We start from the raw sequence: 288,358 nt of genomic DNA, 5'->3' as shown, positions 1-288,358 counted from the left end.
TTTCACCGCTTTCGCTAAACTGCAAAACAAACAGACCGACCACGCGCCAAAACAACGAACTTTGTTGCGACTCTCTTTACTTTCCTACATTAAGTAGTACAACAACAACAAGCGAAATGTATTGCAGTCATTAGTTGTCCTCTTGCTGTTAGTAAGTAAATAAATGGCAGCTGGTTTGGTCAAATCCTTGCGGTTTACACACATCACTGCAGCAAGTATGTGTCCGTGTGTGCGTGCCTTTGAAGCTGTCAGTCTGTCATAAATTGTTATGTTTAAATTACACATATGCATCACATTGCCGATAATATGAGAAGCGATAAAGTCACACTCCGCTCAACAATATGACAACAACAGCAATGGATTGGCAAAAATTATTGTTACCACAATCGATCAACAAAATGGCTCACATCTGCAACTTGCCACAATTAATGCCTTCGCCTTAGCTGTGTGGTGTGGCAACAATGCACCACATGCCAGAGCCCCTCGGCCTATTAGACCTTCGTGCAGATCACTTCGCAGCATTCCGTAATTCATTTCGTTCTTTGCCATTTACCATACTGTACCGATGATGAGCACTACTTTTTGTTTTTTGCCAAATTAAATTTCACTCTTGACGGGTTAATGGCAAGAGTGTCTGTCGAGTCTGATGTTGCGGTTAGGCAAACGAAATTTGGTTATGTTCCATTTTGTCCTCCTGATTGCATATGGAATCTGCTGGTAGTACCGATTATACATGTATTAATACATAAATGGTTATTCATTTCAGGTTCCCCACCTTTTTAAAGAAAAAACACATAAAATTCAACTTTAGTGGCGAATGTTTATTACAATTATCTCTTTCAAATGTAAGCCGTTAAATCTTAAATACGTCCCAATGTCATGGAAGGTATCCGAAATCATTATGGTACAAAAACATGGGAAAAGTGCACATGAATGAAGCCTCGTCATATCGTCCAATCTCATTGTTGCCTATTTTGTCTAAGCTACTCGAAGCTGTCATTATCAAAAGACTTGAGAACATAATTGAAGAAAAAGTTATCATACAACATTCCACAATCGATCAAGTACATTTGCACAGCTGTGTTTCTAGACGTATCTCAGGCATTCGATAGAGTATGGCACCATGGTTTACTTTATAAATTAAGACGTTTCTTACCACAATATCTAACTGACTTACTTAAATCATACTTGCGCAACCGCTACTTCAGAATCAAGCAGGGACAATCGTGTACCGCATTGCAACCAATAAAAACAGGAGTACCCCAAGGTAGTATCCTGGGACCACTTTTATATATCTTGTTCACTTCCGACATGCCTACGCCGACAAACTGTACAATTGCCACATTTGCTGATGATACCTGCATCATAACGACAGGCAAAAGCGAAATGGAATCGACCAACAGAATGCAATCCGCAATTAACGAAATTGTGGAATGGACACAGAGATGGTGCATTACTTTAAACGAGACGAAATCAATACACGTAAACTACACGAACAAAAGTGCTAGATATATTCCTTTACATATTGGTAATGTGGCAATCCCATACTCCACCTCTGCGAAATATCTAGGCATAACGCTAGATGCAAAGCTGAAATGGAAAGAGCACATACAAAAAAAAGTTGCAGAACTAAATCTAAGATGTAGCAAAATAAGCTGGTTAATCGGTAACAAATCGCAGCTAACAACATCATCCGTAATATATACGTAATTCAGATCTGCACCGTGATCTTCATAAAAAAATGGTCCGGGAAGTTATTCACGAGACGGCATTGAAACATTCAGTGAGGTTGCAAAATCACGTAACCGCAGAAGCCCGATGACTAGGAGAGATTAGAAATAGCAGGCGTCGACTAAAGCGAACAACATTCTACGAACTTATACGAAAATAAAAAGTATTATACATAATATTTAGTTTCTGAAAAAAAAACGCTTATATTGCATTTATCTTTTAAAATTATTTTAATTGCTTGTTAGTACAATTTTGTTTTGTTTCACTAGTTGCAATCATATGAAATGTAAAAATATATCTAATTACGTTTCAATTAAAAATAAAAAAAAAACGATAACTCGTTGGAGCATTTCGATTGGTAACTAGCGAATAACACGCGTGATGTTTTGTGTTCTCTCAATTAATCCATTGATCAATGCGATGTATGGGAAATGGCGCCGTCTTGTTGGAACCAAATGTCGTCGAGATCACGAAGGATGATTCCACCGATCCAATCACTTCAGGTTGCTATTTGTCCCAAATTCGTAAATTTTGCTTGTCTCATACCCATTGAGCCAGAAGTGGGCCTCATCGCTGAACAGAATTTGACTCGAAAACGTCGTATCTTCTTGGAAAAAGCGATGTCGCTGAGGAATATCGAACGAATTATCCCACAATGAACGCTGGGTATCGATATGGGTGATGGTGTTGCAAATAGTACGCTCAGTAGGACGATTATGTTGAGCATAAGTTGAACAAAGCGCGCGAATTTCTTAATAAAGTTGAACAATTTGTAAACATTGTTAAGCGTAAGTCTTTCCATGAAGAAATACCAAACAATACTGAACAGAAATAACATGTCAGTTTGACACGACTTACGCTTGATCTGTCATATAAAGGCTATTAAAAAATGTACCTCTACTTGAATCACCCGATCAAAATTTACTCAAATTATCTCTTCTTCTTCTTGACTGGCGTAGACACCGCTTACACGGTTATAGCCGAGTCCACAACAGCGCGCCACGTATCTCTCCTTTTGGCAGTTTGGCGCCAATTGGTAATATCAAGTGAAGACAGGTCCTTCTCCACCTGGTCCTTCCATCGGAGTGGAGGCCTCCCTCTTCCTCGGCTTCCACCAGCGGATACTGCATGAAAAACTTTCAGAGCTGGGGCACTTTCGTCCATTCGAACAACATGACCTAGCCAGCGTAGCCGCTGACTTTTCATTCGCTGGACTATGTCTATGTCGTCGAATAACACATACAGCTCATCATTCCATCGTCTGCGGTATTCGCCGTTGCCAATGTTTAAGGGACCATAAATCTTCCGCAAAACCTTGCTCTCGAAAACTCCTAGTGCCGTCTCATCGGATGTTAACACCGTCCAAGCTTCTGCACAATAAAGTAGGACGGGAATGATGAGGAACTTGTAGAGTTTAGTTTTTGTTCGTCGAGAGAGGACTTTACTTTTCAATTGCCTACTCAGTCCATAGTAGCACCTGTTGGCAAGAGTGATTCTGCGTCGGATTTCAAGGCTGACATTATTATCGGTGTTGATGCTGGTGCCTAGGTATAAGAAATTATTTACAACTCCAAAGTTATGACTGTCAACAATGACGTGGGAGCCAATACGCGAGTGCGCTGACTGTTTGTTTGATGACAGGAGATATTTCGTCTTGTCTGTTTCAGTCTCATAAGTACTAAGCCAGAATAAAAATTTAATTTTACTCAAGAGTTTCGGGAAATACATATCCAAACACACACATAGAACATATTTTACCAATCCATCCACCACTGCTACTCTTTTGGCCATTCATATGAGGGCTTGAGTCAACATTTTGATATGTGGCAGCGAAGCCGACTATGAGTTTGCTAGTTTGTGCCACATACTCATGTATATAGTCGTAGAAACACATTTATGTATGGTATGTATGGGAACGACAAAGGCAATAATGATTTATGGGCGAGTTGTGCCTGAGCTGCCGCCGCCGTTGCTGCTGCCACCAACAGTCGCCGAAAACGGCAGGAAGCTGCTTGAAAGAAGTTCGAACCCACTTTGTGAAGTCAGTCGCCACAGACATTTGCTGCTGCTGATAAGAGAAGTGGAGGCGGACGACCTACAAATGAGCTTTGCTGTGTTTAAAGACTCGACGATGGAGTACGCTGGACAGACTTCTACAGTCTTAAGGAGTAGCGTACCAAGGGCAGGCAGAAAAATAGACAGCAAGACATTTCAAGTGGCAATGTGGCAAATGACAGTGCGAAAGCGAAAGTTAGTTGTTGGTGTTGTTGCGAATTTTCATGCCACATATATGAGTGGTGTTCGAAAAGTGAGCATAGAATTATTTGTAAATTATTATCAGTTAAAATTTAAGTAAAATTACTTTAGTAAACATGTATATAATTTCCCTTAAATCCATTCTAATAATACCTGAACTAGGGTCGGACCTTTGTATTCGAAACCAGTATATTTTTTCATTATCGTAAACCAGGGTCACAAATTGGAGAATTATGCTAATAATATTGATGAAATTTAACGAAGTTGGTAGACGCACTAATTGTATTGACTATATATAAGATCTTACTGGATGAATCGAGGCATCGAAACTGGTTTTATATGACTATTTGTCAAAAGTTTGATTACCGCAACGTTTATTCATTGTCTTGACGATTCGAGCAACATATATTCTATGGACGTATCAGTTATTAGAGAGATGAGGTCTCTACATAGGTTATATTTACTTTAGTAGTAGTTTTGTAATTTACGGATATACGTCCTCCAACAGCAACGCTTATTTAGCTCTTCAGACTCACGTATTTCCTTTCTCCTAATTTTATTCTTTTTTTTCAAGTAACTCGTCACTTTTACTCTCTACATACACTCTCATTGGCCTTTTAACTCCAGCATACATTTTGCAGTATTTTTCGAACATCCCTCATACCGAGTACTAGGTGCACGCGTTGCCAAGTATTTCGTTGACTGCGCGTTAGAGGGTTGCGTATAGGGCTACAAATGCGGCAGCGGAGGATACGCTTCTCATGCATTTAGCACAAACTGATTATTTTCGTATTTGATTTTATTAAAATTTGTCGCATGACTGCTACATACATAATAATACGTGGCCATAATTTATGACATTTAGGCAACGTAAGCAACAATACAGCTATACACTCGAGTACTGTATATGTATGTGTGTCCGTAAGAAACCATGTGTCTAAGTATGTTAATATTTATATGAGAAGGAAAATGAAATATCTGCGTGTTTAGCAAAAGTCCACAGGAATTCAGTTGCCGCTGCTTGCAACATATGAAATTTATATTAATTATTGCCAAGAAATTATGTTGTGCGATGCATGGAAAATACCAGAGCTAGATGTAAATGTGTGTGCGAGAGTACGCTACGTCAAATCTTATAATCCACTACATATTATTAAGCTTTAATTTGTATTTAAAAGCAATCATTCCGGCATAAAAAACTACTACAAAAACGAAAAACTTCCAGCAACTCATCGCACTTGTTAACAACTTTTCCCATAAATGGCCCAACAAATCCCTGCACAGATTTCTTTGTGTCCATTTTTTTTGCTTTCCCAAACTTTTTTCACGGCTTTGCTATGCCACTATTTGCCTTGACCGATAAGCATGCATATACACACACTCGTGTGTGTTTGTATGTGTTGTTGTAAGCACATTTATTGACTGACCACCATAGAGAGTTTTAGGTTTGCTCCCACCACACACCAGCTGTCTCGCAGCAGCAACACTTATTCCAGATCGCAGTGGCACCATCTTCCAATTTTTTTTCACTCCCTTTTAGTTTTTTTGTGCCTGTCCCTCACCCGGCTGCTTTGGGGGCGTGAAACAGCCAATGATGCCATAAAACGATTTCGATTTTCAAATGTGCTCAGCGTTGTGTTCAACGGTCAATTGAGTACGGGTCTTATAGTTGCTTTGGGTGCGTGCGATTGTGTGGCATGTTGCATATTTGATGAAGTTACTTTTCCCAATGTGTGGCTGCAATAAAATGTATGAAATCACAGAACTTCCTTAAAGTAATTTAAAAGTTTTCGACTGCCAAAAATGGAGATATATAAAATTAGTTTGTTAAAGACTTAAACTGAGTTTAGTGGAGTATTTTAAATGTATTTAATACCAAGGTCAATTTAAAATCACTTATTAAAATATCTATACAATATTTAAATATTTAGCTAATTGAAAAGTTAGCGTGCTCTTCTCAATTAATTTGTTAATTGAGCTCAATTAACCATAAAAAATCAGTTTCCCAATAAATATTGGGATGTATCAAAATCAACCTACTCTACTCTACGTCTTCTTGATCGAGGCTTTAACTATTTAAATTTTTCCGAGCCTTCAATACTCCTCAATCTTGGATTGGCATCCATTCTAAGACTACTTCACATTTTCTTGCCATAGTAGTACTTATTTTTTAAGACTGTCCATTATTTTATTGTATGTATGTATGTGATTGGCGTTCAACGGTTTAGCCGGTTATAGCCGAATCGATGAAAGCGCGCCACTCCTCTCTTTCCTTCGCAGTTCGGCGCCAGTTGGAGATTCCAAGAGTGACCAGGTCGCTCTCCACCTGGTCCCTCCAACGGAGTGGAGGCCTTTCCCTTCCTCGGCTTCCTCCGGCGGGTACTGCATCGAACACTTTCAGAGCTGGAGTGTTTTCGTCCATTCGGACAACATGACCTAGCCAGCGTAGCCGCTGTGGAGGATGGGATCATGTGTAGAAGTTCACGTAAGTGAGGAAAGTTTTTGATTGTCATTCACTTGGGAGTGGCCAGAAACGATTCTTCTCCACATGATTCAAGCAGCTCACGACTTCCGGTTTTAGACCAAGTATCCTCTGGGTAGCTAACAAACATCTGTTTGAAGGCGAACTAAAGTGAGAAGGCGAACCCGCTTCTGCGGTTGTGCGTAGGGCTTGGGACCCACCACATAAAAACGAAGTACCAATGGAAAATCGAAAAAGAAAGCCTCGGATGAGACACCCCCCCTTTTGATGACGACCCCTGCATTATTTAATTACACTAAGAAAATTATGACTATCAACAATGACCAATTTGAGCGAATACACTTAAATTAGAATCAGCAGACAAGTTATTATTACGCATTCACATATTAATTTCTATATCAAAATGTTAATACCGTGACTCGAGCTCTAGTTATCTTATTGGAGAAATCTTTATGAACCTCCTATGACCAGCATCGAATGTATAAATTAGAAGAAAATGTCTAAATCTACGCAGTCAAGCATATTGAGTATTTGTTACAAAACACAGAACACAAATTTAATGGGTAATGTTTATTATCATTCGAAAGAACACTCTTTGGTATTTATATTTTAAAGATTATTAAAGATAAAGATATGTTGGCCAGATGATCCATCCGTTGAGTTCAATTTTCGATAACTCGTTCGAGCATTTCGACTGGTAACTGGTGAATGACAAGCGTGATGTTTGGTTCTAAGGCCTGTATCGAAGCGCGATTGTCCACATAGACTTTAGATTTTAGATATGGATGATTGATGCGATGTATGGGAAATGGCGCCGTCGAGCTTCAATTTCAGACATCAAATAGACGGTTATCATGGCGCGATAACGGTCGCCAATTGACAGTTACGTTCTCAATGTCATCACTCATGAAGAAATATGGACCGATGGAAATATGAACCACCCCAAACCTTTTTTTTCTGGACGAAATGGCAGCTCTTGAATCTTTTCAGGTTGATCTTCCTCCCAAATGCGGCAATTTTGCTTGTTTACATACCCATTGAGTCAGAAATGGGCCTCACCCCTGCATAGAATTCTAAAAGGCTATTGGAAAACGTATCTCTACTTGGATCATCCTTTCATAAAATATTAGGTTGGCTATCTCATATCTCCCTTCCGTTTTTTGCTCTTTATTCTATGATTTATAAAAACTGTAACAGTGATCGGAGTCAGTTCAAATATGCGCCGTTTCGTTCGATAATCTGTTTCCATATAGACGGCAACTTCATAATACCCCCCTCATAAAAGCCCCCCTTCTTTTCTTGCGAAGAACTCGGACAGTCACTTTTCACAAGCCTCTTTTGAGTTCAACTTTACACCACCAAGGACGTTCGCCATGGACAGGAACAGGTGGTAATCACTTGGCGCTAAGTCCGGGCTATATGGTGGATACGATTAAACCTCCTATCCGAGCTCCCGTAGCTTCTGACGAGTGATCAAGTGTGTGGTCTGGCGTTGTTACTGTTGGCCAATTCTGGTCGATCGCCTGTTTCAAGCGGTCCAGTTGTTCGCAGTTGATGGTAAAATTAAGAGTCTGCCCATATGGGAGCAGCTCATAGTGGATGATTCCCTTCCAATCCCACCAAACACACGGCCTTCCTGGCCGTCAATCCCGACTTGTCCACTGTTTGGGACCATTCACCGGCCTTCGACCACGACCGTTTTCACTTGATATTGTTTTAAATGATCCATTTTTCGTCGCCAGTCACCATCCGCTTCAAAAATGGGTCGAGTTCGTTCCGTTTCAACAGCATATCGCAGGCGTTGAATCGGTCCAGAAGTGTTTTTTGCGTCAAATCATGCGCACCCAAACATCAAACTTTTTTGTGTATTCAGCCTTCTGCAGATGGTTTAAAATGGTTGAGTGATTAACTCCCATCTCCTAGGCGATGTCACGAGATGCCACATGCCGGTCTAACTCGATGTTTTCCATAATTTGATAGGTATTCGTCGTCACAGGTCTTCCGCCTGGCTTATCCATGGTGTCGTTTTCACCCGCTCTGAATCGTCGAAACCATTTCAGAAACCCCAAAAAATTATTAATCTCACAGAACGTTTCTCTAGCGGATTTGCCTCTAAAGAAGGAAAACTTCAAAATAGCGCTAATTTCGGCGTTAGTGAGCTCCATGTTTACGTGTCTATAACTGTTGAGCGCAATATCCAAACAAATCATGCGTAACGTCGTCATGAGTTTGTAGGTTATGTCAAGACCTTTCAAAGATGTATAGTATTGCCAGATACGAGCTCTGTATCGCTTTATACTAAACAATATCAGTTAAAAGCTAGCTGGTTTCAATGTGAATTGCCATATCTTGTCTTCTACTTATATATTTTTAAAAGTGTTCAATATTTTTCCCAGAATTGAAATGCTCAGATAAAATACTTAGTTTTTTAAAATCTGCCCAATGGGATCCCAAAGGCTAGTATCACAATGAAATATTGGGTCGCTGAACAAGATTATGCTTTTGTAAAAGTCAACAATATAACTTTGGCTTAGAAAAAACATTGTAAAAGTTACTTCTTTTCACTTTTTAAAAAATAATTTCCGTTAAATATATATTCTTTAAGTATGTAGACATTGTAAGTCGCATCAAACTATTACACCCACTATTAGCATTACAATTACTTGATCTTAAAGCTTACGCTAAGTTTTTCATCATCTTTAAATGAGTGATTTCCCAATAAAATCTCCGCTGTAAAAATATGCTATCGCTCATAGTGTTATTAGCCGCTGAAAAGTGCTAAGCATTCATTATCCTCAGGCAAATGAACACAAACCAGTAAATGTCGGACAGGCCGGACAGCACACACAAACACACGCAAACTGTGTATATTCCACCACAACACCCCCCACTTGCCGACCGACTAGCCGCTTAGTTGCCGCCATTTGAAAAATTCCAACTCATTTGTTTCGAGGGATTTACTTGTGATTTGACGAAAACACCGTCCATTCATGAAACGTCTGCTGCTGCTAGCAGTTCAAAGGCTGCGGGATGCGGAGTAAGCAAGCAATTTATAAATGAAATTCATCAAAATAACACAATCGCAACGCAACCATTGCGACTTGGAATATGCCGAAATATTGTAATTGTTGTGATTACACTAAATAGTTACGTTTGATCATAAAACAAAAACAAGGATGCGCTCATATACAATTGTGAAATTGGATAGTAAGTTAGTGCAGTTGTTTTTAGCATAGAAGTTTAAAAAAATTTACTAAGAATGCTCCAATTTGATGCTTAAAAAGTCAAGTGAATTGAATCATATGCTGTAAAACTATATTTTTAGCATTAAGGTTATTTATGTGCTTTATAACCAACCAACCAAGGATAGTATATAATAATTATCTCAGTGAAATTAAAAAAAATGGCATGCAACTATTTCTCACAACTTTTAGTTAAGTCTCAAACCTGTTAGAAAATGCAACATTTTGGTTGTAAACATCCGCTTCCTTTTGCTATACTCACATCAAGATGGCGCTACAAACAATTTATTAATTTTCTTGCCATATCGGTTACCAATAGATGTCGCCGACATCGGCAACAGATACGCTCATTCGCCAATAGCAAAGGAAGTTTTGATTTTATGATTTTATAGTTTAAAACAACTGACGTGATTTAAAACCAAACAAACTAACGAATTGGAAACAAATAAATTTGTAAGAGACTAGTATTTCTTATTGAAAAAAAATGGAAAAAATCCTTTTAGAGCTACTAATAAACTTCAAGGGGCCTCAGCTCCTGCAGCACTTGGCAGTGAATGCAGAGAACGTCTAATATATACAGTGGAACTTCTCTAACACGAATCACCATAATTCACAAAAAAACTTCGAGTTAGAGAGACTTCGAGTTATAGAAGTTTTCATTAAAACATAAATTTTTCAAAAAGCTGTAAAATATAGATTTATGCAAAGTTTTTATTATTTACTTCACATAACTTTTTTTTAAATACGTTAAAACATGTTTTCTTCAATTTTATTTGTTACACTTTGCTATTGTCTGGGGCGCTATATAGGCTCTCAACGTCTGTATCCCATGCTTTTGGTATATGATTTATGAAATCCATTAGAGTAATATGATATTTTTTGTTCTCCCCCATACGATATAGACGAACTCTATTCAAATTGTGGCTCGATATTAAAATTATAAATTTTATATTAAGCCCTGGTCGAAAAGCTCGATTTATGGAAAGAGATTTATATGAAATTTGACTATTGCCAGTTCAAAAGTTCGAGTTATGGAGATCTTCGAGTTATAGAAATTTTCATTAAAACATACATTTTTCAAAAAGCTGTAAAATATAGATTTCACATAACTTTTTTTTGAATACGTTAAAATATGTTTTCTTCAATTTTATTTGTTACACTTTGCTATTGTCTGGGGCTCTATATAGGCTCTCAACGTCTGTAATCCATGCTTTTGGTACATGATTTATGAAATCCATTAGAGTAATTTTTTGTTGCCTAATTTTTTTGTTCTCCTCCATACGATATAGACGAACTCTTTTCAAATTGTGGCTCAATAATAAAATTATAAATTTTGTATTATGCCCTGACCAAAAAGTTCGATTTATGGAAGGAAATTTGTATGAAAGTTGCCTTCTATAGAAAATCGAGTTATGGAAGTTGCACTGTATGTATACTCACTTATAGATTTCAGTACCCTTCAAAAAGAGGACCAGTTTGACAATAGGCACACTTGGTACCTTCTCTTTATTCGATGTTCCCTGTTAGATGCTTACCGGTACGTTGAATTTTAATAAGAAATCTATATTTTGGAAGGAGTAATATCTGACTTTGGACGAGACTTAATACATTTTTGTTGGCAAACAACCTCTAAGTTAAATTAGAAATAGAAAAATTAAATTGTTATCATACTTGTCAAATACAAATATATATCCGCGATTTAAATTAAAAAAAAATCATATTACCAATTGGTAGCAAAAAATACTACTTCTGCTAATAGCAGCACGGCAGCCCTGCAGTCTGTTCAGTAGAGTCGTCTTCACAATATGCAGCTCTCATATATTTTACTTTGCCCCTCTCTCTGTCGCGCTCTCTGAGTTTCCTATTGTACCCATTCGACAGAGCAAAACCAAAATGCAAATAACGCAAACAACAATATGGCGCTGCCACCACCGATGCCACTGAGTGTGTAGCAGCGACAGTGCCGCAGAACCACCAGCAGTGACGGCAATGACGGCAGCGACCAATTTGAAAAAATCGTGATGTGATTTTTTTTTTGCTCGTAGCGACAGTCAAGTTTTTGCTTTGACAGCGAACGGACACGGGCACGGTTTTTTGGGAGTAGGTGTGAATTGTAAAATCTCGCTGTGAGTGTGTATGCTTGTAAAAAAAAGTTACAGCAACAAGAAATTGTGTAAATGAAAACATTCTAAAAGAGTAACACAAATTCACTACAAACGTCCGTACATGCAGCTATTTAGCATGCAATATCGCACGTGTTTTCGCAAATAACAAAATAGTTGGAAAAAATTCAAAATTGATTCCTGATTTTTTCGGTTAACCAGTGCCAATAAGCGCGGCCATTTTTTCTTAGCGTAATTTTTTGTGAGCAGTACTTGTTTGTGTGTGCGCACTTTTTCGTATTTCCTACGACGGTGTGCCGAAAACAAAGAATGAATGTAGAAGAAAACTAGAGAAAAAAATTGAATTGAAGGAGGAGCGGTGAAAAAACTACAACAATAAATAAAAAATAGTGTCGGTTGTGTTTTCCTTTCGACCGTCGCATGTGTTTGTGCATTTGTGTGTGTCTGACCGTAGTTGTTGAATGCACCAAAAGTGAAGAGGAGTAGTTAGAGAAGTTAACACATAAAACAATTAAAGTGCTTATACGCAAGTGTTGCAAATGCTACGCGAAAACAACGCATACTAAATACAAAACAAAAGCAATAAAAACAACAGTACAACTAACGTCAGTTGCGCGCAAGTATTTTAAAACGCAGAAAAAAACGAAATCGCGTAAACTTAAGCTACTCTAAAAACGTATTAATATTGTTGTTGTTGTGTACAATCGTTCGTATAACAAAAATATTGTAAATACATTACAATTGTGCATCAAACATAGTAACTGGCGATATAATATTTAAAGTAAATAAAGCATTGCGCGCCAACACGTGCTAAGAGCGGTATCCAATTGTGCTTCTCAAATCAAACGCTATATGCTATTGGATCATTTAAAATCAAATTAATGCAGTAAATATTGTGGTTAGTATCCTATTTATGCATCTATTTTAGTACGTAGTATAGTCGACATACATTTTACGAATCTTCTTCATACTTCAGAAATTATTCACTTAGTTGACAAAAATAGTAAAAATTATGAAATGTAAAATATACATAAATACCGTGGAACTTCTCTAACTCGAATCACCATAATCCACAAAAAAACTTTGAATTAGACAGACTTCGAGTTATAGAATTTTCATTAAAGCCTAAAATTTTCAAAAAGCTGTAAAATATATCCATAAGTATAATATCATATTTTTTTTTTCGCTTCCATACTATATAGAGCGACTCTTTTACAATTCTGCCTCGATAGTCAAATTTTAAATTTTGTATTATTTCCTGGTCGAAAAGTTCGATTTATGGAAGGAAATATGTATGAAATTTTACTTCTATTGTCAATTCAAGAGTTCGAGTTATGGAAGTTCCACTGTACATATTTTGTATTAAAATTATTATTTTGAATAATTAAATGACATGTTAGTAGTTATCGTCACTTCTATTGTGCAATTAAATTTAATACTTTAAAATTTAATTTTTCACTTAATAATCTATCGTCATCGATTCGGAAGTATGTACATATGTACTTGATCAAATCATCTACTATGCCAGTTTAAGTTTAAAACCGTAATTCATATCACTTCATAGCACTTTTGGCATATTCCCACCAACGTGTCCCCATCCTATTATGCGCCCTTTAAACATTTTATATATTTATATAATTTTTGATAGATATACGAATTTTAAACTTACTTGATTCATAAAAAAAATATTTAAACAGTTAAAAATATAAAATTACATCAAAAAAAAAATTGTTCATCTAAAAATACAATTTTCATCGTTTGTAATCCTCTACTCTTCCATAATATCAACCAACAATGCTAATCAACTACGGATTTCCAAAATTAGCAATTCGCAATGCTACTATTAGACGCATAAACCAAAACGCTCGTTTAAAAACAAACACAAATAAATATACAATATATATTTTACATATATTAAATTCAAATGCATATATACATACATACATATGTATGCATATATTTATATACACATGCGCCAAGTAAAATACAAAAAAAAAAACCAAAGAGCTATCGCGCGAAGTTTGCCGCGCACTTTCATTCATTTTCGCAATACTTTTTTCAAGCAATTATGCTATTTTCAACGTTTACAGTTCTCACTGCGAATACACTCACATACACATGTGTAGGTCACCCTGCTGCTGTACGCCCGTCGTCCAGCCACAAGTCATCATTCAAACGCAAACATTCGTGCCTGTCCGCCCATTCCGCTGCCTGCTTGTATTCATCATACGTACGTTTTTTCTCCAACACATTTTGTTTTGCATAACTTAATTCGCTCATTCACTTTTATTAAATTTTTTTTTGTGCTTTGCAGAGCCCCTATTTTGTTCTTTTTACATCGGCTTTTGAGTTTTTTTATACATATACATTTTCCTTTTTTGCACCAACTTGCCATCCATTCTGCTGCTGTTTTTTTAATGCCTGTATTTGTTTTCGTTCACTCACAGTCCCTCTCTCGCAGTCGCTGCCCACTCGACGCGCCCTCGCGTGGCGACTGCGGCCAGTCTGCCGGCGCCATACGTGGTCATGCGACGCTGCTGCTTTCTGACGTCGCGTGCTTTGTTTACATGTGTTTGCTGTTTAAGCGCGCAATTTTGTTTATGTACTAATTCGGTTTTTTTCTCGTGTGTTTGTGTGTTGCTTGCACGTTTTGTTGGCATCGCTGCTCCGGCGCAACAATGCAGTTAATAAGACCCCCTTCACACAGGCAATTTTTGTTGCGGCAATTCTTAGTTTTATAGAAGAGGGGGCGACGAGGAGAGGAGAATCGCGCCGAGTCTGCTGTGTTCGAGCAACACGCTTTGTGTTCTTATTCGTAACAGTTCGCTGCTATATAACAGTGTTGCATTTGCGCACATTTTAAAATTAATGTATACAATATATTTGAAAATTTGAATTTAATAATTTAATTTTGTATGTAATTAATAATGTAAAATACATATAGAAATATGAATAATATAATTAAAATGTGTTAGAAAATTGATAATAACGATAAAAATTAGTTAATGAAATATATTTTTTTTGCTTGGAAACGATGCTTACAAGAAGTTGAGAAAATTATATGAAAGAGAATGAGAGAAAGACACGAACAGAGTTGTCGAACAAGAATTGCTCGTGTGAACGCAATGGGCGACAGCAAAAGAGAATCGCCCGAGAATTAGAAACAGAAGTTGCCTGTGTGAAAGTGGACTAAGTCCAGCGCTGCCGGAGTGTACGTGCGGCGACGCTGCGTATTTTTTGTGTGTATACCATTTTTTATGAGTTTCGTGTGTTTTATGTTTTATTTTTGGTTGTTGGTAGGTCGTAGCTGCGTTCGTATTTCTTTTGTACTTTTAAGAACACAACAACTTTACCTACTTTTCTCTTTTTTATGATATTTCGTTTTTCTACACTCTGCGGTATGTAGGAGGAAGAAATTGCATATAGGCACACTGTGGCGATGATTTAATTTTAGCAAACAGATTTAATTAAAGATCGGAATTTACTACAATTTTCTTTTAAATTTTCATTTCCATTTGGGAGTGTAAAGGCTTTTTTATATTAAATAATGATCTAAACTGTTTCCGGTTCAGTGAGTTTCTTTATTTTTTTAAATCATTCATTTTTTTATTATTTTATTGTAAAATTGTCATCATTGGGTAGTTCGTCACAGGGTATCCAAAACCACTCTTATAGTTTTATAAATTTTAATCAATTATGTATGTCTGTTTTTACAAAATATTTGTTATAATTTTAAAATATGAAATTTTTGTTTTATTTTCCATCAAACGTTCCAGTTGTGTTTTTATTCACCAACACTGTATTAAAATACGCATAAATATGTATAGCGCTTCTTATCTCCTGCTTTAATATTTTTGTTCACATTGCTTTCGTTAGCATTTTGGTGACTTCTTTTCCATTTCGCCAATCAAGCTCTATAAATAATTTAAATTTTTGGACTATGAACGCTAATTCTGATTATCACATAGAAAAGAACAATAATAAGAAAGTCTTTTTTCAGCTTTTTTGTCAAGACTGTGCAAATGTATGCCACATCTGTATGTATGTACATATGTATATAAGTACATTTGTTCTTAGAACTTCTGTATTGTTGACTTTCGCCAATTCAGTTTCGCTAAGTACACAATCTTTCATTCATCAGCTGCGCTGCCCACTTATTGCTCCGCTACACATTTATAAACAATGGAGCCAAAGAAGTAAATGTAAATAAAGTGCGAAATCAAATGCCGAGTTCAATAAGTATTGGTGGCAGCAACCCTATGCTGCGTTTCGAGTGCGCACCCATTCATGATGTTGTTATTGTATTCCTTTTGTACTCTTTTTTTATTGTTACCTTTTATTTGTGCGCTGTTTTTATTATTGCAATGAAGAAGGAATAGAAGAAATAGCATATTGCGGGCGCACGTCAAAAAATTTTGTATGAAGGCAAGTAGGAGCAAGCAGGCAGCACGCCGTTTTGGCATGCGACCAAACAGTAGCGGTTGACTGTAAAAATGCTACGATGGGGTTGAGTAAATAGTTTTTATTTTTTATTTCAGTCGGTCTTTATTAGAAATATTTAGGGAACTTCCAATAAATTTGAAAACCACTTAATACTCTAAAATTGTATTTTTGAAACTTCAGATTCCTTTTTGTTATCTTCTCACACGCAGCAAATTGTACAATTCGCGAAACGGCAATGTGTGCTGTTGCTGTTCAGAAAGTCGAACGTCGGCGTCAACGTAAGCAGTTAATTTCGCTGCGCAAGTAGGCGTTAATGTTGACTGCGCGATGAGAGCTATTTTTGCGTATTGGAAAAAACACACAACTAACGAACTCATACACAAGTACACGGTTGCATTTATATTTACTACTCATCAATGGTATTTAATGTAAGTTGTTGAAGGAGATGCATTTTTATTAATTTTGTAAATATAAAAAATAATTGGTTTATATATCAAAATAATATTATATGAATATAATAAAATATATGTATGTGTATGTGATTGGCGTTGCAACCGTTTAGCCGGTTATAGCCGAATCGACGATAGTGCGCCACCTGTCTCTCTCCTTTGCAGTTCGGCGCCAGTTGGAGATCCCAAGTGTAACCAGGTCGCTCTCCACCTGGTCCCTCCAACGGAGTGGAGGCCTTCCCCTTCCTCGGCTTCCTCCGGCGGGTACTGCATCGAACACTTTCAGGGCTGGAGTGTTTTCGTCCATTCGGACAACATGACCTAGCCAGCGTAGCCGCTGTCTTTTTATTCGCTGAACTATGTCAATGTCGTCGTATAACTCGTACAGCTCATCGTTCCATCGTCTGCGGTATTCGCCGTTGCCAATGTTCTGAGGACCATAAATCTTGCGCAAAATTTTCCTCTCGAAAACTCCTAGTGTCGTCTCATCTGATGTTGACATCGTCCAAGCTTCTGCACCGTAAAGCAGGACGGGAATGATAAGTGACTTGTAGAGCTTGATTTTGGTTCGTCGAGAGAGGACTTTACTGTTCAATTGCCTACTCAGTCCAAAGTAGCACCTGTTGGCAAGAGTTATTCTGCGCTGGATTTCGAGGCTGACATTGTTCGTGTTGTTGATGCTGGTTCCCAGGTATACGAAATTATCTACGACCTCGAAGTTATGACTGTCAACAGTGACGTGGGAGCCAAGACGCGAATGCGCCGACTGTTTGTTTGATGACAGGAGATATTTCGTCTTGTCCTCATTCACCTCCAGACCCATTCGCTTCGCCTCCTTATCCATGCGGGAAAAAGCAGAACAAACGGCGCGGTTGTTGCTTCCGATGATATCAATATCATCGGCGTACGCCAGAAGCTGTACACTCTTGTAGAAGATTGTACCTTCTCGGTTTAGCTCTGCAGCTCTTATAATTTTTTCCAGCATCAAGTTAAAGAAGTCGCACGATAGTGAGTCACCTTGTCTGAAACCTCGTTTGGTATCGAACGGCTCGGAGAGGTCCTTCCCAATCATGACGGAGCTTTTGGTGTTGCTCAACGTCAATTTACACAGCCGTATTAGTTTTGCGGGGATACCAAATTCAGACATCGCGGCGTAAAGGCAACTCCTTTTTGTGCTGTCGAAAGCAGCTTTAAAATCGACAAAAAGGTGGTGTGTGTCGATCCTCTTTTCTCGGGTCTTTTCCAAGATTTGGCGCATGGTGAATATCTGGTCAGTTGTCGATTTTCCAGGTCTAAAGCCACACTGATAAGGTCCAATCAGTTTGTTGACGGTGGGCTTTAGTCTTTCACACAATACGCTCGATAGAACCTTGTATGCGATATTTAGGAGGCTGATCCCACGGTAATTGGCGCAGATTGTGGGATCTCCCTTTTTATGGATTGGGCAGAGCACACTGAGATTCCAATCGTCAGGCATGCTTTCTTCCGACCATATTCTGCAAAGAAGCTGATGCATGCACCTTATCAGTTCTTCGCCGCCGTATTTGAATAGTTCTGCCGGTAATCTATCGGCCCCCGCTGCTTTGTTGTTCTTCAAGCGGGTAATTGCTATTCGAATTTCTTCATGGTCGGTTAATGGAACATCTGTTCCATCGTAATCGATTGGGGGATCGGGTTCGCCATCTCCTGGTGTTGTACTCTCACTGCCATTCAGCAGGTCGGAGAAGTGTTCCCTCCATAATCCCAGTATGCCCTGGACATCGGTTACCAGATTACCACCTTGGTCTCTACATGAGGATGCTCCGGTCTTGAAACCTTCGTTAAGTCGCTTCATTTTTTCATAAAATTTTCGAACATTCCCTCTGTCTGCCAGCTTCTCAAGCTCTTCGTACTCACGCATTTCGGCCTCTTTCTTTTTTTGTCTGCAAATGCGTCTCGCTTCCCTCTTCAGCTCTCGGTATCTATCCCATCCCGCACGTGTTGTGGTCGTTTGCAATGTTGCGAGGTAGGCAGTCTGTTTTCTCTCCGCTGCGAGACGGCACTCCTCATCGTACCAGCTTGTTTTTTGTCGTTGCCGAAAACCAATTGTTTCGGCTGCAGCGGTACGCAGTGAGTTTGAATGCCGTTCCACAGTTCCCTTATACCGAGATGCTGATGAGTGCTCTCAGAGAGCAGGAGTGCAAGTCGAGTAGAGTATTTCGTGGCTGTCTGTTGCGATTGCAGCTTTTCGACGTCGAACCTTCCTTGTGTTTGTTGACGGGCATTCTTTGCTGCACAGAGGCGGGTGCGTATCTTCGCTGCGACCAGATAATGGTCCGAGTCTATATTTGGTCCTCGGAGCGTACGCACGTCTAAAACACAGGAGACATGTCTTCCGTCTATCACAACGTGATCGATTTGGTTCCGCGTGTTTCGATCAGGAGACAGCCAAGTAGCTTGATGTATTTTCTTATGCTGGAATCTGGTACTACAGACGACCATATTTCGGGCCCCAGCGAAGTCGATCAGCCTCAGGCCGTTTGGCGATGTTTCGTCATGGAGGCTGAATTTTCCGACTGTTGTGCCAAAGACACCTTCTTTACCCACCCTGGCGTTAAAATCACCAAGCACGACTTTTACATCGTGGCGGGGGCAGCGCTCATAGGTGCGTTCTAGGCGCTCATAGAAAGCATCTTTGGTCACATCGTCCTTCTCTTCCGTTGGGGCGTGGGCGCAAATCAGCGATATGTTGAAGAACCTCGCTTTGATGCGGATAGTGGCTAGACGTTCATCCACCGGGGTGAATGCCAGGACTCTGCGACGGAGTCTCTCTCCCACCACAAATCCAACACCAAATTTGCGCTCCTTTATATGGCCGCTGTAGTAGATGTCACAAGGACCCACCTTCTTCCGTCCTTGTCCCGTCCATCGCACTTCTTGGATGGCGGTGATGTCAGCCTTAAGTCGTATGAGGACATCAACCAGCTGGGCAGAGGCACCTTCCCAATTAAGGGTCCGGACATTCCAGGTGCATGCCCTTATATCATTATCCTTAAAACGTTTGCAGGGGTCGTCATCAAAAGGGGGGTGTCTCATCCGAGGCTTTCGTAGATTTTTCATTGGGGGGTGTTTTTATGTGGTGGGTCCCAAACCCTACGCACAACCGCATAAGCGGGCTTCGCCTTCTCACTTTAGCTCGCCTTCAAACGGATGTCTGTTGGCTACCCAGAGGATACTTGGTCTAAAACCGGAAGTCGTGAGCTGCTTGAACCATGTGGAGAAGAATCGTTTCTGGCCACTCCCAAGTGAGTGACAATCAAAAACTTTCCTCACTTGCGTGAACTTCTACACATGATCCCATCCTCCTAAAATATATGTATTTAACCAAAAAAAATCTTCCTCTTTCCGACTGAAAAATTAACCAAAAAAAAAAAAAACTAAAAAAAGAGTAGGTCACGCGTGCCACACAAATGCAACAGTGTTTACTGCTGATTTTTTTCCATTTGGTGTGAACTGCAATCGGAAACGTGCTCTCGCTTTTCAAAGTGATGGAGGAAATAAATGCCTCAATTGTACCGAATTCGTACCAAAATTAACCACCAAATTCTCAAACCTAAACAAATAATTAGTTCTGGTCATAAAAAATGTTTGGTAAAAGGTAAAATGAGAAATAAATCTCACATCATTCTCTTAAAATATATAGTATTGAATTTTAATATCGAGGCCTTGCTTTTGGAATTTCTTCGTGTAAATGTTATTAATGTATTATGTCGGAAGTAAGCAAAATAAATATAAATATTATTATTATTTTAAAGCAATATAAAAAATGTATATTGGGATACCCTTATAATTACAGTGGAACTTACCTAACTCGAATCACCATAATCCTCAAAAAAACTTCGAGTCAGAGAGACTTCGAGTTTTAGAATTTAAATTAAAACATACAATTGTTAAAAAAGCTGTAAAATATAGATTTATACAGAGTTTTAATTATTTACTTCGCAAAAAGATTTATGTACATTAGGGTGGCCCTTAGTTGTATGGAGGATAAAAAAAGTTTCTGGATTCTCGATCGCACCCCCTAGAAATATGCGAATAGCCCAAAAACTAGTATATACAAAATTTTGGGTCAATCAAAAAAGGTTTGGAGGTTGCGCAAGGATCTTGAAATCCTGAAAATAATAAGAATTTTTGCCATTTTTATGTCTCAGACTTCCATATTTCAAAGTCACACTATCCCTTACTGGTTTTCCTTACCGTAATAAGATAATAAGAATAACATTAGAACCGTTATAACGGTATATCACGAGCATGCGACGCTTGAGAATGCACCACATTAAATTTACTTTCATATTTGTATTTCTGTAACTCTATCATCAATCGACCGATTTTTAAGATTGTGGTAATTTTGGAAAGGTAATAAAATGCAGATCTTATTACGGTATAGAAACCAGATATTGTGGCTTTGAAATATGGAGGCATAAAAATGGCAAAAATTCTTAATTTTTCAGGATTTCAAGCTCCTTGCGCAACCTCTAAACCTTTTTTGATTGACCCAAAACTTTGTATATACTAGTTTTTGGGCTATTCGCATATTTCTAGGGTGTGCGATCGAGAATCGGAATACTTTGGAAAATAAGGGCCACCCTAATGCACATACGTTAAAAAATGTATTCTGTAATTTTGTTTGTTGAAGTTTGTTATTTTTTTAATCTTGATGTCTGTATCCCATGCCTTTGTTACATGATTTATGTAATCCATAAGTGTAATATCATATTTTTTGTTCGCCTCCATACGATATGAGGGACTCTTTTAAAACTCTGCCTCGTTAGTAAAATTTTAAATTCTGTATTATGTCTTGCTCGAATTGTTTGATTTATGGAGGGAAATTTGTATGAAATTTGACTTCTATTGCCAATTCATGAATTCGAGTTATGGAGAACTTCGAGTTATAGAAGTTCAAGTTATGGAGTTATGGAAGTTCCACTGTATATTTATTGCTAAATTGTACCGAATTTTCTTGTCCTCAAACTGCAGCAAACACTACAACTACATTTTATTTTGCCAACACTGCTCGTAGTTCTCTAGTTCTGCTCTTGCATGCTTGCGCTCTCTCAGTTTGTATTTGCATTTTTTGCACATACAGATATGCAGCGCTGGTGGCGCCGTCGTTTGGCAGCTGCCATACTTTTGTTGCGTCTATCAATTTTTTGCTGTTGTTTGCATTTTTCGAATTCGCTCACACTTCCATGTGTACATAATTCGTTTTTTGCCATTTTCGTATTATCGCCAACACACACTACATATGTGTATGTGTGTATGTATGCGCGTGTTTCCACCATGTGCGCATGAATGCATAAGGTGGTGTGAATGTGCAAGTGCGCTTATGTTGTTGCACATTCTTTTTTATTGATTTTCTTCTTTCGTGTGGTTGCCTATTTGTTTTGTGGCCGGTTTTGAATTTCGCTATTTTTTCCTGCCACGCTCTTTGCTTGTTTTTTTTTTTATTAGCAGAATAAGAGAAATTAGCAATGATTTTTGCATTTGCTGTGTTATCGCTTGTTATTAATTACTTTTTTTTGTTTTTTTTTTCGATTTTATTTCAAGTATTTTGCGCGTTTTTGTCGACATCGCATACGCTCACGTCATACTTAAACAAAAAATATTTATTTAATTTCATATAATTTTTTTTAATTATTATTTTTTTTTATTTAATTTTTTTCATTCTTTTAATTTTTTTTTTTAATTCTATCAAATTATTTTTATTCTTTGCTATTATGTATATTTTATACTATTTTAATTCGTGTGTTTGCTTTAAATTGTCATTATCGCCACTATTGACAACAGGCGCCTCATTCTTTTTGAAGCTGTTTTTTAGCCCTGTGCAAATTTCACTTTTTATACACCTCCAACTGCATTCAATATACATTTTTTATAACGGTTTACGTATTTAATTGTTTTGGCGTTTCGTTGTTTGTCTGTTTAGTTGTTTTTGTCGTATAATATTTGCTTTTAAATTGTATGTGTGCGTATTTTATAATTTGTTGAACAACTGCAACAGTTGATTCATGAAAAATTGTGCAATTACATACAAACACATGTGTGAATGTTTAAAACCATTTAACTTGTTCAACAAGTGCAATGAAATGTGCATAAATTTGTAAAAAAAATTGTCTTTGCGCCAAAATTATAAGCAAATAACATTTAATTATTCGCTGTCGATTTTAGCACGTATTTAAAGCTTACTTAATATCAATAATTAATTGGGATTGTATTCAAGTTCCATAGAAATTATTTGAGCATTGCAAAAACTAAACTAGATTCAAAGCAATGATAATGCAAATATCTCAGAATATTTACAATTTTAAAACTAAAATAAAGATTTCAAAGTCTTTTTCATATAGTGTGCTCCAAAATAAATGGTTTGTTTATGTTTTTTAAAACAAATCTTAATAATCAAATTCAAATTATGATCTCTGAATTAATCAAAAGTCGTCGGAAATAATGATACGTGGAGCACCAATATTGAATAATCATTTAACTTTACGTTCAGCTAGTGAATTACACACCCTTTGGATTAGTAAGCTGACACTACAAAAAATAAAATTCATGCCGACAACAGCTTTGTAAAAAAGCGCTGAGTTTGTCTTAAGCGTCATATAATAATTAACAAAAAAAAACTCTTACACATTCAAATTGGCACGAAAAATTTGTTGATTAGGCATATATGACAATTTGCCATAAAATTTTACTTGAATTTGCTATTTACCTTGTGTGTAATTATTGCACACCTCAACGCATTTACAAAGCGCCAACTGACCACCTTTTTTCTTTCCACTTTCAGCTGACACCGGCGGTTAGCAAATTGACGAAATTAATTGGCTGGCGCCATCCAACGATCAATACATCAGCGAAAAGAAATTTATTGCAGTTTTTTACCAATCACACTTCACACAACACTCGCTCCAAATAATCGCTTCAAGTGACGGCTGCGTAACGCATACAAAATTCTACTACAACAATACTACAGCGGTGTGCAACATAACGCCGCGGTTAAAGAAATGGCTGAATTACCCGCACCCCCAAGTGATTACCTACATCGTTCGATCGATCAGCTGCGCTCGATGAATGAACGCAATGTCCTCTCGTCACTGAGTCATCACCTGACGCCGATGGAATTGCGCAATGCCGCACAGTTGGCAGCGCATGAATATAAGCCGTTCAATATTAATGAATTTCGTCAGAATGTTGAACGTTTAGATTATTCATTGAAGAATGGTCTTATACAACAACAACAGCAGTTGCTTGCTGATCATCAGCAGCAACAGCAACAACTTCAACAACAGCAACAAGCGCATGAACAGCAGCAGCAGCAGCAACAACAGCATCATCAGCAACAACAACAGCAGGCTCAACAGGCGGCTCATCAACAGCAGCAACACCAGCAGCAGCAGCAACAACAACAACAATTGCAGCTCAAACAATCATATAGTCCGCCAAATTCACCAGCCACGCCCACTATGACCGAACAACCAGAACAGAAGGTAAGTCATAGTAATCTAATGTAGTAAAGCTGGGAAATATAACGGTGAATATAGAAAACACGCTTCGTAAGTTATCACGCCCATATTTGGTTATAATATTCAAGTATTCAAGGTGATTTGGAAATTGATTTGAATAATGACAGTCACTAGTTCATGAGATTGAGCACCACGGGCTAAGAAAAATACACAATAGAGCATTCCCATAGACATTCGGGTCTACGTAACAAAAACGGAACCGAATCATTCTTATTGTGAACTTTTCCTTATTACTCATTACTTTGAAGAATAAGTCTAACTAAGTCTTTTCTATTTGAAAATATTAATCAATTTACTTGTTGTTTTCATATATGTATAATTGGAGATCGCACAATAGACCTTAGGTCGCAGTGCGATTCTAATATTGTAATCTAATCTTGTTATTTTTTCGTTATATAACCCTGAACTTGACATAGAAACCTCATCATATTCCGGAGCATTTATCATTTTTAAACGTATTTCTTTTTTTTTATCTACTCTACTCATTTTAGTATGATCCACATGCTGCTGCTGTCGAGCAACAACAGCAACAACACACAGTCAATCAGAAGCAACAACGCAACCAACAAGGTTCCCCTGAAGGCCGTGACGCCAAGCCCTACAAATGTACGCAATGCACAAAAACCTTCGCCAATTCCTCATACCTCTCGCAACACACCCGCATCCATCTGGGCATTAAGCCGTATCGTTGCGAGATTTGCCAACGCAAATTCACACAGCTGTCGCACCTGCAACAACACATTCGCACACATACCGGGGATAAACCGTACAAGTGCCGCCATGCCGGCTGCCCCAAAGCCTTCTCACAGCTCTCCAATCTGCAATCGCACTCACGCTGCCACCAAACGGACAAACCGTTTAAATGCAACTCCTGCTACAAATGCTTCACCGACGAATTAACACTGCTCGAGCACATACCCAAGCACAAGGACTCGAAGCACTTGAAGACGCACATCTGCAACCTGTGTGGCAAGTCGTACACACAGGAGACCTATCTGCAGAAGCATTTGCAAAAACACGCCGAAAAGGCGGAGAAGCAACAGCAGCGGCAAGCCAGCTCCACAACCAATACGCAACACCATGTGCCTGCCGGCGGTATCGGCCTCAATTTGCAGCGACAGGTGGTAATGAATGCTGCCGCGGCGGCTGCAACTAGCGATCCCAATTCGTATTGGGCGAAAGTGGGCGCTGATAGTGCAGTGAATGCTGCCACGCTCGCTGAAGCTATACAACAGCAACAACAGCAAGCTGCCGCCGCAGCAGCAGCAGCCGCAGCAGCTGCGCAACAACAGCAACAACATGCACAGAATGGCTATAACTTCGCGGCGCTCCAACAACACCAACAACAGCAGCAACAGGAGCTGTTGCAACACCATCAGCGGCTGGTGAACGGTGGAGCGGGCAGTGGTGGCGATAGCGCTGGCAGCGGCAACACACCCAATCACTCACACTCGCCCAACGATGAGGGTGAGGACTTGGTGATGCGTCAAACGCCACAACATCATCTCCAACAACAGCAGCAGCAACAGCAACAACATCAGCATCAACAATCACACTCACCCAATCCACTTTTGATAGGCAATGCTGCAGCAGCAGCAGCGGCGGCGGCGGCCGCAGCCAACTACGACGTGAAAACAACCAGCGCCTTTACACCGATCAACACGGCGCCACCACATTTGAATGCACTCGCTGCACAACAACGGCCACCCGCCGCCGCAGCTTACCTGTATCAGCAGAACGCCGCCGCAGCCGCCGGCTTCCCAACACAACTCATCTCACTGCATCAGATACGCAACTACGCGCATCAGCCCAGTGCAGCGGCGGCAGCGGGGCTATTGGCCAGCGATCACCTGCTCGGCTTGACTGGCGTGACCGCGGGCGGTGCCGGCAAGGATAAGGGTCAATAGTACGCCGCACTTCACAGCGGTGACGGAAACAGTAATGGCAGGCATGGTAATAAGTTCAAAAAGTCGAAGAAACGGGAACATGAGCGTGCACGTGATCGCAGTTGAGTTTACTGAGGAGCCCGGCAAAGAAGGCAGGGGGTTAGTTACCAATCGGCAGGAGGGCGCGCAGCGTCCATATGAATGTGTTGATAAAGCGAGATCGTACTGCGCACACTTGGGACGACAGTACTACAACTACAATAACAACATGAAATACACAATAACAAACAACACAACAAACTCAGGTTTTAAATATAATTTGCGGAAAAGTGCTGAAGCGCGAAGGAATGGCGAATGGAAAATGTAAAATTAGGTAGAACCCGTTGGAAAATAACATTTTGCGTAGATTTATAAACAGAAATTTACTTTACTGGTGTCTTTGCTTAGCGCATTTATCAAAGCTACTTGCTCTCCACTTTACTATGTATACATATATAAAACCGTCTACAAGTGCAAATATACATTAATGTATGCTTGTATATATTGCAGAAGGCATCTAAATCTTTAGCACATCTCAATGACAGGTGCTTCTCATAAACATCTGCATTCACTGCACACTCTTAACTTAACCTCACCTGTAAATGCATTTGTTTCATTTCAACGCGTTACTTGTGTTGCCTTTTCTATTTTCTTCTCTCTCTCTTTACACTACGCCTGCGCGCCTTGACAGTATACAAATTCTACAAATTGTAGTTTATAATTATAGTAATTAAATGTAGTTATCGATTAGTTTCACGTTTACATAGCAATTAGGTAATCGTATTATAGCAAAAGTAGTTTGATAAGCCGAATTTACTTTATTCCGTAAGCAACAACTAGGTTTAAGAATTGTGTAATCGCAGACAACAGTATATGATTGTATGTAGTGTATATATGTATATGTACATAAATACATATGTATATTTATTTTTAGTGTTTTTTTTATAACAAATATTTTTCTATGCGATATCCTTTTTAAACTTCTTTAAGTTTTGTCAAACAAAATAATAAATTTTAATTTTTATGTAAAAAAATTCTAAAAATTTTAAAACGATATTTTTATGCACTAAATATTGAATAAGCTTGTGTGGTCAATTAAGTGATTGCATCCTTTGTAGTAACGAATTTATGAATCTCAATAAAATTTCACAGTTTTCATAGAATATACACATATGTAAATGTTTTGTAATTTTTGATGTACTCTCTCTATGTATTGGTATTCACTCTCAACTTAGTACTATTTTTTGAAGGTAATCAACGAAGCATTGTACGAAAATTTTTTTTATTTTTATTATTTTTACAAATCACGATGAGTTCCGATCAAAAATGAATGAAAACTACTAAATTATTTAGTGCTGACCAAAGCCGTGCATATCTGTATATGAAATAATGATGACAGGCATGTTATGCCGAAACATCGAAAGTTTGTTTATTTCGTTTGAGCTTAGCATAGACTTTAGTTGTTTTTTCCACTACACTATACTATAGATCATTACTCAGTGCCCAATTTCATTAAAATTTTTGTTTTTTAACTTCAACATTTGGCATTAATTGTGAAGTATATTTACTTCAAAATCTAGTTTAGGTGTACTGTTCTAATTAATCATCTAATTATTTTCTTATACAGATCCAATATTTCGATAAAAAAAAGTTTAGCTTTTTGAGGTCCCCTGTGGTTTTTATATTAGGTCTGTTCTTTGTTGGGTGTCTAGCTAATAATGATCAGCAGTTGTCAAATTGTTTCACAGAAATGTTAATGTTTTCGTTCATAAAGAAAGAAATATCCACAAACAAGCTGGAACAGCTTATGGAAATGTGTAATATTAGATGGGAGAAAATTGAAATTCTACGAGGTAAGTAAATGCTCCATTTGTCTGCTGGCTTTAATTGATGATTAATTTAGACGTCACAGCTTTCGTTTTTTGTTTTTTCTTTTCTTGTTTTTGTAGAAATATTTTTAAACCTTTGGGTGATGATATTTCTCTTTTTGTGTGTGTAAGCAGTCGAATGAAACTATTTCTACCATAAATTTTATTAAAGGAAGCTTTACTCTACATTAGTTTGTATTTTTAAAAATAGTAGATTTTTACTGATATCCTGTACTGGATAACGCTAGATGTCCTGCAATGAACACACCTATTAACATCCAATGTAATCTTTTAATTCGGCATACTTGAGTTATTGGATCTCACAAGTTTTTGACACAATATGCCTGCTTCAAGTCGGTATGAAAACAGTTAGGAATGCCAAGGAAATAATTTTTGAGAAATAAGTACAAAGAACTAAAAAAATATTTAACGCACAACGAAACTAATTAAATAAATTGTGCTTTTACGAAATTAGTTTTATAAATTCCTTTCAATTGAACCTAATTGTTTCGTAAAAACAGGTAACAGTACTTTGAATATAAATTATTTTATCGAATGTTGAATAAGGTTCATTAAAACAAATCAAAGGCGACAATATATGAAACTCGCAGGTGTAGAAGTGAGTCTTATATCATATTGCCTTTGATCATTATATACTTGAAAAAATTATATTGAACATAACTTTAAATTTAAATACATACAATTAAAATTAAAAATTGTTTATTTTCTGTTTCACATAGGAGTACTGAAAATTATATTAGAAATCTTTTATGATCATCTCAATGCTCTCCATTCAAACGCTTAACGTTTTGACTTTTTGATGTAAAAGCAATATTTTAGAACATTAAAAATCTAATGAAGTGGAAATATTTCTTTAAAACTAATTTCGAAAAAGCACAATCGACGGTTTTGGCAGATATTTGAAAGTATATTTACTCACATACATATACATTTATTCTAACATTCTAAATATATGGTATATATTTAGTTTTATTAAATTTTAATCACTTTATTTAGCTATTTATCTTTTTGGTTATTAAAAATATTCTCTGTATACGATTTTCTATTATTTAATAAGTAGTATTTAATAAATTTAATTAGCCTTTTAACAAACAACAACACAAACTCAAGCACAAATACTTTTTAAGCCGAATATTTATATGTATGAAGCAAAATTAATATGGAAGAAATCATCGTTTCTACAATATAAAAACTTAATGAATTGCCTGTATCACTTTATTAGTACATAGGTAATCGAATGTCGCATTTTTGTCGGATTTTTTTCTTAAATTTATACTTCCGTTTGAGTTTCAGCAGGAGTCCGTGTAGGGCCAAGGGTTGGTTGAAATTTGTACCGCATAACCTCAATAATTATTACTAGTTTTAATGTGTTTAGTTTTAAGTGAAAAAAAAAACAATTTTTATAAACCAACATTATTTATATTTAATTGTAATTAATACTAAAACTTCTACTTCTATTCAAAAGGATTACTTTTTAAAAATAATTAAATAATTGTATATTTGAAAAAACTTCATGAAATAAATGATTTAATCAACTTGGTTCTCACATGTAATGAAGTAAATATGAAATATAAATAAATTTACGTTGTTGTAAAACAATTAGTTTTGGACGGCACAAATTACAAATTAGCCGATATTTCTCTGTACATTTCTAGTTTTAAGAACTGCTCTGCTACAACACATTTTTAATAGAACTAGTATTTCTTTTATCTCATATAACAGTTTAAAAATGTTTAATTTATTTATAATTTTAAAAATTTCTGAAATTTAAATAAAAAGCAACGAAACAAAAATGTAAAACTACCATTGAATAAAAATCTGTAAATTGTAAAAATGAAAAGTGCAAAATAAAATGCATTAAATAGTATTTAAGCTTAAATATAAAACAAAAAAACATTTGATTAAAAAAAAAAAAAAATTGATTTTAAACTTTTGGACTTAAAACTTTTTTACCTAACTCGCATTCTCTGATGCCATAGACAACGCTAATATGTACATAGTATGTATATTATATACATTTCTTGCGTTAATTCTTGTACCTTCCCCCACTTGCCTTTGTGGTTTCTAATAATCCTAAAAAGTGTTTTGTCTAATGTTTGTTTAGAGATCTTCATTGTTTTTCAAAGCTGTCCTGAGTAATTCCAAAATTGATGAACTGAGAGAACTTCCGATCTCGCTCTCAAGCATATACATATGTATATAAATATGTACATATGTAAAGTAAATACTTTCAATTACTTGATAATTAGTATTCCTATTCTCTCTTTCTATATCAGTATCCACTTTCCGCAATTTTTTTCAGCTGTTCGCATTGCAATGCCCCTCTGATACAAAGAACGTTATTACCCTGCTGAGCTATTCATACATGCTTGTCAAATTTGATTTTTGGTCAAGAACTCAAGGGTATTATAGCAAATAACGGCTCGAGTTCATTAGCGTCACTGCAGATACCTCCTTTATATTAGATTTATAAGTTTGCACAGCGGGATCTCAACAACCTATGTACTTAAGGACAAATCTGCAATTATTTTCAAGATCTTTACCGCTTTCATCGCTTGTCCGATTTTCAGTATACATTACAAATGGGTGTGATTTCCCTGATTAAAAAAGACAATGGAGTGCATATCACTCGTATTTATTTTATTATGTCTGGATTTTACTTTATTTATAAATGGACTCTGCTTGGATTTAAAATGTTAAATCTACATTCCAACATCATTTTACAGAGCGAACTGATCGCAAAATCTTGTATTCGTTTATGATATGTCGCATCGGATAAACCAGAAATGTACCAAAATATTGCATTGTTTTCCATCAATTTTTAGAGTTCCAATAGATTTGTCGATATCATAGGCGTACGCCAGTAGCTGTACACTCTTATAGAAAAGTGTACCTTCTCTGTTTAGCTCTGCGGCTCGTACTATTTTTCCCAGCATCAGGTTAAAGAAGTCACACTATAGCGAGTCACCTTGTCTGAAACCTCGTTTGGTATCGAACGGCTCGGAGACGTCCTTCCCGATACTGTCGGAGCTTTTGGTGTTGCTCAACGTCAGCTTACACAGCCGTATTAGTTTTGCGGGGATAGCTGCGTGTCGCGCTTTTGTGGATTCGGCTATAACCGCGTAAGCGGTGTCTACCCCAGTCAAGAAGAAGAAGAAAAGATTTATATAGAAGTACTGCACTCAATGCTGGGAATCCAGGTACAGGTGATAATTGAAGGAATATGTGATTGAAACTTAACACAACGATCAAGAGAGCGAGACTCTCTTTATTTGGATTTTCAGGTCCGCCTCTCTGGGACGGAATCTGAACATTGTTTCAACTGATTATTCTATTTAATGCTACATATATCAATTTGATTCAGTAGAAATATTTATTTCTAACCATACAGACTGGATAATGACGTTCGCCATGTGAAAGCTCTATAAGTTTAGCCGTTGTAAGATAAGCTTAAAAATGTATTTATTTTATTCTGAAAGTTGTTTTGTTTAAAAGTGAAGATGTTTCTTTAGAGAAATCCGCTTCAAGGCCAATGAAATTAATTACCTCATCTCACACAAAAAATGGGAAATTTTGTTTGATAAAATAAAACAAATTACAGGTATATGCTTTCAAATTTACATGTTTGCCTCCAAAAATACAAATACTTGTGTGCTTGTATATTAGGGCGGTGCATAAATATATGAAATATATTATATGATTTACGATTTTCTAAAACTCAAAGACATCGGCGAGGTGATTAAGGTTGAAAATATCCCTCACAAATTTTAATCGCGGTTGTGTAATGCCACACATGGGGTTGGGGAAAAGTCTATACTCTTTTGTGCGTATTCAGAATATTATTTATTTACTACGAAAAATATATATGAAAATGTACATAATAAGATTTTGGTGATATCACATTGAAAGTGATATTATTAGATAAGGTTGCACAAATCTTGAAATTCATTTTTAACAACCATCCTAATGTTACAATATATGCATGTATATATGTATGTCGAAATTAATGAAGAACAAGTTTTCTACTTACTTGACAATCTAACACAAATTAATCAATGTCGGATTTGTGTGGAGAATCAAATAGCCATAAAATGCTGACGACGAAGAACTAAGTGAAATTCAAGAATTGTCTTCGCAGCTATAGGAACATGGGAGTGTAGGCAAGTAGAGAGTAGATTGAAAGGTGAGTGGAGGTAGGTTAAGCACTCATTTGCTAAAAATAAAAATAATATAAAAGCACTGCTTAATCTTGCGGCTCTTTGAGTTGTATTATGTTTAATTTACAATTTATGAACATTAGTTTTATTAATTCTGTCGAAAATAAATATCAAATAACAAAATTAGCAAAAAGCATTAACATAAAATATATTTTGAATACAACCGAGTGTACTTTTCCGATTTTACTACCAACCACTTACAAATTATGAAATTAAAACTATTGAGCTGTTGGACGGTGAGCTGAGTTCTTCTAGAAATTTAAGTAGTGCTATCTTCATCAAAAAGAAAGTAGGTAGTCTTCTCAAAATGTTTCTCCCTTCCTTTCTTTCTAAGTTTGTGCTTGATTATATAAATATCCATTGTGAAGTAATAAAGGTTTTTAATTCTGTAAAGAAAAAGGTCATAAGGTCATAAAATGAAACGAAAATATGTTTACGGAACATTCAGCCTTTAGTCGGTGTACTCGGAAAATTATCCTCACAATAACAGTTACTGGAACACCTCGAAGTCAAACTGATTCTGGATGACGGTGAAATGAACTTGATCGAGATTTCTGATAATAAATACATATGTATATATATCAAAGGAAAATGAAGAAGTAATCGCCATGACAAAAGTCTATTTTAAAGCTCGAAACAAATCGTGCTACGGGAAGTGTATCGAGAAATTGAAAGATCACAAGAATTTCCAGATTTACATACATATCTGACTGGAATGTTCCTTAAATTTAGTGCGATTGCATAATAAATTAAATTTAAATTAAATTCTCCTAGTACCGTGAATTGGATCCTTGTATCTCACTGAGTATCTTGGCATTTATCAGAATCCATAGACAAACATTTAGTGAAAGTTAAGATTCTCAATAACTGACATAGAAACTTTAAATGTAAATATAAATCACCAATCCTACAGTAGCTGTTTTAGAAAGCTTGTCGTCCGTTAATAAATTTAAAGCATGTGAAATTGTGTACTTATCTATAAACAACATACATACATATATCTGTACCTTCATATCAAGAAAGAAAAAAAAAACGAAATTTCGATAGCGGACGAAGTAAAAAAAACAGTCGATCAAGTGGACTAAAATGGGGAACACTTCAGCCCCACTTATAGTCGCCACGCACTGCGGTTAGCGGCTGCGGCTTCAAAGCTTGGCTTTTGTTGAGAACTTTGTGATGAACTTGAGCGCGGGGCGGAAATCGTAATCAACACATGAAATAATGTACGTATGTACATACATACGAAGATTCATAGGTATGTGGGGTTTGTTGCGGAGCTGTGTGGCGCAGCTGGCCCAACACTCATTTCAACAATTAATCCCAACCGCACCAGCAAACGGCAACAAAGCCAGTCTTCTAAGCAATTTTTGTAAGCGCAGAATAAATAGCTACAAGCGTAAGCTTTAGTTGCGCCGTCGCAACCGAATCAACATGCCAAAAAAATAATGAAAAATTAAACAAAAAAACCAAAGCAACAGCAATGAATAATAAAAAAGCGAATGACTTGAGGCTGGAGACGTCATCGTAAAGACCTTGAGAATTGAATTCGCGGGCTCGTGTGTGCGAGCAGCACGTTGACCAAAGGGGTGGCGCGGCAATAAGCGGCACAGCGACTTTTAGCTTTTTGAAGAGTGCGGTTTTGAAGTAGGCGCACACAGCTGCAAATGCGGGTACTTAGTGTTGGCATCAATCTGCTGAAGAATTCGACAAGCGCGCCACAGTTGACCATATACAAGAATACATTTTATTTATTTATGTATATGCATACTCGTACATATGTAAAGAACATTACTCAAAACACATTCAAAGTACACAAAGCACATTAAACATCAAGCCCACATCCAAACTCACATTATACGTAGCGTACGGACGGTAAATTTTAGGTGCCCTAATGAAGCTATTAAAATCAAGTGTAGCTTGATTTTTTTTAAAGCCACTTCTGGTATATTGCAAGAAATAAAGTAAGAGCCTAACTCAGATTCTATATTGTAAAAAAATATTCTTCAACAATTAGCTTTTTTTGCTTATAATTAAATTGGGGTATGAGAAGAAGAAATGAAAGTGTAGCAAGTAGTAAATGAAAGCGAAAGTGGCATTTAAAGATGACTGAAAGTGTTAGTGGTTTAATGAATAAATGATAATGGTGGAGTTTAACACACCGATTCCTCTAGAGGCGGTCGCCAATTATAGTAGTATACGACAAGATTGGTCAGTCTAAAATTGGGATATTTCCATCTCTCCTAGAATCGCCTAATGTACATATATGTTCGCTTTGGTGGAGAGCTTTCTCTTTTGGCACCATCCCTTTCAGATGGCTTATCTCAGTTGGTTGCAGAACCTTTTTCTTTTTTAATAAGTTCACGTACTCAGCTTTATTTATTTATCCCTCATCCACGGATGTGCTGATAGTCTACACGTATTTCACTCTCAACAAACATGTAGATTGCTCCGTGATACCGACTACTATAACGACGTTCCTGGCTTTTTATTTTTACGTCATCTTCTTTCTGTTCTTCTGATCCTATTAAGCGAGATCAGACACACGGACCGAAATCCATTTCTCGTACTACCCAGCTCAGTTTAGTGAAAGTGCCGCTGACAATTAAATATCGTCTCAGGTATCTCTACAAATTGCCATAACGGCAAGAAACTGAAGTCGGGTATGTTTACTTCATATTGTAGGATATATAATTCTCTCCTCTTAGTTATTATGAACTTAGGAATAAAAGTTTGTAATTTATGATTTCAACTATTTTTTAAGAATATAACTTATTAGAAAAGGAGTTGACAATATTTGCTATTTGAGCTATCTATATTGGTCGACAAAAATCCTCTGGCGCTGCTTGCACTGTCGTGGACTCAAGCTGCCGCTCGGCCGGCTTAAGCATGACAGTGGTGGCAGGCGGCATCCAGCGAAGGCTGGCATAATTCTCCATTCATTTCCCTAAGGTGGATTGCTTCATATGCTTCCCCAGAAGGAGATGGATGGGGGAAGATGTCGGCCTTTGCTATTGAGGTGCCTGGCGGTAAGTAAAAAACGCTAAGGATAGAGGACCCCGAACTCAAATAAGTGCACTAACAGGATACTCTAAAGTAAACATATACGTAGACAGTCAGGCGGCAATCAAGGCAATGTCCTCCTTCAGCATATCGGCCAAAAGTGTCTTAAGTGGTAGGACAACAATTATACTGGGTGCCAGGCTACAACGGTATAGAGGGTAACGAGATAGTGGACGATATTGCCAAACGAGGCGTAAAACTGTCATCCGAAAACATGATGAACGTAGATAAACCTATACTCTGTCTATATGATGATCTAGACAGAAACTTGATAAAAGCGCGCTGGAAGAATATACCGGGATGTAAAACCGCAAAAGTTATGTGCAAGGCGGTAGATAAGAAGTACACGAAATTTCTATTGGCGCTCGATAGAAGTAAATGTAGGAATATGGTCGGCATACTCACTGGTCACTGTCTTGTGGCGGCGCACGCCACAAGATGGGGCTGATAGATCGCGAAGACTGCAGGAAATGTCAAGAGCAAGGCACCAGAGAAACAAGGGAGCACCTCTTCTGTGAATGTCCTGCATTATCAAGACAACGGGTTCAGCATTTGGGGGCTACACATTACGTTAATCTGGAAGAGATTTTGTTGGTGAAGCCACAAAGACTTTTGAAATTCGCAACAAGCGCAGGCATCCTAAAGGATGATTACTCCTCATTAACTAAGAGACGGCACTCCATCTGGTATCGCAAAGGACCAAAACTGGTCTATGTGTGTCTTTTTAGCCTACCAGAGTTATACGCTAGACAGACGGCAGAGTTATCCCAGATTAACTGCGCTTTTAATCAGTTCCAATTTTGTGGGTGACAGATTAACCCCGATTAAAGAAGTTATTCCGAGTTAACGCCGTCTGTCAGGGGTATAACCTAACCTAACCTAACCTATCTATATTGTTCGTGGCATTGGGTGGGAAGGACTATGCAAATTGCAATTTAAGAATTCATTATCATTTTGTAGAGTATGCGTAAAACACAAAAAAGTAGATAGAATTGAATAGATTTCCTCAGTAAAAGGCATTTATAAAAACTAGAAAATTAAAAAATTTTCATATAATGACGAATTATAGGTTATGTGATCATTTGGCTCTCATTGCTATTGACATTAAAAAATTGGGTGAACTTAAATACAATCTTCAATATTACTATTCGCCTTTGCGCAGTTTCTTCATCCTTTCTATCTCTGAACCTTCTTGCGTTGTTATTAGCCAGTAATCGAAAAAAAATACTTACACTTACTTACAAATAAGTGAATACCATGATGAAGATCAATGTTTTTGCGGTGTTCACTGTCAACCCTTATTTTTCGCAAATAAATGTTGTAATTTGCTACAGTCAAGTGGTTCTAGAAGATGTTTGCAGATTAATGGTTGTAAACATGTCGTTAATGTTTTTTATGAAGTATATACAGTGGAACTTCTCCAACTCGAATCACCATAATCCACAAATAAAACTTCGAGTTAGAGAGACTTCGAGTTACAGAAGGTTTCATTAAAACATACATTGTTTTAAAAGACAGCGATATATAGACTTATACGCAGTTTTATTTATTTAATGACATAAAGTTTTATGTTCATACGTTAAAACACGTATTCTGTAATTTTGTTAGCATTTTGGTATTGTTTGGCTTTTGACGTCTGTATCCCATGCCTTTGTTACATGGTTTATGCAATACATAAGTGTAATATCATATTTTTTGTTCGCCTCCATACGGTACAGAGGGACGGACTCTTTTAAAATTCTGCCTCGATAGTAAAATTTTAAATTTTGTATTATGCACTGATCGAATAGTTCGATTTATGGAAGGAAATTTGTATGAAATTTGCCTTATATTGCCACTTCAAGAGTTCGAGTTATGGAGAACTTCGAATCATAGAAGTTCGAGTTAGAAGTTCAGGTTTTAAATGAGTAGAAAATCATATGTATAAATTTGGTTTTAATTTATATAGATTTCTCATTGCTCTAGATCTATATTTACTTTAAAATTTTGTAATCAGTAAATTGCACGTTCTAAGATTATAGTTAATGTGGAAACAAGTTGCTTAGTCAAATAAAATTACTTTTAAGTGGAAGTAATAAATATTTTAATGAGATTTGAGTGCTTCGTTTAGAAATTAACACGAAAGTTACTTGATTTAACTAAAAAGTGCTATTGGTGCACATAGTACGCGTATATCAAAGAAACTAATACCTTTATATAATTCAGACAGATACATAGATAGATATAATTTGAGGTTTGGACTCCGACCTTTGGTCTATTGTTCCCTCCCATGAAACCTACAGTAACTCCAATAGTCCCAGCACCTTGACAAAAGCCAGTGCAGTGCTGGGAGTAAGAGAATGTACGCGCTACTGAATTGGATATGAAAGGTCCAAAATACTACACCGGTTTCAGCGATGTGTCAGATGAAGGAGAGTATCTGATACCATGTCGCAAAAGCATTAGTTGTCTGACGAGACTAAGCCCAAGTTAAATAAATGTTTTTCAAGCTTGCTGTATAGAGCCCCACCAGTACCTCGCTTTTGATATTGTATCCTCCTAGTAGCATTTTCGCCTATCGCAATCCGGGTACCCGTTACCAGTGTCTTTCTTGTTCCGTTCTCTCCTCCACGTTATTACTTACCGAGAAGCACCGAATACAGATATAATACATGTTTGATGTTGATAAGAAATTGCAATCAAAGACTAGTCCAGCAATAATGAAAGATATGTCAAAAATTTGGGTGTTACTTTAAACTAAAGTCGACGAACAAAAATTATGTTCAACAAGTCTTTTATACTGCATAGGGACCTGACTTCACTTGGAATGTACAACTGGCATGACTTCGCAAAAAATAGAGGTAACTGGCGATGTTTTGTGTTCTCGTCCCAAACCAACCCATGCTTGTAGTGCCAAAGAAGAAGAATAAGAACAAAACCTGAGGATAGTAGTAATTTGATATAATCTTTTAAACAGTTAAAATATTCCAATATTCATATATGATTTCATTTCAATTTAAGTATTTAATGTTTTATTTTTTGAAATTTTAAAACAATATTTAAAATGTTATAAAATTATTTTTTACTTTTCCGTAGCCGTATTTAAGATGCATTTTAAAAATTTCGAGGCCTTCTAAACAAATAAATGTAAATAACTGATTGTGAAATAACGGCTATGCTTTGAAAAAAAATAGCATTTTTAATTCCCAGTTCCCCAAATAAATTTGAAATTAAAATTCAAGTATATAAAGATAACACGCTGAACCAGTTGAGCGGGGATAAATGAGTTACGAGCGAACGTTTGCTATAATTTTTTTTTAAGCTAAGCTTTATATACATTATTCTAAATGTAAGCATATATACACACATACATACACAACTAAGACCGGGTGAATGTACATGAAATGGGCAGGCACGTTATAATACTCATTTGTATATTTCACACGCGCGTGCTATTTTAATTTATGGCAAAAAAAGAAGCCGTAATAAGAAACCTTATGACGTGTTACCGTATAAAAAACTTAACAATAAAATTTTGAATTTTATTATTGCTACTATCTAAAAGTCTCAACGTCTAGGAATCACTATGGATGTTGTAATAAGCTACTGCTCCCGACAATTATCCAGGAATGTATTGAATGTAAAAACGAATGGTCTTAATTATAATGTATATCATCATTTGGTTCTACTACTCTCTGTGAGCTTTGGCCTGCTGTCATAATGTATATAAAATTAATATACATAAAGCCGTAATTTTTAACTTGTAGGTTCTGAAGGTTTTTAAAAATTGAATAAACCACAATTAGCCTCCACAAGTAGTGCTAGTAGAAGCCTTTCAAACGTACGCAAAAAAATTCTGAGATCAATAATTATTTCGAATCTTCGAAGATCGAAAGCTACCCATAATGGAGTACAGATTGCTAGTAACTAGAAAATTTTATTTTGGATACAGTATTTAAAAGCAAACAAAATAACGGTACGACAGATTTTAATTTAAAAGAGCACTCAATAATATCGTAGTTCGAATATACGTGTGATATTGAACTAGGGTATGGCTGTTAAACGGGCCATATTATAACTAAATTAGAAAATCGAAAACCGTTTCTTAATACTTTTATGGTATAATATATAGTTATGTTGAAAATAAATGAGAATGCCATATAGAAGCACAAAATAAAAGAATGTGAATATGAAGACAGAGTAGCAAAAAACGAGAAAATAAATACAAATATAATATGCTAAACTCGTGGAAATAAATCACAAAAAACGTGCGACTATATATTTTCATACCTATGTACATTTATTTTTATACATATTTATACATAAAACACCGGTGCGAAATAGATTTGATTGGCAATAAAAAGAGCCGTAAACATAAATTTATGACTTTAACATCTGATCACAACAAGCGCCGCTATCATCTTATCTTTGTTTGTTTTTTTTTTTTTTCAACGAGTATGTGGAAAAAAATCGCACCCACAGGGATATAGAAATGGAATTGTTAGTTAATAAGACAATGATCATGAAAAGGAAACTCAAGTGTGTAATTCAAATGGAAATAAAAGAGAAATTGCCACACGGGGTCACACTTCCTTTGATTTCCGCAGCCCTTTGCTTTGCCATTCTTACAATTTTTTGCAATATTTCTATTTTATATATTTATTGCACGACACAAAGTAAGTGAACCCCAGTTTAACCCGCTTAAAAGGCAATAAAAATTGACAAGTTAAAGATTTACAAGATCAGCGCGAATGCGAGAAAGGAAACAAAACAAACGCAGTGCAAAAAAAAAGAAGGCTGAAGACTGTTTGTTATTGTCATTGTGTCTATTGTTGGCAATTGTCGACAGACCTCAATAACAACGCCGCGATCGGGAACAGCATAACCATATTGTATATGTTAAGTAAGCTCACAAATCATCTCGCAAGTATGCGAATATAATGTGAAGAGTTGATTGTACCAAATCCGCAAGCAGATATAACCAATTTTACAATTTCGCATTGTGCACAACGGCCAAACAAAGGGCCAAACAATCGATCATTTGTGAAAATTGTGCGAAATTATAATAGTGAACAACGCGCACCGTAAAGGGTAAGGTGAGTTGGAAATCGCGCGCATTGCCAAACTTAACGCAATGTTTGCCAATTTTCTAATTGATAAATGATTTGATTTCGGCGACCGCACTCAGGGGTGAGCGCACAATGTAGACGCACGATAGCGCGGCTCATCGATCATCGATCAACGCACATGAAGCTTGTCTCTTCGGCTGCCTACCTATGTAGTGCTGCTGTTGTTGTTGTTGTGTTTTTCGTACCTTCCGAACTAAGTAATAATGCCTTGCTGTCACACACAATCGTCCCATATGCTAAGAAACTCGACGAACGCATTGATTAGCATATCCAACATTGGTGATCGTGTGCAGTAATGTGGAAATCGGTTTGCCCTCACATAGATTAGCAGCGCCACAACAGCTGCTGCTGTTACTCGCATGTAAAGATCGTTGTCATTTCAGCCCGCAAGCGCACTTTCTTCTAAGAAAGTAAGCAGAGCTCTTTCTTCCTGGCGCATACAAAATTACCTGAGACACATACAACAAAAAGAAAAATCCGATAGAAGAAATCACTGCCTAGTCAGCGTACCCTCATCAGCGTTTGGGTGCCGAAATCATCACGTTCATACACCCTGCCTGGTCCCTGTCTCTCTGTGTTGCATCTTCACTCATTACGGCTACTCTTCTGCTGCATTGTTGTGTCTCGATGCGTTATCTGACTACACCACCGAATGGCAATCCTTGGTTTGGCTTTGTCATGCAAACTATGAGAAAAAATTCAAATGCGACTGTCTTTCTGTCTTACAATGTGCCATTAGTGCTGGCGAATAAACAAACTTTTTCGTTATTGGTACGGCTGCCTTTTAAGCATATTCTTTTGCTGATCATCTTTGGATCTGCTTAGATTTTCAATAACTGCTACATAATTTTCATAATAACACGAAATACAAACACAAATCGCAAACAATCAATAATTGGTATAATGTTGACGATGCCTCTGACGGGAATTGTACACTTTTCAGAGTGGTGACGAAGTGAACACGGTTAGAGTTAGAGTGCCAAAGACGATTAAGGAAATTGTGAACGAAGTGTAGTAGTTGAGTACACTGTACGAAAATACGAAAATATGAAATTGGATATGATTGAAATGAATTGTGAAATTACTTTGTGGTTTTGAAGTTGCCAATTCATAAAATTTTATTTACTAATTGGACAGCGACAAGAAAACTGCTGAAAGATAATATCTTGAATTGGTCTACAATTTTATAGTCAATAACAAGTAACGAAGGGCTAAGATCGGCTGTAAGCGAACATTTCTCTCTCATTTCTCTCGCTATTTGACCCATATATTCGGCATAAAGTCTACTAGAAGATCGAAACATTATATAGAGTATGTGGGGACCGATTACGTAAATTTGCCCCACCAAGCTAAGTTGAATCCAATATTATACTCACTGAAATTTGGTAATATTAAGCGATATATACGGTATAAAGCGTACCGGATGTTTAAAAACCCTAATATTAAGTATATAGGAGCTAGGGCAAGTTATGACCCGAGTTGAACCTTTTTTGGCACAGAGTCACATTATTAGAAGAAAAAGATTTCCTCTGAATTTCTTAAAATATCTGAGATATTTACGGATATTTTTGGGTACAAATTTATCAGATCCTCACGTTCGATCAAGTTATAGTCTGATTTCAACAATTTTAAATTAGTGATACCACATTTCAAATGTAGTATTTATGTTATTCCGATGTGGCGACACCACACCCATTTTCCTTTTTGTACATCAATCTGAGTGTATTGGTAAAGAAATTATTGTTAGTTAATAGTAATATTAATTGTAGTGAATAATTTATCGAGGCGCTATGTTCTACATAGCGATGAGGCTCATTTCTGGCTGAATGGCTTCATCAATAAGCAAAATATGCGTTATTGGTTATATTCATATTTTGAATCCACATATTCACACGTACTCCATGAGTCATCATTGCATCCTGAAGAAATTAAGGTTTAGTGCGGTATATGGGCCTTTGGCGTCATTGGTCTTCTTCCGTGATGATCAAGACCGGCACTTTGTTGTGAATGGGGATCGCTAACGCTCAATGATAACAGAATATTTTTGACCCGAATTGGATTATATGGACTTGGACAATATGTGGTTCCAACAGGATGGTGCCACACCACACAGCGAATGTCACAATCGATTTATTTAAAATCAAGTTTGGTGAACGTGTTATCTCACGAAATGGCCCAGTCAATTGGTTGCCTCGGTGTTGCGATTTGACGCCGTTAAACTATTTCCTGTGGGTCTATGCCAACAAGGCAGCGACAATTGATGAACTTCGTGTGAATATCGAACGTGAAATTGCAACAGCATCGGCCGATTTATGCTTGAAAACCATCGATAATTGGGTGCACCGACTGGATTTCCGTGGTGGCCATGCAAAAGAAATCGAGTTCCATACATAATGACATCGAATGTACTTTCACAGGAGAAATTGAGAATTTCATTGATATCCCAAACCGCTTTTTTAGCGCTCTTATTGAAAACCCCTTTATTAAAATTATCATGGATAATAATTTTGGTTAATTTTCGGACGATTACGTTTTTTCTGAATTTTTATCTTCATAAAGAACTGTGTTTAAAATATTTAAGATATGCCTCAAAGTGCGATTGCTATTGGAAAGTATTTTTTTGATTAATAATTGCAAACTATTTATTATAATTTCTTCCAAACTCTTCAGTGTAGTCATTTTCAAGGTGAACGAATCTCTGCTCCCAACAGAGTCGAGACATTGAAGGCAAAATAGGCAATTGTCTCTGGGACACATAGAAAATGTTAATAACACATTGTGCCGCTATCACCTCCAAACAATTTAGTATTTTGATGAAAATCATTTCCATTGAAAGTTTTGAAAATTATGCAAATCACCTGGGAATATTCTCACAACGAAAACGGTGCAACTGATCTGCATACGAAAGGATAAAACGTGTGTATGTGAAAATGTGTAGACTTAGGACGATTTTTTAATAGATTTTGGGGTTTATAAACTGCACGAAATGACAAAGGACTCATGCAACTGAATGATGATCGCGAGGACGATGAAGGAATGTGTTAGTTGTCTCTCACCGCTATACTCTATACTCTGCGCTGCGAAGAAAGCGCATGCAAATGCGAAAGTAAGTAGTTGAGTGTGACGGGATGGCATGTGTGAGTCTGGGCGCGCTATAAGGACAATCAGCTACACTTAGGGGTTGCTCATGGAAGGGCATACGTTCGATTACGAAATTGTGTTCTACTCTGCTTATTGTTGTTGTATTTTTTATACACATTGGGTGTTGCAATGAAGGCGCCTTTGCTGCAAACTCTTTTCTTCACGACACTCTTCCCTTTTTGCCCATGCGCATCGATCCACTATTGATCCTCAACGATTTGCTTACTTGCGAAATCATTAAGCCGCGCTTTGTATGCGTCCTACAATGGCCATAATGCCAATTGTTTGGTATTGTATGGACGAAAAATATGATATTTAGCATGAATGGTGTTATGTGGCAAGCATGTGTGGCTTTGATTATAATGTTGCAATAACAATAAGCATAAATACAACGGCATATCGGTGCATAATCGTAATTAGCATTATGGTGAGAATTGCATTTTGGGCGCGGCTAAGCGCTTATGGAGAAATCCTTTCCATTGAACGCATATCGAATGGGAGGTGTGTGTACATATTACGCGCAAAGTTCTTGGAGGATGTTTGCGTGCGCCTTGCGTTGCATAATCGCGTATGCAAATTTATGATTTGCTTTGCAGCACGTTTTGAATTCTACTTCCCGCCTATTAGCCGATAAGATGATTTCGCTTTGCCTTTTGCCAAGTTGGTTGTAACTAACACTTTCGCGCGCTGCTCTTTATTAATATTTTGCATAACAACTTTCTTCCTTTGTTGAAAACAGCATTTCGCACTTCGAATCGCATTGTTGTTTGCTTTATTCATTTTTTTTTTTCAGGCTCAGTGTTTGCGTTTGTTCTGTCTAATAAGGCGATATATTGTGAAATTCGATGCGTTTTGTTAACTGTGGTGTTCTTCGTGTCTTTTGCTATTTGCCATTCTCAATGTGCCATTTCTTTGTGCGCTTTGTTTGGCTGTCAGTGGCTTTGTCTCTCTTGCAATGTCTTTCCATCCGTTGTGCATTTCGCATTTCCTCAATTCACCCATATACATTTATACATGTGTTAATGGGGTATTCATCGCTATTGTACCTTTTGTGGAGTTGCCTTTCTCAGTTATTATACTCGCTTTTGCACTAAATTTTTTTGCCACTTACTTTTTGGTCGCGCAATTTTTTATTTCTATTTTTTATTCATAATTGTTGTTTTTGCCCCTGTGTAATGGTAGTAGCAGTGGAGTCACTGATTCAACATGTGTTTGTTGTTTTGTCGTTTTTTTGCTTTTTGCTCTTTGCATATTTATTTATTTTCTTTATTTTATAGTTTTATTTTTTTGTTTTGTATTTTATTTTGTGTCTTTTGTTTGTGTTTCTCTGTGATTACCATTTAAATTGATTTGTAATTGATACTTAACAATTTATTGGCATTTTTTATGGGACTATAAATTGACAAACATGAAAATTTGCCATTAACATAAAAAAGTGTTAACGAGCGAATGGCTACGAATGGGTGTGCAAAAATTGGCAACATAAATGGTAGAAAGGTAATTTCAGCGTTGGAAAATATAAATAAAATTAAAATATGAATAATAAAAATAGAATAAATAAATAATGTTTAAGCAGTCATTTGTATGCGATTCTCTCGATTTTCGTCTAAATTGTTAGTTAACGGTCTACTGTGGAATAAATATTTTATATTACTGTAAATATGTACATATGTATTTGTGCATGTATTTGAACTGTGACTTGTAATGCTTTCACCGCTCGAAGCAATACTATAATTCTAGACTTCTGACAGGTTCACATGTTTATGCATACAGTTCTCGAACTTTGCCATAATCCCAGTTGACAGCTTTTTAATGCATTATTTTACATTCACATTTTTAAGGTGAGTGGATAGTTTATATAGCTATAATGGGCATTTTTTGTTTACTATTTGGGTCTAGCTGCAGGTATTGACTCATTTCATCGAAATTTGATTTTTATCTATCCTAAATCCCACCGTAAACAAAATGATTGGACTTTATCAGTATGGTTTTAGATTTGGCGGTAAATCTTGGAAAAGACACGTAAAAGAGACAGCTCGAAAAGAGCTGCTTCTATGTCGCTATGTCTGAATTTGGTATTCTAAAAACATAAAACTAATACAGCTGTGTAAACTGATGTTGAGCAACACCAAAAGCTCCGTCAGGATCGGAAAGAACATCTCCGTGCCGTTCGGTACCAAAAGAGGTTTCAGACAAGAAGAAAATAATACGAGCCGCAGAGCTAAATAGAGAAGGAATATCTCCTGTCATCAAACAAACAGTCATCGCGTTCGCAAAATGGCTCCGACGTCACTGTTGACAGTCATGACTCTGAAGTTGCAGATAATTTCGTCTATCTTGGAACCAGCATTAACACCAATAACAATGTCAGCCTCGAAATCCAAACCAGAATCGCTCTTGTCAACAAGTGCGCACTGTGTAGACAATTGAAAAGTAAAGTCCTCTCTCGACGAATCAAAATAAAACTGTACAAGTCGTTCGTTATTCCCATCTTAATGAATTGTGCAGAAGCGTGGATGATGATAACATCCGATGAGACGACTCTAGGAGTTTTCGAGAGAAAGGATTTGCGAAAGATGTATGGTCCTTCGAACATTGTCAACGACGAATACCGTAAACAATGGAACGATGAGCTGTACGAGTTATATGACGACATAGACATACATATGTAATTCAGCGAAGTGTTCGATGCAGTACCCGCTGAGGAAGACCTCCACTCCGTTGAAACAACCAGGTGGAAAGTGACCTGGCTGCACTTGAAATTTCCAAATAGCACCAAAGCGGTTCCAACGCCAAAGATATTCATATATGTATATATGAACCCGAGGAAATCCACGAGGGGTTTGAAGTATTTTGCTCAGCATTCTTCATCTCATATAATCATATAACTGGCCAGGCGAACGAAGTAGAAGACAAGACAAAATTAAGGCAGTAGAATGCTTTAGAAGCCGAATAAAAGCGTTTTTTTTAGCAATTTTTTTTGAAAGGGAAGGAAATGATTGCGGTAAACGGAATTTTAAGACGATAGTGTACTATATTTAAGGCTTAAAAACAATATTTATTATTTAAAAATATTGAAATTTTTTGAAAGTTGTAAGTATTTTTCTAGAGCGCCTGGAGTCTGTAAATCGGTGCCGGTGATGGATTTATGAACTAAAAAAATACCGATGAAGTTATAAAATTCCAAATTTTTCCCTCTTCACTTCACTTTTTTAAGAACAAAAATTGACTTTAAGTTGCAAAACAAGTAGTTTAAATAATACTTTTGTCCAACTTTTTTAGTTCAAATAGAAGATAATTTAATACTGAAGCTAGATCACTTTGGTTTTTTTCGATCGGACATATATTCTTTTTGCTATCGCCGGTACCGTTTTCTAACACTTGTGAAAATGAAAACTCGAGAAAACGCCTTTAAAGGTCTGCCTGAGTATTCGCACCTGCTCGACGCTCGGCCACTAAAACTGCTCTAGCTTCGAAAATATGTCGAATTGGCCTCTGGAATTTTAAAGACATATTCTTGGATAGTTTTGGAAGAGATTTAAAACAAAACAAAAAAATCGATTTTTTGAAGCCTGTAAAGCAGACTACTGCCTTAACTCATCTGATTTTTAGATCTTTAACTATGGGATGATAATTTTATGCTTAGTATAAAGGTAGCCTTATTGCCCAAAACCTACGAATACGTCTGGAGTATGTTTTTTGTGAAATTTAAGATCGAGTGAAAGTTAAAGTAAAAGTAAAAGAAATAAAACTAACAAAATCTGCCATTTCACTTTAAGTACTGAATATATGTATATAAGGTAATACTGAAATCAAAATTATCAAAAAAAAATCGAAAAGAGAAACCAATAATTATAATCCAAAACATAAAAGGTATATAAAACCAATTGGCATAGAAAGGAAGTGCAAGGCGTGTACGGTGGGCGTGAGGTTATCGAAAATGCAACACTTGTTTTCTACTACAACTTCTGAGTCGGTTGCGCCTCTAAGAACGCAATGCAATTGAAGAATTCCCCAAGTAAAAGTGAATATAAGAAGGTGCAGCAATTCTTTAGCGCAATGTGTTCTTTTATCTTCTCGTTCTCACAAGCAACAAATCAATGAAATTGCAAGTTGTACGAGTATGCAATGGCCCAGTTCATCTGCACCAACAACAATAGCAATCATTTACGTCACTTGCAGCAGGAATATTCCCACGTTTGAGCACAAAAAAAGATCGTTGAAGTGCAGCAAACCGCAGTCGCGTAGGCGCGCAGACACAATGTTCGAAGCAGCAGAGTCAGACACAGATGTTGCGACACAGTGATCGGAGGGATGGTTACAAGATTTTTACAAACCTACATACATATGTATGTATGTATACACAAATGTCAGTATGTACGAGTATGACTTGTTGTGCGATGGCAGAGAAGATTGCGCAGGCGCAACCATGCTGAGTATTTGTATAAGTATCTCTTCAGTTGTGTACCTGTCTGCCTTACCTACATATATACTTATGTCATTACTTTGTATGCTTGCATGCGAGTACGTTGGGATTTTATTGTTTATAAGTACATTTATACATATGTATATTGTTTGCATGTACGTATGTATATTAATTTCGAGAAGCAGCCTCACAAAACTGGTTCTAGCCACTTGTGACTCAAGACTCTTATCTCATCTCAATTCATTCAATTTGATTTCTCTGCAGCTTAGTATCTCGACTTGTTTTGTTGTACGAATTGTTGTTGTTTAATTATTTTTACTGACAGCAGCAGCTGAGCGGTGAAATTTTCTTATATGTGTATTTCTCATGTATATGTAAAATCCTGTTGTAATTTGTAGTTATTTTGGTGTTTTATTATATTCCAATTTGGTAGAAAATTTAGTAAGTTTTATAAATTTAAAAATTCGAATAAATAATAATTTTCTACAATATTATAGAGCTTAGATAATTTTTTTTTTAAGCATACGTTGGATAACTTATGATCAGACCATACTGGGGTTATGGAGGTAACACTTCTCCGATCTGCTGAATGGCAGTGAAAGTACAACACCTGGAGATGGCGAACCCGATTCCCCATTCGATGACGATTGAATAGATGTTCTATTACCCGATCATGAAGAAATTATAATAACAATTGCCCGCTTGAAGAACAACAAATGCGGCGGGGGCCGATGGATTACTGGCCGAGCTTTTCAAATACGGCGGCAAAGAACTGATAAGGTGCAAGCATCAGCCAATTACCGTGGTATAAGTATCCTCAATATCGCATATAAGGTCCTGTCGAGCGTATTGTGTGAAAGATTAAAGCCCACCGTCAACGAACTGATTGGACCTTATCAGTGTGGCTTTAGACCTGGAAAATCCACCATGGACCAGATATTCACCATGCGCCAAATCTTGAAAAAGACTCGAGAGAGAAGACCACCTTTTCATCGATTTTAAAGCTGCCTTCGATATCTCGAAAAGGAGCTCCCCATATGCCACGATATCTGAATTTGGTATCCCTACGAAACTAATACGGCTATGTAAACTGACGTTCAGCAACACCAAAAGCTCCGTCATGATCGGGAAGGTCCTCTTCGAGCCGTTCGTTACCAAACGAGGCTTCAGACTATCACTATGACTCACTAAGGTGCTACTTCTTTAATATATTGCTGGAAAAAACAATACGAGGTGCAGAGCTAAATAGATAAGGTATAATCTTCTATAAGAGTGTAGAGCTGCTGGCGTACGCCGATGATATTGATATCAGCGGAAGCAACAACCGCGCCGTTTGTTCTGATTTTTCCAGACTAGATATGGAAGCGAAGCGTATGGGTCTGGAAGTGAATGAGGACAAGACGAAATATCTCCTGTCATTAAGCAAACAGTCAGCGCACTAGCGTTTGGCTTCCACGTCACTGTTGACAGTCATAATTTTGAAGTTGTAGACAGTTTCATCTACTTGGGAACCAGCATTAACAACACCAGCATTAACAACACCAGCAATGACAGCCTCGAAATCCAACGCATAATCACTCTTGCCAACAGGTGCTAATTTGGACTGAGTAGCCAATTGCAAAGTAAAGTCCTCTCTCGACGAACAAAAATCAAACTCTACAGGTCGCTTATTATTCCCGTCCTGATGTATGGCGCTGAAGCGTGGACGATGACAACATCTGAAGAGACGATTCTTGGGTTTTTCGAGAGAAAAAGTTCTGCGCAACGGCGAGTACCGCAGACTATGGAATGATGAGCTGTTCGAGTTATACGACGCCATTGGCATAGTTCAACGAATAAAAAGACAGCGGCTACGCTGACAAGGTCATGTTGTACGAATGGATGAAAACACTCCAGCTCGGAAGAAGACGACGTCCACTCCGATGGAAAGACCAAGTGGAAAGTAACCTGGCGTGACTTGGTGTTTCCAGTTGGCGCCAAAAAGCAAAAAAGGAGGAATGAGTGGCGCGCTCTGGTGGATTCGGCTATAATCGCTTAAAGCGGTTCGTACGTTTAATATATATAAATACTTCGAATATGTCCGAGGGTGTCTTCTAACTTTTTATCTTTCTGCAGCCAATTAGAGCTGTTGCAGTGAGTTTGAGTTACCATGAAGAGCGCCTTTCGGAAAACTTCATTTTAGAAATTCATGACGATCTTTATAAAATAAGAATATATATGTAGTTAATATCATTAGCTATGGATCACGTCATTTAAAAGATCTCTTCGCAAACTTTCATAGAAATCCTTCCGTTAAAACGAATTATACTGATATATGACTCTTTCCACAAAAATTACCTAGACTTGCTCCAAACCCCAATCGCTTAATATGTTAGGAATCATCTGGTCAGGCTTAAGTTCTTGATTTACGAAGAATTCAGTCCATTCAATATATTCGGCGAATATGGGCACAGCTCTTTAAAAAAAAATCTAATAACCAGCTGTTCGTATGATTGTAGATTTTATATTTGTCGGATAAGATCACGGCTCCCATCCCCAGTAGGGAAGTGTAGGACCGGCAAACATGCCCCCATTCAAACTTTGTTATGCATACTACCAGCTCTGCTACCACCGGTATTATAAACATGTACTCAAAACTGGAAACTTTCCATTGATTCAACGTATTTTTGAAAGCGTCGTTGTTGGCTATATATACATAAGTACAATCCGATTCGTTGATTTTATTAATGAAATTTCGTATATAGCTTTTCATTTAATATTATTAATCTGCCTCGAGAGTCAAGCCCATCAACAATTTTGAGACTTTCTCATAAAAATATATATAGTTCGTGTAGGGTATACATTTTGTGTGTATGTCTACTCAAATTAATGATGAATGATTATATCTTCCCCAGTTCAGTTCATTTTTTCTTTCTCATTCACCACGCCTTGTTATACAATTGGTATGAAAGTTGTGTGTCTTTTCTACAGGTATCGCAATGAAACTGCCGTTTTGGTAATCTTCCTACGCAGTCCTACAGTTTCTCCGGCTTCTACTTTCCATTTCTCTTTCCCTTACCTCACACTCTTCGCATATTCACAAAAGTGCACATTTTTCATTGTGTCACTGGGCAGATCGTTATACGTTCCGTTTTATTGCCGTACGCAAGAGATTCTTGCTGCTTATGCTCCTTTTTCGTCTCAATGAAATCGTGAACCACAAATATTTGGTCATTGGCCGCGTGGTGGTGCACTTGTTATTGCATTTTTTCGTCTACTACAACATGCCGACGATTTATTCCACACTTGTGGTGTTGCAGCTGATGTTTGTTTGTTGTTCTTCGCGGTCACTGGCTTGTCTTCCTTGCGCGGAACAACATCTGCTCAACGATTCATTTCATTCAATGTTGTACAATCAGGCGGATGAAGGCGAGAGATTGATATGCGGATATAGGCGTTTAAGCAGCGACAACCACTGCAAAGAAGGCAGCAATAGCAATAACAACATGTGGCCGCCACGCATGAGCAATGCGCAGGTACTTAAGAGAGAACCGTACGAAAGAAAGTTGTTAATAACAAAAGACTTTGAATGAAATCCAAATTCACTTATTTGAATTATTGGCGCATATTATGTAATGCAATTTGTTGAAGAAGCAAATCATTCGGAATAAAAATGTTGAGTTGGTGTTTTGGGATAACAATAGTTTTTCAAGAGGATTCTCTAGCAAAAGTATTGTATAATAAATAATATACATATATGTAAATGGAACGGTTTAATAACTTTTTCCGAAATGATTTCCATGACCGACATTTAAAATTTAATAGTCTCCGTCCATTCATGCAATCTGGTCGCACTTTCTTCTAGCCCTCGTATATCGATTACCTCAATCTTTATACATTTTTCGATTTCATAATAATTTTCATTGAACTCAACACGACATAGGAATGCGCAATTCTTCGGATGTTGTTGAGATTACTAAATCAAAACAAAAATAAGATTATGTCGGGAATATTGAAATCTGTGAATATACCAGTAATTTCTAATATAGTTAATCCGGCTTATCCTCTATACGAACTGATTCAAACTGAATAAACGAATGGGAGGAGGTTTCTTTTCAGCAAAGTTAGATACCAAAATCTACCAGATCACTGTAGTGTCTTTCAAGTGGAGGTTACTACAATTAAAGAAGGCCTTTTTGTTCTAACAAAGAAAGTGTTTACAATTAGAAACATAATTATCTTCAATAACTACCAAGCGGCTTTAAATCGATAAAGTATCTATGGATTTCTTCGAAGTTGGCGAAGGAATGCCTTGAGCTGTTAGTAGATAAATCTGCGATGGGTTCCAGGCCACAGCGATATTCCAGATAACTGTGAAGCACATGAACTTGCCAGATTGGGCACCACGTTACAATTTGAACCCGATAAAGACGGAATCACGCTTTTGGACACTTGTAAACACCTAATCGACTAATATGTCATAGAGTTGACTGAGTCTTAGTGGAAACAATCCCTGACTTGCTCAACAAGTACATAAACGTGGCCTGAATGGAATATATGGAATAGTAGAACATCTTCTAGTCGGATGCAAAGCTTTATACAGGAAAAGAAAGGGAACTATCAGTCGCGGTTTCCTCCACAATGTCTTGAAAGTTGCACGATGGGAAAACTGGAGAGAGACCGCAAAAGACAGAGTAGCTTGGAGGCGTATTGCTCAGCAGGCCAAAGCTCACAGAGAGCTGTAGAGCCAAATGATGAATTTCATCAAGACCACTGACTGGTTCAATAAGGACTTGGTAGTGTGTGGGGATTCCAGATTCGGTGGTAGACCTAGGTACATTGTTCGACATCCACTCTATCTACGTAATCTTGCTTATTACTTCAAACTGTAATATGATTTCAACATCAAAGTATGCAACAATAGCATGGCTGAGAGGTAAGGGAAAAATAAAAGCAGACAGAACCTAATCGGACAACCTGTCTCCTATTGGAATTTAGCATCAAAAATACTTGTACATTTATTTGCATCTGGGCTCTGGGCTATAGCTTTAATGATTTGTGAATCAGTTCAAATTGTGCATGATCAACTTATAAGTATTACTTGAGTTTGATTAAAAATTCAAACACAGGAAAGCAGCTGCTAACTGGGAGCTCAAAGCATCTTCAATGTTTATTCACATTTTTTAATAAAACAATCATCTAATAGCTCTAATCTGTATGGCTCATTACCATTCTGCAGACAGCTGCCAAATTTCAAATATGCTCAACTTGGTTCTCTGCTATATTCTTTAAAAAATTTAAATTAAGTTTGCTGTCGCTGCCATTGTTCGTCTGGAATAAAACTAATGGATCAATATTTATTTTTATTAATTTTTCATTTACGAAACAATGCAAAGACGCCGCAGGAGAAAAGCGAAAACATACTTAGATTATCGTAAAGAAGTTGAGAGAACAACAACAATAAGAATAACAACGAAAGGGTGCTAAGAAAATACAATTAATCAAATGAGTATGTAAAATAATGAGGAAATGCAAATGACGATTTGCAAGAGGAAGAGCGCAAAGAATCGCTAATCAATAAGAAGACAAAATCAATAATATAGGGTGATTTTTTAAGAGCTTGATAACTTTTTTAAAAAAAAAAACGCATAAAACGCGATTTGCAAGAGGAAGAGCGCAAAGAATCGCTAATCAATAAGAAGACAAAATCAATAATATAGGGTGATTTTTTAAGAGCTTGATAACTTTTTTAAAAAAAAAAACGCATAAAATTTGCAAAATCTCATCGGTTCTTTATTTGAAACGTTAGATTGGTTCATGACATTTACTTTTTGAAGATAATTTCATTTAAATGTTGACCGCGGCTGCGTCTTAGGTGGTCCATTCGGAAAGTCCAATTTTGGGCAACTTTTTCGAGCATTTCGGCCGGAATAGCCCGAATTTCTTCGGAAATGTTGTCTTCCAAAGCTGGAATAGTTGCTGGCTTATTTCTGTAGACTTTAGACTTGACGTAGCCCCACAAAAAATAGTCTAAAGGCGTTAAATCGCATGATCTTGGTGGCCAACTTACGGGTCCATTTCTTGAGATGAATTGTTCTCCGAAGTTTTCCCTCAAAATGGCCATAGAAACGCGAGCTGTGTGGCATGTAGCGCCATCTTGTTGAAACCACATGTCAACCAAGTTCAGTTCTTCCATTTTTGGCAACAAAAAGTTTGTTAGCATCGAACGATAGCGATCGCCATTCACCGTAACGTTGCGTCCAACAGCATCTTTGAAAAAATACGGTCCAATGATTCCACCAGCGTACAAACCACACCAAACAGTGCATTTTTCGGGATGCATGGGCAGTTCTTGAACGGCTTCTGGTTGCTCTTCACCCCAAATGCGGCAATTTTGCTTATTTACGTAGCCATTCAACCAGAAATGAGCCTCATCGCTGAACAAAATTTGTCGATAAAAAAGCGGATTTCACATTTCGAACCGAACACTGATTTTGGTAATAAAATTCAATGATTTGCAAGCGTTGCTCGTTAGTAAGTCTATTCATGATGAAATGTCAAAGCATACTGAGCATCTTTCTCTTTGACACCATGTCTGAAATCCCACGTGATCTGTCAAATACTAATGCATGAAAATCCTAACCTCAAAAAAATCACCCTTTAGGAAAAAGGTCAAACTGTAAGTGAAGAATCAATAGGAAGGGCAAGCATAAGTGAGTTATGGCGGAAAGAAATATGAGGGTAGCTTTTTTAGTTTGATAAGAAAGGACAAAGGACATGTGTGGTATCCTTTTTTCCACTTATTAATGATTGTCTTATACAAGCTATTCTTAAAAAATGCATTTATTAGGCGTAGAGAATATTCAATTAAGCCAAGTTCATTTGAAGGATTTGCATAAGTATCAATAGCGGAAGGGAGCGTTTATTAGATTCTGGCTCAGAGACATACAAGAAAAAAAAGTAAATTATTTTTCTAAATTTCCAGTTTCAAACTGACTATATACTAGATCAAATATATTTTAAAAATCTGTACCTACTCCAGTCCTAATTTAAAAAGAAATCTCGCTTCCCATTGGCTGCGTAAATTCCGTTTGTTTCGAAAAAAATTCTTGTGATTGGTTGAATGGTGCCCGAAGCACTCTTCATTGGCACTATTTTGCCGAAATATTTTCGAAGCATTGAATAACTTCGCCTCATAAAATAACTATGCACACTTGCATATATAGTTCTACAGCCACGCAGACACATACACATATAAATATGTATGTAAATAACATCGTTTGTTACTGCTTTTATGACGCGATCAAATATGCAAATCACATTGTGTATGTCCCACAAAAGGATAGCAGTTGGCAAGCGTGCACCCTTTCGCTAGGCGCGATCAACCCTTTTTGTATGCTTCAGCGCGCTTCGTGATACACATAAATTACAGCTGAGGATTCACCGCTTATTGTCCTGTACGTCGACCAATGCCTCACCTCACCTAAACCCCGTCGCCTAGGCACTAATCACCGCACTAACGCATTCAACTCGTATTTCTAGCTCCTTGCGCCTCGCCTCAAGCACACACTTAGTTATTGTTGAATGCTTTCTTCGGGGTGCTGTATTTGGTTTGCTGTGCTTTGGTGCGCTGGCTCTCTATTGTTCACCACTGACAACACATCCTTTTGCCGCGCTGTCGTGAATTCTTAATTTCTTGCGTTGAATTCGTTCATGGAAATGAGGCAAAAAATCCGGATTTTTTTACTCCGCTCTGTCTCTTCGATATGTAAATTTGCTTGTGAAAGGATTTTTTTCTTCGGGCTCAACTCCCCGGTGTCTTATGTGTAATGTATGATCATCTTAGCAGCAGAAGCGCCAGCAGCAGTTGCAGCTTTGAGTGATCGTCGACACCCTGACTGTGCTGTGGGGTAGTCACCGTAGCCTCTTCGCATCGTGAGAAAAAAAATCGTCTTAGGATGCATCGCGGTCATATCGGGGCGAAAAAAGGATAAAACTGGCTTTGCGTAGCGAAATATGCAAATGTGGCTGCCGAGCGCGAGGTTTGTGTGCGCTCGAAACGTTGCATACTTTTGGGTATTTTTTATGGAAAAGTCATTAGGATGCGCATCGGATTTTTTTTTCTCACAAACGCATTTGAATAATGCGTTTTGGCTTCATTTGTGATTTTCGGTTTATTTTTTTCTATTCTCCTGTTTTGCTGAAGTCACATGCATCAGCCCTTTTTCACGTTTTCCGCGCTTTTTCCTACGACAGCCTGTCATTTTTTATATTTTGCCGGTTAATTTTAATTTCACATTTTTTTGGTTTAACTCTTTTTTTTTGTACCTTTTTCTGTATTTATATTTCGTTCTTGTTTGTCTGGTTTTTTTTAACTGTCACATTTTTTGTGAAATTTCACAGCATCCTATCGCGCTCAATTCAGGCGCTGATGTTCTAACCTTCTCATACAATTTTGTGTATTTTTTCTGGTATTTCCTGCCTATTTGTAAAAAATGCATTAACATATTGGCGCTGCAAAAAAGCTGAAAATATATGACAATTACTATTTTTTGCGTTATTTTTCATTAACAAAAAATCTTTTTTTCTACGCCGAAACTCGTTTTCCGTTTTTGTTCTTATTCACCTTATGAATTATGCGTGTCCTTTATGCTTTTCAATGAAGCATAAGCATTTTTTATATAGAATTATAGCCTTTGTGATCCATTTTTTTTTGCATATTTCTGGTTGCCTTTTTCAATTGCGTTGTGCGCAGTTGCCGGTTTTGTCAGTGTTTCCGTTTTGTGTTTTTTATATTTTTTTTCTACCAAGTGTTGCGCTTTTTAATCAAAAAAAGTGAAATATTGTCAAAAAAGTTTTGGGTACACGTGTTTTCACCCAAATTTTGTTGTTATTTTTTGTAAGCTGCCAATTACAGAAAGTGTGCAACTCAATTCAGTCATAGATCGTTTTATGAAGTCGGTGATGTGCTGTGCCATGAAATTAATTTTTTATTAGGCTTAGACAATTCGAGCGTTAAAAAATAAAATATTTAAAATAAAACCAATTTAATAGCTATTATACGTTTCATATAACGGAGATATAATGTCGTGACAACTTTATTAAAATAACACTGAGAATCTGTAACTAATAAGTATAAAAGGGTATTTTAATATTTTTTATAGTTGATATGTAAGGAAATATCAATTCGTTACAAATCTCTAATTTCTATAATTTTTAAAGATAAAGATAATTATAATTTTGGTAGAAAACACTTCGCATAATATTATATACATATGTATTATAAATCAGTGCTTATCCAGGAATATGTCGAATATAAATTAATAATTTATAACTTTCAAGGTCGATTTCCAATAATTTTCCAATGGAACCAGATTTGACCTCCACCTGCAAGATAATCAGCTTATTGCAGAGATTTGTTCTATGAAAAAATAGTTGGTCTCTATTTAACACACATTCCGAGGGTCAAAAGAGACCACTCTTCAGGAAGCGCGCTTTGTCATTCCTTCATAGCATCTTGCTTATAAGCTTATAACCATTAAATTAAAAGGAAACTGTAGATAATATGCATATTTTAGATTTTTTAGTAACTATCAGGCTGCCTGATTCAGGCATGTTCTGCGAATCGTTTTCGGGCAATTTTTTCACATTTTCCGTTTTCAAATCGTTTGACATGTTCTGTAAATCGTACCGTTTTTGTTTTTTCTAACATCAGCAAATCGTTTTGTCGATCTGTTCTGGAAATTGGAATCGTTACAATTTTTCCGTTTCATATTCGGCAAGTTAAACGATAGCGATTTTAAATTGGAATCAACGGTTTGTTCAAGTCATATTTTTTAATGTTCGTATTTAATTTGTTTTTATTACAATTGTACCTAGTATACAATGATTAAATACTAACAACAATTCAATTCTAATAACTTAAAAATAATAATTAAAAGCTAAATGTTAGAGAAATTCATTTGCTGCAACAGTTGCCTTGCTAAGTCTGAAGGCCTCTTACGCTTCAGTCGGTTTTCTCGTTCAGCGTACCGATGAGTCTGGATGCCTCTTCATTTACATGCTGTATAAGCCTCATTTCGTGAGTCTTTGCAAGTTTGGCTATTTCGTTTACTACTGAATTCACACCAAGATCATGGTGAAGGTCAGCAGATCTAACATACCAAGGAGCATTAACTATATTCCTTTGTACCTTATTTTGGAAGCGATGAATGCAGGCAATACAGTTTTGACTTGAGCAACCCCATAGTTGAGCTCCATAGGCCCAAATTGGCTTTAGTACTTGATTATATATATACAGCTTGTTTGCGATTGAAAGCGTGGATCTTCTACCGACTAGATGGTAAAACTTAGCAAATTTTAAATCAAGCTCGCACCTTTTTTTCTTGATATGCTCTTTCCAGCGAAGCTTAGCATCTAGGGTGATTCCTAGGTACTTAGCATTATTGTGATGAGGTATAGGAGTACTATTTATACAAATGATAAATGATGATTTTTTTAAAGTAAAGTCTACGTGCATTGATTTGGAATCGTGTAATTTAATGCGCCACTTGGAAGCCCATTTAGTAATTGCATTGACTGCTGTTTGCACTCGAAGGGTAGACATTGAGGTTGGCTCTCCTGCAGCTAACAGGGATGTGTCATCCGCAAATGTCGCTGTCACATAACTTGAGTCAGTGGGGATATCACATGTAAAAAGCAAATAAAGCATTGGCCAACACGCTTCTCTGGGGAACACCCGCTTCTATCGGTTGTAAGTTTGAGTATGCATCCTCTTGTTTAATGCGAAAGTATCTGTCTTTTAGGTAGGAAGCAATTATTTCGCAATATTGTTTGGGTAACATGTATTTCAGTTTCAGCAGTAGACGAATGCCAAACTCTATCAAAAGCCTGAGACGCGTCTAAGAAGGCGGGGGCGGGGTCACGCCCACCCAAAAAATTACATCCACATATGTCCCTTCATAGTGCGATACTTCATACCAAATTTTACTTAAATAGCTTAATTTATGGCTCAGTTATAGCTCTTTATGTGTTTTCGGTTTTCGCCATTTTGTGGGCTTTTTGCGGTCGATGAGTGCATTTCAGTTTCTAGAAGTTTTGTGGCAGAAAATTAGTGAATCGGAGAAAGAATGTCCACAGACAAGCTTGGATGCTTGGTTACCCCAGGAGCAGCGCACCCACTACGTGTTTAAAACTCGAGAAGAACTTTAGAAACACAATAAGAATTCACTCGTATAATCATTGCATTCTTGGTGAAAAACCCCCTTTTTGTTAAAACAAGGTGTTCATTCACAAAGGTACCAGAGCTGCATGAGTTCCATCAATGCATCCTATCACTTTTGGTATTCCAATAATTTTAATCAGCTGTTTCGAATATAAATTCTAAATCAAATAAAATCGAACGAATTGTCATTTCGGATCCGAGTTGAAATCGCGCGATTTCCAGAACAAGCCTGTATATCCTGTAATTAATAATATTTTATTTAAAAAATCCTTTTTTCGAACTTCGAAGTCAAGTATTTCGATTCTGGAGGCTAACTTCGAAAATCGGAGCATACACTTTTTTAATTACGACTCAATCTCCCGGAAAAAATAGAGTTTCGCTGGTAGATACATACATATGTATGTATATTTAAAGCTAATTTAAAAGCTTTGGCAATATAAACATCAAACGTAAGGTCGTAGAGCCAAGAGAAAGGTATGGGTTGGCTCCTAATTCAAATATTATATGGAAATATATATACAAACATACATTACTAAATTAACTATTAATACATATACATTAACTATACATACATATACATACGTACCTATATGTATACAACCAATGCATACGCCCCCTTCCTAAAGTCAATATTATGAAATTAATGAACACATCTTTTGTTATTTATAATCAATATGTTGAATTAATTCATTTAATTACTTGGTTATAATGTTGTTGCCATTGTTGTTGGTTTTGGTAATGTTCACGAGCCGAAGAGCGCAAGCAAAGCTTAGAGCATCAACTCCTCCTTTGCTTTAACAACCAAAGCCCGGTAATAATTGTGAGCGTGTGTTGATTTTTTATTAATTTTCAAAACATTTTTTATTTGCGTCTTGTACCGCTGATGTGCCTGCAACAACAACCGTCACACATAAATGTATTTTATTTCACATTTTTTCATATTTTTTAAATATTTTTTCTTAAATAATCTAACAAATACAGCAATATACTACGTACATAGTACGTACATATGCGTGTGTAAATCCATTTAAATATATATGTACATACATATAAACACATAGAACAGCATGTTTTATGTTCAAAGTAGTGATTAATTACCAAAATTTTAGTTGCAAAATTAAAATTCAATTTCAAATTTGCGTTGGTTTTTTGTTGCGGATATCTTGGTTGTGCTTTTGCGGTCTCTCATTATACTTTTATTTGTGTAACGTTGTTTGGCTACTACCCCATTATCGCCTCCGCATCTGATATACGTTTGCATGTTTATAATATTGATGGGAACAGTGGAGCAAATTATTTATACAAATTTATTTAATTTTCAGAGGAATTAAAGGCAACGAATCGGTATTTAATATATTTGAGTGAAAATCGAAGATTAGTCAATTGGTTGTAATATCAATCGGTCTTTATCAAATTAAGTCATCTTTATGAACCATGCATATAATCATTCGAATATCATACTAAATAACTTAAGGAATTCAACTTGTAGGGAAAGGAATCAGTAATACTAGAACAAGTACTACAGCTAGAGTTACAAAGTGGATTCCAAACAATTGAATTTCGACTATTTCCATATTGTTTAAATAATCTTCAAATTGGTACGAGGGCTGCTATATATATTTCTGGCCTAGGCAACACTAAGTGTTGCCAGGTGCAATCTGACATTTCCATTGGAAAGTTTGACCTTTTTTTGCATAACATCACTACGTTTTGTCATTTAATCGTGAATTGTTTTATTTACAGGGAATTAAAAAAATCATCTCGGCCAAAAAATGGAATTAACTCGTGAACATTTTCGTGCGATCATTTTTCACAACTTTCGACGTGGATTATCGCGACAAGAGTGCATCGATGAATTAAAATCTTTGTATGGCTATGAAGCACCATCCTATAGCACTGTGAAAAACTGGTACAACGAATTCAATCGTGGCCGACGCTCGCTCAAAGACGAATTCCGTGAAGGTCGTCCAAAAACAGCCGTTGTGCCAGAAAACATCGATGCCGTACGTGAACTGATAATGCAAGATCGTCATGTAACATACCTTCAGATAGAGACATGCCTATGCATTTCTCCCACCAGCATACATTCGATATTGCATGAACTCCTGGCCGTAAAAAAGGTTTGTTCTCGTTGGATCCCGCACAATTTGACAATCGCTCAAAAAAAAGGCTAAAAAAAGGCTCAAAAAAAGTGCTTCGAAAATTGGTTTGAGCGCATGCAAAAGTGCATAAATCTTGATGGAGAATATTTTGAAAAACAATAAAACCATTTTCGTTGATAAATATTCCTATTTTTATTATTAGGCCAGAAATATATACATATAGCAGCTCTCGTAAAAAGTGTTATTTTATCCATTAGGTACCAAGGCATCAGTCTAAAGCGTACACTTAATGATAATTACATATGTAAATTTTACTTCTACTGCCAATTCAAGAGTTCAGTTATGGAGATCTTCGAGTTATGGAAGTTCAAATCTAGTTAAATTTTGTATGTAAAATGTCAGAGTTCGGAGATCACTCTCTTTCTTAAAAACTTAGTCAAAGAAAACATATTAATTAAGATATTATTATTTAATTGTTGCTTCATAAAAGAGCGGTATTGACCTATTTTGAGACAATTTATTTATTTATTTTTTAAATGATATAGAGCTTTTTTGCTCTTTATTCAATGCTTAATAAAAAGTGTTGCAGTGATCGGAGTCAGTTCAAATATACGCCGTTTCGTTCGATAATCTGTTTCCATCTAAACAACAACTTCATAATACCCCCCTCGTAAAAGCCCCCATCCTTATTTGCGAAGAACTCGGACAGACACTTTTCACAAGCCTCTTTTGAGTTCAACTATCCACCACCAAGGACGTTCGTCATGGACAGGAACAGGTGATAATCATTTGGCCAGCGAAGTGTGCATAGTTCCGTTTTTCTGTAGCGCTTTATACATAACCGCGAAATTCAAAAGACAAAAAGGCGGAAGGTATATTTGCCAACCTAATATGTATATAATATAAACAAGTAGGGAGAGGCTAAGTTGGAGTGCAGCAGAATATTTTATACTCTCGCAATTTATGGTTTTAATTCTAAAATGACGAAAATCTTTATATGTATATAGAAGCTGGGGTCATACCTGTATCGATTTGAACTATTTTTGCAAGCTCCAAGCTACGATATGTACGGTATACACGCCGGATGTTAAAACTTAATATTAGAGATATATGGGAGCTTGCCACAGAGGTATGTACATCGTTAGAAGATAAATATTTTCATTGAATTTCTTTAAAAAAAATATGAAAAAAGTTAGTTTGCTAAAAAGTATGGCATATACACTGATTTCCTCAAGTTCGGTATCGGGGCCCTGAAAAGCTATTTTCTGATTTCGAAAATTTTTAAATAAGCGATGCCACACATCGAATGCAGTATTTATGCCAAGTTATACCCTGATATATTCATTTATTTTTGATTTATATGCTGTGAAATGAACGAATCAGATGAAATTCAAAATTATATTTGCATAGAGTTACAGCCCTATTCTGTGCACTTGACAAAATAACAAAAAAGTTTAAAATTTTTTCAGTTTTTATCAAGTAAGAACTTTTTTGGTATTCTGTGACAATTTTGATAAAATAAAAAGCTTCAGTACGCATAGCTGTTCCCCACACGTGTGGGAAACAAAATAATGTAAATAGAAACATCTGATTCTGTCCAATTATATTGAAATGAATTTAAAAATTTATTTGAATTATTTTTTAACGTAAGTTTTCAAATACATTTCAATATTTGTTGCAAATAGTTAATAATTTAACTTCAATTTCACAATAAATCCATTGCTTTTGGTCATATTTTTCCTCTTTGTATAAAACTAACGACAAAAGTAAAATATCTCTATTGCAACAAATTCACTTTCACAACTATCCACAGCAAGATATTTTATTTGTCAAGAGCATTTCACTTCTTAACAATTTATAAAGAAAAGAGCTTTTTACTTTAGACACAAAATACGAAATGCTTGATAAATTTAAATTTTTTACAAATTAGAAATTTGTTGAATTTGTAAAGTGCAATGTTCGGATCAATGATGAAACTACACAAAATTTTCACTCTTTAAAAATATAGATTTCCTGTTCATACGATTTAGGAATTTCAATCCCATAGGTTATGTATTCTAAGATAGTCCCACTCTGCAACGAGTTTTATTTGATATATGTATGTATCAATATGTGAATTCTTATAGAAAAATCGTTTGTATATAGGTATTTTTTAATCAATATCGCAATTATTTCGCAAAAGAACGAGCTGATCTTCAGCTGTTGCGATACACTGTTCACCGCCCGCCGCTCGACACCAGCCGGCATCGACGACGACAGTCCAAGCAACTAAGACCCCTTTCACACGGGCAATTTTTGTCGCGGCAATTCTTAGTTTTATAGGAGAGGGGGCGACGAGGAGAGGAGAATCGCGCCGAGTCTGCTGTGTTCAGGCAACACGCTTTGTGTTCTTATTCGTAACAGTTCGCTGTTACGTAACAGTGTTGCATTTGCACACATTTTAAAATTAATGTTTACAATATATTTGAAAATTTGAATTTAATCATTTAATTTTGTATGTAATTTGCAAATACATATAGAAATATGCATAATATAATTAAAATGTGCTAGAAAATTGAGAATAACGATAAAAATTACTTAATGAAATATATTTTTTTGCTTGGAAACGATGCGTACAAGAAGTTGAGAAAATTATATGAAAGAGAATGACAGAAAACACGAACAGAGTTGTCGAACAAGAATTGCTCGTGTGAACGCAAGGGGCGACAGCAAAAGAGAATCGCCCGAGAATTAGCAACAAAAGTTGCCCGTATGAAAGTGGACTAATCAGCACAATCACCAGCGCTTAGCAGTCAAGCGCTTGAAGAGAACATGTAGTTAAACCGGTTCCACACTTCAAATTTGGTGTTCTTTAATTTTATTGTTGTTTTTTGTTTTTATCTTTATTTCTATTTTTTGCACGAGGGCTCCGCTTTATTATAATTATTATTATGGCATATTATTATTTTTATTTGTTGTTGTTGTTGCTTTCAGCCGTTCTTATAAGCCCTGTCTCAGTGTTTGACGCGTTGGAACAGCCAAAGGCAATTAATGTGAGAATTTAATTGTGTGTTTTGTTGCCAAATGTTGTGTTTTTTCATAGACTTTTACGCCATAAGATGTTTGGTACACGCTAATGTGATTGTACAGCACATAGTGGGCCTCTGTTTGTATGTTTGTGTGTGTGCCACTGTATGAGCAAGCATTTTATCATAAATTTTGTGTATATTTAAAATTTTTAATTATACATAAGCAAAGCTATCAACAAACTCTGAAATTAGTCATATTGCTGTAGTTGCCGGTATATGTGTACATATCTCTGTATGTATGCTAGTATGATTGTGTGTGTGTGTACACTTACTTTGGCTTTCAAAAACTTTTATATTTCTATACAAATGTGTGCATATTTATATTTTCCTGTATTTATGACTGTCAATATACGCATATATATATGTACTTATGTACATACATATGTACACACTCATAAATAATGTTTATTTTATTCGCATGGGTCAAGGTCAGCCAAGCAAAATTTAGAACTTAGAACACTGACGGAGCGATGATTGGCGAAAATATATGTATGCATGTATGTGTAGTAAATGCGAAGTAAAACGATTGCACACGCTTTGTCTATTTTTGCATTTTAAAAAGTTATTTTACGAACTAATGTACATATGTATGTACATATATATGCCTAAACGCGCAATTATTCGCCTCTGATGTGACGGCAGATTGTGGAATGAATGATGGTCTTTGAGGAGTATTTATTCGCTTACCGGTTTTTAAATCTTTGTCGAATTGCTAATTAAAGATTTAAACAATAAGTGAAATTAAGAAATATTTTACCAAAGACTGTGAGCTGAACCTGTTTGAAGTTACTCTAAACTTACCCCTCCTAGAACGGTGGCTAAACCATCAATTTTGGTTAACTTGTCATTTAAAAGTATAATATATAATTTCTATAGGAGCGCTACAAAAGTTTTTAAATAAAACAGAAGCGGTTAGGGATATCAATGAAATTCTTTATTCCTATGAAAGTACATTCGATGCCATTATGTATGAAACTCGATTTCATTTGCATGGCCACCACCGGCACGCTCGCAGATGTCCAGACGCGGAATACAATTTTCGACGGTTTTCAAGCATAAATTGGACGATACTGCTGCAATTTCACGTTCGATATTCGTAGGAAGTTCATTAATCGTCACTGTCTTGTTGGCATAGACTATAAGCTTGTCGTAGCCCTACAGGAAATAGTTTAACGGCCTCAAATTGCAACAAAGATGCGGTCAATTGACTGGGCGATTTCATGAGATAACACGTTCAATTTTGACATTCGTTGTGAGGCTTGTGGCGCCATACTGTTGGAACCACATAAAATATTCGGAGCCGGTCTTTATCATCACAGAAAAAGTACGTCCCAACGTAGCCGCCGGCCCATAAATCGCACCAAATCGTAATTTTTTCGGGATGAAATGGTGACTCATGGAATACGTGTGGATTGCTGCCTGACCAATAACGCATATTTTGCTTATTGATGAAGCCATTCAGCCAGCCAAGCATAAATTGGACGTAGCGCTCTTAAAGTTGAGGCCACAAGCTCCGAATTTCGGTAGTTAATTTCAATAATTTTGACTCGTTGTTGGATCAGATATCTTTTCATGATGAAATGGCAAACCTTACTGAAGAGAAATGTCAAAAGAAAATGTGAAGTATGAAAGTAGAGAAATGATATTAGACTTTGTTAGGAAATACGCAGGAGCCTACCAAATACATAATAATTTCGAATTTAGTTGGGACCCTAACCACTGTTGCATCTAACATAGTATCAGCTTAGAAAAACTCTTGGATAATAGAAACAATTCGTATGACCTTAGACATATGAACTATCTGAGTATTTAACAAAAATTATCATTACATTAGCTGTGTTGTACCGCCGACCAGATTGCGGACTCGGACAGCTTCAGACACGCCTTAACGCCATTCACAGCGGAACCATCAACACCTTCATTACCTCCCTCCCAGTGAATGGCGTCCTTGGAGTCAAACCACCACCCATAGCAGACGATGAGCTCGAATTACCATGTGAAACCAGAGTGACCCTTGCGCAACTTCGATCTGGATATTGTAGCAGGTTAAACTCCTACTTATCCAGACTGAGTCCCGACATACAGAATATATGTATGTCCTGCTTGCAATTTGTCTCCGCATGATACTAGTCACCTCATTGCATGCCCAACGAACCCGACTCATCTAATACCCCTCTCCCTTTGGTCCGACCCTGTCGAAACAGCACGTTTCCTGGGCCTACCGTTAGATGATCCCGACGACAATTCGTTATAATAACAACAACTTCCGGATGTATACCGACAGTATTGTTCTAAGTACGGGAGAGGCAACGTTATACTCATCAAAATACTTGGGAGAAGTTTATAGAGCTAATTAAAATTAATGAGAGAATTCACTAATTAAACAATTCGCTTAGATTTCAGGCACAACTGAGTGATGATTTCGATTCTGTTTTGTGGATCGCTTAAAGTTATCAAGGATCACAATCACTCATGTTATTTGATATATGTTCGTTGGACGAATGTCGATAAATGAATTGTTTTTACATTGTGGTATATTCATCCCATTTCAATATTTATTTTCAGTTATAACACCTGACAAGAGTTAAGTGAAAAAAGTATAGACCCTTATGAAGCGATATGTAAACATTTATTTTTCAGTTTTGTATAGATGCATGTATGTAAAAAGCTATTTTATTTGATTAGCAACCACATTACTTAAGAGCTTACATTCTAATAATAGCATTAACTTTACGTCAGTATGCCTTGAAGTTGTAGTTGTAAGTGTAAAATTATTTTAGTATCCAAAAAAGCATAAGTATAGCCGTTGTAAGGTTGTTGCAATATATCAAAAGACTTAATGTTTCTTCTTTCGTCTGGCCGCTTTTCCTGAAGAAGTGCTTGCTTCAGCTTCAGGTACAACCACCGTGCCACCAACAATCTCATCTTTCAGCTCGGAATCGGCAATTTTGCTCTGCGCCTGCATGTAAAACATAATGTCGCGCAGTTGCTCCTTGACATCGTTCAACTCAGCTTCACGCGCCTCCTTGTATTCTTTATATTGTTTTTCCAGAGTTGCATATTTAGTCTGCCAAGAGCTATGATTGCTCTGCAACGTTTTGGAGAACTCACGCTCTTCGGCCAGTTGCTTTTGCATATCCTTTAATCTGTAAGAGAGATAATATATATATATGAGAGTTTCATTAATTCAAATCTGTACGTGTTTGCGATTGGGTTTATTACTTTGTGGCATTTTGTGTCAATTTGCGTTCCAGTGTCTGCTTTTCTTTAGTCAATGTTTGCACTTTTTGTTCCAAAGCGCTGACTTTGCTACTATCATTGTCAGCACCGGCTTTGAAGTCACGCCACTCCATTTCTAGGCGATCTAAACGATCTTCATAATACTTGCGCTGCGTATCCAGTTGCGAGGTGAGTAAATATGTGAATTCCAGTTGCATTGAATCAATCTTCTCTTCTCCTTCGTCGTTAGCAGTTGCGACCAGTTTCCCATCAGTCTTATTTTGAAAGAGACGATGCACGAAGTTGTCTCCTGCATAGTCCCAGACACTCGATGTGCCTAACTGCATGGCAAAAGTGTGATTTGTGGCACGATAATGTGCGGCAGCATGCCCACCTTGGTAACGACCACAACCGACATGACCGCAAATCAGACAAATCCACAGGGAATCCGTGCCCTCACACTCCATACAAACAGAGTTCTCAAGCAACTCGGGTGTCTGCACATGACGACAAACTGGACATGTTGAATCACCCCATTTGATAAGGCAGTTGGCATGAAAGGCATGATTACAAAGTATGGTCAATACGCCATCGACACTCTCGTCCATGCGCTCCAAGCAAACTGGTTAAAAATTAGAGCATTAAAACTATTTCTTTTTATATACAATTGAAGTTATTAACCATACCTGGACAGTTGGGTAGTTCGGTATGACCCACTGGTGGCACACCATCCCCGCCGCGTTCAATTTCTGAAACCCAAACGGCATGACAGAGAGAGTCTGGCTCCAGCAAATTATATGCAGCGCCATTGTATGACTGGTAAAACTCTAAGGCGGCAGCGTTCGAACGAAATCTATGAAATATATAGCAATTAAAGTCATATTCATGGCACAATTTCGATATTTTTTTCACTTACTCTAATATCACCATAAATTGGTTGGGACTGCCGTCGCGTACAATGCGTATGTGTCGAATCGCCGATTGACAGGGCGCTACAAAACCCATTAAATCGTGGCAGCTTACACTAGCGGGCACCGCAAGCAAGCACAACTTATCGGAAGGTCCCTCTTTTAATTCCTTACGCTCACTATATTTTATATTGAACAATTAATAAATGAAATACTTTAAAAAAATGCTCAATATAAAATTTTACTCACTTTTTCTTGTATAAATGCACAATGCCATTGGTGACTTCCGGATTGCCGGAGAAAAATCCAATTTCCTTGGGAAATTCTGGCGCACATTGTCCTTCTTCAAGTGGTGTGGCTTCACGTGAACCACTTGCAGTTGATCGCAAATCCCTTTTACGCTCGCCACTCATATCAATCGGTGTAGAAGTTTCACCTCCAACGGCTGTTAGTTGCTGCGCTACTGCTCCTGCCGCCTGCAACTCCTCCCCTTCTGCACACAAACGATTTGTGTATGTTTCAATTACAATCTGGTTGGCTTGCCGTAGACCGCGATCTCGTTCACGTTCTTTTAGCATGCGCGGATTAGTGGGGTGTTCCGCAGCTGTTGCGCCAGGTTCTATAAGTCAGCAATAGTATATAATAAACTAAAACTTACATAAAACCTATTTTATATACTACGCACCAAAATCCTCACTCAGCTGTGGGTCAATTTCGAACTTTATAATGCACAGTGAAACCTGATTTGGCATTTGTTGTTATTGTTAGAAAATTTGCCGTTTTATCCTTTAGCCACTATTACAAAGCTGAAAATTGCCGAAGTTACTTCGGTCTCAGCAGAAAATTTTTATTTTGCACTTTACTGCCTAATTTTTTTTTTTTTTGAGATTCTTCTTGCACACTAATTCTCTATTTCTTAATTCTCTATTTGTGGTTCAGTCTTTGGTTTAGTTTTAGCAAAGTTTTTTTCTAAATATCACCACGTAATTCACAATTTTTAGGCTTTTGTTTACAAATTTTGCGAACCAGCGTATGAAAACATAATAAAGAAATAGAGATACGTCAAATTTTTGGCCAAAATAAAGGCAGTGTTGCCATGGAACATTAAAAATAATATTATTAGCAAATTGGAAATGAATTTCATGGGCAGTAATTTTTGCTTTTGCTGATAGATGGCGCCCAACACAGTGTGCTTTATTTCCTGCGTGTAAAGAATGTAGCAGATTTTCATATAATTTAATGTTTTTAACGAAGTTATTGTATTTCATGTCTAGTGCTAATTTTCGGATTGAAAGGGAAGCTCTTTCTAAATAATTTTTTTGTAGCATTTCTAACGTAATTGTCTAATCTAAAATTGAATATTCCATGATTAGACCGTTACAATAATTAAATCATAAATACTTATTTAGAGAACATTCGTCACAAATAGAATCAACTGAGTCCACAAAAGGATTTTAAAGGATCCTGACCAATCATAAATTATTGTCTTTTGGATCATATAGATCTTTTACCTGATCAAATTCAAGAAATACGCGTCCAAGATGATGTTTCGTCATAGTCTCCTTTTGATGTTTGAGAATTTCAAATTGTGATCATTATATCGTATTTTTTTTTTAATATACAAAAAAACGGATGTAAGCCGACAATTCCCTTGAGTGGATATTTTTACATGCACTCAGTTCAATTTTAGAACAAATGACCCTCACTTAGGCGGACCCCTAGGGTGCACAAAAATTGCTCGACGGTGTCGATTGTCCGTCCAAGAGAGGTTTCACTGATTATATATTATATATGAACATGTTTATGGAACGGAATAATAAGCTTGTGAAGAGGTGGAGTCAAGGCTACAAAGCGTATTCTTCTTATATATTCTTTGAATTGTAGCTCATAACACGATTCGGTTAATGCTTGTAACTCTGTTACTATGTTAAGGTAATGCACTGTTAACATCGTGTGCTGTAATCGGCTTCCTATCGCTGTCGCCAACGCTACTGTTGACGGCCGTGTCCTTCCTCGGCTTCGTCCTTCCGACGCCGTTGTCGCATTCGTGTTTATCACATCGGCTCCGTTGTTGTTGCGCAAATTGCCTTTCGTATGTTGCCCTTGTGTAGATGTTGTTGCGCCTGTACGCTTATATTGGACAACATGCTACGCCACAGTCTTCTTCTGCCTTCTGTTTTCCATTGCTCCCGCTTTATAACAGTTCTTACATATGCACCTATGTGTGTGTAATGGTAATGTATGTTGTTGACTGCCGACACATGTCCAGTTCGGCTCTGTTCAACTTGGCAGCGTCAACGAAGCTGCAACAACAACAACAACAGCACCACACAGCAGTGAAGCGTTTCAGTGGCCTTACACGGCGCCAGCGCCGACTTCAACTGACAGTAACTGTTGGTGCGGCGTTGTTTTTGGACATACTGTGTTAGTTGCTCTTGCGAATGGCGCATGAAGCGCGACAATGACGATGTGTACTGTTAGTGAGCCGTTGGTAGCAGTGTGCGGTGGACGAGCTGTAACGATGTAACGTTACAATTTGTTGCATTCACCGTGAAAGTTGTTGTTGTAGTTGTGCGGTTTATCAGTTTGCCATTGTTGTTTAACGAGTGTATGGGCTGTTGGCGCGTCGCGTAGCAACCGTTTGTGAGTACTTACGCGCGCCACACGTGTTCTAATGTGTACAGTTATTTGCACTTGCGAGTGTGTTTGTGTTTGTGTAGAGAGGTGCGTCTGTGTTGCGCTTGTTGTGAATGAGTGATTTGTGTAGTAAATTTATACAGTGTCTGATTTGCAACAATTGTTGTTGTAGTGTGTAAAAACACAACGCAGATTGCGAAAATAGAATCAACAGTGAAAGAGAGCAGACAACAGCGCAAACTAACCGCATACTCCGAAGGTATTTTTTTTACATTCGTGCGTCTGTCTCCTTTGTTTTGATGCATTTAATTAGCCTGGCAGCTAAAACCATTAAACAACAACAACTGCTCAGCATGCGCCAATAAAAGCAACAAACAAATGGATGTTGCTTATGTATAGGCAAGCACTGCGCAGACAGACAACAAGTCGTTTATGCGAAAAAGTTGTAAATCGTGATGAACTCAAGGGAATGCGGAGGTAAATAAATGCCAGCACTCAATTTGCAAATCTGCTTTGAGTTATTTTTGTTTTTAATATTTTATTTAGTGTTGTTGTTTTTCGTTCTTTTTTATTTGTTTTTGTTGTTGTTGTTGTTGTGAAGCGCATACAATTTAAGCACAAACTTCATTAATTAGTTAATTAACTAATTACAAAAGAAAATTAGAAATTCACACAGCAGCTAAAGCAAACAAGCGACCGAGCGAACGAGCGGACTAGTGGGCCACAAGGAACAGCAGACCGGATGGTCGGAAGGTGGAAACAGGTGCTGGCAGCGCCAAAGTACAAGTAAGGACAGGTGAGCGAGAGAGAGCGGACGCGGTGTGTTTGTGGGAGGAAAGGTGAAAAGTGAAGGAATTAGATAAAGCAGTGGCAATGTTGACTGAAGGGCGGTGTACAGAAGGAAGGGTGTATAAGGTTAAGAGGTGAATAGCAGAAAGTAAAGCAAAGCAGAGAAGTAATAAAAACTTACAAGTAAGTATAGAGTATTAAAGCAGACTGAAAGCAGAGAAGACAAGTTAGCGGCAGACAAGCAGAGAAAGAAGTGAGGAACCAGCGTAACATCATTAAGCGAAAGGTGGAAAAAGTGCCGTAAAACTAAAAACAAAACTCAAACAAATGCACTCTCACACAAACACACAAATACACACATAAACTTCGACAGCGTGTGGCGGGTAATAAGGCGGCTATGGTGCGCCGTGGCGGATACGTAACATGAACAGCGTATACGATAATACGAAAGCGTGAAAAATGAAACGGCACACACGCCTGTATTACAGTTAGCTGCTTACATATACATATATGTATGTACATATATGTGTGTATGACTGTTAGCAAAATAGGCGTTGTTGTGGTAGTATAATAGAAGCCTTAACTAGGCAAACTAGCATTAGCTGAGTGCATTTACTTTCGTTGCTGGCAACAACTACACATATATATACATGTACATATGTATGCGTGAGAGTGTATTGCATGCCAGCAAGTTACTTGCTGCCGTTGTTGATGAACACCGCATGTCATGGCAAGCTGCACTCCGTCGCCACCGCATTGCTGATGTGCTTGAGAGCATGAGTAAGTGATTGCATAGTGGCCGATAAATATTTAAAGTGCTAGTCAATGGAATGTCGATGGCGGGCAATAAGCGCCGCGAAAATAAATTTTATAAAAGTGCATATACAAATGCATGATGCTGTAAATTAAGTGAATAAAGCATGAAGCGTGAAGTGAATGTGCTTTTGCAAAAAAAAAATTCGAAAGCATGTAAAATTGCGGAAAAAATTCGCAGAATGGCGGAAGTTTGTATGCTAAGCGAATAAAAAGGAAAAACGAATAAGCGGAAGCTAGCGCAAAAGTAATCAAAAATTTTGAATTGCCTTCTTGTTGGAGCATCATTGAACTAGAAATGGATTTTTTGTATACCAGCATAATCCATTATAATATAGAGGCCTGGTTAAGAGGTTCATCGACTAGTTTTTGCAAACACATAATGCATTTTATTGATTTATTAAAAATATATATATTTTACGTTTTTCTAGCAATTTTCGCACTAAAAGCTAGATTTTATTATTTTCTTGCATTATATTTTTTATTTTTTTTCATATCGATTAAATAAAACTACGCAGATTCACATTAAATAAATATTTTTTTATATGTTGCTACTTACCACTCATTTATTCATAATTTGATTGTAAATAATGATGTGGCCGACTTACATAAATTGGCCTTGAAGCACTTTCTTAATCAGTTTTTCTAACATTTCGTATGGTATATATAGCGATTATTTCCATACAAATGGTTGTTTTGTGCAGGAAAATCCTTCTATGTAAAAGTTTTGTTATAGAAGATATTAAATCAATAAATTTCAGAGTCAGTTTTAAACCACCAGGACTCTATTGCTGTTCCGTTAACAATAAGATTCCTTATTTCCCCAAGAATTTTTATACTCTCGCAACAAAGTTGCTAAAGAGAGTATAATAGTTTTGTTCAAATAACGGTTGTTTGTGTCACCCAGAAATTAAAGTGTTAGATATGGGGTTATATATACATATATAAATGATCAGGATGACGAGCGAAGTTGAAATCCGGATGTCTGTCCGTCTGTCCGTGCAAGCGATAACTTGAGTGAAAATTGAGATATCTTAATGAAACTTGGAACACATATTCCCTGATAAGGCTGCCTTCGAAGATGGTCAAAATAGGTCCACTGACACGCCCACAAAATGGCGAAAACCGAAAACACATAAAGTGTCATAACTAAGCCAAAAATAAAGTTATAAAAGTAAAATTTGGTACAAAGGATCACATTAGGGAGGGGCACAGTTGGCACATTTTTGAAAAGTGGGCCTGACCCGCCCCCAATTTTGTTTTTTGTATATATCTTGCAAACCAAAATAACTGAATAAACTGAACTTTCTGAAGTCGTTTCTGTTAGCCATTTCCTTATACAGTCCAAAAACGAAAGAAATCGTATTACAACCACGCCCACCTCCAATACAAAGGTTATGTTGAAAATTACTAAAAGTGAGTTAGCTCACTAACGAAAAACGTCTAAACAAAATTTTACATAAGAAATGGCAGATGGAAGCTGCACTCAAATTACAAAATGGGAAATGGGCGTGGCGTCGCCCACTTATGGGTCTAAAACCATATCTCAGGAACTGCTCGACCGATTTCAATGAAATTCGGTATAACACTTTCTTGACACCCTGATGGCACGGGTGCAATATGGGCGAAATCGGTTCACAACCACGCCTACTTCCCATATAACTCAATTTTGAATTCCATCTGATTCGTTCACTTTATAATATATAAATTAGGAACCAATGAAGATAGCGGAATAAAACTTTACACAAATACTGTATATCATCCGTGGCATCACTTGTGAAACAATTGTCGAAATCGGACTTTAACTTTTCAATGCCCGGATTTCGAATATGAAGAACTCAGTGCCTTAGGGTAATTTTTCAATGAAAATATCGGTAAATCTCTCAGATATCTTAATTTAATTCAGAGGAAATCTTTTTCTTCTAATAGTGTGTCTCTGTACCAGAAATGGTTAAAACCGGGTCATAACTTCCCATAGCTCTCATATACCTAATTATAGGGTTTTCAAAAATACGACAGGCTTAATACCTTATAAATCGATTAATATTTGAAATATCTTAGCCAAATTAAATGATATAATCTTAGATATAATGTGCGTTGGTGATGAAAATGAGTAAATTGGGACAGTATAAAATGTTCGGTTGCACCTGAACTTAGCATTTCCTTACTTGTTTAATTTGGTTATTCCCAACACATTTATTCATAATTTGCTTGTAAATAATGAAGTGGGTGACTCAAATTGGCCCTGACAAAGTGCGTCAACCAGTTTGGTATAGCGATGGTTTCCATACATATGGTTGTCTTGGGCTAGAGAATCCGTCACATGCGAATGTTTTGTTATAGAAAAATTACTAAAGTTTTTTAAGAATCAGCTAGACTCTGTTACTGTTCAGTTACCAAGAATGTTCTTTATTTCTCCAAGACTTTCAACAGAATGCGGACTATCTACCCTTACAGACTTTTTCAAAATTTTTAATATAAAAATCTTTCTTTTTTCGAATAATGTCGTAAGTAAATCTTTCTTTTATATGGACCTAAGGGTGGAATTTAGATTAAGATATATATAATAGGTTTTTTAACGTTTCAAGAGTTCTATTATATTGTGTTTTGCCGATTTAGTTGAAATGAAAGATCCGCCAGCTAAGTTTCGATTATACCTCTCACAATTACAAACGTTAAAACCATATTTTTTTGATTAATCATATTCATTTCATCTTGGTGGACTTTAGAGCTATTAACTTGTAGAAGGAGCCTATAAAATGAATTCCAATTTCTAGGTGCGAAAGCATTATACCTTTGTATAAGTAGAAGTAGTTTATGTACGTACACTTGCGAAATAAATTCTTAATTAAACATGACTCTTCTACCCGCCACTTCATTGAATAAGCGGTTTGAGTAGATGGAATATTAATTATAACTCGCAAGCACGAACGTGACTTCGAAATCGCAGAACTGTTTATTGATTAACGCTTTGACAGGTTATTCACAAAAGACATTATTACAAATTTCCACAAATAGATACTACGAATCGGAACCATTGCTAACACGCGCGACTGCGCCTATAATAACATAACCAATACATATACACATACATAGATACATACATACATAAATACATGGAAATTCATATATATAGATACACAAGTAAGACATGAATGACAAGCATGCTATAAATACGAATGCAAAGGAGCCAATAATAAAAAAAACACGATGGCAATGAGTACATTGACATTACAGAGGAAAATGGTAGAAAAGTCGGTGAGAACGATGAAGTAGTGCAGAGGCAGCCAACCACCTTAACCTATGTTGTAACGCTGAAAATTATACTCCTGACAGACAGGCAGCAAATGTCGGCAGCAATATAGAATTACGGTAGCCTGCACAAAAACAACAACAACAACATGAGTGAACAGAAACCGAATATGGCAACTGTAATAACAAAAAATAAATGATGATATGGTAGCAAAGGGACTGTATAAATGTACGAGTGTGTGATTCAGGCTATTTATGTGCTTGCATACGAAGATATTTGCTTTTTGTCTAAAGGTCGCTGGTTCGTTTACCAGCTATAACTCATTTAAAAGCAGCTCTTTCCAACAAATTTTGTTCAAATTTTTATATCGAAAAAAAAGAAAAATATTGTAATGAATAAATGCACCTTCAAATGAAAGCGGCAGCAGCAAACTGTGTGTCGCCCAAATGCACCGAAATCGCACGAAAAGTGTGGCCTAAATTTCGTTATGAATAAAATTTTGTAAAAATTTTGTATGTATGTAAATACGTTGAAAAAGCACGCTAAACCACGAGAGTGCAATAAAAATATGTGAAGCTCGTTGGCCAAGAGTCGTAAGAACGAATCGCTACAATGGTTCAAGTGGCTGCATATGGTGGCACCTGCAACCAATGTTCACCGCAGTTTAACGCTGCATTTTCTTACCTTTTTTACTGCTCCCCTTTTAAACAGTTGGCAGTGGCGGTGTGGCAGACGTGTTGAGGTTAACTAGGCGGCACAATTGATTTTTCAGGGACGCAAATAAATTGAGGTGGATATATTTGAGAGTGTGTGTGTAGATTTGGGTATTGGAAAGCATCGAGTGCTTCAAACTTAAAATATTTTTGCATTGAATCCAGTTTCTTAAATTTCTTAATTAAAACCTAGTCTTTCTTAGTTCCTTCGCGGTGTGGAATTTGCGTCATTCGGCGCTTCGAAAACTAATGAGTAAGTCTATATCACGCTATGATCTAATATTTCATACGGTGATTATTATTTCTGCAGCCATTCACGAGGCCTCTTTCAAATGTGGATTGCTGCATTCTTTTGATGAAAACTGTAATCTAGCTGTAACATCTAAAAGATAATTCGGGAAAAATCTTTTCATTTTCCATTAATCAATCAATGGTATACATTTACCATACCTCAAGAAGCAGCAATGCAGAAAAAAATCCTCTGAAAATTTTCCTAAGAAAAACAATTATATTTTTAATATTTAAAAATAGAAATCAAAGTCTAAAAGAACGCTTCGCTTCACTTTTTGGGCATTCGCTTGTACTACCGGGCTATGCTTAACTATTCATTTACTCGTAGACGTAACGGGATATTCACTGGATCGTAACTCCGCAGTGTATAAGATTGCTTCTTACACTACTATGTGCTCTATGTGAATATATGTGTAACAAATTTGCATACACCATTACACACACAGACACACACACACACACAATTATCACGTGGAGCTTCTCTACCCCCAATTGTGTCGACGAAGGCTAAGCTTTAGCTGAGACCGAAATGAACTGACAAATGACTCTTAACAGTATATCACAGCCGCTAATCAGCTGCCAAACAGGCGCTACCGACCCACCAGCCAATCGCACAGCAAGCCAACAATATATCAGTCAAGCAATCTAGCCTGTGCAGGAAGCCTCGCAGCTGGTCGATTCGTGCGCTGACGTGCAAAATTCCATGCCACGAACTGATTTACATACCGAGTACAGTTGGTAGGCAAAAATACAGAACCCATTAGCAAGTGAGAGGCAATTTAAGTTAATGCTCTCATGAAACAATATTATTTAATACTCTCGCAACATGTTGTACAGAACTACAACAGAGAATAACTCGCAAACCAATAAAGCTATATAAACCAAACTTTCTGCAGTCCAAAAATGAAAGAAATCGGATAATAATCACGCCAACCTCCAATACAACGGTTATGTTGAAAATGACTTAAAGTGCGTTAACTCACTAACGAAAAACGTCAGAAACACTAAACTTTACAGAAGAAATATCAGAAAGAAGCCACAATGAGATGTTTTTACAAAATGGAAAATGGGCGTGGCGGCGCCCACTTATGGGTCAAAAACCATATCTCAGGAAATACTCGACAGATTTGAATGAAATTTCTTGACATCCTGATGCCACGTGTGGAATATGGGAAATCGGTTCACATTCACGCCTACTTCCCATTTAACTCAATTTTGAATTCTTCTGATTCGTTCACTTTATAACATATACAATAGGAACCAATGAAGGTAGCGAAATAAAACTTTACACAAATATTGTATTTGAGCTGTGACATCACTTGTGGAAAAATTGTCCAAATCGGACCATGACAGGTTAAAATCGGGTCATAAATTCCCTCAGATCTCATATACCTAATTATAGGTAATATAAAATTAAGTGAGCGTATAGTCTTCGATATATTATATCTTGATGGTGAAAACGAGTTTTAGGAATTACCTCAGTCCCCATATACTATTTATGATGATTTTCGTTATTCTATTGAACTTTATGCCGAATATATGGGTCGAATTGTGTTATCTTTATAAAATTACATCAATAAATTGCGAGAGTATAAAATGTTCGGTTGCACCCGAACATAGCTTTCCTTACATGTTTATTTTAGAGAACGTTAAAAAAGTCATAATTCTTCAACTATAATGTCAAAACTACACTTTGGAAGGGGAACCTTTTCTAGGAATATTTGGAATGCCTCTTCAGACTACGATTGTGGTTTGTTTGCTGTTGAATGTGACCTATTAATCCAATTTGTTATAATTCAAGTTATCGTTATAACCAAAAAACTCTTAAAAAAACTTAGCCCTTCTTCTTATTTAACAATTAATACTCATTCGAAGGCAATATCAATCTAAGTAAGATTAGTTCAATAGGCTGTATGTACAAGCTACAATTTCTATTCAAAGCAAATTTTCTGAGTTTCGAGGAAGCAATAAAGGTTGTTATGTAAGTTTGCATACATGGTAAAAACTTTTTCAAAGATTAAATTCTCCTCATTTCTCATTTTTGTAACTCATGCCTATATATCTTCGAGCACTTACTCGTATATGACACAAAAGGGAAACAATAAATGCATTCTTTTGTTGTGGCATTGAATGCTGTATATGACTTCTTATCGAGTTGCTGCCAATAAATGAAAGGACAGTTTTCCCAACGCATTGTGCCACTGTGTGATTGAATAATCCAACCTATTACAACCACAAGTTGCCAATCTATTGACGAAGTACAATGGTCTATAGTATAAGAAAATATTTGTAAAGGATATAAGCTATTTACTGCACACATACATATAGGTTCGTTCATGTGTATAGAAACATATGTACATACATGTAATTATATGAAGCGAGAATGTGTGTTCAATGTCTGTATGAAGTCAATCCTTATTATTGGCTCTATCTGTTACTCATACGCCATGTCAAACAGCAAACTTACGCAGTGGCTGTGCTTTTGCCTTTTCGTCCTTGTCGTTGGCTGTTGCTGTTGCGTTGCTATGTGATAGGAATTTTATTATCTTTCAGTCTCTATTATTATATAAATTTCACATAACAGTTATGTGCTTATTTTCTCCATAGAGGACAATGTATATGAGTATATTTTGTGAATTTAAGCAATGCATTAAATATTCCGAACATTATATATTCTTTGTGACTAATAACATGAAGATGATTTAATAGCTTGCTTTTATACTTTCAACTTTGTCAACTTTGGCTACGGCTTTATGTCCTTTTAACTTTACATTTATCATTTAATGAAGTGAAATCGATTTTTCTTTCCAATTTTTTAAATTATATTAAATTTATTGGAAAAGAATGACGGTATATATGTATAGTAAATAAATGCTAGTTTGGATTTTATTTATTTGGAAAATTGTAAAATAGTTCTAGGCTCAGGAAAAGCTTCTACAAAAAGGTGGTGAAATATTTTCAGGTGTTGGTAAATTTATGACTTGCGAAATATTGCATATAAACTCAATATTAATAACGGATATAACGAATATAGTGAGTCGAACACAAACATACCGAAGGACGGACATCATTCATCACATTTGTTTCTTATTAATAACATAAATGCGCAGTTAATCAGTTAACTCTGCCGTCTGTCTAGGCTATAAGAAAGTGCCTGAAGAAAATGACTCCTGAAAGTTTCGATGTAGCTATGTCGCTTTAGTAATTTGCGAGATGTGCACAAAAAACTTAGAGGGGGCGGGGTCACGCCCACTTTTCCCAAAACAATTACATCCAAATATGTCCTAGAACGATGCTTTGTACCTAATTTCACTTCCTTAGGCTAATTTATCTAATTTATGGCTTAGTTATAGCTATTTTTATTTTTTCGATTATCGCCAGTTTGTGGGTGTGGCAGTGGTTCGATTTCGCCCATCTTCGAACTTAACCTTCTTATGGTACCAAGAAATACGTGGTCCAAGTTTCATCAAGATATCAAAATTTTTACTCAAGTTACAGCTTGCACGGACGGACGGACGGACGGACAGATAGACATCCGGATTTCAACTCTACTTATCACCCTGATCACTTTGGTAGATATAACTCTTTTAGTTTTAGGACTTACAACCAACCGTTTAGCAACATTGTTGCGAGAGTATACCAACGATGCCGCAAAATATTGGCACTTAAGCGGGAAAGGCACTTAAACGGGGAGGCGCTTAAGCGGGGATCACTGTAAACCTAAGATATGCCGGGAAAATATGTTTCCACGCAGTTTTTATTATGATATAAAGGGTCTGGAGAAGAATTACAAGATTTTCCACATATTAGCGACAATATTTGTATTTTATCATTATTTAGTTAAGCTAATTTGAAATAATTTGATGTATTTCTCAGAATAATTAGCTAAATTTTGGAAATTTTTGTGTAAAATATTTAGTATAATGTTCAATGGGAAATTAGCACGATGACAAACGATTCAATGTTGTTACAGAAACTATATACTTCACTAAATTACATATCTGTCTACATTTCAAGTTAAACAGTTTTGTTTTCTCTTAAAGCCAAATTTTATGATACTTATCTTTCAACTTTGCTTCAACAAAAACAACCAACATAAAATACAAAACTCTGCTGATAGTTACGTGCAAAAGCAGTCAAGTGGGCAGACAAATAGCTACGCCGGCAGTTAGTGTGACGGGCGGTCAGTCGGCTTAACGGTGCAGATCTCTGCGCTTCAAACGTAATAGAAGACGCCATAAGTACGAGTATGAACATCTCAGCCTCGCAACACTCACATTAGACATAATTTTAAAAAGCTGAACGTGTGTTAGTCTGCTATATTTTCATTGCGACTCCGGCAAGCTTACCTATCTGGATGGCTGCCTGTATGTCTGTCAACTCATGTGCAATTCCACAGCCATACCCGTGCACCGGCGTCGTCGCTCCACTTAACAGAAGCATCGCGCCGCCGCTCAGCCGCATTTGGCTCGGTTTGGCTTGGCTTGAATGGCTTAGCTGGCTTAGCATACTTTGCAGTCAAGTAGTCTATTATTGCTCCATTTATGCTCGTAGCCTTACGCACGAAATTAACATATGAATAAATGCATGGATTAGTGACGCAGAGGATGTGCGTGCATACATATTTACTAGGTTGTCAGATTGTTGCTGGAAAAATATAGTTTTATATGGTCTTAATGCGTATTAATGAAGTGAAGATTTACTGGATTTTAAAGTGCAAAAAGTGAGTACGACATTTTGAGGTTTCGGGGAACTAAATATAAAGTTGAATTTTATGGTTAGAATATACAATATTTTTTCATGGCTTACGCAAGGGTTTTCATAATCTAGCTAACTCATATAAGAATTTTTCATTAGCTTACCTTCAATATACGATATACTTTAGCATATACATATGTATGTATCTGTGTAATTATCATCATACATTTTCTTAAGTCCTTTCAGCTACTTCAATATTAATTCTGTGATGATTTCTTGAAGGCTTAAAGAAGATAAGTTTTAACACTGTAAACCAGTGTAAGTAGCCTATAAGAGTTCTTTTGGGTTGTTAAGTGGCCATAAGTGTATTGTCGATGGCGCAATAGGTACAAAAATTGGAAAAAACATGGAAATGGAGTACCGAAAATAGTTCTAGTTAAGCAATAACTTTCCCAATCATCTCATAACTTGTAGTGTTACATTATGGTAGGCGTTCACTTATTATATGTTATGTAAATCCAAATTTTGAGACGATATATATTATAATATTCGGTTACGATCGAAATTTATTGAATTTTCTGGACACATCTCGAAATATTTTACAGTTATAATATTTTTCTAAAGATATATTGTTTTAAAGAAACAATGTTATATTTCAAAAGTTGCAATGTTATTTGAAATATTTCGTAGCATGATTTAACTGAACACATTTTCATTCGACATTATCTTATTTAATATTATTTATCTTGTCAAACTATGCCTAATATATCCATCCATAATGACTCGACAAATATTTGTACGACATTGAAAAGCTCTCAATTGTATATTTCATACTAGAGGTGATATAAAATACCTCTTACATACTTACGTTTGCTATATATTATGTGCTTGTCAGAACTAGATCTTTGAACATGTACTCGTAATTGGGAAAATGGTTATGAGATTTATAGAAATAATACATAAATATAGTATAAATAATAAAAATTTATTCAAATACTAATTTTAAACATATACGAGACTTAAATCGGGAAATGCATCAATTAATTAAGGGATTTCCTTATAGCGTTTTCACACAGCCATATTAACTGATCAATCAAAATTTGTATTGAGAAACACTTTTTTGCCCTTCACACTGCCGGCTACTCGATAACCGAACAGCTGTTGTTTTTCATAAGAAGTTGGTAAGTTTTATCAACTAATTATATTTTATTTATTTTCAGCAGCGACATCTACTGTCGAATAGTATTAATGCTATTTTATAAAAAAATACCGCCAATCGCAGACAAAGAACGTATTTATCATTACAAATACGGTCTTTGTCGCAGAGTTGAATTTCGTTTCCAAGTCGATTAAAATTCAATCAAAAATTAATGTAGATTTTTATTTTGTATGGTAAATCGATCTTAATCAGCGTTTTAATTGACCAGAGGCCGGCTTATTGATCAATTAGCGCCTGTGTGAAAAGGCTATTATGTGTGTCTTCATTGACATCCACTATTATCAATTCATTCGAAGTTTCAATATGTTGTATTTTCTTTAATGATTTCCGCCATTTCGGCACTATGCTTTGGATTATTTAATTTTTCATTTAATTGTTAGATACAATTTTATGGATCTGTTAATCTGTCGACACTTCTGAAATTATTTTTGAGTATATCGTAATTATATCTGGTGTCGTGTTTTATATCACTTTTTGCGATTTATGTAAGGTCTGGTCCAATCGGTTAATTATAAGATCTGATTCTATTTGCTTTCTTTATCACTAATTCTTTGTGTAGGAAAAACTGGCTACGCGGAGATTATAAAAAAATATCGACATTTCCCACTGAATTGAAATCCTTGTTTACAACGGCTGAATTTATTATACTCTCGCAACAAAAGTTGCTAAAGAGAGTATTATAGTTTTGTTCACATAACGGTTGTTTGTAACACCTAAAACTGAAAGCGTTAGATATAGAGTCATATATACCAAAGTGATCAGGGTGACGAGTAGATTTGAAATCCGGAAATTAAAATATCTTGACGAAACTTGGCACAAATATTCCTTGGCACCATAAGAAGATCAAGTTCGAAAATGGGCAGAATCGGACCATTGCCACGCCCACAAAATGGCGAAAACCAAAAACACATAAAGTGTCATAACTAAGCCATAAATGAAGATATAAAAGTAAAATTTGGAATAAAGGATCGCACTAGAAGGGGGCATATTTGGATGTAATTTTTTTGGGGTAGTGGGCGTGGCCCCGCCCCCAAATCGGTTATTTGTATTTAACTCGCAAACTAATAAAGCTATATAAACCAAACCTCCCATACAAAGGTTAGGTTGAAAATTACTAAAAGTGGGTTAACTCACTAACGAAGAAATAGCAGAAGGGAGCTGTACTCAGATTTTTTTACAAAATGGAAAATGGGCGTGGCATCGCCCACTTATGGGCCAAAAACCATATCTCAGGAACTATTCGACCGATTCGAATGAAATTCGGTATATAATATTTTCTTGACACCCTGATAACACGGACAAAAAATGGGCGAAATCAGTTCACAACCACTACTACTTTCCTTATAACTCAATTTTGAAATCCATCTTATTGCTTCACTTTATAATGTAAACATAAGGAACCAATGAAGATAACGGAATAAAACTTTACACAATTAGTGCATATCATCTCTGGCTTCACTTGTGAAAAAATTGTCGAAAACGGACCATAACTTTTCAAGGCCCCAGATATCGAACATGTTGAACTCAGCGCCTAAGGATAAATTTTAACCGAAAATATGGGTAAATCTCTCAGATATCTCAATTTAATTCAGAGGAAATTGTCTTCTTCTAATAGTATGTCTCTGTTCCAAAAATTATTAAAATCAGGTCATAACATTTCCATATACCTCATTGTAGGTTTTTCAAAAGTAACTTCTCCTAGCTCCCATATACCTAATTATAGGTTTTTCAAAAATACGGTGAGCTTTATTCCGCATATATGTATTGGTTAAATTTTTCAATAAATTGCGAGAGTATAAAATGTTCCGTTGCACCCGAACTTAGCCTTTCCTTACTTGTTTTTATTTATTATGGTACCAGCTAATGGTGATTATAGATGGATGTGGTATCACTTACTGTTTTTAATGTCGTCTACGCACAAGAAAAATAAATGACTACTTTGGCATTGTGAACTTGGCCAAAATCGCTGGCATTCTAGAAACCACCGTAAAATGGAAGAGGAATGGCCAACAATTAATTACTTGGCAATCTCCGTAAAACCAGCTAGCACACACACATATATTTCTTCATTTTCATTAAGGAAACAGTAAGGAAAATTAAAAAAAAAATAAATTTATTGTTGTTGAAAAATGATGTCCCATCTTATTCTGTGCCAACAAGAAAATATCTGCAAAGGGCATAAATCTTGTCAGTCCCAAGCGAATTTTATTTCCTGATTTGTTTTTCTTATAGTTCAGCCGGGTATACACCAGAGCAGAGATGTGAACAAGTGTATATGCATGTGTATGTATGATTATGTGGCCATACCCAGTAGAGTTGGGGTAACATTGCTGTACATGTTGGGATGCCACGACGGTTGCTGTATGCAAATGAAGACCTCCTTGAACTAGGGTCACACATACGACAAGTGTAGAGGCGTGTTGTATGTATGTACATATATCCGCATAAATACCTACAAAGACACTCATGTGCCTATGAGTGTGTGAAGCGTAAACATTATGCGTGCATATATTACAAAGACGCATATATATGTATGTATGTGCGCCGGTGCGTATGCGTAAAACATAATTAAAGCAACAAATAAATAGCCATAAATAAAACAGGATAAGAGCACCACCGACCCTACACCAACCAACGGAAACAACAAGTACAAAAGGGACATAGACGTGGATGTACATATGTGTGAAAATGAAAAAATGCAAATGGAAATGAAGTTAACGGTAGAAAAAATAACTTCCAAACACATCTGCATAAATACCCGAGTTGTTGCTGTGTTAAGTGGAGAATACAAAAGCACGAAAGAGTATGTATATATCCATGTATTAATTCACACATGCACAAATGTATTTACGAGTGTGTGAAGAGGTTCATACAAATAGGCAAATGTTTGTGTTATTAATGGCATGCGTAAAAGTAATAAGGACTTGGTATGCGATAAAAGCTGATGTGAAAAGCTGTAAATTACCGCAAGCATGGCAAGTGTTTTTTTTTTTTTGTATCGTCATTTGTGACAGCATCATATATGTATATGAGCTCATAAATGTAACCAATAAGAGGTGTGTGTGTGTGTATAATAAATAAGAAGTTTGATGAGACCACAGAAGAAATACACATGCTGTCGATTGACATCAAGCTTCATTATTTAGCGCAACAGTACACTTCGTTGATACTAAACTGAGTGTGTGGAGTTGCGGTTAGAGGTGCTCAACAATCACTCTGTACAACTTGCTATTGATCTCTGTTTTTGTAGAGGTGTTTTACCAGATATGGATTCCCTTGGTAGACGAGCGTATTTCTATTACACAAAAGCTCTTCTAACATCCTCCAGCCGTTCGGAAGCGATTTAATGGAGTAGAGGAGTAGACGAATATTAACAAGTAAGGAAGTGCTAAGTTCGGGTGTAATCGAACATTTTATACTCTCGCACTTTGGCATACATGTGGTATAAAGTCCATTGAAAGTAGGAAACCCTAATAATAGGTATATGGGAGTTAGGTGAAGTTATGACCCGATTTCACGTGTTTTAGGCACGGATACATATTATTAAAAGAAAGATATACCCTCTAAATTTCTTCAAAATATCTGAGAGACTTACCTATATTTTCGGTAAAAAAATTAGAAGCACTGAGGACCTCATGTTCGATTTATGGGGCATTGAAAATTTATGGTTTGATTTTGACGATTTTTAGAAGAGCTATGCCACACTATAAGCGTAGTATTTATGTAAAGTTCTGTTCCGATACAGATTATGAACTGATTTGGCCTATTTTCACAACATATCATTGGGATGCAAGGAAAATATCACACACCAAATTTCATTGATATTGGTCGAGCGTTTCGGAGATATGGTTGTTGACCCATAAGTAGGCGGAGTCATGCCCATTTAAAATTTGTATACCAATTTGAGTGCATCTCTTCCGTACCTTTTTAATATTGAACTTGAATTTAAGGTATCTAGTTTTTCCCTTACTGAATTAAAGCAGTTTTAGTAGTTTTCAACATAACCTTTGTAAGGGAGGAGGGCGTGGTTATAATCCGATTACCATTTTTGGACTGTATAAGGTAGTACCTAAAAGAAACGACTGTAGAAAGTTTGGCTTAAGTATAATAGTTTATGAGATATGTACAAAAACCTCAACCAAAAGCGCCGCCATGATCGGGAAGGACCTCTCTGTGCAGTTCGAAGCCACGAGAGGTTTCAGGCAGGGTGGCTCACTATCATTCAATCTATAGCTGGAGAAAATAGTAGAAGTTGCAGAGCAGCTGTTGGCGTACGCCGATGATCTTGATATCATTGGACATAACAAACGCGTCGTTAGTTCCGCTTTTTCCAGACTGGATAAGGAAGTGAAGCAAATGAGCCTGGTGGTGAATGAGGACAAGACGAAATATCTCCTATCATCAAACAAGCAGTCGGTGTATTTGCGACTTGGTTCCCACGTCAGTGTTGGCAGTTGTAACTATGAAGTTGTTGATACTTTCGTCTCTCACGGAACCAGCATCAACCACACCAACAATGCCAGCCTTAAAATCCAACGCAGAATCACTCTTGCCAACAGGTGCTACTTTGGACTAAGTAGGAAATTGAAAAAAAAAAAACAAAACGTAACTCTACAAGTCGCTCATTATTGCAGTCCTGATTTATGGTGTAGAAGACACTAGCGGTTTTCCAGAGAACGGTTTTGCGGAAGATAATATTTTGGGTGTTTTGGAACAATATATTGGTCTAAGCAGCTTGTTGATCACAAGATAACATTTTGGAACCACGGTGACTTTTTAGCCTACCCCAACTTTAGAGAGAGAGGAATTAATGTATATATGTAAATACTCGTATATGACTTATAAAAAATGTCGGCTGAGCCATAACTAGACTGATTAAGTTAGTATTGTTTCCATTCATACTGCGGACACCTCTACCTCTTAAGTATTTAAGACATCGGGATCTAGTTCTCGTAGGAAGACTCTCAAATATTTTCTCAAGAAGAGAATTTGTATATTTAATTACTCGAAATATTTAGTATTCATATTCAGAGTAAGCAAAATAGTGGGAGGCAACCGCTTACACCACAAAAACTATAAGCGAAGCAAAATTATTTGCAAACAATGAGATATATAAACTGTTGTTAACTACTTAATTACTTTATTGCGCAACAATTGCGTGTTGTATCCGTTTCACTATAAGTTGCGTGCGGAACACTTTACGGGCATGTACAAGAGCAGGTAACGGGCATTATGGTATCTTTGGGTGTTCGCCCATATCTAACGTCTAACCAACTTGCGTTCATAAGTCCTTCCTTTGTTTGCTTATCGCTCATATTTTCCGACACCGTTTCATCTTATCATGAAATTGTTTTAACAATGTAGCTGGTCGAGATGAGCGTTTAGATAGCACACATACATACCTAAACACGCCGTGTTATGCTCGTACCTGCTTGTTCAGTATTCTTGGCGTATGCGCCCACATCTCGCAAATGAATGCTTTCGCACGCACGCTGCCACTTCACCTGATTGACACTTTTAGTTAACTTTCTACCGCCATAGACCTGCCCTGCTACCGCTTCTGCCTCGAGTTAAACTAATGATCATTTGCCGCCTTCCTTCGCCTATCCATGTCTGGTTTCGCCTTCGTTTCCTCCTTCTTCATCACACACATACAAAGATTTTGTAGTCGACAAGAAATGCGAACAATTCTTCTCGGCGTCTCACATCCTAAGCTTCCTGTTAACATGGAAATAGTACAACAACAACAAATGAAGTTAGTAGGTGAAGTATTTTTATGAGGCAAGAGTTTACATTGTTCACCTTCACCTGAGACTACAAATGTACATATCTAAATATATATCTTACATGGATGACGGGTATGTTCTCGTATGTACATACGGGTGCTATATTATGCCAACTTTGTTGGCGCAGAGAAGCAAAAGTTAATTTTAACTTCAAGTTTCTAATTGTTGGAATTTTTTTTTCGAAAAATTTCTTTTCAAAAGTTTATACCCATGATTCACCTAGGAGGGGTCATTCGTGTTTTGGAGGATTGTTGCTAAAATGGTGCCGTCGTAGTGTAGTAGTAAATGACCGGATCAGGTGATCTATGTACAGACTAACCTGTGAGCATGTTTTTGGCATGTAAAATGTAATCACAAGATTTACTAGCCGCTCTGAAGCGGCTTAAAACTGAAAGGGTTTATCTCTCGCATTGCATCAAGGGGAATGACTTAAAAGAAGTTCGGCCAAGTTCGATGCAATAATGTAAGCGACGATTATATAGTATATATATCCGAGTATTGGGCAGTTTGCAAGTTTTTTTATGTGATGGGTTTTAAACCCCTTGAACAACACCTTCTCACTTAAGCTTGCATGCGAACGGATATTTGTTGGCTACCCACAGGATACTTGGTCTAAAACCGCGTATTGGAAGCTGCTTGAATCATATGGAAAATAATCGTTTCTGGCCAAGAGGTGAATGACTGTCAAAAAGTTTCTGCATATGATTCCATTCCCGTAGAACTAATGCGGCTGTGGGTTCCACTTTTTCAGGCTTGATAAGGAAGCGAATCGAATGTGTCTGGTGGTAAAAGAGGACAATTCGAAATCAGTCATAACTTTGAAGTTGTAGATTATTACCACCAATGTCACTCAGAATCATTCTTGCCAAAAGGTGCTACTTTGGACTGAGTGGACAATTGGAAAGTAAAGTCCTCTCTCGACGAACCAAAGTCCAACTTTGCAAGTCGCTCATTATTCGCGTCCACTCTCCACTCCATTGGAAAGATCAAAAAATGGTCCGCTGAGCCATAACTAGAGTAATTAAGTAACCCATGAAAAATTAGACGATTTTCGTGATTTTTTTAAAGAAAGTACTCAATTGAATGTTTCAAAGTTTTTTGGACATTATAAGGTATATTTACAGCTGTATTTAAAGAGTAATGATGTCATCAATTTTAAGAAATGTCATTTCGAGAAAATACGTTTAAAGTTTCGACTATAGCTGCTTGTACCTGCGACGGTCGCTCTTTAGAACGCTGCCATTCAAAAACTATTCAAGATACGACCTTACCGCTTTCACAGGATATTTTTGAAAGTATAAAGAATAAGCAAACAAGTAAGGACGGGTGTAACCGAACATTTTATACTCTCGCAATTTATTGATGTAATTTTATAAAGATAACACAAGTCGACCCATATATTTGGTATAAAGTTCAATAGAATAACGAAAATCATCATAAATAGTATATGCGGACTGAGGTAATTCCTAAACCGATTTCACTCGTTTTCACCACCAAGATACAATATATCGAAGACTATACGCTCACTTAATTCAATATTACTTATAATTAGGTATATGTGATCTGGGGGAAGTTATGAACCGATTTTTACCATTTCAGGTACAGAGAGAAACTATTATAAGAAAAAAATTCAGAGGGAATGAATTACATTAAAATATCTGAGGGATTTACCTATATTTTCGGTGAAAAATTAACCTTAGGCACTGAGTTCTTCATGTTCGATATCAGGGGCCTTGAAAAGTCATGGTCCGATTTTGACAATTTTTCCACAAGTGATATCACAGCTCAAATACAGTATTTGTGTAAAGTTTCATTCCGCTAGCTTCATTGGTTCCTTATGAATACATTATAAAGTGAACGAATCAGATGGAATTCAAAATTGAGTTATAAGGAAAGTAGTCGTGGTTGTGAACCGATTTCGCTCATTTTTAACCGTGTTGTCAGGGTGTCAAAAAATATTATATACCGAATTTCATTGAAATCGGTCGAATAGTTCTTGAGATATGGTTTTTGACCCATAAGTGGGCGATGCCACGCCCATTTTCCATTTTGTAAAAAAATCTGAGTACAGCTCCCTTCTGCTATTTCTTCGTTAGTGAGTTAACCCACTTTTAGTAATTTTCAACCTAACCTTTGTATGGGAGGTGGGCGTGGTTATTATCCGATTTCTTTCATTTTTGGACTGTATAAAGAAATGGCTAAAAGAAACAACTGCAGAAAGGTTGGCTTATATAGCTTTATTGGTTTGCGAGTTATATACAAAAAACCTATTTGGGGGCGGGGTCACGCCCACTTTTCCAAAAAAATTACATCCAAATGCCGCTCCCTAATGGGATCCTATGTTCCAAATTTCATTTTGACGGACGGACAGACATCCGGATTTCAAATCTACTCGTCATCCTGATCATTTATGCATATCTAACTCTTATATTTCTTGGTGACACAAACAACCGTTATGTGAACAAAACTAGTATACTCTCTTTAGCAACTTTGTTGCGAGATTATAAAAAGAAAAATTCTTGGGGAAATAAGGAATCTCATTGTTAACGGAATAGCAATAGAGTCCTGGTGGTTTAAAACTGACTCTGATTTTGTACCATTTCACCTAATATCTTCTATAACAAAATCTTTACATGTGGAAGGATTTTCCAGCTCAAAACAACCATTTGTATGGAAATAATCGCTATATATACCATACGAAATGTTAGAAAAACTGATTAATAAAGTGCGTCAAGGCCAATTTATGTAAGTCGGCCACATCATTATTTACAATCAAATTATGAATAAATGAGTGGTAAGTAGCAACATATAAAAAAATATTTATTTAATGTGAATCTGCGTAGTTTTATTTAATCGACATGAAAAAAAATAAAAAATACAATGCAAGAAAATAATAAAATCTAGCTTTTAGTGCGAAAATTGCTAGAAAAACGTTAAATACATATATCTATATACTAATATTATAAAGAGGAAAGGTTTGTTATACTCTCGCAACAAATGTTGCTAAAGAGAGTATTATAGTTTTGTTCACATAACGGTTGTTTGTAACACCCAAAACTAAACGAGTTAGATATAGGGTTATATATACCAGGGTGATCAGGGTGAAGAGTGGAGTTCAAATCCGAATGTCTGTCTGTCCGTCCGTCCGTCCGTCCGTCCGTCCGTCCGTTTGTGCAAGCTGTAACTTGAGTAAAAATTAAGATATCTTGATGAAACTTGGCACACTTATTTCTTGGCACCATAGGAAGGTTGCTTTCGATGAGCAAAATCGGACCACTGCCACGCCCACAAAATGGCGAAAACCGAAAACACATAAAGTGCCATAACTAAGCCATAAATAAAGCTATGGAAATAAAATGGTATGTATGTATGGTATGAAGGATCGCACTATAAAGGGGCATATTTGGATGAAATTTTTTTGGGGAAGTGGGCGTGGCCCCGCCCCCTACTAAGTTTTTTGTACATATCTCGCAAACCAATAGAGCTATACAAACCAAACTTTCTGCAGTCGTTTTGTTCAGCCACTTCCTAATACAGTCCAAAAATGAAAGAAATCGGATCATAACCACGCCCACCTCCCATACAAAAGTTAGGTTGGAAATTACTAAAAGTGGGTTAACTCACTAACGAAAAACGTCAGAAACACTAAATTTCACATAAGCAATGGCAGATGAAAGCTGCACTCATATTTTTTTTACAAAATGGAAAATGGGCGTGGCGTCACTCACTTATGGGTCAAAAACCATATCTCAGGAACTACTCGACCGATTTCAATGAAACTTGGTTTGTAATAGTTTCCTTACATCCCAATGATATGTTGTGAAAATAGGCCAAATCGCTTCACAACCACGCCTACTTCCTATATACCAGAACTTTGAAGACAATCTGAATCGTTTACTTTACAATATATAAAGTAAGCACTAGTGAAGATATCGTTGCAGAACTATGCACAAATACTACGTTTATAGTGTGGCAGCCCCATTCTAAAAATCGCTAAAATCGGACCATATGTTTTCAAGGCCCCATATATCGAACATGAGGACCTCGGTGCTTCTAACCTAATATTAGGGTTTCAATGGACTTTATATAATATATATGTGGGTCAAATTGTGTATTATACTCGTATAATACTAATTAAGTTAAATAAATAAATTGCGAGAGTATAAAATGTTCGCTTACACCCGAACTTAGCCCGTCCTTACTTGTTTTTTTGTTTGTTTGTCTCGAATAGGCTCCGAAACTACTGAACCGATTTGAAAAATTCTTTCACCCTTGGAAAGCTATACTATCCCTGTGTGACATAGGTTATATTTAGTTAAAAAAAAAAATAGGGTTCCTTAGCAAAACTCCGATAATGTAAAAAAAATACCAAAAAATTTTCTTTAATCGCGAATGCTGCGAAAACGATTGAAGATATAACAAAGTGATGTACTATAATTTTGTAGAACTTATCATTATCTACAAAAAACATCTATCTCTAACTATTATAGTTCTGTCACAATAAGCGAGTTTCTATAAAAAAAAATTAAAAAAATTAATTAAAATAGCACTACTTGAAAAGGCTCTTTATTTGTACCTTAGTATTAATCCTTATCGAAATAAATGATTTATTATTTAAGATCGCTTAAAAACCTTTATATAACTTTTGGAATTATTAGATTCTGACATTCCATTCAAAAGATATCACGGGTTAAAAATTTTGAAAAGCCGGTCCCCGGCTAACTATGCGTTGTAGAATTGTAGGCGTCACTCGGGCATGGAGGTACGGGAGGGGGGTTAAGATCACTCGCGCGGTCGGCTCCCTACTGAATGGTTGTGTGCGGAATTAAAAAAATTGTCGCTTGATAATAATCTATAATATAAAAATGAATCGCAAAATGTGTTGCTAAGCGCATAACTCAAGAACTGCTAAACCGATTTCGCAAATTCTTTGTTTATAATGTTTTTAGAGGTACCGGTATGGTTCTTACGGAGAGAAAAAATAGAAAAATTGCCTGAAAAAGTCTTAAATCCACAATTTTCTAATCACCCATACAAACAACTTGTGTCGTTAGTCTCGAAAAAAGTCAAGAAGGGCCAAACCGATCTGGCTAATTTTAGTTTTGAAATATTTATGGAAGGCCAGGGAAGGATTAGAAAGTAAGTATATATCGAAAAATTGTGACGAAGATAACAAAAAGATGATTTTATTTGAATTGACAACAACATTAAAAAAAAAAACAAAACAAAAAATAATAATATTTTGCAAGTTGTCATTGTTGCTTTGTTAAAATATTTTTATCATTTTTCAATTGTATAAGGCTGTGTCGATAGCCCAAAACAATTTGTAACAAGTAGGGAAAGGCAACCGAAAATTTAAACTCTCGCTATTTACTGATGTAATTTTATTACACACAATTTGAAATAAAGTCGAATAGAATAACGAAAATCAGCATATATAGAACATGAGGGTTGAGGTAATTCCTGAACCGATTTCACTCAACGCCCAGTTATAATGGGAATATGGGCATCTTGGCACCTGTTAGTAGGCAGACAAACGGCAATTCGGCCTTGAAATTACTCCTAAATTGCAAATCAACGAAACACCAGTCTGCAAAATCGCCAAAAAAAAGAGCTATAAAGAAGCTTTTCCAGATATTCAAGTCGCTGGAGGTACTGCACAGGACTTTAAAAGATTTACGCGACAACGAAACTATTTTTGGTGAAGCAATGATTCTGTTGGCAGGTGATTTTCGCCAGACTATTCCTGGATCAACTGTTGCTGACGAACTAATCACATTCCTAAAATCATCTAATTTGTGGCGACACATAAAGAATCGCCAATTAACAAATAACATACGAGTGTTTTTCCAACAATACCAAATTGCGATTGTAGAAATAGTTGAAAATGGTAGCGACGCAGTTGACACCTCGATGGATTAATAACATTTTTAACGGGTTTCTGTCACTTCATGGCCTCGAAAGAGGACTTATTCATCGTGTTTTTCCTGATATGAAACCATAATATAGTAATAAACATAAATGGCTGATTGAATGACCTATATTGGTGGTAAAAAAACAAGGATCTCTTTGATCTTAAAGCGACAATTTAGAATTTCGTTAAAAGAGAGTTGAGACAGCTACAAACCAGGATGACGTATTCAATTATCCCACAGACTATTTTAAATTGCTGGACTATCCCCACTCACTTGCAATTAAGAGTAGTGTGAGTTGTCATCATGCTGCGTAACATAAATCAACATCAAACTTTGCAAAAGAACAAGACTTGCTGTGAAGAAGGTAATCAATATCGTCACCAAAGCCACGATTCTTTCTCCAATATACGATTAAAAAAATCAAAGTTTTACAAATTGTGATGATTTACGCTTAACACAGGTCTACAATAATGTCTATCAATCATTTTAAAATTTATCGGCTATAACGTTTTCGTCTTTATGCGTAAGAATTTTTTCTCTGCATTGAAAGATTTACTAATTTAATGTATACCTTAGCCACAAAAGCTTTGGCCGGGTCTGCTAGTATTGTATAAAGTCCATTGAAAGTTGGAAACCTTAATATTAGGTTAGAAGCACCGAGGTCCTCATGTTCGATATACGGGGCCTTGAAAACCTATGGTCCAACTTCGGCGATTTTTAGAATGGGGCTGCCACACTATTAACATAGTATTTGTGCAAAGTTCTGCACCGATATCTTCACTAGTGCTTACTTTATATATTGTAAAGTAAACGTTCAGATCGTCTTCAAAGTTCTGCTATATAGGAAGTAGGCGTGGTTGTGAACCGATTTGGCCTATTTTCACAACATATCATTGGGATGTAAGGAAACTATTACAAACCAAGTTTCATTGAAATCGATCGAGTAGTTCCTGAGATATGGTTTTTGACCCATAAGTGGGCGATGCCACGCCCATTTTCCATTTTGTAAAAAATCTGAGTGAAGCTTCTTTTTGCCATTGCTTATGTGAAATTTAGTGTTTCTGACGTTTTTCCTTAGCGAGTTAACGCACTTTTAGTCATTTTCAACCTAACCTTTGCATGGGAGGTGGACGTGGTTATTATCCGATTTTTTTTTCATTTTTGAACTGCATTAGAAGTGGCTAAGAGAAACGACTGCAGAAAGTTTGGTTTAAATTGCTTTATTGATTTGCGAGATATATCCAAAAAACCTATTTTAGGACGGGGCCACGCCCACTTCGTCTTACTCTCTAATGCGATCCTGTGTTACAAATTATTTATTTTAATAACTTTATTTATGGCTTAGTTACGATACTGTATAGGTTTTCAATTTCCGCCATTTTGTGGGCGTGGCAGTAGACCGATTTTGCCCATTTTCGAAAGCAACCTCCTCAGGGTGCCAAGGAATATGTGCTCCAAGTTTCATTAAGATATCTTAATTTTTACTCAAGTTATCGCTTGCACGGACAGACGGACGAACAGACATCCGGATTTCAAATCCACTCGTCAACCTGATCATTTATATATATATAACCCCATATCTAACTCTTTTATTTCTTGGTGACACAAACAACCGTTGTGTGAACAAAACTAAAAAAATCGATTTTTTGAAAATGCCAAACTGGTATAGCCCCTTAAGTTAGTATTGTTTTCTTTCCTACTGAGAACACTTGAGTAGGTTGAGTTACCCACCACCTCTTAATTTAACTTACGTATTTTTTATATACGCAATTAGACGTTAATCGATGACCGTTCATTAATTTTGTAATTGGCTAAGATAGTTTTTAACCAGCCAGCACTGGGAGTTACTAATTCTAGGCTTTCTCTCTCTCTTTCAATACATTGCGATAAGCAGTGGCATTGAAATCTGTTGGCAAGAAGAACCGGTTTCTTTGATTATGGCAATCATACTATTTTTAATTTTCAAAATAATGTTAAAATTCGATTGCATCAAACTGCAATACCCTGTATATCATACTGGAGTGCAAAAACTGAACAATGCGAGTGTAAAGCGCGATAAAAATATATAAATATGCATGCTTTCGAGCATAAATTTGCGAAACTCTTTCGTAACGCTCATTTCATCTTAAATCGTTCGAGACCAACTTTATTTAACTTGACTAAACTGAGGAAGCAACAATAGCAGGCAACAACTACAAAAACAACGTGCAGAATACATAATTTGATAAAAAAGAAGCAGTGGCAACAATAACAAAAACAACAAAAAGCGCTTCCGTTTCCGGCACCGCTGGCTGTTCCATTCATTCATTCACACATTTATGCAACAAAAGCTGTATATCTCTCTTGTCACCGCTTCCTCCACCTCCTCCTCCTCTACCGCTTTTGTAGTACTCTTTCCTGTTGCTTCAGTGTTCCTTTGCTGTTGTTGTTTTTGTTGTTGCTGTACAACCCTCTTTGTTTGCTGTGTCGTTGTTGACTTTTTGCTCTTTTAACTCGTTTGCCTGCATCACCTGCCGCCTTCATTGTCGCCAGCATAGACAATCAGCCAAGCGGCTAAACAACTGAGCAACTAAACAAGGAGCTGTCTGCCAGCCTGCGTGGCTGGCTGCCCAACGAACTAACTACTTATTCGTATGCAGAACAACGGCATCAACAAATTTACTCATACACCGTAATTCCATTAAGTGCTGCCCCATGTTGAGTGACCCAATGGGACCAGTACAAGAGTTTTTGAGAAAGTTCTTTAACTTCAGAAGTTTTCAGATTATCTTTGTAAACTTTAATTAACCAGCTTGTTGTCAACCGCGCATGGATTATTACTCCCATTTAACAATAGAGATGTCAACTGAATTGTGAATTAATAATGATTTCACTTTTAGTTCACAAAAACTAAAATTGGGGTATCTCTCCATCTTTTATCTTATCTAAAGAACTTTTAGGGCTTTCGGTCATGTGGGCTCATCTAAATGAAGACTCCCGAATATAGGATTATTGCCGTCGGAATCGATGTCAGCGTATCTTGTTGGCCCCTTATGTCTGTCAGTTCAGGAATCTGCCAATTGATTTTCTAATTGCAACGAGTGTTGGAAGTGTTGGAGTGTTTCTGCAAAGTAATTGTAAGACTTCCACATCGGAGATCCCTTCCGGGACGATTTCGAATATCCAAACTAGCTCTTTTACAAAATCAACGCAACTACAATTGAATGGCCATAAATGAATTTCTCACAGGGTAAACGAACAAAGGCAGGCCTTGTTGTAGGCCGCAAAGGTGAATGTATGCATGGCGCGCCCACTTTCGTAGTCCATCAACTGTCACGTTTCGAATGCACGCGTGAGGTGAACATCGCTGAATCGCATGTCGACGCTGAAAGCGAAATGTGTCGATGAGTGTGGGATTGCACTTTCACTTTCATGCATGCAAACGCACGCACACACACACACGCATGAAAGTAAACAAGCTGCCGTTAAAATTGAAACTTGTTTTGCAGCATTGTTGAAAAAATTCACAACAACAATAATAACCCAAACAATGACAACGACCGACCAGTCTCTTAGTTGCAACAACGCCAGCAGTGATTGTGGCAAAAACCAAAATGGTAATAATAGAAATGCGAGGCGTTGCAGTAAGTGTGAAGCAACTCAAAGCAGAGCCAAAGGTTAAAAAATGCGAGTGTGTGTCTGTGTATGTATGTAGGTAATGAAATGCGTAAGTATCATTGCATTTTTGTGTTTTGTGTCAAAAGTGGAAATAAAAAAATCACATGTCGCAACAACAGCAACAGCAACAATATAAAGCGAATTGACACTATGTCAAAACTAAAAAAAGAACAATATATGCGAGAAACGAGGCTTATAGCAACACATGTCTCTTACAATCCCCTGCACTTACACAGAATGTACTTAAGTTTTACATAAGTACAGTGGTGGCACTCATATGTGTACAGCGGTCCGGTGCACTATGAAATGAAGGGATACGCAACTTTCGCTGGAACGTTTGTAACTCTGCAACATCTTCGAATTAAATTGAGTTTGTTATGGCATACGAGTTATTTTTATTAATGTTAAGCAATCTCCAAAAAGATTTATCAGCAAGCACTAATGAATTTCACAGCTTAATAAATATTTGTTTGTTTGTTAGATAGTTGTTTGAGAAGTTACTGATATTGCAACATCTCTCTTTTTAAACCCAAATCGAAGAAGCCCCTAGACATCAGACATTTTCACTCATTAGTTTCTGCTTACGAAATATATTTGGTATTCGCTTTAAATTATGAGAATGAGGCACTAACTCATGAAGTGAAGTAGTCAGTCAGATTTCAGAAAAGTTTGAAAATACATTTAATATAATAAATTGTTAGAGAAGCTAATGGGTTTATGAGTACGAAACTTACAAATCATTACTGAGTGAAATCAGCAGAATTTCCGTATTTTTGTAATTCACCAGAAAAATAGGGTAATCGAATGAGTGTAGAAGTATCTACGAACTTTAAATATTTTGAGTATCCACTTCTTGGACGAACTTCATAAAACCACTTAAACAAAAGTAAAAAAATCAGATACGAAATTTTTTTCCGTTTTACTTTAATCATGAGTTCCACAAACGCTGCGAGTCTAGATTAGTCAATTAGACTTCCTCAGCATGCTGGAAGGGCATAAGTTGATTGCACTACCCCCCCTCCATTAAAAATGTTGCGTATCCGCCATGGCGTACATTGTGAGGTAAAATAAAAATATGTACACGTACTCGGCCACGTATGCAATCAAATATGTTTGCTTGTATGTGTATATATGTGCTCAGAGAGTTTTGAAATTCTGCACTCACGTATGCCACTTGGCATTTGAAGTGCGCCAAAGTGGCGAAGTTGCACTTTTACTTTGTTGTTGTTTCTCTAGCATGAACTTTGACTTGCCTTGTCTTATTTTTATACGCTCGCAACATTGTACACGTGGTATAACAGCTCGGTACATCAAATGTTTGCTTGTAACAGCTAAAACTGAACGAGTAAGATATAGATTTATATATTTCAAAGTGATCGGAATGATGAGAGGAATTAATTTTGAAGTCGATGATGACCCCTCCCACCTTCAACGCTTAATGTAATGTTTATTTTCAAAAATCTTTCAAGGATTACACCGATAGCGCACGAACTTGGTGCTGCCTTACTAGTTGCTTTTGGTGTTGTTTCTAGTTACAATTCTGTCGTTTACACCATTGCCATTCTGCTGCCTGCTGTTGGCTAAGACACTTTCAGCTCGCTCCCGTTAGACACGTGTGAAGGCATGCAGTCTGTGGGGTTGGTTTTGTTAGTGTGCTGCCACTTAATATGCAATTCCAGCTAGACCAGTCTTCACTGATTGGAATGTGAACGTTTGGTATTTACTAATCCTCAACAGTTAAATTCGTGCGCATTTGTATGTTTGCAGTTACCTCAGTAGTCATTCTACCCATGAAGCAATTTTATGGTTTATTATAAGTAAACATAAAATCGAGAATTGTACTAAATATTAATATTGTTCAAACTATGGATCGTTTGCATCGATCTATCACTTCTACAAGCCTTTGAGAAAAAGTTGCTTAAATTGACCTCATAAGTTTTATTATAGAGTAAGCCACGCAAAACAATAAATGGGGGTTCTTACCTAGGGAAAAATAGGGTAAACTCTTACTATGAGTTTATTATGTTTGTGGGGTCACTGATTCCATTTAACCCCATCAGATCAGAATTTTGACATAACCCCAAAACACCAATATGGTGTACAGCTTTTGTAAAAATACATCGGGTTTGCTTAATTCGCTATTCGGGGGTTTTTGGGGTGACGCATTACGAATCCGGTGTCGGTTTTCTGAATTTAAAATGGCGGATCCACGTTAAGATTAGATTCTTTAAATACTAAACAGCTTCCACAATATGTTGGCACCTGTCATTGGCGAATATAGCACGAACAGCAAGAATTACAAACGAGGAGGCACCTGTTAGCGACTGCTAATCCCCTTTAAATGAATTGAATAAAGAAAACCGGCGAATGAAATATTTGGGAAATGATAGAAATACAAAATATCTCCTTAGAATATCAAAACTTTATTCAATATTATTTTAAGCATTTGGTTCACTTGGTGAGCATGTACATATTGGTATATGCATGATATTTAAGCATTGCTGGCGCCTTTTGTTGCGCTTCTTATGCGCCATTTGTTGCCCCCTTTCAAGTGCAAAAGCGCCTCTCAACTCTTATCTTAACTTTTATTTCCAACTCTCGCTCGCTCGCCCCGCACAACCTCTCATCCAGTACTATAGTTGTTAACTAGCCGTACCGTTATGTACAATTTACACTTAACTGCACTTCATCTGCAATTACAGAAACAATTGCTGCCATTTGGTGTTGCAGCTGTAACTGTAACTGCAGTTGCTCGCAACCTTTTGAACTGCGCTACCCATCCTCGCACCACACCGTCCTTTCAACGCTTCAATTCATTTGGTACTTATTTGCATTTGCTGCTACTGGTTATTTGCTATTTTTTTTTTTTGTGGTTGTTATGTTGTTTCCACGCACCTCTCTCCCGCTTTCAAAAGCCAACTGTTGGTGTTGCTTGATGCTATTATGCTGTTTGTTCTTGTTGTTTGCTTTGTGCATTGTACTACAACTGCCGTTCACTTATGCATTAGTAATTACTACTAGCAGCCATTTTAGCGCATTTACTTTGTTGTTTTTGTTTTTTGCTTACTTTTTTCTTCATACACTTCCGCAATTGTTATTATTGTTGTTGCCGTTGTTTATTTGTTTAACTTTATTGTGGCTTCTGTAATTTTTGCTCTGCCCTACCTACCATGTCACGTTACTCCAGTGGTTGTTGTTGTTGGAAATTTGCTGTTGCGGTAAGCGAATTGTTGCAAATGCGGTCGAGCGGTCTGTCAGCCATGGTCGGTTCATGGTGTGTCTCTGTGTGCGAAAGTAATTTGCTTGCTGCCAACACCTGCTCGAGCTACAGTTGAGATTGCAACTCTGGAACACTGGTTATTGCGTTGCTACTGATCAACACTGTATTTTTGACATAGAAACGAAATATTCCATAAGAGTCAATATTGTATGAAATTACCAAGAGGTGATAGCAATGAATAAACAAGTAGGGAAGGCGAAGTTCGGGTGTAATCGAACATTCAGTACGCTTCTTTAAATAATTTAATAATGAAAATCATTATATGTAGTTTATGAGGGGTGGGGTAATTCTTGGACCGATTTCACTAGTTTTCGACCACCAAGCTATATTATATTTCAGACTATACATTCACTTAATTCTGTTAAGATATATGTGAGATAATACATCGATATATACGGTATAAAGTCCACCTGTTATTTCAAAATTCTAAGGTAAATGGTATCTTCTTAGGTATATGGGAGCTAGGCGAAGTAGCTACCCGATTTTACCCATTTTTGCAAACAGGGTTTGCATGGAAAAGATTCCTTTTGAATTTTTGAGAGATTTGCCAATATTTTCGATAAAGAATTTTCAATAGGCACTGAGGCATGAAAAGTGATTGTTCGTTTTCGACAATTTTGAAACGAGGTCACACCTCTAATACCCTGATCAGAGAGTATAACTAGACAATGGATGTGGTTGATTTGTTTTGGTAGTACGTTGCTCTCTAGTAGGCTGGTCGATCTTCTTTTTTCAACGGATTACATTGCAGGAATGTACCAAGGCATTAGCCAATGGGTTTGAATGTTCACGGAGTTAGATATACATATATTTCTTTCTGCTGTCCTTCTTTAGCATAGGAATACAAAGATCAATGTGGATATTTGATATACGGTATACCCGTGATTGCTTTAATGATTTCTGATTGGAACTTCTGTATTATATCAATGTTCTTTGCACGGGTCGTACTCCACAGTTTACATCCAATTCTGCTTTATGACCGCATAATGCAACAGGATTTTGTTGTCTAGGCTTAGTTTAGAATTTTTATTTAAAAGCCAATTTAAACTAAACTTGCATGAAAATAATTTTACTCGCCTTCTCTTCAAGGGAATCACAAGATAAGTTAGTTCATTTGTTTGGGGTACTTTTTACATTGTTTATTGCCCGACACATTTTTGGTCTTAGCGAATATGTAACGTTCTTGCAAATCTAGTCCAATTTGATATTTTTAACTTTAATTTATGGTGTTTAACATGATGACTAATTCAGAAACTCCACTGAAGTGCTTTATGATTTTATTTGAGACCCTTGTCAGAGACATGCCTTCGAGTAATATCTCTGTTAATGTTGGAATTTGGAGCACTCACTTTCGGTATTTATGAAAAATCATCGCAGGCTTTGGGGTAATCCTCTAAAAATATTGATATACTTGTAAGAGTATTCAATATTCGATTCCATTCCAAGCCTTCATTACTCATTAATACACTACTCTCCAAATGGTGTATTGTTAATGAGTCCAAGGAATAATATATGTAGCATGACTCATAAGTAGTTGATTAATGGGTGCACAACGAGTGGGATTTACTGCGTGTCATGAATCAAACACACACCGCAGCAATTATGCACGCTTGCAACCAAACAAACAAACAAACTAGTAGTGTGTAACCAACGGCAAACACACTTAATGACATACGGGAAAAAGCAAATACCACAGGAGATATGGCGCAGCGATTGGTTGCGGCGAAGGCTCGGTTTTAATGCGGAAAAGGATTACGACGAGAGCCGACAGATAGGGCTGATATTTGCTGCATTTTAAAGCCAGCGCGCACCAACCGTTATCCGTCTAATTTGCATACACGATTTGCGCGCAAATAAAGGGGGGCAAAGTCAGGGGAAGCAGGGACTATGATTATTGGTCGCCCTACAGGACACAGTCCAATTACAGGCATGGGCAATCTTGTCAACGTACTGGCTCTTCGCTGTTTGTTTTTTTAATGTGGCCTCGAGGTTGCACATGTGTAAATAAAAAAAAAGAAACAAAATTGCAAATTTTTATGTCGATGGAATGCTATATATTAGTTGGTATGGCACATATATTTGAATAGAAAATAGTGACATTTTGATTATATTATACCAGAGCTGGGCTGCGGCCGGTAAAGTCAGGTTAAAACTTCGGTAGCAACGAAAGAGATTAATTGCAGAGCTAATTGGATTTTAAGCCACTACACAAAGTACTTTCAGATATCGGTTTAGAAAAATATGAATTTGTATATCGAATCAACGGTAAAATCGAGAACTCTTTTCCTAGATATTTGTTTAATGTTATTCGTGAATTAGGTTGTTTTATTATTGATGCGTTTATATATAATAAAGCCTTGTATTTCATTTTCTATTTAATTTTTCACTTGTTCTCAGATGTCAACTAAATTTTAAAACAACAACAAAATTTATTCAACTATATTTTTTTCCTCTCATGTTTTCAGTTTGTAACACTGTCACAGATGAGGCTAAAATTGAAACCAGTTGTAAAACAAGACATTTATTGCAAAACGAAAAACACCAAAATAGCAACAACAAAACATACCCGAACTATAATAAACAAGCGAGGAATGCAACAACAACAATAATCACATAAAACTTGGCTAGTAGCACAAACAAAATGAAATAATGAAAAAAGAAAATTGCACAAAAAACGTAAGCTGACTAAAATAGCGCAAACAATAGCGAAAGACAAAAGCCTAAACCGCGCAAACAAAAATTGAAAGAGACCTGAAATACCAAAATAAATTTAGACTCAAACCTAGTTTTTAGCCAAGCCAAGCTCAGCCAAAGCACCGAAAAAACTCACATAAGAAGAGAGAAACAAAATTGCAAGTGCATAAATGGTAAACATGAGTATGCAGCGACGATGGCACGGCGATAGGTTTGCGGAGTGACGGCAGCAACTTGCAGAGCGCGTGTTAAAAGTGAACGTTAAGGTGGACTTGAGTGTCTGCTCTGCGAGTTATGTTGAATCGCTTTCTTATGGCGCAACCAGTGACAAAAAACTGGTTTACCAAGCGACTGGAGCACTAAGAGTGGAAAAAGACAAGAAAGCAGCAAAAACAAAGCATTAATAAACACTACAATAGTGGCGGTAGTCAAGCGCCAAGTTAATACAAGAAATACAAAAACAATAACAACGAGAGACACGCGTAAAAAACATGAATTACATGAAATATATGTATGTAGGAGTACATAGGCGAAGCGGCAGCACTGACTAACAGACGCTATTAAATGTTGATTGTTGTAAGCAGCACCAACAAACAAAACAGCAACAACGGCAAGAGGCAAACAAAACGCCAAAAGAAAATCAAAGAGTTATACAAGCGATAAGGCAGCGCCAACAACACCAGCAGCAATAGCGCAAAAGCATGAGTTAAACCAGCTGCAACAACCACAACAAACAACCACAAACGACTCAATAGCAGCAGCAGCAGCAACAAGCTCAAGCGCCATTGAGGCCACGAAAATCATACCAACGTACGTACACACCGCACACACACGCGGCAGTCAGTCAGTAAGTCATCGCGCGAGTTGGCGTGCGGGCGCGTGCAAATGTCGCGGCGCAACTTGATTTCATCGGCCGTCAGTCGAGCAGTGAGACAGTGAATGAGTGAATGAGTGAGTGAGTGTATGACGTGAATAAAACCATCAGCAGCAACAACAACAATAACGCCATCAAGCACAGCAAGCCACTAGACACAATTATAAAACATTTTTACCGCATTTAGTTTTGTGTGTTTTAAGGCATTGAAAGTGAATTACGACGTTAATTGTTGCTGGAGCAGATGCTAAGGGTTGCCGAACACCAAGTGTACATATATTTAAATGCTAGGAACAACATAAATAAATAATAAAGCGCGGCAATCTGTGCAGCAGGAGCAGGAGCAGTAGGAGCAGGATCAACATACACACACACAAATGCAAGAACAACAATTGCTTGTGGGATGCGAGAAAAGCTGTTAAAACGTTTCAATAGGGCACACTTAAGAGTGATACAAGCGACAACAATAACAAAAACCAAAGTGTTTTCAGTATATATGTATGTGTGTGTGTGTGTTTGTGCTACACAAGCGCAATTGTAGAATTAAGAGTGTTTTAAGTGCAGCTATTAGCGCAGTGTATAAAAAAGTTTCGCAATAATAAATACGAAACACTTTTCGAAACGGTTCATGAAGTGACACTCTGCGACGAGCATGGAGTTATTAACTTAATTTTATGTTTTCCGGCACAAGCCAGTGAAAATCGCCACTCAAACATAAAACATTTCTTGATTTATGTACTGCGATTTATATTTTTGGCTATTTTACTGAAATTGCTTATGGTGGATGATAAAATGAAAATAAGTGAATAATAAGTTTCTGAAGAGTTTCTTAGAGAGAAAATAACAATTTTTACCTAGAATAATTTAGTATGGTTTCTCTTTTTAAAAAAATTAGAACTATCTCTTAATAATTTAAAACAAAATAATATGCATAATTTTTATACTCTCGCAACATGTTGCCAAAAGAGTATAATAGCTTTGTTCACATAACGGTTGTTTGTAGGTCCTAAAACAAAATGAGTTGGATATAATGTTATATATCATATTGATCAGCAAGATGAGCGATGTGAAATCCGATCATCTGTCTGTCCATCCCTCCGTCTGCCCGTGCAACGGATAATTTGGCGCCGCTCATTTATGGATCAAAAACAATATCTCAGAAACTACTCGACTGATTTCAATGAAATTTGGTACAAAGTACTTTCGATCTCAACCTGATATTATCGAATTTTGAATTTCTTCTGATTCGTTCCCTTTATAATACATACATACGTTGAGAACCAATGAAGATATCGCTATTAAACTTTACACAAATACTGCTTTTGAGGTGTGGCATCACTTTTGGAAAAACAGTCGAAATCGGACTATAAATTTACAACGCCGAAGATATCGAACAAAAAGAACTCAGTCCCAAAGAATATTTTTTTACCCCAAATATATGTGTAACTCCTTTAGACAATTTAATCAAGGTCATAACTTCCCCTAGCTTCCATATAACTAATTATAAGTTTTTCAAATCTATAAATATCTGAATTAAAGGAACATATACCCTTGGAAGTAGCTTTGTCGTAAAAATAGTTGAAATTTATTCAGAAATTACTCCAGTTTCCTTATACTATATATAATTCGTTATTCTAGTGGACTTTATGTCGAATATATGAGTCAAATTGTGTGTTCTCTTAACAAAATTGCATAAATAAATTGCGGTGTATACGTAGAATGTTCGGTTACACTCGAACTTAGCTCTTCCTTACTTTTTCATATTATATCCTTGCTACATCAAAATTTTTTTGCTGTGCAAATGGAGTTTCTATAAAAAAATATTAAATAAGTAAAATATAAAAGAGACCCTTTTTTGGGAGCGTGTCAAGTCCATGGTCCAAGTCAAGTCCAACCAACTTACAGCGCTTTGTTTGAGAGATAAGGACAAATATGGCTAGGCTGGCACATTTTATCTCTTCATAAGACGATGTAAATTGTATCTCTTCGTAAGATAATGTGTTTAAATGAAAAGTGCCAAGCAATTTGCGAATTAAAAACCACAAAGTTGGACTATTTCATTAATTTAATTCTGAATTCTGGCTTTTATTTGAAACAGTTGTTCTCTACACCCTTGAAAATATACCTTACATGCATAAGAGAAGTGAAAATCCGAATATATTGAAATATAACACCCAAATAAAATGTAAAAGGAACATATATTGTATTACAACAATAAAAAAGCAGCAGAAGAATTTGTGAAATTGAAAAATGACAAAAAGTTTAACAAATGTTGTAACAAGTGGCGGTCAAATAACTAAAAAACCCCGAACCACATACAAAACTACATAGTTCTACGACACAAACAAGAATAACAACTCATGCGTCAGGTTCGAAAGAGAATTTTTTGTGATTTTCTAAACTTTTTTTGTTTGTGAAAGTGATTGCTGTGGCTTTTGAGATTTCTTTCCGCCATAAATCACATTTTTCACAAAGCAACATCTCTTTTTTTGGGGGAGCACGCACAAAAAAGCACAACAACAACCAGAACAACAACATACGAAATAAAAGAAGTGCGTTTTTATTACAAACGACTACAAAACATTCTGAGCGTCGGAGAGTTGGCGACGGCGACAGTGACAGTGACAGCTTTGTCACTAACTTTGCAAACGCGTTGACGAACAACAACAACAATGGTGAAGTGATTCTAAAAGAGCAATATATAAGAAAAAACACAACAAACAAAATATAATAACAAATATTAAGGCTCCAGCAGTATCCTGCTGTGGCTAGATACGTAAACGAGTGTATCGCAGAATGCGCAAAGAGAGCAAATACAACTAAAATAATTAAAATTTTTACAAATTTCTCAACCAAAACAAGTGGAATACTACAAACTGTTGCAACAGCTGCAGCAATAAAAAATAAAACAACAACAACAGCAACAACACCACCGCAGCAACGTTCCATATCAATAGCTGAGTAGTAGCGAGCAAACCGTGCGGTCTTCCATTTCCCACAACAACAACAGTAATAATAGCGAAACAATAGCACATTGACCATGTCACCACTTGTCAGCAAACTCAGCAAGACCTTCCGCTGGCTGCGCTGGTCCACCATTTGTGCCATACTCTTCTACATGTTCTTCATCGGGCTGATACTACACAGCACCACATACAAACTGCAGCACACGCTTAAATCGCGGACGGGCAGCGGCGGCGTTGACAATTCGGCACAACAGGCAGGCGCGCTAAAACAACAAATGCTGGGCTACTCAAACAAATATCTAGTAGAAGCGAAAGAAGCAATTCTAACGAAAGAAGCGCTACAGCGAAGCAGGCAAAAGAGTGTGGCCGAAAAGGTGGCGGTTTCGGCGGCGTTGCAGGAGCAGTCGAGCGCAGCGAACGGAAATAATGTGCTGAATACACCGCCGGAAGCTGTGTTAGCCACAACATTTCAACAACAAAATGTCCTGCAGCGCACGAATGGCGCTGGTGTTGAACTGTCGCAGCGCGCGGGCAGTGAGAAGAGTACGGCGGCGCGTGTTGCTGCCGCTGTGGCTGGCGGTGGTATGAGCGCGGGTAGCGCGCGACAAGGCGGTAAATCTAGCGAACCGGAAACTGTTATTTTAGCAGCGAGCTCCGTCAACGAGAAACAAATCCTGGAGAAAGCATTCAAACGGTAAGTACCTCTTTGTAGGGAGCTATATCCTCCCCCATATCTATGTAGATAGGTGTGTATAAAGAATTAATACAAAGGCGAGGCATTCGGGGCGCAATATTTCTTCTTTCAATTTCTCTTTTGTTTTTCTTCTTCGTTCCGATCCCCTAATGATACTGCCGCCAATGTGGTAAAGAAAAAATAATTAATGGTCACTAAATGCCTTCATTAGTATGAGGGAGGAATTACTAAATCCATATAAATTGTTGCGCTGAATTTCGGTGGTTTTAAGCTAGCGCTAATGAGTGGAATAGCATAATAGGTTCTGGCTTAGAATTTACATTCATTAGGTTAAGTTTGCATAGCGCTGACGATTCACAAGAGTGTATACAAAGTACTTACCCCACATTAAAATGGCTGGGTGAGCAATGTGAGGATTTAGGTGATAACGAAATGCAAATGATGGGGGAAGTTATTTTAGAATTCCTTATTATTTCACCCATTTAAATAATATAATGGTATAAATAGTATGTCATGTACCGAATTTTGTACAAATTGGTCGAGTAGTTGCTGAGATGGGATAGTATCGCTACTCAAGGTTAGAGAACAGTCAATGAACATCAATAGAACTTGATCTAATATTCAAATAGACTAACCCACTATGTACCACACTATTGGGTATTACCCAAGCCGAGAATTCTCAGCCTCTCTCCTATAGGTGGTGACACTGAATGTGCTGCTACATGAACTCAACCAGGGACTGTTAAAAGTAGATTAGGTTATGTGGATTTCAGAGACTAAAAACAATGGTATTGATACAATTTTTATACTCTCGCAACCTGTTGCACAGCGTATAATAGTTTTTAACTTGAGTAAAAATTAAGATATCTTAATGAAACTTGGAACACATGTTTCTTGGCACCCTGAGGAGGTTGCTTTCGATGGACAAAATCGGTCCACTGCCACGCCCACAAAATGGTGGAAACCGAAAACCTATACAGTGTCATAACTAAGCCATAAATAAAGTTATGAAAATGTAATTTGGAACATAGGATTCCATTAGGGAGGTGAACATTTAGATGTAATTGTTTTTGAAAAGTGGGCGTGATTCATCATATATATTGTATAAAGTCCATTGAAAGTTGGAAACCATAATATTAGGTTAGAAGCATCGAGGTCCTCGTGTTCGATATATGGGGCCTTAAAAACCTATGGTCCGATTTCGGCGATTTTTAGAATGGGGCTGCCACATTATTAACATAGTAATTGTGCAAAGTTCTGCACCGATATCTTCACTAGTACTTACTTTATATATTGTAAAGTAAACGATTTAGATCGTCTTCAAAGTTCTGGTATATAGGAAGTAGGCGTGGTTGTGAAGCGATTTGTCCTATTTTCACAACATATCATTGGGATGTAAGGAAACTATTACAAACCAAGTTTCATTGAAATCGGTCGAGTAGTTCCTGAGATATGGTTTTTGACCCATAAGTGGGCGACGCCACGCCCATTTTCCATTTTGTAAAAAAATCTGGGTGCAGCTTTCATCTGCCAATTCTTATGTGAAATTTAGTGTTTCTGACGTTTTTCGTTAGTGAGTTAACCCACTTTTAGTAATTTTCAACCTAACTTTTGTATGGGAGGTGGGCGTGGTTATGATCCGATTTCTTTAATTTTTAGACTGTATGAGGAAGTGTCTAAAAAAAACGACTGCAGAAAGTTTGGTTTATATAGCTCTATTGGTTTGCGAGATATGTACAAAAAACTTAGTAGGGGGCGGGGCCATGCCCACTTCCCCAAAAAAATTACATCCAAATATGCCCCTTCATAGTGCGATCCTTCATACCAAATTTTATTTCCATAGCTTTATTTATGGCTTAGTTATGGCCCTTTATGTGTTTTCGGTTTTCGCCTTTTTGTGGGCGTAGCAGTGGTCCGATTTTGCTCATTTTCGAAAGCAACCTTCCTATGGTGCCAAGAAATAAGTGTGCCAAGTTTCATCAAGATATCTTAATTTTTACTCAAGTTATAGCTTGCACAGACGGACGGACGGACGGACGGACAGACAGACATTCGGATTTGAACTCCACTCTTCACCCTGATCACTTTGGTATATATAACCCTATATCTAACTCGTTTAGTTTTGGGTGTTACAAACAACCGTTATGTGAACAAAACTATAATACTCTCTTTAGCAACATTTGTTGCGAGAGTATAAAAATCGAACAAAATCACTACATAACTTTTCGAAATATCGAGGCCACTGACTTAAAAAATTGAGTTTTGAAGTAAACGCGTGGCATCAGGGCGGAACTTTCAAAGGGTATATATGATATGATATTTTTGGATAATATTTTAAACTAATTCCACTATTTAATAAAACCTATTTTTTTTTTAAATTGAATTTTTGAAACCCACTTTACACCTTAAGTTTAGTTTGAGAGTTTAGGCTTACTTTCACGAAATCCGGGCTTAAATTAATATACCACCATTTAAAGTCACCACACTAAAAACTCCACTTTTTGGAAGAGGCAAAAATGTACTTCGTGGTGGTTTCTCCACTTTTAATCTCGTCCTCGCACTCTTTGTTCATTTCGTTCGATTTGCAGAATTCGTAGCTTCCGCCAATATCAACAATTATTGCCTTGAATGTCATGCTTCTTACTAAATATTATAGAGGCTTTTATAGGCACATCACATTTTTATCTTATCTTCTTCTCTGTCAACTGCCTTAGACGGATTGATTTCGCAGTGAACATTCTTAATCATTGCTCTGATAATAAAAAGGTTCAACTTCCACGAATATGTGGCTTTAGCAGTCAGTCAACGCATTTCACTTTTTAATCGTCTACTCAAATACCGCGCTGCATAACAAGAAAAACAAAATTGCGCTAGGGAATTAGCGGCAAAAACGAACCGAGAAGCGTTTTTGTTCAGGGTTAAAAATCGTCGATGATGAGTTGAAATCGATGAACGCAAATTCCCGCCCAGATCTGTGAAAGTGTATGTGTGTGTCAGCATTCCCGTTAGTCGGTATGCTGTTTTTCTCCTATAACATTCCGCGGTTGCACACATCAACACGCCACACGAGCTCCCAAAGTGATTTTGTTTTCTACACACATTCTACATATGTGTAGTCACAAACTGGCATGCAACTGGCAATATTTAGTCAGTTATGTAACCAGCGGGGGCGATGGAGTGCAGCGACTTTGCACTGCGGGTGTGAGCGCATAATTATTATGTCGTTTTTGCACTCAGCATCACACGCAAATACATTTGCATACTTACATACATGCATACGCATGACATACAAACATATGTACATGCACGCTAATATGTAAAGGCTGCACAAATATGTGCAAAAATGAACTGTGTGCGTGTGTGCATGTGTCTGATATTTTAATCTGCAATTTCGGCGTACATGGCGTATGAGTGCCCGCATTCCGACTTATCAAATCCATATACACACACATATGCATATATATAGATATTATTTGCGCGCCACAGCCATATTTTTAGCATTTCCATTATATTTTTGCAGTTTTTGCATTTCAAATTCTCCACCCTCACGCTATTCACACCACACGACACAGTATGCGTTGCAGATTGGTGCGAATTTCCATGCAGCTGCTGAGTAAATGCTAAATGCTAAAAGGAATTAAATTTTAATTTGTTCCACAAAAGCCGCAAGCATGTAAACTGTAGCACTATGACACAAAGGAAATATTAAAAATGTTAATAATAAAGACGAGGGAAATGAAAATAAAACAGCTGGAAATGTGCATGAATGGCATACATATATTTATGATTTTTCGTGTGCAACACGCAGGTCGCCGCGAGCAGCTGTGTCGCGCTGAATTTTTATGCAGAACGACCTTAAAAGCTCACGTGCATATTTTAATCAACGTCGATGCATTTGCATAAGTGCTTACAAGTAAATATTTAAAAGCCCGCAGTTAATTGCTGAATGAGGCTCTTGCAGATAATTTCTTTTGCGGCCATACTTACTAACCTCTGCTTTGAGGACCCTTGCAGCGGCTTAGGAAAAATATATTGGGCACATGACATTATGGTTTTAGTTATCTTTATATTATTTTATACATATGTATATACATCACCGCTATTTTTAACAAAACAATTTTTTTATTAATTCCGTTTTCCAATAAAAGTGTGCTCTCTGAGCAATTAAAATCAAAATTAAATTAAAACCTATATTTCAATTAAAATTGAACAAGTTCAAAAATGTATTACAATTTAATTACTTTCAAACAAAATGGCTACAATTACAGTTTCGGTCCAATTTTAAATGATATGCTGGCATCTAGGACACAAACGAAATATCAAGCGTCCATTTGTTGGCAACAATTATCTAAATTAAGTGGTCTATATAACTGCGAGCACATAAACGCAAATATATAAATATACATATATACATATATACACATGTTTGTACATATATTTGTTGTATTTGTATTATTTACTTATCTTTGTTTAGATCCGTTCTGCATTGCGACATTTAAAATGTAAATCCAAAACTTTTTAAGCTCCAGTCTGCAGCGGCAGACGCTAAAGGTTTCGGAATGCGAACGCAGAGCTACAACAATTTAAAGATCTTGATAACTTGAAAAAGCAAATAAAAAGTTTTAGAGTATATTTATTACTTTTTGAACACAAATACACGCAAACATTTCAATATAACCTCAGAAGGAAATGGAATAAACTCAACGCTAAACACCCTTAAAGAGTGCAAGAAAAGAGTGAAAGCACAATAATAACAACTTACGTTCTAAAAGTAAGATTTAACAAGTAAGGAAAGGCTAAGTTCGGGTGCAACCGAACATTTTATACTCTCGCAATTTATTGAAGAAATTTTATTAAGATAACGCACAAATTTACCCATAAATTCGGCATAAAGATTAATAGAATAACTTAAATCGTGATATATAGATATGAGGGCTGAGGTAATTCCTGAACCGATTTCATTCAATTTCACCAGCAAGGTACACTATATCCAATACTATACGTTCAGTTAATTTTGCTAAGATATATCACATATTAACCAATACATATATGCGTAATAAAGCCCAACGAATTTTTGAAAAACCTTTAATTAGGTATATGGGAGCTAGGGGATGTTGTGACCCAATTTTAATAATTTTTGGAACAGAGACAGACTATTGGAAGAAAACAATTTCCTCTGAATTACATTAAATTAGTTGAGAGATTTACCCATATTTTCGGTTAAAATTTATGCTTAGGCGCTGAGTTCAACATGTTCGATATCTGTGGCCTTGAAAAGTTGTAGTCCGTTTTCGACAATTTTTTCACAAGTATATACTCATATACTGTATTTGTGTAAAGTTTTATTTCGCTATCATCATTGGTTCCTAATGTATATATTATAAAGTGAAGGAATCAGATGGAATTCAAAATTGAGTTATAAAGAAAGTTGTCGTGGTTGTGAACCGATTTCATCCATTTTCCACACATGTCATCAGGGTATTAATAAAATATTATATACCGAATTTCATTGAAATCTGTCGAGTAGTTTCTGAGATATGGTTTTTGACCCATAAGTGGGCGATGCCACGCCCATTTCCCATTTTGTAAAAAGATGTGAGTGCAGCTTCCTTCTGCTATCATTTCTGTGAAATTTTGTGTTTCTGACGTTTCTCGTTAGTGAGTTAACGCACTTTTAGTCATTTTCAACCTAACCTTTGTATGGGAGGTGAGCGTGGTTATTATCCGATTTCTTTCATTTTTGGACTGTATAAAGAAACGGCTAAAAGAAACGACTGCAGAAAGTTTGGTTTATATAGCTTTATTGGTTTGCAAGATATATACAAAAAACCTATTTGGGGGCGTGGTCACGCCCACTTTTCCAAAAAAATTGCATTCAAATGTGCCCCTCTCTAATGCGATCCTATGTTCCAAATTTTATTTTTATATAGATTTTTTTTAATGGCTTAGTTATAGCTCTTTATGCGTTTTTGGATATCGCCATTTTGTGGGCGTGGCAGTGGTCCGATTCCGCCATCTTCCATCTTCGAACTTAACCTTCTTATGGTGCCAAGGAACACGTGTTCCAAGTTTCATTAATATATCTCAATTTTTACTCAAGTTACAGCTTGCACGGACGGACAGACAGACATCCGGATTTGAACTTTACTCGTCACCCTGATCAATTTGGTATATATAACCCTATATCTAACTCGTTTAGTTTTAGGACTTACTAACAACCGTTATGTGGACAAAACTATAATACTCTATTTAGCAACTTTTGTTGCGAGAGTATAAAAATTTGAAAACATTAGCAGACCGCTCCGGCTTCGCACGGGTTTAAAGAAACATTTCAAAAGTTATAAGGTTTTGCACACTTATACACACTTTCCCGTTTCTTGCGTGGGTTCATTAAAAAAATATTACAAAATTAGGATTATTCGAATACGAAATTATATTTTATTTGTAATGAGCTAAAACTTGATTACGACCTCTAGACTTTGGTGTCCGTTGTCTTTCTCTCTGATTACGAAGGCGTTGGGAACGCTAAGAGTTCGACGCCCTAGTGCGAGTTTGTATATTTCTAATATTTTGTTCTTCAAGCCCCTGCACACGCTCCGTACTCGACTCTCAAGGGAGCAGGTTTTGAAATTTACTCGACTCTCTGGCACGCGATTGCGATGCGTAGAGAATGACTTGTAAGACGATTTTCAGTTTCAGATTAAGATAGCCATCACGGAGTCTTTTTGGTACCCTTACCTGGGAACTATTTCCAGACAGTTGAAATTCTAGCAATAAATATAGTATATGCTACTCGGGGTGAATGTAACTTTCCAATGGTGAAAGAATTTTTGAAATCGGCACATTAGTTTTTAAAATTATTCATTACAAACATACATACAAATTGTTTGTCTTTATAATGGTAGTATAGAAAAGCGTGGTACTTCTGAGATACACATCAAACACTCTGACTCGCTTATTGCATTCTCTCGAAGTAAGTGGCATAACATTTAATATCTAAACTAAACTAAAGAGTTTATGCTCTTTCTATAAATGTCTCAACAAGTTTTATGACAATGACGTTTCACATTTAGTCAGAAATATAATCGTTCTTAAAATCCTTTCCCAGTAAAATAGTACTTTCGAATATACCACTTAACAGTAAAAAGCTCTTTCATTTACTTCCACTGGGTAGTTGCGAATTGTGTGTGAAGGAGCTAACGTGTTTACCGAAACGTTGTGATAATCTTAGAACATTTTCGCATTTTCGGTGGCAGAAATGTTTGTACATATACAAGTATATTTTCCTATGCATGTCTGTCTGTATGCGTGTAAGATTGTTAGTACGGTTGAAAATAGTTCCGAAATAGTTTCGGTTGGGCAAAGTTTCGCGAAGATAGCCGGCATATCAGAGCTTAACAATTTTCGGCGGCTAAATTAAAAAGTTTTAAACGGTATTTTACGTTAATTCAATAAAACACTTGGGAGAATCGAAAATAATGCAGTTTATTAATGTTTTTAATATGTAGTCGGGTAGATTCTTATTTAAATTATACTTGTCTATTCTTGACACTGGTATATTTAGTTTACTTCATTGTATTATTCTTGCAAACGCATCCTCCTTTTTAATTTTTTTTAAGAATATTTGAGCTGGAATTATAGTATTAGATTGGTAATTCAAACTTACTGCGCAATCGATCTTATCACTAGCCTTCATATTATTATGACTCTAAAAAAACTATGTCACGGAACTCTGTATTCTACTATCGGTGTAAAGCAGGAAAACTGGGAGAGCCAAAACACGACCCGTACACTAATGTATTTTCCTGTGAAACACTTAACAAACAAACAAGGAAGGGCTAAGTTAGAGTCTAACTGAACATTATATACTCTCGCAATTTATTTATTTAATGTTATTAAGATTACACACACATCGTTCAGTATATTCGTCATAAATTCACTAGAATAACGAAAATCGTTATAAATAGTATATGGGGTCCGTGGTAATTCCTAAACCGATTTCAATCATTTTCACCACCAAGTTACAGTATATCCAAGATTATACGGTTACTGAATTTTGGTAAGCCTCGGATGAGAGACCCCAATTTTGATGACGACCACTGCAAACGTTTAAAGGACTACGAATTAAGGGCATGCACCTGGAATGTCCGGACCCTTAATTGGGAAGGTGCCCAGCTGGTTGATGTCCTCGTAAGAGTAAAGGCTGACATCACCGCAATCCAAGAAATGCGATGGACGGGACAAGGACGGAAGAAGGTGGGTCCTTGTGACATCTACTACAGCGGCCAAATTCGGTGTGGGATTCGTGGTGGGAGAGAGACTCCGTCGTCGAGTCCTGGCATTCACTCCGGTGGATGAACGTCTAGCCACAATCCGCGTCAAAGCGAGGTTCTTCAACATATCACTGATTTGCGCCCACGCCCCGACGGAAGAGAAGGACGAAGTGATCAAAGATACCTTCTATGAGCACCTAGAGCGTACCTATGAGCGCTGCCCCCGTCACGATGTCAAAATCGTGCTTGGCGATTTCAACGCTAGGGTGGGTAAAGAAGGTGTCTTTGGCACAACAGATCGGCTGAGGAGAGAAAACAGACTGCCTACCTCGCAATGTTGCGATCGAGCGGGATGGGAAAGATACCGAGAGCTGAAGAGGGAAGCGAGACACATTTGCAGACAAAAAAAGAAAGAGGCCGAAATGCGTGAGTATGAAGAGCTTGACAAGCTGGCCGACAGGGGTAGTGCACGAAAATTTTACGAAAAGATCCGGGGACTAACTGATGGTTTCAAGACCGGAGCACACTCCTGTAGGACCCCCAGAGGTGATCTAATTATTGATGACCAGAGTATACTGAGTTTGTGGAGGGAACACTTCTCCAGCCTGCTGAATGGCAGTGAAAGTACAACACCAGGAGATGGCGCACTCGATCCCCAATCGACGACGATGGAGCAGATGTTCCATTGCCCGACCGTGAAGAAACTCGAATAGCAATTACCCGCTTGAAGAACAATAAGGCGGCGGGGGCCGATGGATTACCGGCCGAGCTATTCAAATACGGTGGCGAAGAGCTGATAAGGTGCTTGCATCAGCTTCTTTGCAGAATATGGTCGGAAGAAAGCGTGCCTGACGATTGGAATCTCAGTGTACTTTGCCCATTACACAAAAAGGGAGACCCCACAATTTAATAGCAATTACCCGCTTGAAGAACAATAAGGCGGCGGGGACCGATGGATTACCGGCCGAGCTATTCAAATACGGTGGCGAAGAGCTGATAAGGTGCTTGCATCAGCTTCTTTGCAGAATATGGTCGGAAGAAAGCGTGCCTGACGATTGGAATCTCAGTGTACTTTGCCCATTACACAAAAAGGGAGACCCCACAATTTGCGCCAATTACCGTGGGATAAGCCTCCTCAACATCGCGTATAAGGTTTTGTCGAGCGTATTGTGTGAAAGACTAAAGCCCACCGTCAACAAACTGATCAGTGTGGCATTACACCTGGAAAATCAACAACAGACCAGATATTCACCATCGCCAAATTTTGGAGCAGACCCGTGAAAATAGGATCGACACACACCATCTCTTTGTCGACTTTAAAGCTGCTTTCGACATCACGAAAAGGAGTTGCCTCTACGCCGCTATGTCTGAATTTGGTATCCCTGCAAAATTAATATAGCTGTGTAAGCTGACGTTGAGCAACACCAAAAGCTCCGTCAGGATCGGGAAGGACCTCTCCGAGCCGTTCGATACCAGACGAGGTTTCAGACAAGGTGACTCACTCTCGTGTGATTTCTTTAACCTGATGCTGGAGAAAATAATACGAGCTGCAGAGCTAAATAGAGAAGGTACAATCTTCTATAAGAGTGTACAGCTACTGGTGTACGCCGATGATATCGATATCATTGGAAACAACACCCGCGCCGTTAGTTCTGCTTTCTCCAGACTGGATAAGGAAGCGAAGCGTATGGGTCTGGTGGTGAACGAGGACAAGACGAAATATCTCCTGTCGTCAAACAAGAAGTCAGCGCATTCGCGTTTTGGCTCCAACGTCACTGTTGACAGTCATAACTTTGAAGTTGTAGATAATATTGTCTACCTTGGAACCAGCATTAACAGCAATAACAATGTCAGCCTGGAAATCCACATAGTCCAGTGAATAAAAAAACATCGGCTACGCTGGCTAGGTCATGTTGTTCGAATGGATGAAAGTGCTCCATCTCTGAAAGTATTCGATGCAGTACCCGCTGGTGGAAGCCGAGGAAGAGGGAGACCTCCACTCCGATGGAAGGACCAGGTGGAGAGGGACCTGGCTTCGCTTGGTTCAACCAATTGCCGCCAAACTGCCAGAAGGAGGGATACGTGGCGCGCTGTTTTGGACTCGGCCATAACCGCGTAAGTGGTGTCTACGCCAGTCAAGAAGAAGAAGAAGAATTTTGCTAAGATATCTCACATATTAACCGATATATGCGGTATAAAGCCCGGAAGTTTGAAAATCCGTGTATGAGGTGTATGGGGCTAGAAGAAATATTGGTCAAATTTTGCCCATTTTAGGCACAGCGGTAAACACTTAGAAGAAACATCTCCCTTGAATTTCTTAAGAATATCTTGGAGGTCCGATTTCGACGATCTTATACTGGCTATGCTACACTAGAACTACAGTATTTGTGCAAAGTTTTATTTTGATATCTGCACTGGTACTTAACTTATATTTAGTATAGTGAACGAATCAGTTGGATTTCAAAATTTTGGTATATGAGAATTAAGCGTGGTTTTGAATTGATTTCGCACGTTTTCAAACTATAAAATTGAGAAGCCAAAGGAATTGTTCGATCCAAATTTCGTTGAAACTGGTCGAGCGGTTTCTGAGATATGGTTTTTGACTTATAAGTGGGCGGAGCCATGCCCATTTAAAACTTGAGTTCAGCTCCTGTGTGCTATCTTTACCATGAAATTTAAGATTTCTGGTATTTTTCCTTACGAAATTAAAGCATTTTTATTTTTACATCACGATAACCTTTGTATAGAAGGCAGTCGTGGTTACAAACCTATTTCCTCCATTTTTAGTCTGTATAAGGAAGAAACGACTCTAGAGTGTTTGGTTGATATAGCTTTAGTAGTGTGCGAGATATGTACAAAAATGTCAGTAGGAGGCGGGTCCACGTCCACTTTCCCAAAAAAAAAAAAACAAAAACTATGCCCCTTCCCAGTGCGATCCTTTGTAATTTTTCTTTCATTCATTTACTTGAATTTTTTATCTTTTAGTTATGGTATTTTATTATACATTTTCGGTTTTCGCCATTTTGTGGGCATGGCAGAGGTCCGATTTCGCCCAACTACGAAAGCAACCTTCTTAGACAGACAAACATTCGGGATGCAACTCTAATCGTTATCCTGATCTTTTTGGTATATATAACCTAACAAAAAGAGAGTATTCTCTTCGCAACATGTTGCGAGATTATAAAAACAACAACTTTCTGTACTATTCACTCTAATTCATTATTGTCTCTCTAATTTCTCCCTTAGTGCTGATCGTGATGGTAACTCCGAGCTGACTATTCAAGAACTTGGTGTTTATATAAATCAAAAGATCTTGGATCATATTGAGGAGGCGATACAAAACAATCCACGCGAATTCCAACATGTTGACAAATCTCCCGCCGATGGTTTAATCACATGGGAAGAATATCATACCTTCTTTCTAAAAGAACACGGCATGACCGATGCGGATATTGATGAACACAATGAGATTAAACACACGGCTTTGAATAGAAAGGCGCGCGAAGATATGATGCGCGACAAGGCACGTTGGTCCGAAGCGGCGCGCACCGATCTATTTAGCCTCACAATAGATGAATATCTTTCATTTCGACATCCCGAATCGAGTATATCAAATTTACTCGAATTAGTTGATGATTTACTGCGACAATTCGATCAAGATGGTGATGATACGTTGACGATCGACGAGTTCTCCGAGGTAAATGTGGATGATGATGACGATTTACGTAGAAAGTCGCTCATCTCACAAACGGTAGTGGAGAGAAGGGCGGAATTCAAACGAATTATTGACAAGAATAACGATGGCAAGGCGGATAGAGAAGAGTTGTTGAATTATGTGAATCCGAAGACGCCGCGTTATGCGCTGCAAGAGGCGGCAACACTATTCAGTTTATGTGATGAGAACAAGGATGGACGACTTACGTTGAATGAGGTGAGTGAATACGACCAGGTGAAGGTGAAAGCCAAGCTGCTACTTAAAGTGTATTTTACAAGTATAACTATAATTTAATATGTTACTCTTTCAGTTAACTGAAAACGCGGAGATTTTTCTCACCTCAAAAATGATCGACACGGCTAATAGTTTCCACACGGAATTCTAAATGCACCGTTGAAGTCAAGTTGTATTTATAAGGAAATGGAGGCTGCCTCTAATCTGGGGAACTTAAGACTTCAAAAAGTCTATGTATGTAAACAGTTATATCGGTCTAACCAGATTGCAGTGTATATAAATCATGTGAAAAATTTAGAAAGAGAATCTGCACAATTATTTAACTATTTCAATTAGAATTATTTGAATTACTTGGTCAATTAATGTAAATGGAATTTATTACGTTTAACTTAACCAAAATATTTTGAATAGAATAATCTCAAAAATGTTAAAATAAGAAATTTTTTCTAATGAAAATCTGATTGAAATTTTATTTATTGATAAATTTTATATACCTAAAAATATATTATTTATATAGATCAAATAAATTAGCATGAAGTCAATTCGTAGAAATAAAAAAATAAACAATTTTTATTGCAGTTTAGTAGAAAAAACTGAATATTCAAATTTTATTATAATTCAATAATATAATATTGTATCATAAATATTTTTGTTAAACAAACAACAATAAATAATTAATATACTAGAATATATTTTTGGTTACTTTAAGCGCAGTTTTACAAGCTTAGCTTCAGTTCGTGGATACGGTCATGTGTAAAAAAATTGCACATAGAAAATTTTGAGTTGAACTAACAAAAAATCTTTCCAAATATAATATAATCTTATCATATTATATATTCTATATTATCAATATACACTGAAAGAAAATATCTATTCTATTTATTAAAATACGGAGTTTTAAAATATGTGGGTGCATTTGTTTTTAATTTAAGTGGCGGTAAAGCCCAAATACAAAATACAATTTCAAAGTTTAACTTTTCTTGCATTCCTAAAGAAATTTAAATCAATTGGAATTAAAAAAACTTTAGTTATTGCTTTTAATATTTTTGCAAATTATTTTAAGTTTATTTTAAATAATTATACATTTTACTATTACTGAATTATTTTTTAACTATAATTATAGTAATATCATAATATATTTCTCAATTGGATGTTAAACAAGCAATGTGAATCGTTAGTGATATTATGTTCTAAGAAATTATTTTTGTTAAAATGGGAAGTAATTTTAAAAAAATTTGTTATACTTTTATATTTTATAAGTTTTAAAAATACTCAAAAAAAGTTTACCTAAAATTGCATTAACAAAATTATATACATAATTTTATTTTTATTAAAAAGATCTTTTACACATTTTTTAAATGAAATCCCTAAAACGATATATATTAAACGTTTCATGGTTTCACCAACATCGGAGAATATGCAATATACATATATGGAAGGAAAATACTCCGAATATAAAATTAAGTATTACGTTTTGCTGAGATCACAGCAAATAAAAGATTCTTGTGAACAAGGCTTCTATCTTGAAATTTAATTCAATGAAATGAAATATTTTTTTATTTGATTGAATTTAAAACAATTTCATTTATTTTAAACAAACGGATTTAATTCCTTAAACTTAGAGATTTCGTCTTTCACCTCAAAAGTAATTATAAATTTGAGCATTATAACCAATTGTACGGGTAGATTTATGTACATATGCCTAACCCACATTGTATATACATATATGTAAAATAATTATGTTTAAAACCATCATAGAAACCGGAGCTAAATGTCCAGTGACGTTTCTTTCTTCCAAAAACTAAATTCTTTTAAACAATTCAATTTAATACTTAACATAATTGTCATCGAGGGCGTAACACCTATTGTAGCGGCATTCAAAATTTTCAATAGCAGCTTTAAATTTGATATTATTGTCTTTTATTTCAAGATACATACAATTAAGACCCGGCCAGATATCTCTTGATTGACGGAGAACAGGCTAAAGTCGCTAAATGAAACTCATTTTAAGCAACTCTTTGACATACACAAATATTCATAAAAGATATGTATTTCCGACATGATTTACCTTTTCAGTTTTCTCACGAAAATTCAATATTATTGGCGCACTCTCATATAAACCTAAACTATAGGTTGATAATATCTTTGAAGACGATTATAAAAATTTATTTGAAAATGAAATTCATGGAAATGTTCATTCTGTATCTGATCGGATAATATCTTAGTATTTGGTACCTAATCTCTCTTGACGTCTGAAATAAATGCTCTTGCCGTGAACAGCATAACTCATTATTGGTCCACCTATAATTATTAAACCGAAAATATTTCGATAGTACATGGATAAATCTCGTTATTGAACAAATGAAAATTTTAATTTTAAAATTTAAATTTTTACAGACTTTGAACAAAAAAATAATAATTTTTTGTGAAATTTTCATCTATGTATATTCGCTCGGAAAAAATAGTGGTAATAAAATAAAATAAAAAATCTTCGATCAATGACAGTGAATAGTGATATGTCGAAGATATGTGTTAACCCATTTTTTTCGTATTTTACTCGGATTACTGGAGAATATTTTAAATATATTGTGCCATTTACTAAGACAAAAAGTTTTCTTTTTACAAATTTCGTAAATTTTGAAACCCACCTAACCCTTTAAGATCATTCCAGGTTTGTAACCAATAATTTAACAAGTAAGGAAGGGCTAAGTTCGAGTGTAACTGAATATTTTATACTCTCGCAATTTATTGATGTAATTTTATAAAGACAACACAATTCGACCCATATATTCGGCATAAAGTTCATTAGAATAACGAAAATCACCATAAATAGTATATGGGGACTGAGGTAAATCCTAAACCGATTTCACTCGTTTTCACCACCAAGATACAATGTATCGAAGACTACGCGCTCACTTAATTTAATATTACTTATAATTAGGTATATGGGATCTGGGGGAAGTTATGACCCGATTTTTACCATTTCAGGTACAGAGAGAAACTGTTATAAGAAAAAACTTCAGAGAGAATGAATTACATAAAAATATCTGAGGGATTTACCTATATTTTCGGTGAAAAATTACCCTTAGGTACTATATATGTATTATAAAGTGAACGAATCAAATGAATTCAAAATTGAGTTATATGGGAAGTAGACGAAGTTGTGAACCGCCCATATTCCACCCGTGTCATCAGGGTGTCAAGATAGTGTTATATACTGAATTTCATTGAAATCGATCGAATAGTTCTTGAGATATGGTTTTTAACCTATAAGTTGGCGACGCCACGCCCATTTTCCATTTTGTAAAAAAAATCTCAGTGAAGCTTCCTTCTGCCATTTCTTATGTGAAATTTAGTGTTTCTGACGTTTTTCGTTAGTGAGTTAACCTACTTTTAGTAATTGTCAACCTAACCTTTGTATGGGAGGTGGGCGTGGTTATTATCCGATTTCTTTCATTTTTGGACTGTATAAAGAAACGCCTAAAAGAAACGACTGCAGAAAGTTTGGTTTATATAGCTTTATTGGTTTGCAAGATATATACAAAAAACATATTTAAGGGCGTGGTCACGCCCACTTTTCCAAAAAAAATACATTCAAATGTGCCCCTCCCTTATGCGATCCTATGTTCCAAATTTTACTCTTATAACTTTATTTATGGCTTAGTTATGACACTTTATGTGTTTTTGGTTTTCGCCATTTTGTGGGCGTGGCAGCGGACCGATTTTGCCAATTTTCGAAAACAACCCTCTTACGGTCCCAAGGAACATGTGTTTCAAGTTTCATTAAGATATCTCAATTTTTACTCAAGTTATCGCTTGCACGGACGGACAAACGGACGGACAGACATCCGGAATTCAACTCCACTCGTCATCCTGATCATTTATATATATATAACCCCATATCTAACTCTTTTATTTCTTGGTGACACAAACAACCGTTATGTGAACAAAACTATAATACTCTCTTTAGCAACATTTGTTGCGAGAGTATAAAAAAAGCCTAAAATTATTGATCAACACTAAATAGAAGTATAAGAATCAGAATTGGTCCATTTTGGAAGAATTTATTGAATTTGAATTGTTTTGTTATGGTTTTTAAATTTTTAACAAATAATTAATAAAACAATTTAATAAACTGCAATTTACGAATATTGAACTCATTTGTATTGAAAAACATACTTCTAAGTGAGTACTCGAATTAACGAAATTAATTAATGTGTTCGTTATTTCGTAAAACTACTGTATTGCTAATATGTGATAATATCACCAGCTAACAATCGCACAGTGCACTTCCATTTACCATATATCTATGTATGTCTGAACGAGTATACGTCCGTTTTAACGAAATTGAATACATGAAAAATTTATAGCGTACAAACAATTTTGAAGCTATCAAATACAATTCGCAGCTCAATGTCAATTTATCAGCCATGAATGACGTACATTCATGCGAGTCGAGAATGAGTAACGAAAAAAGTGAGAGCAGAAGAAATTGCCAACAGGAGTTAAAAGAACCACCAACCCACATCCCACAATATTTTATAACCCAAACCAAAGCGTTTGCACTCAAGTCCAACTCGAGTGGAACAACCACCCCGCACTCGCATATTACTTTTTCGGTCCAATGTCATTTTATTACGTTGACGAAAATGCAAACTGCATTTTATTTCCTCTGCACTTGCGTGCTGCCTGCTCAGGCGCAGTCTTGTTGTTGTTGCATTTGTTGCTGGCGCCAGCGCTGCGTATATGGCAGCCGGCGCGTTGTCATTGCCAATGCTGGCGTACTGTCATTTGTGTTGCCATAGCTTTTACTGTTGCTTTTGTAGCTGCTGGCAATTTACACGTGCCACTATAAAAATGAAAATACTCTCACACACACAAACACGCGCGCCACTGTTGATTTATATATATGTATATATGTATGTGTGTGTGTTTGTGTGCACAATGGTAATCATACATCAGCCATTGAGATTTCCATAGATATGCAATTGCATTTCACTGCAACAGGATGTATATCCTTTTCCTTTTCCGGCGATGTCACTGCAGTAAAACGTGACTGAGTGCACGAGGCGAAAAATCAATTCAGAGAATTTAATACACGACACAATAACAACAACAACAGTTGTGCAGTTATAAGGCTTGCTATTGGAATTTAACTGTTAATCTAACAAGCTTTCAGCATTTCATTTATGCATAAGCATGCCAAAGCATTTAAAATATTTTCCAAGGATCAAGCTGAGTTTGTAATTTGACATCCGAAAAAAATTGTGTAATAACAGCCGCTTATAAATAAGGATCCATTTTGAAACTACTAATATCTAAACTACTAATATCCATTTCGAAACTACTAATATCTAAAGCGTCGCTAATTTGTTGGAGCGGATGAAAGTTAACATCGGCTTTTAGGCAAAATTTCACATCTTACTAGAATAAGGAGCAGCTGAAGCAAACTTCTCTCGATAATTGAAATTGATCGCGTAGTAATTAACATTTGCTATTTTACCTAAAAGTACCGAACCGTACCACACCCACACCCCACATGAAAATCTAAGTTTTGTAGCACAATTGATGGCTTAGTATCGCAAAGCTTTAAGAACATGTCGATTAACTGCATCTTGTAGACGTGGTTATCTAACTTTGTTAATATGAAATACAATTTTTCTAGTGAAATAAATAAATAGAAAAAAAATCCCAAGCAGCTTTAATATTTAAAAGAAATATAAAGTTATATATTTATTGAATAGCGATTCTTTTGTTGGTACAAAATAAATATGAATCAAGGCTAACTAAAAAGTTGTCTGTAAATATTTTCGCTTCTTTCGATTTGGTGCAATTTAATGAATTTCCTTTTTGATTTGCAAATAAATCATATCTAAAGCCTCCTCCATTCGTTTCATTATTTTTAAACTATTTGAAAAATATTTATAAAATTGTTTGCCATAGCAAAATATGTGAAATTATTTACATACATTTATCTATATATATCTATATATATATACAGTTATGTGATATATTCAAAGCGCAATGCAAATATTTTCTGACTGCAGACGAAATAAAATAATTGCCAAAATAGCTGGAAATTGCGCAATACCAACCATTTTCCATTATTACAAATTCCAGGCATCATAAAAAAGTCCATGATTTACTGGCGCGTGAACACATTTTTGTAATGCAATTTTTATCCAAATGTATACAAACATGTGACCAAATGCATAAGCTTAACACTGCATACATATCTACATATATACATACATATGGAATAGAAGAGCGTGCATTGCATTTGTTTGCAAAAAGTAAGTTTTGCTTATTTTAACACGAACTTGTCGGCGTCTAGTTATATTTTCCCTAGTTGGAAAAAAAAGTCCATCATGTATGTACTCTTATTATAATAAGATTGGACATTTTATCAATGTTCTGGAAATCGGAACCGAAATGACAATACGTTTGATTTCATTTGATTTAGAATTTAAATTCGAAACAGCTGATTTCTCAACTGTGACATTTTGACAAAAGAAATAAAAAAGGATTCGTTGGTTCAAATATTTAAATTAAGTAGTTTTTATTAAAGAAACAATGTTTTTATAGCCGATTTTGTGTTGAACGAACGTATACGATATCATCAAGGTAGAATCGAAAGGCGGTATTTGAGAGACCATTATAATCCCCAGTATACATCGGTGTGTTTCCAACTATCTCGCAACATGTTGCACAGAGGATTACAGTTTTGTTCACCTTCAGTTGTTTGTATCACCCAGAAATAAGAGAGTTGGATAAGGGGTTATATAAACAGAGGTAGTCAAAATTATTTACACATCGGACGTTTTTTTACAAGTTTCACACAAAAAGCTTTCGCTTGTTGTTGTTGTTCTCGCAGGGTAACAAAATGCTATGTTGTTGTAAACCTTGATCTATTCCCGAGCGAATGAAGTCCGTTTGGCAAGAATAGTTAGAAATATGGCGGAGAAATAAGCAAATGAAATGAAGACTCGCAGTAGTCAAAAGTATTTACACAATTTTTTTTTGGCGTCAAAAATACATGAACTCCTGTTCTATTTACCTATAACTATAACATTTTAATGTTCAGTATAAGTTCCTATTCTAAGGCGATACATTCATAATTGTTTACATTACCATTGGCATCAAATCTCCAAATCTCTAAAACAGAAGTAAGGAAAATTTCACCAAAAAATCATAATGTCACTCCCGACTCTATTTAGCGTCTAAACTGCATTATTTTTCTTCTCACGTGGTAAATGCACAAAGAGTTTACTAAAGAAGCCCTGGAACTAAAATTCAGCCGTATCTGCCTACGACAGGTTTTAGGATGCATTTTAAGGCAATGAGAGGCATATCGCTTTTTTGCTTTCGGAAATAAAGCTTTTTTGGTTTCGGAAGTGGTCAACTTTATGCACAACGTAGGTATTTATGTTAATATTTTTAAATGTCCTTATTTTTAAATGTCCTTAACAGTGTAGGATCATTGACTGTTCATGTAATATGCTGATTTGATGCTGCTGCAATATTAACAGTACTAATTGTGGGATTTTGTATGACAGTTCCCGCAATTCCTTTGTTTTCGGCATTCTATTTACCAATTTTTATATTTTAAAGCTGAGTTAGGTTGTTATGAATGCAATAGAATCCAATTACTACTCTTGCTTAAACCAAATCTAAGGACCGCCGTGTGTAAATACTTTTGACTACTGCGAGTCTGTAGATAATTTGCTTATATCTCCGCCATAGTGCTCGCTATTCTAGCCAAACTGACTTCATTCGCTCAGGAATAGATCAAGGTTTACAACAACATTTTATTACCCTGCGACAACAACAACAACAAGAAAATGCTTTTTGTATGAAACTTGTAAAAAAACGTTCGATGTGTAAATAATTTTGATTACCTCAGTATATTAGAAACCAATGAAGATAGCAGAAAAAAACTTTGCACAAATACTGTATATGATTTGTGGCACTACTTGTGAGAAAATTACCGAAATCGGACTATAACTTTTCAAGGCCCCGGATATTGAACATGAAGAACTCAGTGGCTAAGGTAATTTTTACCGAAAATATCGGTAAATCTTTCAGACATTTTAATGTAATTCGGCGGGTATATTTTTCTGCTAATAGTGTGTCTCTGTGACAAATATGTCTAGAAACGGGTCATAACTTCTTCTATAAAAACTTCTATAACTTTTTTTTATGGATTATGGTGATTCGAGTTAGGGAAGTTCAGCTGTATTTTACAATTTCATTAGCTCATATGCTTATTACATATTCTTTACTTCCACTAGGTTATATATTTTTTTAATTTCATGAAGATTTTTCTTTCATATCTATTTTTTCACCAATTTGATTAAATATTTCATTTTGTACCAATGTCGTAACACATACGTACATACAGTTTCTGGTGTTTTCCGTTTGTATGTAGGTACATAAGGCATCGCCAGAAAAGCGCATCAGTTCGGATATGGTCCGATTCACTGCAGGGAATGACATTACATACAACTACTGTTAAAACAAACAAATATCCTTACACATAAAAGCCAATTTTGAGTTTACGTCAATGCAGATTTACTTGTGCTGTATTTGCAACGTGCCACCATTGGCATCCATCATTGCTGCAACACAACCACAGTTCGTTGGTTGTCTGAGGCATTTGTATGCGCATATGCTGGTGGTGTGAGAGCCGTCAGCATGACACGTTGTTTATTCATTGATATTGTCTAGCTGTTGTTGTTGCCATTGCTGTTACCATTGTCATCGTCATCCGGATCGTTATCGTCGCTGTTATGCATACACTTACCAACTTTTCAAGCAGCTGTAGTTGTATTAATACGATTGTTGTTGTCATTGTATTGTTGCATTGTTGGCGCATTTGTTGTGCTGATTGCAATTGCTGTAGTTGTTGCTGGTTCCACTGCAAGTTGCGTAGTAAATGCTTATGCAAAACAGACAGACAGACACACACACACATGCCACCAATGCCAAGTTGCCAAATATTTGCAGAAGCAACAAAATTCCCATTGCATTGAGATTCATTATTTCCAACAAGCTGTATGACCAATAGAAACAACAAAACAACAAAAATGTTGCATACAAATTTGTTTGTGCAAGCAACGAGCCAAAGAGAAGCTGGTTTGCCGACAAACGCCTTTAAGCTCACCGAATGTGGCTTATATGTAAGTGTCGATGTGGTTATTGCTATTATTGTTGTTATTATTGTTGTTGCAGACGTCAGCTCAAGTGAGTGTTAAATGCCGTGTGCCGTTCCACTTGTGCAAATTTGCACAAGCCACAACAACAGCAAAGCAAACAACCACCCAAACACATACAGATTGCAACAACAACAACCGGTACGTTGTGGAACAACAACAATACTGTACATACATATGTATAGAATTGATTGCCCGAAGCTTTGGTGATTACTGCGACGGATGAGAGGAGATAGTGTTTGACAAAATTTAGATTATTCAATAAATTGCCGCTCTTGCTTGTTGTTCCAATAGTGGCATACATATGCATGTTTTATTGCTATTTGCCTACACAAATACAAGGCAAGTATGTTTGTATGTACTCGCATATGTGCTCACTGTATATTCATATATTATAGCTTATGAATATCCGCAATTGACAAAACAATATCGTCCCAGCATCCGCTTAAGGCTCGCTCCCTTTGAACTACAGTGGGTACAACTCTTAAAAAACCAACTAAACGACAATTTTGGATGTACTTTCAAATCTTTTGGCAGTAACCCATAAAATATTATCACAATTCTTGAAAAGTTCAAGGGATATTCTACAGATTCCAGTACTCGGACGTATAAATATTTTACTTTTATAATACTTAATTCCTGTTTTCTAAGCATGTAGAGAGCATTTCTTCAAGTTTTTAATGATTAATGATAAACGCGGAGACGATGACAACCCGCACTACCAAACTAAGAATGACAACTCAGTTCCCATTATTCGAGTGTGAAAAAGTCTGGCTTAAAGAAATAATGCTCAAATGATTGAAAATGTATGCGCTTTTTGTGGTTTACTAATACGGCTTACTAAATCGGCTGAGCTGGACAAGCGCTAGTCAGTCATTATCACTTGCGCTGTCACCACATCTTTCTAGTCTAAAGTGAATCATTAGAGGCCTATCGAGCTCTCCGCCCTTAACAAAGTTCACCTCTCCTCAGTCATTGTCCCATCGGGATCCACGTCAGATCAGAAATGAGTTCTCTTTTGCGAACTACAACTAATTTGAACTGAATAAGCAGTTAATGCACTACATTTGCACCTCTCTTTATATTTAAATAAAGACCCTAGTGGCTTTGCTGGTAAAGACATAACATAACATTTTTCCAAAAGGCAGCACTTTCAGTTCCAGGTGATCCCTCACATTAAAATATAAACACGAAACTATAAAGGGAAAAATTTACAAAATTAAGTATGTTTGTAAATACTATTAGTCGGCTACAGATAATTTGTATAATTCTTTGAAAAAATCTCTTACAAAGACCCGCAGACATTTCCGACTGAATTCCAATCAAATTTAAGTCCACAAAGTGAAAAGGACTGTATGACTTAATATTGTAAGTAATGCTTTTCAGATTTTGGCACAACTACTATCATATTTGTCCTACTGTGCGCCCTCTAGCGTTGGGTTTTGTCTATTTTCAATTGATGAGCGAAAATCAAATATGCCATTGAAAAGGTAAATATTTACACAGGCACACTAAATGTACACACATATATTATATTGTGTTCTACATATTCTTACAATTATGTATGTATATAGTATATTACTGCGCACACATGCAGCTTTCGCACAAATAATATACATATTTATTCATAAGTGTTTGTATGCAAGTGAGTGCAATGCGACTGCTGTCATGCCTGCAACTGACACTTGTCAACTTTAACTAGCATTTCATTATTTATTATCTTTTATTGTATACGTTTTAGTTGTTGTTGCTATCATTTTCTATTATTGTATGCTCAAGAGATTAGCTTTCTGCATACATACACACATACTCATTTGTATTTGAAAATTGGTTTAAGGGATCTGTATTATCAGACAATTAGACAAACATTCGTCAAATTGTGTGCGCTCTAAATGTAAAGGGTGCTGTTTTTGGTTATGAAAAGTAAACATTCAAAGTTTATGCAACAAGTACTTAGTTCAATTAGGTTAATCATCGTCTAATAATATATGTATATTAATGTAGATATATATATACATACAGTGGGGAGCAAAAGTGAGCGCGCATAAAAAATAAACGAATGAAGTAAATGACAAAAACTTTTTTTTTTCTTGAATATCTAGTTTATTTGTAACAATTAGGCATAAAAAGCAAAATAGTAACGGAGGCAATGGCATAGTTATAATACAAAACAGCTCGAACAGTATCAATCAGCCCCCTCCAACCTAAACGATCTTTGGGAGCGTGTTGAACAATAGTGGAATAATATTCCGAAAGGAATTGTTGAAAATTTATTTATAATTGTTACAAATAAACTAGATATTCAAGAAAAAAAAAGTTTTTGTCATTTACTTCAATCGTTTATTTTTTATGCGCGCTCAAACATGAAAATGTTGATCGTGGAATCACTTTTGCTCCCCACTGTATATGCATATACTGAGTTTGTTGAGGGAACACTTCACCAACCTGCTGAATGGCAGAGAAAGTACAACACCAGGAGATGGCGAACCTGATTTCCCAATCGACGACGATGGAACAGATGTTCCATTGCCCGACCGTGAAGAAATTACTTGAAGAAGCCACTTGAAGAAAAACAATGCGGCGGGGCCCGATGGATTGCCGGCCGAGCTATTCAAATACGGCGGCGAAGAGCTGATAGGGTGCATGTATCAGCTTCTTTGCGGAATATGGTCGGAAGAAATTGCAATCTCAATGTACTCTACCCAATCCAAAAAAGGGAGACCCCACAATCTGAGCCTCCTTAACATCGTAAACACCGTTAACAAACTGATTGGACCTTTTCAGTGTGGCTTTAGACCTGGACCAGATATTCGCCATACGCCAAATCATGGAAAAGACCCGTGAAAAGAGGATCGACACACACCACCTTTTTGTCGATTGTAAAGCTGCCTTCGACATCACGAAAAGGAGTTGCCTCTACGCCGCTATGTCTGAATTTGGTATCCCTGCAAAATTAATATAGCTGTGTAAGCTGACGTTGAGCAACTCCAAAAGCTCAGTCAGCATCGGGAAGGACCTCTCCGAGCCGTTCGATACCAAACGAGGTTTTAGACAAGGTGACTCACTATCGTGTGACTTCTTTAACCTGATGCTGGAGAAAATAATACGAGCTGCAGAGCTAAATAGAGAAGGTACAATCTTCTATAAGAGTGTACAGCTACTGGTGTACGCCGATGATATCGATATCATTGGAAGCAACACCCACGCCGTTAGTTCTGCTTTTTCCAGACTGGGAAAGGAAGCGAAGCGTATGGGTCTGGTGGTGAACGAGAACAAAACGAAATATCTCCTGTCTTGGCTCCCACGTCACTGTTGACAGTCATAACTTTGAAGTTGTAGATAATTTCGTCTATCTGGGAATTAGCATTAACATCAATAACAATGTCAGCCTGGAAATTCAACGCAGAATCACTCTTCCCAACAGGACTGAGTAGGCAATTGCAAAGTAAAGTCCTCTCCCGACGAACAAATACCAAAGTCTAAAAGTCTCTCATCACTCCCGTCCTACTTTGCGGTGCAGAAGCGTGGGCGATGTCAACATCCGATGAGACGGCACTAGGAGTTTTCGAGAGAAAGGTTTTGCGGAAGATTTATGGTCCCTATGGTCCTTACTAGCTCTGAAAGTGTTCGATTCAGTACCCGCTGATGGAAGCAGAGGAAGAGGGAAACCTCCACTCCGATGAAGGACCAGGTAGAGAGGGACCTGGCTTCGCTTGGTATAACCAGTTGGCGCCAAACTGCCAGAAAGACGTGTGTCGCGCTGTTGTGGACTCGGCTATAACCGCTTAAGCGGAGTAAAATTAATGTAGATTTATTGATATATATAACAGACGCGGTTCCAGTAAGAAGTGACAGATTTTTGCGAAAGCTCTCAAGCTACTTGACATTTGGAAATCCTTTAAAGAAATACAAATAAAATTTTGAAACTTTCATTTCAACACGCAAATGAAGGTAATGTAGAGATTCCGTGAAAGAAATTTAGATTCTATATGAGAGTTATTGATTTAAAGTGCCCATATTGACATTTCTAGTAGAAAATTAAATTCTATAAATTGTAAAAAAGACTCCGTAAATATTTCAAATATTAATTAAATAAAGTTACATAAGGCTTCGAATAGACAGGGGCCATTTCTTCTGCTCTTCAAATGAACTAATCCACCGGTTATTTATCTCATACTTTTAAACATTATATTATATTGTATCAATAGAGTAAGTACGACATATAACAGCGACTTCAGGACTCCATATTTACATACACACATACATATATATTTCCTAATCACACATTTTATATTTGATTCAATTTAAATGAGACAGATCCACTACAAATATCCCCGTACATACTGGACCATGTTAAGTACTAAATTTTTTACCAAAGTATATATATCTCTTATACAAATTATTAATATTATGATGTGTCCTGAACAATGAATTTGTTTAAATATTTTGGTTTCTTCGAGATATTTAGTCAACTCCCTCATTGGTTCAACATACTTCTTTCACGTTATTATTTTGAATGCTCTCCATACCTTCTTTATATAAAACTAGCAGACCCGGCCACACGTTTTTGTGGCTAAGGTAAGATCATCGCATTAAGATCATCGATATCCGAATATTTGGGTAAATCTTAATAAAACTATATCAATAAATTGCGAGAGAAATGTTCGGTTACACCCGAACTTAGCCTCTCCTCACATCTTTTAAGTAAGTCTAGTGCATTTAATGTAAAAAATATATCGTGAGAGTGCAATTAAATCAGCATTTTCTCCAGTGTAGTACTTTAAAGACCAATGACTTTATTCACCCATCAAACGCATTCCCCACGACGCTTCTCTGCACTGAAAACACAGAAAATGAAAAACATATGCGTCCGTTTCTAGGACACGCTTGTCAGAACGTTCACGGTCAGTGTTACAAATAAGTTACAACTAAAGATTCACTATGACACGTGACATATTTACATACGCATGCACTTATGGATATGCTTGTACGTGGAATTACGAATGAGTTTTGTTCATTGCAGAACAATTGACGTAAATTATGAATGTTAAAGAATATAGTATAGAAAAGCAACGAGAAATTTTCAAATTATAAGCACACATAAGTATACATATATACAAAGATACATTGTGAGAACATGAAAGGAGTACTTTTAGAAGAGAAAGGGATTAAGGTTACACATAGGATAGATGAGACATACAGAAGTTACACATATTATTACAGTAAAATTATGGAATTCCATAATATATAACTGTAACAATGTTTTATATAAGTTTCTGTAATATTATACCTACATATTTATTAAACTGTCGCAAATTGTTGCACAGAGTGTAATATATTTGTTCACATAATGGATACATATTTTTGGGGAGAGTGGAACGTGGAAATAAGTTTTTTGTACATATCACTCAAACCACTCAAGCTATATAAAACAAACATTTTTGCCCACTTCCCTTACAAAGGTTACTACTTAAAGTGTATTAATCTACTAATGAAAAACGTCAGAAACTCTTAAATTTACCAGCAAATTTGGTACAGAAAAACTCCATTTAAATTGATATTAAAATTGCAAAATGAGCGTGGTGCCGCCCACTTTTGGATCAAAAACCGTCAGCAACCAACCAATTTCAATAAAATTTGGTGCTTGATATTTTCTTAACATCGCAATGTTTCATCGATCTGATTCTTTCACTTTACATTATACCCTTTATTATTATATATATGAAGCACCAATGATACCAGATACCGGAACAAAAAAATTGCACAAAGACCACAGTGGTGGTGTGATTTCGATCATTGTTGAAATCCGACTCTAACTTTTCGGTCCTCAGATACCGAACATTAGGATCACAGTGTTTGTGGCATATTTTTTACCAAAAATATCGGTTAATGTTTCAGATGTTTTATATTCTTTCTTTCGTCTAATAATGTGCCCCCGTGTCTAAAATGGGATCAAAAATTCGCCTAGCTCCCATATATAATATATAACTAATATTATGTTTTTCAAACATCCTGTCGGCTTTATTTTGTCGGTTAATATGTGAGAAATCTTAAAATAAATTACTATACTTATTACTATAATATATATATTGATTTCCGTTATTTTAGAACCCTTATGCCCTTATCTTAATCCATTTTGGTGGAAATAGGTTCATAAGTATAAACCTACCTAGCGAATATACCAAAGTGATGATGTAGTCACCATTAGTGATGGCAAAACATTTTTTTTAATCGATTAAATAATCAAATGATTAATTGTAAGATATAAAAAAATGATTGCAATTAATGTAAAAAAATCGATTAATCGATTAATTCCAATGTTTACAACTTTGCGTAAAAATAAATCCAATAAAATATAGGAGACTATATTCTTATATCAGACATTCAAATTGTGTTCGTATATACACAAAAAGAAAAACGGAAATAAAATTAAAATATCGTATTAAAAATTTATTTGAAGTCAAGTAAATTTAGAAGTCTGTTCAAACAAGTTTGAAGAAAAAGCAATTTCGATAAACGTATTGTTGTCAAACGATTGCGTTTTTCGGTCGCAGTTGCACCCGCTTTTGAGAAAAGCCGCTCAGCTAGTACTGAGGTACCAAGGAGATGACAATACTTTTTTGAAAGTCCGTACAGTTTGGGTAAACGGTTTTCATTTCTTCCCAAGCCTAAATAGTGTTTCGACTTAGTTCTAATACCTGACAATTCAAATAAAAGCTCAATTCATCTTGTGGAGATGTAAAATCGTTGTCCTTCGTTTGTGCACTAGAGTGCACAAAATGGTGTCAGTGTCATCATCACTTAGGGAAACATTGTCTTTACTTCTAGATTGCAGAGTCTAATTTGTACACATATATTTATATATAACTAGAAGAAATTTAAAATGTAATACCGATTGCTCCAACTTACCACCAATTTCCAGGCTACAGTTGCATGCTTTAATTTTAAATGCTGCAACATATTTGATATGTTATTAGAAAATTTTAAATTTTTGCAGCAAAGTTGACATTTAACGTAGTTATTGCTTATTTTATTAAAAAAATGTCCACACACAACTTAACGTAAAATGCGTTTGACTTAACTGTAAACGCAGTGTTACCAGACATTCATTTGTTGATATTAAACTACGTTGACATATTAGAATTTAACTATGTTTACACCGTTTGCAATTTCGACCCCTGTAGCTAACTTAGATGAACATAAAATGTATTAAATTTCAAAATGCTGTTTGCGATTATTTTGCAATTACTCGAGTAATAGTCGAGTAATTTGAAAAGGTGTTTCGATGCAATTAAATCGTAAATTGAGTGAAAATAATCGATTAATTTAATCAAATGATTAATAGTTGCCATCCCTAGTCACCATATATATCCAATATCAATAGTAAATCTATTATCCGGATTCATTATATTGTCATTTAAATATCTACAAATTCTGATCGGTTTTCAAAAAATATAATATTGTTTCTTTAGGATGTATTACAGTCTTCTTAAGGTAGGAGCAGATGTCAAGCATTTGTTAAATACTTCAATAAGTTCTACCTGTAATCAGTGGACAAAGACATTTTCTTTTTTTTCAAAAAATACACTGACAATCTCCAAGATATGTCGTGTTGATCTCGTTGGTGGCCGTTTTAGCCCAAACCTTCATGCCAAACGTTTCCCACCTTGAAGCACCTTCATGGGCATCGAGTATTTCTATGTCTATGAATGATATTGATATAAAACCCATAAGCTCTTTCAATCATATAGAGAGTTATTCCACCCTTATAAATGTATAAATTTGTGTATTTCGATTTTTGCTTCTTTTTTGTTGTAAAATTCTCCTAACTTATGAAATATTACATAAGTACACCTCCCCTATCGTCTTCTTTAAAGAAACATGTTCCGATAAAATGGTTATTTGTAAAATTTCGTGCTCACCATATCATAAATTCGAGTCAAAGCTCGGTAAATCTGCTGTCAAAAGTTACATGTGCAGTATTATTAATAACATTAGTGTGAATATACTGAAATATAGTGGCAAGAGAACAACGCAACTCGAACAGCTGTTGCTTTATGTAATTACAAACATATATATTTTTTTATATACTTACATACATATATACTTTTGCTAAAATGTTACTGAACGACTTCTTTATGTTGCACAATCTACTGCAACGATGTAGAGGGATGTGCTAACACATAAGTATGTGTTTGCTTGCTCATAGATACCCTGTAGGAAATAATTACGCTAAACAATTGTTTTCCATCAACTTTTGATGTTATATTCGCCTCTACTTGACTTTAGTTATTAATATCTGAGTTTGATAATGGCCTATGCTCCCCAGTAAGTGTATCTATCAGGTTTCTTCTATGATGGATGCACTTTACTCTAAAACAATTCCTCGACATCAACGCCAATCGTCGAAAGTGAATCAAAGTTCACATTATAATTTCTCATGGGTACGTACAAAAAGTTATTGCGCGCATACATATTGGTAAAGTGAATACAAATTGCATATCATAACGCCAACTTTTGCAAATTTCGAATTTATACTCTAAGCTTCTCAAACTTAGAAACCAAATACAGTTTGAGAGTGTTCTCTCTCACACTTTACGCTCGATTCATATTTTTTGTGTGAGCTGTCTTAAATTTATACTAGGTGCATACATACGAGTACATACATACATGGTGTATATATTTAAAATAGAGTGTTACTTTTCAAACCATATAACTCAAAATAATGAAATTATAAAGTTAGATTTACAAAAACTTTGTATTTATAGTTCCAAAGTCGCAAATCCACATTTGGAGGGCGAACAATACCAAGATACGCTCTCTGCTCTGATACCTTTTGGGACTTTGCGCCTACCTCAGCTTACCATTTCTTTCAAAGCTTTCAAAACCTGTTCGGATTAGTCCTTTTTGATCCCTAAGATCGAGAATTAGTCATTATTTCCAGGTTAGGATAAGTGGTTTCGTTTGAGTTTCGTCTGGGTTTGAGTTTACAGTGAATGAGCATTAGTTAATCTTTGACAATCCTTTGGGTTAATGTTTTCAAAAGTAAGATGCTCCGAAATTAGTGGATATTTAGTTTTAGTCATTTTAATTTGATGTCATTTATCCATTCCATCTTAAGTTAAAGACAGAAAACGTCTACGTATCTGCGTCGCTTATTAGAACTGGATAAACCCATTTGTATTTCATTTTGAACAATTGCAGGAATTATACCGGTATGTACCGTACAACGATAGACTTCCTAACATGAGTGCAATTTAATGGTACAAAGTAAATATCACTATTACATGCATTATACAATCATCACTCATACGCTCCAGTACATAGAGTGGTGATAAAAGTTTTCCAGTTAAATTTAAAAGACACAATGAGCAGCTGAGTAGGGTTGAGAAGAAATGTGCAACAATTCAAAACAACACAATACATAATTTCCAAGAATAGGGGGTAGAAAGAAGCTCTACAAATCAGAGGGTGATTGTGATGATATAGTTTGCGCAAAAAGTTGACAAACTGCGACGTCAGCAGAACTAAATGTGGAAACATAGAAAACTAGCAGTGTGTCCAACGCTAATTGCATTTGCCAACAAGTGGCTGACACGAGAAGGTCGCCCTTGAGTGAGCGCACGATTGGCATAAGCGAACTGCAATTCCAGCGGAGAGCTAGTACACCGAACTAAGAGTGCAACAGCTTGTAATTATCGATACTCTACAGTAGTTGAGTGCAATTTGTATATCTGATTAGTACCAAGTGCAGTGGGAGAGCGCTGAAACGACAAGTGGTAAAACGGAGAATATAATAAAAACGCGTTTAAAGCAAAATTAATAATAAAAAAATATTACAACGATTATTATTTCATCGGTGTGCTGTAATATTTGTGTTTATTAAATAACAGCAATTCGCGTGTGAGTATTGGCAAAGCGTTGCGAAAATGACGAAACGAGCGAACGTCTTGTGGTTCCGCCATGGGTTACGTTTGCACGATAATCCGGCGCTGCTGGAGGCCATTTCCGACAAATCGGAGGGTATTGCATTGATACCGCTATTCATTTTTGATGGAGAAAGTGCTGGTAAGTGGAATGGCGTATAAAATAGTAAAAATATATATATGTAGGGGATCAGCTGATCTTGTACGCTTATCACAAGATGTGGATATTTGTGTGCGTGTAAGTACTTGCATTTATTAAATATTATCCTCTTTGTTGTAGAATCTTGATCAAATATATTCTGTTCAAGAGAGCAAATCACCGAATAGAATACATAGATCCGAAACTCGACTAGCTCAATTTCCAAGTGTGTTTCTTATATATGTTTTTCAATTACATGATCAGAAAATCCATGAAATTTTCACAGTCCACAATTTGAGATTTCGGTGTTTCGGTTGGGGTCCCATCCTTAAAATACGCTGAATAGGCTCTTTCAGATTTGTGAACGGAAGTTAGCAAACCACAAATGGTTGCGTGTTTTAAAAGATCTAACTTCAAAAAAATAATTAAATAAAATTCTACCCCATTAAATAAACGAGAAAAAGTTCAGCCTACCATTTGAAAATATAACAAATTTATAGCATATGGACTAAACTCGACAAACGCATTTGACTTTCAAAGAGCAAATGGTAATCTTCACCGATTTGTCACAATCGTATAAATCATTAATAATAAAAATTCATCATACCCCAGTTGGTAAAGGTAAGGTAAAGATTAAGAAAGTCCGTACATTTTGAGTTTCCCATAAAATTGTTTTATCGATCGACTGGTCGTCGAGATCAAAGTTAGGTCAATTTTTTAATCAAAATTGTACGTTGGAATCATTGAAACGGTATCGAAAATAAAATTTACGATCACATTCAACTCACTTACCGACACGAAAAAATACATTCCTTGGCTAATAAATGTCGCTAATTACGAAATCATTGATTCCGCAAAATCGAAAATTTTGGTCGAAATCTATCCGTTTATAAGTGAAGCAAAGCACAGACAATTTCATTTATCACAATTGTCGTATTTCCCGATAAGTAACGATAGAACAGTTTTACGTTCTAACTTTGTGGAAAAGCAGTTTATAGACGAAATCAATGAATGCATGACAATTTTCGATCGACAATCTTTATCGTATCGAAATCGAATTCGCTGCGGATTCAATAATTAGGTCCAATATGTATGTTTAAAAATCAAATTTAATATTTCCTTTTTTAATCGTTCATTAACGAAATGTATGTACTATACCATGACTATCGAAATATTTTTGGTGTATTGATTTTTTTTAGACACGTCATGGGAGATGAGGTACCCGGCTGAGTTTTCCGAATTTGTAAATACAAATTTCACAAAATACAATATAAAATGTACATTTGATATGCCAAAATGTTTAAATGAAACACGTATATGATTGTATATCCAAGAAAATTTAAAAATACTCTTTTTTTGACCTCTGACACCCAACTAACCCCTTAAGCCCACTTAATAATGGCACTTTATTACAGACCGAGTAAAATATTGCACCAAAAAAACAAGTAAACCATATTTTTAATGATCCTAGTTTCAGTGGATTTCAATAAAATATGGTCGAATAATTCCAAAACAAAACATATCTAAATACAACGAGTTCATTTAACTTGAAGCTTAAGATTATAAGCTTCCCTTTACTAACTAATGACAACTATCGTTCTGTATGAAGATTAAATAATGCATTTAAATCACTTAATTCTCATTCGAACCCGCTCTAGGTACCAAGACAGTTGGGTATAATCGTATGAGCTTTCTTCTCAACTCCCTGGCTGATATTGATAAACAATTAAAAGCCATACGCGGAGCGAGTGATATTTCAGGCAAATTATACTTGTTCCAAGGCAATCCGGCAACGGTGTTTCGTCGTCTAAGTGAATACTATAGATTGAATAAGATTTGCTTCGAACAGGATTGCGAACCAATTTGGAATCGACGTGATGATTCAGTGCGTTCTCTATGTAACGACTTGGATATTGAGGCAGTGGAGAAGGTATCTCATACGTTGTGGGATCCACGGACTGTTATTAGTACAAATGGTGGAATTCCCCCATTGACCTATCAGATGTTTTTGGTAAGACAATTTATGATTTCGAATAAATTTACAATAATTGAAAACTGATATCCCCTCAGCACACCGTGGAAATAATTGGTGTTCCACCACGTCCAGTTGAAGATCCCGACTGGGATGGCGTTGAGTTTCTAAAACTAACTGATAACATGCTTATGGAATTAAACGCCTTCTGGCGGGTATGTATATTCGTGCTCGATGTTTGTTTTATTCAATCTATGTTATCTCCATAGTTCCCCACACCTGAGGACTTCAATGTATATCCAGACAATGTAAGCTATGTGGCCAAGGTGAAATGGCATGGCGGTGAACAGCAAGCATTGTTACATCTAGATGAGCGTCTAAAAGTAGAAGAGCGTGCTTTTAAAAACGGATACTATCTCCCAAATCAGGCAAATCCCAACATACTCGAATCTCCGAAATCGATGAGCGCTCATCTTCGCTTCGGCTGTCTGTCAGTCCGCCGTTTTTACTGGAGCGTACATGATCTCTTCAAGCACGTGCAAATTGAGGCTTTACGTCAACGTGTACACATGGCCGGCGGAGAGCACATCACTGGGCAGCTCATTTGGCGTGAGTACTTTTATACAATGTCCGTAAATAATCCTTATTACGATCGCATGGAGGGCAATGCGATCTGTTTGAACATTCCATGGGCTGCACCAAATAAGGAACAGTTGCAAAGTTGGCGTAGTGGTCAAACTGGGTTTCCCTTGATTGACGCTGCAATGCGCCAATTGCTGGCCGAGGGTTGGTTGCATCACACACTACGCAATACGGTGGCAACATTCCTGACTCGCGGTGCACTCTGGCAAAGTTGGGAACATGGCTTGAGGCACTTTCTCAAATATCTATTGGATGCTGATTGGTCAGTATGTGCTGGGAATTGGATGTGGGTGTCATCGTCTGCATTCGAACGTCTTTTGGATTCCTCTTTAGTCTCTTGTCCTATAGCATTTTCCAAACGTTTGGATCCCAAAGGTGAATACATTCGTCAGTATGTACCAGAGTTGGCTAATGTGCCTCAGGAGTATATGTAAGTATTTTCCTAAAATATAGTGTCTTTGAATAAGTCGCTTCGCTATTTTTCCAAATATAGTCACGAACCATGGCGTATGCCACAGGAACTTCAGGAAAACTGCGAATGTGTCATTGGCGTGCAGTATCCCGAGCGTATCGTCGACTTAGCAAAAGTATCAAAACGTAATGTACACGCTATGCAAACACTGAGGCAGTCGTTGATCGCCGGCGGCGCGCCCGATGAAGGCCCACCACATTGTCGGCCATCCAACGAAGAGGAAGTGCATCAATTCTTTTGGTTGGTTGAATGAGCTTCCGAATTCTTCTTAAAAAAAACTATAAGAAAGTATACGCATTGGATAAGCAAATGTGGGGACCGATAACATAAATATTTAAATATCTGTTTTATTAAAGCATATTCACACATTAATGTTGTAAAAGCTAATTAAAATTATATAAGAATAAATTTTAGTCATATATCCTTAACCCATAACCTAAATAAATATATATATATATGTTATATAAATATACAATTGATTAAAATGATATCGTAGATGTAGATTTATTAATTCGTTAAGTAAGTTTAAAATATAGAGACATAAATTTGTTCACTCCACCGTCAATTTAGACTCACACAAGACTGATTATTATTGAGATTATGTTACTAATTTAGGTAGACACATGTGTAGAAGTTCACGCAAGTGAGGAAAGTTTTTGATTGTCATTCACTTGGGAGTGGCCAGAAACGATTCTTCTCCACATGGTTCAAGCAGCTCACGACTTCCGGTTTTAGACCAAGTATCCTCTGGGTAGCCAACAGACATCCGTTTGAAGGCGAGCTAAAGTGAGAAGGCGAAGCCCGCTTATGCGGTTGTGCGTAGGGTTTGGGACCCACCACATAAAAACACCCCCCAATGAAAAATCTACAAAAGCCTCGGATGAGACACCCCCCTTTTGATGACGACCCCTGCAAACGTTTTAAGGATAATGATATAAGGGCATGCACCTGGTATGTCCGGACCCTTAATTGGGAAGGTGCCTCTGCCCAGCTGGTTGATGTCCTCATACGACTCAAGGCTGACATCACCGCCATCCAAGAAGTGCGATGGACGGGACAAGGACGGAAGAAGGTGGGTCCTTGTGACATCTACTACAGTGGCCATATAAAGGAGCGCAAATTTGGTGTTGGATTTGTGGTGGGAGAGAGACTCCGTCGCAGAGTCCTGGCATTCACCCCGGTGGATGAACGTCTTGCCACAATCCGCATCAAAGCGAGGTTCTTCAACATATCGCTGATTTGCGCCCACGCCCCAACGGAAGAGAAGGACGATGTGACCAAAGATGCTTTCTATGAGCGCCTAGAACGCACCTATGAGCGCTGCCCCCGCCACGATGTAAAAGTCGTGCTTGGCGATTTTAACGCCAGGGTGGGTAAAGAAGGTGTCTTTGGCACAACAGTCGGAAAATTCAGCCTCCATGACGAAACATCGCCTAACAGCCTGAGGCTGATCGACTTCGCTGGGGCCCGATTATGGTCGTCTGTAGTACCAGATTCCAGCATAAGAAAATACATCAAGCTACTTGGCTGTCTCCTGATCGAAACACGCGGAACCAAATCGATCACGTTGTGATAGACGGAAGACATGTCTCCTGTGTTTTAGACGTGCGTACGCTCCGAGGACCAAATATAGACTCGGACCATTATCTGGTCGCAGCGAAGATACGCACCCGCCTCTGTGCAGCAAAGAATGCCCGCCAACAAACACAAGGAAGGTTCGACGTCGAACAGCTGCAATCGCAACAGACAGCCACGAAATACTCTACTCGACTTGCACTCCTGCTCTCTGAGAGCACTCATCAGCATCTCGGTATAAGGGAACTGTGGAACGGCATCTCAAACTCACTGCGTACCGCTGCAGCCGAAACAATTGGTTTTCGGCAACGACAAAAAACAAGCTGGTACGATGAGGAGTGCCGTTTCGCAGCGGAGAGAAAACAGACTGCCTACCTCGCAACGTTGCAAACGACCACAACACGTGCGGGATGGGATAGATACCGAGAGCTGAAGAGGGAAGCGAGACGCATCTGCAGACAAAAAAAGAAAGAGGCCGAAATGCGTGAGTACGAAGAGCTTGAGAAGCTGGCAGACAGAGGGAATGCTCGAAAATTTTATGAAAAAATGAAGCGACTTAACGAAGGTTTCAAGACCGGAGCATCCTCATGTAGAGACCAAGGTGGTAATCTGGTAACCGATGTCCAGGGCATACTGGGATTATGGAGGGAACACTTCTCCGACCTGCTGAATGGCAGTGAGAGTACAACACCAGGAGATGGCGAACCCGATCCCCCAATCGATGACGATGGAACAGATGTTCCATTACCCGACCATGAAGAAATTCGAATAGCAATTACCCGCTTGAAGAACAACAAAGCAGCGGGGGCCGATAGATTACCGGCAGAACTATTCAAATACGGCGGCGAAGAACTGATAAGTTGTATGCATCAGCTTCTTTGCAGAATATGGTCGGAAGAAAGCATGCCTGACGATTGGAATCTCAGTGTGCTCTGCCCAATCCATAAAAAGGGAGATCCCACAATCTGCGCCAATTACCGTGGGATCAGCCTCCTAAATATCGCATACAAGGTTCTATCGAGCGTATTGTGTGAAAGACTAAAGCCCACCGCCAACAAACTGATTGGACCTTATCAGGGTGGCTTTAGACCTGGAAAATCGACAACTGACCAGATATTCACCATGCGCCAAATTTTGGAGAAGACCCGTGAAAAGAGGATTGACACACACCACCTTTTTGTCGATTTTAAAGCTGCTTTCGACAGCACGAAAAGGCCTTTACGCCGCGATGTCTGAATTTGGTATCCCCGCAAAACTAATACGGCTGTGTAAGTTGACGTCCTCTCTCGACGAACCAAAATCAAGCTCTACAAGTCGCTTATCATTCCCGTCCTGCTTTACGGTGCAGAAGCTTGGACGATGTCACCATCAGATGAGACGAAACTAGGAGTTTTCGAGAGGAAAATTTTGCGCAAGATTTATGGTCCTAAGAACATTGGCAACGGCGAATACCGCAGACGATGGAACGATGAGCTGTACGAGTTATACGACGACATTGACATAGTTCAGCGAATAAAAAGACAGCGGCTACGCTGGCTAGGTCATGTTGTCCGAATGGACGAAAACACTCCAAAGTGTTCGATGCAGTACCCGCCGGAGGAAGCCGAGGAAGGGGAAGGCCTCCACTCCGTTGCAGGGACCAGGTGGAGAGCGACCTGGTTACACTTGGGATCTCCAACTGGCGCCGAACTGCGAAGGAGAGAGAGAGGTGGCGCACTATCGTCGATTCGGCTATAACCGGCTAAACGGTTGCAACGCCAATCACATACATTGTTTAGCATTTCATCATGGAAAGACTTACGATTCTTCAACGTTTAAAAATTGTTCGACTTTATTACTAAAATGCACATCATATATGAGACCCAGCATTCATTATTGGATAAAAATCGACCGAATAGACCACGTCCAGCACGCAGTGAAGAAAATATATGTAGCTGCCGTAGCTGAGAGTGTACACGAAGACCGTGGAGAGTCGATTCGGTGCCGCTCGTAGCAACTCGGACTGACGTTTGGAACAACTTGCCGCATTTTACGTCGAGATCTTAAATGGAAAGCGTACAAAATACAGCTGATGCAAGAACTGAAGCCGCTCGAAATTCCCCAGCGACATCGCTTCACTCAAATGGGCTCTTGAAAAGTTCCAAGAAGATCTGAAATTTTCGAGGCCCATTTCTGACTCAATCAATGTAAACAAGAAAAATGCCGCATTTGAGATGGAAAGCAACCTGACTAGATTCAAAAGCTGCCATTTCATAAAAAAAACAGTTTGGTGTGGTTTTAGGGCCGGTGGAATCATCCATATTTCTTTAAAAATGATGTCGATGAGAAGGTAATCGTCAATGCCGTCCATTAACGCGTCATGATAACGTCATTGATGTCGGAAATTGAAGCTCGTGATCTCGGCGACATTTGGTTTCAACAAGACGACGCCACTTCCCACACATTGCAATCTCGCTTCGATGCAGGCCTTGGAGCAAAACATCACGCGTGTCAATCGCCAGTTACCAGTCGAAATGCTCGAACGAGCCATCGAAAATTGGACTCAACGGATGGACCATCTGAGACTAAATATTCTGTACAAAATAAAACATCATTTAATCATATAATGTGAATGTGATCTTCGGTAGATACTTCTGACGAAGAAAATTCACATCTAAAAAGAAAAACGCCACAAATTGTTGGTCGTAAATATATTTTTTACGAAATTCACCACAATTACCTTACCACAAAAACCACATTTCAGTCGAAAAAAGTATGACAAAATTTATTTATTTTTTTTTTTTGTTTATTTATTTGCATTTATTTATCTTTTATACTTTTTGCTACTATTTTTCTTTCATTATCACCTAATTAACACGCCAGATTAATCAACTGAGGACAATAGAATATATTTTTTGCAAAATTTACGAGTAGACACGTGACCAGCGCGTTTTAATAGCTACTTTGTTATAATTTATGCACAAGTTTATGTGAGTATGTTACAAATAGATTGAACACGTACTTAAAAAAATTAAAACGCATACAATTTTGCGTACATAGTATATCCTTGTGGTGTACACTGAACGCATACTCAACATACAGAAGTTCGAAATGTATGTACAAATACACTTTTTCTAAATTTTCTAACCAATTTCCAATTAATTGCTACGTAAAATTAATTTAAATTATGAGACATTTAAATTTTTGTTTTAACATTTAGATTAACAATGGGCAAAATTAGAACGTTAGTTAAAATGGAATTTCAGTTGAAAGGATTTCGCTTTAAATTTTTTTAATATGTTTTGCTGAGCAAACGCGTTTAATTAACTTTTAATGACACATATGGATTTTTTTTCGAGTTAACAATATTTGTTGCACCCTAATACACAATTGCTGTTTTTTGCTTTTATTTTCTGTCAGTTTATTTGGAGTTATATATTTTTATTATTATTAAAATAATAATTTATTTATTTTTAATTTTCGTTTAATTTCATCGTTATTTGTATCATAGATTTAATCATACAGAATTGTAGTTTTTAATTTCACTGCAGCGCTGAGGTTATGTTTGCATTAATCCCATGAGGAAGGAAGCGGTTTTGCAGTTTCTCAGCAGCGCTCATATATGCATGTAACCTACATTTTATATGAAAGTATGTGAAATACGGAGTTAAGAAGTAGCCACCGCATGTATTTCGGATATCGAGAAATTGCATATAAAATAATCAATGGAAATAGACTTATAACTCCCTTTTAAAAATCAGAAATGATCGAACCAATTAGTATTTAACCGTGAGATTCTACATTCTAGCAATTAACAATTGTGCTTATAGCATGTATAAACAATTAACGGGAATAAAAAAGTTAACTTCTGAACTTTAACCATTTTGAAAACCGAAGAGATCGATAAGCAACTGAAAATAAATCGTTTCCCGATAATCCAAATCTTTGCTTCAAAATCGAAGTCAAACAAAAAAATTAGGAAGATAATAAACCACTAAACATTACTTTCCTTCCATATTTTGATAAAGTACAAAATAAAGGTGATAGACAAAGTCAGTGTTAACCTCTCGTTTCGATTTTCAGCATCATGAAATGAGTTAAAGAGTCATAACTGAATAGAATGTAATTTAATGAGACTGAAAAGAGATCTCTATAAATCTCTACTTCCTAATAATTGTTATAGAAACTTATTCTAAAATAAGACATATTAAATCGTTACAATCCTTTCGACCTCCTATATATCAGATAAAAAATTTGACACGAGTCATAACTCTTGAAATCAATAGATTACTTCTAAACCATTACAAGTAGATAATTGAACTATTTAGAAGTAAACTATCTGAGGAATCACCAAGATCGTTGAAACTAAAGATAGCAGTGAAACGGACTAATTAGATTATGTGCAACTAAGCACAGTTTAAATCATGTAAAAGGTATTTCTAAAATTTTCGGTTTCAGGATTAAGCCTTACAATTTGAAATGTAATTAACCGAAAATCCAAAAAAAAAATACAATAATACAAAAATCTATATATAAGGGGGGTACTTAAATTTTGAAAAACAATTCTTACACAACATATCATACATTTCAATCGCTTCGTCCATGCTTTAGCTGTATGTGTGAATAAATTATTAATTTGATTTAATAATCCACCCTAATGTACATCATGGAACTAAATATAAATAGTGTATCAACATATAGTGAATGTGCATTAGCTCTATTTTAAAGTATTTGTCTTTATTGCATTTCTTCTTCCTTCGCAAAGTGCTATTTGTCTTACTAATTTTTTATTAATTCACACTAATATCCAACTTAAATCAAACTGTCACTTCTAATCTAAAGTTACTGCTTTGTTGTGGGTCTTTTATGTAGTAGTTTAGAACTAAATCGTGCTGCTTATTTTAAGCTAATTTGTGCTTCATATACTTTGTTATGGCCACTCAATCCATCTGCACCTACCTACCTGCGCTACTGTAAATACACATACACATTCCTTTGGTATTTATTTTTTATTTATTTATATTTTCTCTTTTAGCCTTTTATTTATTTATTTATATACTTTATCAACTGTTTCACTTTAGCTTTTCACTATTTCTATATGTATATAAGTTTCTTTTATCGCAAATATAAGCATATGTTCGTACAATTAAATAACATTTTTTTAGATTTATCATTTCTGTTTTGCTTTAAATTTATAATGGAGTTCGAAGTAATTTAATGATTAATTTAAATTTTAATTAAAATTTATATTTAAGACTTCCCTGCGGCCGTTGCTCTATATTTGCTGCTACTACCTCTACACCATATACTTATTAAAATATCCATTTCGGGAGCAACGCTTACACTTGTCTTTCTTGCGCCCCATCGAAAATTTTCTTCTTCTTTTTTGTTATTTTGTTTTGTTTTGCTTTTTGCTATGATTCGATTAATTTTCAATATATACTATTACTTTACATCTTTGTGTTTGCAACAATAGTTAGATTGACATTATGTGCTGTTGAACTTGAAATGGATGGATAGGAGAGGGGTGTCTCTTGAGAATGCTTAACTGCATGATTTTGTTTCTCATTGAAAATAGTGTCAAATTTAAGTAATTTCTAATCCTTTGTTTATTTCTTCTCATTATTTCTATAACTTTAATCAATTTAATTTAGGTAGTTATGTTTGTTTTTTGTTTTTTCTGGAAATACATACATGTATAGTATTTATATATAAACGCATTAAATTTGTGAATTATACTTAGATATTATTTATTTAAAAATTAACTATTGCATTTATTCTTTTTAATTCTTTATAATAAGTTTCTTTGCTTTTTTATATATGTTATTCAAACGGTATTTCTTCTTAACTTGGTTTAGTCTATTGTTTTTGTTGGTTCACATTTATTTATTTAAGTAGTATATTTCTATTGATTGTGGTTAGTTTTAATTATCAATACGTTTCTGTTGTACGCTTAACTAAGCTAAATGTAATTTCCAAAGCAAATTAGAATACAAGTTATTCTCACACAACTTAAGAATTGAGGTTAAATTGAAATAACTGTGTAAAGTTCATCTTTAAATATGCGTTGCCTTTCATATAACTTGCGCTGCTTAAGTGTCTGCTAAAAAATAACGGCGGCATGTGGTTGCGAGTTTACAAAATATGTACACATTTACATACACTCGTATGTATGTACTGCATGAAAAAATAACTGAACAACTATTGATGATGTCGAATTTGTTGCGTTGCGCTGCGCTTCTGGTTGGTTAAACAGCTATACGATGCACCATCTCGCAAATGCAATCTCCTCACATATGCTAACTCGTCAGCTTTAAGCAATCATATTAATTCAGGTTTTGAGTGGTGCAATTGAGAACGTTTCAGTAGTTATTGGATGCTTACGGAGGTGTTTGGTATCTACTATTTCTGGTTGCTTGCATCTATTGATGTTCTTGTTGTTGAAGGTTTGGTGTTGTTATGTTGTTGTTGCTTTTGTCATACATTTATTTTAAGTTTCGTTTATTTTCTTTAATCACTATCAGCGCGCATACCCCGCACCTCGCCCACCTGACGCTGCCGATCAAGCTCTTCTTTGACCTTCTCCTCAATGGCGCGTATATCCTCCATTGTCAGACCGTGCCAGCGATCCATCCAACAGAACACTTGACTGTAATGTAATGGAAAAGAGCGTGTGAAAATGTGTTTATAATTTTAACAGACTTATTAATATAAACTCGACTGAGTAGTTTATCTAATATAGTTCCTCTTAAAAACTAGCTAAACATATATGTGAAATAAAAATATAATTGCATATATCAAATTAAATACGACAAATTATGTTCTGCACAAATAACTAAATAATTTATTTTCAATAATATAGAAGTACATATGTATGTATATATATACTTAAAAACATACAAAAATATTCGAAACAAATGATTTCAAAACAAAATATTTCCCGAGTGGTTTTTTGTTTAAGTATTCGTCAGAGTTCTAAGACATAACTGCTTACGTCTTGAATATTTGGCTGAAAAAACTTTCAAAATAAATTACAATTTAGCAGAATCCAAACATTACAATATTATATACAATATATTAATATAAATGTAAATGTATATTTTTAGGTTAGATTATTTTTTTGGTTAAGTTAAAAATAAAAAAATACAGTTAAATTAATAAAAAAAAACAATGTTTTCTTCCACTAAAACAATATCAACAACTTCACTTTATAATATGTAAAATTACCTATTATGAATATTATACCTTATGGATTAAAATAATTTCGGACATCTGAATATCCGACTACGTGGATATTTGGTTTTGGTCTCATTATTGAAATTTCAATAGTTGAAATATGCTTACTGATTATGTACATTGTTACGCTTAAATATTATATTATACTATATTAAATATTATTTCAAACTTAATGCTTACCGATGGAAGTTTGTGAATAGTCGTCGTTCTGATTTTTGTATAAAGTTTTCTATTCTTGTCTGCAAGCCAAACCATTTAAATTCGCATGTCACCAATTTGTAGCAAGTCATCACTGGATCGACGTTTTTCTTCCAGTTTGGACCCACCAGCGGGCCGCGACCAGTTTTCTCTGACTTGAATCTGTGGAAGATTGAGAGAATCAAATTGATTTTAATACATTATAATATTAATATTACTTATATTTTTAAGTACTTCTATTATAAAAACAACAAAAATTTAAAATTTAATTCAATCATATATTCCCCTCAAATATACCCTAGAGCTACATTTAATACTCACTTTGTTGGATCCTCAGTGGGTTTGTAATCGGCAGGCAAGACGGTATCATTCGCAATGTCGATATGAACAACTTCGCGTGTTTTAAGTTTCTCAGGTGGCAGTTCATGCACCTAAATGTAGGCAACATAAAAGTTTAAATTAAATTAATATTGTTTATCTGTTTGTATATCTACTGAAAAGCAAGCTTTTTTAAGCAAAAAAAAGGTGAAATATGAAAAACTTTCAGCATGCAATATTTCAAAGCAACTATGTGGTTTTAAATAAAAAATGTATGATACTAAAATCGGTGCGTTAATTAGTTTATCTCTCTTTTCCAAGCAAAAACTGTATAGTTACATAGGCTGCTTAGTCGAGCTACTTGTGAATTATTATTAATGATATTGGATTACACATGCAGACATGTACTGTGTACATATGTTTGATTTATGAGTGCGCGGTTATATAGTAATAATAAATTTGTACAGCATACACACATACATTTGGTACAAACATTTGAAAGTGATTAAATAAATATAGGATCAATGAAAAGGTTGAATTTGCAAAGAACAACGATTATCACTGTACAACATTCCTCTGCAATTGGACCCAACTAATTTTCTCCGGGAGATTAGGACATAAGTAAAAAAAATCGTTCTGCGATTTTTGAATTTAGCTTCCAAAATCGAAATATTTTGATTCGAAGTTCGAAAAATGGATTTTTAAAAATAGTTATTATTACACGATATATTTACTAACAAATCCAAAATATGGATATAGTCTACATTTTCCTCTTATTTTAATGCTGTATATAGTTTTTGGCTCAAGCTTGACCAAAATAAATCTCTCATATATCTTTTTCTTCTAATAGTAATATAACTTTGTGCCAAAATCAGTAAATCGAGAGCATGAAATGTTCGGTTACACCCAAACATAATCCTTCCTTACTTCTTTAATATAATTTTATATTAATCCAATATTGTATATTATAACTTAATAACGACTTAAAAATCGAAAACACTTTGATTTACAAAAATAAACTAAAAGGCAAGGTATTATAATATATATGCATTTGCCAGATATATAGTACTTTTAAATATTTTTTATATACAAGATATGGCAATAGGTGTAGCATGCATGTAAGGAAAAATGTCAATATTTATAGAAAATAAACTCTACAAGGGAACGAATATGTTTTTATAAAAATGTCGTGCATTTTAAAATCAAAAGTGTGGGAATCATCTATGCAACTGAGGCTACAATCAAAAATTATATAGTATGTACCTACATACATATGTACATGTAGGCGGTTGGTAAAGCAAATCCCACTCACATTATTTTGATCTCCAATGTCACCGACATGAAGCGATTCAATGCAAATTACGAAATTCTCTTTCATATAACCGGGATTCTGCGTTGTTTCGCAGTATATGCGCATGCAATTGTTTACTTACAGCAGATATGCATAGACATGCATGTGCGGTTGAGTTGAATGGTTAGATTTGCATTTTGTTTCATTTATTTTTTATTTGAATTGCAAGTGTCGATTGCCATTTTATGTTTCAATAGCATTTAAATTTTGATTGTTAGAGATGCACACGAAATAAACGAACAATCACAATTGTTTGCATATACACACACACACACATATATACACAACAGCAGCACGCACCGTTAGCATTCAACAGGCAATCATTCATGCAGCATTTAGCATTTTTCAGTTGAAGTGTTTCAATTTATTTATTATTGAGTTTTATTTTAAATCCACATTTATTGTTGTCGTTATTTCGAATTGACATTTCATCGTTTGTTGATTGTTAATATGATACCATCGAAAACAACGGCGCAACGGTGCAACGGATGGTTAGATGTCGAGCATCGAATCAGCAACATCAGCATTTATGATGCGTTTATGTTAGCATTTTGTTGTTATTGTTAGTTGCGTTCACGATGGATTTAAAATACAAACACATATATACCACACCAGAACCGCGCAATTTCAAGAATAATTTTATGCGTTGCAAAAGAGAATAAGCGACATTTATTAATTCACCGTCACCAAATGACCAATCAATCAGATACATGACCCCAACATTTTCCCGTATTCGTTAGCGTTATTAAATATTTCACATAATACGTATATATTAAAAACACCACACGTCGCATAAATGTTGCAGGAAAAGAGAGAGAAAAGAGAAAAAACGCATTAGTTAGTTTAAGTCTGGAGGAAAACTTACATTTGGTATATCGCCCGCATCACCTCGTACGTGCATCGAATCTATGGTAATTCTAAAACCGTCTTTCATAAATTTGGGATTCTAAAGTAGATTGGCAAAGTTATGTTGTAAATAAAGAGGCAATAAAAGTAAAAAAATAACAAAAATAACAGATGTCTTCATTAGACAATTCGCTTTAATTTGCTTCATTAAAAAAAAAAAACAAAACTAAGTACAAATTTAGGTGCTTAAGATTATTGGCAAGAACAGCCGAGATCTTAAGTTTAAGCGTTTAATTTTTCACTTTAATCAACTTAAGCTATTCTCACAAATGAGCACAGAAAACTCTGGAAACTTGTATAAACTGAATTAAAGATAAAAGGATTTAGAAGATAAAATTCATACTCGACTGTTAAAAGTATTCTAAAGTTTGAAAGAAGCTTATTATAATCTCATTCAATAAATCGAAATCAGATGTTATAACTAGCCACTTTATAATGTCTCTAAAATAGCACGTATTAACTGTCATGACGGTTTCGCATCAGCCTAAATTTGCATAAATTTAAATTAACTAAACTTGTGCGAAATCTCCTCGCTTTTGCGGCACTAACTCACGCATAAATTTTGCAGTTATGTACATACCGTTATGACCGTTCGACAATACGGATAGGCATTCCATGCCTCTTCGTGTATTTCTAAGGAACCCTTCGGTGCCAACAGTCTTATAAATGCTGGAACTTTTGATGCCAAATGATAGATTTTATATGTATACTGGCCGGCATTGTATTTACCACCTGCAAGGCATTAATTAAAACGTTAACGAACAGTAAATACAGGCAATATGATACAGTTTATGTATGCATGTGCGGTAATTGGCGCATTCGGCGCACAAATATATCTACTTACCCAACAGGGGATAATTATCGAATGGTTCGTTTTTCAGCACCTCAATGCCTTCGCCGCCGCCGGTCTCATTCTTCGATGCTTCCGCAACTGAATAGAGTTGGGCAACTTGATACTGAAAGGATGAACATACACAAATCAAATAAGTATGTATGTAAATGAAATAATTGACGAATGAAGTAATGGAATATGATTAAAAGGAGAAACATGTTCTCGTCGCATTTTATTAGTTTTTGTATGCCATAAACAGAGTCCATGGAACCAAAAAGGTCTGTTTACCCATAATCTGTAATCGCATTTGGGGTGGAGCAACTCAAGTTCTTTGGTCATATTAGGTAATCTCATATACTCCCAAAATATATTTCCAAAGAAAAAGTAAGCGTTGATTAACTCTCAGTGAATGATGACAAGTGTCTGTTTGTAGGAAACTACGAGGGATGGCGGACTTTGTCAGCGTATTTTATGAAGATGTTTCTTATATTTATGAGTAGCGAAGTAAGATAACTATCACTCTCCGTAATGCTATATTTTCGCACGGCTGTAGCCCGATTATAATTCTAGCAGAGTTTACTAAATACAGTTAACTTAGCATATAATTTAATGTCATTCACAGAATATCTGTCATAGCCAAGACCTTTTCCAGAAAAGAACGAAAGGATTAGGTTCATATTTTACGCTGACGTTGGAACCTATGGTCCATAGAGACTCTATCCCCGACTGAAACCACTATTAATGTTCTAACCCGATCTAGACAGGTCCCAATCTCTTAAACAGGATTTTAAGTCTCTCGAACCACACGATGTAGACAAACTTAGATTACCAATTAAAGAATAAAAGCGGAAAAGAGACGCCAATAAAACAGTAAAAAGCCGCGCTCTATTCAGAAATTCAAATGAATTTCCTACGCATGTTGTCAAACACAGCATTGACGCCACACTGGCTCATTGGTTTACTTATGTCAATATTTGTTTTATTAAGAAACTACTTTTTTATCAGCGCGCTGCAAATGACAGCAAAAATCAACGAAAGGTAAATAAGGGGAGAAGATGTAAAAAACCACAAGGATATTAAATTGTAAAAATAACAACGCGAAAGAGTAGTTGGGAATGAGAGATTGGCGATTGGAAAATTTTTTCGAACGAAGTGCCTTCATTGGGACCAGCGCGTATCTGCGTCCTGTTTACTCACCTCTTCCACAGTCAATGGCAAGGTAACGCGGCTGCAATGAAAAAGAGACAAGCGAAGGAGATTAGTAAAAACATATAAGCGTATGAGTATACATATGTATTTGCAAATATTTAAATAGTTAAGTGTATAAATCGGCGTATAGGTATTATATTTATAAATAAATATTGTTGCGAAAAAGTTCTTTAAAAAATTTTAATTCGCATAAATTGTTCACAGATAATTGCGCACTTAATTTGCGCTTTCACAAATTTCTGTTTTATTTTTTGCTTTTAAAGTTATCGCATCATTTTTTAAGCGGATTATACATATGCAACATGCCTACTTACCTACTTATAGTTTTAATACTGCAGAGCGCCTAAATGTATGCAATAAAATAAATATATGTGTCTGTAGATTGTGAATTGTCTTCGTTGAACAAGAAATAAATCGCATGATGATTTCTAACATTTATATCCACTACAATTTGTCAAATTAACATACAAAGACTAACAACCTTAAAGGAACCCATTATGAAGGAACCAAAATCGGATATTGAACCAATAAAAATTGTCCCCTTAAAAATTTTGAAAGAGAGTCGCAAGTCTTATCGTTTATAATATTGTCAGAATTTTTCGTAGCTATTTAATGTCGCAGACAATCAGATACAATAATTGTGCACACTTGCGATATAAGCCATGATACTTCAAACAGAGTTTCTCAAAAATGTAAACCCAGCCTTACTATTGTGTTTTCTAGTATGTATATTGAGATAGATAGCCAATCGTAAAGTAAAATTTTGTTAAAGTTGCCATGACAATTACACTGGCAACCTTACACCATTGGGGGGAAGGTAAAACACAATCTATTAAGTTGAAGTAAAAAATCAAAATATTTTATGCAATAACCCAATAAAATAGCAAATTGCTTGAAAATTCGGAGAACTTCTAGTTTCCTTAAAATTTATGAAATATTCGTAAAAACTACTTTTGTCGCTTTTATTGCACTCAAACAACAATTAATTGAATTTGTTCCTTATCAACTTGTTGTCGCCTTTAATTACACCTGCACACGAACACATATGTATGTATGTATGTTTAAATGTTTGTCTGTGGCTTCAATGTTGCGTGTATGTAGGCAAGAGACAATCTGCATTGTTGTTACTTTTCAATCAACTTTACCAAGATGCAGCAAAGCACAAACAAAATGGAAATTCTAAAACAATTACAGCAGCACAAACAACAATAAGACGTGATGAAAGTTACATATATAAACTATAAAAACGTGTTAATGGCTATATATGAAGGAGTAATGGAAGTGGAAATAGTTGTTATAGTAAATTTTATGGCGAAAAAATAATAGTTAAATGACAAAATAAAGTGTAAAGTGTTCAAAATTAACTGACAAATGTCGGCCTTTATTGGTATATCAAATCTCGAATAATCAATCTAATTCGTTCACCTTATAATATTAGATTGTCAAATAGCTCCATACCGCCTTTTTGTCTTTTGAATTTCGCGGCTATGTATAAAGCGCCACAGAGCTCGTATCTGACAATACTTTACATCTTTGAAAGGTCTTAACATAACCTACAAAACGACGCTATGCATGATTAGTTTGGATATTGCGTTCAACAGTTATAGACGTGTAAACATGGAGCTCACTAACGCCGAAATTCGCGCTATTTTAAAGTTTTCCTTCATTAAAGGCAAGTCCCCTAGAGAAACGTTCCGTGAGATTAATGGTGTTCTGGGGGATGGTACTCTATCACTTCGAATCAAAAACAGTCGTGGTCGAAGGCCGGTGAATCATCTCAAACAGTGGCCAAGCCGGGATTGACGGCCAGGAAGGTTTTGCTGTGTGTTTGGTGGTATTGGAAAGGAACGCTTAATTCTATCATCAACTGCGAACAACTAGACCGCTTGAAGCAGGCGATCGGCCAGAAACGTTCCGAATTGGCCAACAGGAACAACGCCGGACCACACACTTCGTTGATGACTCGTTTAACTCAAAAGAGGCTTGTGAAAAGTGGCTGTCCGAGTTCTTCGCAAATAAGGAGAGGGGTTTCTACGTGGGGGGTATTATGAAGTTGCCGTCTAGATAGAAACAGATTATCGAACGAAACGGCTCATATTTGAAATAAATCCGATCACTGTAACACTTTTTATAAAGGATAAATGTATTGAATAAAGAGCAAAAAAGCGGATATTTGCCAACCTAATATATCCATTAGGAACCAATTAAGAACTTTAAGAACTTTACTCAAAAGCTGTATTTCAGGTGTGGCATCACTTATCGAAAAATTGTCAAAATCGGACTATACCTTTTCAAGACCCGAATATCGAACATGAAGAACTCAGTGCGAAAAATAATTTTTATCGATCATATCGGCAAATCTCTCAGATATTTTAAAGTCTTTCAGAGAAAAAATTTTCTTCTAATGGTGTGTCTCTGTTCGAAAAATGGTTAAAATCGGGTCATAACTTCCCCTGGTCCATATACATAATTATAGATTTTTCAAAAATACGGTGGGCCTTATTCAGTATATATAGGTTAATATGTGAGGTATCTTAGCAAAATTATGTAAGTGAGCGTATGTCTTGGGATATAGTGCACCTTGGTGGTGAAAATAAGTGAAATCGGTTCAGGAATTACCTCAGCCCTCATTTACTATATATGATAATTTTCGTTATCCTATTGGACTTTATGCAGAATATATTTTACAAAACTATATCAATAAATTGCGAGAGTATAAAACGTTCAGTTGCACTCGAACTTAGCCTTTCCTTACTTGTCATTACATGCATTATTACATGCTATAAATTCATATGCAACATGATTTATATACTAATATAATATTTGTTAAATATTAGTTTTATATTTATATATATTCCATTTTAAATCTACTATATTGCATTTCCGTCGCTAAGTCATCAAACGATAATCACTTACTATTTAAAACTTGCATTTATGGGATTATTGCGCTATATAAAAAGTGTGTGCTTTGATATACATTATTATTATGTTACCGATAATGAATAATTTTTAATCACAAGTTTAACGTGCGCCAAAGCAAAGACATAAAATTTAATTTTTCCATCACTTTAAACTGTTCATCATTTTACCATTTTTTAATATCAACAATTCCGCCTACGAAATACAGTTTTTTGTCTCTTGTTTAACTTTATTCTAAGTAATTAAAAATATGTAGCTCCTCTTCGATTTGATCGTTATCTACAACTATACTTTGCTTGTGTTAAAAAAGAAACCGTAAGTCAGTGCCATTGTACTGTTATTTTTTTAATTTACTTACAATTTGCTCCAAATTTTGAAATTTTTTAGGCTTTTTATTTTTATTTTGTTCAGTTTCAATTTGTAGATTACTTTCGAAATCTCTAACTGTGGCAAGGCTGGCTATAAGTGCAAATATATGTATAAATACATAAGTATGTATATGTGTGTGCATAACAACCAACACACATAAGTGTATATGAACAATGTACACTTATCTTGAACCACAAACAAGGCATTCCACTTTTACCACAACCCACAGCCGGCACGTTCGCTGTGAAGTGGCAACGTCACCGTCATCTGCTTGTTGGCTTGTCACCGTCATCTGCTTGTTGGCAGATGGAAATTTTGTTATTTGGTTTTCCCCTTTGTCAGATTGCTATATTTAACTTGTGGTTTGTTTAATTTCTTACTTGCGAAATTGATCTTCAAATAATTTCTTAGTAAATTCGCACGATTTAAGCAATTGAAATTTAATGGGAACTACTTCCCTGCACCATCGTTAACAAGGCATCGTTTGTCCTCCCTCTAAGTCAAGTCTGAGTGGCGGCAAGCAACATGCCTTGCTGTAATATAGGCTCCAACACTATCAGCGCCAACTTACACCCACTTCCATCCATCCACTAGGCTGCTATGCGCAATGCATTGCTCAATGTGAACTCAGTATGACTGTCAAAGCGTTCAATTATTTGAAAATGTTTGCTTAAGTTCGTTATGTATGTAAGTTCGATTGACGTTCAGCTATTGCCTTCTAGGTCAATAAGCTGCTTGCACTTTCTTCTGCTTTCTTTTTCATTGCAATCAGCAGACAGCATCGACATGCTCTGCAGCGTAAGAGCGTAAGCTACACTTACTTTTGCCAATACATGCATACACTTACTGCTATGCGCAGTCGTTTAAGTAGAGGAGGAGAGAGGAGCTTATGCTACTATTTTCCTCTTCTTCTTATTTTCTAAATTAGTTAAATAAGTACTTATGCACTCAATTATTTGCTTAATTTTATTGAGTAAGCTTTAATTGTCTCATTGACTAAGGTAATCGGCTTAGTTCGTTAAATGCTTGTGCAAACACTCCAACAGATCTGCTACGCATACACATACACATACCCAGTCGGAAAATGGTAACATACATATTCAGACAAAACAAACAGAATTAAATATGAGTGCGCTCGAGAGTGTAGTAAACAAAACATTAATTTTCGCCAGCTTCCAGTCATAAGTACTCAATAATGTAGTCTTTGGATGCAACATGCAACGGTGCAATATTGCTAGTGGGCAGTGTACATCATAAATGTCTTCATAAAACTTCATGCCGAGCTTGGACTCGCTAATAGCCTTCTGCATGCAATCAATAAACTGCTAACCTCTTGCCGACGTAACTGCCATGAATGAATGAATGAGAATCAAACCTACTTATATCACAGCATTCCTTACTTCGAATTGGCGCCAGTGATTTTTTCCTGTTTGTTTTTTTTTTCACACAAACAGTGTGGCCACACAACCACCCACCCGCATAGCCACGGTGACAACAAACCAACCGCATAGTAACATAGCAAATACAAATGTATGATAAAGGAGCCAACAACAAAATAAGTGGAAGAATTGAACTGCTGTCAGATGCAAAGACTTTTTAAAAACAATTTGCTCGTTCGTGTTGGCGTCGACTTTGCGGCTGACATGATTGCCAACGTCGTTAACTTTCAGTTAACTCGAACAAAAACAAAAGTTATAAAAAGATAAATTAAAAGACGAGCATACAACAACTAATAAGAATAAGAGCGGAGAGCACAAAGTGAAGATTGTGATACACACATGTAAAATGATGCAGCAAATACTGAGCAAGATGACGCAAAAGCCATGCTTTAATGAAAGCTAAAAAGATCGAAAGATCAGCTTTCTTTATTGAATGAATGAAATATTAATATTGCTTAGACATGTCTACGCTAGTTTAGCTCTAATAAAAGCTACAGAATCTTTATATTCAAATAAACGTCTTCAAATCATTCACAGCTCGATTTGCTGAGTTTTGTTCTCTTACCAGTTCTTGTTTTGTTCAATTTACCAGTGAAAGCAACAGCATTCAATACAATAATAAAATTCAATACATTAAAATCGTACAACCGCTTAATTTAATTTAATATAATTCATTTAATCTAATTTATAAATAAATAAATTGTTTGAATATTTGTCATATAACGATTGGAAGTTAACCCATTCCCTCCCATTGCACTCGCTTGTGTAAAGAAAAAAATCATGTGTTTTTTAACCAAGTGAGTACAATGGGATCAAATGGGTTTTCTGTACCAAATTTTCTGTACCCAAGCGAGTACAATGGGAAAGAATGGGTTAATAACTCTGTTGTTGTTGTTTTATACAACATAACATATGTCTGCCACAATTTTTCGTTATTGCCTACGTACTAAGGGACTACTTGAGTGTCTACAGAATGTACCTAACATTTTACCATTAGATATAGCTTAGCCTATACAAGGTACAGGTGTTATACTGATTAGATAGTTATTTATTGTACTGATAATACATAGTACAATTTAGTTGCTCTACACTTTAAATTAGAATTTATAAAATATATATTGCCATATCTTTTGTAAGTAATAACTGCGTATTATCAGTTAAAACCTTTGTAAATCTAGTCACCATATGTCCATCACTAATGGGAAAAGTTTCATAAACCAAACTATCCTTACATTTATAATTATTACTATTATAAATTAATTGAATTATTAGAAAGAAATCATAGAATATCAGTACCGACATTCGAGCAAGTTCAAATAAATGTATTCGTGTTTAGAAGCAAGAATTAATCGTGTGGGACTTACTTAAATATATATGATGTGTATGACACGACATGCAAATATTTTCATTTAACTAATTGAAGCATACAAAATTTCTTCCACACGCATATGGAAGTCGATAAAATGCTACAGTCATGATAAAAAAATGTGTAGAGTCGCCGAATCATATGCAATAACTTTAATTTTTCAAAATTTACGAATTATTTATTAAAGTATGGCAAACTATATTTTGATGAAAAATCTTCTGATAAAATTTTTAATAGTTTTAGTCTCCATATTTCATTAGAAATTCTTTTTTGTGAAAATTTTTGTTGTGATACTGTACATACTTGCATGTATACGTATTAGTACAGCACACATTTGCATATGTATCATCTAAATATGGATACTTTGTACGTTGCACTTTGAATAACTAATTGACATTTGTCTAAAATAATCAAAAACGAAATAAACTAATTTAAATAATTAGTAATGTACGCGATGGTGGAATAAAATGTCGGAAAACAAATTACTATTTTTGAACGGCTACAAGTAGCAGTGGCTATGAACGTAACTTTTTAATTATCTTTGATATACATACATACAAATGTAGGGAAATTAATATGATCTATATTTAAAAAAAATATAATAAAAATATTGAAAATTTTTATAACACTTTTGTATAATTGTATAAAAACTCGTGGTAACCCTTTGGATATTTACAAATAATTAAAATTTTAATACATTATTACGTGTACTAAAAGAATATCAACACGCTTCCAAAAATAACAAGTAAGGAAAGGCTAAGTCCGTGTGCAATCGAACATTTTATACTCTCGCAATTTATTGATATATTCTTATTAAGATAACACACAATTTGACCCATATATTCGGCATAAAGTCTAATAGAAAAACCAAAATCATCAATATAGTATATAGGCTGAGGTAATTCCTGAACCGATTACACTCATTTTCATCACCAACTTACATTATATCTGAAAGTATATGCTCACCTAATTTGGCTAAGATATTTCACATACTAACCAATTTATAATTAGCTATATGAGAGCTAGGAGAAGTTATGGCCCTATTTTAACCATTTCTGGTACAGAGACTCACTATTATAAGAAAAAGATTTCCTCTGTATTAAATTGAGATATCTGAGAAATTTACCGATATTTTCGGTGAAAATTACCATAAGGCACTGAGTTCTTCATATTCGATATCCGGAGCATTGAAAAGTTAAAGTCCGATTTCGACAATTGTTTCACAAGTGATGCCACGGATCATATACAGTATTTGTGTAAACTTTTATTTCGCTATCTTCATTGGTTCCTTATGTATATCTTGTAAAGTGAAGGAATCAGATGGACTTCAAAAATGAGTTATATGGAAAATCGTCGTGGTTGTGAAGCGATTTCATCCATTTTCCACACGTGTCATCAGTGTATCAAGAAAATATTATATACCGAATTTCATTGAAATCTGTCGAGTAGTTCCTGAGATATGGTTTTGACCCATATAAGTGGGCGATACTACGCCCATTTGCTATTTTGTAACAAGATCTGAGTGCAGCTTCTTTCTGCTATTTCTTCTGTAAAATTTAGTGTTTCTGACGATTTTCGTTAGTGAGTTAACACAATTTTAGAAAATTTTCAAACTAACCTTTGTATTGGAGGTGGGCGTGGTTATTATTCGATTTTTTCATTTTTGGACTGTATTAATAAGTGGCTAAAAGAAACGCCTGCAGAGAATTTGATTTATAGCTTTTTGCTTTAGTTTGCGAGATATAACAAATAACCGATGTGGGGGCGGGGCTACGCCCACTTACCAAAAAAAATTACATCCAAATATGCCCCTTACTAGTACGATCCTTTATTCCAAATTTTACTTTTATAACTTTATTTAAGGGGTTATATACAGTTAGAATTTTCAAAAAATCGATTTTTTTTTATTTCATTTTCTTAATGTACCTACATATATTTAAGAATACACACAGAAAATTTCATATCGTTCCGGTGAATATTTTCAAAGTTACAAGCAAATGAAAAATTTGAAAAGGCGTTTCAGAGTGCTTTTAAGTACAAGGTCCAAACTTTAAACGCGTTTTTCTCAAAATGGTGTTTTCAAAGTCGGTGACCAACATTACTCGAAAACGGCTAGACCGATTAGTCTCAAATTTTAACACGACCTTCTTAAATATATTATAATTAATCGTAGATTTTTTCTCTCCGATAAATATTTTTTTTTTATAAACAATTTAAGACCGAAATTTCGGTGAAAAATCGATTTTTTTTATTTTGCTTATTCCTTCGATTAATTACTAGATTTAACATTATTTTAACGAAATCTGTTTGGTTTTTTAATTTCGGATGATCCAGTTCCGAGATATAGTGGTCACCGCAAAACGTCTTTTTTGAGAGGAGCTCCTGGAGATCAGCTGTATCTCTTTTTCAAATAAATATTTTTACTAAAACTAAGTCTTAAAATACAGTTAAAAGATACCATAATATGTGTATAAATTTTTGGATCAATAAATTAAAAAGTTTTCTCAGAAAAAATTCTGGAAAATTCACTTTTTTCGGCCGTCTAACTGTATATAACCCCTTAAAGCTTAGTTATGACACTTTATGTGTTTTCGGTTTTCGCCATTTTGTGGGCGTGACTTTGCAATTTTCGAAAGCAACCCTCTCACGGTCCAAAGGAACATGCGTGCTAAGTTTCGTCAAGATATCTCAATTTTTACTCAAGTTATATGTTGCACGGAAGGACGGACGGACAGACTGAGATTCGGATTTTGACTCGTCTCGTCGCCATGTTCAGGTTAGTTTTATGAATTACAAACAACCGTTATGTGAACAAAACTATAATACTCTCTTAGCAACTTTTGTTGCGAGAGTATAAAAAAGTACAAAAAGTAATTAATTTCAATATAATGAATTCTGAGAAGCTCTAAATGGTGAACATTTGTGACCTTAGACTTATATTTCTCAATTTGAATATTTTGTATATCCTCTACAAGACTTTTACAATGCGATACCGTTACTTAAAAAAGAGTTACCAGAGGAATGTTTATTGAGGGTATAAACATTCTCTATAGACAAAGATTACCACATTGACGTCACATCCATGGAATATTATTTTATTAATTACTGTATATAAAGATTTTCATATTTGCATTGGAAGAAAGATTAATGCGTGAGTAATTGGGTGCGTAATTGTTCTTCGGAATTATTATATTTGTGGGCCCACGATGATAATGACTTCGTATATCGTGGTTTTGAGGCCACATTACATTTTTGTTAAAGTACATTTTACTGAACAATTTTTACTCATACATACGTGGTATTTTCCCAGAAAATATAAATGCATAAATAATGTAAAATTTCACGCACTTATCAATTGTTACTGAATTTTTCGCTCAATTTGTGCTGTGCTGATAAATCAATAAGCCGCCTTAAAAAACCGTACATATGTATGTATGTATATTCTTAATGGCCTGTAAGGCCTAGGTTAGGATTGAACAAAAATCTATTTAATTTGGCTTTATATATAATTTAGGGTCCCAAAAATTTGTATTAAATTGATAAAATAGTGAAAAAGACTTAACTCGTCTATCTTTTTAAAAATTGTTTTCTTCACAGTTGCATTATCTTGAAATGTCTTACCATTTTTTAGATAATCAAATATAAGTCTATTACTATTGCCTGAAAACTATCAACCATATTAGGGCTCTTAAAATTATTCGATTAGCCTGAAAATCGATTATTCGAATATCCGGTTTGTAACCGCTCGTACGAATATTAACCGGTTAGTACTATTCGATTAGTCGCAATGTTACGACTATTCGAATAGTCGTTCTACTGCGGTTATTCGAATAGTTATACTGTCACTATTCGAATAAATGAAAATTGTTTGAAATCCAAGCAGCCTCTGATTTTTGTTTGTTTTTACTTGTGAAAATGTCAATTATGCGCATTTTTCCAGAGTTTCACATTTTTCAATAAAAATAGAAATTTAATGAACTTACACTATTCGAATAGTCGACAACGAACGGTTAACCGGATAGTCGAAAATGAGCGGTTAATCGAATAGTCGATGACTGACGACTAACCGAATATTGCAAACCGAATATTATTATTTAAATAATGCCCTATTCGGTTAATTCGGTTAGTCGATTAGTCGAATACCAAGAGCTCTATTCCATATTCTCAATGTTAGGCAAACTCGAATATTATATTATTACGTTCAAATGAAATTTGGAAAAAAATTGAGCACTACAACTAAGAATTATGGGCACCATTTGAGCAAAAACATATGGACCTTCAGACTTTGAGACTTTACTTATTATAAATTTTTAATAAATTGACTAATAAAATCAATTATTAATTATACAATAAAAAGGTTATAAGACCATGTCACGTTTTTATTGAATAATAAAAATAAAAAAAACGATAAGAAGTTACTAAAATCAAATGTGCGAAGTCTAAAGCGTTTCTATAAATACCTTCTGATACACGAGTCTACCTTGAAAGGTTCAAATTTCGTTATTTTATTACAAAAGGAAGGCACAAAAAAAAAGTAAGGCAATAACCTGTCCTACGTCGAATAAAATTATCATTAATATTTAATATGAAATATACATAAATACATAAACAGTTTCAAACTTTGCAAAAACTTTGCGATACACTTCATTTAATATATAGCATGCATCCGTTCGCACTTCATACAAATTATGTCTGTATGTACATATGTATTATGTATTTTAGTGTTTTTTGTTATCTTTATTAAAACAATCTTCTGTTAAAAACTAGATTCGCACAATTGTTGCTATCGTTTTCGCATTTTGCCGACTTTAAGTGCATACAGTACGTGACAAAGCTATGTACACCGACTGCATTACTTTAACCTTATTACTTTTAAAACTATTGAGTATCAGAAGACGCTGCGATTTTTTCACTCCTGGACATTAAATTAAGACAATGAAATTTAGTTAATAAATTTTATCAAACAAAAATAGTTGTTTTTGTTTCGTCTTTGTTTTAAATACCAGTGCCTTCGAAAATCAGTATATCCAATCTACCAATTCTGACCTTGAGATACTATAGTTAACTAGCGTAAAATGACGCCTCAAACTGTACCGTTAATTTAATGCGTACGAATTTCTGCTAAACTGAAATTATAATCTATTTATACAATCTGGACCGAATCATTGAATCCGTTTCTATTGAAAAATGGTTCAATTCCATTGAAAAATTTTACATCGAAATAATTGAAACCGTATCGAAAATAAAATTTAAGATCACATTGAACTCACTTACCGACTCGAAAAAATACATTCCGCGCTTAATAGATGTCGCTAATTACGAAATCATTGAATTAGCAAAATCGAAAATTTTCATCGAGATCTATCCGTTGGTGAGTGAGTTACGGAAATTTAAAAGAAATGAATTATTTGGAAGTTTTTATGTCAACAATTAGTGATGTCGGACTAAATCATATTTTAAATGGGTATTTTAGAGACAAGAGACAAGAACAGTCTAACAAAAATACATTTAAGGTGTTTAAAAGCGATATAAAGGCAATCAGCTGGCACCATCAGGTCATTGCGCCAGCACGCTGGTGTAGTATATTGGGCGCTTTACTGCCTTCCCTAAATAAAAGCGGGCGCGGCAAATTACTGTCAAAATATTCTCAAGCCCATACAATTTATATGGCGCATACCTAAATAACGCGACGGCGACGCTGAGCTGTTGAAAATTTCGATTTTGACAGAGCGTTCCGAAGTAAAGTTGGCTGCGTAAAAACGAAGTTTCTCTGTACAATAAAATTTCACAACAACAATTCAAGTAAACATTTTGATATTCGACGTAAAGATGCCGCTTTTATTTAGAAATGAAGCATCGACGTTAACGCTGAGCGGTAAAAAACGTTCCGCCAACGCTGTTATTTAGGGAAGGCAGTTAGGCTAATAAATACTTTTTGGGAAGAAATTTCACAATAGTTAAGCGGTGTAGGCTCTCCAATCCAGGACAAAACTGGATGAATGAAAATGTGTAGAGGTATCGCGTGAATATATTATGAATTATTTATAGTGTGAAACTGATTTTATAGATAAAAGATAACAAAAACATACAAGGCATATCTAAAACAACGAGTGGACTCTTCATTCAAGTAAATTTAAGTTTTAGTTTTAAATTTTGTTTAAGGAAACAAAAAGCACAGACAACTTAGTTTATCAAATTTGTCGATAAAGGTCGATAGTTTTACGTTCTCACTTTTTGGTAAACCAGTTTATCGAGGAAATAAATGATTGCATGGAAATTTTCGATCGAAATCGAATTCGGTGCTGATTCAATGATTAGGCCCATTATTCATATCCAAGTTTTTGCTTAAGCAACAAATTTATATTGGATTTAAATTAAAACCTTATGCGTTTGAATATTTTTGCCGAATACTGTGTGTGATGGACACGCACGCAAAGATATGCAAAAAACCGGTATTTATCAGCGGTCTTACTCACTTGGATAATACTTATTAAAAGCAACCAAAACGAGAGAAATGACGGCAGCATACGGCAACATGCGATGGAGCAAAGGTGGCAATCGACAACAACAATGTGCCGGAATAGGAAATAAATAACGCGATATATGAAAAGATTTTTGCAATGGACATTTCCTTATGGATGCAATTATATTTAATAAATTTGAACTTTGAAAGAAATGGTTTATGAGAAAAGATTGAGATAAAGTATGTAAATGGTAACAGCTGATGTTAACATTATTTTGTAGCAAATGTCATCAACACACGAAAATTAACTGCTAAACCCAATGGAAATTTTGCAATATTTTATTGTTTAATTATTAATTATTTGTGATCAAACGGAGTTTGAGAAGTAGTAAGTCGAGTATGTGGTAACACAATTTCACAGCGTGCGCTTTGTATCTAAAAGTCGCATCTAAACAAATCGTATAAATTGTATCTAAAAACAAAAAAAAATATATAAAAAAATACTTAAGTACAAATGTACATACGTATGTATATGCATACATAAATCAAGTATGCCTCACATATGTATAAATATAATCATTTTTAAATGTATACGCATGTATAAGTAAGTATACATATATGTTTGCAAGTATTATTGCGAACTGTGCACCAATTAAAAAGCTCTTCGGCGCTTGGTAAATATTTACATTTTTTGTTTCGACAATTTATTTTTGAAAATACCATATTGAAAGCATAAAAATGTATGTACATATATATGTAGAATATGTGCATTATTGCTTGATCAAAATTGTATATGCATAGTGCTGAATTTGTATAAAGTACACACAAATCAACTTAAATAGACTAAATAATAATGAGGAGTAAAATGAAACCGCCGTTTGTGGTCGTCACGCTTGCAAATAATCGCGTAATATCAAAATGAGTTAAAATGATTTCAGCTGATGTTTACTCACTATGTGCGCACTTGTGTGTGTATTTGCATATTTACATCAGAGTATATATGTATGTATCTTCATACATACATATAAAATATTTCCAAGCATTCACCCCCCTTCCGTCTAAATTTGCCGTGAATCAGTGCACAATTTTGGAGATTTTCAAATCTAATGAAGCAGAAAATACAACAATCACAAACTAACGGCGACCAATTGACCCGCCAAGTTAACGATTGAGGTCACATCAAGGGTAACTACGCTAAGCGATTTCAACCAGCAAAATGTTATTCGATATGAGTATTTTGGAAAAAAATTTTTGCGGTTATTATGTGTACAATTATGGAATATACATATTATTGCAATTAGGGAGAGTGAAAGAATGGGACTTAAAATTGATGTTTCATAAATATAGGTGCATATATCAAAATAATAATTCACCGGCCTTGACCAATTGGCGTTCGTTGAAACGATTTAATAAATATATATATAAACTTGAAATTAATTACGTACGGGTATATACGCTAAATATAAAAAAACAATAATATGTATAACCTATTTTTGATTTGCATTTTGGATAAACAAATGGCTTAGTGCCTTTTTTGATTTGTTGACCTTATGACCATTGTTTTTCTTCGTATAAAACACTTAGACTGTTCACGGTAAGGTGGTTATCCGGTTATGTGAGTATTAGATTAAAAATAACCTCTATGCTCCGTGAACATCCTATGTATGGTTATTTGCTTATTTTTACACAAACAGCTGTTCATTGTTTACAATTTTAGTTCAATGAAATTCCCACTTATAAAATGCCTAAACTAAGTTTAAAAAGCAAAATAATCGAATTTAAAATAAGTTCTGCTATTCAGGAAATGGACTTTATTGAAGGTATGTGCTTATTAAATAATCCGAATTTTAAGGCATTTCTGTATTTCTGTAGACACTAAAATTGGAGTATAAATAAATGACAAAAAATGTTTATTTATTTTGTACTTTATGATTCTTACTTACTTTGATGATTTTTGATAATTTCAATGATTTTTGATGCTTTGTGATGCTTTTCGAAGCTTTTTATTTCGGTTTTAATTTGCCGATTGTAAACAAAAAACAGCTGCTAATAGCAGATTTTCCAATAAGAAAATCTAAATGGAAATGCCATTCGCTTTGTTTTATTTATTTTTTGTGCTGCCATTTAGTAAAATTCCAACGACTTTCTAACACTGGAAATAAGCAAACAACCACATAATCTGTAAACAAGGGCCTAGGTTGGTCAAAGTTGGTTATTTTGTCATACCGCATTTTGTTGTTGTTTACTTAATCACATAACCACATAACCCGATAACCACCTTATTGTGAACAGCCTAACTTATATATCCTGCTGTCTCGTTTGTTGCTGGTTATTTGACAACCGGAATAACTTTAATAAATTCGTTTTGGCCTTACTTGCTTTAAGCAAATTATATATCTATCGTTTGTTGCTGTCGCAAAGGCAGAAAATATAACACACTTTTTTTTGGAAATGAAATAAACCCTAAATTTGTGAGAATTTGATAAGCTTCCATTTATGATGGGCAGTATCACGTTTTCAGAACTTTTGTGGATAACACATTTCGTCGAATTCTGAAATTGAAAAACTCGAAATCTAAAAAAACACTCGATATCATTGATAATTTAGCAGCGAATTTCGAATCGAAACAAACTTATGAACTCATATTCCAACAATGTATGCTCTAATAAGAAGCATCTGCAAAGCAAATTTTCAATAATTCAGTTTTTAGTGTCTGAAGCATTGCATAAATTGATTCGATTAGTCAAACATTTGTGTGTATTGCCCCTCCTCGCACCACAGTCCATTGACGAGCTCAACAAATATCCGCAATCAATTGCAACTTTATAAAGAATAGTCAACTGATAATTGAATCTAAATTCCAAACAGAAAAACTGCAAACGATGAGAAATAAAAATAGGAGGAAGAGAAGGCGGAAGGCAAAGTGTCGCAATGATAGGCATAAATTTTGACATTAAAAAAGCATAAAAAGCTGAAATGACGATTGGCGTCGCTGATATGGCAGCAGTTAAAATTGTGCGGCGTGGCAAAAACAACCAACACCAACAATAAATAAATGAGTGTGAAATGGTTTTTCATTCATTATTGCAATGTTGTTTTTTTTTGTCTCTGCGCCAAATATACAACTGCCTGTTCTATGTATCTCTGCGATAGACATATACTTGTGTATGTATCAGGAAATACAAAAAGGTGCCAATAATGCAGTATACGAAATTATTGCCCAAATGTGGTTCATTGTAACCCATAATGCCTATAGGTCACTTAGTTGCAAACTTTCATATACATACATATATTGACATTAGGATGTAAGTTTTCTTTTCAAATTTTGTTTCACTTTTAGTTATAAATTTACATATTTGAAAACCAAATATAGATAAGTGAAGATCTAACTTTAACTATAAAAATTAAAATATTTTACTATTTAATCAATTGTATTCATTTTTTTACGTTATTTACTATTTCTTATTTTAAAGTAAATTCATTTCATTAGAGATTCAGCTACCCCTATTATTTAACATTTTAGGTCGACATATGTGTATTTTTTTACTGTTGATTGATAAACCGACTGTTTCGTCAAGTGATAGCATATATAGTGTGGATAGTGCTGGGAAACGTTTGCTTTGCTTACGCTTATATTTTTTAATTCACCTTAATTAAGGGGGTTAAATAGAAAAAATAATAGTAATTGGAGAATATTAAAATTGCAAATTTAAAAAATTTAATAAAATTGTCAGATTATCAAAACTAATGAAATTAATAGTGATATTTAAATATCAACAAAATTTGTGTTAAAAGACTATTATTGTTATAATGGTTATTTACTAAGATTTTGGAAGATACCTCAATATGACTTCTCTGTTTCAGAATAATTGCAGAAACCTTTACTTTATATTACTTCCCGAGGTGATGCATTCTTGGCCGATGAATATCGCGAACCTTAAGTACTATCAAATGTTGAGGCAGATAACAGATAAAACCATTACATAAATTTTTATGCTCAGAATCAGTATATTTGATCCATCGGTGAGGAAAAACTAACATACAATAAATATTAATTTTATCTTTAAATATCGAAATATAACCGCTAAATGACGGCATAGAAAAACAATTTTTTTTTTGTTAGTACCTTGATGAAAAAGTGCCTACAAATCAGCTGATTAATGGTTAATAAATGCTATCAATAAAATATGATTAATACAATCACTGAAGCGATTATGACCAATCACATACCGCCAGCAGGCAAACAAAAAGCATTGGAAACACCGTAGATAGCGGCTGAAGTGTGGATAATCCGACCATGAGGGTGAGGGAAATTGAAAGACAATTAAAAAAGCAAAAACTGTATTTGGAGAAGATATTTAAAATTAATTTCAAAAAATATTAAGCTCTAAAAATTTATTGTATGATTCAAGAAAGAAAGTTGAGCTGTGTAGCGAATACTAAAATAGCAAATGTTGAGCACAAAAGATTTTAAATAAATAGCATAATTATAAAAAAGGTAAACAGGTAATTACAACACCGGCTTTAGCACTGACTCACTCATATTGCTTCTGAACAATAATATTTCATTGTGTTAGTTGCACTGACAGAAAATGTTTAGGATATGTTTATGAATATGAATCATACTTCAGATTTTTAAACTAATCTAATATTTTTAAGGATAAGTGTTTTCAACAAATTATTATTACAATTTTTAAATAACAGTTATAAATTGGATATGTAGAGACTACATCTCTGTAAGATATTGGATATTGGAAACAATATCATACAACACCTTATGTGTATTTTTAATAATGTGCATACATACATACAAGGGTTTCACAGGAAAATCGATCTTTATTGCCTCTACAACATCTCTAGAATAATGCCATAAAATTTAAAGACGACTCGATTGATAGTTTTGGAGTCACTTTATTACCGAGATGTTCTCAAATATGACGCCACAATTGAAGAGTTGTTTATTATTTTCCTTCAAAAAATCTGTAATTTCTTTTTTAAAAGAAAAGTTTGAACGAAATATTTTATTTTAATATTTTAACAAAAATTTTGAAAATAGGCCCTTCTTCTGGGCGAATAACACGTAACCCCTCAATAGAGAAAATATATAAAAACTAGTGGTATGCAAACAAATAGAATAGGGATGTACTGATTTTTTTCATATCTTACACATATAAAGTGTTCCAACAAATAATCATGCTTTAAAATAAATATCATACTCTTGTGTAATATGTTACGAAAAAAAGTGTGCCTAAGAAATGCTCTACATGTTATTTTATCTTATTTGGAAAAATTAAAACCTTGAATGGTTCAAATTATTGAATTTTTACTGTGGTTCCATAAAAATCCATAGCAGCAACGAAAATAAAACTCTCAAACCGCTGTCATCAACGACAGCAGAGTCTCGCTGCGCAGCAACTACATATCCGCTTTGGTACAGGCAGCGCTGTCAACGCTCATTTTAAGTGCGGGTAAAAATCGATTTGTCACATTTGGAATGGCGATTGCAGTAAAAGTATTTTTATTACATTTTTTTAACTAGGACCTAATTACCAAAGAGTTATATCTCTAAAAGTATTATCATATTATTTATAATGTTGTCATGCAAAATCTCCCCGAAACTCTGGAGACGTTGACACATCGATGGCGCTCACAGAATTACATTTAACATTAAACAGAATGTCTTTTTCATGGTCAATATCGCATGTATTTAATGGTGGGGCGTGCGTGTAATACAATTGACACTTTTAACTTATGTCGCTGGAATAGCCAGTGATAAAAAGAAAAGCTTATTTGTATAATTTAATGTTATATATTATCACATAAAGAGGTTAAGTTTGGATACTTACTATTCTTTGATCAACATTTTCGTTTATTCTCGTATATCGTTGTTCTAGCTGCTGTTGTATTTATAAGTTTTACTTGTGCAGTCAAAGTAATTCACTGATTTTCTTATAATTGTTAACACTTAAGAATTAATATTCTTCAACACTTGTATTAATACTTTTTTTACTTTGTTAGGTTTTGTTTTGTTTCTTTCACAGCTATTTCCGAAAGTAAAGGGAGAACGGAGCGGCTTGCGCCAATTAGATAGTCGTCTGCGAGAATGAATTTATGGTGGAGAGCTATCGTTGTCAGCCGGCGTAGCAGTTAACTTTGGCATTGACGCAGGCAGAACATACAGAAAATTCTCACAATATCACAATTTTTCTGATTTATTTTGCGCTCCTCACTAAAAAATTACACTTTATCTTCCTTTAATAAAGTTTATTTTTTATATTGCACTATTGATCTGATTATGAATGTTAAAACATGAAATTCTATCAAAAAAAATTCCACAGACGGACTGAGATATATTTTATTTGATAAGTTTCGGACACGCGTGCAAATCTTTTGATGAATTATGCACTTTTCTAATTTTTTGTCTTCAAACAAGTGTACACGGCAGAAGCAAAAATGTCAGATAAAACCGAGAGAATCTGCAAGGATTGATGAATTTAAATTTTCACTTTCGCTCCACCTTCGCAACTTTTTGCTTCTGTTGGAGACAGTTGAAGACTTGACGGCGCTGTCAATAAATGATTTGGCGAATGACACGTGAACCAGTGTTGTATGCGAGGGTACCGACCACTTACAACAATTGCAATACGTTTATTTTCAAATAAATTGTATTACTTTGATATAAATCTCACTTTCTATCAATAACAATTCGATTCAAATGAACAGCAGAATTAGTTCTTTAAGTGGAGAGAACAATTTGACAATTGAATAATTCCAATAAGAACAGAGTAAATTTATTAGGGTTGTTTTTTCTTTTGTCGTGCTTGCTGCCGCAATACTGAATGCAGCAGAATTAACGATAGTTATCTCTTTTCAACTCACTAACAAGAACGAAAGCGTGAAGAGTACAATAAATGTTGGCAACGCGACATTTGACAAAGTGAATGCAGCATGAAGTTAGTTTCTATTCACTAACTTTAACTATCTGTGATGGATAACGGCAAAATATTATTTATTATTATAACAATTAATCGTTGAAAATAAATTATTTTTAAACTTCTTACAACAGTTTAATTGTTATTTTATGTTGTTTTTGACAATTAATTTCTAACAATATATTGTGTCGTGCTTCACATTCAACTTGCCAATACAACGTTACAAAAAATTATACATATATATATTACTTGCACGGAAACGGAAACGTTAGGACCTTCAATTTTCGTAAAAGATTGAAATTATATACAATTTACATTTTCTAATGAGATTTTCGCTACGGACTCACACAACAGTCGCAAAGATTGATTTAATATATTTGTTTTGATATTAACCAAAGCACAGCAGATCCTCATCCTTAGCGTCCTAGGGAATCATATTATTATTATACATAAAGCAAATAAGTAATAAGTGACAAAATTGTAAGTCTTGTCTCAAGCAGATACACATACATATATCACAATAATTGTCAGGTTAGAAGCACTCTTTTTAATAATCTAACCCGAAGTAAAACTCAGATTTTTATCGGTTTTAGTTTTAATTATACTCATTCAATAATAGATGCACATGCTCACACATAAAACAAAGCAAAATGTATAAGTATGTATGTGTACCGCAAGGCTAATTTTTGTAATATGTATATAATTAATACTAACTTCATTCTTCATTTCTTTTTTAAATATATTCCCTAATGGCTTAGTTTACATGGCATATGCATCGATGTGTACATATACATATATAGTAATTACGAATCTAATAAGATTATGTTATAAAAAAACGCAACAACAATATCAATTTTATGTATATATATATAGAGAGGTGCGTGTATGGGTGCTTCATAGTTTATTCTGATTTTATTTAAAAATTTTTGTTTACACTGATTAGCGTAAAATGAAATTATGCACTTTTATTTGTATATACATATGTATTTATATAAATAAGTATTTTTCCTACCTAATTGCATTATCTTCATCTGCGGCATTAAACATCGTAAACGTATCGGTGTACTCGATTACATCTTTGAATAGATTAAATTGTATCACTTAACAATGACATTACTTTCATTTTATATCCATATATTATTCAATTTATTTATATATATATATGTATACATATATACCTACATATGTATGTATCTCAGTACGAACTATGAAGTTATGGATATGAGTGGGTGTGATTTATTATTATAATTCATATACTTTAACGTCTCTAAGGTATAGAAGGACGCCAGTTCCCGCTGATAGTCAAGAGGAATCACGACAATTCATGCAAATATTTTATTTCTTTTTACATAAATTAAAATTTTGCAATACCTGCTTTAGACTTTGATTTTTATTAATATTGGAATGGCAATGCATAGAACAAGCGGCAATATTCTGACATTCAGCGTAAATCAATTCACTTCAAATGCGGATTTTTTTTCGCAGAAAATCAAAACTTTGAAATGAAAATATTACATTGAATTGCATAATATGTCCGCTTGTATTTACGCGTACATAGTAAGTATGCATGTGTGTACGTATGTATATATATGAGTGTGTAAACGAAAGCTTTTCTTTGTTTAATAAGTAAATAACATTATGCAATGTACATCCTAAAATTCCTTCAGCTATAGTGATAACAATTTTAAATAAAAATTAAGCAAATAATATGAAAATATACAAACAATTTCTTGAAAATAGTACTTCGCTTTACACATATCATCAAATTCAGTATGTATGTATGTACAATATTAGAACTAAGAAAACAAACAGTAAATACGTGGGTATGTAGCTGTGCTGGATATATGTATGTGTAAGTATATCAAAAGTATTACTGAATGGCGAAACGTCGTATTGAGTAAGAACACAGTCATTCCCCGATTATACAGACACACATAGTGAAATAATTCTACCATTTACAATGGGTACTTCGCTTTTAAGCTGGCATCTTGTGAACCACTTCGTAAGTTTAATCCATTTTCTCATTGTTTCCACTTCCACTTTTATAATAAGTATAGATTTTACTGATGTTATGCTCATGTTAGCACCATGAGAAGAACGGGCTCTTATTTTGAAAGCGTTGCGTAAATGAAAAGAATCGACTATTTTGACCGCGAGATCTGAAAACAAGGAATAAGGTGTTATTAAGGAATAGCAAATTAACGTATGTCCACTACATGCAAGTAGAGATTAACTCTACGCGCATACTTTTTAAATATTGAGTTGCATCGACGAACCCAAAGATAATCTCGCATACAGTAGTTTTGTTATTAAATGTTTCTTACCTCTCTACCACTACTGCCGGCATTTGAACCAACTGCACCGGCGATTTACCATCCTTAAGCGCTTGAGTTAAATTCAATATCTGACCACGCATCACAGACATTTGACGTTCGAAAAGCCGTTTATCGAAACCTTTATCTTGCTACAAGCATAATATAAGAAATATAAATTTATTTATGAAATTAGTCAAGTGCCATAATACACACATACCTGAAATAAGTAAAATAATTCCGTGCAAATTTCCTCCACATAATTCATATCGGACAACAATGGCAGCACATGGTTTTTCGTCTCTTCACTAAATGGCACTTTCGCTTGTGGCAACCACGCCCAGTGATACGGATAGGCACGCCACGAATCGGGGTGTTTGAATGGGAAAGCCAGCCCATTATCGATTGCCGCAATCACAATCGTGCCTTTTGATGACACATCACCTGGTTGACTAGTAGACGGTTTATGTGCACTGGCTGTGCCAAAATTAGCTTCTTCTTCTGATGTAACACGCTCCGAATCTTGTTTCTGTGATTTTGTCTCTGATTTATTTGTATCTAAATTGTCCTCACCTACTAGTGTCTGTTCATCAGCCAGTTTTTGTGGGGTTTGTGCTGGTACGTTGGTTGGTTTTACACCCAACCCCCCACCGTTAGCGGCAGTCTTTGCATCGCCCGTAGGACGTACATAGCGTATTAACCAATTGTCATTGCCACGATCTGTATTGCGTATAATGTAATCGAGTACAACGAGTCGTTCAAATTGAAGCTGAAAGGAGTTGGCGAGTGTTGTGGTGAGAGGCTCTTGTTCGAAGCGACGTAACCAAAAATCGGCATCTTTATAACCTTCAACAAAAAGCTGAAAGGAACCAGTCTGTGGGAAGGAAATTTTAGATAATCACTATACGTTTAGTACAAGCATTGTCTCGTACCTTAAGTGGCAAACTCATGCGATTGAAATGCGCTGACGGATAGTGTTCCTTAATGCGTCGCTTTAGTTTCGCCTTCTGTCGATCGATGCGCGCATAGTTGAAAGTCTCGGCGACTAACCTTACAACGCGGGTCTTTGGTACAATATTTAGATACAGTTTACGATCGACCAAGCTGGCGCCTGCCTCCGACAAATAGCTGAAAAGACAAATTAATTAATTAACTATTTTCTATTGCATATTTCTAATGCAAGGAAAAAATTAATAAAGATAAGATAGTAATTGATTATAAAATGAGATTACCCTTGATTTGGTATCAAACAGGCGCGTCCAAAGCAGCAAGGACAACATAATTTATGCATCCATTTAGTCCATTTTGGATTCAGTCGTCCATAGGGCTCCTCATCTTTCGGCTTAAATACACCTAAGATTTTCTGGAAACATCAAAAAAAAAAAAAAATAAGCGAAATTATAACTAAAATTATCTATATACATACATATAGATATACATATTTATATACATATAAGTGAATATATTAATTTTAAATATATCTTTATATAAACATAAAAAATATTAAAATATAAACAAAATTGTTTGATTTATTACCAAAAATTCGCACAAAAGTCAACTTAATTGTGGAATTTCCCCATAAAGAAATAATTTAATGTAGCGACTGCTGACGAAAGCAGTTGAAATGTCAGCAAAGCTGTCAAATCTAGCCGACAGCTATACAGACAATCAGACGCAATATATGTGAAGTAAACTCGAATTATTAAAAAATCAAAGATTCCAATATGTTTTAAAAAACTCAAGTTTACTAAAATTTGTTTAAACTCAAATTTTATGCGCGGTGCAGTATATTCGGGTCTTACCCGACTTAAAGTTTATACCACATATGTACCAACATTTTTGTTGAATAGTAATTCTGTAATTTCACTTACACCTTCTGCATTTTTTACAAAATACGATCCACTGCTGCCCTGATAGATGCGCTCCGGCATAACACCAGCTGTAATGGCCGTTTCCACTTGTAACACAACTTCATTGAATGCCGGATCATCTGCAAGTAAATAAAGAGATTTTTAATTGTTTAACAATAATATATTTATACAATATACTATACATAAGTATATATGTACATATATAAATATACGAAAAATGTAAACTGTCAGTATTTACTAATCAAATTGGTACGCAAAACCATAATGCGGCAAACGTGAAGACGCTGCTTGCGCCTGCAAGTTGGCAAATGTGCGGTGGACACAGGACATTGCCACAAATGTTGCCACCACAACCGACAACCGTTACATAGGAGCAAACGTACGCAGGCACTCATCAATTTGTACTAATCGAAATGAGAGCCGTAAAAAATCAAAATAGCAGGATGTCTGACAGACGATAGTTACACACGCTTACACAGATGTGTACGAGTATGCACCTGTACTACAGGCTAATAATTTCCTATTGCGTATTTATACACTGAAACGATTTAACTGAAATCTCTACCACCATTACTGTACTATATTGAACTGTTCATAAATTATGCAGAGATTTTTAAGGTTTTGCTATTTTTACTTACCGCTTTTCAAGTAGGCAGGTGGAAATTGCGCTAAGTGAATGTCAACGTGTAAACAATTACAGTGTTCTCACGAAAAATGTTACACATATAATTTCAAAACTGTTACAGAACAGCTAAGATGCTTTATGAAGCAAATTCATTATGAGCAAATTTTTGTTGCAGTACTAAAAAGTGCATTTATTAAAACTGGAAACATGCTTTGAACCGAACCACGATCCTAACCATTTTTATTTTAAAATGTAAAAACCCACTCAAATAAAATGGTTCGGTTCTGTTCAAAATGAAAATCCCCAAAAAACATTTTTAAGTTAAATAATGCACGACCCATCGATTTTTGCAGTTTTTTAGACCTATTATTTAGGGATTTGTTCAAATTTAGTTGCTTTTGAATTCTCAAATCGATTTCAAACCGATGATGTGTTTTATTTCCAATTACTTTTTCGTAAAGATCTTGTTCTATAAGATTGCACTGTAACTGAACCTAGGAATGGGTTGAAAAATAATGAGAGAACAAACTCTAATATTCTGAGATAGGACATGGACACATGTAAAAAGTATTTGAAAACTTTGGTTCAAGGTATGTATGTGCTGAAATAAATAAAATTTTAAGTTCCGTGGATTAAAATTCTAAATACTATTTTGAATAAAGAATGAGTAGGATTATAATCAGCATTAGTAAGAACATTTTCAAAAGTTTTGTAGGATAAGCCAAAATATACTATATATACGATTTTCGACTTCGCCTTAATTCATTTATTTCTTATTGTTTAAGTGATAATTAACGAAGTATCTACAGAGGGTAGACAACGCACTCATGAAATAAATTAATAGCAAACTCCAATCGCTTGTATTTATCAGTTACTGTTTTGTCATTACTTGTTTTTAATCGCTGTTAGCAGCTCTATACAATGGTTAGTAGCAATAATAACACATTTCACTTAACAGAAACATATTGGAAGAAGCCTTTATTTCATTCATTGCGACTTGCTTCGATTATTTACTAATTACCCCTTAAACGCAATATGTTCCAATGTGCCGTCCAAGCGTAGTCCTCGAACAACGCGTAGCTTTGCGAAGACGTGCACATATTGCAGAAATATTTAGAACTTTAAAATTCACTTGATTTTATGCTGATTTAATCAAAAACAACACGAGCAATGTTTAATTAGAACACATTTATTGACCGTGAAAAACCGCTGGCAAGAGGCCCACATATGCAGCTACTATACATGAAGCAACTCGGAAGCTCGTACGATAATACGAGCGCCTCCTGCTAGTGCACACCAAAAAGCACAGCAATTTATTTAATTTTCAAGTTTTTCGCTATCGCTTTTCACGTAGTCACGGTAAAGCAGAGAGTGCAAAAAGCTAAAAACAAAAGCAAAAAAGCGAAGTGAGAAAGAATACTGCTGACATAATTCTGCAACGCATTTCAGTATCTATAAAATGCAGCTACATATGAGCATACGAATGTATGTACATATGTGCATAAGTATTGAGAGCAGGAGTTTGCAGTGCGTAGGTGCAACCTAACCTATATAGCGTTCAGTGGCGACCAACAGTGTCACACGGTAGGATGCAGTTTATACTCGCACACACATTTGCACTTACACAAAAATTTCAAAGGACAATTCACACATCCACAGTTGGCAGCTACAATTTCATAGGAAGAATCACTACTTTCTTCACCATCAACAGTTCCTGCGGTTTTTACACGCTCAATGCGATTAATAATGTCCTCTTCGCTCTCTCTTTCCAAAAATTGAGAAAACTCAAGCTCACATCTTTTTTGCCTACAATGGCAACAGTAATTTACCGATTTCTTTTCATCTAGTGTCGGTTGAGAAGCTATCTTTTTAAAAGACATGAATGGAGTTACTGATTGTAGGCGTATTTTGGATATCCACAAGATTTCAACTAATCGCAATGATTATTTTTTATTTTTTGGTAAACGCCACCAACTGTTTGCTTTTTTCTCAATTCTTTTACTGTTGTCTTTTCATTTAAGTTATTCTGACACTGACAATTTTTGAAGAAAAAATAAACAAATCATTTTGTTTATACGACTTTACAACTTTTTTGTTGAAATTAAATAAATCGAAAATAGATCAAAATACATAAATACTTAAAAGAGCAAAGCAAAGCATAGTTCACAATGAATTTAGTTTTTATTTAAAAATAGTTTTATAACAGAAAATGGGATCAGAAATATTATAACGGTGCAATATGCATTTTATCATCATTTGATCATGTTTCACGGTTTACAAACAGTCGTTAGGTGAACAAAACTATTATAATCTGTACAACAAAAACAAAGGCGAAACAAACACATAGCAATTGAAGTCTGAAGATAATCCTCAACAAATACCAAAGAGATAGACATATATGATAATAAATTATAATATTATACATATGTACATACATATATGTCTTGATAACGAAATGTGTTTAAGCGAAGTATTAACGTGTTATCAAGCTAACTTCTCGGTAGATAGTCTGGAAAATTAGGCGAGAGCAACCATTAGATTTGTTGGATATTGCAGCAGGTTAAACACCTACTTATCCAGACTGAATCCCAGACATAATCATTATATGTTCTGCAAGTAAAGAGTCCCCGCATGACACAAACCACCTCTTTGCATGCCCCCAAAATCACACTCATCTAACATCCCTTCCACTTTGGTCCGATTATTATACTCTCGCAACAAATGTTGCTAAAGAGAGTATTATAGTTTTGTTCACATAACGGTTGTTTGTAACACCCAAAACTAAACGAGTTAGATATAGGGTTATATATACCAAAGTGATCAGAGTGGAGTTCAAATCCGAATGTCTGTCTGTCCGTCCGTCTGTGCAAGCTGTAACTTGAGTAAAAATTAAGATATCTTGATGAAACTTGGCACACTTATTTCTTGGCACCATAGGAAGGTGGTTTTCGAAAATGAGCAAAATCACTGGACCACTGCCACGCCCACAAAATGGCGAAAACCGAAAACACATAAAGTGCCATAACTAAGCCATAAATAAAGTTATGGAAATAAAATTTGGTATGAAGGATCGCACTATTAAGGGGCATATTTGGATGTAATTTTATTGGGGAAGTGGGCGTGGCCCCGCCCCCTACTAAGTTTTTTGTACATACCTCGCAAACCAATAGAGCTATATAAACCAAACTTTCTGCAGTCGTTTTTTTAGCCACTTCCTAATACAGTCCGAAATGAAAGAAATCGGATAATAACCACGCCCACCTCCCATACAAAAGTTAGGTTGAAAATTACTAAAAGTGGGTTAACTCACTAACGAAAAAGTCAGGAACACTAAATTTCACATAAGAAATGGCAGATGAAAGCTGCACTCAGGTTTTTTTACAAAATGGAAAATGGGCGTGGCGTCGCCCACTTATGGGTCAAAAACCATATCTCAGGAACTACTCGACCGATTTCAATGAAACTTGGTTTGTAATAGTTTCCTTACATCCCAATGATATGTTGTGAAAATAGGCCAAATCGCTTCACAACCACGCCTACTTCCTATATAGCAGAACTTTGAAGACGATCGGAATCATTTACTTTACAATATATAAAGTAAGCACTAGTGAAGATATCGGTGCAGAACTTTGCACAAATACTACGTTTATAGCGTGGCAGCCCCATTCTAAAAATCGCCGAAATCGGACCATTGGTTTTTAAGGCCCCATATATCGAACACTAGGTCCTCGGTGCTTCTAACCTAATATTATGGTTTCCAACCTTAAATGGATTTTATACAATATATATGACGAATATGGGGTTCAAATTGTGTCTTATATAATATAAATAAAGTTAAATAAATAAATTACGAGAGTATAAAATGTTCGGTTACACCCGAACTTAGCCCTTCCTTACATGTTTTAAATGTTAGATTTATTATGAGAGTCGGGTGTACCTAACCAGAATGGACCCAGATCTTGATGCGACTGACCTGAGTTTAAAAAAACATCGTAAAAGTTATGTACTCACTAAATTTGATTACGATAAACGCGATGGTGATATTCGCTACATGGGGTTGAAGAATAATACAGACCGATTTCGTGGACATATAGAGGGTTTTCTATTACAAAGAAAATATACATACATACAAAATGTTGTTATATAGGGGGTAGATATTTTTCTTTAGAGTTTTTTATTGCCTGATTTATATTGAATTTCATAAATAACAAAATAGGCATGGCTAAATCGATTATTTGATTCCTATTGCCCATTTTTCGATATTCATACAAACACAATGTGACAGCTGGTTAAATTTTAATCAATGAACAATAAAAACCCTGAATTGATATTGAGACTCTATTGCAGATATTTTGTAGATATTAATTAAACAATTTAAACAAAATTAGAGCAGATAAGTCTTTAAACTGTGGTCCATATGAGCAACGCCTACAATTGTTAGATGAGTAAATAGTTTTACCGAAGTCATCAGAAACGATAAAATTCCGCACGCATACACACATATATACTTTTATATACAAACAAAATTAAATAAAAGACAATGTTGGACAGAGAAACCGCAGAGGTAATAGTAAATCAGAGTTATATATAAAAGTAGAGCAGTCAACGGTACTAACTCGTTGACATAAAAAATTTGAAAATCATAAAAACAAAGATGACTTTACATGTATTTAAATTTTAAGTTAAATTAAACTTGCAGCAAGAGTTGCGAAAACTTAGCAAAAAATAAAAGTATTAAAAAAATTGTGCAAGTGCAATTTTTGTAGATTGTATATTTTGAATTTGGTGTCATCAAAGGTAACGCACGATATCAAATAAAGAATGTTTGTTGTATGGTAAATGACTGACACGTATTTTCACTGAAAATATAAAAGTAGGTGATTACTAATTTCGTCCACATACATATATAAATAGCTACATATTTACATATCACACAGCACATTTACATATAACATGCAAGTCATAAGAAGCGGTTAAGTCAAATTAATAAGAGTTGAGTGTGTATTTACTTAAACGCATAAAATACGGCAGTAGTAGATCATATTATATTTAAGGTATTATAACTTAACAAATGAGCTCATAAATATGAAAGAATGCACAAGTATCTACCTTTATATAGTTTTCTGCAGACTTCTCAAAACTGAATTTAGCCTTTATCTCAGTTAACATACAAAAAAACATATATATGCATATAAACTGTAATCGTTATATTTGTACAATCTCGCTCCACGACACGTCGAGCATGACGAGATTAAATGAATTATATGATTTGTTTTCGTATATTTTTATGCACCCCGCTCACTTTACACCTCTATCTATGGATATCCCAGTTCCAGCACTACAATGTTGGGCATTGTTATAGCTATTTGAAAAAGTGCATACTCGTATGACATTTTGCAGAGATCCCTTCATTTTCTAATGCGAATAATTCACAAATAAAAAGAAGCGAAAAAATGTGCTTACTTGCAATACTCATATATCAACTCGATCTCGAGAAGGGTAGGCTGAAAATTTAATTGCGTACACTTGAGGCACATGAAAAGCTTACGTTTGCACTGAATTTAAGTAATTTATTTATTTTTTTTTTTGTATTCAGGTTTTATTTAGCCAAGTACTACTATCTAAAAACTATTACTACAACTACAACAATCATTTTGGAACAAACTAAATTTTGAACTTATAATCTATATTTTTAAATTAATAAGTTGTGTTCAAAATAGTAATAGTTCATGTATTAGAGTATTATCATTGAAATTAGAAAAGAAACGAATTTTATTATGGACACATGAAAGTAAAGTCGCCCTTTTTGGAATATGTATGTGCATCGCCCACCGAAGACTGAATATCACCCTAGACACACTACGATAACGGTAAAACATGGAGGATCAAAAATATTTGGACTTCTCATTTATTTTTATGGTGCTGGGCCCATATATCGTATCTATACTGTCATGGACCAACATGTCTACGTTGATATTTTGAATAGAACTATGAATACGAAATGCCTCTGAAATAGCTCTTCCAGCAGGATAATGACCCGAAACATACAAGTCGGCTAGCCAAGGAGTGGTTTTGTATTATAGGCATTAGGTCATACCCTGGCCTGCGAAGAAATACCTTAAAACCGTTATGTCGCGTCCCTGTAAACTGTTGTTGTTGTAGTCAACTAAGCAAATTCTATTTTGCAACAAGGTTAGACCATAAAGAAAAAGAGAAGGCATGCGAAAATTGGTTAACCGGTGGACACAGATTCTCATTTGAACATGAAATGTCAACTCAACAATATCCGTCAAAATTAGTTGGGAAATGTTTCTCCCGCTATATTAAGGCATACATACATAGTGATTAAAACTTTTATGGATACCCGACTTAATGTCAAAAATATCTTTGAAGAATGTTGGGCTGAACTTCTTCGAAAAATCGAGCTTTCTATAAGTATATAGTATAAACATATAATTGATCTCAACGAAGATTTGTTGACGGTTAGCATATATGTATAGTATATTATGCGGTAACAATTTATCTGTAACAACAATACATATTAATAAACTAAACGTGCAATAATTTCTCTCTTTACCAATATATTCTATTAGTGAGTTAGATTTTTAAAGAGCCTTACTAATGCAAACATTCATTTCGCAAAAAATTTTCAATGTTTATAATTATTGAATTTTTGTTCGTGTAGAACTTCTGCAATTACGGCCTTTTCTGTCTCTTTCGTAAGCATTGTGCTTTTGTAAACACTGCCTATGTACAGTGAAGCAAAAGTGTACGGCAGTTGACAATCATTTTTATGACAAAGATAAAAATTTTGCTTTATCAATGAGTCGCATTAGCACTTTTCAGTGGACTGGCAATTTTTAAACAAAACTTTTCTTTAAGGGTTTGTCATTTCCAAATACTATAAATAATGAAATATTCCGTTGTCACTGTGTTTGAAATTCTGATTATACAATAATTAATATATGCATGTGTTTGTATGGACTAACCAAATGGTGACTCATAATAACTAATTGCACTTAATAAATAATACTTCAACTAGCAATAGAAACCTCTTTATATGTACATCTGTGTATAAATTTACACATTTACATGTGTATATCTATGTACATATAACACATAATTGTGACTTTTATATTTGCTTTAATAGAGCAGTAAAATTGCAATTGAGACGTTAGGAAGCCATAATAAGTCGTCGTCATTTGTGGATAGGTTTCTCTTCAAACCTGTGTGCAGAATCTATTGTGAGTCAAAACAAAACCGCAAATACAATAAATCGTGAGTATTTACAATATGATTATAATAGGTTATTTCTATGACGGCATTAACTTAAAATTCGCACTGTGCTGTCTTCTACCCCACAACAACGAAAATATTTAGAAATTATTGAGAATTTCACAATTCTGCTCATTAGCTACAATTAAACACATTTGTACACACATTTTTTTCATTACATTATAGCAATGCATATTCTTATTCATATAGCACTCACCCAAAAAGGTATTGACGGTCAAATCATTCCGATCGCGACTTCCACTGCTACTATTGTATCCATGTCCACCGAGCAATGGCTGTGATTCCCGATTGTCACTACCTGCATCCATTATGGAACCGCCCTCGTAATCTACCTCTGGAACCAGACAGATCTCGTCACCGTCGTCTGCACTGTCGTAATGACGTTGTAATGTGGACGATACCAGCTGATTATTTTTCGTTTGAAAATTACGCGATGTCGCTGTCACTGAAGGTAATGTTGGCGACAACAATGGCGATACACGATGATTTACATCAGCTTGATGTGTTGGAGATGTTTCTCCACTGCCATACTGTGGGGGAATGCGAGCAATACTATTACTCCCGCTCACACTGCTTGTACTGCTGCTACTACTGACTATACCATTTTGACTACCACTATTACTAGCACGTTGATGCTGAGCTGTAGTGGTAACAACTAGTCCATTATTCAAAACTGGCGATGTATGGGATGAGAGCGTAAATAAATTGTTAGTGTTGATATTATTGTGCGCTCTGTTTTCGTCCAAAAGCAAAAGTTGTTGTGTTGTGTGCTGTTGTTGTTGTTTTGGTTGAAGAATATGATGCGACTGTCCGTTGAGCGAGTTGAAAAATTCACTCTCATTGGCAGCAGTGCCATTGCCGACGGTAACTACCTTATCATTTTCATCCTCATCGCTATATATGTTGGCAAATTTACCACCAATATCAGTAGTATGTCCGTTGGTCTTTTCGCCGTTTATATCTACGTCATAAACTTCAGCTTCTTCATCATCATCCGAATAATCGTCGACTGATAACAATATATGTTCTCGTCGTGTCTTCTTCCTTGATTTTTTCTTTTTCTTCTTTGTTTTGTTCATCCCGATTGTATTTATCTGCAGGTTTAAAATTTAAAATAATATAAATACAAGCTATAATTGTATATATAGATGTGTGTGTAGAGGTTTTGCGCATTAAACAAAATTCGCTAATAAATATAAAACGTTACTTTTATTTCATGTCATTAGGTATTCGTCGGTGGTATGTACATATATTTAAATAGTTAAATCAGTAAGATCTTAAAAAATTTAATACTATTAACCCACCTCTACTTGTGTCACAAGCTTCGTTCCGTTCATTGAACCTAGAGAGGCTCCTGATCCCGGTGTGACTGATACGGCGGCAGCTGCTGCTGCTGCAGCAACAGCCTCATCTTCAGACAACGTGCTGATTAAGTCGACATGTTCTATATGTACCAACGGTTGATTAGTAGAAGACATTGAAGGTACCGACAGTGGGATTGACGAGAATGCAACGTAATAGTTTTTAAAATGAAATAGTTGACTCGAACACTATATACTGGGATCACTTTTAACTGACGCAACAAATTTATCACTGCACTGGCAAATTATTCGTCTGTTTTATTTGTGTACAGGTGATGATAACATATGTTTAATCGCTTAATCCTTTTTGGGATACCCAGTGTAGCTGGGTATATAAGTATTAACTTTTTTACGTTTCACCTTTATGTCAATATTTATTTTTTATAGATTATCGCCCTTTAAAATAGTCTAGTCAGTTTTATTGATTTATTATTTCCCTTAATCTGTGAACTCTTTTTTCTTTGTTTTCCCCATCAGCGATATCGGAGCAGCTGGATTTTTGTTACTGTTTCTTCTTATCCCCTTTTTCACTAAGAACTTTTATACTTATGATTATTTTTTTATTACAATATAACTATTATATTAGGTTTGGGCAAGCAACCCAAGTTCACAGTTCAAGTTAAATTCGCTTATAATAAAGTTAAAGACTTGTTAAGGAAAACAGACAAGAATTAAATATAAAATCACTTGGAAAAGTTCCTCCCTTCCTGACTGAATCAGTCAAAAACGTAGAAAAAATTTGCACAATTACAAAGAGTGACAGCAGCTGTCAATTGCAAATTTGTCAGTACAGAATTGGTAATGCCATATCGGAACGAACGCTTTATACATATTTGGGATAATTATCTTTAACAGTGTTCAGGCTAAGGGAAATTTAGCGTACTTATAGAGGTGAAATTAATATTAAAAGAAAATGTTCTAAAAATATTAGAACTCTTTTGGCCTTAATTAAATAATAACAACATTAATTTTCGATAGAATATTAAGTTTTGATACACCTTGCTTTTTTTTTTAAGAATACATTGCAGATTAATTTGCTTTCATTGGTTGATTTTAATTTACACTTGATGTACACTATAAAGTGGCAACACTGCTAGTAAAATTTGAGAACAGCTGCTTGCTGTCTGTGCTACTTGCCAAAGGAGCCGACCGACCACCAAAAATATAGGAAACAAATGTGGACTTTTAGGTGCGCGCCAGAAGCAAAACAAAACTTCAGTTTTTGTAACTATTAAACAAAAAAGTTGAGATTTTACTCTGATATGAACGAATTGGAACTATTGGATAGTTTCTAAGCTGACAACTCCAACGAAAAAGATAGTATATTGTAGAAGGAACTACAAATTATTAATACCATAATTGGAAACATTTATCTAGGCCTGCCCACCGGAAAACATATACAAGCTATAAATCTAAATGTACGTATGTATATAAATAATTGATCTAATTTGAAATAAACAACGAGAAAGCAGGAAGAAATAGGATACAGCTTTTTAACGATTGAACCATTTTACCACGAAAAATTTAACCACAGTGTGCGCTGCATTTGAAATGAAATGAAATTATCCTGGCTTAATCAAGTGTTTGAGTTGATTAGTGCGAGTACATTGCAATTGTACGAGGATAGTGGTCGATTCCTCCATCAGTTTGTTGGCAATCAGACGCAATCGTTGATTCTATTACAAGAAACGTGGCGTGCTAACGTGCTGCACTGGGCGACTATATCGTATCGACGCTTCAGTTCGACAGCAATCGAAGCCCTGGAGCATATTATTTACGCGTGTCTGGTGTACTTGCTAGTATGCCTGGGCATTTTTTATACAACACGCAGCAACAGCCCATTGTGGCGTTGGTGCAAGTTGATCAACAATGTGCGTTTTCCAAGACAACACAAATTGGAACGTGTTTTACTAGTGACCTCACATCCGGACGATGAATGTATGTTCTTTGGTCCACTTATATACACATTAACTCATCGTTCCAGCTGTCAAGTGTATGTCCTATGTCTGTCCAACGGTAAGTATTATTAACATGTTAAAATTGTAAATATGATTGAAATGAATAAACGGTGTGCATACTAACACATTTTCCCTGTTATAGTAAAGTATTTGATTATATGTGCATATATGTACAATTTTTGTAATTATTTATAGGTAATTATGAGAAACAAGCGCAATTACGCCGTGAAGAATTATGGCGTTCATGTGAAATGCTGGGTGTTCCAGCAGCAAATATCATTATGGTAAATGCAACAAATCTGCCAGATGACCCGAATGTTGAATGGAAAGCACCAGTTGTTGCGAATTTAATATTGCATACCGTCGAAAGTTTGGATATTCAAGCGATCTGTACATTCGATCGCGATGGAGTGAGCCAGCATCCAAATCACAGTGCAGTGTATTTTGCTGCAGCGTCACTCTGCTTAGCTAATTTATTACCAAAAGGTACGTCGTACATAGCAATTGATCATATTGTGATCAATTTGCCTTTAGATTTAGGTATGCTATTGAAGAAAGCGTGATAGCTGTTACGAGTGTCGAAACGAATGTAATTAGCATGTGTTGTGTTATGAACGCGCAATGAATATACAATTAACTTTTGATATGACAAAACATTTCAATACTATATTTTTGTTTTTGTTATTTTCACAGAATGCAAATTTTATACGCTGGACTCCATAAATATTTTAAGGAAATATATTTCGATTTTCGATTTGCTCTGTACATGCTGCATTTCATCATACTGGTGAGTTCTCAAATATTAATAGATCTTAATTAATAATTTGCTGGTCATCATTGTTAATAAGATAAGGAATAAAGATCACTGATAACAAACTTTGTATAAAACATTTTTAGCTTCCTAATATAGTTTCTTTAAAGTTTGTTTCCAACAGAGTTTTCTTTGTTTATCATTTAAATATTAGAAACTATTGCTTCATTTTGCGTTCAAATTTTTTTTCGTAGTATTTTTTTTTTCTTTTAAAGTAAACATTGCTCCATGTTGTACCATATATAAATTTGTGTGCATACACACGTACATAAATCCCTAATATACGGATACGTGGAGAATGTTTGTAAACAAATGATTTATGATTTTAAGTTATAATTTTGGTTTTACAAATTTTGTAACTTACTTAAAAGTAGGTCAGCACTTGTAAATTCTCTCAAATATTAATTTCTAATTATGTACATACATACGTACTTTTTTTATTTAAATTAATACAATAAAATATATATATAATTTTGTATTTAAAATTTCTTTTAATAAAAAATCAATATATCAAGATATGTTTAAATAATAACAGTTCAATTATTGAAACAATTTTAATTGAATAATTTCACATTGAACTCAAATTTATATATTTACTAATATTCTCAAAATGTTCTTTAAAGGTGCATACTGGGCTGGGATGAGGCTGCACAAATACGTCGCGCTATGCGTGAGCATAAATCCCAAATGAAATGGTTCCGCTGGTTGTATATTTACTTTTCACGTTACATGTTCATAAATTCGTTGCGTGAGGTGAATCTAGCGGACATCGAATTGGAGATGCAAATTGACGATAATACCTTTTGATTTGCCTAAACTTACATTAGCTTTAAACAATGCCGCAGCCAGTCAGCCAGCCAGCCAATAGTAAACATTTAATTGAATCTAAAAATAAAATCAGACAAACCAGACGTACCACGTTGTAATAAATTCTATATTTGAATCTGTGTGTGTGGCAGCAAACACCTAAAATGCACCAATAACACAAAACTTAAAATACATACAACAGACAACTAATATCGTCAACAACAACAATCAGAATCAGATGCAACATTATCAAAATCCAAATTACACGCAAAATGTTTAACGGTATCTTACCTATGCCGGCAGAAAGGAAAACCGAACAAACGTTAAATTATGTAAACAAAAATAATTAATAGTGCAATAGCTGACCGGTGCAATAACGCATGAAATGCCAAACGGTAATAATGATGTTGATGCTGCTACAACAACGGTAATGATAATGGCGATAATGAAATTTGGCGGTGATGGTGTTGTCGGCAGAGTGACACGAATGTTCCGTAACTGTCGCCGAAAACTTTTACAAACAGACAACCAAAACCTCGGGTAACAAAGGGAATGTGAAGCCATTTGACAGCGTGTAAAAACACTTTTGCCAACAATCAGAAGAAATTCAACAACAACATGTGAACCTCTACATACTATTCGTACATTTAAACAATGTACTGTACGCGCGTATATTTAAGCATTGGGTACAAGAAAAGCCTAAAACACATATCGAATCCATTTTCATTTGGTGTTCCCTACTTAAGTTGCTTTTCATACGTTTTATATTTTATGCAATCTTAGAAAATCTAATATTTATTGCAAGTGGAGAATTGTTATTCTCGATAATTGTGATTATGAGATGTTAATAATGACGTTAAGTTTAGTCTACTAAATGAACAGCGATCGGTGTAGCGTGGTAGTTATTATTTTATTCATTTAATTCGGTGATCAAAGCCAGGATTTCACACAATATTAAGTATACTAAATGTCATAGCAGTTTCATACATAAAGGTTTACATAAATTGTGTATGTATTTTTACCTAATTCTATAATATTCTATATTTTTTAGCATAAGACAGTTAATAGATTTTGACTTTCATAGATTTGAGTAAATTTGTTTAAAGCTAAATTAAGTTGGAGCAATAATTTTATTTACTTGTATGTGTACATAACGTAATACATAGAACACATAGTTGTAACAACAGCGAAGCATATACATACCATAAAAATATATAGATATTATATATATGTACATTATATAGTGTGTATATTCATTAAATATATTTCTTAAAGTTTGTAAATTTTTTGTTAATTTGGTTATTGTTATTTAATATCATCGAACTTCTCACATACAGCACGTATATACACAGCGAAGCAATATGTATATTTAATTTAATTTGCATTATAATAAGCACTGATAAAGCTTGTTGAAATGCCAAAACGTTTGCCTGTAATAATTTAAGATTTGTTTGTGCCGAACAAAATCAAAATCTAATGAATCACTTCAAAACTGAAAAATAAATAATACTTAAAAAAATTTAATTTACAAAAACCAAACTTCAAGTGTTTTAAATTCAATTTTACAACTTTTAATTGTGTATTTATTTCGAAAATTAAGTAATAGTCATGTATAATACTTAATAGATTGTTAGTCACTTTAAAATGTTGTGTTTAAATCAGACATAGGCCATGAACGACAACTAATTACTAACTAATATTTTTAACTTTTAAACTGTTTTAATAGCCGGGAGATCAAAATTTTTTCATAATAGGCTATAACAAACTTCTAAGCGCGGGTTTCTATCGGACCCAACTGAAGTTTGTTTGTAAATACAGTGGAACATCCATAACTCGAACTCTTGAATTGGAAATAGAAGTCAAATTTCATACAAATTTCCTTCCATAAATCGAACTTTTCGACCAGGGCTATTTCGACCAATTTTACTATCGAGGAAGAATTTTAAAAGCAAAAGCAAAACAATAGCAAACTGCAACAAACAAAATTACAGAATACATGTTTTAACGTATGAACATAAAACTTTATGCCAGTAAATAAATAAAACTGCTTATAAGTAAAATAATAATAAATTTTATGTTTCAATGAAACCTTCTATAACTCGAAGTTATTTGTGGATTATGGTGATTCGAGTTAGAGAAGTTCCACTGTACTTGCATTGGTTTTATTGTTAGCCGACATATTTGTGTATAACGCAAGGAAGTATGAATATAGGACCCCATTTTTTAGATATATTTTTTGTCTACGCACCTGTTTTTTTCTGAAAAAATCTGGCTACTCCCAACTACTAAACAGATGATAATGTTAAATGCGAATATTGAATAAAGCAAGAATGATAAAAAATCTCTGTCAGTCTTGGAATAAAGTGGTAAACAAAGTGATTTTTACAAAAAATTAAAAAATATATATATCTGATAACTAAACTGTTTCGTGCTATTCCATACACATATTTTCAAAACATACCCGTAGATTTAGTAAAACGTGCGAAAAGTGAAATAAAGAACGAATAAGGTGTATCCGGTGGATAAAAAAGGTAAATGCATATATTCCAATCCCTACATTTATAATAATATGTATGTACTTATATGTATATGTAAAGATTTTGTTAGTTTAAGCAATTAAGAATTAACATTGCATACTAAATTAAATCTTATGCACAAAATGTATTACACACTTGAGTTGGCTGTTGTCTATTTAGTTCAAATATACATATGTATGTACAATTCTTTACAATTTAAATCAACCTACATACATACATATATCGAGAAGTGGATGGCAGTAGTATTTTATTTCTGCCGGTACACGTCAGAAAAATCATATTGATGAAATAATTTTTTACTAGTAAACATACAAACATTTTCTTAATTTTTTTATATTTTCAAACCTGGATACACAATTATTATTTTATGAAAGTTAAAACTAAAATATCAGATTGCAAATAAATACAGTAAGACCTGTAAAGTTGTACACCCTTATAATTTGGACACTCACACAAATTGGACAAAATGTGCTGTACCAACATAATATAGTAAAAAATGTTCATATATTTACTGCTTAATTTGGGGACACTGTCTATTTTGGAAGTTGGGCAAAATTTGTCTCAATTTTTAAACACCAAGCATTAAAATCCATTACAAAATAGTATGGGCCATAATTGTGGAAAAAAATTGATAAATTAATAGATATGCATGAACAGATGAGTGATTCCCATGAAACTATTTTTAAAAACGTTGTAGAGGATGTAAAACACATCTCCCAAAGAACTTCTTGAAGTGAAAGTGAAGAAGAGTGCACTGAATATTATATTCTTCCCACTGCATCGATTCGGCTATAACCGGCTAAACGGTTGAACGCCAATAACATACATACACTGCAATGGAAGCTTCATCAAACATGAATGAAGTCAATCTTTATGTATCAGCACATCAATCAACTTTGCTGCCGGAGTTTTTAAAGTTAAAAACGAAATTGGACCAAATATAAGCTTATCAAAATTAAGGAAACTGAAATAGATTCATATTTTTTTCTAAAATATAAGTACGTATGCGTATACATATGTATATTCTAAAATGTTTTTTTTTTATTATTTATTGAATTCAATGCACGTTTATTACCCAGTTAAAAAAAGGCAACAAATTGAGAAAAAATCATATCTTTATAACATGGACACTCGCGTGACTTAGATAAAAAGTGCTGGTCCATAGGTGTTCCGCTGAGATTGATTTTACTGTACATCTTCTTCTTCTTGACTGGCATAGACACCGCTTACGCGGTTATAGCCGAGTCCACAACAGCGCGCCACGCATCTCTCCTTTTGGTAATACCAGGGAAGACAGGTCCTTCTCCACCTGGTCTTTACATCGGAGTGGAGGCTTCCCCCTTCATCGGCTTCCACCAGCGGGTACTGCATCGAAAACTTTCAGCTGGGGCACTTTCGTCCATTCGAACAACATGACCTAGCCAGCGTAGCCGCTGCCTTATTATTCGCTGGACTATGTCCAAGTCGTACATCTCATCGTTCCATCGTCTGCGGTATTCGCCGTTGCCAATGTTTAAGGGACCATAAATCTTCCGCAAAACCTTTCTCTCGAAAACTCCTAGTGCCGTCTCATCGGATGTTTACACCGTCCACGCTTCTGCACCATAAATTAGGACGGGAATGATGAGGGACTTGTAGTTTTTGTTCGTCGAGAGAGGACTTTACTTTTCACTGTACATACTTAGTTAATTTATTTATTTGTATGTATGTATTTATGTATATATATATATATATAAAGGAAGTTATTTGAAATAAACACGTCTTGCTAATTTTGAGATATAAAAAGAAAAAAAAACAATAGTTTTACTTGTATTATATATGTACATGTATTTATTTGTATTTGTATATTTGTATGTAAACAAAAAGTTAGTCATATCTGAGATGCCTTTTTAGTACAACACATCACATGTCATTTACATTAAATAAACTTGAATGAGAAAAAGTAAACAAATATGTAGAAGGATAACATTAAACAACAACGTTATCATACATTTAAATACATATACAAAAACAATTAAGTGGCGAGAATGCACTGAAGCTGCAGCTTCTTGTTCCTTCATTCCATTTATACTTTCTGCTGTGCGTCATCATCAAGTCAAGTCATTTTTGTGTAATATTTTAATTTTCTCGCATAAAATTGGCTGTAATTCAATTCAAACGTCACCCCATCGCCCTTTGGTCTCACTTACATTTGATAGCAGCAGCTGAGAGGCTTACGTTTACGTGCTAAGGAGATTGCTGAGTATTTTTTAATTTTATAATTGCATAACAACCGCATTTATTTCATAGAATTTGCATGTGAATTGTTGGTAATAAGAATTTACCTTAGTTGTTGTGAGACTTCGGTTGAGGGTAGTTCAATTTCTCGTTAGAATACTTTTATAAAATAGCATCAGTATTAGCAATATGAATGTCAACTTGGAATTTAATAAAGTATATATTAATAGTTTTTATGAATACACAAATAAATACTTAATTTAAAATATTATTCCAGTTGCTTATCATGTCCACAGAAGCGGAATTTCTCGGCGCCTATGAGCGCATAAAAGCTTCTAACAAACGTATTTTTACCTGCATAGATGCAGCCATTGAACACGAAGAACAAGAACGGCCTTTGGATGCTATTGCCGCTTATGAGTCTTGCTTACAACAAATTGACGAAACATTTGCGATATCTGTGGGACTGCCGGACAATGTTGATGCGGTAGCGGTTGAGTGGAGTGATGCTTGTACAATTGTACAAAAGCTAAAGGGAGCCAAAGTAGAAGTTAGCTATCGCTTGAAGGTTTTACGTAGCCAACATGCAAGTGTTGACAATACTGCCACGGAAGCAAAAGAAGAGCATGTAGATTCTCTACCTGCCGGTGGTGCAGAAATCAATGATGAAGCAGTTGATGGACCCACACCAAAGAAAAAATCTCTTTTACTAGAAAACCCAGTAGTATATAAGCAAGATGGTACGACTAGTGCAACAGCTCATTACCGGAAAGTTTTAACCGATTTACGTCGTGTTATCGCTGATCCCTCAGACGTGGGCATACTTTTCGACACACTTTTTACGTCCCAGGCGAAATTGTATAAAATTCAACCAGAAGGCGTTGTAGTGACTATGGTTGGTATAATATATTTTATTATTTTACTCATACGCCCATATAGGGAAGGGACTACACACATATCGGCAAGTCATGATTGGAGATTAAAAAAATATATAAAAATTATCGACGTATCCAACAAACAATGTGCCAAATTCAAATAACGTCGCAAATTTATGTAAATTATTTTTAAATCGTTTTACATAATGCTTAATTATTTAGAGTACAAAGTTAAATCAAGCATCAATGAAATTTAGATGCTTTATTTACTTTAATTTGCCTGTGCTTTATTATAAATACTTTGATTTTCACAATTCGTTTTCTATTCTATTTCTACAATTGTCGAATTATCATTATTTGCACCAATTATTTTCATAAATAATTTATTTCCGTTAGTTATTAATTTTTTTATTGACGTCTAAAGAGAATGAATTTCATTCCGTTTTTTATATTATTTTATTATCATTATATTAAACTATAATTATGTTAAGTAATGTTGTTATAATTTATAATATGGCTTTAAAAGTTTAGTAATAATTTTACTCACGATTTATTTGCGTAGGGCGAAACCTTCATGTCTCTAGTCATGTGCACCACACCTAGTGACGACCAATGGAAGCATTTGAATGGCATCTCGTTTATACAGTGCACAATTCCAACAGATAAGTCTGGCAGTAACAACAATACTGATCATATTCAAGTGCCCACAAAGGAGTCCCCACAAATGATTTGGCTCTACGCATTACTACCAAGCATAACCAATTGTTATAGAACGAATTATGGCGCATTCATTTTGCCCGATTTGGAGGTCGATGAGCCAGGACATGCATTTGGACTGATGCTCATCGAAAGCGATAGCACTGTTGATGGCGCTGAGCAAGCTGCCGCACAGCCAGAGGAACCAGAAGAACTAAGCGATTTGCAACAATTCTTCTTGGATCTGCTCGAGGCGGTGCTCTCTGGTCATGTCGAGCTTTTACAACAACCAACAGTGGGGCCACGCGTGCCATGCGATACTAGCGAACAGGTCTCGCGCCATATCGTCACGGCAGCCGATTTCATAGCGCATAATCTGGTGCGTGGCGCCGAGAAGACGGGTGAGTTAATGGTGAAAACCACACCGTACATCATTTCAAAAATGAAGCCAGCGCCACCGGATGCGCCGCCAGTCTCGTCGACCGTGCAAACCTCAGTGGCGGTGGCGCGCGACGTAACGCATGCGGCAGCGGGCGTCACTGGTTGGATAGCCGGCAAAGTGGGCTCCGCCTCGATGGCTATCGGCCGCTACCTAGCGCCACATGTGCAAAATGCTGGCTCCGCATTGTTGCAGAAGGGCTTTGGCTACGACACCAGCGAAGCGAACAGTAAAATGGAGGGTGCAATGACCATAGCTGCCGGTGCGGTGGAGGGCTTCAGTACCGTTTATAATGGTCTCGAGACGTCAGCCAAGATACTGGGTACAAATTTGAGCGAAAATTCAGTGAAAATTATTGAGCATAAGTAAGTGTATTGGAAACTTTAAAAATAGTTTCCCAAATTGTATTTCTTTTTCTCAGATATGGCTCCTCTGCTGGCGGTGTTGCAGCCGGCACCTTCGATACGCTCGGTAACGCTTTTAATGTCAGTCAAAATGTGAACTACATTACGCCTAAGGGTTTGGCGAAGAAAATGGCAAAGAATACCGGGAAAGCCGTGATCGATGATTACAAAACTAAATTACGCCACTCGGACACACATTTTGTGCCTGCGGGTACGCTCTATCCAGATTTGCGTACGCTGAAGGAGAAATAGACAGTCTGAATTTATTTGTATCGTTAACTCGTAAAGAAATATGATATTTTAGCTTTATTCTACATATATTTTCTATTGCAAACCTGCGAATATTGTTGACGAATTTCATAAAGATTGCTTTAAGACAAATTGATTTTAATACTTTCCAATGTTAATATTCTTATTCTTATTGTTATTGTTATAGTAGCTGCATAAAGTGTAATTTACAAACGCCATATGTACATATATGTATATCGAAGGTATGGTAGGAATAGTAAGACTATTATTATAATGTTTATAAGATACTCAAAAAATCTTTTATTAATAATATAAGTGTATTAAAACTCAATTATATTTGATTGTTATTATTACATTATGGAAAAAATAAATAACTAATAAACTTAATTATGTATTATCCCAAATGTTGACTTTTTATAATTCTGTCAGTTACCTATTCATTTCTATTTAATAACTCTGAGCTTGTACACACTTAGGCTAGTTTGTGGATCATCCCAAATAATTCGTAATAACATGAGAATAATTCATTGAATCAAAACAATAGCATTGGATTTCGGGAATATTAGATAAGTTCAATAATTGAAATTTTGAATAAAAAAAATTATCTATACTACTATTATAAAGAGGAAGGTATTTGTATGTATGTTTGTAATGGATAAACTCAAAAACTACTGTGCCGATTTCAAGAATTTCACCATTGGAAAGCTACATTCACTCCGAGTAACATTGGCTATATTTTTTGCTAGAATCTAAACTTTCTGGAAATAGTTCCCAGGTGAGAGTATCAAAACGACACCATGATGGAGAATCTTAATCTGAAACTGAAAATCGTCTTGGAAGTCATTCTCTTCGCATCGCAATCTCGTGCCAGAGAGTCGAGCAACGAGCACTCGCAGCTGCTTGCTGAAAAGATTTCAAAATCTCCCAAGTACACGCTTGAGAGTCAAGTACGGAGCGTGTGCAGCCGCTTGGAGAACAAAATTTTAGAAATATACAAGCTAGAGCGTCGAACTCTGAGCGTTCCCAACGTCTTCATAAGCAGAGAAAAAGACAACGGACACCAAAGACTAGAGGTCAAGTTTTAGCTCATCACAAAAAAATATCATTTCAAGTTCGAATTTTCCTCATTTTACTATTTTAAAATGAACCCACGCAAGAAACGGGAAAGTGCACAAATACATACATATGTATGGGAGAGTGTGTATAAGTGTGTAAAAACTTATAACTTTTGAAATGTTTGTTTAAACCCTGAGTTAGTATTTAATAAAAAAAATATTCAAATATCTGTATATTGAACATTTATTAGAGGTTCCTTTATTCATATTTGAGTTTTACAATTGTAAAAGCTAAGCAATTTTACGAGTAACACTTCCAATTAACATTTCTCTCACCGGCTGTATAGGGTCTACATCATTTCTACATTTACATTTATTTATTACATATGGAAGAGCTTATATAAAGAAAATATTTCAACTTATGTTACTGAGATATATGTTTGAATGAGTGTATGTATTTATATAATTATTCCAATCTTATACTCGTGCAATATTAGTATTTTTTACAACATACATATATCTACATATAATGACAATATAATATATATTTTTAGAAAATTTTCTGCTATATATGATATATAATATTAACACTGTTTATTAAAAAAATCAAATATAAATTATATACAAAAATTCACAATAATTGATTTGCTGCAATTTGTTTGAAGGAACTCTGTTTTCTACAAATTGCTGAGTGATTTGAGGTTTTTTGAATCTTACCATGTCTACAGAATTTTATTATGTGTTTGTGGCATACTTATTTTCTTCTCTTTTTGGTTTTATATACAATATGCTATTATGCTATGGCACAGCGTTGCTACTAGTTTTTTTATGGTTAATATATATTGTTTTGCTTGGGAGCACAAACTAAAGCTAAGTGTTTGAGACTGAGACAAGTGCATGCGATTGATTTTTTATTTGTATGTGTGGTTGAAAATGGGCATATACATATGTATATATACAAGAAAACCAATTGTATGAAATTAAACTGAAAATCTCTGCTTTATAATTTGCATATGTGTGTATGAGTGATTTATTTGGTTTTCTAAAGTAAGATATTTTAAATAAATGTTGCGAAAACGATAAACCGTTACAACATAATATTATGTGACATAATATACATATGTACATATTTGTATTCTATATATATTATAATTAATCTCTAAATAATACAGCAACAAACCGAATTTACAATTTCACTCATACTCGTATTATTAAATAACTTAGTTTCCATTTGACCAAAAGGTATAACTAAAAAAATATCATATTTTGTATGTGTAACAATTGAATTCAGTTAGTTAAGTTAGTGAACTTAGCACTAATCTCATAACTGAGTGAAATAATGTGGCATTTTAATTCAGTAAAAAAAAATATAGTTAACACCAAGTGTTACTATACATATATATATTCAATGGTACACATATATTCTTTTGTATATATTAAAATATTATTAACAAAAAAGGCTTAATTTTTTTTTTTTGCATTTTTACATTAAAGCTTTACATATTCAAATTACGAAGCTCTTTAGCTGCTGTGCAAATGATATTCAATACCTACCTACAAATAATATGTAAAAAATAATTACAAATTTATATAAATAAAAATAATTAGTGTTATAATGTGCAAATATTTATAGTATTTTGCGGGAAACAAAGAACAAATCAGTGAGAAGATACAGATACTCAAAACTAACTAACCATTGGAAAACAGTTAATTTGTTTTGAAAACAATGTTTATAAATTTGTAAATTAATTTCTTATTTATAAAAATAATAATTATTTGTATATACACATTAACTATATGTATATTTGTTTACAATAATTTGCTTCATAATTTGCCAAAGCTTAGTTTTGTTCTAATTCACTGAGTCGCAAATCGAACTTAGTAAGTTTACAAATATTTATCGCACGAAATAGTGACACTAAATGTATTCAGTAGTATTTCAATAATAGATTTTCGAACATAGATATTTTTTAACTAAATATCGCATTACAGTTAGTGTTAAATATACATATACAATACAATGCCACTTACAACAAAAAATAATATGAACAATAATAATAAAAAAAGAAAAGTGATACACAAAAGTAATTCACAAAAAAATTAACTATAATGAGAAAAAAATATTTACATATAAAAATAAATATTTACAAAAATTGGTAAACTGCTTAAAGCCATAATTCATAATTTCACATGCATTATACTGTATATAATAATAATAATATAGATATTTTACGTTTTACCTTTTCTTTTGGCTTTTAAATAACTTATAACTAGGCTTTCTGCTTTTTTGCGTACAATTTTTTTTTCATTTGGATTACAATTAATAATGATTAATGTTTTTTGGACGCAGCAGATATTAGTTTTGAAATTCTCTCTCCTGCCCGCTCACATCTCCTTACTTTACATAAGCAGTCCCGTGTTGGATGGGTGTCATAAAGCACTGGTGGTGGGCGCATCTTTGGTTAAATGTGTCTCAATGTCCACGCGACAGATGGGGCAATGCTTATTCGTGACCAGCCATTGATCGACACAATCAGTATGGAAGAGATGCATGCAAGGCAAACGGCTGCAAAGTAAGATAATTATAATTTGAGAAATTGGAAATGAAGTGCTAAGAGTTTGAGGCTCATAAACCAAATTAATGGCAGATAACAACATTGTCATAGTATTTTATTCATATTTTATTTGGCTCGAATTTTGAGCTGTATGAGAATTTCTAAAGAATTCATCGGATTAGTTAAATAAAACCTAAAAGTAATACGTAATCGTTAATTTGATTCGAAATCCATTTTGAAAAAAATTATAAAAATCAGACAGTTACACTAAGATTGCTATAAGAAATGGAAAATGGGAGGGTCAAAAATCATATCTCAAGAACTGCTCGACCAATTTCAGCGAAATTTGGTACATAATAATTTCTTGATATCATGACAACTTCGCCTACTTCCCATATAAAACTATTTTTAATTCCATCTGATTCATTCACTTTATAATATATAAATCAAGGACTAATGAAGATATCGGAATAAAACTATATGTAAAAACTGATTGTTTAATATTATTAATATATTAATTTTTCTCTGTGCCAAAAATGGGTAATTACTTTCCCTGCTATAAAACACCTAATATTATGGTTGTCAAACATCCGGTGCGCTTTATGCCGTATATATCGGTTAATATTTGAAATATCTTACAAAAATTAAGTGAGATTGGTGGTGAAAATCTTTGAAATCGGTTCAGAAATTACCCCAGCCCTCATATGTAATATATATAATCATTTTTGCTATTCTAGTGGACTTTATGCCGAATAAAATGTTCGGTTACACCCAACATAGCACTTCCATACTTGTTTCCGTTTTATTTATATACAGAAATGAAATTAATTTTAAGAAACTTTCGGTTCTGAAACACTTTGTAAAACAGGAACATAATTTTAAACCAGTTGAACCCCTGGTCAAAATTCTTTCGAACATAAACATGATTTTCTCTCATTGTCAATAGGAGGGAAAACCATAAAAGTTAATATTCAATAAGGGCTTAGCTTATATGAGCTCGGACATTTTTACACATAGGATTTTGAACTGACAAGTCTACGTAACTGAAACTAACATTATTTTGGTAATGTCTTAAACCATAGCAACAGCAATAACGTTGTTAAATATTAAATTTTAATTTTAGCTAGCACATAAATAAAATAAATATAGTATTCACTCACCGCACATCATTTTCAATTTCAAATAATGACAAACAAATGGCACACTTCTCGGCGTCCTCATCAGATTCGCTGGGACGGCGAACACGTTTGTATTTATGTGGCAATGTGTTGCGTTCAATAATTTCCTATTATCACAGTTATTAATTTGAATTAGTATACGATATATGTTTCCTTTAAAGTTATAAATTACCAGAGTGGCGCCACGATTTGGTCTTATGGCTGAACCAATTAAAATGTGTGGTCCTATGTGTGAAAGCGGTGTAGAAAGACCAATTTCCAGATGCACCGGTGAGTAATGATGGAACATGTGGTGATGTACGGCCGAACGGCGACGCTGTTGTGCTTCGTAAGGATAGTAAGCCTAGAAGAAAGCAATTTCATGGGGCATATATTAGTATAAGTATTAAGAAGACATGAAAGATACAATATATTTTTATACTCTCTAAAGCTATAAAGACCTTATTTTGACGAAATTGTTTACATATGTATGCCTGGGTTCCACTTCCTAATACGTTTTTTGTACATATATCGTAAACTACTAAAGCTACACACAAGCATACATACATTAATCTAATTAATATGTGAAATCGGATAATAACCACGCCCACCTCCCATACAAAGTTTACGTTAAAAATTACTAAAAGTGCGTTAACTCACGAACGAAAAACGGCAGAAATACTAAATTTTACTGAAAAACAGCAGAAGAAAGCTGCACTCAAATTTAATAAAATGGAAAATGGGTGTGGGTGGTCCACTTATGGGTCAAAAACTATATCTCAGAAACTATTCGACCCTCCCATATACCTAATTATAGGTTTTCCAAAAATATGGTGGGATTTATTCCGCATATATCGGTTAATCCGAATATGAAGGTGAGATATCTTAGCAAACAAAAGTGAGCATATAGTCTTGGATATAGTGTACCTTGGTGGTGAAAATGAGTGAAATAGGTTCAGGAATTACCTTAGCCTTCAAATACTATATAATATGACTTTCGATATTGTAGTGGACTTTATGCCGAATATATAGGTCAAATTTGGTGTTATCTTAATAAACTAAATAAATAAATTCCGAGAGTAAAAAATATTCGAAAACACTCAAACTTATCCCTTCCTTACTGGTTCATAATTTAGATGTAACTTACCGGATCCAAACTGGACACCGGTCCATTGCTGGCATGTACACACGAACACGTATTCGGCAGCTGTGAGCGCCAGCGGAAACTATTTGTTAAATTCAGGGGATTCGAGGACAAATCAATGGGCGTGGGAGTCATGTGGCGACGATGTATTTCCTGTATATGTTGTTGACGATACCAAAGATTTTGATGCACGGGATACGGTGGTGCTGCACCGCCATGATGAGCACCACTATGATGACTAGCACTTCCAGCTGGACCGCCAATGCCACTACCACTTGGTTGGAGACGACCCATCAACGTAGGAAGTGGCGCTCGTGCCGCGAATTCATGATAGGGCGCCATGGCACGGACGCGTTCGTCGCTGCCTCCACTACTACCACCACCACCATTACTCGTATGCCCAGAGGCAGTCAGGGTTGAAGCAGTCTCGGACGGTGGACCTGGCGGGGGTGCTACAGAAACTACGGCTGGGGATATATAGTTAGGTGCGGTAGGCGATATGCCTTGGATGTTTCCCGCACTGATGTCGGTATGCGAGTAAGCTCGTGCAGCTACTGCGGCGGCGGCCGCCGCACCGGCTAATGTCGTACGACTACGACCGAACGAACATGAAGGAATGAGTGTGGGCTCCTGTTGTGAATGAATGGTTCGTTGCATTGGAGATATTTCATCGTCGCCGCGTCGACAGTGCAAATAAAATGGCGCGATTTGTGGTATTGGTGGACTGCTATTATTATTATTATTATTGCTGTTGTCACCAACTGGTGCATTTGCATATGAACCGCTGCTGCCAACAGCAACATTCGAACTATCTGCTGCGTCAACGTTGTCACTTAGGCTGACAGCAGGAATACCCCTGGGGTAGCGTAAAGGACCAGCCGAACGCATTGTGTAAAGTAGATTGTTTCCTTCATTACGACTCTGATGTTGATGCATGGGTGCATGAGCACCTGGTACACGACCGCCAAATAAATCCTGCAACGATACCTCCTCTATCGTGGGTATCGAAATTATAGCACCGTCCGAACTTGGTGCCGTCGCTGCCGCACCGCTACGTAGCACTGGTAACGCCGACCGACCCATCGTGGCGGCTGCCGTAGGCAAATTCAATTGCGGTGAACGTCGCAGGCGTCGCATTTCTGGGCATAGGCCATGTATATCGTGCATCATGGGTCGTTGATGTTGCGTCTGATGGGCTTGCTGTGGTTCGTAAAACGGATTTGGTGCCGGACGGGGTATATACTTGTAATGTCGATTACGTAACAGAGAGGAGAAGCGCTGATGTGGAGGTTGATGTGCCTGTTGCGGCTGATAAACGGCATGCCTCATACAATCATGATGGTGTTGCGGATGCGCTGCTGGATCATCAGTTTCAATATTGGAAGACTGTTGTGGTTGATTATTCTGACCACCTGCATCCCATTGTTGATATCCTGGTGGTACCACTGCATATGGATGCAGCAATGGACCACCTGCTGCAACGTCTCTAAATTGTGTACCTAAGCGGAAATAGTTCGATTGAGTGCTATCCATTCCCTCTATTGTTGCTTCATTCGATTCTGTTGCAGTACCATCATCACCGCTTACATTTTGAACTGGGGCAGGCGCATCTTCATCGGTAGTAAGATCAATAGAGAGAATTGGTTCACGAGTGGAATGCACGAAAACCACATCATCGTCGTCACCTGTGGAATCTGATAACCAATCCAATTGCAAATCGGGTGCTGTTAACACAGCTGCACCATCATTATTTCGACCACTTCGACTGGCTATATCCATGGATGCTGGATTTATGCTCACTGTGGCTACCGAACTGTTTTTAATCGCTCCACTGGCGGATGTAGAAGCTTCAATAGAACTAATTGCTATTGCACCTGAGTATGTTGGTTGCTCGTCATCGGTGTAGGGCTGTATTACGGTAGGCGATGACGTCGCCATTACCACTGCCGGTAAACTTACTGCAGCGCTTACCTCACCCGTATCGGATGCAGATTCCACTGAATAACCATTGCTGTAAATATGGGGATGTTCCTCCATATCACTATCTTCTAGCAGCACTACACTGCTTTCTGTCGAATGACCAACACTATGACCGGCATATGTGATCACGTATGAGCGCTGTTCGAGTGCTGAGCCACTGTCTGAAGGCCCTGTACTGATTGGTGGTGTCAAAGGCCTAGTGTTCTCCGCCACATGCTGGGTAGAGGGCGGTTGTGGTACTTCATCCACCTCGCTCGACTCATGCACATTCAGCATTCGCCATATTTTACGACGTGCTGTTCGCATATCGGTAGAATCGCTGCCATTATCAGCATTATTCTCCTCAGATATGCCACTAACGCTAGCATTGTCATCATTAGACCGTCCAAGGCTGCTGCTTATTCGGGGAATTTTGGCGGCCCTTGAAGTAGCGTCTGCTTGACGACTGCTACTTGCTCTTTCATGTGAATATATTTCGCGTCTATCCCTTCCATCTTCACTAGAATCACGCAACCAAGCTATATCGCTAGTAACCTCACCTCGTCTAAATTGCTGCTGTTCGCGTTCTTTAATGCGTTGACGTTCACGTTCCCGCCAACGCAGAAATTCATGTGGATTCGGCCTTACTTGTTGTGCTCCTCCGGGAGTGCTAGTATTGCTATGAATGCGCGGTTTGTGCAAATTCCAGATAATCTCATCATCATCATCACCACCATCATCATCTGTCTGATTGGCTGGTCGACTGTGATCATTACTGAATAAAGCGAATGCTGATGAGCCAAGGGATCGAAAACTAGTAGATGAATGCGCTTCATCATTACAGCTGGTAGGGGTGGCACAATTGTTGTTTGAAGCTCCACTAAAACTAGGTAATGCATCCATGTCAGTTAAATCGTCTATGTTGGCCACAGAGCCACGATTACTGATCGAACTGCCAACGCTGCTTCTACCGTCAACACCGCCGGCATTATTATTACCACTGGCATTGCCACCAGTAGAGCCCACAACATTTGAAGGCTTGCCCTGCTTCTTTATAGCATACGTTGTTGTAGTCGTGTTGGTGGTACATGTGTCTGCAAAATGTGCGCGTTCGGAATCAGATGCAGATGTCACTTCGTCGCTATTATTTAGTGATATAGGAGACGTATGAAATGACTCATTTGTATTCGCCAACGCCTCGCTCGATTCCGACGGTGATTGCAAGTGTTCATCATTATCTCTATCAATAGCCGTTGCACTCGCCAACATAGTTAATCCGTTACGGCTGATATCATTCGTCAACTCTCGATCACCTTCAGCCACCTCGTCGCCATTAACGTTTGATGCGGTCGTGGTCGATGCCACCATCATTTCATCATCCAGCGAATCGACGGATGTACTGCCATCAGCGACAGTCGATGATTCAGTTGCCATAACACTACTGGTTATCGTAGACACTGCAGCATAATGGGGTGTACGGACAGTATTGTTATGTGTCAAGTGGCTTTGATTTTCAGAACCAAAAGGGACATTATTTACAGCAGTCCCCCTTGTTGTGTTTTCGCCGCTTTGTTGTGTGGAGTTGGCAAGCATATGTTTGCATTTAATATCAGTCTTTGGAGTATCAGCAGTAGCAGTAACATGTGGCAAAGATAGGACAGCGCCATCACTTGATGTATCTGAAGGTGTCCAATAACTACCTATAGCATAATCGTGCTCATCATTAACAGCACCAACTGCGTTGGCTTCTTCAGTGTCTTGCAATTGCATAATTGCATTGGAACTAGTGGCAACATTCACATTTGCTCCTTCTGTCAACCCACTAATATCCATGTGCTCAACATTCGCCAATTCATTTGAGATAACATTATCTGTCAATAATGTTTCCTGCTGTTGTTGTTCATGATGTGGGGTGGGCATATGGTCTGCACCATGTACGGTGTCATAAGACGAGTGGTTGAGCCTGAAAGATTATAATATGTAAGTTTAAAAGTCACAATCAAATGCATATATATAAAATCATACCCGCTAGAGGTACTTTGTGAGCAGTGGCATGTCTCTGTTAAACACTTGTTGCACACTAAGTAAGGATCACGTCTTATCAAACAAGCATCGTAGGCGCAACGTTCGGTTGGAGGATCACCATCCATTTGTACGGTGGAAGTTGCGGAGTGTGCAGTTTGATGGTGATTATTGTGATGATGGTGGATTTGATGCTGTTGCTGTTGCTGTGGCTGTTGCACATGTGGGTGAATGTGTGGATGCACTATATGGTGAGGTCGATGTGTCAGAGTATGGCGATGGGAATGTACGTGATTGTAATGATGCATATGATGACGCACCGGTGGATACATTTGTACTCCAATAGAACTAACCATTGGTTGTGTGGACACGGAAGGTGATGGTGCATTCGCAGCAGGATCATACGATATCGTTGTTGTAACACCTTCATAATGTGTTGCTGCATTTGATGGTGTAGTTGGTGTGAGTACAGATGGCGGATAGCTATGTAAGTTGTGATAATTGGTTACCGCGGCAGTAGCTGCAGCAGATTCAGCGGATGTACCCATAAAGAACGCTAATGGACTATGCTAAAAGTAGATAAATAAATGTATATAGTTATTTATATATGTGCGGAAACTAAGTGTGAGCGACTGAACTGCTGATTGCAATGTCTTTCTCACAACTGTCGATCCACCACCAAGTAGATGTGTTATTATTTACTTCGATAGACAATCCCAAAGTCGCTGTGCGTTCTCCACGATCGTAGACCAGACCATATGAGTCGTCTAGAAAATAAAAACTTGATTTAAAGAAATATGCATATATGTTGTATAAAACAACAAATGTCGAAAATATGCTTCAACTTACGTCCATTGTCGTTGATTTCCATTTCATGATGATATGCTGGAACTTCGATTTCATGACGTAGATGGCGCCTCATTTCGTCTTCGTTGTTTTCCATTATACTTCTTCTTACACTTATTTCATTTATTTTTAAAAGTAAACGTTAGGCGTATTATTGCATATTATTAATGCGAAATCCCAAGTACATTGATTGCACGATTTTAAATACATATATATTTTGTCGTATCAGCTGAAAATCAAAAATTCCATAAGCCTATTTATTTTAAAGAAACATTGCTTGATCGGTTATTTATATCGTTTGTATATACATATGTATGTATACTTAATTTTATGTGCCACCTATTTAAGCGCAACAACAAATTCAACGTCACCTTATCAACAACAGTTGTTAAAAAAACTATGAGTTAAAAATTTTAAATATCAGAGTTGCCTACATTTCTTACAAGAAATTAAAAAAAAAAAATTAATAATTCCAATATACCTAACGCACGATAAAACTAATCAGACAACGAACTCATAAATCTGTATAAATTTATGTTACAGACATAACAAAACAAAACTCTATTTCCGGATTTTAAATTTACAAACTTCAATCTTAACTCTAACTCAAGTCAGCAGTTACGAATCTGGTCAATAAGTTGCACCGTATATGTAATCTTCTAATTTTCCAATTTGACTAACGATTTTTTGATTTACAAATACCTGCAATGAAATTAGTAAATAAATACGTGATGAACAAAAGTATTGGCACAGCAAGATACTTTGACTTTAGCACTGTTTTTTTCCACTTATATAATAAGTTTTAAATACAAAAAAAAAAATCCTTAGTTAGGGCGAGTAATTATCAATTATATTTCCTTTAATTCATTTAATTATCTCTCATATTAACTTAATGGTAGTTATAAAACAAAAAAAGTACTCATTTTAGCGAAACAAAAGTATTGGCACACTCTATCAAATTATGCTATTTCGTCTAATTTTTATTAATTATGGCAACTCTTTTTTATAGTACCGTTATGTATACGTAACCACATGTGTTGTTGTAAGAAATTAAATTTAAAAAATCAGTGTGCTTTTATTTGATAGTTAAAATTTGATTGACTTTTATTAAAATGGGTAGCAAAAAATGTGAAACCAACGTATCTCAGCGAAAAATAATATTATATTTGCATAATCAGGGTAAATCGTACGCTGAGATTGGTGAAATGATGGACAGAAGCCGATATACTATAAGGGAGTATTATTCAACGTTTCAGAGATACTGCATCTTTGCAAAACGAACGAACGAAAACGAACAGGCAGGCCCAAGGCTTTAAGTGATCGCGAACGTAGCCAAATAGTCAGGAAGGTAAAAAAGAACCCCAGAATATCATCCACACGAATCGCTGCGGAAGTTAAGGAAGAGATGGGAAAAGATATCCATCCAATAACGGTCCGGAGGACACTGCATGAAGCTGATTACAGTTCTCGCGTAGCTAGACGTAAACCTCTCATTTCGAAAGCGAACCAAACGAAGCGTTTAGCTTATGCGAAGGAGTACATAAGCAAGCCAAGGGACTTTTGGGACAGTGTACTCTTCTCAGATGAGAGTAAATTCAATATATTTCAATCTGATGGTCGACAAACTGTATGGAGAAAGCCTAACACCGAATTGCAAAAAAATAACCTTGCTGCTACTGTTAAACATGGCGGTGGAAAGGTGATTGTGTGGGGTTGCATGTCCGCTGCAGGTGTCGGCGAGCTGGAATTCATAGACGGCATTATGGACAAAAGATATTATATGGATATTCTGAAGAGAAATGTAAAAAAAGTGCCGAAAAATTGAAATTGCCAGATTCATTCACATTTCAACACGATAATGACCCGAAGCATACTGCTTATGATGTCCGCATGTGGCTGGCACATCATATAAAACATATATTACCGCATCCCCCTCAATCGCCTGATCTAAACCCAATAGAACATTTATGGGAAGAACTAGATAGGCGCGTTAAGAAGGGATCAATATCAACCAAAGCTGAGTTGAAAGTGGCACTAATGGAGGAATGGCAGAATATTGGAGCAGAAACGACACAAAAATTGGTTTCATCAATGCCAAACCGGCTGGAAGCAGTCATCAAGCAAAAGGGCTTGGCCACAAAATATTATTTTTTTTATATAATTTACTACTTTGTTCTTGTTTTCTTTATATTTGTATGGAGTGTGCCAATACTTTTGTTTCGCTAAAATGAGTACTTTTTTTTTGTTTTATAACTACCATTAAGTAAATATAAGAGATAATTAAATGAATTAAATGAAATATAATTGATAATTACTCGCCCTAACTAAGGATTGTTTTTTGTATTTGAAACTTATTATATAAGTGGTAAAAAACAGTGCTAAAGTCAAAGTATCTTGTTGTGCCAATACTTTTGTTCATCACTGTATGTGTTAAAATCAGAAAATTATAACAAATTTGTGTATATGCAGAATAAAAATTAAATATTTTAAGATGTACCTCCATTATACACTCAATTAAAAATCCACCTTCAAATGTAGCCACTCAAGACTATATTCTGGCATGTATAATATCTAATGTTTGAGCCACTCCTAATTCACAGCAAAATTGAAAAATACTATTATTGTTAAATCAGCGACTATTTTTTGCAATATTTCTTAGAATAGTTTATATTATAACTCAGTGTTTGCATATAATCTCAAGACCAGAAATCAATTGAATATTGTAACTTTGCACGTAACTAAAAAAATGCACAAATAGTATAGAGATTTGAAGCCGGCAATATTTGTCTACAAGATGACCACTCAAATTATATTAAATGTATACAATGTAGGCGGAAGTAAATGTCTATTAGGAATTTTTAAGACTCGTTGAAAAATCTTACTTAATGCATGTTTTCCTGTCCCGTATATTTTTGTAAAACTTTACATAGGCAGTGCCATATCACAAACTAGTGTCGGAAATCTCGAATGTCGGCAACAAAAACAGCTGCGCTCTCAGCTGTATTCGTCTCTAATTTTTGCATTCCCTTTTCAGTTGATTTTATTTTTAGCCTATTCTTCTACCACTTGCACGTTTGTATAATACATTTGTATGTACGCATCTAAGTAATTACTTTATTTTTTCTTCATTTGTTTTCTTCTACATTTTGTACAACGAAACAAGACAAATAGCCCCCTTCACAGATCTAAAAAAAAAACATACTTCAATCTCCAAATATGAAAATAAGGTCACCTCAACTATTTAATAGTCTGTAGAAGTGCATTTATTCTTAAGAGACGTGTTTATGACAAAAAAATTAATTATGTCGAAGTTCTGCGGCGTACGGTAGACACTTCCGTTGTATTAACACTACCTCAATTGAAATAGAGCACCCACCACCTCCTCCTTCCAACAACACTTTTATTTTGCCGTTTTTTATTTACTTTTTTCTTGTTTCACTTAATTCTTGTCTGCCATGGCACACTACAAAACTTCACAATTTTCTTTCTTTATAACTTCTCTCCTTATATTTACACATCTAAGGTTTCTATTTTACCGTTCTATACGAATTTGATCCATTTTTATAATATTTTTTATTTTCAGAAACACATTTTAAAATATTCACTTCAAAAACCACAAAATTAAATCTTATATTTGCTAAAAGCCCAGACAAATTATGAAAATTATATGAGAAACGCAATGAGACTAGCACATCAGAATGTTGCCACATCTAAAAATAAAAACTGATATTAATTCTAATTTCCAAATATGAAATATATGTATATATCTTTATTTCGCATTAAAAAATCAAACACAATATTATTAATATCTTTTTATTAACTTTTGTAGGCATTGGCTTTGTTTAAAAAGCTCTTTTACTTGTTAACAAATCACCAAAATTAGAAAGCGAAAGACCAAACGTAGAAAATTAAATCATACACAATTGCAACCACCTTGTATGAATTCACGCAACATCTCTTTTAAAATCGTTATCGATTAAATTTCGGTTATTACTATTTCAGAGTTGCTTAACAAGGTAACTGCAACCTAACTTTTTTTAGCACTATTTAAATTATACTCTTATTTTATATAATAAATTAAATTATTTAATAATATATACAATAGGGATGTGCTAACTTTTAATTAGTAGATGTCTCCAAGTCATAAAAACTGTATTTTTAAATGTAGTAAAAGTGGAGTATCACTGTGCATAACTGGCTTTTTTGGCCGATATTTAAAATTTAGCATTAGCACCCTGTCACAAGCTGAATTTGTACTCCATTCGAATTTTGTAAATTCCTTTGTTGGATTTTATTATTAACGGAAATTCGCACGCGAAGACATCTTCTCAACTGCTAATAATTAGTTCATTAAGTGAGTGTTTCAACCTCGTTATCAAGTAAAAAAAAATTACAGGTAAATAAATGTTCATTAACATTTTAGTGAATGTATTTAATGTAAAGGAGTGAGGCAGGTTGAAAATTTTGTTTGGAAATATTTGCGAAAAATCGATTGTGTCTGGATGGCGGTAGAGAAAGTTTGCATTGCAAAGCATACCACAACAAGTTTGAGGTTTGGTTCCTCATTAATTAATTAGGTTAGAGGGGGGAATATATATTGTACAGAAAATGCATTCAATATGGCTCCCGTTGAGATTTTGTAATTTGAAATTAGCAAAGTAAAAATAACTTCGAGCTGTGACAGTGCTTGCATGTTCAGCAAGTAAGGCGACATTTGGTTGTTCCACAAGCATACCGAGGATTGCCGCCCAAAATACCAGTGGAATTCGTATTTTTTTGTTTGTTCGTTTGTGTGCGTATTATGTATCTTCGGTCATGCCGTTTTTGGTGCATTTCCTTTTTTGTCGTCCCGTTTCTCTGCATAGCTGACTGTTGCCTTCTTTTTGTAATGTTCTCCAGCTGCCATTTACGATAGCAGCTGCTAAATTTATGTAGGGTGTATCATTTATTGTGGTTTAGTTTCTTTAGCCGAATCAGTTGTAGTGCTTTGTAGAAGCTTTTTTGAGTTGCTTGGTTCAAAACCAGATATAATCGGTTTGGTCAAGTTTTGCAATGAACGCATTGGTAGAACTTACTTTATTTGTATTTGAATAGGCGCATACTGTATAATATATCAAGTACAACAACTACGTCGTTAGCTGGTGGCGTTGGTAAGAGGTAATGCAAAGGCATTGAACGGAAAATACAACAGGGGCAAAGTGAATTCTTTTTTATTATTTTTGGCGCAGGTACGTAAATTTTTTCTGATTCACCGTTCCAAATATTACTTGTACATACATATGTACATGCTTAAATTTGTGCATAGCTTATAATAACAAAAGCGATAAAAAATAGTTTCATTTCGTTATGGTTTTAATATAAAATAAGTAATAAATGCAGTTTCGGTAACGGTTTTCGAATCTTATCAAAACAAATGGATGATTATAAAAAATATAATTGGATATCGATCCAATTGGTTAGATCGTCGAAAAGCAGACTCTTACCGGATAAAATCCGTGTCAATTTCGGTAACTTTGAACCGGTTGTGATGATTCGCTACATTTAGTTTCGTTGTTTTTTTTTTACTAATAACGCAGAAATATAGATAGAAAAAGTAAAAAAATAAAACTAGATATGTATGTATGTACATAAAGATAAATTCCAGCTTTTAAAGCAATAACGATACCGGCTAATTGGAGTGTTAGCATTTTCCAATCTACACTCCACCTCGAAAAAGTAAATTTTTTAATTTACTTTTCAGAGAGTGATAAAAAATTCGAAACGAAGCAAGCAGCGTTTTTTACGATGTTGCAAAAACACTTACTCTCTTGTTTATCGCGTTTTTTTAGTAAATAAACTCTCCTACTTGATCCACTGGTTTAAAAATGAAAACGATGCAAATCAGAATTCTCGTATAAAAATGTTCAGAAAATATATTGCAAAAGAAAAAAAAACAAAAGAATATTCAAGATTTTTTCTCTTCATAGTAAATGCATAAATATGTATGTAAATGTAAATATGTTTTTCATGTAAATCCATATGTTTTATTGAAGCAAATGAATGAATCAATTTTTTAAGTTTAAAAATGCATTTAATATTATAAAAACAGATAATTTATGTATATACTAGCAGACCCGGCCACACGTTTTTGTGGCTAAGGTATACATTAAATTAGTAAATCTTTCAATGCAGAGAAAAAATCCTTACGCATAAAGACGAAAACGTTATAGCCGATAAATTTTAAAATGATTGATAGACATTATTGTAGATCCGTGTTAAGCGAAAATCATCATAATTTGTAAAACTTTGATTTTTTTAATCGTATATAGGAGAAAGTAACAAATGACCAAATTTCATAGTTAAAATAAATTAGTCTGTGGGCTAATTGAATACGTCATCCTGGTTTTTAGCTGTGTCAACTCTCCTTTAACGAAATTCTAAATTGTCGCATTAAGATCAAAGAGATCCTTGTTTTTTACCACCAATATAGGTCATTCAATCAGCCATTTATGTTTATATATTATGGTTTCATGTCAGGAAAAACACGATGAATAAGCTCCACTTTCGAGGCCATGAAGTGACAGAACCCCGTTAAAAATGTTATTAATCCATCGAGGTGTCAACTGTGTCGCTACCATTTTCAACTATTTCTACAATCGCAGTATGATATTTTTGGAAAAACACTCGTATTTTATTTGTTAATTGGCGATTCTTTATGTGTCGCCACAAATTAGATGATTTTAGGAATGTGATTAGTTCGTCAGCAACAGTTGATCCAAGAATAGTCTGGCCAAAATCACCTGCCAGCAGAATCATGACTTCACCAAAAATATTTTCGTTGTCGCGTAAATCTTTTAAAGTCCTGTTCAGTACCTCCAGCGACTTGAATATCTGGAAAATCTTCTTTATGCTCTTTTTTGGCGATTTTGCAGACTGGTGTTTCGTTGATTTGCAATTTAGGAGTAATTTCAAGGCCGAATTGCCGTTTGTCTGCCTACTAACAGGCGCCAAGTTGCCCCTATTGCCATTATAACTGGGCGTTGAATATGAGTGAAATCGGTTCAGGAACTACCTCAACCCTCATGTACTATATATGCTGATTTTCGTTATTCTATTGGACTTTATTTCAAATTGTGTGTAAGAAAATTACATCAATAAATTGCGAGAGTATAAAATGTTCGGTTGCCTTTGCCTACTTTTTACAAATTGTTTTGGGCTATCGACACAGCCTTATACAATTGAACAATGATAAAAATATTTTAACTAAGCAACAATGACAACTTTCAAAATATTATTATTTTTTGTTTTGTATTTTTTTATAATTTTGTTGTCAATTCAAATAAAATCATCTTCTTGTTATCTTCCCCACAATTTTTCGATATATACTTACTTTCTGATCCTTCCCTGGCCTTCCATAAATATTTCAAAACTAAAATTAGCCAGATCGGTTTGGCCCTTCTCGACTTTTTTCGAGACTTACGACACAAATGTTTGTATGGGTGATTAGAAAATTGTGGATTTAAGTCTTTTTCAGTCAATTTTTCTCTCCGTAAGAACCATCCCGGTACCTCTAAAAACATTCTAAACAAAGAATTTGCGAAACCGGTTCAGCAACACATTTTGCGATTCATTTTTATATTATAGAAGATTTGGAAAAGTAAATTATTCGAAAAAGTAAATTACCCAAAATACCAATCGATGTACTTTTCGAGAGTATACTGTATTGACATAAAAGTATTTTTACTATGTTTTTTTTTGTTTAAATATATACAATCATAAATTTTATTTAAACAATTCAGCATATTAGACATACATATTACAGTCTCCTTTGACATCTAAAAAATGTTCTTGTCGTGGACAGCATAACATGATTCATCTAAAATCCAAAAATTTATATTTCAGTAGTAGTATGGTAAATCTACTTATTGAACGAAGGAATATATTTTAAAATTTAAAATTTCCCTTGGTATAGATAGGCTTGAAAATATTATTTGTAATAAATAAATCCTTTGTTCAATAACAAGATAGTGTCATTTCAAAATGTGTGCAAAATTTGAACAAAATCAATTCATAACTTTTTCAAGAAATCGTGTCCACTAACTTAAAAAATTTGGTTTTGAGATAAACGCGTTTAAAGTTTTAAATTGAAATTGACGTGGTCTGATGGGCGAAACTACCAAGGAATTTATTTCTTAGAATATTACTTGGAACGATTTGTGGTAAAAAATTGGCAGTGGAATACAATTTTTCACTCAAACTTAAACGTATATTCGCTATGTATGTATCTTTGCTATATAATTATGAGGTTTTCGCACTCGTATGAGTTCATTGTTTCCTGTGTACAACATTGTTCACCCGATTCATATATTGGGTGCGTGTAATTGTTAAAGCGCACTGTCTTCACCATAACTACATATAATGTTGAAGCAATAAAGTTGCATGCAATGTTGCTAGCGAATTTGCATTTAGCTTTTGAGAGAGGATTTGTTATGACAAAACATACATTTGTAATGGAACTCAGATTTACAGACTAGTCACCATTAATGCTCCACCGCCCCTAAATGATGTCATTGTAAGTCTCTATCTTACAACTCTCTTATGTATAGTTTTACAATTTACATATGTACATATAATAATGTATATGCAACGAGTTTTAGTCGTTGTTTAATAATATACAGTGATGGTAAATGGCTATATATTTGGCATCGGAAGTGTAGACGATAACGGAATAATAAATGTTCATGCATATGGTATGTTTGATATGTCGGAGTCTTGCCTGGCTAGGTGGGAGTTTCGACCGCCACTGTATCTAGAGCGAAAAGTAGTGATTCTTATTGCTCGAGGAATTTCTACTTCTACAAGGAGTAATGTTCGTACATAAAGAAAGTCATTCACAGTGAGAATTGTCTAAGAAGATATTGGTTAGTTCTTGTAAAAAATTATTTACTGACCAATCCTTTACCAACAGCGTTTCTGTGTCTTCTTATGTTCATAATATTAATATATTATACATATATATATACATAATTATTTTATTTATTTTTTAACTCGGAAATACATTTAAAATATAAGTGTCTTAGGACGAGAGAAAACGTTCGTAACATTTATCTATGTTCTTCTATTAGAACATGTTGCGAGGTCTTTTTTTTAGATGATTTCAGTCGTATTATTATTTTTTTAACTTTTTTGGTAAAGCAGATAGTATACCTTTTTCGACCATAGCTGTGGACTGATTCTGCTATTCTTGTGAATCACTGTGATGCTGATGAATGTTTATGCATATGAATCAGTATATGTGTATGTTTATATACAAATAATATGTACATGCATTATATTTCGATTGGCAGTGAGTGGCAAATTTCATTTTGGCACAGACACAAGAGAGAACATTGAAAATAAAAGCAAAAAAAAAAAACAAATGTTGTGAAAGTTTTCGCTGTTGATTTTACTTTGTTATTATTGTATTCACTGGTTTACTATTACCATCATTGTCATTGTTACTAATGTTGTTAAAATTGTTGTTGGTGTGGTTACTTTAGACACGCCGCTGAGGCAACTAACTGTATACGCTTGAGTGCGGCCAGCAACGCGCCAGTCAGTCAGCCAGACAGTGAGAGTCATTTGCCGTGTCAGCCGTTGCCTGGGGTGTTGTCTATGATTCAGTTAGTTGAAGTCAGTCTGCCAGTCGTGCTGTTTCGCTTAACTTGCCCTGTAATTTCGGTATATGCATTTGTGATTCAATTAGTTTCATTTAATATTATATTTTTTTACAACGTTTGTGCATGCGAATATTATTTAGAGTATACATTTTTTCTTTATAAATAATATTATATTTCTTATTTATTTCTAGATTCCAAAAAACTGTTGTGTTCATTAAAAACGGATCTGATATCCTCGATTTGCCTGCATCAACTGCAAGTGTGTAATATTTCTAATTAATTACCGTACCGTTAATAAAACAATAAGTCAATGAATATGACTTCCACCGAAACTCGTTGCGGCCTTACTTGCAGCACTCGTCCATCCAGCCGTGTTCTAAAACCACCTGGCGGTGGTCACTCCAACATTTTTACTGAGCCTGAGGTCGCCGTTAACGCGCCACGTCCCAAATACAATCAACAAAATTCTTCCAACATGAACGCTTGCATGAATTCCACTGATCCCAACCAAAAGGTGGAGAAACTGCGCGAAGAGATCTCACACAACAAGCAAGTCCAACCCGAGGCTGAAACACAAAAGAGCAACTCGGCCGCCACCACACCAACTGGCGGCTCGGCTAGTCAGACAGGCGGCAATGAACAACCGTCACGCGGTCGTGTACCTCCCGGCGGTTTCTCATCTGGTGGCTTCTGGTAAAGTGCCGGCGGTTGAGTAAAGTGTTGCGTTGCGATAGTAACACTCCACAAGCAAAATAATATAACATAAAGATATTATTTGTACGCATCGTACAAATTACAACAACAATAACAATCGCATTTACTATTACTATTCGCTTCTCTCTACACAAAAAACTAAAGAATTGCTTATTACGGCGCCTGTAAGCTGCAGCAATGGAAAATAAAAGAAATTCACAATTTCAAGAATACTTCCTTCATAATCTATATGTATTGCCTTTGTCTGACAAAAATTCTTACTATTATTATTATAAATAACTTAAACAAGTAGAGATAAAAGCCACTTAACTATCCCTTAAATAAAAGTGCAGTGGGCGTGTCAGTGCGTCAGTTGATAGAAATATTTTGCAATTGTACGCAAAATGTTAAAATGAAAATAGTGAAATTTTTCGCAATACTCTGTTCTCTTTGTCTATTTTTGACTATAGCTGTATGACGCGTTCGCTATGACAATTGAAGAACTGTTTACACCCTGCGCGCGCTCTCTCACTGTGCACTTTTGTACTTATATTTATATTTAATTTTTAATTTATATGTATGTTCTGTATGTTATATATACGTGAACAAACCAGTTTCTACATAAATTGGATACTTAATGCATTTTCGGATAACCGTAAGAAAAACAATGAAAAATACACTTTAATACACGAAGTATATATGCTTTAAAGTTATTTACATTTTGTCAAAAGATAAAATTATATACAAGAACAAATATACATAAGTTTGATTTTCGTATCCCAAAAACAAATGTTTTATTATTCTGCAGACACTTTTAAAATGTCCTAAATCTTCAATTCACCGATTTGTAAATAATCTCGATGGATATTTATAATATTTAATTAGTTATGTGTGAGTATCTATGGAGAACAATATATTTAGAGCGATGTGTGATCGAAACGTCCAAACATTTTATAAATCTCATGCGGACAGGTTGTTTGAATTTTGTTATATGGTTGAATCGTTATTTATCATGAAGAAAATTGCTATCTTTGGACAGTAAAAGTTGTTGTTTTAGCGACATCGCAAATACTACTTTGTGGTAAGATATTACTGTTACGGTCAACGTCAGTTCAGAGGTCTGGACAAATAACTGTTTTGACAGTCTCTCTTTGTCTCTTTAAACAAAATACTACCGGCTATCGATTTAAGAATTTTATTACGTCACAGTACTTTGGTCATAAACATGGTTGAAGTTAATAGTCGAGGATTTCTGTTTCGCTGACAGTCAGGTTCGCAAAACCGCTATAAATATCAATTTACATATATGTACATACATACATATGTATAAAGCCATGAACTCTGAACTAGACCGCATTATCAAAATATTATGTTCTGTTACAACAATAGTCTAAATTTTAAAAGATTCAGCATAAATGATAAAATCTAGTTGGTGATACTTCTATTCAGTTGGTAAATTGGTCAGCTTTAATTTTGTAGGAAAGGAAAGTAAAAAAATGAGTTAACCAAAAACGTAACTTCATTATTTTACAAATAAAAATTAAGTATGGAATGCTTTAACCCTGAATGGTTGCACTTATTTTACATACACTAACGTTATACTTCGTCGAATCGACGAACTTCATTTTCTTTTGCTTCTTACAAGAAAACTTTTTGATTTGACTTTTGATAGCATTTTTATTTAGAATTAAGGAAATAAACATAAAAAGAACGTAAAAAATGTTTTTTCCTTAAAAGCTATGTAAAACTTTTCCAATTTGTTTTTCAAAGATCCTTTTATAAATTTACAATTCGTCGATTCGACGAATGTATAGCCGTCCAGGTTTAAATAATTTTCTCCCCGTTTTAATAATCGCAATCTTAGTTAAAGTTGACTATGATATAGTAGTGTAAACCAAAACAAAAAAAAAACAATGTGTGCAAATGAGCTTTCCTAGTAATTTGCTCTGAATTGCCCAACTATCACGTAGTTAATGTTAAGTCGTAAAAAGCTTAGAAAATACGTGTGTACTCTCAAGTTTGTATATTTCAAGTTTAAGCTGAGCAGTTATAATTAGTCATCTAAAATATACGTATGTATTTGCATACATACATAAGTTTCAGATAAATATTTTTTATCTCAAACCATTTTATAAATATTAAATAGTCATGACTATAATTATGAAAGAAAACCAACATTCCAGTTCATATGATTGCAAATTTTTTGGACAAGATTTTGCCCTTAAAAAATCTTGTAAAAAGAGGTAATGTATATTCACAACGGATAAGCTTGTAAATATATATTATTTGGAGGACATTAAGTATTTTTTTTCGGCGAGATTAAGTTATAAGTAAAAATAGTGTATTCTCCGATTTTGGAAGATAGTCTCCATTTTTTTCCTTTGGTTCGAAAAAATCCCTTTTTAAAATTATTATTAATTACAGTATATAGTTACTAAAAATCGAAAATATGGAATAATCTAATTAATGGTGTAAAAATATTTCAATTTTGGAGAAAAAATTGGGAAAACCGAAAAAAAATTGTTGGGTCCAATACCTAGCGATTGGTGCACAGTGCAACAATAACGAATAACATTTGAAAACAATACTAGGAAAGGTTTTCCAATTCATAACATTTGAAATATGCTTATGGTTCCAGAAACTGTAAGTATTGGAAGCAGGCTCAAAGTATCGACATACTTGGAATTGGGGTTAGAAAAACCTCTACGAAGTTTTTGACTTCATTGGAATTGGGGTTAGAAAAACCTCTACGAAGTTTTTGACTTCATTAAGTAGAACATACAAAATTAACTAAAGAAAGTCATAAATTTTTTAAAGCGAATTAAAGTAAATATTGAGTTTCTCGCCGATGAATTTCGTGTATGTCATCCGAAATCAGTTATTGTGCCAGATATTGTCGATGTCATGCTTGAATTGATATTACAAAATTGAAGTTGGTTATTGTGGATACTCAGTTTGCTAATCCATAAAATTTAATATCCCTGGTATTAAATGCCTTTAAACAAGAGCAGCAAGTATTAATCCTATGCTATTAATTTTACAAAAATAGAGCCGTAGTTTTTAGCTGTGTATAAATTATATCACATCGAGATTTGATAATACATATATTGACTCACATATGAACATCAATTTAGCCAGAAAGAATAGAGTTAAAAATGTGTGCGCTTGTTTTGCACAACACTATGTATTGTGTATAGCTTACATACATGTATTTTCACCTATTTACGATTGTAAGTGGGGTTAATGGCCAGAAATCGCGGAAATAATACGCATTATAAACTCGTTATTTTTTCGTATTTTTATTGAAACTTAAAGTACACATGCAAAACCTTTTTTTTTTGTTTAACTATTACTTGTATTTCTACAAAAGTTCTCATTGTCTCAGATACATACATACACATACAAACATACATCAGTTTTCATGTTAGATGCTAATTGGGTTCTATGGTATGTAACTTGTGCAGCCTCTTACGACTTTCAGACGTCTTATATACATATGTATATATTGCGTAGATAAATCTGTGTATATGTATGTATGTATATATGTATATCTTTTACGTTTTTCTTTGGCTAAAACCTGTTTGTTTTTTATTGATACACAAATTTGAAATCTTGGACATGTGTGTTAATGTCTGTGTTATTGGCAAATTGAATAAAAGAAGAAAAAACATAATTTAATATTAAATAGTTTGAAGTTATTGACAAAAGATTAAAAGAAAGGAAAAACAAACAATTTCACTTTCATTGGTAAGCTTTTGTATAGATTACTACTATATATTTTATTTAAATTTTTTTGCATAATTTGTGCTATTTTGTGATGGTCTTTTTGTTTAACTTTCTTAACTTAGTTATAGTTTAAATTCAAAATTAATTCAGCTTTAATGTAGTCAAACATAATAATGTTATTTAATTTACAATTCACTACTTAATTATATCACCATTTGTTATAGTACTATTATATAATAATAAATGACTGGCCCAGCTTCGATATTTGTATTGAGTACTTTTACTGGCCAATGGTGTTTTTGTTCGGCTAAATCATTTACATATGTATGGGTGTACGGTTGTATATGTGGAAGTCAAGGGGCTGTTACGCCATTGACATTGACTATCTGCATTCAAGAGCAATTATTACTTGCTTATGCATATGAAGTTACAAATATATACATTGTGTGCATATGTGTATGCAGGCGCTTTACGCTTGCTTTATTTGTTTTTAGATAATTGCCGCCACCGCCTGATGTGTTATATTGGTAGTAATTGTTTTTTTATCACTCACATATTTGCATGTAGAGTGGTTCATATATATGTACATAAGTGTGTATTGACAGCAAATATCGAAAACTGATCTGAAATTAAAAAACAAAGCAAATCGACATTAATCACCTTTCTAGATCTGAATGTGTACACCACTTACCGCATAATTACTGTAGGTAGCATGCGTCTCATTTACATTATATACATATGTATGTATGTACGTGCAAACATTCAAATATTATATACAAATCGAAATTAAAGCCATTTACAATTCGTTCTTCTTCTCTGCCGTCTTAGCAACAGCCACAACAGTTTGTTCACCTGCCAACTTATTCTGTTCCATTTGGTAATTGTAGGCGCGGCCCAGTTGAACGATCTGAGTCAAACCGACGAACAAATTAACGGCGAACAAACTGTAGTTTTTGGGAATGATGACCAATGAGTAACGTGACCAAATGATACCGGTGGCGGCGAGTGCGCCACATTGTGGCACCGAAAGAGTTTCAGCCGGGCGCGCCAAGTCGCTGAGACCAGCAATGACAAGGGACTGGAAAGTAAAGAAATCAAACGTTAATGCCATAATTAGAATGGATTGAAAACAAATGTATAATATAAAAAATCTCCCCGCTAATGAATATGTACATACATATATTGTTCTTGTGAAGGTGTGCAAATGAAGTTATTTTCTAGTGTTAAAATAATACTACGTAGAAAGCATTAAGTCAATAATTAATAATATAATAATACTACATTAAGTCAATAATTAATAAGTCAATAACTAATAAAAAAATAAAATACTATTATTATGTATATACAAACAAAAAATTAAAAATAAAACGATATTATATAGCAATTAAATTTTTATATGCTAACGGAAATGATTTCAGCTATTAATTGCTTTGCGATATTATTTTATTAATGATATGACTTATCTATAAGCAATTTCTAGACTTTTCTATGACTTATCTAAAATCAATTTTTAGACTATTATATACCGATCCTTTAAATTTGTTAGAATTCTTTTAACAAGTAATTGAGTATTGAATTAAATAAAATCGGATCCAGGTGAAATTTATGAGGTAGGATGGAGTCCGTTGTGTTTAAATCTCGTCAATTCGTTTAATTATTGAAAAAGTATTTTTCCATCGAATTTCAGTTGCTTGTTAAGCAAGGAAAGAGAAAATGTATCTAAAAGCTTATAAGAGGGAGCTTTAACCTTATATAATCTTTCACTTCTTTTGCTTTATTTGATTTCATATTATATATTATATATATTTTTGATTGCAGGACATTAGATAGGAAATACTTTCAACTTTAATAATCTTTTTGAATTTTCTTGTTTCAGCTACTTATTCGTTCGGAATCATATCAGCAGTAGGGGAACTTTCTTGCACCTCCCAAGACAGTCTATAACTCCGTTATTTTCCAATATTTTTGTAAAAAAAACCTTAAAAAAATAATAAATATTCGATCGAGTATTTTCCTTAACAAAAATTCAGGAACATCTCCTAATTTTTCCTTGGTTATACTGGTATGGCCCCTTAATGTTTTTAAGTTCAGTGTTCGGTTTTTCTAGAATTTAGTCTTCCCTTAGTTTTTGTTTGTATGTTTGTTTAACAAGAAATAAAGCAAATAATTCTCACAGAATAAATGGTCAAGCATATTGTGTGTGTATGTATGTATGTCCAAATATTGGTGAATTTATTAAATGATAAATACGTAAATGTATTAAAAGGAAATTGAAAATTGCGCCGTAAAATTTAATCGAATTGTGTTTTCTTTGCTCATATACGAGTTGTATTCTATATATGTATATATTTATGTACTATAAAGGTAAATATATGAAGTTAATTAATACATGTCTGTTATGCTTCTATATATATGTACTTACAGTGGAACTTCTATAAGCCGAAGATCTCTATAACTCCAACATTTGAATTGGCAATAGAGTTTAGAAATCATATTTCATACAATTTTTGCTTCCATAACTCAAAATTCTATAACTCGAAGTTCTCCATAACTCGAACTCTTAAATTGGCAATAGAAGTCAAATTTCACACAAATTTCCTTCCATAAGGAACAATTTTAAAAGAGTCCCTCTATATCGTATGGAGGGGAACAAAAAATATGATATTACTCTAATGGATTTCATAAATCGTGTAACAAAGGCATGAGACAGACGTCAAGAGCAAACAGTAATACAGAATACATGTTTTAATGTATTGAAATAAATTCTATATTTTACAGATTTTGAAAAATTTATGTTTTAATGAAAATTCTGTAACTCGAAGACTCCCTAACTAGAAGTTTTTTTGTGGATCATGGTGATTCGAGTTAGAGAAGTTCCACTGTATATACATATGTATATATTTATTGTATATTGTGGATTAGATACTTCAACGGTTTATTCTTATATCAAGTTTATTGTGATTGGATACATCCTTCCAAAATAGTTTTACAAAATACTTGTGAAAGTAATATTGAACACGTAATGATTATTATTAGGAATAATAATCACAATCTAGTTCCATAATAATATCGCGCTTTAAAGTTCATGACCAATTATTAAATTGTTAACACTGATATTTAATTGTTAAAAATGTCCTATTTATATTAATGATTAAAGCATTATTTTCAATTTTGTATAACCCCTCTAATATTAAAAACAAACAAATGCTTATTTGCAGCATAGCATATCACTGCTAATAATATCCGGATACCCACTCACATATGTATGTATAAATAAATATGTTTTTTTTTTGCACTATGCTAATCACCACCTAACACGCTCATTTTGTTTTATAAACACGACGCGTGCAATTTCATTGCCAATCAGGTCGCATTGTCTGCTAAGTTGATTATCACTGCTTTATCAGTTGGGTGGATGAGAAATGACTGCGCGAAATTTACCAGAATATTACGGGACATAAAAGCATACGTAGTATAAACACAGATATGTAAATATATAAATAGAGAGCACATTTATACTATCAGTCGTGCTCTTATCTAACGCCACACTTTCGAGTGTTTTTAGTCAGTAGGCACTCGTAATATAAATGTTACGCTAAACAATATAATGATTTGGAAAATGAGCTGATAAGTTCAATTAATACTTGATGTTGGCGTCTGCATACAGACTTATGCGTATGTGTTAGTATGTAACTAAATTTCGTTTTTTCGCTGATTATGTAACTCCTTTGTAATTCTTTTTTATTTACAAAACACAGATATCAATATTGACTTAAGATGCTTACCCATTTGAAAAGTGGCGCCCAGAAGAAAACTGTTTTAGGTCCTGCAAGGAATGAAATAGGCAAGTGTTTAATTTCAATTGATCAGATTGTTTGTACAACAATATCGCTTACCAGCTGGATGCAGCCATAACGGTCGCATTTTTGCTGGCACATGTTTGTCCACTGAGCCAATTAGAGCATTGTAAATTTTGTTGTGGAATCCTTTGCCAGCGGTTGTGGCTGATGGTGGAGGTGGTGGTGGTGCTGCAGCTGGTGGTGTTGAGGAAGCCATTGTATTGTTATTTCCTAAGCACTTGTTTCAAGGCGTTCGTTTCGTTTGAGACTAAATAGTATTTTGTACTTGTGGCTCGTATTTACAATTTTCTAACTTTATCCTAAGGGAAAGGTATACCAGGTACTTTGCTTGAACAATTACTAGTGTTGACTTCCTCACCGTTTGCTAGATAGTGAAGAACTGAAATAAAAATAGGGAATATAGAAATATGAAAATGAAGGCGAAACGCGAAAAATAGAAAAGAAATGTATTTGTTTATATATGTATGTAAAACAAACATGTGTATATAAGTGAATACAAGAGAAATGTGTGCCCGCTAGTGAGAGGCTTGTCACTCGGAATATGCGTGACAGTGACGCGCTTTCGGAGAGGGAAAAGCTGGCACATTCGTTCAAAGGAAAGATAACGCTCACTTGTGGGTATCAGTGGGTGGCTGATTAACTGTGTAGAAAGTGTTTAACTGTCAAATTAAAAGAAAAAATATGTTTATATATGTACATATGCAGAAGCAAATGTCTACAAGAATGAGCGAGCTGTGAAAATGAACGAGTCGAGGCCGTTCGTTGCTTCCTTCGTTATGTAAATACATCTGTTCAGAAATGCAAATTCGTTTGCTAACCATAACAAAATTTGCATTCTGCTTAGTATATTTAATGCAAAATATACCCTACGCTTGTACTAAACAGAATCCAATTATTATATACTAATATAGTTTAAATATTTTACAATTATTGGACTTCTTAATATTTATATTTTAACTAATATTTTATAAAGAAGCGATTTGTAATATTTCTGCCATATGATTGGTATCGGAAATTGATTTTTTAGAAAAGTAAGCCAAGCCTGATTTATTTCCTCGAAAATCAGCGTTTAAACGAACATTCACTTAGCTCAACTTCCACTTAATTATAATGGATCTAGGAAAAATTTCTTATTTTTTAAAGGGAAGTTCCTATCGGTAAGCAGAATTATTCATATATACCATATAGATAAGTAGGTAGTAGAATTTAAACATTAATTAGTGAAAGTGGTTAAATTCACTACTGAGAAACTCGCACTTAAGCATATTTTGTAGTGTACAATATGTATATAAATTGTATAAAACAATATAAATTTGCGTCGATGCTCAATTAAATTACCGGGAAGCACAACCTGTATTTTGACGTCACATGCACAACCTTGACCTTGAAGGCCAACTAGTGTTGGTGTAATGACTCGAAAACGCGACAAAATGCAGTCACATACTCGAGCGTATTAGACAAAATGCAAAGGAACAGCGCGGATAGCAACATTAGAAAAACACACACCCAATTGTTGGTTGCTGCCAATTTCCGCGAGTAAAAATAACAAACGTAAACTAATGCACACAGCTGCAGCGCCAACGATTGTGCAAAAAAAACTACAACAATAAATTGGAAAGCGCGCGCTACGGAAATTAAATTTGTTTCTCACTTGTGCATTATAAAATGAGAGAGCGTTGACTTGTCACTGCCTTGTTTATTAGCATAAGTATACATATATAAAATATAATTAATTTTTGGGAATTTTTTAATTAACAATAAACTAGACAAAATTATTATTTTTCACTTTTAACAAAGAAAAGCCCGCCTTAATCACCACACATGTAATCGCACTTTTTACTTACATTCCAGCACAACAACCAAATACCAACTGAATTAGCTAATATCAAAATTAACCTCTCTCGTTGCTACTAAATAGAATCCTCAACTAGTTATACAATTTACACTAACAACATTGCTAACGTCAGCAAAATTCACCAATAAAAATCAAATATGTATAAAGAAAGAGCGATTAACTCTCCAAGCAGCTAGCATAAATATATACACGATTCGTTAATTTTTTCAAAAAGCAATCACGGCACTAGTAAACCAGATTACAAATGTATCTATGTATGCAGATAATCGCACATGCATATAGTCGTAGATACCGACGTACTTACCTGCCAGACAACTGGTTTCGCTCGTTGAGCTTTTATGATTCGCTGATTATCTGATAAGAAATTTAAGTGGTGATTTTTATACATACATATGTTTAAGCTTGTACTCGGTAAATACTAACTCGATAAAGTTTTTAAATGAGTGCGCGCTTAATTGCTATTCGTTCTTTCTCAAATAAATCAGCTGTTTTTGTGTATGGAGAAGCAACTAAAAAGTGTTTTTCACTTGTGATAGTTTATTTCAAAGAGTAATTTTATTTGCAATATTTTCATCAGCACTGTGCAACAAAATCGACCTTTCTTGGGTATTGGACGAAATCAATTTTTTCCGTATTTTTGATTTCTTTGTAACTGCGTACTGTAATTCATAATAATGTTTTACAATAAGAGAATTTTCGAAATTCGCAAATACTTTGATTTTGGCGGCTAACTTAGAAAAACGGAGAATATGCTTTTTTTAAAATATATAGTTATTTCAATACCCAGTCGGGAGTACTTATTTATTCGGTACATTAACATTAACAACTTTAAACAGAATACACATTTGAACTTAGCGTAACATGAATCACAGTGTTAATGAATGCGTTGTGAAACCCCTGGTACAATTATTTATGAACTTATGTACATAAGTATGTATAAGCATCATATATAGTATGATTTAGATATCGTAGTATCTACATACATACATATGTACTTATAAAGCGCTCATATAAAATGCGAATATAACGAGATTACTGCTACACGTGGAGCGACAATATTTGCGAGATTTTCAAGAAAGGAATTATTTTGAGCGCGTCAATTTTAATAATAAATATATACATGTATGTATATATTTGGCGTTGAAATCGATTAGCCGGTTATAACCGAATCGATGTTAGCGCACCACTTCTCTCTTTCCTTCGCAGTTCGGCGCCAGTTGGAGATCCCAAGTGTAACCAGGTCGCTCTCCACCTGGTCCCTCCAACAGAGTGGAGGCCTTCCCCTTCCTCGACTTCCTCCGGCGGGTACTGCTTCGAACACTTTCAAAGGCCGAATGTTTTCGTCCATTCGGACAACATGACCTAGCCAGCGTAACCGCTGTCTTTTTATTCGCTCATCGTTCCATCGTCTGCAGTTTTCACCGTTGCCAATGTTCTGAGGACCATAAATCTGGAGCAAAATTTTCCTCTCGAAAACTCCTAGTGTCGTCTTATCTGATGTTGACATCGTCCAAGCTTCTGCACCATAAAGCAGGACGGGAATGATAATCGACTTGTAGAGTTCAATTTTGGTTCGTCGAGAGAGGACTTTATTTTTCAATTGTCTACTCAGTCCAAAGTAGCACCTGTTGGCAAAAGTGATCTGCGCTGGATTTCGAGGCTGACATTGTTGGTGTTGTTGATGCTGGTTCCAGGGTATACAAAATTATCGACGACTTTAAAGTTATGACTGTCAACAGTGACTTGGGAGCCAAGGCGCAAATACGCTGACTGTTTGTTTGATGACAGGGGATATTTCGTCTTGTCCTCATTCACCTCCAGACCCATTCGCTTCGCTTCCTTATCCAGGCGGGAAAAAGCAGAACAAACAGAACAGCAGTTGTTGCTTCCGATGATATCAATATCATCGGCATACGCCAGCAGCTGTACCCTCTTATAGAAGATTGTACCTTCCCTATTTAGCTCTGCAGCTCGTATTATTTTTAAGTGGATACCAAATTCAGACATCGCGGCATAAAGGCAGCTCCTTTTCGTGCTGTCGAGCAGCTTTAAAATCGACAAAAAGGTGGGCTCTTTTCACGGGCCTTCTCCAAGATTTGGCGCATGGTGAATATCTGGTTAGTTGTGAATTTTCCAGGTCTAAAGCCACATTGATAAGGTCCAATCAATTTGTTGACGGTGGGCTTTAGCCTTTCACACAATACGCTCGATAGAACCTTATAGGCAATATTTAGGAGGCTTATCCCACGGTAATTGGCACAGATTGTGGAATCTCCCTTTTTATGGATTAGGCAGAGCACACTAAGATTCCAATCGTCGGGCATGCTTACTTCCGACCATATTCTGCAAAGAAGCTGATGCATGCACCTTATCAGTTCTTCGCCGACGTATTTGAATAGCTCGGCCGGTTATCTATCGGCCCCCGCCGTTTTGTTGTTCTTCAAGCGCGTAATTGCTATTCGAATTTCTTCATGGTCGGGTAATGGAACATCTGTTCCATCGTCATCGATTGGGGAATCGGGTTCGCCATCTCCTGGTGTTGTACTTTCACTGCCATTCAGTAGGTCGGAGAAGTGTTCCCTCTATAATCCCAATATGCCCTGGACATCGGTTACCAGATTAAGATCGTTAAGTCGCTTCATTTTTATAAAATATATACATATCAGTAATATAATTATTAGTTGAAATTTTATTCGATACCTATGTATATTGGTGCCTGACTTACAAATATGATGATATAAGAAGTAGACGTGGTTGTAATTACAAAGAAATGTTCTATTCCTAATTTAGTGTAAATTGCTCGAGTAGTTCCTTATGTATGGATTGAACCAGAAATAGCCAATTAATACCAATTTGAGTTATTTTCTGATTTGCCTCCAGTTATTTTGGTTGATATAAAGCTGTAGGAGTTTACGAAATATATACAAAAGAAAAATAATACGAGCTATTGCCACCTTCCAACGAAAATTTTATCTGTGATCTTGTTATAATATTGTTTATCTTTAACAAGATTTTGTGCCATACTAACCTTCTTATGGTTCCAAAGAACAAATGTACCAAGTTTTACAAAGATAAATTCTCAATTTATCACTTCCACTTCTATTAGTCATCCTCATCATTTTGATATACAGTAAGTATTGGCGCTCTGGACTTCAGACCTAACCTATAACAAACATCAACTCCATAGACCTTCGAACACGGAAATAATAGGCTTTTTTGATTTCGTAGACGACGGCCGCCAGTCTTTAGGGAAATAAAAAAATACATAGCGTTTTGATCTACTGAATGAATCCGAGGAATATGTTATATTTTCTTAAAACGTTTTCTAGGGAAACACCATTCTAAATTTTTTCACAGAAAGATTTCTTCACAGAAGAATTTATGGCTTCTCCCATTATAACATACGAATTTTTTTAAAGTAATATATTTTTTTCCTTTAAACAAATTAAAAGATAATATTCACTTATTTTCTAACAAAAAAGGCCATTACTGTATATTTAAAAAAACTGTGTGTGTGCAATATATAAGCTGTATTCATTGCTTACTTTGTCTGGAACAGCCGCTAAGGTTAAACGCGTTTTTATGTGCCTGGCGATTTTCGTTTGTTAAAAGCTTATACTTCATTACTTGTTCGTTAATTATTGAACAAAAACAGTACAGCAACGATATCCCTGCCCAAAATTCGCCAGACAAAGCTCCGAGCGACTTTTTCCATTTTCTAAAATAGAGAGAACCTAAAAGGGCTGTTGTTTTACAAGCATAGATGACATCTCTGAAACCTTGAGAAGTATTTTGACGATTGGAAGAAGCGCTGGCATCAGTGAATAATATCAGGTGGACACACCTCGCATGCTCTAGATACAGTTGTTATTTCTAGGTGTAACAAACAACTGTTGAACTGTTAAACAACTGTGAACAAAACTATTTTACACAGTGCAACATGTTGCTCGTCTAAGCCGTTAATCTTAGGAAATAAAAGCCAAATACTTATTTATATTCATGGTACTTTGTGAATTTAGTGCTTATTATTTTTTAGAAATAACTATTAGAAGAGAATTGTGGTTACATATATATATAAAATGTTATAAAATACAATCTAATAGTCTTTACTTTAGAACTAATCGGCATTCATAAAAAAATCTGGTATATATAGAGTGACTCTTAATCTAAATGTGATTTTCTCGAAGCCGATTAATAATGAAACATTGATGATACATCATATAAAAATATATTTAAAGTGGTCGCGCACATAAAAATAGCTAATATTTTGCAATATTTTTTTTCACTTAAATCGTCTTAATTTAGCTATTTATTCGTTTCACTTGTCAAAACTCTTGAAAGTTGAGCAACAACTCTGAGGTGTACTTTTGACGTTTAAAGAATTTGGTGTACCGATCTTCTTTCCTTCATTCCTCAATTTTCCGACCAGATTTACCTTATGAATATTAATTGTTGACGATTACGTCCAACCGTTTTCACTGGACCGCTGATAATCCACGTTGAATATTAATGTTTTTTTAATAAAATCATATTTACTCCGGTTTATCTTTTAAACTATATCGATAATTTAAGGCACGAGCCACTTGATAGAGCTGTGTGCTTGCGACGAACATATTTACCACAAATAAAGAATAGTTTTTGGGGATTATAATCAGCGAGTAGCGCGACCAAATTACTCCCGTTGTAGCCAAAACTGCGCACTGATTAACGGACAATGCCTCTGCGGGACGAGACATATCTCCAATGCCAGCAATGACGAGTACCTGGAAATGTTTTATACCAACAATTGAAATAAAATATTCATATAACAAGATATAGCTAAATATCGGCTTACCCATTTGCATAGCGGTGCCCAGAAAAATATTGTTTTTGGACCTAAAATGTTAGCAAACCAATATTTTTATAGAACTTGCAAGCAGGCGTTAGTCAAGTCTGCTCACCTGCTGGGTGTTCCCACAGCGGACGCAAGGAGTTCGGTACATATTTATCCGTGGTGCCGATTAAACTATTGTAGATACGTGAAAGTGGTCCTACTTTTCCGCTCATAGTCAAATCGTTTGTTGGTAAGTGCAATGTTTTATGTATGTTTCTAATTTTGTTAATTAATATTTTGTTTGTTTAATTTTGTCTGACCGAAATTTGCTTACATTATTGAGTTTTCGAAATTTTGGAAATCAAATGTGAATGAAAGCTTTGAAAATCGGAAATATGGTTGAATAAGTGTGTGCAGTTTCAATAAATTCGTGCGCCAAAAAGTATGTAATTATGTGTATAATTATAAATAAGTTAACAAAATACTGCATTATTGGGAAATTTAAGTGCTTCAAAGACCAGTGGAACATTTTTTCAGGACCGGTGGACAATACTTTAAAATAATAAAAAATCTTCTATAAACCGCTTTGATAGAAGCTAAAGTACTAGTCGTTTTCTCCGTTTAATTTTCATATAGTAAATGATAAGAAATCAGACAATAAATTTTGATTTCTTAATGGGGATTTACGAAGCTTAAAATTATAGATTTTTTATTGATAGAAGTGGGTATTAAGTCGTCATTAATTTTTTTTTTTTTGTGCTACGTTTGTTTGCAAATTTGTGTTGTAGGCTCACATAAGACCACGATGATTAGATTTATTTTATTTTATTATATTTCAAGTTCCATTCTATGATTTATTATCATAATACTTCTTATTTTAAATTTTAGTCGTTATCAAATAAACAAAACATCATTTATAGTCTAGAACTATTAGTCAGGCTATGTCCGAACTTCCGAAGAAGTGCATTTCATTTAAAGATTATTGACATTGTAAAGCAGGTAAGCATAATTGTTTTGAAACAAAACTCGTATCGTACATGTTGCATCCATAGGTAAGAAATGCATTTCGATACCTTTGCGACAGCAAAAAAAAAAAGTCACGTACACCTTCTTTTACCTGCTAAGACGTTTCCTTCTACCAAGGTGATATATGTACAAACATTTTGGATTACCTTTTATTTCATTATAGATTGTGCGAAGAATAGGTAGACTAACAGCTTTTAGGCAAAACTACATTTTTCTATGATGATACTATATGAAATACAAGTAGCATTCCATAAAGTTACCTCTCCTTTTGCGCGCAACTCAAATATACACATTTTTATATGAATATCTGTCTGAATATGTAAACTTTGTACCATTCTACCTCATAAACAAATAACACATACTCATTGAAAAGGTAGAAGGATTTGAACGTACAATGCCGTTTAAAATATTAGCATTATATCAGTTGAAGCGTTTAACGAATGGAAAAGGTCTAAAAATCACATTTTTGTTGTTTCTCTTCTCGATTCAATACTAAATGCTCTCGCACACTGAGAATTAACAAAAACGAATATTATGAAACAGTTAAGGAGGGCTAGCGTATAAAATATTTCAAGATATCTGAAAAACTTTGATATTATAATGCCTTATTGCAATAAAGATCTTAACCGATATATGCGAAGAAGTCTTCCAGAGGAACGTAAATCATTGTATTTGGTTTATTGGGGCCAAGTTAGACCAAATTCGCATGGTCAAAATTTATTTAACTTGGTTGTGTAATTTCATTGTAACCGTAACATCACAAATGATGCATTGATATGTGCTATTTCCTCTTTCGTGCCTCGTTGGGAAAATATTTCATTCAAAGGAAATCCAGATAAAAACAGACGTACATATTTTATATTTTAAATGCTTTGAAGCGTTGAAATCGAAACTCACTCATAACACACAAGCACACACGTAGACCCACAAAACGGCGAAGGTGTTGAAAGGAAAATGCGTTTTTATTATAATTTTACTTCACTTTCTGTTTTCGTTTTAATAAAATTTAATTTAAATAATTACTTTATTTCGTAATTGTCGAATGCAAGTGTTATATTTTTTAAATATACACTTGCTGCTCTATTATTAATATTAATGTTCTTATTCTTTCATATTAATTAATTTGATTTCTTGTTTTTATCTTCACTGCACGAGATTTAAAAAAAAAATATATGTATATACCTATTTATTTCGATATTTTTTTATGGTGAATTAAATTCTATACCGAAAATTCTGATGATTTTACGTAGCTTACTGCCTAATTCTTAACTTTGCTTTGCTTTGATTTTTATTTATATATTTCATATTAACTTTTCCATCTCATATGTATGCTTTTACATAAGTCTGTATGCATGTATGAATGTGTGGGTGTAGGCGTTGTCGGTGCCATGCAGTTCTTCTTGCTGCCCTTTGCTGTCATTGATGGTGTTCATTGTATGTAGGCATGAGTGTATGTAGTACTGTTATATGGTAATACTCGCAACAAAAAATTCAATAAAAAATTATTAATTTAATAAAAAATGATTACTGCTTTGATTTGATTTTGCTTTTGGGGAATCACAACAGCTTTACAGAGTGTATACGCTATGTATGTATGCCAATAATAATTTTACAGTTAATAATTATGTATGTATACAGTAAAAATTCTAATTATACTTCATTCGTTCTTAGATTGCCTTATCTCTTAATTATTTTTAGTTTTTGCCAGCGTCGAATCTGCTTAACAAAAATGTTTTTTTTTTGTGATTGACTTTAAGTTCGAATTCATTGAAAAAAAAAAAACCTTACGAATGAACGATTATGTGAGAGATAAAATTGTATTTATTAAGGCAAAAAGCTCGAAGCAACACGTAATTGCATTATAACCATAAAAAGGTGTAAAAATATTCTGCAATTTGTATGTGGCATTGTAACTGTGTGTATGTTCGTAGAATGGCTGGAGGAGAGGTTGCTAGTATGGAATATGGCCACAGACCTTTGGGAAATATTATTAAGAAGAAAAATATACCATGAAGAAATGATTGCACAGAGTGGCGACAAATAATACTTACATATGCATGAAAACTCGACTTTGCAAATTTCAACTTACAAAAAAAAAAAAATAAATGATTTTTATATATTAAAAATAATGGAAGCAGTGCAAATGTATGTATGTATGTATGTATGTATATAAAGGTACATAAGTAGTGAATAAACCATTTACATTAATTTTAACTTTGAATTGAATTTTGTAAAATGTAAATAGAAAGAAATCATAAATCAACCTAGTCAGTTCGCCTAGTTGACTAAAGCTAATGTAATGCTATTGAGCTACTAAATATTAATATGAACGATACACATTCATACATACATAATGTCTGCACGGCAAATAATCGAAAGTTATCAAAATAGTTATGATGAACTATGAAAATTCGTAGAATGTCATGAGTATTATGAAGTTGCAGTATCGTGCCTATGCGCGTAGAGTTGATGTGCATGCGACGCCAGACGAAGACTCGATAGATCGGTTATCAAAAAATACTTTCACAGAGATATTGCTGATGCGCGGTAAATTGTTATATTAAATAAATTGTTATATTAGCGGTTCCAAATACATGTATACACAATATATTCAAAATAAATAACTGTTTAAAAATCGTGAGAAAATTCAAAACTAGTTTTGAAAAGAACCAACCAATAGAAAAAATCGAATTCACGATACGTTTTCTAAATTCTATATGCGAGCACTGAGGAATACAATTTTTTTCAATATACAATTCTTTCATGACAATATATAAATAAAGAATTCAAACTTAATGTCGCATGTATCTTTTCTTTTGATAATATTCCAAAATAGTTTAATTTTAAGCCGCAAATTTTGTTTTTCCTAATTCATCCTAAATTCAACTCACAGATCCGAAAACGATATTTCAACAATTCGAAGAAGGACAGCTATGTTCACCTTATGTGTACGTTTGAAATTCAAATTCAGTTCCGTTATTAAAAATTGTGTTATGCAAACAGAGACCTTTGTTTTTCAAATACGACACAATAAGTAATATCCCGTTAATAAAAAATGAAAATAGAGTAAATCATGTTACGCGTTATGAGTTAAATAAATTTAATATGCAATTTTCGTAAGTAAATTAATTAAAATACACAAAAAGTCTAAAACTATAAAAAATAAATCGAGAAACCTATTTAAATATTTTATAATTTCGCTTGCTTTACAAGCGAAACCTATTCCCACTACATCAGTGCACATCAACTCCAGCACGTTGACACTTTCTGCATATGGATTTGCGAGACCTTACAATGTCTGCTATCAAACTTAATTTTTTATTTTAATTTTTGCGTTTGCAAATTGTATGTTGGATGATAATGCAATTGCTGTTCCTGTATTTGATAAGAGTACTTTTCAATGCTGATGTTGTTGATGTGACAGTAGACTTTTTGTTTGTTGTTTTGTTTCATTTCGTTTTTCTCTATAATCCTTAAACTCAAAAAATTCCATGTATATATATGCATATATATGTATGTATATAATTTTGTTTCATATAATATTAATTATAATTATAATCAACTTGGACTTGCGAACTACTTAATGATTGCTGCTGTTGTTGTTGTTGTTGTCGCTAATATATCATTTCGTACGTGTTTATTGTTATTGTTCTTGTTGTTGTTTGTTTGTCACACATTTTCACTGATCACTACCGCTAAATGTTGTACACGTGACGTTGCTGCTCTTCGGAATTTCGCTGCAATTTCATTGTGATGAAAATGATCATTTTGTAAATGTGATGTTAGCTAACAACATATCCAATACAATTCATTTCTATTGATGTTTTGCCGATGTCGCTTCTTGTGTTTCATATTCCTTAGTGTTTCATTTGCTGCTGATACTGTTGATTTATTTCACTACTAATAATCCTGTTTTGTTGTCTGTGTATTTTATTTATTTATTTTCTTTTGTTTTCATTTCCTCCATTTCTTCATATTGTTGTTGTATTTTTGTTTTGCAAATTTAACTTTGCTGTCAGTCAGTCAGTTCAACACTTGGCCGTCGCTGCCGGTGTTGTCGTTTTCAATATTTGATACGTCAATTGGCTGGCGAATAATGGCTTAACAGTATGTCGTGTTGTTGTTTTATTTGTAATTGGTGGTGGTGGTAGTTGTTTAGGTGCTAGTCGCGGTCGTGTTGGTGGTAGTAGCTTTACTGATAAACTTATGTTATATCCACAGCAGCCGTGCTAATTAAAGTTGAAAGAATTCATTTGTAACTTGCTATCGGCGTTTGGATCAAATTGGAATTGTGTACCATCGTTGGTGGGTGCGAGGCTGCTCTGTACCGTCTGTTAATTAAACCAAGAAAAATGTTAAGTATTATAATAAGCTGTATAAAAATGCAACGCAATTCGAATTTCTTACCTCATCGGAGAAGTATTGTTCAATAATTTCATATGCCAATTTGTAAATCTCGACATTTTCATGATTTTGCAGTTTTTCGATTTTCTCCAAACCATCACATTCTTCAATTAAATTGGCAACTTCTTGTACGTGATTTTCAGCCATTTTGAGCATATTATTTAGACCATCAAGCACAACCTATAAAAACAAAATGTATTAATTGCTTATTCAAATATTTATAATATTTATATGCTTACGTTAAGAACTTGTGTGTCCATGCAGGTGAGCAAATCGCAGAATGGCGGTATGACACCCTCCTTTATTAATGTGAACACCTGATCGCGATTACCGCTAATAGTCAGATTACTAATTGCCCAGGCAGCCTCCTTCTGTGTCTGGAATTCACCTTTACTCAAATTTTCAATGATTTTCGGCAATAAACCGACATTGATGACCGCTTGCACTTGTGATTGATTACCGGCTGTAATATTGGAAAGGAACCAGACAGCCTCCTTGCGGATTTTCTCTTTTTGATGCGACAACAAAGCTGGGAAGTACGACAACGCGTCGTAATTGAGCACCACTTGTGTTTGTTCATCTGATCCGGTTACAATGTTGCCGACAGCACGTAGAGCCGCCGTTTGCACCTTAACTTCCGCATGTCCCAGCAATGGTATCAGCTTGGGTACAACACCGCTCTCAATGACCATTTGAATTTGTTCATTACCTCCGTCGGTCAAATAGCTAATAGCCCATACAGTATCTACCAATATATTGGTATCCGTGTGATGGATCAGCACATTGAGTGCGGGCAGGATATCGTGTATTGTGGCGGCTGGTGGTGGGGGATCCTTATTGCGGCATAAATTCACAATAACCCATGTGACGTTGCGTAAAAATGAAATCGGGATGTCAGGCTTAATAAACGACAGCAAGGGCTGAACAACGCCATGCTTAATGACAAAGTCCCGCAACTCTGGACCATCACCAATGATGTTACCCAGAGCCCAAACGGCTTGTTCGCAAACATTGGGTGCGGGCGAAGAGAGCAACTCCAGGAAGAGCGGTACTGCACCAGCAGCGACAACCTATCGGGTACATTATATATTAACATTATTAAAATATAGGTGGTAAATATTTATAAAATCGTACGCGCATATTTTTTATATTTTTAGCGTTTGAATGCGATAGAACGAATTTGACATACCTGATTAGTCTGATCTGATGTACCAGAAGCAATATTGGTCAAAGCCCAGGCGGCTTCGAACTGTAACATTGTGTGATCGTGTTGTTTTAGACAATCTACCAAAATCGGCAGAATGTCACTCTTGATGAGGTCGTTGATTGGCGGATTCTTATCCGAGGAGAGAAGTTTGCGTGCAGCCTGTACTGCAGCCAATTGTTGCTCAGGTTTTGAAGAATCGGCAGCAGCCTCGGCCAATTTTTTCAGATTGATTGTATTTGGCAGCTGGTCATCCTCGTCTGTATTCGAATCCATGTTGGGAACATTGCGACGTTTCAGGATCGTCTCTTCGCGTTTATTTTTGCGCAGCTCCACTGTTACTTCATTTCGTCGACGTCGCATTTCCTATTATTATATGAAATAAAAATAGTTAGTAACTTCAGAATAAAACTACTATTGGTTAAAAAAACGTAAAATTGCTAGAGCTGCTACGTCGTTTCAGTTCAAATATTACAATTTACACTTGACCTCTCTTTTAAACATACAATCAACAAAGCTTATATCTCAATTACCTAGGGACATATGCAATTATTTTGAAAATGCTTACAATTGATATTTAAGCAAAGACTATCTATATCTATAAAAGTTTTTCATCTGAATCTTTGTTTGGTGTTGAAAAATACTTTGTAAAGAAAAATTATTGTGATGAATCAATCATTGAGCTCGGCATTGGTAAATAGTGAGAATGATTCTTTCAAGTAACAATATAACCAAAATAGTAATCCACTAAAAGTTTAGCAACAAATGCGTCATAATTAACGAAATAACAATAAATGGAGAAGAGCAGAACAAATAATATGATAGAAGAGCCAATATATGTATATTACACACGTGATACACACAAGTGAGCGAATAACAGCACAGTCAGATGAATATCTGTATATTGTGAGAAAACATTAACGAAGAGCGCAGTGTGTACTTTAAACACCTTCACACTTGTAAGAAGTTATGACAGATAGCAAGTGGACGATATAAACAATTTGTGTTAATTTAATGTTTATTTTTGTTTTATTCGATTTTTAAATCAAATATTTAGCTATGTAATCCGATAAATTTATTCAAATTACATACTTTAGAAACAGAAGGGTCTGTTATACTTCTATCATATGAAAAACACTAGCACAACTAGTGTTTGCACCAATACTAGCTGACGTACGGTTCACATGAAGAGAACTGTAGAGATTGCGAAAATCAATAATTGCACAGCGACAGAGCACGGCACGATGAAACTTAAGCAAATGGAAATGGCGAGTGGCGGGCGAATGGCCAACAACACGACATACGGCGCACTCAGCAACAGTGAAGGTGGAAACGGAGGCAGTGGGTGCAAGGCGACATGTAGCGTACTTTAAGCCCCGTTGCAGCGATACACTGTGATACATGTGCCTGCCCCGCATTGCTGTCATTGTCCATGTGCTAACCACAATACTCAAAAAATAATTGCGTCTCATAACTTAACACTTAATGAATATTTGAATATTTTTAAAAATTAGTACACACATCGCTCATATAACATAAAAATTTTTGAAGCGTTTGTTGATATGTTGAAATTAATTACTTACATCTTGGTCCTTGCCCTTATTTTTGAAATTCTGCAGGCGATTCACATTCGGTTCCAGCGATGTCATTTTTAATTATATTTTTTTCCTCGGTTAAATAGCTGCTCACTTTCCTTTCTTTCTTAATTTACAACGATATCTATCGCTGCTATACGTCTTAGTGCTTCAGCTTTTCTTTACTTTGTCTTATATCTCTCTGTACAAATTTAGTAATGAAGTAATTTTTCTGAAATAAATTTTCAGTACCACATTAAGCAAAAGAAAATGTAGACAGCAATCGTCAGATGTTCAGCGAGTAGCGATAAACGAATTTGCAGACATGCGACGAGTTTTTGGCAAAAATCACAAAGGTTCACACACATATATGCATAAACACAGGCACGTTGAGATGAATTCGTGTGATTCGGAAATTCGGAAACACGAGTTGCAGCCGACGTGATGATGACGAACCAATGATGGCAACGACGAAGGGCGATGACAAAGGAAAACCACCGAGAAATAAGTAAGATACGAAAATTAGCACAAAAATGTGGAACTTTCTACACTATAACCTCTTACTTTTTCAGTGATTTGTAATCGAAATACTTTGCTCGTTTACTTTCTTATCACTTTTATGCGATTTTTTTAATTTTTACTTTTTTCTAAAATAGTTAAAATATATAAAATGTCACGACCGTCCTCAAAGAAGTTTAAAAATTATTTTCATAACTCGATGTAAAGGAACGAGACATTCAGACATTAACGAGTGATTAACTAGTAACGAATGGCATATCCGGTATGTTGCCTCTTTTCTTACCTACTCTACATAATGATGCCATGCTTACAAAATTTAATAAATTTATCTCATCACAATTCCACAAATATCATTGAGATTTGTTCCAAAATCGTCACTTTCCCATTTGCAAAGTTTAATTAATGTGTTACTGATAATTTATTTCGAAATGTACTATAATTCACTTCATTTCCGGTATGCTATACAGCGTATTTCAGTAAAATTTTGAATGAAAATTAAGAGTTTCTGTAGAACATCATAACAATGGTTAAATTGTTATGCAAAAAACATTATAAATGTTGTAGTTAGTGATGTATCGAATGAGTAGGTCCTGGAACGAATAACCATAATAGAAACTTTGTGTTGACAACCCTGTAACAATGACACTTGAGAGGTGCTAGCTTTTGACATTTTGTTATAATAAAAGTGTTTTAGAGTTTATGTTGCATGAAAAAATTGGAATTACCAATAAAATTAATTTTATAATTAAAATGTGTAAGAACCCATATGTATAAGAAAGTGTATAAGTAGTATATTTTTAAGTGCATAAATATGTCTGATGAACAGAAAGAGCCAGATAGGCCTACAGACACCTCTTTGAATGTGCCCCAAATTAAAGTTAAGCAAGAGAAATTTGATCCGGAGGTGGAAGCAAAAATTAATGCCATCACCATACCTAATGTTATAATAAAGCGTGAATTTCATAACGAACACAAAAGTTTGCAGTCAAATGCCGAGAAGGGGGAATTTAGCAAAACCGATGTAGATGATAACGTAGATGTCAATGAGAGTGGTGATGATGGTGACAGCAGTGTAGACAACAACGTTGGTGTTAATAATAACAACAAATATAATCCACATGATTCTAATGGAAAAGATACTAGTTTAGACGAAGATAAAAAATCCATTACCCCGGTTAAATCATCCAACGAGATCCTCGCCGAACTCTTTCAGGTTTTCAATGCAGCGCCCCCTGAAGAATTATTGGATGATGAAAGTCTACTTAAGAAGAGCCACAAACATAAAAAGCACAAGAAAGAAAAGAAGAATAAAATTAAGCGTGAAAAGGACATTTCGGGAGGAGAAGGAACTTGTAGCGATAGCGAAGAGTCTAACCTTCCCAACGATGATAAGGAAAAAAAATATAAGCACAAACATAAGAAGAGAAAGAAACATAAACACAAAGATGCAAAAGATAAAGTTCGGGGTAAAAGTAATGATAAGGGTAAGAAGGATAAAGAAAAATCCAAAGAAAGACAAACGAGCAAAGAACGGTCTTTTGAAACAGTTAAGGACACTTCAAAACCATCTTCACCAAAACACTCTAGAACTGAGCCAAAATATGAACATCACCAGGATAGTCGGTCACATAAGAGACAATCAGATACGAAAAGTATGTGTACAGCCGACTCAAAAAAAGTTCGTACGGAATGTGAACATATTGTTACGCGGCATAAAAGTAGTGAAATTGAAAAACACGGGGAGAGAGATCGAGATAAAGACACAATTAGGGTACAAAACTTTGAGAAAAATAGAGAAAAGAATAATACAAGAGATCATAAGCATAACAGCTTTTATAATGGATTTCCCGAGTATGAGTCCAACACAAAAACAGTGCATATCAAAAAGGAACCAAAGGAAACAACTATCAAACGAGACACACATGATGGCCATATTTCGGAAATATCTCTTTCGGACGAAGAGGAAGATTATCTAAAAGATCGTCACGTCAGCGATGATACGAAACATCGTCGATTTGGGCATGATTATGCCAATGAGCGATCATCTAATAGTTTCTACGCGGGATTAAAACGCAGTCGGAGCCGAGATCGAGATAGAAATCGAAACCGTGATCGTGAACGAGAGCGCGATAGAAACTACCGTGGAGACGGACGAAGCCATAGCAAGCGGCGCAGCCGCAGCCGTGGTCGTTCGCGCTCCCGTTCACGTGATTTAGGTATCGACAAGAAAAGACTCCTCGAAATAGCACGTAAAAACGCCATCAGCATGTTTAAACGCGGAAACTTGCCCGGCTGTGACAGCATGTCGCAGGAAGTCAAGGATAAAGTGTTGCTAAAAATGCGATACGGCGGCAAGACTGTGCAGGATCTTACAGATTTTTGTAAGAAAATTTCAAACGGTGAAAATCTGTCAGATCTCAGCTCCGACGAAGATTCCGATGTTGATAAGAGTGGTAATACAAAAGCATTTCACCATCCCTTCCAGCTAAAAGAACGCGAACCGATAGTAATGCACATACGCAACGCGACTACATTGCCATTACGGCCAACATCAAACGACGCTGTAAAAGCCATAACAATGCAATTCCCAGTTTCGTCTGGAGAGCGGCATCGAATGACTGAAGCATGGGTGCCCGTGGTACAGAAGGATAATTTACCACCATTGCCAACATTGCCTGCAGTCGCACAATCAACCACCATGTTTAAGACAGGCGTCGTTAAGAACGTATTTGAGAAAGCCATACCTGAAGAACAACAAGAACCCGCCTTCAAACCAGTGCAACAATCATCTGTAAATACAAATGGAGAAACTAATTGTGCAGTGCCAAATACAGTTGATAATAGTGCGATTCCTGTAGCATCCTCAAATATGCCAGCACAAACGCATGTACCAATGCATGTGCATCTTGTTAAACCCCTCGCAGATGCACCAGGCGGTGGAAAACCTTTGTATGCAGTTCCACCTCCTAGTGTGACTACGGGGGTTTCTCCGTCTATAACAAGCTATCCTCCAATACAAGCAACTGTGTTGCCACCGGTTTCTATACCGCCTCCACCTATTCAACAGATCTTTGTTCCAGATGTGCCAGTCCCATCTAGTGCAGATGCTCCTGTCGGGGCCATAAAAGTGTTTCACGAATTATCGGGACCACAATTAGACGTGTCCAGTATTATATCTAAACGCTTACAAGCAATGCGACGATTACAGGTGTGTTTCAAAAATATGCATTTATTTGTTCTAAATAATATAAAATACTTGTTTACCAGGAAAACCCAATGGACCCTGAAGCTATTAAAATGATGTACAACTCTCAGAAGGACATGTCTTCATGGGCGTCGTCCAAACATTTGCCCGGCCAATTCACGGGAAGTACCGGCGCCAATATACTTTCAATGAGAGAACTGAATTCTGGGCCACAAGCATGGGCGCGGCGGGATCAATTAATTACATCGCGTCCAGTGAGTGGAGGTATGGGCATGCAGTTACTTCAAAAAATGGGTTGGAAACCTGGCGAGGGTCTAGGTCGTGACAAAACTGGATCCTTACAACCGCTACTTCTTGACGTGAAATTAGACAAACATGGTCTAGTTGCACGCGATGATAATAATGGCTATAAACAAAAACCATGTAAAAAACAACGTCCCCAAAATAATATACAACAACAACAACAAGAGTTATTGGAAAAACATCCAGTTTGTCTGTTAAATGAGTTGACATCCAAACGAAAGTGGACGCCACCATTGTATACGCTTGTTAACGAGGCTGGACCTTCGCACAGCAGAATGTTTTTATTCTCGGTATCAATAAATGGACACACCTACACACCCACTCAGGGTTCAAATACGAAAAAGGAAGCCAAACTGATTTCAGCGCGCCACTGTCTACAACAAATGGGAATCTTACCAATGTAGTTTTAATGCGAATTTGTTAACGCCCGCAGCGTTACGTTATATGCGTTTTTATTTTGCTAATTTATGTATAATATCAATGTGTATTGTAAGAGTTGAATTATTGAGAAATGTAATTACAACTACAGACTTTACTTAATATTAATTCCATTAGTATAAATGTAAAAATCTGTAAAAAGTGAACACAATTACTGTTAAACTAGAATTTAGTTACTTGAATAAATATGTATATAAATATATTTAAATTTCTTGTGAAATAAATTTCAATTAACTTAATGATGATTCTTTTGATAGTCATATTTGCAAATGAATGAATCATAAAATAAGTTTGTTTTATAAAAGTAAAAATTATAGAGACTAGTTTGCGAACCGGTGCGTTAGAAACAAGACACATTGTCGAATACATATGCATATTAATTGTAAACAAAAGATTATATGAATTATGTCAAAGAAATGAGGCGAAACTGATAATGATCGGTTTATAATCGAACTCAGTGAAATTGAAGTTAAGACAATCCAACTGCAAAACAACCAAACTAAAATTTGGTATTGCGAATTTCAACCAGTTTTAGTTGAAGCTTCATTCGCGTTGCCAACTTAAAAAAAGTGAAGATTTGACCGATATATTTTAAACGAAAATATTAAAGTGTGAATAAATATTAAAATGGAGATAATATACAAAAAGGCTTCGTAATTATTCGATTCGATTATCGAAATTTACGAAAGAGGTTTTAAATATTATGGAAAGGCGTATTAGAGCGAATTGACTGAAGACGAGCAAATCACTTCATTATTAACATTTTAATTTACTTTTTTTATAAAAAGTGCATTTACGGGAATAGGACCTACCATCGATCGATTCATCGTGTTCACGTTACTATCATTAACCATCAGTTTGAATTTTGCTGTTTCCTAATTGCATCTTATCTCGTCCAGCTTCGAGATATTTCTCCATCATTTCATAGGTCCTATTCAATCATCATTAAGTACTAGTAAGTACGTTTAAATTCCTGGTTTGTGTGTAAACGAGACGCATTTGCAAACAGAAAAAGAAAGAGGCTGAAATGCGTGAGAATGAAGAGCTTGAAGAGCTGGTCGACAGAGGTAATGCTCGAAAATTTTATGGAAAAATGAAGCGACTTAACGAAGGTTTCAAGACCGGCATCCGCATTTAGAGACCAAGGTGGTAAACTGGTAACCGATGTCCAGGGCATACTAGGATTAGCGAAGGAACACTTCTCCGACCTGCTGAATGTACAACACCAGGAGATGGCGAACCCGATTCCCCAATCTAGGACGATGGAACAGATGTTCCATTAACCGACCATGGGAAATTCCATTAGCAATTACCCGAAGAACAGCAAAGCGGCGGGGACCGATAGATTACCGGCCGAGCTTTTCAAATACGGCGCGAAGAACTGATAAGGTGCATGCATCAGCTTCTTTGCAGAATATGGTCGGGAGAAAGCATGAGTACGATTGGAATCTCAGTGTTCTCTGCACAATCCATAAAAAGGTAGACCCCACAATATGCGCCAATTATCGTGAGATAAGTCTCCTAAATATCGCATATAAGGTTCTATAGAGCGTACTGTGTGAAAGACTAAAGCCCACCTTCAACAAACTGATTGGATCTTATAAGTGTGGCTTTAGACCTGGGAAATCCACAACTGACCAGATATTCACCATGCGCCAAATCTTGAAGAAGACCCGTGAAAGAGGATCGACACACAAGAGGATTGATATCCACGTAAAACTAATACGGCTCCGTAAGCTGACGTTGAGCAACACCAAAAGCTCCGTCATGATTGGGAAGGACCTCTCCGAGCCGTTCGATACCAAACGAGGCTTCAGCCAAGGTGACTCTTTATCGTGTGACTTCTTTAACTTGATGCTGGAAATAATAATACGAGCTGCAGAGCTAAATAGTGAAGGTTCAATCTTCTATAAGTGTGTACAGCTGCTGTCGTACGCCGATGATATTGATATCATCGGAATCAACAACGCGACGTTTGTTCTGTTTTTTCCCGCCTGGATAAGGAAGCGAAGCGAATGGGTCTGAAGGTGAATGAGGACAACACGATATATCTCCTGTCATCAAACAAACAGTCAGCGTATTCGCGTCTTGGCTCTCACGTCACTGTTGACAGTCATAACTTTGAAGTTGTAGATAATTTTGGTCCTCAGAACATTGGCAACGGCGAATACCGCAGCTGTACGAGTTATACGACGACATTGACATAGTTCAGCGAATAAAAAAAACAGGGGCTATGTTGGAGGGACCAGGTGGAGCGCTATCATCGATTCGGCTATAGCCGGCTAACGGTTCCAACGCCAATCACATACATACATCATTTATATACTAAATTAATATTATTGAAATCCGTTACAGTTGAATTAATTACGCAATTCCGTTAGTTCTTCGTTTTATTGTGCGATAAAAATAATTAAACTAATATTCTTATGTATAAAGTAGATGCCTTTAATAAATATACTTAAAAATATTTGTCAAAATAAACTCGATTTAATAGTATAATAAATTTTAGTTTACATAAAATTCTCGTATTAATATTTGCATCCTTTTGTCGCTACGTCGTGTTAGTAAACAAACGTCTAACCTCATGTCACTAATTCACACACGAATACTGAATATCCGATATGTACAGAGGGTGGTAGCGGTGGTTACAACAAAACTACAATTTTGCTTAAACATCTGAGCGCTGCAAAATGTTTGTTTAGTTAATCGTCAGTTTTGTTTTGCTCTCATTCGTTCATTTTTATTTTTGTGAAGAAGTGCAAAATAGAGGCAACAAGGAGCAAAACAAATACGATTGAATACTCACACACATATGCAACGTAAACACATTGAAGGTCGACGACTGCATGCGCGCCTACAAATATGCTTCGATAAATCAACAACAACTCGGAGCGAACGATGAGATAGCGAAGTACAGTGCAGAGCAAACGTGCCACATGCTAAACATGGATGTGGGGTATGAGATTTGTGCACAGATTTTCTCCCACAGGATTCGTGATGCGCCCGAGTGTAGATACAACTGGACGCGAGTGGTAAGGATGTGAAAATTCGCTGGAGCAAATAATAAAATTAGCAGTAAAAACAGTGTGTGTTTGGTAGCGCGAGTAGCAGCAATGAAAGTTTCGCAGGCGTCTTGTGCAATTTTTGCCTTGGCGAAAAATATGTGCTAAATAAACAAGATAAAGAAAAACTGGAGACTAATCCTTAAGATTTTTCGGTTGGAAAAGTTAATCAAGTTTGTGTTATTGTCGACATTAATTTCATAAATTTGATAACGCATGAAGATACAGAGCATGGTATAGCAATAGTGCAAATGCCTCGACAGGTGTACAATTTTGCTGTCGTAAAATTATTGACGAAAGTACAAATGTGTGCCTTGTGCTTTTGCGGTCATTGAGTTAAAGTAATTGGGTGTAACCACTGCGTCATTGCATTGTGAATATCGGCGAGGATAAGTGTGCGTTTTTATGTTGGTGCCACGATGGAGACATGCAGGACCTGTGCGAGATGTGATTTTGGGGACGAAACCAAATGGTTCGATTTATTTCACACAACACGTTGTACGAGAGAAATCGAAGAGATGCGTGTGGAGTTCAATAATTGGCAGTTGCAGGTATACAAATATTTTGGCAATACCGTTTTGTAAACAGTTATCTAATGGTAGTACAAGAAAAGCACATTTTTTGATAAAAGTCATATTCGTCACACGCATTGACTGCAACTATATAATATCGCTAAGACAACGCACAATAGAATCTAGTATTACTTTTTATTGATATGTTAAATTCTGCTGCGCTAAAATGCAAAATTTGATTGGAGATATGTGTGTGATAAAAATCTTTAATTAAAAGAAATTGACCAGTGATAACCAGTTGTCTTATTCAGCTTGAAAGAAAGGCTAAAAATTATAATATTGTTTCTATGATGTTCCCTGTTTACAATCAAAAAACATATGTTATTTAACATACCATTTTTAAGAAAATGTAAGGAAAAAATGTCCACATAATTTATTCTCAATAATTTGCAGAGCTACAGCTAGAATGAAATTAGAATCATGTTATTCAAACGAAATTTCCTTACCACTCACCTAAATATGATTTGGGTGATTGTGAATTCATGAATTTAAACCTAAAATTCGTCCATAAACACTCTTCTTTATAGTGACTATTACCGCAAAATTAAATACAAACATTTTTGTTTTGTTGGGCAGATTTCACCTAACGACGGATTGCCACAGAAAATCTGTTCGGATTGCTTTTCGAAATTTTGTAATGTGTTCACCTTTCGCATGCAATGCCAGCAAGCACAAGTGAAATTAAATAATATATTCGACAAAATTGAGACCCAAAGCATGGACGATGAACGATTCGAGGATAATCTTGAAGAATTAGGTGCACAGCTGCTTCGAATTGTGGAAGAAAATGAACGACAAATGACGAATTCAACTTTTAACGAACAAAACTGCCAAACAGTTGATTGTACTGCCGCTAGTGGCGACAACACCGTTTCGCCTAATGCCACTCCTTCAGCTGCTGCCATAGTGATGTTGGATATGCTCGATGAGAATAGTGTTAATAACTACGACACCACCACCGCCACTACCACCACGACTACACCCAGTGTAGTGTGTGAGAGAGTCGCACAGTATGCTGATGATATTTTAGCAGCACAAACAGAGGTTTCAACCAAAACAATCGAAGACTCTTTCTTGACAAAAACAATGCCAATAACAAACGAGAATAATACCATTGCTGCCGCCATAACTGAAGCTAACTTTTACACTGCCGGTGTTGAATGTCAGAGTGAAGCGGAAATGCAGATGACAAAGGTGCCAACACTAACTGTTAAAACAATGGCAGTCGATAAAGAAGTGGAGGGGGTAATAGTAGAAGAAGGAAATAAAACCGAACATGAAATAGAATTAGAAATGGAACACGACGAGGAAGATATAAACGAGCAAATCCATTTACATGTAAATGATATAATTGAAGAAGATTTCACGCTCGATGACCAACTGGTAGAGGAGAAGGAAGAGACAACAGTAAGTACAGACCGAGACCTTGCTAAAGATGACTGCTACTTAAATGATATGAGCGGAAATGTATCACAGCCTGAAGGTTATGTCGAAGAATGTGTGCCTTTTGCGGAAGCTGTAGAAGATGAGAATGGCATTTATGAAGAAGATGAAGGAGTACTGGAAGCTTTCGAACCGGTTACACTCCCAACGAATACCTACAATACAAATAACAATAATATTTCAGGATCACAATTTGTCTTTCAGTCGTCTGCTACTAACAATTGCTACAGTCAAACAGTCAACCAACCACAGGATGTTAGCATTGTTTTTGAATGTAAATACTGCCACAAAACCAAAGATATGCCGAGCACACATTTCGACACCCAACAGGCACTACTCGAACACATAACTAACGCACACAACGCTGAATATCCGTTTACTTGTCCGCAACGCGGTTGCACGGAGGGTTTTCGCGACGCCGCCTCACGCACGGTCCACATGAAAAGCGAGCACGTGGCCAAACATTATGAGTGTGATGTGTGCGGCAAAAAGTATGCCGATCGCTTTAATTTACGCCATCACTATGAGAAGTTCCACTGTGAGACCGATTTTGGGTGTGATACATGCGATAAACGATTCTATTCGCGTAAAAGTCTTAATTATCATATGAAATGGCACAACCCGGAATTGCTGTTGCAGTGTAGCCATTGCGATCGTTTGTTTATTAACCAGCGACACTTGAAGTGTCACGAAGAAACGCACAACGGGGTGAGGAATAGTGAATTTTGTACGTTTTGTGGTAAAAGTAAGTAAACATACTTAATTAAAGTAGTCACAATTAACACTATTGCATGTAATTAGGTTATGAAGGGTAAATTACAAGCATACTTAAAAGATAGTTGGTTGCTTGAATTATGTATAATAGTGATAAAACTATAAACGAATTGATCGCAGAGGAGACAGAAGACATTTGAATTTTAAACGAAATTAAGAAATTAAATTTTTATTTTCATTAATAAATATTATCCATTCTCTTCCTTTTTACAATAAAAAGTGCTATAACTGCCACTAAATAATTCTTTTCATGTATTCCCCTCTTTCACTTTTTATAAAAAAAACGAAAACAATCTTCATAGCTTTCATACACTTGAAAACTTTGCGTTGGCATTTGTATCGACAACATGGCGGTGAAAAACCATACAAATGTGGCCACTGCACTGAGGGTAAGCAAAGCTTTACCCGGCTTTGGCAACTCATTTAAGACAACAATATGCATTCATACGTTCATTCATACATACATACTTTTCAAATTTATTTATCGTTCATCACATGTGTGTAAGCAACTTTTTATCAACACCAAGGATACATTTTTTGAAATTGTGTTGCAGTGATAATAGTAGTAGAACTCCGATTGAAATACAAATAATGGTAAAAGTAATCATTATAAATAATGTAACAATCATATTTTATTCTAATTTTTTATATTATTTTTTAAAGTTTCTCCATACCAACATTGTGCTCCTTACCAACACACATTTATGGATTTTGCATGTTGCAACTTGGCCCTTTGCACTTTGAAATATTGAAATGTGGTTTTGTTCCAGTAACGCATTCCAAAAAAGCATTATGTATAGACACCTTTCTTGACACCAAAATAAAAAAAATCTATTTTATATTGTGTTTCCGTAAGCGTATCTCGTACTACTCGAAATGAAAATAGTACAACTATCATTAGTTCTTCAAGTATAGCCATAAACATAATGAAGAAAAGGTGGTTAGAGTCTATTTGAAATTACTAAGAAAGTTTAACAGTTCATTTGATGCATGACATAGCGTAAATGTCATTATTTTTTAACTCTTCATCAAAAATAATTCATTAGATATTTATTTAGCATGGTAGCTGATAATTTTACAGTCATCAGTTTACAGTTTTAGTATAAATTCTTTGGATTCAAACTAATTCTGACAGAAAGGTTATTTAATTTCTAAAATATTAAATTTTTCGAGTACGAAACATTAATTGTCAAACCGACGATGGCAGCGTATACTCGTACATACATACCTAGTCTGAGCTGATCAGGTTTGCCGCACAACAACAACGATCGCTGTTAGTGTATACATTTTAAAATATAGTTTTAAGTACCAATATTCAAGTTCTCGCTTACATTTGGTCAACAAATGAATTTTCAACTTTAAGTAGCTTTCGATCGCTTAAGGAATGAAATAAAGTCACTCAAGTTCGAAATACAATTAGAGCCTGGACGAAACTCTTTTAATATTTTAATATGACATAAAGAAATTATATTTATATCTATTAGCCAAAGCCATTTGAGGTATTTTGAAATTTTTACTTGCGGATGTAAACAAAAAAAAAACAGCCGAAAAGATGATTAAACAGTTTGATAATTCCAACCGTTAAGATCTCACATAAATAAAAAAGGTGTGTTGCCACCTCTATCTTCTTCTTATTCTTGACTGGCGTAGACACCGCTTACGCGGTTATAGCCGAGTCCAAAACAGCGCCACACGTATCCCTCCTTCTGGCAGTTTAGCGCCAATTGGTTATACCAAGCGAAGCCAGGTCCCTCTCCACCTGGTCCTTCCATCGGAGAGGAGGTCTCCCTCTTCCTCGGCTTCCACCAGCGGGTACTGCATCGAATACTTTCAGAGCTGGATCACTTTCATCCATTCGAACAACATGATCTAGTCAGCGTAGCCGATGTTTTTTTATTCACTGGACTATGTCTATGTCGTCGAATAACACATACAGCTCATCGTTCCATCGTCTGCGGTATTCGCCGTTGCCAATGTTTAAGGGACCATAAATCTTCCGCAAAACCTTTCTCTCGAAAACTCCTAGTGCCGTCTCATCGGATGTTGACATCGTCCACGCTTCTGCACCGTAAAGTAGGACGGGACTGATGAGGGACTTGTAGAGTTTGGTTTTTGTTCGTCGAGAGAGGACTTTACTTTTCAATTGTCTACTTAGTCCATAGTAGCACCTGTTGGCAAGAGTGATTCTGCGTTGGATTTCCAGGCTGGCATTGTTATTGCTGTTAATGCTGGTTCCCAGGTAGACGAAATTATCTACAACTTCAAAGTTATGACTGTCAACAGTGACGTGGGAGCCAAGATGCGAATGCGTCTTTGTTTGATGACAGGAGATATTTCGTCTTGTCCTCGTTCACCACCAGACCCATACGCTTCGCCTCCTTGTCCAGTCTAGAAAAAGCAGAACTAACGGCGCGGGTGTTGTTTCCAATGATATCAATATCATCAGCGTACGCCAGTAGCTGTTCACTCTTGTAGAAGATTGTACCTTCTCTATTTAGCTCTGCAGCTCGTATAATTTTTTCCAACATCAAGTTAAAGAAGTCGCACGATAGTGAGTCACCTTGTCTGAAACTCCGTCTGGTATCGAACGGCTCGGAGAGGTCCTTCCCGATCCTGACGGAGCTTTTGGTGTTGCTCAACGTCAGCTTACACAGCCGTATTAGTTTTGCGGGGATACCAAATTCAGACATCGCGGCATAAAGGGAGCTCCTTTTCGTGCTGTCGAAAGCAGCTTTAAAGTCGACAAAGAGATGGTGTGTGTCGATCCTATTTTCACGGGTCTTCTCCAAAATTTGGCGCATGGTGAATATCTGGTCTGTTGTTGATTTTTCAGGTCTGTGGGATGTCCACAATAATAATAAATAAATTATAATTCTTAAGTAGGATGTGTGTAGCTGCTGCTGCGAGATCACCAGAAAAAGGAAGGGTCGAACAGATGATATTTCAGTGTTGCCATATCAGCATCAAATAATTATATTGCAGGGTTGCATTTTAGTTGATGATGTTGATTGAAGTTTGGCCTTGCCACAACACTCCCCCCTATGCGGGAAAGCGAAAACGTACTCGTCGTCCAGATTTTGTTTGATATTCCTTCTGCTTAGTTGTTTGATTGGACGGGGTTTGTTTATCCTCTGCGACGAAAGCTGATTTTAATCGGTCGATGGAAATGTTCACGTCCTTTCCTCGGATTTTGACTTTGAAAAATTTGTCATTTCGTTTGACTACGGGAAATGGTCCCTCGTATGGAGGTTGAAGAGGCTGACGAATTGCGTCATTGCGTACGAAAACTGATGGCGTTGACTGTAAATTCTTTTCCACGAACGGTGCATGCGCTGAGTTATTTGTTGTTGGTGACGGCTTCAGTGCCTGCATGCGTAAGCGTAAATTTTGGACGAATTCGCATTCGTTAGCGTTGTGCGTATGTTTTTCCGAAAAGAACTGACCAGGTAATCGAACAGTGTTTCCGTAAACCATTTCTGCGGGTGTCGCTTTTAAGTCCTCTCTCCATGAAGAACGAAAACCTAAAAGAATTAGTGGGAGTACTTCGACCCATTTGTCTGTCATGTAGCATTTTATTGCTGTTTTCAAAGATCTATGCCACCGCTCTATAAGCCCATTTGACGCTGGGTGATATGCGGTTGTACGTAAATGTTTTACGCCTAACAGTCTGGAAAGATCTCGGAAGAGTGCAGATTCAAATTGTCTGCCCTGATCCGTTGTTATTCTACTCGGTACCCCAAATCTGGCGATCCAGTGTGTGTAGAAATTGAATGCTATTGTTTCTGTCGTCATGTCTTCGAGCGGGTATGCCTCCAACCACCGAGAATAGCGATCGACTATCGTCAAGCAGTATCGATATCCCTTGCAAGGTGGTAATGGCCCTACAATGTCCATGTTAATATGGTCAAATCGTTGTTCCGGTAACATAAATGTTGATAGTGGTGCTCTGTTGTGGCGTTGTATTTTGGATCTTTGGCATGGGATGCACTGCCTGGACCATAAGCGGCAATCTTTTCGGAGACCAGGCCATACGAACTTCTCCGCGATTAATTTTGTGGTTTTAGCCGCGCCGGTGTGTGCCATGTTGTGTATTGAGTCGAAAGCTGTTTTGCGAAATGCCGGAGTTAAGTACGGTCGGACTTTATTGGTGCTTACATCGCAAAAGATTTCTATATCTGTGCCTGGAATCGGAAAAGTTTTCATTGTTAGGTTGCAATTCGAATTAAGTAAACGTTTGAATTCTGAGTCGGACTTTTGACTCTCCGCAAGTTTGGCGAAGTCGAGAGTGTTTGGAGTATGTATGGCGTCGATGCGTGACATTGTATCAGCTACTATGTTGTCTTTTCCGGGGATGTATCGAATGTCTGTTGTGAATTGTGCGATAAATTCAGAATGACGCACTTGACGCGGGGATGCCTTTTCTAGCTTTTGCTGGAACACATATTGTAATGGTTTGTGGTCCGTAAGGATGAAAAATGGTCTACCTTCGAGCATATGTTGAAAATATTTCACTGCTTTGTACGCCGCTAATAGTTCTCGATCGTAAGTGCTGTATCTTGTTTGTGGTTCGGTAAGGCGTTCGGAATAAAAGCCTAGTGGTTGCCACTGGTTGTTATCGTGTTGTTGTAGTATAGCTCCTACAGCAGTTCCCGAAGCATCTACAGTTAAACTTAGTTGTGCCGCGGGCTTGGGGTAAGCGAGTAGAGTTGCATTACATAATTCGTTTTTGCATTGCTGAAATGCCTCTTTTGCTTCGTCGGTCCACTCTACCAGTGATGTGTCGTTTTTGGTGTTACCTTTCACTAACTTGAATAAGCTCATTTGTGTGTTTGCAGCGCAGGGCAAAAATCTTCGAAAAAAGTTTATCATGCCGAGGAAACGTCGTAAATCACATGATCTGGTTGGTAATTCAAAATTTCGAATGGCTTGAACCTGTTCTTCTGGTGGTGAGATTCCATTGCCGTTTATTTTGAATCCTAAAAATTTCACTTGTGGCTGGCCTAGTATGCATTTCGAGCGGTTGATGACTAGTCCGTATTCGCGTAGCTTTTCAAATACTAATTGGAGATGTTGGCGATGTTGGTTCATGTCCTTTGATGATATCAATATATCATCGAGATATGGACAGGCGAAATCGTATTCGCGGAAGATGTGATCCATGAATCTTTGGAAGGTTTGACTGGCGTTCCTAAGGCCAAAACACATGAACGGAAATTCAAACATGCCAAATGGCGTAGTAATTGCTGTCTTTGGAATGTCGTTTGGTTCCACAGGAATCTGATGGTATGCCCGGCGCAGATCGAGTGTTGAGAAAATTCTGCAACCATGCAGTGAATGTGTGAAGTCGTGGAGGTGTGGAAGGGGATACCTGTCGGGCTCGGTGACAACGTTTAATCGCCTGAAGTCTCCACATGGTCTCCACTCGCCGTTTTTCTTCTTCGTCATATGTAATGGGCTTGCCCATGGACTTCGAGATGGACGACAAATGCCTGCGTCCAACAAAAATTGTATCTCGGCTTTTGCGGCTTTCAGTTTCTCAGGTGATAAACGTCTCGGTTTGGAGAAAACTGGTGGCCCTTTCGTGACGATGTGGTGTGTGACCAAGTGATGTTGTTTTTTGGTTGTGAAATTTTCTATTGTGATGTCTTGGAACTTTCTCAATAAATCCTGGAATTGTTGATTTTCATTAATGCAAGATAAATTCAAATCTACTTCATTATTAGCTGACACTGAACATAGTTTGCTGATGCTTGTGATGTCGTCGATTAGTTTTCTTTGTCGTAAGTTGACTGATAGGTTGAAATGTGATAAAAAATCTGCTCCGATGATGGCTTGCGACACGTCGGCAATGATAAAGTTCCAGGAAAATTGTCGTCGTAGACCTAAATTGAGGAACATTACTTTTTCACCATAAGTTTTTATGGTCGACCTATTCGCTGCGTAGAGGTAGTTATTTTTGTCAGGATGTCTACGTTGTTGTTGCGTCGGTGGAATTACGCTGACTTCGGCTCCTGTGTCGATAAGGAAATTCATTGCGGATTTTTTGTCTCGAACGATTAAGCGGCGGTTTGTGTTGTTGAGCCTGTCGTCGACCGCCATTGACGACAGACTAGTTAGTTTAACTTTTTTGCGCAGGGGCTGCGACATTTTTTGGCTTCGTTGCCGAATTTCAGGTGGTACCAGCACAGACCATTTGAGCTGTCATTTTGCTTGCCGGAACGAGATGGAGGACGGTTCCTGCTTCGACTTCTGGATCGATGATTAATATTTGCTTTAATCGAAGCTATCTCTTTTACAATTTCAGCTAATTGTTTCTCGATGCTGGATTGCGCTTGTGTGGTTATGTGTTGGGCTTCGACCGCGTGTACCTGTGGTGTGTCGCTAACCTCACTTATTTTGTCTGCGAGTAGGGCTAATTTGTCCAGAGGTTCATTGCTGATGGAAATTATTAGGCGCATGTTGGATGGTAGTCGACTCATCCAGATGGACTTTAGAATGTTGTCATTTATTTCGCTGCCGGCTAAACTACGCATTTCGCGCAAGAGCTGTGATGGCCGCATATCACCAAGCTCTTGCTCTTGCAGTAGTTTTTTAACACGTTTTTGCTCCGAGTCAGCGAATTGCGTGATTAAGCGATTTTTCAGCGTGAGATATAAGTCACTGTTTGGGGGATTTAAAATTATATCACTTATTTGAGCCAGCACGTTGCTTTCTATTGCGGCCACGATGGTGTGGTACTTGGTTTTGTCGCTCGTTATTCCTCCGGCAATGAATTGCGACTCCACTTGCGCGATCCACAGTTCTGGCTTTGCGTGCCAGAATGGTGGAATCTTTATCGAAACTTTTGCCACTTCCACGTTGCGGGCGTGCAAATTCTCTTCTAACTGGTTGAGTGCTTCGTCCTCGGCCATTTTAACTTACGTCGGGGTCACCAATATGTGGGATGTCCACAATAATAATAAATAAATTATAATTCTTAAGTAGGATGTGTGTAGCTGCTGCTGCGAGATCACCAGAAAAAGGAAGGGTCGAACAGATGATATTTCAGTGTTGCCATATCAGCATCAAATAATTATATTGCAGGGTTGCATTTTAGTTGATGATGTTGATTGAAGTTTGGCCTTGCCACAGGTCTAAAGCCACACTGATAAGGTCCAATCAGTTTGTTGACGGTGGGCTTTAGTCTTTCACACAATACGCTCAACAGAACTTTATACGCGATGTTGAGGAGCATTATCCCACGGTAATTGGCGCAAATTGTGGGGTCTCCCTTTTTGTGTATTGGGTAGATTACACTGAGATTCTGTCTTCTTCCGACCATATTCTGCAAAGAAGCTGATACAAGCACCTTATCAGCTCTTCGCCGACGTATTTGAATAGCTCGGCCGGTAATCCATCGGTCCCCGCCGCTTTGCTGTTCTTCGGGTAATTGCTAATCGAATTTCTCATGGTCGGTTAATGGAACATCTGCTCCATCGTCGTCGATTGGGGAATCGGGTTCGCCATCTCCTGTTGTTGTACTTTCACTGCCATTCAGCAGGCTGGAGAAGTGTTCCCTCCACAAACTCAGTATACTCTGGTCATCAATAACTAGATCACCTCTGGGGGTCCTACAGGAGTGTGCTCCGGTCTTGAAACCTTCAGTTAGTCGCCGGATCTTTTCGTAAAATTTTCGAGCATTACCCCTGTCGGCCAGCTTATCAAGCTCTTCATACTCACGAATTTCGGCCTCTTTCTTTTTTTATCTGCAAATGCGTCTCGCTTCCCTCTTCAGCTCTCGGTATCTTTCCCATCCCGCTCGTGTTGCGGTCGATCGCAACATTGCGAGGTAGGCAGTCTGTTTTCTCTCCAGAGCGAGACGACAATCCTCATCATACCAGCTGTGACTTTTCCGAAAACCAATGGTTTCGGTTGCAGCTATACGTAAGGAGTTTGATATGCCGTCCCACAGCTCCCTTATACCGAGATGCTGATGAGTGCTCTCAAAGAGCAGGAGTGCAAGTCGAGTAGAAAATCGTTCGGCTGTCGGTTGTGATTGCAGCTTCTCGATGTCGAACCTTCCTTGTGTTTGTTGACGTGTGCGCTTTTCTACACAGAGGCGTTTGCGTATTTTAGCTGCTACAAGATAGTGGTCCGAGTCGATGTTGGGACCACGAAGCGTACGCACATCAGAAACACTGGAGACATGTGGTCCATCTATCACAACGTGATCGATCTGGTTGCGAGTGATTCGATCCGTGGACAGCCAAGTAGCTTGATGGATTTTCTTATGCTGGAATTTAGTACTACAGAAGACCATATTTCGGGCCCCGGCGAAGTCGATCAGCCTCAGACCGTTTGGTGATGTTTCGTCATGGAGGCTGAATTTTCCGACTGTTGTGCCAAAGACACCTTCTTTACCCACCCTAGCGTTGAAATCGCCAAGCACGATTTTGACATCGTGGCGGGGGCAGCGCTCATAGGTACGTTCTAGGCGCTCATAGAAGGTATCTTTGATCACTTCGTCCTTCTCTTCCGTCGGGGCGTGGGCGCAAATCAGGGATATGTTGAAGAACCTCGCTTTGATGCGGATTGTGGCTAGACGTTCATCCACCGGAGTGAATGTCAGGACTCGACGACGGAGTCTCTCTCCCACCACGAATCCCACACCGAATTTGCGCTCCTTTATATGGCCGCTGTAGTAGATGTCACAAGGACCTACCTTCTTCCGTCCTTGTCCCGTCCATCGCGTTTCTTGGATTGCGGTGATGTCAGCCTTTACTCTTACGAGGACATCAACCAACTGGGCAGAGGCACCTTCCCAATTAAGGGTCCGGACATTCCAGGTGCATGCCCTTAATTCGTAGTCCTTTAAACGTTTGCAGTGGTCGTCATCAAAATTGGGGTCTCTCATCCGAGGCTGTTTCTTCGTTTTCATTGGGGGGTGTTTTTATGTGGTGGGTCCCAAACCCTACGCACAACCGCATAAGCGGGTTTCGCCTTCTCTCTTTAGCTCGTTCCTGGCCACTCCCAAGTGAATGACAGTCAGAAACTTTCCTCACTTACGTGAACTTCTACATATGACTCCATCCTCCACAATGTTTAATTCACGTTAGATTCACACATACTGTACATAAGTAAATAGTCATAACGAATGTGATTTAACCAACAAACATACAGCACTCACCTAAAATACATAATTTACTTAATTATGTTAAAATATTACAACACTCCCAACACAAAAATAACTATCTATCACAAGTCATACCCATATTCACTATATCATAAGCAGCAATCAGCCATTCATATTTATGTACTTATTTCAAACGCCGTCCGTGCAATAATAAATAACGTAACGTTTATGCAATCCCCACCCAGTTTTCGCCTCGTATTTGGAGAAGCGCATACACATGCTGGAGAATCATTTGGAGAACCTCACCGCCATCGAACGCACCGAATGCATGCTCTGTCGGGAACGCTACGAGGATGAGCGCGAGCTGAGCGAACACATACGTAGCAAACATGTCGAAAGGCCGAAGTCTTCCGTGCTGCTAATAGCGAACAATAAACGAGTGGTACGTAATAAGCGACAGAAAAGCTATAGCGGCATATTTCAGTGTGAGATTTGCGCGCAGCGTTTCAATATGAAGTCGGCGTTGGAGCGACATGCAGCAGTGCATTCCAGTATTGGGCGACCACACAAATGCCCGGTGGAATCATGTGCGAAGCGTTTCAAGCGTGCGCAGGATATGAATTGGCACATGAAGACGCATTCGAACGAGAAACCGAATATTTGCGATGTATGCGGCAAGGGATTCGCCCTGAAATATGTGCTGAATCAGCATAAGCGAAGCCATGAAGGTGAGAGAAGAGGATTGTTTCCTGATTATGCGCTCACGGAGTAAATTAAGTTATTTCAAAAACTTTTTGATAGATTATTCTTCATTGAACAAACCTATGTATTATGTTCAAAAGCTGTAATTTGGGAACATGCTTAGTGCATTCAATTTACAATCTTTATATGTATTAATATATTTCCATTGCAGTTCTTGAGAAGAATTTCAAATGCGTGATCTGTGGACGTGCCTACCTCTTTGAGAAATCACTGCGTGTGCATGAACGGGTACACACGGGTGATACCTACTATCGCTGCGATTTGTGTGGCGAAAACTTTGTCACACACATGAAATTCAAAAGTGAGTTATTCATAGAGGCGCATATGTTTTTAGTATACGAGCTTATAAAATATTAATTTCAGCTCATATGATGAAAAATCATGATCCGGAGACAACAAATCTAGAGGATTACAATTTGGATGCCTTTGAAGAACAGCTGTATGAACAGTAGATGTGAAGATGTACTTATGTAATGAGAGATTTGTGCAATGTGATTTTTGAACACATTTCGTTTTTGGAAAATGGTTACTTGGTAAACATTTAGTAAGTCCATCTAGTTAATTGGAAAAGGTAGTTGTCGCAATTTAGAAAAGAGTCAAAGTATTCACCAAAGAATATATTGACGTTTACTTTCTAACACACATATTTATTATTACGAAAAGGGAAATGCACAAATACAATAATACGCACATAATGGCTCAACGTTAACGGTAACAGTAGCGGCAATCTATACTACGTATATGCGAATGTACGTAACACAATTGAAACCGATGAAATGCATAAAAACTAGTACATATTGAAATTTAATATATATACATACATATACACATAAACAATTATGTATACTTACACCTACACATAGAGACTAAGAGCAACTACTTTGATGAATGCTCAATTTTTTTGGTACTGTATTAAAATAATTTAGTAAAAAGCATTTATTGTAATTTATGAAATTATTTAGATAACTGTAGTTTTTTAAAAACGGAAATTAATAGCAATATTTTGTAGCGGTAGTTTGTGAATTTTAACAATGGTGATAATGTAACACTGAAATGATATTACATGTAGTTTTTAGTGATAAATACTATTTTTTTAAAGAAAAATATCACTAATATCAATGATTTATTATATTATAGTATACATTATGTATAGTAAATTCAATTTGTTGCAATATATAATACAGATATGTATGTATTTCGTATTTAGTAAAATTATACATTACAAATTATATGGAATCTATTGGAATGTGTTGTAAGATGAACTTATTTGATATAAAAACATGTACATATGTATTAATGAAGACATTTCAGTTCTGTCAATGCTCAAAAACTGTCCAAAACGTTATTAAAATACATTTGATTATTTAAAAATTATGATTATATTCATTTATTTAAAAATGCCATACCTTAGGCGATACTACGATTGTAGTATTTATCATATTTCAATATAGTTATATGTAATATAGAAGTTCTCTGTAACGAAGCTTTAAAAAAAAAAAAAAAAAAAAAATGTAATATTTATACATTTGCGCTATTACGCGAAATGGATTTTACAGCATAGGTGCAAACGAAAATGTGAACTAAATGGCACAAACTATAAATTGAATATAAAATTATTTAATGAGTGTCAACTCATCAAAACTTAACAAAAATAATCAATAATAGTATAGTTTCAATTATTTGAATTGAAATAAAATCCCGGTGTTGTTTATTGAAATACGCATGTATATATGTTGTAAATCTATTTTTACAGCAGAACATTTAGTTTATTTTCAATTTCAAACAATTAAAATTATAAATTCTGATTTAAATATAATTATATACTGAAAAACAAGCACGATTACTCAATTTATTAATTTGAAATGAAAGAAAATTAAAAATATACAAACATTGAAAAATACACTATATTCGTATTTATGTACGTATGTAAATGTGTACATAAGCCAGTTAACACAATAAGTTAAATATATTGTTGAAAATAGAAAATATATGAAATGACTATTTAAATAATAAATTTCATTTATTTAAACTTTGGTTAAAGTAAGGTAAGTAATCTACATATCTATAATTAAGTGTAAATTTTAACTACTTGCATTAATATTATTACCACAATGGTTAGTAATTTGTATTGTCAATCTATTTTCCATATGTGTGTATGTACATTTATTCCAATAATTACTTTACATTGCAGCGTCTTTTATATCGTGCCTTACCATTAAGTTTAGATAGATGTAAGAATTTGTATAAATATTCCAGTAAATTTTTAAAGAAATGAAATATTAATTTTTTTGTACTTTTACAAAATTCTAGGATATCCGACCGGAAACAGCTTAAAAATAACAGTATACCAAACAACTACAACACCTGCTCGGGAAAATGTAAATTAACAAGAGTTGATAACAACTAAAGCTCAAGTAGCCAATCAGCGAGAACCACATAAAGAATGCAACGCTGTATTATGCCGGATAATCAGCAATATACCTACCATTTCTGTCTCACACACAGCTTTTAAAGTGCAAACAGTATCGAGCTGTTGCGCAGGAACTAAAAATATAATCGACTGACGTGTGTTTGACAAGAAGCTATCCAAAGAAGTAGAAAAAAGTTTAGCTCGACAGTATTTATTTTATTAAACGCTAGCATTTGGTAAAGTCGTTATTCAAAGAAGAATCACAACTCGTCTATTATAATAGTGAACAAGTTTTTAATAAAGTGGGCGTATGAAATAATTTACCTTACAAACTGTCGTCAATAAATAAAAAAACACGGAAGCTGAGCATACCTTTATAGGCAGTTGCTGAAACTGCAGAACGAAGAACATTTAGAAAGTGGCAGCATACACGTAGCACTTTTACTTTATATCTAGAGATTAAAAAAATTCAACAACAACGAGTGGTGGAACAAACATAGATTTTGGTCAAATAATGGTACTGCCGCTGAGTGATATGCTACCTTTTGCCAGCGGTGAAAGAAGACTGGCAGCTTGTGTTTTGTTATTGTTATTAGAACTATTTCTAGAAGGTAAGCTTTTTTGTTGGACACAAATGAAACTGAAAAAATTGCAACTTTATATCATTATATTTGCAACTGTCTTCATAATGCTATAAACGAAAATATTTTGATTTTCCTTTATTTATATAATTTTCCCATACAATGTTTTGTTGACTTTCTGCCAACTGTGCAAACAAACTATATTTGCTGTGCTTACCAAAAACGATAACAATAATTATAACATAACCTTAACATTTGTAGGTGCGAACGCCGTACCCAATCAGGCTGACATTGAAAATCATCTGGAGCTTGGTAAAGAATTTTTAGCAAGAGGGCAGCTGGCAGATGCACTAACACATTATCATGCGGCTGTAGGTTAGTAAAAAAAGTGTTATTATTTAGGAAGTCAGTCATCTTTTTTTTCAATTATCATTTATATTGCAGAGGGTGACCCCAATAACTATTTGACGCTTTTCAAACGGGGCACTGTTTATTTAGCGCTGGGAAAGGCGCGTTTCGCCATACAAGACTTCACCCGTGTGCTGGAACTGAAACCAGACTTCACAGCGGCACGAATTCAGCGTGGAATTGTGCATTTAAAGAGTGGAGAATTCGAACAAGCGAGTGACGACTTCGAACATGTGGTAAGTACAAGCAAGTGAAATAAAAAAACGTTTATTCATATGTTATAACATTAACAGCTGCAAGAAGATCCGTACAATGAGAGTGTCAATGAGCACTTTAGACGAATTGACGCTGCTATTGAACAGTGGGAAATTGTGAAAGATCTAAGGTATCGAGGTGATTCGCGTAATATCATTCCAATGATTACACAATTACTTGAAATCTCTCCATGGTCTATTGAATTCCGTCAAGCACGCGCTGACGCTTACATTGCCATAGATGATCTACCACCTGCCATATCCGATCTCCGTTCCGTGAACAAACTTTCACAGGACAGCACAGAAGGCTATTATAACATTGCATTGTTATTGTACAAAATGGGTCAGGCTACAAATGCGCTGAAAGAGATACGTGAATGTTTACATCTTGATCCAGAAAATAAAGACTGTTTCCCATTCTATAAGAAGCTTAGAAAAGTAGAAAAACATTTGGCAAACGCCGAGAATTCGCGCGAGGAAAAGCAGTACGCAGATTGCATCACTTCTGCTGAGGCTGTACTAAAGCAAGAGAAAGACGAAAAAATGATCATATACGAGGCTAAGCGACTACTCTGCACATGTTACACGCGAGACGAACAGTTTGCCAAAGCTTTAAGTCATTGCAAAGAAGCGCTCGATTTGTTGAAAGACCCGCAATTATATTGCGAACGTGCTGACGCCTATATTGGCTCAGAAATGTACGACGATGCGATACATGATTACCAAAGAGCTTTGGAAATTGATGAAAGTCTACAACGTGCTAAGGAGGGTATCGAAAAAGCGAAAAGACTGCAAAAACAAGCGGAACGAAGGGATTACTACAAAATTCTCGGCGTGAAACGCACCGCAAACAAACAAGAAATTATCAAAGCGTACCGCAAAGCTGCACAAAAATGGCATCCCGATAACTTCAAAGATGAGGAGAAGAAGATCGCCGAAAAGAAGTTTATTGACATTGCGGCGGCCAAAGAAGTGCTGACTGATCCCGAGAAACGAAAACAGTTCGATATGGGTCAAGATCCGCTCGATCCAGAGGCAAACCAACAAGGGGGCTTCCGCGGCGGTAGTCCATTTGCGAACTTCCATCACGGGTCACCGTTCCAATTCAAATTCCACTTCAACTAGACGTACCATAATCCTCAGGCAAAAGTTACAACTAAAAACACATTAGCACATACCTAGCCTTAGTCGGTTTGTTGTAAGGTCTCTTCTATTTTATTTAATTAGTAATAATAATAAGTGTGTGTGAAGAACATGCGTTGCTACTGTTGCCATGCGATCATAGAAGTAGTGCGTGGGCACTCTCGATTGTAGGTATACATATATTCTTTGTTTTTTCTGTTGTTTTTGTTTATTAATCTAATGCATAGCAGTTTGCAAAATTATAAATCAATATAGTTTTGTACACAATATTTGTAAAGTTAGCTGTAAACTCTAAAAGCTGTATCACACTAAACTAACTAAACGCTCAAAGATATTTTTACGCGTACACGAAACCTGTTTGTTTATTTTAAAAGTGTCACGCCGCTTAAACTGCAACCAATTATATCAGAATTTCTATTTCAACGATGTGATTTCGCATAATTTCAATTGGGTTTATTTGTAAATAGTAGGCTAAATTAATGAACTTTCGCTCCTAATTTTTATGTTAAAAATAAAATATGTATTTATATAATTAACAGTTAAATCGGATATTTATATGAAAGCATTTTAATGTTATGAAAATAAAATGAAGAATGTTTATTGCATAATAAAACAAATTTATAACTTTGAACAATTAAAAATTCGTATATATATCGTTATTTTATTTCGGTTGGTGCGGTTTGTTGGAGGATTTCGGCCCTCTCATAAAAGTTTTCTAGTATTTTTTTTGCTTTTATCTCATTATAAAATAGTATTGTCATATTTTAAGTGAGTGCATCTGGAGTAAAACCTTGGAGTAACAGATATTTAGAAATTTTATATTTGCTGATCGCTAAGATCATATTATGCATAAATTAGATACAACTGTTTCAAAGATAAACTAAAATTTGCATAGTCAACATCAATCGCTGAAACCTACTCACAAATTATTTTTTTAAGTACTTTTTTCAAATTCATACATACATATCTATATATTTACATACAAAATTCGTTTGAGTGCAAAACTTATGCAGGTCATGAAATCACAAAATATCACAAAATTTGAAATTCAAAGTTTGCTCTCATACATACAAAATCACTCTCTGTCACCTTAAAACGTCAACCAGTTCTTGTATTATGGCTACGTATAATTTCTGTAGCAATTCTGGCTGTTCCAAAAAATCGATGACGTCAATTGTACCCAAATAATAATAAACACATTTGAATTTGATTTCTGTGTGTGCCTTAAGGCTTTATTACTTTGAACGAAAATTAAATATTGTGCAATACATATAAACATAGATACACACAAATACATAAATGTATTTAAATAGAATTAACAGCAAATAAGAGCATAATGAAAAAAATCTATAATTTGCACCCTCATTTATTCACGCTTAATTTATATTTATTTATTTGAATTTGAGTATCTTTTTAAAAATATATTTACATTACTACAGTTATTTATTTATGATTATTTGATAAACGAAATGTTTTTTCCACTTTCCCTTTAAACACATATGCAAAAGTTAAATTTATTTATACAAAACACCGAATGGATTATTACACATAACATAATATACTGTAACCAATTTTGAATACATGAAATTGTGGTAATCGAAGTTTTTACTTGCATATTTAGCTTTAATTACATATTTCTTATTTGTCGTATTAGTCAGTTGAATATAGCAATATTTTGCGACCAGTCTGAAACCTACACATTTTATCATTGCCTACATATCAAGAGTCTTCATCAATGGGGGTCTTCTCAAAGAAAACTACATATATAAATACTGCACTTGCGAATACGGCGAACATATATAGCATTTGTTTAATATGATATTTGCGATCCAATGTTGTTAGAAAGTTCTTTAGCGTTGCATCAACATCGTCGTCCTCATTGTCGTGATTCAGTGAGTGCCGTCCCATTGCAGATGAACTGTAACGTGGACTGGGGGATGCGCTCAACCTTGCCGAGTTGCTGCGTCGATATGGAACACGCTCTTGTACTTTATTACTGCCATAGCTGCTGTAAATTTTCTTACCTCCAGCCAAGTATTCTTCCTCCTCACTGTCTTGTACATATATCTCATCACCGGACAATTGTTCTCCTTCCGAAAAACTATCGGGCTCATCAATGCTGCGTGTGTAACTAGTATTAGCTCGTCCTGTTGTGGAGTAGCGTTTTACTTTTGGTGATGACTGTGCGTTGGGTGATGTATTACTTGGAATATATGTTTCTTTATTGAAAGTATCACTTGAATAGCGAGAGGATAAGTTGAAAGAGGGCTGCATATGGGGTTCAAACGGCGAGTGTGCTTCTGAGCCACGTTGCATGCCGGCAACATAGGTATTTCGATCGTAATTTGTAGTGGCAGGCATTGTCTTACGGCTATGATCGCCGGCACCATCAATTGAGGTCTCTTCTTCATTTGCTACATCAAAATGCTTTACTTCTTTTACAGGTGTGATTTCTTGATAGTAGGAAGTCGTCATCACCCCCGATTTTGTCAGAGAAGGCGCTCGACTGGAATTGGTAGACATTTGAGAATCCGGCGTAGACGGGTTGGAGGCTGTATAGAATGAGGACGTAGCCAAATCAGTTGGTAACCGAGGATATAAACGTTGAGCATCAGCCTGATTATAAGAGGTATTAGTTACATTCGATTTAGAAAGTGCTGTCGGGCGTTTGAATATTGGATCTTTTGAGTAAGATGATATGCCACCCAAACTACTACCAAGTGTCGATGAATGACTGGCCATATTTTCAATATTGAAAGAGTTGTTTGGAGATCCGATGTTATATTCTTGAGGAGTTGAAAATAAACCTTGCCTTGGTATTTGGGCGTCATTTTGTTGATAAGTAGTGTTAAGAGTGCGAGTTTGGCTGAAACCTAAATTTGGTAATGAGGATTTGTAGCTACTGATAGGGATTTCTCTCCGATCTTCCCCATAAGTACGAGTTTGACTAAAATTCAAATTAGTTGAAGTAGATTTATATCCATCATCCAGATCACTGGGAAGATATTCTATTTCATTTGGAGTATTTACTTCAAGAGGCACAATTCTTGCTCTGTTGCCAAATCCGATTCCAACATTGGAATTCGTGTCAGCACTTTTAACATTTTTATACATTGGTTCTGCTGTTGCAACAGTAACATTACTACGATTATTGCTCAACGATGTATCGAATGTTACATTGTGTCCTTTTGGGGATTGTGTACGTGTTTTACTTTTAATTGCGGATCGTTGTATTTGTCTTCCCGCATCTTCCTCATCACTGGATACATGCACAGTTACATTCACGGTCTTACGTCGTTCACTTGGCGAAGTAACTTGTTTTTTGCTGCCCTTGGACGATGCTACATTTGAGTCACCGGTGATCGATTTGATTAATTTGCGTATGATGACGTCGCGTGTTGAGTCGGCAACTGGTACATTCATGCCATATTCCACGCACTTGTAATGCAATTCTTTGTTATTCAGAGTTTTTAGCTGTGCACGCAGCTCTGGGTGATCAATTTTCTTACTCATTTTTCATTAAACAAATTTTCTACGCAGTTCCAAAACAACACACAACACAGAATTATAATTTGGAATGATGAAATGGGTTTTGTTTTGTTTGTATTGTTGTTTTTCGTAGATATTTGATCGGCATTGCCAAAGTGAAAAAAATGGTAAGGGATATAATTTAATTTCAATATTATTAATATCTGAATAATGGTAGTTTACAAATTAATGTTAATAGGACATTCTTTATATTTTTTCAATTAAAACAAGTTTTATTTTTTCAAAAACCGTTGTTCGCATATGATTTCTTTCGATTAGGCTGTTTAAATAAAACGCATGTAAAACTAAGTATTGCCATTTTTTTTTTGGTAATACTATAAAAAACTGGTACTTGTTTAAATTTTTATATTTATGCAGATTTTCGATAATAAATGAAGAATGGAATGAGAATAGTTGTTATATTATAATCAAATAATTTACCAAATGCAACAATTAATTGCAATTTATCCAATTTTGGTTACTGCCATTTTAACAACAAAAATATCGAAAAGTAAAAATCAGATAACATTTTCATTTAACTACATTAATTGAATATTTTAGCTCTTTTTTCGTAAAAGTCAAGTCAACAATTAAACTTATCTGTTTAATACAAACATGCAAAAAAAAACTTTGACTAATGGCATCTCATTAGTAAGGGATTTTGTAGAGGCATTTGAGATCAGCATAAAAATTTCCCTTCAAATGTCCGATTTTGACATTTCATTGTAGCCTTCATGTCTTCTTCTTTTTTTCTTCTTTTTTCCTTATTTTCTTTCTTTCGCCAATTGTCAAGTTTCCGGTACGTACGCGAATTTTATTTCTCTAACTTAAAATATTTCCAAATAATATAAAAACATTTTAAATTCGTTAAAATGCCTATTCAAAACGATAAATTAAATGTTTTTCTGTGTACGCAAGTAGTTGGCTATGCGAAAACAAAATACAGAAACCTGATGTTCTTGGATTAAAATTCTTGCTGTGAATGCCAATTGTGTAGTGGTTAATTTGTGCTATTTACCAATTACCGATTTGAAGTGTACGCGTTTAGTGTGGTCGACTACTTGCGTATATTGAATTTAAAAAGTTACCTAGCTTAGGTGTGATAATTTACATATTTGTTTCAAAAAATTTTAGTTAAATATGGCTGACACACAAGCAAAACCCGCTGCTGCACCAGCGTCAAAGGCCCCAAAGGCGGCTAAGGCTCCCAAAGCTAAAGCGCCCAAGATCGAGAAACCTACCGCCCCTGTGGCTGCACCCAAATACAAGCGACATGGACGTTTGTTTGCCAAGGCAGTGTTCACTGGTTACAAGCGTGGTCTGCGTAATCAGCACGAAAGTCAGGCTATCTTGAAGGTATGTGCTGCAAACCATTGATGGTGTAAAGTATATTATGTATCAACGTACAAATGTTTACTTTTTAGATTGAAGGTGCTCGTCGTAAGGAACACGGTCAATTCTACATTGGCAAGCGTTGTGTGTATGTTTACAAAGCTAAGACAAAGAAGTGCGTGCCACAACATCCAGAACGCAAGACCAGAATCCGCGCCATCTGGGGTAAAGTGACCCGTCTGCATGGTAACACTGGATCCGTGCGTGCACGTTTCAACAGAAATTTGCCTGGTCACGCCATGGGTCACCGCATTCGCATTGTAAGTGTTAAAGTGGAATATTGTATTGAGAAAATAAATTTTAATAATTAATTGTCTTTCCTATTTACAGATGTTGTACCCATCGAGAATTTAAGTTATTATGTTAATAATTAACTTTAATCTGACCTGCAACCTGTTTTTTAAACAAATAAAAAAATTATCTTTAAATTTAAAAAACAAATCTGTGTGTGTGTTGATAGAGTTGGATCAGACGGTGAAAAATCAAGAAAAATTTGACGATTTTAAGATATTTGTATGTTAGCCACAGTAATTAGCAAAATCTGCGTATAGTGAGCAAATTAGGTGTACACAATAGATAAGTGCTGTAGTATGCTTGTGCACTTCTTTCAATTTTTTTGTTAAATTTCCTTTTGTCTATTTTTTAGAACTTATAGGTAGTGTTTTACTTTTCACGGATATCGCTAGAGTTAGTTGTTGAAAATATTATCAGTACAATTCCATTAATTGCTTGGAAATGTAAAAATACTAAGTGGTGATTGGGTTTGTTGTACAATTTCTTCAAACGCATGTGCGTACATTATTGAAGTCGATGAAACCATTCTTATTATTAATAGTTTCAAAACACTTCCGAATATAAGATGTTATATGGGAATTGTTACTTATAAAGACACCTCTGTATCTGTCTGGCTATGATAATGTTCTTAAGCGCTTAGAATTTATGGAAAGTATATGTTTAATAATTTATTATTCGTTCCGTGGGGGTCTTGAGTTGGGAGTAAGCTTGATTTGCGGATTAAAGTTCCGCACTCCGGCATTTGATTAACAAGTAAGGAGAGGCAAATTTCAGGTGTAAGCGAACATTTTATGCTCTCGCAATTTATTGATTTAATTTTATTAAGATAACACACAATTTAACCCATATATTAGGCAAAATGTCCAATAGAATAACGAAAATCATCATATTTAGTATATGAGCGCTGAGGTAATTCCTGAACCGATTACAGAGAGGGGCCACTAGTGGAAGTTATGACCCGATTTTAACCATTTTTGGTACAGACACATTATTGTAAGAGAAATATTCCCTCATAATTACATTAAAGTATCTGAGAGACTTACCGATATATTCCTTAGGCACTGAGTTCTTCATGTTCGATATCCAGGACATTGAAAAGTTATAGTCCGATTTCGACAATTCTTCCACAAGTGGTGCCACAGTTCAAATACAGTATTTGGGTAAGGTTTATTTCGCTATCTTCATAAAGTGAAGGAATCAGATGGAATTCAAAATTGAATTTCATTGAAATCAGTCGAGTAGTTTCCCATAAGTGAGCGATGCCACGCCCATTTTCCATTTTTTTAATCTAGGAGCAGCTTCCTTCTTCCATTTCTTCTATAAAATTACTGTTTCTAGTGTTTTCCGTTAGTGAGTTAGCGTACTTTTAGTAATTTTCAACATAACCTTTGTATGGGAGGTGGGCGTGGATATTATCAGATTTCAACTATTTTCATAGTGTATAAGGGGTATGTAAGGGAAGTGACTGTAGAATGTTCGGTTTATATAGCATTATTGGTTTGCGAGAAATATACAAAAAAACATATTTGGGGACGGGGTCGCGCCCACTTAAAAAAAATTACATCCAAATATGCCCCTTCGAAGTGTGAACCTCTGTACCAAATTTTTATTTTAAAATTTTTTTAAGGCTTAGTTATGACAATTCAATGGTTTTCGCAACTCAACTTTGTTGCTAAAAGTATAAAAAGAAATCGACTGATCAAACATCACTAATTTACTATGGTCTACGTACATATGTATGTATAGCAACTTAGTCCTCACACTGTTTCCTTTTTCACATTTGCCATTGCCGTAACGTCAATATGGCGTAATATTTTGTAATTCACTACTTCCCTTTCGAACTTTCTAACAAGAAAACGGCGGATATAAGATCACCAAGTTCCCTTCTTATTAGTTTGCAGTGGGGAGTTTTTAAATAAACACGTAACTAATAATAATTAGAAGAAATATTTATATATTTTTTAAGAATATTTGTATATCAAGAATGTCGATTGAATTGAATTGAATTATTATTTTTTAAAAACGCTGCAATGCATATGGCAACGCTAATTTCTCCATTGCTATACAGCAAATAAAACTATGTAGTACACATGCATATTCACATACATAGGTGTCAATTATGTTCATGTATATGCGTCAGTATACCATACTCATATTCATTTTTATTATTTTATGTTTTATTTCCATAGTTTCAGTATTTCCATGTAAAAAATATCTGTAATTTAGCCGTTGTAACAGCTGCCTAGTGGCCACTTCCGTTGTACATTTCCAATTCGAAATATTCCAATAGCGACACATAGATTTCCAGTTTACATTTCCAATGTAAGTCACCAATCCACTAAGCAGCCAGTTAGCTAGCCATCCAATGCGCCAACCGCTGAGCCGGCTCACCAGCTGCAGAGCTGTTGAATCAAACAGGTACTTCACCACTTGTACACGCTCTCGTGGCTTCAGTACTCTTTGAGTTGTTGAATTCGATTGTCGTCGTTCACTTGTAAGCCATCGTACGCACGAAACAGTATAAAATTCATATAAAATATCGCTTTGTTATTTGTGTACCGAGAACCAAATGCACTGATCAACTGTTTACAAACCATTTTGTTTGCTCGCCACCAACTCAAATTTAGTGAATTGTACAAAGAATTGTGAAAATACGTGGAGAAAACAAATGTAAACAAGTAAACTGCATCTGTTCAAAGCAAATAGTAGTGATTGCGATGCAAGTTGTGTTACAGTGCCTCTTCAATTTCCAGTGAATCGTGAATTATTTTGTGTGGTTTGAGTGGAAGTTTCGCCTTTAGTTTGTTTTTGGTTGAGCTCGCATATCCCTGGATAGTGTGGTGAGAAAGGTGCAGTGCGGCAGCATTCTTTGTTGTCACGGCGCGCGCACATTGGAATTTTACTTATTGCCAGCAACGTTCGCACCAGCTCCTCCCCTCCAACCGTTGCTAAGGCGCGTTAAGTTGTGTTTTGATTTTCACCTACCTATTTATCTGCCGTTTTGGCTTCCCAAAGTTACTCGTTACTTGGTTTTCTGGCTTTCCTTGTTATTTACATACACACATACATACGTACTCACGTCAAACGTGCGGTCGGTGTGGTTCATGTGCATGCATTTGTTGTTGCTGGAAACCGGTTATTGCTCCCCAACAAATAGCGTAAATGCTTGGCGAAGGTAGGTGTTGCTGTGTGTGTAGTTGTGCTGCCAATGAAAGAAGCCACAAAAGTCGGTGGAGTGAAAAGCAAAATCTGTAAAAATCAGAAATAAGTTAAGATAGTTTTGCGCTAAAAAATTCAAAACAATGAAATACGAAAATTGCAAGCAAACAAAATGTCTCAATTGAAGGCATAACAACAACGTAAACAACAACGCGATTCTATGACTGAAGTTTAAGAAAAACAACAACAAAATAGTGTGGAGACAACTACAACAACTGTGTCAACGGCAAGTGCAAAATCTTCGTTTGCTGTATAAAAACAACAACGCTACAGATGTACATATGTATGTGTAAGTGCCAATATATGCACATACGTTCCACTGCATCAAAATCCGTTGCAAATTCAATGACACGCGAAGTCGCGCAGTTAATTCAAAAGGTTAATTGATTTTTAATTAAAAAGAAAGAAAGATACATACATATATAATGCACATATTGATTGCATTTGCTGTGTGTTCTTAAGTGGAAATGCAGTTTTGTGAAATTAAAATGTCAAATATGTAAATGCACACGCATGACACAAGTGTTTTTGAGAAAAATAAAGAATTCTCTCACGGAATTTATTTGTTGTAACAAAACCACACAGTGGGGATATTAATACAAAACAACTCAACATTATTGTTGTTGGTGAGTAAAACGCCATTTTACAGTTAATGTAATATAATGCTATCGATAGCTAATGACATAAAACTTATAAAAAAGATTTTATTACAAATATATGTATGTAGTTATGTGGTTTATAGTATATGTAAATTTAATATGAAAATATCACTAGTGACAAGTATACATATGTTTAACTGCTTAAAAATATTATATTCAAATATGGTTTTGAAAATACGGGAAATGAATTAAATATTAAGCTGTATAAAATTTTTTTAGCGTTAGTGTTAGTGTTTTAGCTTTATAATATTTGGTAGTATAGGGACACATTTTTTCAAATCTGAATTTTGAAACTATTTCGAAATAAGCAATGAATTTGTTCGTAATATAAAGTAATCAAATCATAAATTTTGTATAATTCAGTACTTAAACAGCTGTAAAACGTTTCATATTAAAAAACAAGTAAGGAAAGGCTAAGTTCGGGTGCAACCGAATTTATTGCTATATTTTTATCAAGATAACACACAATTTCATCCATATATTCGGTATAAAGTCCAATAGAAAAACGAAAATAATCATATATGGTATATAAAATAATCATATATGGTATATAGGCTGAGGTAATTCCTGAGACGATTAAACTCATTTTCATCACCAACATACATTATATCTAAGATTATAAGCTCATTTAATTTGAAATTTCATATATCATCGTATCGTATCACCCATCGACTTTTTTGAATATCCTATAATTAGCTATATGAGAGCTAGGGGAAGTTATGACATGATTTTAACCATTTCTGATACAGAGACACACTATTAGAAGAACAAGATTTCCTCTGAATTAAATTAAGATATCTGAGAAATTTACCGATATTTTCGGTGAAAAATTACCATAAGGCACTGAGTTTTTCGAATTCGTTATCCGAGGCCTTGAAAAGTTATAGTCCGATTTCGACAATTTTTTCACAAGTGATGCCACAGATCATATACAGTATTTATGTAAACTTTTATTTCGCTATCTTCATTGGTTCCTTATGTATATCTTATAAAGTGAAGGAATCATATGGAATTCAAAATTGTGTTATATGGGAAGTTGTCGTAGTTGTGAACCGATTTCATCCATTCTCCACACGTATCAGCAGGGTGTCAAGAAAATGTTATATACCGAATTTCATTGAAATCTGTCGAGTAGTTCCTGAGATATGGGTTTTGACCCATAAGTGAGAGATGCCACGCCCATTTTTCATTTTGTAAAAAAATCTGAGTGCAGCTTCCATCTGCCATTTGTTATGTAAAATTTAGTGTTTCTGATGGGTTTCGTTAGTGAGTTAACGCACTTTTAGTAATTTTCAACCTAACCTTTGTATGGGAGGTGGGCGTGACTATTATCCGATTTTTTTTCATTTTTGGACTGTATTAAGAAGTGGTTAAAAAAAACGACTGCAAAAAGTTTGGTTTATATAGCTCTATTGGTTTGCGAGATATGTACAAAAAAACCTATTTGGAGGCGGGGCCACGCCCACTTCCACAAAAAAATTATATCCAAATATGCCCCTTCACAGTGCGATCCTATGTTCCAAATTTTATTTTCATAGCTTAATTTATGGCTTAGTTATGGCACTTTATGTGTTTTCGGTTTACGCCATTTTGTGGGCGTGGCAGTGGTCCGATTCCGCCCATCTTCGAACTTAACCTTCTTATGGTGCCAAGGAACACGTTCCAAGTTTCATTAAGATATCTCAATTTTTACTCAAGTTACAGCTTGCACGGACGGACAGACGGACGGACGGTCAGACAGACAGACATCCGGATTTGAACTTTACTCGTCACACTGATCACTTTGGTATATATAACCTTATATCTAACTCGTTTAGTTTTAGGACTTACAAACAACCGTTATGTGGACAAAATTATAATACTCTCTTAGCAACTTTTGTTGCGAGAGTATAAAAACACAACAACACCACTCGACTCCTAATTAATTAAGTTGGTTCTGAGTAATTCTTATTTTGGAGTATGCAACAATAGTCTAACCAAATTTCAGAGCAACTTCTGTAATTAATGCATATATGAATATAAAAATATCATAAATTGCTTTCTTAACATGTCTAGTATACGGTTGTAAAGTGATTTTTTTTTAATTTTTAGTCGTTTTAAAGATACAGCAGATAGAAGAAGGAGCTGTTCGAAGCGCTTAGTTGGCAGCTGGAAACTTTGAACGCGCCTTTCTCAAAACTCTGCTTTTTAAACTTTCCTCATCATATATCAAAAACTGCTTGACCGAATTGCTTGAAATTTGTTGGGTGCATACAGCACATGTAAACGTATGGAACGCCCTATTATGAATAGATTACCAAAACATTTCGATTTTTTACAGCAAAAAAACTAAAAACAACGCAAAAATCGCAATTTTTCTTTCAAAATTTTGGTATATTCATTTGATCGTAGTGCATTCCATATATTTAAGCTTACATATTAAAACGCCGCTAATATTTTTGTTTCCGATAAGCAAATCAGCCGTAGTGGTGGAGGAAGCGCGAGCCCATTTTTTTGGGGCGGGGGTGTTCAGAACGCTGTAACTCATGTTCTACACAATATTTTTAGCTTAAAATTTATATTTATGCTGTCGAAATATATGTTAAGAAATGATAATAAACTCAAAGTTCTATCTATTTACTGGCCGTAGAAAAATAATTCTAAAAAATCTCTAAACAACCTGGGATGACCCCTTAGGACCCGTCCCTCATAAATAAACTCAACGTTTTCAAGCGAGTAAAATAACTTGTGAATATTTGTAGCAATATTCAATTTTACATCGAACTATCTCACTGAAGGAGGTCAGTTAATATCACCAGTGGTTCAGTTCTCTTCTACATACATACATACATATGTATGTACATACGGGTGATCTACAATAAACAGCATCTTCGAATATTGCATCTCTCTTACTGCTTTAATCACGAAACAATATTCATCTTGTATCTTTGCTGGATGTCATGATGTTTACTAGGTTTAAATTTTTCGACCAGGGGCGAACGTTTTTTAAATATTTTTCATGCTGGTTAGAAACAGGGAACAAATTACAATCTGTAGTGGCATCTTACTTCATACTTTCTTCAAAGTTTACGAAAATTTAGCTCACTTTACAGAGCTATGCACTATGTAACATGGTCAATTAAAGGCGGGCTGCCTATCCTTAGTCTTAGAAGAAATTTCAGCGAAAATTCTTAACAAAAATCATATCCAGTTTAACTTTTTTTATATTTCTCCCAATGTATATCTCCGAAATAGCGCTTAACTTCAATTGAGAACTGATAATTAGTAACAATAATAAATGTAAATAATTTTATATTGTAATGAAAAAACCGTGTTTAGGTTTCATTCACTTGATGCCATTAAAGAAGAAAACAACAAAAACAAAAAAATACTTAAATCAAACAAGTTTCTCGGTACCTTAAATGATAACGCCTAAAATGCCTAAATGCTTGGGTGTTAGCGATTAATGAGAAGCTGCTACAAAAGGATCCCAAGTATACACCAATTTAAATGCGTATAGACATACATATACACATGTATGTAGATTCATAAGTATTAATAAAAGCGCAAATGTAAATACTTTAGTATGTATGCATGTATGATATATATGCAATTGCTTCTCCATACATTGGTATTTGTATGTAGAGCTTTTGCGCCGCAACCAGCGATTTGCTAAAGTTACATGACAAAACAACAAAACAAAAGAAAAACTGGCAACCACAGCAGCTTGCACCAGCCACTTGCATCAGCAAAACCGATCAATTTTCGCAAATTGAAGTCAATGTCGCCGCTTTTGATGGTGCGACGGGCACACCATGCAATTGCAACAACAAATTGTACCATCACAACATGTGAGCAGTGCAGCAAGCGAATGATTATTACTTGCCGAAAAAATGATTGAATGCAGCAGTTAAGAAAGAAACACGAATAAACAGTCGGCGGCACAGTGGGACTGTTATCTAGTGTTTTTTAAATTTAGTTGCTCATATTTTGCTCTAAAAATGATTGCTTTATGCATTTTTGTTGTAATTTTCATCGTCCGTATTTTAACTTTTTTTTAGTTGAATAATGTATTTGCTTGGTTTTTGTTAGCGATGACAGCGAAATAAGTATTGAATTTGCAATTGAGTAAATAAAAAGCACGATTTTAATTTTCCAATTTATTAATAAAAAATCAGATTTCATTTGAATATTTAAATTATAAATAAAAGTTAAATATTCATTTTTCAAAAATTTACAAAAAAAAATGTACATATTTACAATTTTGAAAAGTATAATTGAATTTTTAATTGAAAATTAGTAGAGATTTGCTCTGAATTATTAATTCTTTAGGCATTTTTATACGATTTGATTTTGTTGCTGATTTCAGTGCCTTCTTAAAATGTTCTTTTTGCAATTTGTTTTGCCTCAGAATCGTATTTATTCTAAATAGATTATGTAAATACATATATATATGGTGAACAAAGTATATACTCAACCCATTGCCCCTAAAAATCAAGGTATTACTAACACACTGTGCTGCTCAAATGCGGCTGATATATATGTATGTAATTACAGCATTCGGCCCACTTGTTCCGAGCCAAGCGAATTGGACTAATCAAGTAACAACAATCTGCCAACTGAATACGTCCAGTCACATACATATGTACGTATATACATATTTATAAGTATGTACGTATGTGTAAGTATATATGTATGTATGTAAGTGATGCACTGAACAGGATATGATATAATTAAAGAAAGGAAGCCCATAAATATTACAACAAAATCAGAAGATATGTAGCATTTTCCTAATTCAAGAATCGTTCGATATATGATTGGTAATCATTGATTCGAGTACATACTATATACATACATATGTTTGTTAAAACAGGTATTTTTGTTGTTGTAGAAATCGGAAGTGGGATGATTGCAAATAAACGCACACATGCATAGATATATAATTTGTGATTGCGGCTTCACTACTTTTATATACATATGTACATTGTACATATATACATATTAATATGAAAATACTCCCGTACAAGGTCTTTAAAGTAAGCCAGCGCAGCTCGCGGCCAGTGCGGTCTTAAATTCAGATATATGTATGTACGATCATATAAATATGCCGTCTGCTGTTTGGTTTTGCACTACAATGCACCGGCATGTTTAATAAATTCAAGTACAACGGCAAATCGATTGTCAGATATTAACGTCTGTATGTGTGTATGTATCTACATTAATGCTGTAATGCTTGTAGGTGTGTGCATATAGATGTATGTGTGTTATTATATGTTTACGCCTGGCTGTCAGTTGCAGCTACACATTGCTGTTATTGGCGCTTTTGCAATTGTAAATTCTACCAGTTTTTGTACGGCTCTTTTCGCACTGATCTTTTTCAGCGATTTTGCAACTTGTTGAGGCGGTTGCACTCTTTAATCTTACCATATAATGCAACTATGCGTACATATGTACATATAATTTTATATGACGTTGTGTAACTCCCTGTATGTAGTGGGTTTTTAAAACTTGACTGTGCTTCTTACTACCAAAAACTGTTCCGAACAAGGGGTATGAAAAACTTAGAGAATGTGCATCATCAATGATTCTAGTGTCGTCTCAAATAAAATGTTTTTTGTGGATTTTTCTCTTTAAAGTAGTGGGTATGAACAGATAGTGAAAACATAATCAAAATATTGTAAATACTGCTTGAACAATTTGCAATAGGTTTCTTAAGTGGTATGAGACCAAATAGAAGTATGTATATATAAGAATCGATGTCAAAGATACGAGAATACGAGAATACCTTGCATTTGACTACTAGACACATTTTTACACTCATATAAGTATAAATATATGTACATAACAACATAATGATCAACATTGCGCAGAAATGGTTTCGCAGAACGTTGCAGAACAACTTTTTAGAACAAAACAGTCAAAATAAATAGCAAAAATAAAATCAAGTGAATTAATAAACTACAAAGAGAAACTAAGGTTCATAAAAATTCTACAGGTGGGTATGCGGTATTGTCGATAGAAGCAATGTTGATAGCGACGCCGCACAAAGCTCTTATCGTGCTACCAGCAGATCATGTTATATAGGGTTTCAAGGTAGGAGTAATTTTTTTTAATATACTCTCGCAACAAAGTTGCTAGCAGTAAAGTTGCTAAGAGAGTATAATAGTTTTGTTCACATAACGGTTGTTTGTAACACCTCAAACTAAAAGAATTAGATATAGAGTCATATATACCAAAGTGATCAAGGTGAGGAGTAGATTTGAAATCCGGCTGTCTGTCCGTCCGTCCGTCTGTGTAAGCTGTAACTTGAGTAAAAATTGAGATATCTTGATAACTTGGTACACGTGTTTCTTGGCACCTTAGGAAAGTTGCTTTCAAAGATGGGCATAATCGGTCCACCGCCACGCCCACAAATTGCGAAAACCGAAAACATATAAAGTGCCATAACTAAGCCATAAATAAAGTTATAAAAGTAAAATTTGGTACAAAGGATCGCACTATGAAGGGGCATATCCGGATGTAATTATTTTGAGGAAGTGGGCGTGCTCCCGCCTCTTACTAAGTTTTGTGTACATATCTCGTAAACTACTAAAACTATATCAACCAAACTCTCTACAGTACCTTATACGGTCCAAAAATGGAGGAAATCGCCATGCCCACCTGCCATACAAAAGTTATGTTGAAAACCAATAAAAAAGCTTTAATTCAGTAAGGAAAAACACCAGAAGCCTTAAATTTAAAATCATAAAGAAGGTACAGACGGGATGCACTCAAATTGGTATAGACAATTTTAAATGAGCGTGGCTCTGCCTACTTATTGGTCAAAAACCATTTCTCCGAAATTACTCGACCAATTTCTATGAAATTCGACTCGTAATATTTTCCTGGCTTCCCAATGATATTATGAAAATAGACCAAATCGGTTTACAACCACGCCTAGTTCCTGTATACCAGAACTGTGAATCCGATCTGAATCGTTTACTTTACAAATATATAAAGTAGGCACTAGTGAAGATATCGGAACAAAACTTTGCATAAATACCGCAGTTATAATGGGTCAGCCCCTTTTATAAAAATCGCCGAAATCGGACCATAGGTTTTCAAGGTCCCATATATCGAACATGCGGACCTCGGTGCTTCTAATACATTTTTTAACGAAAATATAAGTAAGTATTTCAGATATTTTGAAGAAATTTAGAGGGAATATTTTTCTTTCAAACTTTCAATTGACTTTATACCATATATACGCGAATATGTGGTTCAAATTGTGTGTTATAATAATAAAATTACACAAATAACTTAGCCTTTCTTTACTTGTTTTTTAAGTACTAACTTTGTTGGGAGATAATAGAGTTGTGTTTATTATAATTTCATCGCGTCTTCCTAGCAACAAAGAAACTTCTATTTACGAATAACTTGTAACAACACTATGATAAGATACAACAAAGATTTTGGAAATTAACAGTTTTTGTTTTGATTTTAATACTATAATCCCAAAGAATACATATGTATAAGTTTGCCTCCAAGTGGCTTTTTTAATGATATAATATATAAATTGACAATGAAGAAAATTAGATAATGTTAACCTAATGTCACGCTTAATTGAGTCAATTAGTCTACGGATAGAGGAACATGCTAAGTGACTGCATTAATATTAATTATTTATTATCAATATGTAGTACTAAATTTGCCACACTTAGATTAAAGTAGGTTTAAACAAGTAGGGAGGGGTTATATTCTGGTGTAACCAAATCTTTCGCAATTTGTTTATTTAATTTTATTAAGCTAACACAATATTTGACCCGAATATTCGGCATAAAGTCCACAAGAATAACGAAAATCATGAATGAGAATGATATATGAGGACTGGTGTGATTTCTGAAGCAATTTCACTCATATTAGCAACCAAGCTATATTATAGCCAATATTATATGTTCACTCAATTTTGTAAACAATTCTCACATATTAAGTGATATATACTAAATTTGGTTGAAGTTGGTCGAATAGTTCTTAAGATATGGTTTTTAACCGAAAAGTGAGGGGCGCCACATTTTATTTCTACATTTTCCATTTTTCCACCAATAAGAGGTGTTGACTTTTGTACCTTTGCTTTGAGAGCGTATTTAAAATATTTTCCTGTCAGCTGCGCTACTAAATTGATTTTGTATGAACAAAAATCTCAATGAGACAATCAAAAACATAATTGTCTCAGCTAATTGATACGTCGGCTTTGCTGCATACGTATTTTAACATTTTTCTTGCTTTAGAATTCTAAATTGCCAAATTATGTATTCTAATATTAAAAAAATGAAAAAATCACCTATTGAATATGCAAGGTTTCCATGAAATCCCAAGCGATTAAAATATGCAAATTCAAGTAAATATTCCTATACAAACATACATATGTATACACAAAACGAATATGAAAAAAAAACGTAATATTATAAAATTAAATAACACACCAAATTAATAAATATTAATAAATACATGTGGTTAATGGGCCTGAACGACGGCTGGGCAAAACAGACGTGTAAAAAAATCAAAAACGTTAAAGAAATTGGAAAAAAACTAAAACTGTAATTTCAACTAAAACAACTTGTTTGGGGGATCATAATATTAGACGCCGCCTAGAAAGAGTGGTTAGCATGTATGTTTGTATATAGATGTATGTATGAGTATGTATCAATGGGTATATAATATAATACATGAGCGTCAACGCTGCCAAAACGCGTTCATGAGTGACGCACGCATGCGCTAAAATAGACTCCTCACCACGAGTATGAGGATTACGACCAACTTGGCTGACTAGCTTAATGTATATACACATACATACGTACATAGACAGATGGCAGTTAGCTGGCTTGCTAACTAGTTTAGTAGCTGCTAGTTTTAGTTGCCGCTGGACAGCAAGATTGGCGGTAACAATTTATACGCTCATGTAGTAGCTGCCAACTAACGGTTATAGTGGTGGTGGCAGCAACAACATTGGTTAAAAGTTAATACGTAACGGTTGTGCTCATATGCAAACAGACATATGTATGTATGTATTTGCTCGTATTTACGAGTTAGCATATAGCGGATACTAGCGCTAGTTTTGTAATGGACAGCGCTGCATTATTTTATCCAATGAAACGCACACTTGGAATTCGTTGCGCTATCAAAAATAAGTAATAAATAATTTAAAAATATTATATACATAATTGTTTTTTTTTTGGAAATTTTAATTAAAAAGATATGCGCAATTGAGACGCTACTCCTACTGATAGTAAGAGGCGTTACGAAGATTGATTTCACATATGATCGTACATACAGACATATAAATGTATGTGTATATAATCAGCTGCGTATGAGTGTGTCAGGCGCATTATATTATTCGATTTTGATAATAAATATTAAAATCTGTTCAGTTAGTCAAATGATGCATGATGTCTCATAAACGTCATTACATATGTGCCCATGACTAATCACAAAGTTAATTGATTTTAATGAAATATAAAATGAAGAATGATCTCCAGTGAAGTTAGGCATGACACTTGTAAAATTTAAAATACACGATACTGCTGCTAATTATTTATTTAATAAATCCGCACACAGACATACACACTTGCATATTTACAAGCTCGTACCACACATTGTACAATAATAACGGTGAATAGCGTATTTTTTAATGTGAACATACTACATATAAGCGCTTGTAACGCTTTCAGTTAACATTTCCATTTATATTTTTCATGTTTTCTTCGTCATTCACCAACTGCGTTTATTACTTAATACTAGTGAATATTTATATGTATATATAATATGT

General features: G+C 35.5%; 18 protein-coding genes across 48 annotated transcripts; 10 read left to right on the top strand and 8 right to left on the bottom strand.

Annotated features, from left to right (window-relative positions):
• The first annotated feature begins 11,700 nt into the window (after positions 1–11,700).
• Positions 11,701–26,694, top strand: LOC105213710 (zinc finger protein squeeze). Its single transcript, XM_054232767.1, has 3 exons — positions 11,701–12,732; positions 23,550–24,249; positions 24,777–26,694. Exons 2-3 carry the CDS (start codon positions 23,767–23,769, stop codon positions 26,190–26,192), a joined length of 1,899 nt encoding a protein of 632 aa, XP_054088742.1. The 5' UTR covers positions 11,701–12,732; positions 23,550–23,766; the 3' UTR covers positions 26,193–26,694.
• A 40,331-nt stretch (positions 26,695–67,025) lies between these two features.
• On the bottom strand, positions 67,026–69,621 carry LOC105213707 (BRCA1-associated protein). Its single transcript, XM_011186729.3, has 6 exons — positions 69,237–69,621; positions 68,801–69,170; positions 68,560–68,730; positions 68,330–68,496; positions 67,647–68,265; positions 67,026–67,570 (listed from the first exon to the last, which is right to left on the bottom strand). The coding sequence occupies exons 1-6, from the start codon at positions 69,301–69,303 to the stop codon at positions 67,261–67,263; spliced, it is 1,704 nt and encodes a 567-aa protein (XP_011185031.2). The 5' UTR covers positions 69,304–69,621; the 3' UTR covers positions 67,026–67,260.
• A 1,346-nt stretch (positions 69,622–70,967) lies between these two features.
• Sdf4_2 (45 kDa calcium-binding protein) lies at positions 70,968–121,713 on the top strand. 9 transcript variants are annotated; one of them, XM_029041303.2, is made up of 5 exons: positions 71,257–71,665; positions 104,068–105,106; positions 107,269–108,830; positions 120,350–121,034; positions 121,129–121,713. In XM_029041303.2, the coding sequence occupies exons 3-5, from the start codon at positions 108,211–108,213 to the stop codon at positions 121,201–121,203; spliced, it is 1,380 nt and encodes a 459-aa protein (XP_028897136.1). In that variant the 5' UTR covers positions 71,257–71,665; positions 104,068–105,106; positions 107,269–108,210; the 3' UTR covers positions 121,204–121,713. The 9 variants fall into 9 exon arrangements, with proteins under 9 accessions (XP_028897137.1, XP_028897135.1, XP_028897136.1 ...); XM_054231571.1 differs by having other exon boundaries at positions 104,068–105,143; XM_054231566.1 differs by having other exon boundaries at positions 104,068–105,223.
• Positions 121,714–139,837: 18,124 nt separating this feature from the next.
• Positions 139,838–143,856, top strand: LOC105213705 (cryptochrome-1). Its single transcript, NM_001304750.1, is given in 5 exon segments — positions 139,838–140,332; positions 141,988–142,340; positions 142,400–142,516; positions 142,571–143,373; positions 143,437–143,856. Coding segments are annotated over 5 exon segments (1,644 nt in total). The 5' UTR covers positions 139,838–140,193; the 3' UTR covers positions 143,669–143,856.
• A 6,771-nt stretch (positions 143,857–150,627) lies between these two features.
• LOC105213704 (phosphatidylinositol transfer protein alpha isoform) lies at positions 150,628–176,123 on the bottom strand. Of its 3 annotated transcripts, none has more exons than XM_011186724.3 (8): positions 175,422–176,123; positions 157,008–157,038; positions 155,823–155,934; positions 155,559–155,710; positions 154,034–154,111; positions 152,725–152,834; positions 152,386–152,565; positions 150,628–151,618 (listed from the first exon to the last, which is right to left on the bottom strand). In XM_011186724.3, exons 1-8 carry the CDS (start codon positions 175,436–175,438, stop codon positions 151,480–151,482), a joined length of 819 nt encoding a protein of 272 aa, XP_011185026.1. In that variant the 5' UTR covers positions 175,439–176,123; the 3' UTR covers positions 150,628–151,479. The 3 variants fall into 3 exon arrangements, with proteins under 3 accessions (XP_011185026.1, XP_011185025.1, XP_054082788.1); XM_011186723.3 differs by lacking the exon at positions 154,034–154,111 and adding an exon at positions 154,938–155,018 and having other exon boundaries at positions 175,422–176,117; XM_054226813.1 differs by lacking the exon at positions 154,034–154,111 and having other exon boundaries at positions 175,422–176,121.
• LOC105213689 (dnaJ homolog subfamily C member 3) lies at positions 162,292–270,129 on the top strand. The gene is made up of 5 exons (XM_011186694.3): positions 162,292–162,301; positions 267,459–267,707; positions 267,939–268,052; positions 268,122–268,321; positions 268,379–270,129. The coding sequence occupies exons 2-5, from the start codon at positions 267,611–267,613 to the stop codon at positions 269,462–269,464; spliced, it is 1,497 nt and encodes a 498-aa protein (XP_011184996.1). The 5' UTR covers positions 162,292–162,301; positions 267,459–267,610; the 3' UTR covers positions 269,465–270,129.
• Pi4k2b_1 (phosphatidylinositol 4-kinase type 2-beta) lies at positions 177,880–190,712 on the bottom strand. Of its 3 annotated transcripts, XM_011186721.3 has the most exons (8): positions 189,916–190,712; positions 188,808–189,705; positions 180,691–180,809; positions 180,052–180,182; positions 179,752–179,947; positions 179,040–179,693; positions 178,832–178,971; positions 177,880–178,666 (listed from the first exon to the last, which is right to left on the bottom strand). In XM_011186721.3, exons 1-8 carry the CDS (start codon positions 190,087–190,089, stop codon positions 178,588–178,590), a joined length of 2,391 nt encoding a protein of 796 aa, XP_011185023.2. In that variant the 5' UTR covers positions 190,090–190,712; the 3' UTR covers positions 177,880–178,587. The 3 variants fall into 3 exon arrangements, with proteins under 3 accessions (XP_011185023.2, XP_028897150.2, XP_028897152.2); XM_029041317.2 differs by lacking the exons at positions 188,808–189,705; positions 189,916–190,712 and adding an exon at positions 182,940–183,390; XM_029041319.2 differs by lacking the exons at positions 188,808–189,705; positions 189,916–190,712 and adding an exon at positions 182,337–182,567.
• Positions 191,053–195,087, top strand: LOC105213702 (N-acetylglucosaminyl-phosphatidylinositol de-N-acetylase). Of its 2 annotated transcripts, XM_011186720.3 has the most exons (5): positions 191,053–191,390; positions 191,507–191,988; positions 192,126–192,416; positions 192,624–192,717; positions 193,365–195,087. In XM_011186720.3, the coding sequence occupies exons 2-5, from the start codon at positions 191,529–191,531 to the stop codon at positions 193,546–193,548; spliced, it is 1,029 nt and encodes a 342-aa protein (XP_011185022.1). In that variant the 5' UTR covers positions 191,053–191,390; positions 191,507–191,528; the 3' UTR covers positions 193,549–195,087. The 2 variants fall into 2 exon arrangements, with proteins under 2 accessions (XP_011185022.1, XP_011185021.1); XM_011186719.3 differs by having other exon boundaries at positions 191,054–191,988.
• Positions 195,876–201,369, top strand: LOC105213701 (protein spartin). Of its 2 annotated transcripts, none has more exons than XM_011186717.3 (4): positions 195,876–196,079; positions 198,580–199,197; positions 199,740–200,677; positions 200,734–201,369. In XM_011186717.3, the coding sequence occupies exons 2-4, from the start codon at positions 198,589–198,591 to the stop codon at positions 200,966–200,968; spliced, it is 1,782 nt and encodes a 593-aa protein (XP_011185019.2). In that variant the 5' UTR covers positions 195,876–196,079; positions 198,580–198,588; the 3' UTR covers positions 200,969–201,369. The 2 variants fall into 2 exon arrangements, with proteins under 2 accessions (XP_011185019.2, XP_011185018.2); XM_011186716.3 differs by lacking the exon at positions 195,876–196,079 and adding an exon at positions 198,377–198,518.
• Positions 202,591–215,400, bottom strand: LOC105213700 (uncharacterized). Of its 10 annotated transcripts, none has more exons than XM_054226693.1 (9): positions 215,057–215,385; positions 214,586–214,888; positions 211,707–211,932; positions 211,560–211,624; positions 210,861–211,426; positions 206,880–210,798; positions 205,926–206,096; positions 205,736–205,860; positions 202,591–204,586 (listed from the first exon to the last, which is right to left on the bottom strand). In XM_054226693.1, exons 3-9 carry the CDS (start codon positions 211,798–211,800, stop codon positions 204,451–204,453), a joined length of 5,076 nt encoding a protein of 1,691 aa, XP_054082668.1. In that variant the 5' UTR covers positions 211,801–211,932; positions 214,586–214,888; positions 215,057–215,385; the 3' UTR covers positions 202,591–204,450. The 10 variants fall into 10 exon arrangements, with proteins under 10 accessions (XP_054082668.1, XP_054082678.1, XP_054082682.1 ...); XM_054226703.1 differs by having other exon boundaries at positions 215,240–215,384; XM_054226707.1 differs by lacking the exon at positions 214,586–214,888 and adding an exon at positions 214,201–214,292 and having other exon boundaries at positions 215,240–215,377.
• Positions 215,920–222,325, top strand: LOC105213698 (uncharacterized). 4 transcript variants are annotated; one of them, XM_011186704.3, is made up of 2 exons: positions 215,920–216,057; positions 221,533–222,325. In XM_011186704.3, the coding sequence occupies exon 2, from the start codon at positions 221,652–221,654 to the stop codon at positions 222,036–222,038; it is 387 nt and encodes a 128-aa protein (XP_011185006.2). In that variant the 5' UTR covers positions 215,920–216,057; positions 221,533–221,651; the 3' UTR covers positions 222,039–222,325. The 4 variants fall into 4 exon arrangements, with proteins under 4 accessions (XP_011185006.2, XP_011185009.2, XP_011185007.2 ...); XM_011186707.3 differs by having other exon boundaries at positions 215,942–216,099; XM_011186705.3 differs by lacking the exon at positions 215,920–216,057 and adding an exon at positions 216,661–216,931.
• Positions 225,314–229,908, bottom strand: LOC105213697 (mitochondrial pyruvate carrier 2). 2 transcript variants are annotated; one of them, XM_011186702.3, is made up of 4 exons: positions 229,657–229,908; positions 229,546–229,586; positions 226,452–226,838; positions 225,314–226,383 (listed from the first exon to the last, which is right to left on the bottom strand). In XM_011186702.3, exons 1-3 carry the CDS (start codon positions 229,814–229,816, stop codon positions 226,557–226,559), a joined length of 483 nt encoding a protein of 160 aa, XP_011185004.1. In that variant the 5' UTR covers positions 229,817–229,908; the 3' UTR covers positions 225,314–226,383; positions 226,452–226,556. The 2 variants fall into 2 exon arrangements, with proteins under 2 accessions (XP_011185004.1, XP_028897140.1); XM_029041307.2 differs by having other exon boundaries at positions 225,314–226,378.
• LOC105213696 (mitochondrial pyruvate carrier 2) lies at positions 229,827–236,681 on the bottom strand. The gene is made up of 4 exons (XM_011186701.3): positions 236,416–236,681; positions 236,310–236,350; positions 231,780–236,238; positions 229,827–229,999 (listed from the first exon to the last, which is right to left on the bottom strand). The coding sequence occupies exons 1-3, from the start codon at positions 236,519–236,521 to the stop codon at positions 236,008–236,010; spliced, it is 378 nt and encodes a 125-aa protein (XP_011185003.1). The 5' UTR covers positions 236,522–236,681; the 3' UTR covers positions 229,827–229,999; positions 231,780–236,007.
• Positions 240,386–245,227, bottom strand: LOC105213685 (importin subunit alpha-3). 2 transcript variants are annotated; one of them, XM_011186686.3, is made up of 6 exons: positions 245,061–245,227; positions 244,506–244,728; positions 242,908–243,288; positions 241,958–242,788; positions 241,722–241,898; positions 240,386–241,645 (listed from the first exon to the last, which is right to left on the bottom strand). In XM_011186686.3, exons 2-6 carry the CDS (start codon positions 244,569–244,571, stop codon positions 241,544–241,546), a joined length of 1,557 nt encoding a protein of 518 aa, XP_011184988.1. In that variant the 5' UTR covers positions 244,572–244,728; positions 245,061–245,227; the 3' UTR covers positions 240,386–241,543. The 2 variants fall into 2 exon arrangements, with proteins under 2 accessions (XP_011184988.1, XP_011184990.1); XM_011186688.3 differs by having other exon boundaries at positions 244,506–244,698; positions 245,061–245,209.
• On the top strand, positions 245,409–249,106 carry Son_2 (protein Son). 2 transcript variants are annotated; one of them, XM_011186691.3, is made up of 3 exons: positions 245,409–246,786; positions 247,501–248,223; positions 248,283–249,106. In XM_011186691.3, exons 1-3 carry the CDS (start codon positions 245,827–245,829, stop codon positions 248,925–248,927), a joined length of 2,328 nt encoding a protein of 775 aa, XP_011184993.2. In that variant the 5' UTR covers positions 245,409–245,826; the 3' UTR covers positions 248,928–249,106. The 2 variants fall into 2 exon arrangements, with proteins under 2 accessions (XP_011184993.2, XP_011184991.2); XM_011186689.3 differs by having other exon boundaries at positions 245,409–248,223.
• LOC105213687 (zinc finger protein 287) lies at positions 249,281–266,574 on the top strand. Of its 2 annotated transcripts, XM_011186692.3 has the most exons (6): positions 249,281–252,574; positions 253,172–254,783; positions 255,115–255,201; positions 264,170–264,652; positions 264,838–264,987; positions 265,050–266,574. In XM_011186692.3, the coding sequence occupies exons 1-6, from the start codon at positions 252,443–252,445 to the stop codon at positions 265,136–265,138; spliced, it is 2,553 nt and encodes an 850-aa protein (XP_011184994.2). In that variant the 5' UTR covers positions 249,281–252,442; the 3' UTR covers positions 265,139–266,574. The 2 variants fall into 2 exon arrangements, with proteins under 2 accessions (XP_011184994.2, XP_054082719.1); XM_054226744.1 differs by lacking the exon at positions 255,115–255,201.
• LOC105213690 (LEM domain-containing protein Bocksbeutel) lies at positions 269,719–273,094 on the bottom strand. The gene has a single exon (XM_011186695.3). The coding sequence runs from the start codon at positions 272,993–272,995 to the stop codon at positions 271,202–271,204; it is 1,794 nt and encodes a 597-aa protein (XP_011184997.1). The 5' UTR covers positions 272,996–273,094; the 3' UTR covers positions 269,719–271,201.
• Positions 273,095–273,673: 579 nt separating this feature from the next.
• LOC105213692 (60S ribosomal protein L35a) lies at positions 273,674–274,843 on the top strand. Its single transcript, XM_011186696.3, has 4 exons — positions 273,674–273,809; positions 274,145–274,366; positions 274,435–274,662; positions 274,733–274,843. The coding sequence occupies exons 2-4, from the start codon at positions 274,151–274,153 to the stop codon at positions 274,754–274,756; spliced, it is 468 nt and encodes a 155-aa protein (XP_011184998.1). The 5' UTR covers positions 273,674–273,809; positions 274,145–274,150; the 3' UTR covers positions 274,757–274,843.
• The last annotated feature ends 13,515 nt before the right edge of the window (positions 274,844–288,358 follow it).

The sequence above is a fragment of the Zeugodacus cucurbitae genome, chromosome 2 (genome assembly GCF_028554725.1).
Source record: "Zeugodacus cucurbitae isolate PBARC_wt_2022May chromosome 2, idZeuCucr1.2, whole genome shotgun sequence".
NCBI lineage: Eukaryota > Metazoa > Arthropoda > Insecta > Diptera > Tephritidae > Zeugodacus > Zeugodacus cucurbitae.
The sequence above is the reverse complement of the archived record's forward strand: the minus strand, read 5'-3'. Positions and strand labels throughout refer to the sequence as shown.

Excerpts from the sequence above, each read along its gene's own strand:
- LOC105213710 (XM_054232767.1), top strand. The coding sequence starts at position 23,767 with ATGGCTGAATTACCCGCACCCCCAAGTGATTACCTACATCGTTCGATC. Across the intron at positions 24,250-24,776 it reads CCGAACAACCAGAACAGAAG|TATGATCCACATGCTGCTGC; the intron begins GTAAGTCATAGT and ends TACTCATTTTAG.
- LOC105213707 (XM_011186729.3), bottom strand. The coding sequence starts at position 69,303 with ATGCCAAATCAGGTTTCACTGTGCATTATAAAGTTCGAAATTGACCCA. Across the intron at positions 68,266-68,329 it reads CGAACTACCCAACTGTCCAG|TTTGCTTGGAGCGCATGGAC; the intron begins GTATGGTTAATA and ends ATTTTTAACCAG. Across the intron at positions 67,571-67,646 it reads TTGACACAAAATGCCACAAA|ATTAAAGGATATGCAAAAGC; the intron begins GTAATAAACCCA and ends TCTCTCTTACAG.
- Sdf4_2 (XM_029041304.2), top strand. The coding sequence starts at position 108,211 with ATGTCACCACTTGTCAGCAAACTCAGCAAGACCTTCCGCTGGCTGCGC. Across the intron at positions 108,831-120,349 it reads CTGGAGAAAGCATTCAAACG|TGCTGATCGTGATGGTAACT; the intron begins GTAAGTACCTCT and ends TTTCTCCCTTAG. Across the intron at positions 121,035-121,128 it reads GACGACTTACGTTGAATGAG|TTAACTGAAAACGCGGAGAT; the intron begins GTGAGTGAATAC and ends TTACTCTTTCAG.
- LOC105213704 (XM_011186723.3), bottom strand. Across the intron at positions 155,935-157,007 it reads TGCCATTGACTGTGGAAGAG|TATCAAGTTGCCCAACTCTA; the intron begins GTGAGTAAACAG and ends TCATCCTTTCAG. Across the intron at positions 155,711-155,822 it reads CGATAATTATCCCCTGTTGG|GTGGTAAATACAATGCCGGC; the intron begins GTAAGTAGATAT and ends AATGCCTTGCAG.
- Pi4k2b_1 (XM_011186721.3), bottom strand. The coding sequence starts at position 190,089 with ATGTCTTCTACTAATCAACCGTTGGTACATATAGAACATGTCGACTTA. Across the intron at positions 179,948-180,051 it reads TGTTTGATACCAAATCAAGG|CTATTTGTCGGAGGCAGGCG; the intron begins GTAATCTCATTT and ends TTGTCTTTTCAG. Across the intron at positions 178,667-178,831 it reads CCGGCAGTAGTGGTAGAGAG|ATCTCGCGGTCAAAATAGTC; the intron begins GTAAGAAACATT and ends CCTTGTTTTCAG.
- LOC105213702 (XM_011186720.3), top strand. The coding sequence starts at position 191,529 with ATGAAATTATCCTGGCTTAATCAAGTGTTTGAGTTGATTAGTGCGAGT. Across the intron at positions 191,989-192,125 it reads TGTCCTATGTCTGTCCAACG|GTAATTATGAGAAACAAGCG; the intron begins GTAAGTATTATT and ends AATTATTTATAG. Across the intron at positions 192,718-193,364 it reads TGCTGCATTTCATCATACTG|GTGCATACTGGGCTGGGATG; the intron begins GTGAGTTCTCAA and ends TGTTCTTTAAAG.
- LOC105213701 (XM_011186716.3), top strand. The coding sequence starts at position 198,492 with ATGAATGTCAACTTGGAATTTAATAAA. Across the intron at positions 198,519-198,579 it reads TCAACTTGGAATTTAATAAA|TTGCTTATCATGTCCACAGA; the intron begins GTATATATTAAT and ends ATATTATTCCAG. Across the intron at positions 199,198-199,739 it reads AAGGCGTTGTAGTGACTATG|GGCGAAACCTTCATGTCTCT; the intron begins GTTGGTATAATA and ends TTATTTGCGTAG.
- LOC105213700 (XM_011186709.3), bottom strand. The coding sequence starts at position 211,800 with ATGGAAAACAACGAAGACGAAATGAGGCGCCATCTACGTCATGAAATC. Across the intron at positions 211,427-211,559 it reads CTTTGGGATTGTCTATCGAA|CATAGTCCATTAGCGTTCTT; the intron begins GTAAATAATAAC and ends ATCTACTTTTAG. Across the intron at positions 206,097-206,879 it reads CGGTGTCCAGTTTGGATCCG|GCTTACTATCCTTACGAAGC; the intron begins GTAAGTTACATC and ends GCTTTCTTCTAG.
- LOC105213698 (XM_011186704.3), top strand. The coding sequence starts at position 221,652 with ATGAATATGACTTCCACCGAAACTCGTTGCGGCCTTACTTGCAGCACT.
- LOC105213697 (XM_011186702.3), bottom strand. The coding sequence starts at position 229,816 with ATGGCTTCCTCAACACCACCAGCTGCAGCACCACCACCACCTCCACCA. Across the intron at positions 229,587-229,656 it reads GTTATGGCTGCATCCAGCTG|GACCTAAAACAGTTTTCTTC; the intron begins GTAAGCGATATT and ends CATTCCTTGCAG. Across the intron at positions 226,839-229,545 it reads GGGCGCCACTTTTCAAATGG|TCCCTTGTCATTGCTGGTCT; the intron begins GTAAGCATCTTA and ends TTTACTTTCCAG.
- LOC105213696 (XM_011186701.3), bottom strand. The coding sequence starts at position 236,521 with ATGAGCGGAAAAGTAGGACCACTTTCACGTATCTACAATAGTTTAATC. Across the intron at positions 236,351-236,415 it reads GCTGTGGGAACACCCAGCAG|GTCCAAAAACAATATTTTTC; the intron begins GTGAGCAGACTT and ends CTAACATTTTAG. Across the intron at positions 236,239-236,309 it reads GGGCACCGCTATGCAAATGG|GTACTCGTCATTGCTGGCAT; the intron begins GTAAGCCGATAT and ends AAACATTTCCAG.
- LOC105213685 (XM_011186686.3), bottom strand. The coding sequence starts at position 244,571 with ATGACATCGCTGGAACCGAATGTGAATCGCCTGCAGAATTTCAAAAAT. Across the intron at positions 242,789-242,907 it reads CATCAGATCAGACTAATCAG|GTTGTCGCTGCTGGTGCAGT; the intron begins GTATGTCAAATT and ends TGTACCCGATAG. Across the intron at positions 241,899-241,957 it reads TGGACACACAAGTTCTTAAC|GTTGTGCTTGATGGTCTAAA; the intron begins GTAAGCATATAA and ends TTGTTTTTATAG.
- Son_2 (XM_011186689.3), top strand. The coding sequence starts at position 245,827 with ATGTCTGATGAACAGAAAGAGCCAGATAGGCCTACAGACACCTCTTTG. Across the intron at positions 248,224-248,282 it reads AAGCAATGCGACGATTACAG|GAAAACCCAATGGACCCTGA; the intron begins GTGTGTTTCAAA and ends CTTGTTTACCAG.
- LOC105213687 (XM_011186692.3), top strand. The coding sequence starts at position 252,443 with ATGGAGACATGCAGGACCTGTGCGAGATGTGATTTTGGGGACGAAACC. Across the intron at positions 254,784-255,114 it reads TTGTACGTTTTGTGGTAAAA|CTTTCATACACTTGAAAACT; the intron begins GTAAGTAAACAT and ends CAATCTTCATAG. Across the intron at positions 264,988-265,049 it reads CACACACATGAAATTCAAAA|CTCATATGATGAAAAATCAT; the intron begins GTGAGTTATTCA and ends TATTAATTTCAG.
- LOC105213689 (XM_011186694.3), top strand. The coding sequence starts at position 267,611 with ATGGTACTGCCGCTGAGTGATATGCTACCTTTTGCCAGCGGTGAAAGA. Across the intron at positions 267,708-267,938 it reads ATTAGAACTATTTCTAGAAG|GTGCGAACGCCGTACCCAAT; the intron begins GTAAGCTTTTTT and ends TAACATTTGTAG. Across the intron at positions 268,322-268,378 it reads GTGACGACTTCGAACATGTG|CTGCAAGAAGATCCGTACAA; the intron begins GTAAGTACAAGC and ends TAACATTAACAG.
- LOC105213690 (XM_011186695.3), bottom strand. The coding sequence starts at position 272,995 with ATGAGTAAGAAAATTGATCACCCAGAGCTGCGTGCACAGCTAAAAACT.
- LOC105213692 (XM_011186696.3), top strand. The coding sequence starts at position 274,151 with ATGGCTGACACACAAGCAAAACCCGCTGCTGCACCAGCGTCAAAGGCC. Across the intron at positions 274,367-274,434 it reads AAAGTCAGGCTATCTTGAAG|ATTGAAGGTGCTCGTCGTAA; the intron begins GTATGTGCTGCA and ends TTTACTTTTTAG. Across the intron at positions 274,663-274,732 it reads TGGGTCACCGCATTCGCATT|ATGTTGTACCCATCGAGAAT; the intron begins GTAAGTGTTAAA and ends TCCTATTTACAG.